At 40.1% G+C, this 288,358-nt stretch overlaps 2 protein-coding genes and 3 long non-coding RNA genes across 64 annotated transcripts; 3 read left to right on the plus strand and 2 right to left on the minus strand.

Moving 5' to 3' along the window:
- The first annotated feature begins 12,501 nt into the window (after window positions 1-12,501).
- ELF2 (E74 like ETS transcription factor 2) lies at window positions 12,502-113,001 on the plus strand. Of its 50 annotated transcripts, XM_070611677.1 has the most exons (13): window positions 13,118-13,257; window positions 42,587-42,674; window positions 43,944-44,181; window positions 62,690-62,855; window positions 67,420-67,615; window positions 69,626-69,728; window positions 100,949-101,062; window positions 102,485-102,658; window positions 105,177-105,215; window positions 105,581-105,667; window positions 109,455-109,647; window positions 110,520-110,870; window positions 111,278-113,001. In XM_070611677.1, the coding sequence occupies exons 7-13, from the start codon at window positions 101,023-101,025 to the stop codon at window positions 111,903-111,905; spliced, it is 1,512 nt and encodes a 503-aa protein (XP_070467778.1). In that variant the 5' UTR covers window positions 13,118-13,257; window positions 42,587-42,674; window positions 43,944-44,181; window positions 62,690-62,855; window positions 67,420-67,615; window positions 69,626-69,728; window positions 100,949-101,022; the 3' UTR covers window positions 111,906-113,001. The 50 variants fall into 50 exon arrangements, with proteins under 50 accessions (XP_070467768.1, XP_070467764.1, XP_070467796.1 ...); XM_070611679.1 differs by lacking the exons at window positions 13,118-13,257; window positions 67,420-67,615 and adding an exon at window positions 12,583-12,671 and having other exon boundaries at window positions 102,521-102,658; XM_070611676.1 differs by lacking the exon at window positions 67,420-67,615 and having other exon boundaries at window positions 13,043-13,257.
- On the minus strand, window positions 100,315-104,964 carry LOC139082072 (uncharacterized). Its single transcript, XR_011537780.1, has 3 exons — window positions 104,847-104,964; window positions 103,462-103,537; window positions 100,315-100,473 (listed from the first exon to the last, which is right to left on the minus strand). It is a non-coding gene; the product is annotated as an uncharacterized lncRNA (long non-coding RNA).
- Window positions 113,002-120,242: 7,241 nt separating the features above from the next.
- On the minus strand, window positions 120,243-143,102 carry NOCT (nocturnin). 10 transcript variants are annotated; one of them, XM_070611703.1, is made up of 5 exons: window positions 142,496-142,964; window positions 132,643-132,743; window positions 126,333-126,369; window positions 123,380-123,649; window positions 120,243-122,232 (listed from the first exon to the last, which is right to left on the minus strand). In XM_070611703.1, the coding sequence occupies exons 4-5, from the start codon at window positions 123,639-123,641 to the stop codon at window positions 121,397-121,399; spliced, it is 1,098 nt and encodes a 365-aa protein (XP_070467804.1). In that variant the 5' UTR covers window positions 123,642-123,649; window positions 126,333-126,369; window positions 132,643-132,743; window positions 142,496-142,964; the 3' UTR covers window positions 120,243-121,396. The 10 variants fall into 10 exon arrangements, with proteins under 10 accessions (XP_070467804.1, XP_008515255.1, XP_070467803.1 ...); XM_008517033.2 differs by lacking the exon at window positions 142,496-142,964 and adding an exon at window positions 133,193-133,284; XM_070611702.1 differs by lacking the exon at window positions 132,643-132,743 and having other exon boundaries at window positions 142,496-142,941.
- Window positions 143,103-202,375: 59,273 nt separating this feature from the next.
- LOC139082073 (uncharacterized) lies at window positions 202,376-216,661 on the plus strand. 2 transcript variants are annotated; one of them, XR_011537782.1, is made up of 6 exons: window positions 202,376-202,529; window positions 202,753-202,889; window positions 204,051-204,224; window positions 204,309-204,414; window positions 214,665-214,791; window positions 215,929-216,661. It is a non-coding gene; the product is annotated as an uncharacterized lncRNA (long non-coding RNA). The 2 variants fall into 2 exon arrangements; XR_011537781.1 differs by lacking the exon at window positions 204,051-204,224 and having other exon boundaries at window positions 202,404-202,529.
- A 67,541-nt stretch (window positions 216,662-284,202) lies between these two features.
- On the plus strand, window positions 284,203-287,472 carry LOC139082074 (uncharacterized). The gene is made up of 2 exons (XR_011537783.1): window positions 284,203-284,377; window positions 285,909-287,472. It is a non-coding gene; the product is annotated as an uncharacterized lncRNA (long non-coding RNA).
- Window positions 287,473-288,358: the final 886 nt, after the last annotated feature.

The raw sequence follows: 288,358 nt of genomic DNA on the forward strand, positions 1-288,358 counted from the left end.
AGGCTGTGTAGCTCTGACAGCCATAGCAAGGGAGGGAGTTATGTGTAGGAGGAGGAACTTGAGCAAAGGTACATGAGTTGGGAAGCTCAGAACATGACCAGTGGGTAGCCAGTTGTGGCTGGTGCCAAGACTCCATCAAGAAAAGTGGTGGGGGGCCAGCCCGGTGGTGCAGCGGTTAAGTTCACACGTTCTGCTTCTCAGCGGCCCCGGGTTTGCCGGTTCGGATCCCGGGTGCGGACATGGCACTGCTTGGCAAAAGCCTTGCTGTGGTAGGCGTCCCATATAAAAGTAGAGGAAGATGGGCATGGATGTTAGCTCAGGGCCAGTCTTCTTCAGCAAAAAAAGAGGAAGATTGGCAGTAGTTAGCTCAGGGCTAATCTTCCTCAAAAAAAAAAAAAAGAAAAAAGAAAAGAAAATTGGTGGGTTTCCAGAGAAGATATACGGATGGCCAACAGGCACATAAAAAGATGCTCAACATGACTAATTATTAGGGAAATGTAAATCAAAACTACAATGAGGTATCACCTTACACCCATTAAAATGGCTATAATTAACAAGACAAAAAATAACAAATTTTGGAGAGGATGTGGAGAAAAGGGAACCCTCATACACTGCTGGTGGGAATGCAAACTGGTGCAGCCACTATGGAAAACAGTATGGAGATCTCTCAAAAAATTAAAAATAGGAATACCATACAATCCAGCTATCCTACTACTGAGTATTTATCCAAAGAACACGAAATCAACGATTCAAAGAGATTTATGCACTCCTATGTTCATTGCAGCATTGTTTAACAAAGCCAAGATGTGCAAGCAACCCAAGTGCCCATCAACTGATGAACGGATAAAGAAGATATAGTGTGTATACTACTTAGCCACAAAAAAGACAAAATCACGCCATTTGCAACAACACGGATGGACTTTGAGGGTATTATGGTAAGTGAAATAAGCCAGACAGAGAATGACAAATACCGTAGATTTCACTCACATGTGGAAGATAAACAAACACATGGATAAGGAGAACAGATTAGTGGTTACCAGAGGGGAGGGGGTGGGGGAAAGGGTGAAAGGGGTAAATGGACACATATGTATGGTGACAGATAAGAACAAGACTATTGGGGGTGAGCACAATGCTGTCTATGCAGAAACTGACATATAATAATGTCATCTGAAACTATACAATGTTATAAACCAATATGCCCTCAATAAAATAAGTACGTTAAAAAAAAAAGAAAAGTGGTGGGAAGGAAGCCTGGAAAGATAAGCAGTGGGCCATTTTACAGAGGCCATAGTAAAGGAGGAAAAAGTTTTCCTTAACCCTCTTAGAGTCCCTAGCTGGGTCTGAAAAGTAAACTGATAAAGATTACCTGGAGAAAAGCATACAAATTTATTTAATACAGATTTTATCTGACATAGGAATCTTCATAAGGAAATGAAGATCCAAAGAAACAGACCTATATACTTTTATGCTAGGTTTGATGACGAGTGGTCAGTCATGGAGGAATATGATAGGTTAAGGAGTATGAAGTAATTGTAATAAACTGGGGGAAACTTAGCAAAGCTTGTTAGGATTCTTCTTGGCAACCTTCTGTCTTCAGAGATAAGGATGCTCCTCTCCTCGGGATGTAGAGAGGGCACCTCTCACAGGTGGGTTTTATGGCCTGTTTCAGGGAAGAAGGGGGGAAGGTGGGGAGGTCAGAGTGACCTTCCTGCTTCCGCTGTTTTATCAAACTCCTTCAGCTTAAAATATTCAATACGTCAAGGTGCCATATTTTGGGGCAGTGTGTCCTGAACCCCATCACCTTCAATGCTAAATTGAGGAGTTTGTACTCAGAGGTTCCAAATAATGACATCATCAGAGCTTTGCTTTAGGAGGATTAATCTGGCAGGGATGTATGAAACCAACCGGAATCAGGAACAGCATTAAGCATACCAGTTACAAGTCTAAAGCTGTAATCTGGAAAAATATGTCTTGTATGAGACACTTTGGTTTGCCAAAAATGGGAACCAAGTTGATGTAGCCTAAGCTGAAAAGGAGAGTATATTATAAGGGAACTGAGGTGATTCAGAGAATCCTGGGGCAGGTGGGCAGCTGGGCCTCAGGTTAATAAGCTTTAAGTTCAGGGCCTCTTACTTAGATTGACTGCTATAGAGAACCTGGGATGGGCCCCAGCGATACACTCATGTGGCCAAGTGTTTTTGTAAAATTTGTAAAAGTAAGACATTTTAACTATAGTTGGTTAAGATCACTGTCTTTCACTCTCTCATTCCCCAAGTGTGCACCAGCCACTGCTGGCTATGTTTTTTCTTGGGAGAGGGTTGGAAGCGGGGAAAGCTGCCTCCTCAGTACCTGAAGTTGTGGACTACTTCAGTATATGCAGCAGGTACATGTTTCCTTTCTAGTTTCATGTCTTTAGACAAACCAGTTCTAACCCTTAGGCAGAGCATTTAAACACACACGCCAACTTGGATTTCTCTTTGGGATCTACATATAACAAGATTGTTTTTCTTTTCTTTTCTTTTGCTGAGGAAGATTCACCCTGAGCTAACATCCATTGCACAATCTTCCTCTATTTTTGCTTGAGGAAGATTAGCCCTGAGCTAACATCTTGTGCCGATCTTCCTCTATTTTGTATATGGGTCACTGCCACAGCATGGCATGATGAGTGGTCTAGGTCCACACCCAGACTCAGAACCTGTGAACCCCAGACCACCAAAGCAGAGTGGGCTGAACTTAACCACTACTCCACGGGGCTGGTGCCAAGACTGTTTTTCCACTGTAAAACTGTTCAAGCCTTGCAGCATGGTGCAATGACAAGTTGAGAATTCTAAAATACACTTTTTTGAAGATTCAGAAGAGAAACTTATATACAAACAACATGTAAAATACTTATTCAAAAGGATGATAAAACTTGAGTGTGCATTTTAACTGTAATTTGAAAAAAGATCTTGGAACATTTTAAGAAAACAAGTAAGACGAGACTCCTGATTTGGATAGATACGAAGGTTGTCTTCTTTTATCTTTTAAAAATTTATCTATAAAATTTATTTATTTATTTTCAAATATATTTATGTTTTCTTTAGATAAAAGTTAAAGGACTATGAAACAAAAGTGACAAAGATGATGGCCATACTAAAAATAGTAATTCAAGATTGTAATTTCAGATTATGCCAAAAGCAATCATTCAAAGGAAAAGATAAATTTTGAAAATGAGTAATGAGTAAGCTCTGGGTTATTTCATACCACAATTGAGAAAGAGGAGTGAATTATAGGAACACATTGGCAAAAGATGTAAAACCATGGCTGATTTGATATTAAATAGCGACATCCATAGAGATAACATAAGACTCATAATCACTGCTCACTGAGCATCAAATAGCAAACTAGTTGAGTGTTTTCAATTCAAACAATATTCAAGATTAGTCACTGCATAAGAAAACTGGAATGTGTTGAAATCTTCTATGCGAAAGAAATGTGATAGAAGTTCCTTTAAATTGAAAACAATCCTAAAAACCTATATGACATTACCAATAACAGGATGTGAGGCTGAAAGAAACTTTTCTAAATTATCAGTAGCAAAAAATTTTAACCTTCTAAGCTAGAGGAAAAATTTAATTATCTTTCTATTCTCACCATAGAAGACAATAGTGCAAAATCATCATATGAAGAAACAACGAGAGTATTTAGCCTACGAATGCAGGAAAATTACTTTGGAGGCATGTCAGGCAGTAGATTAATTAAAAAAAAATAGTACAGTACATTTTACTTTTCCGAGTTTTATAATATTTGAAGTATTGATCAGCTTTTAAAAATCTGTCATTTTTTGGTGATTTATTTCCCTTTCTAAATAAGTATTCATATTCATACCTAATTTTGTATTCATCATTTTCCATTTGTTTAAAAGAGGACCCCCCCCCCCCCCCGCCAGATTGTGTAAGCATCAGGCCCTACAAAAGATGGATTCATCTCCAGCCACTGGAATGGATTGGATCCAGAAGGCTGCCAGGAACCCACACACTTCTCTCTTGCTCTCTGTGTCTGCTTCTCTTTGTGGCTGAGCCACAGCGGAAGGGCTTTCCCTGCTCTCAGTTTGTGTATGGCAGACTGTGGCTCTCCCACAACTACAAACACACAAATACAAGGTTCAAGACACATTAAGAGACTAAGAACAAATATGACAGGTGCAGTTTAGATGAGGTGCACCTTGCTGGTTCAAGCAGTCACTTATAGCCAAAGAGAGCAAAGTTACGTGGAATAAGCATGGCTACTGGGGGCAGGATCAGGGCCTGCTTGTGAAAGCATGGAGCTGGCTCCTGAGCTAGTCAGCCCCTCAAGGTTGAACTAGAGGGGTTGTGAGTAGGAATGAAAGTATAAGAGCACGGAAGGAAAAGCTAGAGAGTTTCACAACTGATGAGATTAGAGTGGGGAGTAAAACAAGAATGTTAAATGGGAGGAACACCCTTTTGGCTCACTATGGGGGTGGGAGTGACAAAGTGAGGGTCACAGGGGAAGACTAAATTCTCAGATTGGTTGCAGGGAAATCAGTTGTTCCTCCCAATCTGGAAATTCACTTTCTTGGACTAATCCGTGGAGGCTTTGAGTTACATTTGATTAAGTGAGGCCATATTCCTTTTACAACATTTCAAAGTTCATTTGTTTGTGAGGACTTATATATGTATTTTTTGGCGAGGAAGATTGGCTCTGAGCTAACATCTGTGCCAATCTTCCTCTATTTTGTATATGGGACGCTGTCACAGCACGGCTTGATGAGCAGTGTGTAGGTGCACGCCCAGGATCCCCACTCATAAACCCTGCACCACTGAAGTGGAGCATGCAAACTTAACTGCTGCACCACTGGTCCGGCCCCTGTGAAGATATTTTTAAAGAAAGATTTTACCCCTTTATAGCTCTTCAAGAAGATTTTTCATATGCTACCTTCATAATATTATCATTTCAGACTGATGTTAACTTTATAAGTTCTAAAATTAAAAAAAAAAGTGTTTGTTACCTAGCATACTGAATGACCTTGGGCCTGGTAAATATATGTATATGTACTGTAATTTGTTTGCTCTTTTTTTCTAGACCAGATCTTTGAAATCTTTTTCCTATGAGAATAGAAACAGCCAGTGTACTTGGAGTACACAAAAGACTCTTGCTTTCTTATCTTACTTTTTCATTCCTTTACCCCATTCATTTATCTCACCCTAAAAACTTGGAAGACAGGATCCTTGCTAAGATATTTTTCTGGGGAGAGGGTGCCACAAAGTCAATCACATACACCACACTCCTGTGAACTACTCATTGATCTCCTTTCAAGCTATCTAGACCATTTACAGAAAAATCTACCGTTGCCATTTGAAAATTTTACACTCAAAAAGATTCAGTGTTACCCACTTGGTCTGATAACCAGATGTGCATCTTATTCAATACAAATTTGTCCCTTGTTCTTCTCAGCAACTGTCACCTAGAAGTTCAGTCCTTTTAGGCCTGAGAGGCAGGATTTAGTGCTCTGCTCTAACGTCTAGTTCTGCCTAATTTAACAAGTATTATGTTAATGATTGAAAGGGGGCTAATGGCAAATAAAAATGTTAAGGACTGAAAACTTTAATAAGACAATCTAAGAATGACTAAGTTTTCCCTCATAAAAGTGTTGGAAAAATACCAAAATTGGCTTATAATAGATGTAAACCACCTTATAAAAATATATAGGACATCCTGAGGAAAAACTGAAAAGCAAAATAATTTTGAACATATGGATATGGCTAGCTGTCGACAAAATTGTAAAGTAGATAATTGTCTACATTTGAATCCACAATTTGCCTGACCAATTTTAGTTCTTTCCTGAGATTTTCATGACCTTTCTAATTTCCCTCCTCTGTCCCTGCCTCGGGAGATCCAAGCCTGTCTCTGTCATTCTATACCTGGCTTCCTGCGCCCCACCATCTCCTTCCCTCCCTCCCTCTCCTGCCCTGCCCTATCCAGTCAATTAAAGGGAGCCGGTTATTGCTAAACTCCCTCCTCTAGGCTCAAGGTCATCAACATTTCCAAAGACTTTCCTCTTCCCCAGCTTCCACATCAGTGACGTCAAAGAGGGACCTTGTAAAAATAAGAAAACCTGGATTCAAATTCCAACCCTGCTTTGCTGTATTAGCAAAAGCAAGTCACAATTTTTTTAGGCCTCAGTGTCCTTAACTGCAGGATGATTGGTTAGAGTAAATATATATAATATTCCTGACAGATCTAAGAGACTACAAGCGGGAGGCCTCCAACCTTGCCTCTTCCATCTGTTGAAGCTTACTTCTCTAGTTTGTACTGGCTACAAAGGGACCTGCTAACATATTAATTTTCTTTCCCCACTCAGGTAACCATATAAAAATGCAGCCTTTGTAAGTGGGCTCCGAAATTCTCTGTTAATAGAATGTAAGCCATTTTTAGGCTTGTTGAATTGTGAACTGGGCTTCTTCACCTCCCTCAGATCACAAGTTAAAGGGAAGGCCTATTGGTGGGAGCACACTGTAGGGAGAAGCTGGCCTGACCATACCTTCAACCTTCGAGATTACAACCAGAGGAGGAACAGGAGAAAGCTGAGAGAGTGCTGGCAGCATGAAGTTCGGGGCTAGCCTGCTTGGCTTTCCTGCCTAGCTCCACTACTCATTTGTTGGTGGTCTTAGGAAAGTTGTTATACTCCTTCAGTCGCCTCAGTTTCATGATGAACAAAATGATAATAATACCTTTCTGATTGGGTTGTTATGAGAATTAAAAGAAAAGATAAAAAGAAAGTACACATTTAGTCAACACTATTAAGATGATGCTAAATTTCAAAAGCGTTTTGTTGGTATTTTGGACTCTGACCATATAAGTACAAATATAATCAATTACTACACCTATTCATGGACTCTTGAATATTAATTTTAAGCATAGAATTATTTTTATATCCCTCTCTCCTTTATATTATGGGAGTTTCCAGTCTTTCATGCAGATTCACAATGTTTTAAAACTCTCAACTCCTCTCCCCATTGACTCCATTCTTTTCCGTCTGGTATTCACATTTTAATTATCGTCCTCTTGTGACTCTTTTATCCTCCATATTGATAGGCTTCTTATCCTGGCCTTAAATTTCTCTCTCTGCTTAGCAGTCAGTGTCATCAGCAGATATGGAAAGTCTGCTCAGACACAATGCAGCAGACAGGAAGAACAGGATACAGGAGCCACAGGCTGGAGGAGAGGGAGTTTCTTGGCAAGGGGTGGAGAAGGGAGTGTCTGGAGAGAGTGAGATAGGGAAGATGGCCAGAAATACTCAACCATCTGCGGTAGTGCCTGCTACGTTAGGCAGAAAAGGGATGCCAAACGGAGGTGAGTAGGGCTGCAAGGTGGCAGCAGCGCCCTATGAATTTGGGGGAATGGACATGTGGCTGGTGTCAAGGCTGAAGCAGAGGGCAATACTTTTCATCCTTGATGTCTGAACATGAATAGTTGAAAGAAGGCTGCATTTTAGAAGTACTCGTGCTTAACAGCACAGGCTTTAGAGAAGGATTCAATCTCAAACTCCACTGTCGACTGGGTAACGCTGAACAAGTGGCTTAACTTCTCTTATCTTCAAGGTGAACTGTAAGATGAAGATAGTTTTAGGGAACTCATAAGATTATTCTTGTTATTGCTATTATTTACTATTACAAAAATGCTACCCACTCTGATTTGCTGGTCTGTAAGAAAAACTGCCAGGGGAAAAAAACGAATAAATATTGGGAAAACCAAGGCTTTTGCTTCACTTTTCCAATCTTTAGGGTGATCCAGGAGATGAATGGAAAGAAAAATTTCTATTAATTCATTTTAACTTAGTAGCATGGAAGAAATAGAGTTAAATGCCCTTAAAAACTAATCAGCCCACAAATATGGAAATTTATTTCAGATCTTTCCCCATGGAAGATATTTATCTTTGTGTTTCAATTAACAGCTATAGCATTTATCCTGAATTTTATTAAGAAATCAATTTTATTCAGAAACTTTAAAGATCAATATGATCTTAAATCACTAATAAAATGTCTTTATGTACATTTCGTTTGGACTTTTAATTTTATAATAAAGATAAGGAGGCAAAATCTGGTTTTGACATTGAAAATACTAGAAATTCTAACTAGAATAAAGTGTAATCCATCTTAAACACTTCAAATATTGCAATAAAGCAATAAAATGCCCTTTAAAAGTAATTTGTGGATAGAATTAATAAAATGCTTCCAACTAAAGTACTACTGTGAAAGAGAAGTCTGCTTTTAAAATATATCAAGAACTCACATTATGAAATGACTTTCCGTACTTATTTTGCTAGAAAACATTACATGGTAAAATTACATGTGCAACTCACGAAGATTTAACTTTCTTTCTATATTCAAAACTTTATACTTTCCGCTTATTTTACCTGATTGCATTTGATGGTACAAATTCCATTCTCAAGAATTATTTAACTGGATTCTGGAAACTTCACATGTCCCCCCAAAATTATTTTTGTTTTGCTCATTCTCTAAAGTGGGCCTCATATAACTTACTTAATATACAATGTTTAAGTGATTCCGATTCATATAAGGCAACACAAAAAGTGAGTTTGGGGACTGAGTTCCTTTGCAGACCCAGAGTATGGGAGGGTTATAAATTATTATCTTTGCAGAAGCCCAGAAAGGGGCAGTGGGAGGGATGGACAGAATGGCTTACACATAAGGTGGGTTAACACCAGAATACAACTGGCCAGTTGCCTAGAATCACTTATTCTTTAAGGAGAGGCAAAATGAGATTTTTCTGGTTGTTCTTGCAAAGTTTCACTAGTTGTTGGTAACCTGGGCATGTGCCCATCTGCAATGAGGGAATCCAACAAGTTGACAGATTGTGTCAGTCACTCAAAATTCACTGCTGCAGAATGCCCTTGTGGGAGCCAGCTTCCAACATGGCCCCCAGTGAGCTTCATCTCCTGGGATTCATATCTTTTTGTCATGCCTTCTCACAATGAATTAGGACTGATCTGCATGACCAATAAAATAAATCACAAGTAGTGGGGTGTGACTCCTGAGGCTAGGTAAGGAAAGGTAGCACAGCATCCCCTTATTGTCGTGGACTACTCACTTTGAAATAAATATTATGAGGGAATATAGTCTTATTTAATTACCTATAACTCAAAGCGCCTAAGGATTAGCCCAAGAAAGAGAATTTCCAGTTTGGAAGGGGCAAATGATTTACCGGCTACCACTCAGAGAATTTAGTCTCCTGTGTTTCTCATGTTGGTGGGATTTTCACTCCCACCCCTACACTGGGCCATAAAGGGTCCTTCTCCCATTTAATGTTCTGATATAAAGGCGGGAAAACCTCTTCGCTTGGTTAGCCTGTCTACTGAAGACAGGCTGAAATTTAAAAACGACTTTCCTAGATAATTAGAGAGAACAAAGGAGAAATAAACAGAGAAAAGTACAAAAACATTCTACCTAATACAAATATATGATCTCATTTATATTTAATCTATATAAATGCACGTATAGGTATATAAATGCCCATAAAAAAGTCTGGAAGCTTAAATGTTAAACTCATTTACGTTACCTGTGGAAGGGTAGGGGTATATGATGGCTGGGCATGTGGAGGGTGAGGAATGGAAAGGGAAGTAGAGAAGGAAAGGAGACTGGCTTTTTAAAAAGTTTATTTTGGGAGCCGGCCCTGTGGTGTAGTGGTTGCGTTCTGCATGCACTTTGCTTTGGCGGCCTGGGTTCCTGGGTTCAGATCTCTGCTGTGGACCTACACCACTTGTCAGCCATGCTGTGGCAGCGTCCCACATACAAAACAGAGGAGGCTTGGCACAGATGTTAGCTCAGGGCTAATCTTCCTCAAGCAAAAAAAGAGGAAGATTGGCAATAGATGTTAGCTCAGGGTGAATCTTCCTTACCAAAAAAAGAAAAAAAAATTTAGTATTATTTGAAAATTGATGATGAGACTATTGATGAACCAGTTGTATAATTAAAAAATAAACTGTGTAATATTAAGGAACAGAAGCAAAAGCAACCTAGTTGCAACATAGAGATCTCCTATTTTATGATCATTAGCTTGTTTCTAGAACCACAGGCCACATCAGCCCTCTCCTGCTGAACCTGAGGACTTTGGCAAGCTTTGCTACAAACTTTTTGGGTTTCTTACTTGGCCAGCTTCCACAAGGGATGTGTCCTTTCCAAGACCCACCATCAAAGAGCTGCCTCAGAGACATCAAGTTTGGCACCTTCAAGGCCAATATCAAGAGAGCAGATTGCTCTGTCTCCTATTGTACCAGTCAATGATTGCAGCACTAATTCTGGGTTGCAACCACCCCAAAACACGGTGCTTAAAACAACAGTCCTTTCTTTGTGTAGGCCACTGGCTCCAGGCTGGGGATGGCTCTACACCTGCTCCATGTCTCTCTTTTTACACCAGCAGACTACCCAAGCATGTTCTTCACATTGTGAAAGGTAGGCATGTGATCGAGGCAAGCAGAAACATGCAACACCTCCTAAGGTCAGGCTCAGAACTGTCACACTGTCACTTCTGCCCATATTCCTTTGGCCAAAAGCAAGTGGAATGAACTAATCCTTACATCAGTGGGGTGCAGAAACATTCTATCTCCAATGAGAGGAACTACAAAGCCACATTTCGAAGGGCATGCATGCGTGGAGCAGTGAAGAATTGAGAGCAATGTTATTTACTACTGTTATCCACCTGGGACTTTCCAGTTTACTTCCAATTGGCAGTAGGGGACATACATTTCTTCTCATGGTAACTAAAAACAGGAATGATTTGACCCAGTAGGTGAGATGGGCTCCTAACTATAGAAATTAGGCTTTGTCCTTGCATGCTCCTTAATATGCCATGTTATTGCCATGGAGATGCAGTAGTATTGATATTAATTCTTTACACATATCAAAGGGGACAGTGGTTCCCATAAATGATAGGTTATTTTACAGGAAATAGGGGATTAGAAATACTGCTCTAGAAAGGGTGCTGTTTGTATTATCCCGTTTATTGTGTATTAAAGGTTTGAATGTCATAAAGCTTTATAAATTCTTTAGTTCAAAAGGGTGCCAAGAGTCGCCATGTTGTAGAACTCAGGAATCCATAAAACTTCATCAGAGTTAAGGGGACCCCCTTGACCAACCCTATTTGCTATCCAGGATTCCCCTATGTTTAAATCTTTTAAGAAAGGGAATCCCCGGAGTTGCTTTTTAAGATAGGAAAGGGAGAATGCCCCCCACCCCGCCAGTAGATAAAGAGGCATTAATAGTTTTAAAAAAGAAAGAGATCATTAAATTCTTAGATTCTTTTCAGAAACTTAAATCAGTGGGGCCTCCTGTGGTTCGCTGACATTTGAGCCCTCGTCTAGGGTTATTTCCATGGTTCCCACGTTACTTTCAAGAACAGCTACCACTTAATGTTCCTCCGGGTTTCTTCTTCGTTCAGGACTCGTTGTGGAGCCGCAAAAAGATTAAGGCTTGAGCCCAGAAATGAACCTGGGGAATTCTGCGCCAGGGCCGTCGGCGTGCGGCTGCAGGAGCCCGAGAGGGTAGCGGAATCAGTCCCCACGCGCACCGGGACAGTCCCTGTTCTTTGTTAAAGAAACAGATACAAGAAAATGCGGCGGCGGCGAAGTGTGGTGGTGGGGGAATAGAATGAGGCGTTTGTATGCATAACTGTGCGTAAGAAAGATCATTAATGAGGCGCTCCAAACGCGGGACAGCCCAGGGCACCGTGTCATTGGCTTTTGTGCACTTGAAGGCGCGTGAGTGCCCTGCTCAGAGGTTCCCCTTTGTGTGAAAGTGGGGAAACCAGAAGCGTGCAGCAACCGCTGGGTTTTCATTTTCGAATTCGTAGGCACTCGGACCGAAATGCTCCCGCACCCGTACACTCCCGCATTCTCGCACCAACAATACTCGGGACTTGAGTTACTTCTCCGTTGCTGACCGAACGAGGAACGACAATGGCCCGATGCTGGCGCCCGCAGCTCCCGGGGCAGCGCCAAGGGGCCGCCCGCCCCGCTGCGCAGCTGCGCGCTGAGCCCCGCCGCCCGACAGACAGCAAACGCGGGCACCAACCGCCGCGCGGCCCGGCCGTTGGGCGGGTGGTAATTTCTGGGAATGGGGCGGGTCCGCGGGCGTACGAGGCCTGGCTTCTGCCAGCGACGAGGAGGAGCGGGCGGCGCCGAGGGGCGCAGGGCGGGCGGGGCGGGGCGCCCGAGCGTCACTGGCCGGGGCGGGCCCGAGGGCGGGGCCGGCGGAGCGCTCCAGCCCGCCCGCGCCCCCACCTTGTACTTAGTGGAGGCTGAGGAGTGGAGACGGGAGGGAACCGGACGGGAGTTTTTCCAACCCCCGGCCCCCAGTAACTGTCAGAGTGCCCGAGTGCCGAGCTGTCCCTTGAGGAGATGGGGGGGTGTCCAGAGCAGGGGACGGGGTGACAGCCGGGGCCCGCGGGGGACCTGAGAGAGTGGCGAGGGTGTGAGCGCGGTACGGGCCGGCCGGGAGAAGCGGGCGGCGCTGCAGGTGCACGCGCGGCCCCGCCGCCCCCACGCGCCTGCCCGCGCGCTGAAGTCCCCGCAGCAGTCTCGGGCCGAAGCAGGGAGCGGGATGGGGGAGCCCCAAGCAGGGAGCGGGACAAGTGGCGACAGTCTACCTGAGCAGGCAGGTTTGGGAGAAGTTCGGGGATCAGGGGCGAGCGAGATTCGAGAGAGCCACCGAGGCAGGTTGGGCGGGCTGGTGGGGGCCGAGGGCGGCGGGGCCCCGCGGGGTATAAATAGCCGGCCGGGGTTTGACAGGCGCTGCGGTGGCTGGCGGTGTCGTCCCCCTCCCCCCCGCCGCGTGGGGAGGGGAGGAGCGCTCGGAGCGGGCGGGGTGGGGGAGGCGGACTCGAGTGTCCTGGTGGCGGCGGCAGGAGGCCGAGGGGGAGGAGCCGAGGCGGGGGGTGGAAGGCGGGGTCCGGGAACGGGGCGAGGGCGGGGGCCACCATTGCTCCCCGCGCCGGGCTCTGTGTCGCCGCCGTCGCCTCGGCGGTTGGGGGTCTGTGGGGCGGCGCGGGCGGGGGCGCTGCGCGGGGCGGCGCGCCGCTGTTTTGTCTCCTCCTCTCCCAGTGGAGCGGCTCCGGCTGCCGGGGAGGCCCGGCTCCCTCCGGACGCCCGGCCGGCGGCGGCGGCGGCGGCGGCTGCGAGTCCGCGGCCCTGCCGGGGAGGGAGAGCAACGCCGCGGTCTTCCCTGGCGACGCGGAGAGCAGGTAAGAGCGCGGGCAGCCGCGGCTGGTGGGAGGGAGCGCCGAGGGCGCGGCGAGAGAGCCTGGCTGTCCCGAGTGCCGCCGCCTCCCTCCGCGCCCCCGCCCCGCGCCTGTGTTGTTTGCTCCGGGGTTTGCGGAGGGGTTTTCCGGAGGCTGTGGCGGTGACAACGGCCGGGAGCTGGGGCAGGGGGCTGAGCGCCCCGGGCAACGGTCAGGGAGCGGGACTTGCAGAAAGGGAACGGCGCGCTGCGCGCCTGCCCGCGGGGAGCGCGGGGCGCGGGGCCGGGCCGGGGGACGAGGTGAGGGACCCCGGCGGGGGGGATGGGCTGAGCGCAGCTGGCTCGCCGTGTTTACATCTCGGCGCGAGTCACCTCTGCCGAGAAGCGGACTGCGCTGACCCGCCTGATCCCGCGGGGAGGCCAGGGCGGGGGTCCGGCTCCGGAGGAAGCGCGTCCTGGGAGGGTCCGGGAGGGCGGGCGGCCGCGGCCGGCGCCGGGGCAGGGCGGCGGGCTCGGGGCGGGACCTGGGAGGCTCCGGCCGCCCGGGTGGCGTGGAGGGCTGGGGAGCAGTTTCCTTCCCCGTCGGGCCTTCTCGCCGCCTCTTACCTTTCCTTCCCTGCGCTGCGGGCTCGCGCGGCAGGTTGTACTCGGTCGTTCTTTTATTCTCTCTCTCAACGCCGGCCCCCTGCTGCCATCTCCCTCTGTTCCCCCGGGGTAGGGCGGATAGGAATCTGTTTCTTAAACAAAACAAAAACGGGCTCTGTAACACGCGCGTCCAGTGACCGCCTTCAGGATCTCTCTTCGCGAAGCTGGCCCTCAGGGACCGTGCTGCTGGATGTTTTGGGGGCGCGGGAGGAGGACGGTGAGGGCTCTGCTGGGGCTGGGGCTGGCTGCCTGAACAGCTTTGCGAGCGGGGCAGCCGAGCCCCTTCTCTTGCTCCACTTGGGCGTTTTTATTCCGTGTCAATAAAGGACAGAGAAAATATTTCATAACGCCAAGAGTAATCCAGATTGCAGTTCCTAATGTTTCTCATGTGCCAGCATCTTTGGCTTTCTTCTTCTAGGGGCCAGATTCGCTGCAGAATGGCCTTTCTTTAAGTTCTCAGTACTTCATTGAATGAGTAAGAGGAGGACAACTTCATTGTAAAACTGTAAAATTTCCCCCTTTCTTGTGTTGTTGAACATTTGCTTCAGCTGTGGTTTAAATTTTAATCCGGTGATGATAGAACAGTAATCTTGTGTTTGGTAATCAGATTTGCTTTTCTTTTTATCTTAGTCTCTTTCGAGAGGTAAATTACGCACTTTCTCTAGTGCCGTAATCAGAGAACAGTGCCAGAATCACAGGAGAATGTACACTTTCGTAAGATAGGATTGGATATTTGTGTTTCAGTTTCTTTTTTCAGAAGTTGGAATGACTTTATATAAAACTGGAAAGTATTGAATTACATTTAAAGGAGTTTAGCAATAATTAAAGTTTATGTACACTACAATATAATTTACACATTGCATTCATTTGGATATTGTTAAGATATCTTCTAGTAAACACATGGAGTAGAAAATTTGAATATCTTGGGCATTTGAAATTTGAATATTTACTATCAGCTTATTTTTTTAAGCAGTGACTTCACTAATTACTTTGATTAATCATTGCATCTCATTTCAGACATATATACTCATTTACAAAATAATCAGAGTGTGGTTGAAAAGAATTTGTAACTTTGAGATTTTGCTCTCCTGAGTAAATAGATTGGTGACTGTGGCTGTGGTAGGGCTTACCAGTGTTGATACTCACAGATTGTACACCACTTTTCTTTTTCAGTAACAGCTTTATTGAGATATAATTCAATACCATTCACCAATTTAAAGTGGACAGTTTGGTGGTTTTTAATATATTCACGGACTTGTGCAACTATGACCATAATTAATCTTAGAACATTTTCATCACCCCAAAAAGGAAACTCATGCTCATTAGCCCTCACTGTCCGTTTCTTCCCCATACCCTCAGCCCTAGGCAACCACTGATCTGCTTTCTGCCTCTATAGATTTGCCTATTCTGAAGATTTTATGTAAGTGGAATCATGCAGTATGTGCTTTTTGTGACTGGTTTCTTTCACTTAGCATAGTGTTTTCAAAGTTCATCCTCGTTGTAGCATGTGTCATTCTGGGCAGCCCTCCCTGTCCTTAGGTTCTGCCTTGGTAGATTCAGCCAACCTATTGTGTATTATGTTTACCATCTGGGATTGGTTGAATCTGGGACCCACGGATCTGGAGGGCCAGCTAAGGGACTTGAATATCCACAGATTTAATATCCTCGTGAGGCGTAGAACCAATCCTCTTGTGGATACTGGGTGATGACTGTATTTCATTTTTTAAAAATTATTGAGTAAATTTCATTGTATGGATACATCACATGTTATTTTCCCATTAACTAGTTGATGAACATGAGTTTTCTCTTTTTGGCTGTTATGAATAATGCTGCTATGAACATTTGTGTACAAATTTTTGTGTGGACGTGTTTTCATTTCTCTTGGATATGTACACTTTTTAAAAAATTAGCTTTTTGAGTTATTTAATACCAAAAATTAATCTGTTTTGAGTGCACAATTCAGTAATTTTTAGTAAATACATAGACTTGTTAAACTATCACCACAACCAGTTTTAGAACATTTCTGTCACTTCCAAAAATTCCCCCAGCCTGCTTGCAGTTAATCCTCATTCTCACCCTCAACCCCAGGCAACCACTGATTTGTGTTTTGTCTCTATAGATTTGCCTTTTCTGGGTATTTCATATAATTGGAGTCATGCAGTATGTAGTCTTTTGCATCTGGCTTCTTTCACTTAGCTTGATGTTTTGGGGATTCATCCATATTGTAGCATGTATCAGTATTTCATTCCCTTTTTATTGCTGAATAGTATTCCGTTGCATGGGTATACCACATTGTGTTTATCTGTTGACCAGTTTATGGGGATTTGGATCGTTTCCAGTTTTTGACTGTTGAGAATACTGCACCTTGAACCTCTGAGTACAGATCTTTATGTGGACAAATGATTTCATTCTCTTGGGTAGATTCCTAGGGATAGGACTGCTGGGTCGTCTGTTTAACTTTGTAAGAAACTGCCAAACTGTTTTCTAAAGTGGCCGTCCCTTTACATTCCTAACAGCAATGTATGAGAATTTTTGTTTCTTCACATCTGTGCCAACGCTTGTTATTATAACTATTCTAGTGGGTATGAAGTGGGTGGTCATTGTGGTTTTAATTTGTGTTTTCCTAAAGACTCAAGGTGTTGAGCATTTTTCTATGATTATTAGCCATTCATATGTCCTTTTTGGTGAAATACCTATTCAAATCTTTTGCCCATTTTTTGTTTATCTTATTTATTATTGAGTGGTAAGAGTTCTTTATATATTCTGAATGCAAGTCCTTTATTAGGTGCATGATTTGCAAATATTTTTCTCCTATCCCAGGGCTTCCTTTTCATTTTTTCATTGGAGCCTTTTGAAGCACAAAAGTTTTATTTTATTCAATTAATTAATTAATTTTTCCTTTTTCTCCCCAAAGCCCCCCAGTACATAGTTGTATATTTTTAGTTGTGGGTCCTTCTAGTTGTGGCATGTGGGATGCCACCTCAGCATGGCTTGACGAGTGGTGCCATGTCCGTGCCCAGGATTCGAACTGGTGAAACCCTGGGCAACCGAAGCAAGCAGAAGCACAAAAGTTTTAATTTTGGTGGAGTCTGATTTCCCAGTTTTTTCTTTTGTAGATCATGCTTTTGTTGTCATAAGAACTCTCTGCCTAATCCAAGGTCTTGAGAATTTTCTCCTGTGTTTTCCTCTAGATATTTTTAGTTTTTGCTCTCATATTTAGATTTATGATCTATTTTGAGTTAATTTTTATGTGTGGTATGAAATAAGAGTCTAAATTCATCTGTTGCATATGGATTGTCTTAGCACTATTTGTCAAAAAGACATCATTTCTCTGTTGATTGTAAATAAAGATTTATTCCTGGACTCTCAGTTCTGTTCCATTATCTATATGTCTGTCCTTATGCCAGTACCACCCTGTCTTGATTAGTGTCCTTTATGGTAACTTATGAAACCAAGTAGTATAAGCCCTCCAATTTTGTTCTTGTTTTTAAAAATAGTGGCTATTCTGAGTCATCCATATAAAAATTTTAGGATTGGCATGTCACTGTCTGCAAAAAAGTCTTGGAATTTTGATAAGGAATGCATTGAATTTGTAGATCAGTTTGGGGAGAATTGCCATCTTGAAATACTGTTTTCTAAAACGTGAACATGAAAATTTCTTTTCATTTATTGATCTTTAATTTTTCTCAGTGATGTTTTGTAATTTTCAGTATACAATTCTTAAAAAAATTTATATTATTGTGGTAAAAGCACTTAACGTGATATCTAAACTCTTAACTTTTTAAGTGTACAATACAGTATTGTTAACTACAGGCACAATGTTTTATGGCAGATCTCTAGGTTTGTTTGCAGGTTCCTTTTTAATCCTCGTTTATTCAGAGTTTTTATCCTGATTCTGTATTGGGTTTTGTCAAATATTCCTTTTTCTGCATCTGTTAGCATGACCAGTAACTATCACACTTTGCCCTGGACTGTCCTGGTTTTAACCCTGAAAGTTGTACATCTTGGGAAAACTCTCAGTCCTGGACAAACCAGTGTGGTTGGTCACCTTAGTGTTTGAGATGATCATGTGGTTTCTGTCCTTTATTCCATGAATATGGTATATTCCATTAATTGATTTTTAGATATTAAACCAGCCTTATATTTCTGGGATAAACGCCTCTTGGTCATGGTATATAATTCTTGTTCTGCGTTGCTGGATTTGGTTTGCTGATGTTTAGTTGAACATTTTTGTGTCTATGTTTATGAGGGATGGGTCTGTAGTTTTCTGGTGATGTCTTTGGATTTTGTAACATAGTGATACTAGCCTCATAGAATGAGTTGAGTGGTATTCCCTCTTCATTTTCTGTCAGAGTTTGTGAAGGATTGGAATTATTACTTCCTTGAATATGTTTGATAGAATTCACCAGTGAAAGCATCTGGGCCTGGATTTTTCTCTTTGGGAAATTTTTAAACTGCTGATTCCTTTTCCTTACTTGTTACAGGTCTATTCAGATTTTCTGCTAATTTTTGGGTTAGTTTCAGTAACTGTGTTTCTGGGGAGTTTTCCGTTTCCTCTAAGCTATTTAATATTTTTGGCATACATTTCATAATGTTCTTATATATGCTTTTAATTATGATAGGGTAGGTAGTGATGTCCCTCTTTTGTTTCTCATTTTGGTAGCATGTGTCTTCTCTCTTTTTCACTTCGTCATTCTAGCTAAAGGTTTGTCAGTTTTGTTGCTCTTTTCAAAGAAAGAAGTTTGGTTTAATTGATTTTTATTCCAGTTGTTTTTTTGTTTTCTGTTTCACTGATTTCCATTTTAGTCTTTATAATTTCTTTCCATCTGCTTGCTTTGGGTTTAGTTTGCCTTTCTTTTTTCTAGCTTCTTAAGATAGAAGCCTAGGTTATTGAATTCTTTTCTGATATAAGCATTTAAAGCTATAAATTTCCCTACAGATGCTGTATTAGCTGCATCCCATCCATTTTATATTTTCTGCTTTTTAAAATTTTCATTCAATTCCAAATATTTTCTGATTTCCTTGGTGATTTCTTCTTTGACCCATGGGTTATTTAGAAATGTATTGTTTAATTTCCAGTTAGTTGGAAATTCCCCAAATTTCATTGTTGTTGATTTTTAATTTAATTGCCCTGTAGTAGGAGAACATACTTTTCTATGATTTTTCTCACTTTAAATTTATTGAGACAGTTTTATGGCCTAGTATGTAATCTATTCTGAAGAATGTCCTGTGTGTGCTAGAAAAGAAAATGTATTCTCTTGTTGGGAGGAATGTTCTGTAGGTGTCAGGTCAAGTTGGTTGATAGTTTTCAAGCCTTCTGTGTCTGTGCTGATTTTTCTGTCTAGATGTTCTATCAGTTATTGAGCAAACTATTAAAATATGGTTATTGAGGTATCTGTTTTTCCTTTCAGTTCTGTCGATTTTTGTTTCGCTTTTGGGCACTGGTTTTACGTATGGTATACATATATAATTGTTTTATCTTACTGATAAATTGACTTTCTTAGCATTATGAAAGATCTCTCTGTCTCCAGTAATATTTGTCTGCTATTAGTGTAGCTACTCCAGCTCTCTTTGTTTGCTGTTTCCATTGCATATCTTTTTCCATCCTTTCATCTTTTACTTTCAGTCTGTTTGGTTTTTGAATCTAAAGTGTGTCTTACAAACAGCATGTAGTTAAAATGCTTTTGTTTTGGTAATAGTCTGACCATTTCTGCCTTTTGATTGGAGAGTTTAATCTGTTCACATTTAATGTAGTAATTGGTAGGCGGATTTATGTCTGCAGTTTTGCTATTTTCCATATGTCTCATTTCTTTTTTATTTCTTTGCTCATCCTCTACTGCCTCTTTTGGAGTTAATGGATATTTTACAGGGTATTAATTGAATTCCTTTGTTAGTTTTTTAACTACATTTTTTGAGTTAATTGTGTTAAGTTGCTCTAGGGATTGCAATGTATGTGTTAATTTATCACAGTCTACTTTGAATTGACTAGTTTATTTATGGTAAAATGTAGAAACTTTGCTGCATTTCCTCCCCCCTCCTGTCTGTTAGTATTGTCATGTATATTAAATTTTTGTATGTTAGGAGCCCAATAATACAGTTTATAATTTTTTAATGAAATTGTATGTCCGTTAAAACAGTTACGAGAAAAAAACATCTTTGATGTCTACACATGTATTTACCTTTTCTGGTGCTCTTTATTTCTTTTTGTGTATTTAAGTTATGGGCTGGTTATTTCCTTTCAGTCTGGTTGGACTTCCTTTAGGATTTCTTGTAAGGCAGGTCTGTTATCAATGAATGATCTCAATCTTTGTTTTTTGGGATTGTTTTTGTTTTGCCTTTATTTTTTTCTTTTTTATGTTTTTGAGGAAGATTAACCCTGAGCTAACATCTGCCACCAATCCTCCTGTTTGTGCTGAGGAAGCCTGGCCTTGAGCTAACACCCGTGCTTGTCTTCCTCTACTTTATGTGTGGGACGCCTGCCACAGCATGGCTTGTCAAGCAGTGCCATGTCTGCACCCAGGATCCGAACCAGTGAACCCTGGGCTGCCAAAGTGGAATGTGCGCACTTAACCACTGCACCACTGGGCTGGCACCTGTTTTGCCTTTTTTAAAGAATAGTTTTGCTGGATATAGAGTTTTTTGTTACAGACTTTTTTTCTTTCAGCAACTTGAATATGTCATCTCCCGCTTTCTGGCCTCCCTTGATTCTGATGAGTTGTTTTTCTCTTTTTGCTTTCACGATTTTCTCTGTTTTTGGCTTTCAGCATTTTTACTGTGATTGTCTAGGTGTGGATCTCTTTGTGTTTATCCTTCTTTCAGTTCATTAAACTTAAATCTATAGATTAATATTTTTCAATAATTTGTTAAGTTTGACCATAATTTCTTCAAATATTTTTTCTCTTCTTTTCTCCCTCTCCTTTCCTTCTGGGATTCTCATTGCATGTATGTTGGTATGCTTGGTGGTATCTCATAAGTCTCTGAGGCTTTGTTGATTTTTAAAATTTTTGCTTTTTTTCTGTTCTTCAGAATTGGTAATTTCTGTTGATATGTCTTCAAGTTCACTAACTCTTCTGTCATCTCAAATATGTAACTGAGCTCTGCTCAACTGAATTTTTAATTTTGGTCATTGTATTTTTCAACTGTGGAATTTCCAGTTTATTCTTTTTAAATAATATCTGTATCTTTACTGAGATTACCTATTTTATGAGTTATAGTTGTCTCACTTTCATTTAATTCTTTAAACATGGTTTCTTTATTTGGAGGTAAAATTAAATTTTAGTTAGGAGATTTTATCTATACTATGCATTAAAATCTAAAATGATGTTTCTTTTACTTCTGAATTGTATTCCCTATTTTTCTTCTATATTTCATGGTATGCATGAAAGTATATTATTCATAAATGCTAAGTTTCATCTGATAGTTTTTATTTAAACATAATTAATTTACTTGTAACTAGTTATGTTTATTAACATAGGATCAGTGTACAATTTGAAACACATGCCATTAATTCTGAAACCTAAGGTCAGTCTCTGAACTGATTTTACAGAATAATGTCTACTTGTTTGTCCATATTTCTTCCTGTTAACCAGTTCTCTCATGATAGGTGTTAATGGGTAGAAAAAAATGGAAGAAGCCTGTGAAAGCAATATGTGTTAGAATGATTACAAAATATCAACATCTTTATATCAGCCTGCGCACTTAATAGTATAGTGTAGTATTCATTCATGTAGGTCCTTGAGAGATTTCGGTAAATAACATAAATGCAGTACCTGTTCTCATGGAACTTACATTCTAGTAGAGGAGACAGACATTAAACATATAAACAAATAAGACCATTTTGGATGGTGATAAATATAATGAAGGAATAAAATAGGGTAATGTGATACCAAATAGAGAATGATGGGGGAGCTACATGGAAATGGAATACAATTTGGGGGAGGGGAGCCATGAGGGAAATGTCTCTTCTAAGGGATGCTGTTTGATGTGGGATCTGCATGATGGGTCAGGAGGACTCGGTCTATTGATGATCTGGAAGAGCTTTGTAGCCCAGGGAACAGGAGGTGCAGAATAAGCTTGGTGTGTTGTAGGAATAGGGCCAGCATGGCTGGAGCTTAGCAAGCCAGTGAAGGAGAGATGAGGCTGAATGAGGTCAGAGAGGTAAGGTGGGCTATCCTTGGGTTGAAGACCGTGTTAAAGAGGGTAGATTTTTTTCTAAGTGTGGTGGGAACCCACTGGAAAAATATTGCAATGACTTTCATTCTGACATATAATTGTATTAACAGTTTCTGAGTGTAAATATATGTAGGGTTTTCTATAAATGATTTTAGCTTTATAAAGAATAGCAGGAAAATAATTTTTTCCTCATGTTTCTTCCTTGATGTTTAACTCTCTAAAAATAAAATAAAATACTAATATCTATAAAACTTGGAATTTGTAGTACAGTTATAGTAATGGCAAAGAGTCGTGTGATAACTTTAACCAGTTTATGTTGGTATTATAAAATTATGCTTTCAACTTTATAATTATGGTTAAAATATAGATAGCTTCATGTAGTTATATAATGACTGACTTTCTAAATAATTTGGCCTATAAACATTTTTTCTTTCACTATTTCACTAGTAGAAACAGTCACAGTTATTTTTGTTTGGCTAACTAATATTGATGTAACTTCAAATAATCTCAGATTGGATAGTGTGGAATATAGTCTTTGAAAGCTTTATGTGAATAAAATTTTGAAGATAAAGCTACCTTTTCAAAATACCACTATTGGTTATTAAACAAAAACAACCTATGGTTTTTATAAAGTGAATGTTAACCCTCCGGTATTTCCCTTTGTAATGTCATATATGTTTTTAATATTTAAAATATAGCTTCCTATAAGGAAATCAAATATTTCAAATAAACTAGTCATATCAAGTCAACCTAGATATACCCTAATTTGGAAGGCATTTTTGAATTGCTCCATTTCTGGGTTAGTACTGATTTATAATGTGTATCTGAATATGTTTCTTGCCCCTATATGTAGTAGCCGTTTTTTCTCACTATATTCAGAATTGTATGGATGGTTGTTAAAAGGTGCTTACTTTCTTCCCCAAATGATTTAAAGTGGCTTAACAAAGGACACATGTACATTAGAGATACTAAAACAGAAGAAGGAAACCAGGCACAAGATAAAGTTGAGTTGGGTAAAAATTGTTTGTGCTGGACACTGTTCTGAGAGGTGTATATGCAATGGTGATTAAAATAGCTACGGCCCAGCTCTCATGGATCTTATATTGTGTTTTGTGTTGGTGGAGTGAGTAGAAAGAAAGATTTGCAGTAAGCATGTAAATGAAAACCTCACTGTGCACTTCATTACAGAGAAATGACAAAAAGCTGGTTTGGGGCAGGATAACATCCAGATAGTTAAAAAATATTCTTTTGCCTGATATCTTTAGTGTCCTGGATGTGATTCATTTAAAATAGGGTAAAACTAATTTGTTTTGGTTCTCAGGCTAGCATATGTTAATTTGCATTGTTGGATTATAAATTTGGCTAAAGAACAAAATCCCAAAACTTCTCTAATTTGGTGATTTATATGGTCTGTAGGCTTCTACTTAGCCATAATCAATAAAAATGAGGAAACTTAGAGATGCATTATGGTAGATTGATTACAGAGCTAAGCTTTATAAATGATGTAGGAAAAACGTTAAATTCATGAATTGGGGGTATTACAAGCAAATAATATAGTGATTGCAGAATTGCTATTAAAACTCAGAAGCTTTTGGCTTCTTAGCCAACTTGAAGGCCAGAATCCCAATATTTTCATGAATAAACTTTCCAATTTGAGTAATTTTATTTTGACCTTGGAATGGGTACCGTTAAGATACGTGGGTAAAAAGTTAGGTTTTCCTTGTAAAACTCAATTCTCTGTTAAACATATACCATTCTAAACTTTAAATTTCATAAGTAACTTAATTTCAGATTATAATTAGTAAGAACTAGAAAATACATTCATTTTGAAAAGAATTAGTGAATTGTTTTCTCTGACGTTTTTGTTCTCTAATAGTGTGCTTAAATAAAGTTTCAGAACAAGTTCATTTTTTATATTTTATTTCATAATCTGGATGCGTTTAGAATGTTCCAGGAAGTCTGCCTTCATGAATTTTGACTCAATTTTTGGAAGTAGAGATGCTGTTTTTACTATGTCATATCTAGGCATTTAAACTCAATCATGATATCACTCTGAAATAAATAATAAAGCATTTTAAACATCCCGTATATTTTATGGGGGAAAGATGGGGTGCATGTCTTCTTCATTTCAGATCATTATGCTTTTTATCCTCCTCTAAAAGTTTTTAGAGGTTTTTATCCTCCTCTAAAAGTTGCTCCTGGGTTGAAGTTTAAGTTTTAAGTTGAAGTTTTTTATGTTATCTGTGATTTTCTATCTTCCACATCACTTTGATCAACTGATCTTTACAAAGTCTTGCCATCCGGCTAGATAACAATACCATGAGACTTACTAACACTATCATAAATATGATAGTTGTGAAGTAGTTTCTATCATTTTTCACTTTTTACAGATGAGTGTGAGATTTTGAGAAGTTAAATAACTTGCTGTGCAGGAAGGATGTTAACGCTGCAGGTCTGAGACTGCGATCCTTGGAAAGGCCTGCTTGCTAGATTGGCCCTCGGCTGGCATCTGGGAACTGGCTCTCAGAGTGTTCCCTGCAACTAATAAGGGTGATTCTCTGTGCCTAGACTGTTTGTGCAAATAATATGGTTTATGTTCAACACCTGCGTTCCTTCTGGAGGTTCTGGAGTTTTGGTACACACAAAGCAGAGAGTGACCATGTGACCAGCCCCCAAAGACTTGGGTGCTGAGTCTTTGATGGGCTTCCCTGGACAGAAACATTGTACACATGTTGGTGCCTGCTTCTTGCTGGAAGAAGTAAGCTCTGTGTTAACTTCTCCTTCGGAGGAGAAAGCATAAGGACGCTCGCAGATGGATTCCTCCAGATTCCATCCGTGTCTTTATCCTTTATGACCTGCTGTATATCCTTATTATAGCTGTGAATACAACTGTATGCTGAGTTCTCTGAGACCCCTGATGTACCTCTTTGAGACTGAAAGAGATTCTGCCCTGCTGAAGGTGAAGATTTTGTTTTAATGTCTGAGGAAGAAGTTTATTTCCCTTTACCGGGTGGTTAGAGTCTTGGGTACAATGGAGAAGATGATATTTTAGTCCTTCAAATAAAAATAAGCATACATTCCTTTCATTCATCCATTTATATACATTCTGCAGTCCCCTAAGTGTCCATGTTCCAGGCCCTGTGGTGGAAGCTAAAAACCTTGACTTAATTAGGTAAAGGGAGATAATCTTGTAAATAGGTTAGGCCTCAATATGGGAGACTAGGTGTACTTTTTCCCCCAGTTGCTTCTGCAAAGGGTCTTTTTATTTTCACCTATGAACAAGTTTATATTTTGGTTCCAGGTAGTTCTTTTACTTGAAACGTGGGTAAACCTGAGTTAGGATAGGTGGCCTATATCTGAGAATCTTTATTTCTTGCTAATATAGAATTGCAGGCTAACCTTTCTTTCTAAAAAACAAACAAGCTCAACCCTGAAGAGATTAAGGGAGAAAGAATTTCTGTCACTTTTTCCTTAAAGCCTACAGAACTTATTTGAGACAATTTGTGAGTTAAAAAATTCATTGATGGCCACTGCCCCTCCCCTTGCCCTGCCACATCCCTGTTTTTTTTTTTGAAAAAGAAAAAAAATCTATATACTTATGTAGGTAAGATATATGTAATTTCCATTTAACATATTTTAAATCTTCTAATCAGCCCATGTTATGAGCCAATAAGGAAGTAGGTAGAAAAATCTCCCAGGGTAGGGTGGGAGAGGTTTTATGTGATTCTTTGGCAGGTTTTTTTTTTTTTTTGAGGTCGTAATAGTTTATAACATTGTGAAATTTCAGTTGTACATTATTATTTGTCAGTCGCCATATAAAGGCACCCCTTCACCCCTTGTGCCCACTCCCGAAGCTCCTTCTCCCTCCCTGGTAACTACTAAACAGATCTCTTTGTCTGTGTGTTTATCTTCCACATATGAGTGAAATCATAACAGTGTTTATCTTTTCTCTGTTGGGCTTATTTGGCTAAACATAATACCCTCAAAGTCCTTCCACGTTGTCACAAATGGGACGATTTTGTCTTTTTTTATGGCTGAGTAGTATTCCATTCTATGTATGTTACCACATCTTTATCCAATCATCAGTTGATGGGCATTTGGGTTGCTACTATGTCTTGGCTATAGTGAATAATGCTGCTATGAAGATAGAGGTGCATGGGTCTCTTTGAATTGCTGATTTCAGGTTCTTTGGATAGATACCTAGTAGTCGGATAGCTGGGTCATATCATATTCGTGTTTTTAATTTTTTGAGAAATCTCCATACTGTTTTCCACAGTGGCTGCACCAGTTTGCGTTCCCACCAGCAGTGTATGATGGTTCCCTTTTCTCCACAACCTCTCCAACATTTGTTATTTTTTGTCTTGGTGATTATAGCCATTCTAACAGGTGTAAGGTGGTATCTCAGTGTAGTTTTGATTTACATTTCCCTGATGATTGGTGATGTTGAACATCTTTTCAGTGCCTGTTGGCCATCTGCATATCTTCTTTGGCAAAATGTCAGTTCATATTCTCTGACCATTTCCTGATCAGGTTGTTTGTTTTTTTGTTCTTCAGTTGTGTGAGTTCTTTATATGTTATGGAGATTAACCTCTTGTCAGATATATGATCTGCAAATATTTTCTCCCAGTTGGTGGGTTGTCTTTTCGTTTTGATCCTGGTTTCCTTTGGCTTGCAGAAGCTTTTTAGTCTGATGAAGTCTCATTTGTTTATTGTTTCTTTTGTTTCCCTTGTCCAAGTAGACACGGTATTCAAAAAGATCCTTCTAAGACTGATGTGAGAGAGTGTACTGCCTATATTTTCCTTTAGGAGTTTTATGGTTTCAGGTCTTACCTTCAAGTCTTTGTTCCGTTTTGAGTTAATTTTTGTGTGTGGCCAAAGATAATGGTCTACTTTCATTCTTTTGCATGTTGCTGTCCAGTTTTCTGAACACCGTTTATTGAGGACACTTTCCTTTCTCCATTGTCTGTTCTTAGCTCCTTTGTCAAAGATTAGCTGTCCATAGATTTGCAGTTTTATTTCTGGACTTTAATTTCTGTGCCATTGATCTGTGTGCCTGTTTTTGTACCAGTACCATGCTGTTTTGATTACTATAGCTTTGTAGTACATTTTGAAGTCAGGGATTGTGATGCCTCCAGCTTTGTTCTTTTTCCTCAGGATTGCTTTAGCTATTTGGAGTCTTTGTTGCCCCATATGAATTTTAGGATTCTTTGTTCTATTTCCATGAGATTCTGATTGGGGTTGCATTGAATCTGTAGATTGCTTTAGGTAGTATGGACATTTTTACTATGTTTATTCTTCCAATTCATGTGCATGGAATATCTTCCCATTTCTTTATGTCATCATTGATTTCTTTCAATAATGTGTTACAGTTTTCATTGTATAGATCTTTCACCTCCTTGGTTAAATTTATTCCTAGATGTTTTATTCCTTTTGTTGCAATTGTAAATGGGATTGTATTCTTGAGTTCTCTTTCTGTTAGTTCATTCTCATAGTATAGAAATGCAACTGATTTTTGTAAGTTGATTTTATACCCTGCAACTTTGCTGTAGTGGTTGATTATTTCTAATAGTTGTCCGATGGATTCTTTAGAGTTTTCTATATGTAAAATCATGTCGTCTGCAAACAGCAAGAGTTTCACTTCTTCATTGCCTATTTGGATCCCTTTTATTTCTTTTTCTTGCCTGAGTACTCTGGCCCAAACCTCCAGTACTATGTTGAATAAGAGTGGGCACCGTTGTCTTGTTCCTCTTTTCACAGGGATGGCTTTCAGTTTTTCACCATTAACTATGATGTTGGCTGTGGCTTTGTCATATATGGCCTTTATTATGTTGAGGTACTTTGCTTCTATATACATTTTATTGAGATTTTTATCGTAAATGGATGTTGGATCTGGTCAAATCCATTCTTTGCATCTATTGACATGATCTTGTGTTTTTTCTTCTTCATTTTGTTACTGTGGTGCATCACGTTGATTGATTTGCAGATGATGAACCATCCCTGTGTCCCTGGTATAAATCCCACTTGATCGTGGTGTATAATCTTTATAATATATTGCTATATTCGATTTGCCAATATTTTGTTGAGGATTTTTGCATCTATGTTCATTAGCAATATTGGCCTGTAATTTTCCTTCTTTGTATTGTCCTTGTCTGGCTTTGGGATCAGGGTGATGTTGACCTTGTAGAATGTGTTAGGAAGTATTCTGTCTTCCTCAATTTTTTGGAATAGTCTGAGAAGGAAGGTATTAAATCTTCTTTGGGTGTTTCATAAAATTCTCCAGAGAAGCCATCTAATCCTGGACTTTTATTTTTTGCAAAGCTTTTGGTTACTGTTTCAATCTCTTTACTAGTGATTGGTGTATTCAGATTGTCTATATCTTCTTGATTCAGTTTTGGGAGGCTTTATCAGTCTAAGAATTTATCCATTTCTTCTAGATTGTCCACTTAGTTGGCATATAGTTTTTAATAGTATTCTCTTATAATCCTTTTTATTTTTGTGGTGTCTGTTGTAATTTCTCCTCTTTCATTTCCGATTTTATTTATTTGAGGCTTCTCTCTCTTTTTTTCGTAGTCTCTCTAAGGGTTTGCCAGTTTTATCTTCTCAAAGACCAGCTCTTTGTTACATTGATCCTTTCTACTGTCTTTTTTGTTGCGATTTCATTTAGCTCTAATTTTTTTAAATTAGAAAGTATTGTTTTTTTTTTTTTTAAGATTGGCACCTGAGCTAACATCTGTTGCTAATCTTCTTTCTTCTTCTCCCCAAGGCCCCCAATACATAGTTCTATATTCTAGTTGTAGGTTCTTCTGATTGTGCTCTGTGGGATGCCGCCTCAGCATGGCTTGATGAGTGGTGCCATGTCCATGCCAGGATCCAAACCGGCGAAAACCTGGGCCACCAAAGTGTAGTGCATGAACTTAATCACTCGGCCATGGGGCCAGCCCGGTCTAATTTTTGTTATTTCCCTCCTTCTGCTTACTTTGGGCCTTGTTCTTCTTTTTCTAATTCTGTTAGGTATAGTTTAAGATTTCTTAATTGAGATTTTTCTTATTTGTTAAGGTGGGCCTGTATTGCTATGCATTTCCCTCTTAGGACTGCTTTTGCTGCACCCCGTATGAGTTGGTATAGTGTATTTTCATTTTCATTTTTTTCTCCAGATTTTTTTTTTAAATTAGATAATATGTTAAAGACATACATGGCAAGCATAAATAGTGTAACTTCATTATACAGCTGGACCAAAACAGCACAAAAACACTATAGAATGACAGGCAAAAAGTATAAGAAAGCACTTTCCATAAAGGGAAATCCTCATTATATGAAAAGAGACTCAATCTCATAAATAGTCTTTGATGCCAAATTTAAAGAAAAATGAGATAAAATTTCACAAACATCTCCAGATATTTTTTGATTTCTCCTTTAATTTCTTCTTTGATCCATTGGTTGTTCAGTAGCATGTTGTTTAGTCTCCACATATTTGTCCTTTTCCCAGCTTTCTTCTTGTAGTTGATTTCTAGTTTCATAGCATTATGGTCAGAGAAGATGCTTGATATAATTTCAACGTTTTTAAATTTATTGAGGCTTGCCTTGTTTCCCAACATATGGTCTTTCCTTGAGAATGTTCCATGTGCACTTGAGAAGAATGTGTATTCTGCTGTTTTTGGATGGAGTGTTCTATATATATCTATAAAGTCCATCTGGTCTGGTTTTTCATTTAAGTCCACTATTTCCTTGTTGACTTTTTGTCTGGATGATGTATCCATTGATGTAAGTGGGGTGTTAAGGTCCTCTACTATTACTGTGTTGTTGTTAATATCTCCTTTTAGGTTTGTTCATAGTTGCTTTATGTACTTTGTTGGTGCTCCTGTGTTGGGTGCATATATATTTATAAGTGTTATGTCTTCTTGGTGGAGTATCCCTTTTATCATTATATACTGCCCTTCTTTGTCTCTCGTTACCTGTTTTATCTTGAAGTCTACTTTGTTTGATATAAGTATGGCAACACCTGTTTTCTTTTGTTTGCCATTAGCTTGGAGTATCGTCTTCCATTCATTCTCTCTGAGCTTGTTGTCTTTGGAGCTGAGATGTGTTTCCTGGAGGCAGCACATTGTTGGGTCTTGTTTTTTAATCCATCCCGCCTCTCTGTCTTTTGATTGGAGAATCAGTCTGTTTATATTTAGAGTGATTATTGGTATATGAGAGCTTAATGCTGCCATTTTATTGCTTGTTTTGCAGTTCTTCTGCATTTCCTTTGTTTCTCATCTTGTGTATTTTGTACTGCCAATCAGTTAAGTTTTCTATGATGATTTTCTTAGGTTTCCCTTTATCATTTGTGTCTCTGTTCTGATTATTTCTTTAGCTGTTACCATGAGGTTTGTATATAAAAATCTCATAAAAGAGATAGTGCATTTTCTCATAGGCTCTTATTTCCTTAGAGTAAGCTGATTCCATCCCTTTTGTCTTCCCCTTCTAAGTTATTATTGTCACAGTTTATTCTATCTTGTGTTGTGAGTTTGTGGTTAAAACTACAAGATTATATTTGTTTTTGTTTTTTACCTTCCCTGTAACTTTATGTTATAATTAAGTGTTTGCTAACCTGTTAGGGTTGAGAGCTGCAATTTTCTGATTTTTCTCTACCTATTTATCTCCTTGCTCAAGGCTTTGTAGCCCCCCTTTTTTTTCTCCATGTATGAGGGCCTTCTTGTGCATTTTTGTAGGGGGAATTCTTGTGGCAATGAACTACATTAGCTTTTGTTTATCTGGGAAAGTTCTTATTTCTTCATCATATCTGAAGGATATTTTTGCTGGATAGAGTATTCTTGGCTGAAAGTTTTTGTCTTTCAGAATTTTGAATATATCATTCCACTCTCTCCTAGCCTGTAACGTTTCTGCTGAGAAATCCACTGAAATCCTGATGGGGGTTCCTTTGTAGGTTATTTTCTTCTGCCTTGCTGCCCTTAATATTTTTTCTTTGTCATTGACTTTTGCCAGCTTTACTACTATATGTCTTGGAGAAGGTGTTTTTACATTGATACAGTTAGTTCTGTTAGCTTCTTTCGTTTGTATTTCCAGCTGTTTCGCCAGGTTTGGGAAGTTCTCAGCTGTTATTTCTTTGAACAAGTTTTCTGCTCCATTCTCCTGCTCTTTTCCCTCTGGGATACCCGTAATCCTTATGTTGCATTTCCTAATTGAGTCGGGTATTTCTCAGAAAATTTCTTCATTTCTTTGTAATCTTAGTTCTCTCTCCTCCTCCATCTGAAGCATTTTTTATTTCTTTCCTCGACTGCTGATTCATTCCTCCATAAGTCAGCTCTATAATTTAAGGAGTCCAGATTCTTCTTTATCTCATCCATTGTGTTTTTCATCTCCAGCATTTCTGGTTGGTTCTTTATAGTTTCAGTCTCTTTTGTGATTTCATTGAACTATTTGTATTTTGTTGTAACTCATTGGGTTTTTTTGTGATAGTTATTTTGAATTCTCTGTCATTTAGATTATAAATTTCGGTGCCTTCAGGATTGATTTCTGGATGCTTGTCATTTTCCTTCTGGTCTGGAGAATTAATATACTTTTTCATATTGTTTGATGGCGTGGATTTGTGCCTCTGCATAGTGATAGTATCTGGTCACAGCTGCCACTGGGTGGGGGTCGAGAGTTGTGTATTCTGAGCCTGCTGCGATCCGTGGCTTGCTTGCTCCAGCCACTGGCTGCTTTTCTGTCTGTGCAGCACTCTGGCTGACAAGCTGAGCTGGAGCACAAGGCAGCAGGGGTAGGGGTGGGGGGAACTTTCTTTTGCCTGCTTGATCCTGGGGGCTCTGCCCTTGCTGTCTACCCTCCTGGAGTGCTGGCTTGATTGAGACACCCTGGCAATAGCTTAGTCACCTCTGTTGGGGCTTTCCCCTGGGCTGTGAGGGAACTCAGAGAGTGATAGTCTTCCTGCAGAGGGCTGCCCCCCACCCCACCCTGAGCTGCGTGGTCCAGAGCTCAGGGTTGCTGCCATTGGGGGAGGGAGAGGAGCTCCCTTTAGCTCTTTCCACTTTGTGTAGGGGTTCCAGCACCTCCACCTTCAGACGTATGGCTGAGTGGGTCCCTCAGATGTCTTTTGTGTTGTGTGAATGTCTTCTGTTGATATATGTATGTCCTTTTTGTTGTATCTTAGGGAGGAGAGTCTGAGGGGAGAGCTCACTCTGCCTTGATACTGATGTCACTCTGTCACAGTTTTAATTAAAAAAAAAACACTTGTATCATCATGAGGCACAAAAACTTTAAGATTAAGAGCATAGACTTTGGAGCCAGGCTGCCTAGGTTGAAATTCTGACTCTGTCACTTACCTCTTGTTTGATCTTGGGCAAGTTACTTACATTTCTCCATGCATCAGTTTCCCTAAATGTCAAATGGGATATTAATACTTATTTTGTAGGATTGTGTAGGTTAAATAGATTAATATAAATAATGAGTTTAGAGTAATGCCTAGCATGGAGTAAGTACTCTATAAATGTTAGCTATTATTATTCCTTCACTGTTTGGAAGAAGGAGGAGAAATATTCTTAACTAAGCTAGTTATTGCCTTTCCTCTAGGATAAATTCACTTTAATGTATTCTTTTTTTTTTTTTAAAGATTTTATTTTTCCTTTTTCTCCCCAAAGTCCCCTGGTACATAGTTGTGTATTTTTAGTTGTGGGTCCTTCTAGTTGTGGTATGCCACCCCAGCATGGCTTGATGAGCGGTGCCTTGTCCGTACCTGGGATTCGAACTGGCCAAACCCTAGGCCGCCGAAGTGGAGTGCGTGAACTTAACCACTCGGCCATGGGGCCGGCCCCTAATGTATTCTTATTCTGTGAAACCAGAATATTAAGAAGATTCTTGTAAAAGGCAAGTTTTTGCTTCCTTTTTAAATCGTGGAAGTGAACTAGTTGTCCAAGGTTTTAAAATTGCGTGCACTAGGGTCTTTAGGATGGCAATTGCTGAAGTGGTCATTTATGCCTCCTTAAAAATGAAAAATTCTCTCGATTTGCTTTGTTGAATAAACCAAACTAGATTCTAGGTCTTCTTAATGACTAGGAGTCTTCCTGGGATCACCTCTAGCTCCACCCTTTTATAAACGAGTTGTTTGACTACTGTAGTAAGGCAGTTGAAACAAGTCTTTTATGTGTCTCTTTCTGAAGATACCAAGAAGCTATTGGCACCAGACTTGAGCTTCAGTCATCTGAAGAATGATCAGGGCAGAAGCCTTGACTTTGTTACTTTTTCCCTAACCAAACCTCCTGGTATGTGTCCTTCTGTCTGGTTCTTACTTGACTTGAGAATTTGCTTGTTCACAGAATATACATGGCTAAACACATTTATTTCCACAATTTAATATTTCTTAGAAATAGTTCATGGTGTAAGTCTAGGAATAGATATTCATATAAGTTTAGGGTTATTGATTAATAATCAGACCTTTCTTTGTTGCTTGTCTTCAGTCTCAAGATAGGTTGAATTCTAAGATGTGCTTAATGTGATCACTTCCTTCATATACTTCTTCTGACCCTTATTATTGTTGCCCTGGGAATTGAGCATATGTAAAATGGTAACAGAGAGATTAGGAGGATAAAAATGTTAAAGGAGTGTAGCTAGGCACCAATGTCATTTTTGGCTCCAGTGGTGACTGTGGGCAGGTGAGTCAGGTTGATTTTGTCTTTCTGTCTCTTTGTTCATCAGTTCTTTAAATAACTGTAAAGTTTGATTATTCAGAGTATTTTTAGATGTTACTTCACTGTTATATTTTCTCCATCATAAAGTAGATTGAATGGTTCAACATTGATTAGATGATGCCTGGAAACCTGGACATTGTAGTTCTTTGTTTGGTGAGGAAACCAGCCAAAACATGCCTGGCAAAGAAAGCAAAAAAAAAGTCTTAAATAGAATTTAGATGAAGTCACAAATTGTCTAAATTCACTACTTAGCTCTGTGTCGTTCATGTGTATATCACCCATAAAAATATATAAGATTAAGAATGTACATCTTAATCTTAATTGGATAACAATGTCAGGGCGATGAGTAAATGAGCATTTTAAGATACTGTTATCCATGGTGTGGGACTTTCAATGCAAAATTGTTTTTATGGTTGGCAAATTATTTCACTTGATTTTCCAATTATCCTCTCCAATCTGTTTCTTCTGTGAAATGAGCTTTATTTAAGATCTCTTCTAGATTAAAAGAACTTTCCTGCAATTTTTCTTACCCTGTAAATTTCTAGCATCCAATTTTAACTATCTGGTTCAATCACCTTGCCCTAAATTAAGTCCCATGACATGAATTCTTGCTGCCAAAATTATTTCCAGTCCAGACTTATGATAGGGCCCAAATGTTTCTAAACTGTATACTCCTTAGACTTAGTTCCCTCAAAATGAGCTCATTCCCATTTTTACAAGGAAATTCTTCAGTCTTTAAAAGATTCATTAATTTACTTTTGATCTCTTTAAAATGTACTAGTTTTTGTTTTAACAAATTATAAGAATGAATGTCTCAATTTTGCATGAGGAACAATTAGGTTTTAGGTATTATCTGTTCTGCTTTATTCTTCTGTGAAGCATTAACAAATATGATAACAGCTCTGACTGATGCTATCAAAGAGATAATAATAAATTAAGTGACATTCATTCATTGCTTACAGTGTGCTAGGCACTTTATGTAAAGAATGAAAAAAACTAAATACACCTACTTCCCAGCGTTGTCTCACTATCTTTTTGTAGATGAGGATATTGAAGTTTAAAGGGATGAGTACGGTCCAAGATTACATTCTCAGAGGTAAGGCCAGAAAGTATTTATTGAGCACCTGCTGTGTTCTGGGGATACAGTGGCCAATAGGCTCTTAACTGTTAAATCATACTAACTCTTAAATGTAAAGCATATTGTCAAAATAGTTTTCATGTAATAAGGGGGATAGTTATACCTATTTTACAGGACCATTTTAAGGATGAAGAGATAGTGCATAAAAATGCATGGTTCAATAAGTAGAAAAATACATGGTTGAGATTATTATTATTGAGATGATATTATATTAGCATTATAAACTACATATGTAATTCCTGTCAGACTTGGTAGATAATTTCCAAAAATAGGACAATGAAGATAGGAATCAGAAGTATTTCAGGAATTGAGTTCTATATTAAAAAGGTTTAATTTTACCAATAAAATGCCTAAGAGTAATAAGGTTTTTAAGAGGGAGAATTTACTGATCCAGGCAGGAACCAGTTGGGAGTTAAACTTTACAAAGATTTAGGTTACAAGCTACAGTTCTTCTTAGTATTGTGATAGTATTGTTAATGTTGAATAAGAATGTCTCTTTAATAGATTACATTCTAATTGTCAACATTGTCCTCCCCCTCTTTTAAAGTAAAATTTATTGGTTTAATTTACATACAGTGAAATTCATCCTTACATTTTCTTGAGTTTGACAAATTCATACCATTGTCTAATCATTATAAATCAAGGTATAGAACATTTCTGTCACTCCAGAAAGTTTCCTTGTGCCTTTTGAGGTCAGCTTCTTCCCACTGATCTGTTTTCTGTTCGTACAGGTTTACCTTTTCTTGCATGTCATGTAAATGGAGTCACCCTTCCTCTTTCTGATCTGTTAGGTTGTTTAGAGATGGTGCTGCAATAGCATGCCAGATAACTGACCCCTCTGCTGATACAGCTTTCTCACAAATTAGGAATTGCATTAAGAAGCAATTAAAGGAGAAAAGAGGAACACGATCTATTGGAAAATTGTAAAAAAGAGTTTGTCGGAGGATTAGTAAATATATTTAATTTATACGACATTTAAAAAGGACCAATTCAGGTGAACAGTTTTCACGTTTTAGATGAAAAACTAATAAAATCAATACAATTCCTTGGACCCCAGTTGTAAAACAATAGATGAATCATAATCCTTGATTCATTAAACACTTAAATAATTAGCCCAAGCCTAGCTGTTGTTTATTTTTCGTAATATAATAAACACACATGAATCTGTCCTTTAATATGAGAACTAGAATCTTAATAAGAATTCACATCCTATTTACCCAGGTATACCTTAATATAATTTATTTTAAAATCTTTAATAGAATTTTGGTTGTGTATATTAATTAGTAAGAGTTCCTCCCCGCCCCCCCCCCCCCTTTTTTTTGGAGGGAGGGGAATAACTTTTCCTAGTCTCTTGTCTTTCAGTTTTGTTTTTGGTTTCTGTTGTTATGAATTTAAAAAGATTTTGGTGTAGTCAAGTTTAATAATCCTCTGTTTTTTGCTTTCCAAGTCTTATCCGGTAATTTTTCCTTAAGTGTGAATTCATGAAGACATTCTACTAATTTAAGAAAACATTTTGTATATTTAGGTCTTTGGTATACTTGTAGTAAGCCCTCATGGTCTAGTGGTTAAGATTTATGCTCTCACAAAATGTGTTGCTGTGATGCTGAAAGCTATGCTACTGGTATTTCAAGTACCAGCAGGATCATTCATGGTGGACAGAATGCTTCCAGATTAAGACAGACGAAGAAGAAGGGCCTGGCCACTCACTTCTGAAAAAATTGGTCATGAAAACCCTATGAATAGCAGTGGAGCATTGGCTGATACAGAGCTAGGAGATGAGAGGATGGTGCAAAAAGACTGGGTAGCATTCCGCTCTTTTGCAAACAGGGTTGCTAGGCATTAGGATCAACTCAACATCACTAATAATAACAAAGTACACCTGTAATTTATTGTGAATGGTGAGAGGTAGTGATTTAATTTTTTATCTTGTCCCAGCATCATTTACTAAGTAGTCTTTTTTTTCATTGATTTTTAACTGCCTCTGTCCTACACAGTCATGCGTGGTTTAATGATGGGGATACATTCTGAGAAGTATATTGTTGGGCAGTTTTGTCATGTGAACATCATAGAGTGCACTTACACAAATCTAAATGGTATAGCCTACTACATACCTACGCCATGTGTGGTACTAATCTTATGGGACCACTGTTGTATATGCAGTCCGTCGTTGACTGAAATGTTGTGATGTGGCACATGACTACATTAAGTTTCCAACATGTATGGGTCTTTTTCTGGCCTCTATATTCTGTTCCATTGGTGTATTTGACAATATCTATACCATTATTTAGGCCTAATTATTATAGACTAGGTAGGGCAATTCTTCAGGAGGGTCTTGGCTAACTTTTGCCCTTTGCTCTTTTATATACATCTATTTTTTACTGTCTTTGTCAAATTTTTTGTAAAAGCCTCTTGGAATTTTTCACTGGAAATATATGTGTTAGATGAGTTTGGTGAGAACTGACATCTTTAAGATATTGAGCTTTCCTATCCATGAAAATGGTATGTCCATATAAATAAGACTTCCTTAATTCCTTTCAGCCAGTTTTATGATTTTCTCCATAGAGGTCTTTGTATGTCTTTTGTTAGATTGGGTCTTAGGTAGCTTATAGTTTTTGTGTGTTTTTTTTTTAAAAGATTGGCACCTGAGTTAACAACTGTTGCCAATCGTTTTTTTTTTTTTTTTTTCTGCTTTATCTCCCCAACTCCCCTCCCCCGGAACCCCAGCACACAGTTGCATATCCTAGTTGCAGGTCCTTCTAGTTGTGGCTCATGGGACGCCGCCTCAACGTGGCCTGACGAGCAGTGCCATGTCCACGCCCAGGATCCGAACCCTGGGCCGCTGCAGCGGAGCGCGCAAACTTAACCACTCGGCCACAGAGCCGGCTCCTTTTGTGGTATTTGTAAATGATATCCTTTTAAAAAATTATATTTTCTGTTTGTCTCTGGTATATAGAAAAAGTTGATTTTTACATATTAATCTGTACCCACACACCTTGCAAACCCTCTTATTCTAATATTTGAAGATTCTTTTGGATTTCCTATGTAGATAGTCTTATCATCTGCAAACAATGATAGCCTCATTTCTTCTTTTCCATTTCTTATGTCTTTTAATTTTTTCTTATTAAACTCTGCTAATTAGGATTGCCAGTGAGGTGTTGAATTGAAGTGGTAATGGTTTGTATATTTGTTCTGTTCCCAGTACCAGGGGGAAAGTTTTAAATATTTTGTTGTTGAGTCTTGGCTGCATTTTTTTAAACTATAAAAATCTTATTAATTGCTTTTTTATTGCATCTACCAAGATGATGTATTAATTATCTATTGCTGTATACAGATTACCTACAACATTTGTTGGTGGAGATGTGGAGAAATTAGAACATTTATACACTGGTGATGCAAATGTAAAATGATGTACCTACTTTGGAAAACAGTTTGGTGTTTTCTCAAAATGTTAAACATAGAGTTACTGTATGTTTCAGCAATTCCACTCCTAGACAGATACCCAAGAGAAATGAAAACATATGTCCATGCAAAAACTTGAATGTGAATTTTCATAGCATTATTCACAATAGTCAAAAAGTGGAAACAACCACAATTTGCATAACTGATAAATGGATAAATAAAATGTGATATAGCTATGCAATGAAGTATTATTCAGCAATAAAAAGAAATGAAATACTAATACATGTTACATGTAGATGAATATTGAAAACATTATACTAAGTGAAAGAAGCCTGTCACAAAAGTCCACTATGTAGACTGTAGAATTATATAGTTCTGTTTATATGAAATGGCCAGAACAAACAGATCTCTAGAGATAGAAAGCAGATTATTGGTTCCAGGCAATAGGGGTTGGGGAAGGATGAGAGGTGACTGCTAATGGACATGGGATTTTTGGGAGGAGTGCAGAAAATGTTCTAGAATTAGATTGTGGTGATGATTGCACAACTTTGTGCATATACTGAAAACCATTGAATTATATACTTTAAGTAGGTGAGCTGTTTGATATATTAATTGCATCTCAATAAAGCTGTTTGAAAAAACGTGAGTGTGTATATAATTGACCTGTAAGACAGCTAGGAATTGGCCAAATGGGCAAGCAAGTGAAGGATATTCAAGACAAGAGAGAGAAGAATATAGAGAACTACAGGGGCTGGCCCCATGGCCGAGTGGTTAAGTTTGCGTGCTCCGCTCCAATAGCCCGAGGTTTCACCAGTTTGGATCCTGGGCGCAGACCTAGCACCACTCATCAAGCCATGCCAAGGTGGCGTCCCACATAGCAGAACTAGAAGGACCTACAACTAGAATATACACTGGGGGACTTTGGGGAGAAGAAGGAAAAAAAAAAAGATTGGCAACAGGTGTTAGCTCAGGTGCCAGTCTTAAAAAAAATAAATAATAAAGAATATAGAGAGCTACAAACAACGGTGGTATAAAGTTAGATGGAGGGAGTAAAGGAAGATGAGGCTGGACAAGTGAACATAGATTAGATTTGTGATTCCCATACCTGAGCATATCAGATTGAACATTTCATCACTTCTGAGAAATAGACCTAGACCCCTTGCTTGTTCCTGCTAAATCAGGATGCTTGCAAAGAGGTTGAGATTTCATCCTGCAGGTGATGAGGAAGTATTAAAGAATTTTGAGAGGGGTCTGACATTATTCAATCTTGGATCACCCTGGTAGTGCAGTAGATGGACTGGAAGGGAGGGAAGATTAGTGGCAAAGAGGCAAGTTCTGAGGCTATTACAACAGTATAGAAAAATGATAATAAGGAAACCCAACTAGGGCAGAGGATGTGAGATTAGAGAGTGTGATGGTGTTGATGGAAAGGAGCCGCGATGACTTCAGGATCTCTTCTTTAGGCAACTTGTGTGGGTGCTGGGTAGCTTACTGAGCTGACCACGATAGGAGAGGTAATACTTTTAGGGAGGCAGCAGAGAAAAAAATGAGTTTAGCTTGAAACATATTGGACTTCTCCCACATTTTTCACTATCATATTTAATGGCTGTTCCAGGTGCTCTGAGTGATATCTTTGGATTCATTCTTGACTCTTCTGTGTCTCTCACACCCCACATCCAATTTGCTGCAAATCTTGTCCATTTTATCTTCAAAGTATATCTAAAAGTTGACCATTTTTCACTTTCACCAGAACCTACCACTCTGGTCCTAGCCACTATCATTTCTCACCTAATCATTATAGTAACTTCTTAACTGATCTCCCTGCTTCTGTGCTTGTCCCCTTGTCTGTTCTCACACCAGCATCTGAATGATCCCCTTAATAATCAGGTCATCTTTCTGCATAAACCCTCTTTTTCCCTCGAGTAAGTCAGAGTCCTCACAGAGGGTCTACATGGCTCCCTCCCCTTACCTCTTTGTCATCATTTTCTATTCTTTCTTCCTGTTGCTTGCTTCACTCCAGCCATATTGGCCTCTTTGCTGATCTTTGAACTAGTCAGGTGTACTCCCTCTTGAAGGTCTTGAATTTTCTCTTTCCTTTGGCTAAACCCTCTTCCCCCAGTTGTTGACACAGTTCACTCCTACTTTCAGGTCTTTACTAATATGTCACTTTTTCACTGAGTCTTCTTTGTCCATTCAACTTGGAATTGCAGCCGTCTTCCCTGACAAATTCTTCTCTCCTTTTGATTCATTTGTTTCCTTAGCTTTTATCACCAGCTAGATTTGTGCTATACATATTTTGCCTATTTTCATCTTTCCTCACTGGAATTTAAGATCTATAAGGACAAGAACTTTTGCTTTATTCACTGCTTTACCTCTGCCACTGAAAACTGTGCTAGCAGATACTAGGTGCTCAGTTAATATTTGTTGTATGACTGAATTAATAATGGAGTGCCTGGAATACCCTGGAATAGATGCTTACCATTTATTTGTACTCTATTTAATTTCACAAAGAAGTAGAGGCAAGGAAGTGTCTAGTAGACAAACTGGACCCCATAAAATGATTTAGACTGGAAGAGAGATTTGAGTGAAGCCATGGCAGTACATGAGATAGTTTAGAGAGAGTGTAAAGAGTCAGAAGAGGACTGGGATGGGATCCTGGAAACACCTACATGTAAGGTTGACCACAGAGTAGTACTGTCCTTAAACTTTGCCAAGTGGGAACCCTGCTCTGGGCCTTGTGCTTTAGAGGTCCTCATCTGGCCTTCCTCCACCTCCACTCCTCTTGATAGGATGAGCATTTTGGGAAGCCAAGGGAATTAGTCCATCTGGTACCTATTTCTAGATCAAGCACTGAGTATTTGAACCCCAGAATTCTCTGCCCATGTTGCCCCTCACAGGCTTCTTCCCTGATTCTTTCCTCTCTTGACTGTACTACATTTATGGGCCAGGCCTAAGGGATGGCCAGGGAGCAGCTATTTGCAGGCATGTGGCCACAGCTGGTACGTGTGGGCTGGGATGTCCACATGTATGTGTATGAGGCTCCTTGTAGTATGGCATGGAGCCAAAGGTGGGAAGAGAAAAAGGGACAGGCTGCAGGCCAGGGGAGAGGACATGGTCCTCCAAGACCCCCATAAAACTTAAAGGAGTCTGAGAATCCCAAATCAGAAATCATCCTTTAAGGTAGTTATAAAAGTGTGTGTGTCAACATAGAGGGATAGAATATAATTTAACAGCTTGTTAGCTTCATTTATAACTTTAAAACATTTAGGCTTATAGTATGTGGGCTTCCATTTGTACTCTTGCCTCAAGCCCTTTGAAAAGAGGGGTGGGCCTGCAAGAGGGAACTGAAAAGGAGTAGCCAGAGTTGCAGAAGATAAATTCAAGATAGAGTTTCAAGGAGGGAATGATCAACAGTGTCAAGTGCTTCAGAGACATTAAGTTCTATGAAGACAGAAATGTATCCATTGGATTTGACAACCAGAATTCAGTAAAAATGTCAATTGGTGGTGACGGATGCCAAACTTCCATAGAAGGAGGAATACCTGAGAAATTAGGAAATGGAGACAGAATATAGAAGATTGTTTTTCTAGAACCTTATCTGGGAAAGGAAGGAACTAGAACAGTAGCTAGAGGGGTATGCAGGGTCATGGAGGAAGACTTTCCCGTGTATAAGATGAGAGAGGCTTGTAAATATTTAGATGTTGAGGGAAGAGACCCAATGTTAAGTAAGAGAAGGTTAAGGAAGAAGAGGGAATAATTGATGGAGGGAGGCCTGAGATCCAGTGCATAGATCAATAGATTAGCCTTTGAAAGGAGGAGGGCTATTTGAGGAGGCTTGGGATGTGTATGGATGCTAAGTTTGAGCGTGAGAGCAAGAAAATGACTTAATAAGCAATACTATATTGTTAACATTGTTTTATAGTTTTTTGGGTTAATCTTTTAAACCTTGATTTTATACTCCTGGGGATCTGGGGTTATACCTGCAAGCACTTGTTAAAATCCTGTTGGTGGATTGAAATACGGCTCATATTATGGGGCATAGGCTGTGTGTGTTGGATCTGCCCCTACTCAATAATTGTTATTTAGTGGTGACTTAAAATTTTGTTTGATAAAAACTTTTGATTCTTCCATAGCCTAGAAATTATTTCTTTATTATGTTCATTGTATAGTGTGTGTCATTAGGCTTTGGAGATGGCTTGTTTTAATAAGTACATACTGTCTGAATCACACCTATTTTGGGCAAAATATTTTTTAATAGAATTATATTAATACTGTCTTTCCCTCCCCCCCACTAGTAGTTCCAAAGAACTGCTGGTTTATATTTTAGCTCTTGCCAAGTTGTGAAAAGAGTGAAGGATGCTTAGACTACTTAACATTCGAATTGTAAGTAAAATTTATTTCTGCTGTTATTATCAATATGGTTAGAAAACAGTAATTGAAAATAGTCATTAGCTTATATGATAATAGGGAGCTTTAGTGTGATGGGACTGTGGATTTTTCTTAATTTTTATTTTTAAGATACAAATATTTCCTATTCCATTTTCTCTCGATAAGATCAAAACAGAGACTAATAGTACTGAATTAGTCTTACGTAGTGAGGTGAAGTTTCTCCTTATTTTCAGGCATTTCTTTTTATTGTAGAAGGTTATGGAAGTTATTATTTTTTTTCTATAGCTGTGTGGTACCGGTAGTCAATATAGGGCATAATATTAATGGAATGATTTATTTGAAATGTATATTCTTTTCTCTTTAAATATGCTCAGTTTTTCTGCATTCTTTAATTTTTATATGAAAAATATTCTAAGAATAAATCTCTAATGTCTCTATGAAAAATTTAAATACACAAAATCAAATAAAATGTAACTTTTTAGGAATAGTCTAGTGCATAAATCTAGATAATGCATGTACTGGCATTCATCTTTACTAGGGGCAGAAAAAGCTTGAATTATGTTTACTTGAAGCCATTTGCTATATTGCATTTTGAACCAATAGCAAAAGAATTATTAAGAGAATGATAAAGTAATATTAAAGGTATTCCAAGTGATTTCATTACCTTATTTTCAAACCACTCTATTTGAAATTATAAGCAACTCAGATTAATCTGTTTTACACTCCTTGTAAAGTACTCAAAATGTGAACACAAAATGAGATTGCTACCATAAGCAAAAGACAGTTCTAATTATATTATTCAAGTAAACAAATCAAATGAGCCAAAGAAGAAGAATGAAATATTTACAAACCAATAAATCATTTAATTTGTTAAATAGGCAAATAATTTTAGAAGTTATCTCAGTCCGGCACATTTTATGTATGCAGGGCATTAAAGATTTTAAAAATTTCTACCAAAATATTGCAGGAATAAAAGTACATCTTCATAAAGGGAGAAAGTTATAACATTTTATGTCTTAGAATGTAAATATCATAATGTTACCTATGTGCAGTAGCTTGGTAAGACATTATTTCAATATATTCTAGAAGTTGACAACTCTGAGAAGTAGAGTGCTGGTTACTGCCCTCATTTGAGAGGGCTGTGTAAGCCTGTCTCCTTTCTCTTAATTTACAAAAATGTTAAAAATTAGATTGCAAAATAGGTTGTGCTTTATATCCTTCCTGTATATTTTTAATAACTTTTCAAATTCTTCCTCTTTTTAGGCTCTCTGGTTAATCATCTTTAGAAGACTGGATTTCTGGATATCTACCCCACTCCATCTCTATTGACTTTTAAAAATGATAATGCAAAGCTGTAATACTGGCAGTCATCCATGAACTTTTAATTACATTGATTAATAGAGTTTGAAGCTTCCTCAGGGAATAAACAATGGCATCAGCAGTGGTTGACAGTGGAGGTTCTCTTTTGGAGCTTTCCAGCAATGGAGTAGAAAATCAAGAGGTTAGGCATCCAATGTATTACATTTCTGTTTTGTTTATAGAAATCAATGCATGAACTGATTTTGAAATTAATGGAAAGTAGGTAGTTGAGAGTAGAAATGTACAATGCACGAAATTGTACATGTGTATGTCATGTGTCCTCATATAATTTAGGTAATAGAAGGTTGAGGAAAGTCCTGCCAGGCTCACCTCAGTTGTTGGAACATGCATATCATAGAATGAATTGGGAGTAAAAAATTGAAAGAAAGAAACTGTAGTATTAGTTGAGAGAGAGTTTTAAATTCCTGATAAAATCCATTGTTTTGGATTATAGAGTATATAGGTATATACTGTACCTGAATACCTAAATTAGATGCATCTTAAATTAGAATTTTGTGTCTCCTTTAGTTGTCATCTTTATTTTTTGGTTATTCTGTTATATCTAATTAGTGTGGAAATCCATCATATTTTAACCCAATATATACACTTAAGAATTTAGATAATCTGTAAATCAGAAAACAAATTCATGTTTTGAAATTTTATACATGTAGAATTTTGCATCATTAGCATATTTGGTTATTTTCTTATTATTGATAATTTTAAAGAATAAGAGATGAGAATATAGAAAAATAACAGTACCAGAAATATATACACTTCCAGGACCTGGCTTCTGTTCCCACCATTCAGTAAAGACTGAATATTGGGAAGGATCTAAATTAAAATGTAATAATGCTCTGACAATAAGGGACAGATACTTGGTCAGAGATAAGGTGGGAAAATGGAGAGTTTACTGTATTGAAAAATCTGTTTTCTCTGTATTCTGTGAAAGATGCTGCTGTTATAGTGGTATAGTGGGAGACATGACTGAGAAACAAGTTAAAACATCAGGCCATGTGTTCTGGAGTCTGTGTTCTTTTTCTGTCTTGCTTGGTGTCTGCTCAGTCTTCCAGGATAGCTATGGACAGATTCAGTGGAAAGAGGATAAAGTTGAAGGTACTCCTTTTCCTTTGTTCTCAGTGGACTTGGTAACTCAAATGTTCCTGTCATAATTGAATCTAAAACTGGTTCAAAGTCCTTTAAGAGAAGCCACAGCTACAGAGCATACTTTACTGTCATAATCAATTTCTACTTCTTCCTTGAAGATTCTCTTTCTGAGTGATCACTTCCAGGTATGATTCACCAAAGAGGTCAGGGACTCATGGGACTTCCATCTCCTCCTGCATCACCCAGACCAATTATTGCTTCTACGTTAAGTGCTTTCTCTTTAGTCTATAGTTTTACTCTGTTGGTGTTAACCCTGTGAGAGGAGCCGCCAAGAACTATACGCAGAATATATTTACTTTGTGCTGATTGGGTACTGTTAATATGGGAAAAAGAGTAAGACAGTTTGTTTCTGGAAGACTCCTTATATTTTTCTTCCTTTATGTGGAACTCCAGGTGTTCATGGCCTGGAGAACTGATTATTATGGAAGAAAGAATCTGATAAATGAAATCATTTTACCAAGGCACTATTAACTAATGATTTATGTTGTACCCTTATAGGGTGGTCACAGGCATTTTAGGTAACGTGGCACCAGAGTTGGAGAAACTATTCTTGGGGAATTTTTCCTTCAGATTAGACTATGTAGGTGCCCACTTACTTTCATTCATTTGTTCCACCAACAAATATAAATTAACCATTTACCTAGTGTCAGATACTTTTTTGGGCACTGAGGATAAAGTATTTCAGAATGACTGTTGAAGAATAAATTGGGCTAGAGATGGCTGGAGAGGTGGCAGGGGGTATTTTAATTAGGGTGGTCAGAGAAGGCTTCTCTGAAGAGGTGGCATTTTAGTTTATACCTAAAGAAAGTGAAGGATTGGACCATAGAAACGTTGTATCTGAAATATCTTCTAATTTTACCAAGAGAGTTTTGGGGAAAGTGGTATTTGAAGGATAGAGTTTTGTCTTACAAGAAATTTTGCAGGAATGTGTTTCATACACACACATATGCATATATACATATATATATTTGTATACATATGTATACACACACACACAATAATATCTATACTCTAAAATAGATAGGAGGGTAGGGTGACAAAATGACCTGTCAAGATTTTATAATCAAAGTTCCAGAATCTGAAGAAAAAATAAATGTTTAAAAAGTGGTGGGCATTTGGAAAGTTATTAATAATTTTCAGGGTTTATTTTTTGTAACTTTATTCCTGTTTATAAAAGTAATATATTTCATAAAATTAGGATAATTGTATTTCTGACAAAGATACCAAAAATGTAAACTACAATCTTACTAGTGAGTATAGATGCAAAAATCATAAAGAAACAGTAATAAATATAGAAAGTGCAATCATATCTTAAAAAATCCAATTACCAAATAGGATTTAGATATACAAGGATAATTCAATTTGAAGAAAACCATCAATATTATATATATTCCTACTAATGTATGTGACATATGATATGTTAGAAGTGATAAAATACTTGATAAAATGGGATTCTATGAAATTCAATATCCATTCCTGATAAAAACTCTTAATAATATAAATATAAATGTATATTTGGTCCTTAACATTATAAAAAAATAACTGTTACAAATGAACAGCCAGAATTCTGTTTAGTGGTGAAGTACTGGAGTATTTCCTTTAACATTGGAAAGAAGACAAGTGTGGGCACTATCGTTACTATTATTTAATATTTTCCTACCATCAAGCAAGATAATGAAAAAATATATAAATATTATAAAGGAGACCTAATTATTTTATGCAGATAATGTGATTCTCCACCTGGGAAAACCAGAGGGAATCTGCTGAAAACCCATTAGAACTAATAAAAGTGCTTGGTAGTTTGGTGGGTACAAAATTGACATAAAAAATAACTAGCTAGCTTTTGTAAGGACTGTAATTAGTTAGAAGAGATTATGGAAAATAAGATCCCTTTCAGAAAATTAACAAAAAAAAATAAAATGAGGAATAAATGTAGAAGATATATGGGATTTGTTAGAAGAAAATTAATTAATGATACTGATGTACGTGAAGGAAGACTGTAGTAAATAAAGATATATAGTTTGTAATTGGATTCCAGAGATGAGAAGAGTCAGTATTGTGGAGGATGTCAGTTTTCCCCAGTTAATCTATATATTTAATTCCATCTCTATCAAATAGTAGAGTAAGTTTAGGAGAAATTGATTATATGAACCTAAAGATTGTATATTCATGAATAGCCAGAGCAATTTTTGAAAAGGAAATGCATAGCAGGTAGGTCTCATAGAAATGGAGAATTAATCCAGAAGAAATAAAAAAAGGATTTAAATATATTTTTAAAAACACAGTGAGTACAAGTTTTAGAGGGCATCTGCTTCCAGGCAAACAAGATTGGGAGTTCTTCCACTTCAGATTGTGATGGAATAACTGAGACCAGACTTATATTCCTACAATAAACAATTAGGAAAATGAGCAAAACATAGGAAACCACAGTTTTGAAACATTGGTGCTCTGTCTGAATGTTTGTGTCCCTCCAAAATTCATATGTTGAACCCTAACTCCCGAAGATGATAGTATTAGGTGGTAGGGCCTTTGGGCTGCACTTAGGTCATGAGAGAGGAACCTTTATGAATGGGATTAGTGCTCTTATAAAGGCTCCAGAGAGATCTCTTGCCCCTTCTGCCATGTGAGGCTACAACAAGAAGTCTGTGACCCAGAAGAGGGCTCTCACCAAGTCCTGCTGGCACTCTGATCTTGGACTTCCAGCATCCAGAACTGTGAGCAATAAATTCCTGCTGTTTATAAGCCACCCAGTTTGTGGTATTTTGTTATAGCAACCTGAATGGATAAAGACAAGTGGACAACAAGCAGCGCAGGATCATGCTTCCTGAGAGAAGAGAACTCTATGATTGCACTGGCTTATTGCTTTGAGCCACTTTCTGGACCACAGTGTGAGAAGGAGGAACCTAAGCAGAGTGTAACAGTCTCACTGAATTGAGGAAACAAAATTGGGAATTGGGAGAGGCTAATGCAACTAATTTGAGGAGCAGAGTATCTGAGAGGAAGAAGCTGCCCAGAGGAAGGTTATTAGAACTCTGCTTCAGGGTCCCCTAGTCTTTAGCTGAATGAGCTGTTTAGGTGTGGTATGCAACTCCGTGAAGCCAGTCAAAGAATGATCAGAAAGGTGTAAACTCAGTAATTTAGAGTTCACTCAGGGCTGGGAGATTAGAGTTCCAGCCAGTTAGATTGGAGGGTCCTTGTTAAATGTTCAGGCATCCGTTAGAGACTCCAGAAGGGTCATGCTTTACAGTAGCGCTAAACTAGCCCTAGAATAAAGGGTAGTCCAAACTTGCCCTAAAAAGGTTTAAAAACAGGCCTTGAAAGTTGATCCATAAGTAACTTAATTATCTGTCGTAGTAAACATTATTAAAATAAGAGAACACATTGCACCACCCAACCATGTAAAATTTTACATATCCAGCACCTAACAATATTAAATGCAAAGAAGCAGCAATAATGTAACCTATAATTTGGAGGGAAAAACTGTCAATGAAAACAAACACAAACGACAGAGATGATGAAATTAGCAGATAAGACTTCAAAACAGCTGTTATAAGTATGCTCAAGAAGTTGAAAGAAAACACGAACCTCAAACGAGAGGCATAATTGACATAAAAGAACCAAAAGAAACTTCCAGAAATGAATATATACTGTCTGAAAAGAAGAATTTACTGGATAGGATTAAAAATAGATTAGGTACTACAGAAGAAAAGGCCAGTGAATTTGGGGGCCGGCCCCATGGCTGAGTGGTTAAGTTCACGCGCTCTGCTTCAGCGGCCCAGGGTTTTACCGGTTTGAATCCTGGGTGCAGACATGGCACAGCTCTTCAAGCCATGCTGAGGCAGCATCCCACATGCCACAACTAGAAGGACCCACAACTATGTACCGGGGGACTTTGGTAGAAAAAAGGAAAAATAAAATCTTAAAAAAAAAAAAAACTAGTGAATTTGAAGAGAGCAATAGAAACTACGTTATGAAGCACTCAGGAAAAAACTGGAAAAAAAAAAGATTAGGTTGCCTGTGGGACAATATCAAGTTGTCTAACATACTTGTAATCTGAGTCCCAAAATGGGAGGAGAGGAGGAGAGAACAGAAAAAAAAATGAAGAAATGGCCATAAAATTTTTCAAGTTTACTGAAAAGTATAAACCCATAGATCAGAGAATCTTTTTTTTTTTGAGGAAGATTAGCCCTGAGCTAACATCTGCTGCCAATCCTCCTCTTTTTGCTGAGGAAGACTGGCCCTGAGCTAACATCCATGTCCATCTTCCTCTACTTTATGTGTGGGACGCCTACCATGGCATGGCTTGCCAAGTGGTGCCATGTCCGCATCTGGGATCCGAACTGGCGAACCCTGGACTGCTGAAGCAGACCATGCAAATTTAACACTGTGCCACCAGGCTGGCTCTGATCAGAGAATCTTAAACCCCAAGGAAGATAAAGCAGAGAGCAAATAGACACTGAGGCACATCATAATAAAATTGCTGAAAGCCAATATCAGAAAGAAAATCTTAAAAGCATCCAGAGAAGAAAATTCATTACATACAGAACAACAAAGATAATATCTACAGACATCTTGACTGAAACTATGCAAGTCAGAAGATAATGAGTTCTTTAAAATGCTCAAAGACTAAAACAACCTATAATTATATATCCAGTGAAAGTGTCCTTCAAAATGAAGCTTTTTTTCAGACCAATAAAAGCTGAGAGAATTTATCACCAGCAGCCTTATAAGGAAATGTTAAAAATAAAAGATATTCTTTAGGGAGAAGGTAAGCGATACCAAATGGAAACTTAGATCTACATAAAGGAATGAAAAGCATGGGTAAGTGTAAAATACTTCTAAAAATCAGTTTTTAACTTTTTAAAAAGATAATTGTTTAAAACAGAAATAATAATGTATCGTGGAGTTTACAATGTGAAGAAGTAAATGTATGACAATAATAGAGCAAAGGATGAGAGGAGGGAATTGGAAAAATGCTGTTGTAAGCTTTTTACCTTAGACATAAGGTAATACTGTTTGTAGGAAAACTGTGGTAAGTTAAAAAGCATATTGTAAAATCTAGAGAACCACTAAAAAACAAAGCAAAGAGGTATAGATAATAAGCCAGTATTTGAATTAAAATGAATATTAAAATGTAGTCAATTCAAAAGAAGACAGAGAAGGGCCAGGCCCAAGTGGCCTAGTGGTTAAGTTCAGTGCACTCCACTTTGGTGGCCTGGGTTCGGTTCCTGGGTGCGGACCTACACCACTCTGTTAGTGGCCATGCTGTGCTGGTGGTCCACATACTTAAAAAACAAATAGAGGAAGGTGGGCACAGATGTTAGCTCAGGGCAAATCTTCCTCAGCAAAAAAACAAAAACAAAACAAAAACAAAACCCCACAAGTAAATAAATAAATGAAACAATGAAGAAAGAGTAGGATAGTAGATTTAAACCCTGTTTTACTGATAATATTAAATGGAAATATTTGAAACAGTCTAATTAATATTCAGATATTATCAAATTGTGTTAAAAAAAGCCAAACCTTTTTATGTTTCATACAAAAAATTCATTTTAAGTTTAACAACATAGTTTAAGAGTAAAAGTGTGGAAGTAGATATACCATGCAAACATTAGTCAAAGAAAGGCTGAAGTGGTTTTAGGACAAGAGTATCACCAGGGATGAAGATAGACATTTCATAAAGGACAAAAGGACTGTTTTGTCAAGAAGACTTAACAGCCCTAAATGTGTATACTCAATATTATAACTTCAAAACATGTGAAGTGTAAACTTACAGAACTGAAAGGAGAAATAGATAAATCCACAGTACTAGTTGGAGATTGCAGCATTCCTCTCTCAGTAGTTAGTAGAACAATTAGACAGAAAATCATTGAGGAGATAGAAGCCTTGAACAACATTATCAACCAGCTTCACCTAACGGAGATTTATGGAACACTCTAACAGCACCAGAATATGCATTCATTTCAAATGCATGTGAACAGTGATCCAAGATAGATCATATGCAGGGCTATATGTCTCAACAATTTTATTTTATTTATTTTTTTTTGAGGAAGATTAGCCCTGAGCTAACATCTGCCACCAATCCTCCTCTTTTTGCTGAGGAAGACTGGCCCTGAGCTAACATCTGTGCCCATCTTCCTCTACTTTATACATGGGACGCCTGCCACAGCATGGCTTGACAAGTGGTGCATAGGTCCACACCCAGGATCTGAACCTGTGAACCTGATGCCACCAAAGTGGAATGTGCAAACTTAATCGCTGTACCACCAGGCTGGCCCCTCAACAATTTTAAAAGGATGGAAATCATACAGAGAAAGATGTCTGACCAAGGCAGAATTATATCAGAAATTAAAAACAAAAAGATACTTGCAAAGTCTACAAATATTTGGATATTAAACAGCTCGCCTTTATATAACCCTTGGGTTAAAGAATAAATCACAAGAGAAATTAGAAAATATTCAAACTGAATGAAAGTGAAAACAGTATGTCAGAATTTGAGGGGTGCAGCTAAAGCATAACTTAGAGGAAAAATTATAGGTTCAAAACTTATACAGTCATGCATCGCCTAATGACAGATGCATTCTGAGAAATGCATTGTTAAGTGATTTTGTTATTGTTGAACACCATAGAGTGTACTTAGAAAAACCTAGATGGTATAGCCTACTAACACCTAGGCTCTGTGTTACTAATCGTATGGGGCCACTGTTGTATATGCAGTCTGTTGTTGACTGAAACCTTATGTGATGCATGACTGTATTAGAAAAGGAGAAAAGTCTAAAATCAATCATTTAAGCTTTCACCTCAACAAGCTAGAATATGAAAAGCAAATTAAAGACTAAGTAGAAGGGAGGAAATAATAAAAATAAAGAGTCCGTAAACTAGAAAGTGGACAATAGGGAAATTAAACCAGAAGCTGGTCCTTTGAAAAGATTAATAAAATTGATAAATCTCTAAGTAGACTGCACAAGAAAATAAAAAACAGAAGGCAAAAATTACTGAGCCAGCCCTGATGGTCTAGTGGTTAAAGTTTGGCACAGTCTGCTTTGGTGGCCCAGGTTTGGTTCCTGGGCATGGAACCACACCACTTGTCTGTCAGTAGCCATGCTGTGGCAGCGGCTCACGTAGAAGAACTAGAAGGACTTACAACTAGAATATACAACTGTGTACTGGGGTTTTGGGGAGGAAGAAAAAACAAAAAGGTGGAGGATTGGCAACAGATGTTAGCTCAGGGCAAATCTTTCCCAGCAAAAAGGAAAAATTGCCGATATCAGAAATGAAAGAGATATTACTATATATATTAAATGTTATGAACAACTTTATGTGAATAAGGTTGACAACTTAGATGAAATGGACAAATTCCTTGAAAGTTATTCCAAAAGAAATAGAAAGTGTGAACAGCCCTCTATCTTTTAAATAAATTGAATTCCTAATCAAAATCTTTTTTGCGAAGAAAAATCCAGGGTTAAAAGGCTTTACTGATGATCTACCAAGCATTTAGGGAAGAAATAATACCAATCCTACACAACTTCAGAAATAGAGGACAAGGGAGCATTTCCTAACTCATTTTATGAGGCCAGCATTACCGATACCAAGACCAGACATAGATATTGTAGGAAAAGAACACTGCAAACCAGTTTCCTTCATAAACATAGAAGCAAACATTCTTTTTTTTTTTTTTTGTAGTTTTTTTTTGGGGGGTTATTGATAGGTTACAATCTTGTGAAATTTCAATTGTACATTAATGTTTGTCAGTCATGTTGTAGGTGCACCACTTCACCCTTTGTGCCCACCCCCCACCCCACCTTTCCCCTGGTATCCACTAAACTGTTCTTAGTCCATAATTTTAAATTCCTCGTATGAGTGGAGTCATACACAGATTATCTTTCTCTCGCTGGCTTATTTCACTTAACATAATTCTCTCAAGGTCCATCCATGTTATTGCAAATGGAATGATTTTGTTCTGTTTTGCAGCTGAGTAGTATTCCATTGTATATATATATATCACAACTTCTTTATCCATTCGTCTGTTGCTGGACACTTAGGTTGCTTCCACGTCTTGGCTATTGTAAACAGTGCTGCAATAAACATTGGGGTGCATAGGACTTTTGGGATTGCTGACTTCAAGCTCTTTGGATAAATACCCAGTAGTGGGATGGCTGGATTGTATGGTAGTTCTATTTTTAATTTTTTGAGGAATCTCCGTACTGTTTTCCATAGTGGCTGCACCAGTTTGCATTCCCACCAGCAGTGTATGAGGGTTCCTTTTTCTCCACAACCTCTCCAACATTTGTTGCTGAAACAAACATTCTTAATAAAATACTAGCAGTCAAATCCAGCAGCATATAAAAAGGATCATATGTCCCAAATGGGGTTTCATCCAGGGAGGTAGGTTTAATCAATCAATGTAATTCATCATATTAACAAAAAGGAAAAAAATCATGTGATCATATCAGTAGCCACAGAAAACATATTTGCCAAAATTCAACACCTGTTTATTATACAGATTCCCTAAACTAGTAATAAAGGGCACCTTCCTCAGCCTGATGTGTGCACCTGTGAAAAACCCACAGCTAACACTATACTTAATGGTGTAAGACTGAATGTTTTCCTGTTAAGGTTGATAGCAAGGCACAGATGTCTGCTCTAACCACTTCTATTCAACATTGCACTGGCAGCATTGCTACAGGGCAAGAAAAATAAGACCCACAGATTGGAAAAGAATGAATGAAACTGTATTTTCTAAATAATGCAGTTGTGCACATAGAAATTGCTAAGAAATCTGCCCAACTGTTGGAACTAATAAATTTAGAACAGGTGACTGTACAAATCAATTGTATTTATATATACTAGCAAAATACAATTGGAAAATGAAATTTTAAAAGCAATATTATTTAACAGAGCATCAAAATAGCATAGGGATAAGTTTAATAAGTGAAAGATCTGTACACAGAAAACTAAAAAAATATTATTGAGAGAAATTGAAGACCTGAATAAATGGAAAGACATAACCGTGTTTATGGTTTGGAAGACTTATGGTTAAGAAGAAAGTTAGAGGGCTTATACACCTGATTTATGGACTTATTCTGAAGCTCCAGTAATTGAGACCGTGTGGTATTGGTAAACCAACAGACCTGTAGATCAGTGGAACACAATATAGATCCACATAAGGCTGATTGATTTTCAATAATGGTGCTAATGTAATTCAGTAGAGAAAAGATAGTCTTTTTAACAAACGATAGTGGAACAATTGTATATCCATATGCAAATAAATGAACTACAGTGCTTTCTCACATCTTGCACAATGAATAACTCAATTGATGACAGAATTGAATGTTTAAACTATAAAAACTTCAAGAAGAAAACACAGGAGAGAATTTTCTTGACCTTGAAATAGGTAATGATTTCTTAGATTAAACACAAAAAACATGAACTTTAAAAGAAAAAAATGAATTGAACTTCATTTAAATTTAAAATTTTGACTATTTAAAAAATTCCATTAAGAAAATGAGAAGGCAAACCAAAGATTGGAAAAAAAATATTTGCAATATATATACTGACAAATGACATATTCAGAATATATAAAAGAATAAGTTGGAGATAATCCATTAAAATGGGAAAAAGATTTGTGAATAGATAATTATAAATGGCCATAAACACATATAAAAATGTCCAATATTATTAGACTTCCAGAAAAAGGCAAATTAAAACCACAAGGAGATACTACTAAATACTTAAACAGAATGGTGAAAATTAGAGTGATACCACATGTTGGAAAGGATGTAGAGCAACTGAAACTCTGACACACTGCTAGTGGGAATGTAAAATAATATAACCACTCTGGCAAATAACTTGATAGTCCTTTTAAAATGTACAGTTTATCATAAGCTCTAGTAATTTGACTCCTAGGTAAATATGGAATATAACGGAAAGGAAGGAAAGGAAGAGCAGGGACGTTAATAGGAGCATTACAACCTTAAGAAGACAAGTGAATGGATAAACATTTAATATATCCATACAGTGGAATTCTCAGCAATAAAAAGAAATGAATACCTGTATGTGCAACATGTATGAATTTCAATATTATGTGAATTTAAAGAACTCGGACATAAAAAAGCACAAATTGTTGATTCCATATATAAGAAATTTTAGAAAAGGCAAATTTATGGGGTTAGAAACTCAGATTGGTGGTTGCCTAGACCCGTTTGGGTGGGCGGGTAGGGGAGTATGTGGTAGTTGTGGTGAGGGTTTGACTGGTATAGGGAGTGCAAGGGAGCCTTTTGGGGTGATGGAAATGTTCTGTTTCTTGATTGTGATGGTAGTTACAGGGATGTCTACATTTTTGAAAATCCATAGAACTGTACACTTAAAATAGGTGCATTTTATTTATATAAATATACCCAGGTAAAGTCAATTAAAAATTATTTGTTTTATCTGTTGAGATAGATTCTCTAGCAAGTTTTATATTATGCAAATGGTATTTGTTTTTCAAGTTTTCAAATTAGTCCTATTGGCTTTAAGATTTTTTTGTTACTGTTCCATTTATTATTTTTAAATAAAAAAATAGAATTATTTTGATTTTTCTTCTTAATTGTACAGGATGATTGTAAAAAACAACTCCGACATACTGAGAAAACGGAAATCCCTTTATCTGCTCACCTCTCTCTTACTGGGTTATTAATAGTTTGAGATATATTTTTCTAGACTTTTTAATGGATATGTAAGATAAATATTTATGTAAATGGTCTCATACAGTAGTATTGTTCTGTTACCCTTCCCCCGCCCCCCCCACTTGTTTGTATCATGGATTTTTTTCCATGACAATACATAAGATGTCTGCCTTAACCAGTTTTAACTGATGCTGAATAGTCAGTCATTGTATGGATATGCAATAGTTATTTAGTCCATTTCTGATGGGTTTATGTTTTTCTTTTCTATATTGTGAACATCTTGGTTAGGGAACTTGTCTTAAAACTTTACATAGCAAGCACACTTTTTATTTTAGTGACATATTTATTTGGAATGACTTCTGGGGGTAAACAGTTGGAGGGAGATTAGTCCCCCAGAGCCTGTCACGTTGTATGTTTCATTTTTGATAAAGCTTTGAAAGTGGTCTTAGTCTCCACAAAAGAAAAAAGTGGGAAACAAATTCATGTATTTTTAATATACTCCCGAATTTCATGTCTTTCAATATATTTTTAACATACAGTGATAAAGGATTACAGTACCACTATCTTCAGCCATTTTATAGGATTTGTCTTTGGAAACTTCTGATACCTGGAAAGCAATGACTTGAATGCATTATAAAAGGACTTTTTAGGTGAACACTGCAGTGTTGCACTAGTCCTGCCTTTAATTTAAACTAAGAATCTCTCTCCTTGAAGTTTTTGAGATCACTGTTAGTGCTTATTGTAGGGTTGCCATATAAAATACAGGCTGTCCAGTTAAACTTCAGGTAAACAACAAATAACTTTTTACATTAGGGATATCCCAAATGTTGCATGGAACATTCTTATACTTAATATTTGTTGTTTATCTGAAATTCAAATTTAACTGGGTATCCCATGTTTTCATGTGCTAAGGGTGACTACCTTAGCTTATAGGGAACTAGGTAGGTTGTACCAAGACCTGCTGAATCTGCGTTTCATGTGTTTTATTTTGTTTTATTTTTTTATTTTTTTAAAGATTGACCCTGAGCTAACATCTGTTGCCAATCTTCTTCTTTTCTTCTCCCTAAAGCCCTCCAGTACATAGTTGTATATTCTAGCTGTAGGTCCTTCTAGTTTTGCTTTGTGGGATGCCTCCTCAGCATGGCTTGATGAGTGGTACTAGGTCCATGCCCAGGATCTCAACTAGTGAAACCCTGGGTCACCGAAACAGAGTGTGAACTTAACCATTTGGCCACAGGGCTGGCCCCATTTCATGCATTTTAATTATTGCATGTTTTGTGACTTGAGCAAGATTATAGTAATCGTAAGTAAAATAACCTAGTGGAAATGTAAGTTTTTACTATATTATTATAAAACAAAGTCTCCTGATTCCTTCCTTTTCCACCCTCCTTTCCCAGTAAGCTCACTCCTCTACACAGTACAAAGCAATAATTATCTGTGTATCTGTATGCTCTGTCCTCTAGTCCCTAGTATTTGGCAGAGAAAAACCTCATGAAGTTATTTGCTGTTATAGATTAGCAGATGTTGACTCTATGAATACCTGTTAATATTAAAATTTGTTGAGCTTTGTAATTCTTTGAATGAAGCTACAAATAATTAAATGCCACTTCAGTTTATATGAAGTGCATGTTGATGAGGAGGATATGAAAGTTGACTAAGATGTGGACTCTTGCTCTCAAACATCTTACTGTCTCGTCAAGGAGTTGGATATATAAACAGATAATTATAATACAGGATGATGAACAGTGATAATATTAGGCAAACAACTTGTTCTAGAAATACCTGGGATGGAAAAATTGATGCAGATTGGGGGATTCTGGAAGACTCCCTGGAACTGAGCCCTGAGTGGATGAAAAGGATTTAGACAGATATGGAAGGTAATTTCAGGCTACAAAATGAATGTGAGCAAAAGTCATAGAAGCTTTCACATTTGGCAATTAGAACAAGGCAAATAATCAAACAACTATGTGAAGTAATGTAGGGAGAAAGGCTGTGAAGGTGTTGTATTAGTTTCTTGGGGCTGCTGTAACAAAGTACCACTGGGTGGCTTAAACAGTAGTTAGTTATTGTCTCATAGTTCTGGAGGCTAGAAGTTTGAAATCAAGGTGTTGGCACAGTTGGTTCCTTCTGAGGGCTGTGAGGGTGAAGCTCTTCTGTGCCTCTCCTCCTAGCGTTTGGTAGTTTCAGGCGTTTCTTGGCTTGTAGATGCTGTTCCCCTGTGTCTTCCACATCATCTTCTTTCTGTATGTCTCTCTCTGTCCAAATTTCCCCGTTTTATAAGGACACAGTCATATTGGATTAGGGCTCATCTTAACTGGATCATTTGCAAAGACCCTATTGCCAAATAGGCAGGTTCACAAGTTCTAGGGGTTAGGACTTCAACATCTTTTAAGGGGACACAATTCAGTTCTTAACAGGTGGGTTGAGGGTTTTATTTCAGAGTATTGAAAACCATTGTTTAGTATGTTTAACTTTCCTTTTAGACAAATGGGGAGTCATGAAAGCTTTTTGTACAAAGAAGTAATACAAACAATTCTGATTGTCATGTGAAAAGATGTACTCCAAAGTTGAGGGCAAGTAGTAGGCTTGAATACTGTTACTATCGTTACAATATAATAATAGCTATCACTAACAGAGTACATACTCTCTGCTAGACACAAAGTACTTTGTGCATATTTAATTTTCAAGAGACTTTGCGAGGTATGAATAATCTCTTTTTTAAATATGAAGATACTGAGGTTTAGAGAAGAACACAGTGGGGGAAGAGGGGGAGATGTTGAGAGTTTGTTCCATTTTGACATGTGAAGCTGAAGTATTGGTTGAATATTCCTGGAGTGATGTTAAGTTGGAAGTTTAAAGTTTCCTTCTGGATTTCAGGAGATGGGTCAGAGAGGAAGACATATATTTAGTAATCATCAGCATAGAGGCTCTATTTGAAACTTTAAGAACGAGTGGGCCTGCATGGGAAGGTAGTATAGAGTAAAAAGAAGGGAGATGCTGGGGCAGAACCTTAGTAAGTTGGCTACATTTGAGTCACTGGAGATGGAAGAGTCAGAGGAGATGCTTGAAAGTAGAGTGGTAGAAAGAGAACAAAAAGATGGAAGAAATAATTTTTAAGACGAGGTGATGGTCAGCGTATAAGAGTCTACGGAAAGGCAAAGGAGGGTGAAAGCTGAAAGAATTTGGCCCCTGTTGACTTTTTGAGAGAATTGTTTCAGTGAGGTAGTGGAATCCAGATTACAAAGTACATGTAGATAATGAGTCAAGGAGTCACACTGTCCTTTTGAGAGGTGTATACAAGTATAAGAAGCAAAGATCTGGAGTTTAATTAAAAGAAAGAATTGAATTTTTTCTTGAGTAAAAAATATTTTTGCTTTTGTATGGTTAAAGAGAAGGAACCATTGAAATAGTAAAACAAAACAAAACCCAGCGAAGATATAAGAGAGAGGAGAGTGGGTCCAGAATTCTACTGGGTGGGGAAGAGAGTATAGATAGAGGAATTGGCCTTGTACAGAATTCTAGTCCTCAAGTATTTCATAGTTTAGAAAATTTGATTTATATCCTGCTGGTAGGGTGGGGGAGGGGAGTTCATAACATAAAATAATCTCAGACTAATGGTACTATTAAAAATACCATTAGATTTCAGGGGCTGGCCCCGTGGCCGAGTGGTTAAGTTCGCGCGCTCCGCTGCAGGCGGCCCAGTGTTTCGTCGGTTCGAATCCTGGGCGCGGACATGGCACTGCTCGTCAGACCACGCTGAGGCAGCGTCCCACATGCCACAACTAGAGGAACCCACAACGAAGAATACACAACTATGTACCGGGGGGCTTTGGGGAGAAAAAGGAAAAAATAAAATCTTAAAAAAAAAAAAAAATACCATTAGATTTCAGAGGAGTGAAAGGAGTTTAAGTCCCTTGGATTATATATATATATAAATATTTACTGCCTAGGTCAATACTAGTTCAGATGCTACTTATGATGTTTCTTTCTGAGTTTCTGTTGAGTGGAGACCTCATCAGTCTTTACCTGTCCCATGCTTCTGCTTAACAGCAATTTTATAGCTACGTGGTGCTGCCTGGAGGCTTTGGTTATAAAGCTGAGCAAGAAGCGTGGAGATTCAACTGTTCATATATCCAATTTGTGGGAAAGACTTTTTTTAACATTAAAAAAGTTGGTCTTACATTTTTTGCCTTATACATAGTAGGAAATTCAATGTTAATATTCAGCATGTACTTTCTTTTTTTAAATTTTACTGTATCTTTGTTTTGTAATTTATCTAAATTTTTTTGTGAAATATTTCATACAAAATGAAGAATGTATAAAATATATATATTTCAGTTAAGAATAACAAAAAGAATACATATTACCTATCACTCAGGTTAAAAAATAGAGATTAGTAGTATTGAAAATACTAAGTGTGCCCCTCTCTTATATCCCCATCGCTGTCCTCAGAGGTGCCATTATCCTGATTTATGTGTTATCATTCCTTTACTTTTCTTTATAGTTTTATTGTCTGTGGATATATTCTTAAACAACATATTGTATACTTTGGAAAAAATGAATAATGTACCAAGCTAACTGAGTTAGGGAAGGCCAGCATTGCTGTAGTTAGATGAAGGCTTCCAGGAAAAGGGCTGACTATCAGGCATCAGGTTCACTGAGTTTGAAAAGCTACTCGGGTAATCAGTAAGCAACGTCATGAGTTAGTTCTTGGAAACATAAAGCCATCTTGGTCACGTATCTGGCAGTGCTACAGTATGGACCTGGTATTGCAGGTTTGTTCAGCAAGTATATGGTCACATGAGAAGAGTGCAGTTCTTTATTTTTGGTTAGTAAGCTCTTCGTGGTCTTCTTCCAACACTTAGGAGTAGATCAAAGTGGAACACATCTGAGAGGTAAAATGAGTGTTCTCAGCTGATCCAGGTAGCAAGGCAAGGTGGAGTGAGTAGGTACATCAAGGCAGCCAAACATAAATAAAAATTTGGAATAGGCTTACCTGGGCATTGTATCCTTACGAACAATGTCTTTGGTTATCTTGGTGATCACAGTTTACCACGTTGTATCAGGAGTCACATTGCTACAGTATGGACTGGTTACCCTTTAAATCCAGTGCACAGCTGGCATCCTGGAATCTCTCTTCACAGTCCTCCTTGAAGATTAGAATTGTCTCTGTCCCATGTTGGATCTCCTACATTCTGTATCCTAAGTCCTTGTCTTTATTAAAAATTTACTCTTTTTTTGATGGACTTACATGTTCCAGTTGCTTCTTGAGAAAGAATGCATAGAGAGTAAATATTTTGAGATCTTTCATGTCTGAAAAAATACCTTTATTTTACTTTCATAAGATGGTTTGACTGGGTGAAGAAATCTAGGTTGGAAATAATTTTCCTTTATAATTCTGAAGAAATGGCTCCATTGTCATCTTCCTTCCAGCGTAACTGTTGAGAAGACTGAAGTCTGAGTCTTAGTGCTTTGTATATGACTTGTATTTTCTTTCTAGAAGCTTGTAGAACCTTCTTTTTGTCCCCAGTGTTGTGATATTTCACAATGGTGTGCCTCAGTGTAGGTCTCCCTTAATTTTTTATACTGAACACTTGGTACGTCCTTTCAAATGGGCAGCTCATATCCTTCAGCTCTAGAAAATTTTCTGGAATTCTTTCATATCTTCCCAACCTTCCCACCCACCTCCTCACCCCCACCTTTCCATTTTCTTTTTCTAGAACTCCTGTTATTCAGATATTGGACCTCCTGGATGAGGTTCTCTAATGTTGCTCTCCTTTCCCTCCTATTTTCCATTGCTTTATCTTTTTTCTGTGGTTCCTGGAAGATTACCTCAATTTTATCTTTCAAGCCTCTGTTATTTCAGCTATTGCGTTTTTAATTTCTAAGAACTCTTTATTTTTTAATGTTAGTAAATTGTATTCTGTTCTTGTTTCATGGATATAATGTTTTCTCATATCTCTATGAAGAATATGAATATATATGTGTGTGTGTGTATGTATATGTATATATCCTATGTTAGAGGCTTTTGGCTGCCTGCTCATGATTAAAAGTGGAGAACTAAAAAGCTGATTGGAAATTCGGTTTTTGATACAGTATGGATACTAGCAGATATGCCTAATATACCTCAAAGATGCTCTTGTTTTTCCCTCTCCAGAAAGTAACTCTCCAATCTTCTGTTGAGGTGAGGGAGGGCTTGTTGTCATGGAGGAGGGAGCAGTCTAGTGCTTTTCAAACAGCTTTAATGTAATCCTTCTTGTTTTTAAACCCCCCCCCCCCCCCCACTTTCTGTACCACCTGCTGCTCCTCCATTTCTAGAAGTAATTGGTACTGCCTTCTGTGGATTCTCCAGTGTAAGATGTTTTGTTTGCCAACTTTCTTTTTTGCTGCCAGGCTATGATATTCAGTTTTCGTGGGTCTGCTAAATCACTTAATAATAATACTCATCCATCCACTTTCAATCTTCCCAAGATTTTCTTGGTCTTATCTCTTCTCCTTATGGGTATATGTCTAAAAGTCTTTTACTACCTTTCAGTGGGCTTTCCTGAGAGAGTAAAATTATATGCATATTTTTAATTTGCCATCTTAATCCCAAAGCCTTAATTATTTAAAATGTTTAATCTATGTCTCACCTCTTGAGAGTTAGAAGATTATTGAAGTTACCCCTTTTCATCTCTTGTTTGGGTTTTTACAGTCATATTTATAATACATGAAACTCATTGTGTGGACTCCTTGAGACTATATGAACTCAAGGATTTATAAGTGAATCCAGCATTTGTGAATAAAAAGGTTGATTGTTTTTTAAATTTGCTCTTGTAGGAAAGTGAAAAGGTTTCTGAATACCCAGCAGTGATTGTGGAGCCAGTTCCAAGTGCCAGATTAGAGCAGGGCTATGCAGCCCAGGTTCTGGTTTATGATGATGAGACTTATATGATGCAAGATGTGGCAGAAGAACAAGAAGTTGAGACCGAGAATGTGGAAACAGGTAGACGTCTCATAAAATGTTTATTATTTATAACTCTCTCATTTCGTAAAGTGTCAACATTATTATTGCCGGATGAATAATATACCAAAGAACCTCTTTATAATGCTATTAGTATAGCTTGGAAACCAGTGAAACGTCTCTTGTTTAAGGGAAGGTATATAGATATAAGAAGTTCTACATTATAATTTTTTGAAGTATGAGTCTCATAATCATGGACCTTAAGGACAAATTACAGGATCATAATAATAAAATTATTTTTTTCATTTTTTTCTGGGAGTGTGAATATTGACTAGTTGTTATTTACTTAGAGAAGTTAGTAGGCTAGTATATGAGGCTAACTTTTTTTTAATTCAAAAAATAAATATAATATGCTCATTCTATAACAGATTAACAGTTTCTTTGAATAAATATCATAGAGCAGTATGGTTCCTTTTTTCTGAGGTCAGAAGCATCTTTGTAGTAGTCTGTCAAATTCCTTTTCCCTTTTTGTCTTCTTAGAAATTTTGGTATTTCAGTCTGTCTGTGGTGAGATAACTGTATGTTTAATTGGGGATTAGTATGTATAATTCTTGGAGAAACTTTTTCATTTTTGCCATTGACCATAAAGAAAATAGAGTATTTTACAAGCAGGATTGTAGTGACTATTTTATAAGAATAAACATTAAAATTCATCTTTAGCAATTAATGGAGAAAAAGAATCCTATTACTTGGTTTATAATACTAATAAAAATTCTTAAGTATTTAAATCAAGTTCCGTAAATGTGGCAAAGTCTCCTGATTAAAAATTTTGAGTATTTCATGTCTTTCTGCTTGTTGAGGCCCAGTAGCACTCCCTAGGACTTGTGGCTTCTTCCAGCTTAAAGCTGTTTTTCCTCCAGTTTTATTTCTTACTGAGCTGAGGGATTGGAAGTTACATTGCTCTTCAGAGCAATAAGGACAACAGTGCCAGCAAACCCCATGTGAAGTGGTAATCAACTCATTTTATCAAAACAGGTAGCTAAACACTTCATATAGGCTTTGTGACTGTAGTCTGGAGTGGTTCTTGATTTACAGTAGATAACGCAAGTGGCAGGAAGATACATGTGATTTTTTGAGTTTGGGGAGTTTTCCAGTCTGAAACTAGTGCAGTGGCAGAGATGAATTTTCTTCTTGAGGAAAAGAATAGGAAGAGCAGTTGAAAGTATTATGCAGCATGATATTTTGAAGTAGATATTGTACTAATTTTATTATAAGAGCATAACTAAGTAGAAAACTAATAGCATGAGAAAAAAAGTATGATAGCTTAAGTTGAATGAAAAAAATATATAACCTGTTTGAAATTTCTGGAAAATGTCTTGATCAAAAAAAGTAAGGAAGACTATGATTTTGGTAGCAAATTGGAAACTTTGTAAAAATGAAAACCACAGTGCCAAATTTGCATCAGTAGAAAATTACGATATTTATCACATTAAAATACCAGAGCAGGTTGGCCAGATCTTACTGGTTGTATAATTGATGGTCAGTGTTTCATTAATTTAAATTATTCAGGTATAACAATTCCAAATAGCAACAAATATAATCCTCTTAAGGGATTTTATTTTCCTAGTCTTTTTGAACTCTGAGGGTGATGGTATCTTTTGCAGGGCCAAGGTATGAGTGATTGTGATATTGAAAAAGAGGATATACAAAGTCTGGGTTAAAGAACAGTTACTTTTGTGATATTTTAAAAGTGGTTTTTGAATACTTAATATATTTATTTTTCTTCAACACTGAAAAGAAATGTTAGTAAATAACTTACATTATTCTAGAATAGTCTAAAAGTACCTGAGAAGTTCAGCTTACATTTTTAATTCCATTCTGGCTTTTTTTTTTAATCTATGCTTGCTTTAATACTTCTAAAAATAAAGAATAGTATAGCTATTCTTTTCTCTCTTTACAGAACAACACTGTAAAACTTAGAATTCAGATACAACTGTTTGAAAGGCAATGCCAAATTCAGACTGAAAACTGCTGTCTCATATATCTATAATCAGAACAATTTAAACATTTGCATTTGTCCATCATAAGGCATGCAGAACTTGGAGACTACAATATACTAAGTTATTTTAAAATATGATGGCTCATGGATTTTTAAAGTAACTATAAGGATTGTTAATATATATAGATTAGTTTAGAATCAGCTAATCCGAGCTTAACTTTGTTTTCATTTAAAGGATAAAATACATTTTTAAACAAGTTAAAATCTAAATAAGTTTTCATTCTTCTGACATCTAGAACAGATGAATAAAGGTTGTTATGACTTACTGTAATGCATGTTTCCTTCTAGGCAGTGGATTAGGATCAGGTTCGTTTCTTGTGGTGATATAAATTTTTAACTTAAATTCCAGATATGTATAGGTTTTGCAGAAGAAGCTGACTGGGAAGAAAAGAAAAGTCATGTTTATAATATGGCTATAGCATTTTTTATTTGGTGAATTGGTGGAAATCAGATCCAGTATAGAATAAAATTTGTTTTTGCACATCGTACATTATATTATACATTAATAACTTAGATTATGTTAGTCTAAGAAATGTTTGAAATTGTATTTAGTGACTTGTTATATCAGTTCTCTGTGTGTTTACATTGAGGTTTTTCTTCTTTTATTCCTATATACCGACGTGTATATGTCTGTATCCGAAACTGCTCATGATGTCATCCAGGCAGGAGTACAAAAATCATGTAATGATGTACATTTAGCCATCTTCATTATTTTGTGTATAAAGTGATTTCTCGTTTTCTTAGTAGTAATTATAGGCTATTTTGCTTCACCTTTTTATAGACTTAAAGTCTATATTTCCCTCATGGAGCTTGTGTGTAGTAGTAATTCTCTCTTAAATTTTATAGGAAAAACCGCATGTGTTTTGAAACGTTAAAAATAGGCATATTCATCTAAACCTATAAATTGCTTTTTGATGATAATTGAAGATTAGTAATCATAAAGAGCTTTTGAGGAATAGTAGTGAAGTATGGATGAATGGTGATCTTGACTCTGGCAGGCAGGAAATACCTTTGCCACTGGCTGCAGACTCCACCAGTTCTGGAGGCTTGCTGGGTAGACTGATGTGGTGAGTTGGGGGTGGAAGCAAATCTCATGGATTCCCTACTGAGATTTGAAAATGCAGTTTTTATGTTCACTCTTAAAAAAATTATGTATATAAATGTTAAAAGGTTATTACAGATTACCATTTAAAAAGTAGCAAATTTATACCAATGCAGTCAATAATAGATAAGTTTTGATAGACATCTTTTAACACTTGCCTGAGAAGACTAAGCAAATGTTTAGGATCTGCTTCTTCTTCTTGTACCTTAACTTATTATATTTATCCTCTTAACCTTCCACATTAATTTATAAGAATACATCAACAAATACTTTGCATTTGTTATGTACAAGAGCAGTGTTTTCAACACGTTTCTTTCCCTCAAGGGGTTAATAATTATGGAGATAAAATATATATATTATAGTCAAAATATAAAGCAGCATAGAATTAATTTAGTGCTATTTACAAATTCAAAGAAATTCTCAGAAGAGGAAAGTTCAATTTACAGGATTAGGCAACGTTTTAGAGAAAGTAAAGAAGAAGCACAGATGGACAGATTTGGATGGGCAGATAGGAGGTAGGTGAAAAGCACTGTAGACTGAGGGAAATATAATTAATAAATGGATGGAATATTGAAATTCAAGGCATGTGTAAGATATTGAGTAAATGAGACTGGCAGGAGCTTCCATTACGAGTTGTGACTAAATTGTGCTTTGAACCCGAGTTAGTAATTAGGCATATAAGAAGCAGAAAGATTTGGAAGGTTTTGAGTAGAAAGTACTAATTAGCATCTCAGGAGCTACAGGATGAATTATAGGGGAAAAGATGAGGCAGGAAGACTAGCTGTTGTACTATGAGTCAAGGGATGACTTGAGAAATACGAAAACAAGGTGGAAGCAATAGGAACTTCAGATGGGGCTTATAGAAGGGAAGATCTAACAAGACTTGACATGACAGATTAGGGGGAGAGGCATAGTTAGGTAAGATATTACCCGTAGTTTTTGGACCCTAAGTGATAGCCATAGTATCATATAGGGAGTTGAGGAAGGCAAGACTGTTTCGGGAAGCAGATAAGTTTGGTAATAGGCGTGTTGATTTTGAATTGAAGCAGAGCATCTAAGGGGAAATAGGTATTTAAAGATGCACAAATGTATAGTCAGGATCGCATCACCAAGGAGATGGCATACTCAAATTAGGATAATTTAAGGAATGTTTTAATAAATGGCTACTTAAAAATATGTGGGCAGGCATTGGATGACCATAAAAGAGAGGGTGGTATTCCAGAGCTAGCAATAGCAGAGCTGTCTCTTTCCTTTGGCCCAAGGACCAGAAGGAGGGAAGGGTTATCGGAACCCAGAAGAGAGCCCTGGAGAGAAGGTCACTTTGGGAGAATCTGGGACCTTTGGTCAAAGGACACAGCTGGCTTGAGGGCAGACATAAGTACTCTGATTTTATTCTCCTTTCTCCCTCTATTCCCCTGCCATGGCACTCCATTGACCAAACCCAGTCTGAAGCCGTGGGAGCCCTGTTGATGAAGTCAGCCTCCTGACACAGAGCAGAGGAAGGGTGGAGAATAGATCTGGAGGGGCAAATAGACGATATCGAGTACACCTGAAGCTTAGTAAAGAACGGCCGAGGAGAGACTGATTTGGGAATCATCCTCATTGAAGCCTTGGAAATAAATGAAACCTCCAAGGAGAAAGGTATTTGAGAGATTTCCCTAAGGGGTAAGATATTTAAATTGTGTATTTGTCTCTCTGTGATCTAAAGAAAGGGCACAGACTTAAGGAATTAACCTTAGGGAATGTTTGCATTTTGAGGAAAAATGAGAGCCAGAGAGTAGTCAAATATGATAGAAAATCCTGGGTGACTATTCCCGAGCTTAATCGTTTTTTTTCTTTTTAGCCTTTTAAAGTAGCGCTCTTTGTAGGGAAAGGAAGAATGTTGATTAGGTTAGTTAGTCCTGGTTTCACATTTCTGCCTTATCACTTACTTGGCAGTATTTAACCTTTTCAGAGTCTGTTTCACTGTCATAAAATAGGAATTCATAAAATAAATATATTAAAGCACAGTGCTTGTGAGGTTGTGGGTGCTCCGTAAGTGTTCCATTAACTTTATTAGGACCTTTCCTTGTGCTTTCAAATATGGAGAAGGTCTTTCATACATTAAAACAGAACAGTTGTTTACTTCTCTGTGGAGTTTTTCTCTTTTGTTTCACTTCCACTTTTTAACAAAACAAATGCTTTATACGTTCAGTCCGTACTTTTTCCTTATTATTCCTTCCTTAACTTACTGTGCTTTGGCATCTCCATTTCTCATTCTCCAGCTGCTCTTTATTTATCAGATTTCAAAGTCCACTCCTCTGCCAAATTTAGTGACTCACGGAATCATCCAGAAGCAGATCCATTCTGGCTTTCTTAGCTACTGAAACACTGTATTCTAGCTCTTTTCCTTACTGCCTCTTGCATGGACTATGCTATTTATGCTTCTGAGCTTTTGCTCAAATACAGTTTTCTATCAAGAATCTGTTCAGGTATTATCTATTCTTTAAGGCCTAGCCTCATGAAACTTGCCACAGTGATTGTGGCCTACATTAAACACCCCCTCCTTCCCTGGTCTTCTGTTCGACCATCTGCATGTAGGCACTTGACCATTTACTTTCTTGTACAGTCCTTTGTGTGTATACCCCTTTTGTTTTCAAAGTGAGCTTATAAGTCCTTTGAAGACAGAGACCATATTTTTTAATTTTTTCGAATGTAGTGTATATAATACAGTGTTTAACACATAGATGTTAGGAAATACATACTGAAACAAATTGAGTTTTGACTTGTAGTATAATCAAGAACCGTTTATGTGAGATCTTAAATATATTTTCTTTTTTGTTTATATGGTAAATATTGAATACCTTAAGGTTATTTAAAGTATAAAAAAAAGTCATCCAAAAAACATAAATGTAGTCATCCAAAATATATCAAAGCCGTAGTGTCATACTTAGATTAACTTCATCTTAAAATCACAGTACGTTTTAATCATTCTTGCTTACATCTAAATTTGATTTTTCTCTTATAATAAAAGCAATACATGCTCATTGGAAAAATTGGAAAGTATTGTAAAGAATAAACAAACAGTGAAAATCACCTATCATCTTACCAATAAGGGGACAGTAATTTCTGCTTTTTTACATTTCCTGCTGGTCTTTTTTTAATGTACATTTTAAGCATAATTAACATCGTGTAATGTAATACAAGTAGACTTACTAATCTTTATTAACAAACATTGGCTGACAGGGATCTGGGAACTTCCTACCTCTTCTGATCATTGGGTACAAGATTTTAGTTTTTAACCAAGTAGCAAAACATAAAAAGTTGGTCTTAGTTAATTATTAAGAAAACTTAAACAACTTTTTTTATGATCAACAAAATTGTGTTCAGAGATTTGTTGAAAAGATAGATAAAAATTTTTATATAATTCAACGAAAAGAAGTGCTTTTTTTTAAATAAATGAAAGTGTAGGTTTTTAAAATGCATTTAAAAAAAAGAAAACCAGATTTCTCTCTTGAAAAATAAGATAAAGAGCCAAATTTCTTTCTTGAAGAATCTCAAGACTAAGTTGACTTCATGATGAGCTGTGATAACTTTGTATTTGTTATACTATCAGAAATCCTCCCTGTGGCACAAAAGGACTCTTTTAATTAGAAAATATTGTTGCCACAGGGAGGTAGAAGATCGACATGAAAAACTGGGGATCTGAAAAGGAGCCCCTATCCTAGGATTGCCTGAAGGTGAAACAGATTGAGCCAGAAGGAAGACAATGCTGGTAGGTTGGTTTTTAATTTATTAAGAATTTGTACAATTTTACGTTTAATTACAATTATTTCAACTACCTATACCATATTTTTGTTTTAAGGGTGACAATGATTCCTCCTTAAGGAGGGAGAAATAAAACAATAGTATTTTTCCTCCTAAACAATTTGCTATCGGAGTTATCCCTGCCATGTTCCTAATGTTTGTTTCTTCTTATAGATAAGCTCTAAGGCTATTTCATGCCTCCACTTTCTTAGAAGCTACTACTGACTGAACATCTTCAAGTTTTTTTTTTGCATTTCTGTTATTTCTGCTTCTAATCTAGACTTCTGAAATTTTTTTTAAGAGATTTTTTCTTCCACTTGTCTATTTTCTTGAGTTTAGCCTAGTCGTTAGTCTAAGTAAAATGTGAATCTTAAGTTCATTTAGTTTTGATTCTGGAATTGTTTGACTTATAAATGTACTGTGATTTAGATAAGTTACAAAGCATTATTAGAGAAAAGTTAATGTTTTAATAACTGTATTTCATTTAGCCTAAGATGCCATGAATTGTAATAAACATTATTCTTAGACCACGAAAAGAAAAAATGCTGCCAGTGATAAATTTTAGGATACCCTCAATTGTAAGAGACATCCTGATTTCAGAGATGGCAAAATGTGAAAAAATATGCCTCTTAGAATTAATGAAATATGGTATCATGCAATTATGAATCTTCTTGAAATTCCTGTTTACTGGGAATTGGACATTAAAATATCAGGTTTATGAAAAATGGAGGTGAGTTGTAATTGTGAAAGTCCCTGTATGTGTTGAGTAAGATCTCTAAATTCTTTACTTTAAAGAGAGGGTTTTTAATTTTGTTTAAATGTATACAAAATAACCATAAGGTGTTACATTATGGAAAGTATAGAAGATGAAAATTATTTTAATATTTACTTAAACCAGTAAATAGAGTTTTCTCATAATTGTCACTTTTTAATTGGATTTTGTGATCTAAAAAGAAAATGAAATGCAGCTTCTGTTTTCTAAACTATCATTTTAAAACAAGATCCTTTAAGGACTCTTTAAAATAGGCACTGATTTTTAGTGTACTTGAATATATGTTTACAGATTATTAATTATGTGAAGGAAAAAATAGTGGGCAAAAGCAAAGAACTACCCTGTCAATTAATAAAGCAGAAATGAAAAGGAATGATCTTAAATGGAATTTGTATACTTTTCAATAAACATCTATTTTATGTAAAAGGAAAGATATCTAGAAAATAGATCATGGAAGAATGTTTGGTTTTGGAAACAAGTAGCATTCATTCCTTTCCACTCAGACTTTTTAAAAAAAAAAACACTAGCTAACTTTTAATTTTACCATATAACAATGTGTCTAAGTAATACAGTTTTATTAATTCAGTCTGAGGAGAGGGCTAAATAGGATTATATAGAATTTTAAGTGAGTAGCCACAGTGTTAGAAATGTTGCCAAGTAGGGATAGCTCAAGGTTCTTAGAGGTACAAATAGGAGTGCTTAAAGCATATCTCTAGGCAAATCCATACATGCGTTCAGCCTCTGCCAGCTCTTCCTGAGGATATCTTGTAAACAAGACCCTGTCTTTGCCCTCACTAGGCTTTCAGCTTTGTGGAGAAGATGAACAATTAAACACGTTATTAAATTAAATGTGATGAGTGTTATCATAGGATTAATGAAAGATTTAGGGAGGATACACTAGGGGAATGCCTAGGAGGTCAGAGAATGCCTCCCTGAGGAAGTGACATTTAAACAGATTGAAAGGGGTTGAAGTAATTAGCCAAGTAGAGAATAGCATGGTTGAAGGTCTGGAGGAAGGAGAACATGGCCTATTTGAGTTGTGGAAAGGAATTCAATATGGCTAGAATATGGATTATGAGATGGAAAGGGGATTAAAATTAGGCTAAAGAGGTAAAAAAAAAAAATTACTATTGAGGACTTTGTAAGCTTTGTATCTGTTTGTTGGACCTTATCTAAAGGGCAATGGGAATCCTTTTTTTTTAAAATTCTTTTTTATTGAGATTATGATAGTTTACAACCTTGTGAACTTTCAGTTGTACATTATTATTTGTCAGTGATATTATAGGTGCACCACTTCACCCTTTGTGCCCACCCCCCACCTCCCCTTTCCCCTGGTAACCACTAGTCTGTTCTCTTTGTCCACATGTTTGTTTATCTTTGACGTATGAGTGGAGTCATACAGAGATTGTCTTTCTCTATCTGGCTTATTTCGCTTAACATAATACCCTCAAGGTCCATCCATGTTGTTGTGAATGGGACGATTTTATCCTTTTTTATGGCTGAGTAGTATTCCATTGTATAGATATACCATATCTTCTTTATCCAGTCATCAGTCGATGGGCACTTAGGTTGCTTCCATGTCTTGGCTATTGTGAATAATGCTGCAATGAACATAGGGGTGCATGGGTCTCTTTGAATTGCTGATTAAGTTCTTTGGATAGATACCCAGTAGTGGGATGGCTGGGTCATATGGTATTTCTATTTTTAATTTTTTGAGAGATCTCCATACTGTTTTCCATAGAGGCTGCATCAATTTGTATTCCCACCAGCAGTGTATGAGAGTTCCTTTTTCTCCACAACCTCTCCAACATTTGTTATTTTTTGTTTTGGTTATTTTAGCCATTCTAATGGGTGTAAGGTGGAATCTGAATGTAGTTTTGATTTGCATTTCCTTGATGATCAGTGATGATGAACATCTTTTCGTATGCCTGTTGGCCATCCGCATTTCTTCTTTGGAGAAATGTCTGTTCATATCCCCTGCCCATTTTTTGACCAGGTTGTTTGACTTTTCGTTGTTGAGTTGTGTGAGTTCTTTATATATTATGGAGATTAACTCTTTGTCGGATGTATGATTTGCAAACATTTTTTCCCAGTTGGTGGGTTGTATTTTTGTTTCAATCCTGTTTTCCCTGTAGAAGCTCTTTAGTCTGATGAAGTCCCATTTGTTTGTTCTTTCTGTTGTTTGCCTTGTCTGAGAAGACATGGTGTCCAAAAAGATCCTTTTAAGACTGATGTCAAAGAGTGTACTGCCTAATTTTCTTCTAGAAGTCTTATGGTTTCAGGTCTTACCTTTAAGTCTTTGATGCAATGGGAAGCCTTTTAAGAGTTTTAAACAAAGTATGTTTTTAATACAAATTTAGTTGTTTCCAAAATAGTGAGTTACTGTAAATGAAAAGTAAAATAAGACAGTCAAAGAATTACCTAAAATAAAGTCTGAACTCCTTAGCCTCCACATATACAGCTCCCTAATAGCTAGTCAACTATTCTTATTCACTTTCCACTAAATTGTCTCCCTCTACAGATTTGGGCTATAGGTATGCTCATTGCCCATAGTAAGCTGTGAGTTATAGAGATTAAGGTAGTTACAGAGCTAGCTTTCTGTTTGGAATTAAAAGTTGAGTGCTTTGGTACAATGCTGTTTCAGAAGGAGGAGGAATCATTGTCTCTTATGCATCGTCCATGCCCATTTGTTAACTGGGAAAAGAGTCTACAAGTTTTCTCAGATTCCTGAATTCCATTTCTTAGAGGAGGTCAACATTTTAACACAGCTATTAATTGTTAACTTTTATATGGTTTTTTAATCTTTTTATGCCATGGGCCTCTTTCACTAGATGGTGAAGCCTGTGGACCTTCTCTCAGAACAATCTTTTTAAAAAATAAAATATCTGGTATTACAAAGGAACGAAATACATTGAAATGTAGCTTTCAGACTAATTTTTGATTGTGATATATTAATGCATATGCATCTTTAATAATGCATTGAGTAATGAGATCTAGTGGCAGATCTGATTTACTACTGTAATTTCAAAGTAGTGATGACCATAAATAATATTTTGAGATATCTGTAAGAACTATTGTATGATATGAAAATAATTTATGATTTCTATTGGTCATAAAGTCACAGATACTGCCAAAACTACTGTTGTTTGTACTTTTATTTAAAATTAAAGTGCTAAATTTCAGTTAGAATCTAAACCACGATTTTCCCAGGTCTCATCCATGTTCTGTTTTAGCTGTCAACCACCTTTTCCTCATCTTTTCCTCCTCCATATTCTGCCCTACTTCTGTTCTCTTTTCCCTAAGAACTGATGGTCTGGAAACCATTTTAAATGTGTCACTTATTGAATACAGTTTTATGATCCCTGCTAAGGAAAAAAAAGCCTTTCAACTATGTAGTTGGTAATTTTTCATGTCTCTTAACTGATTGACTTAATTTAACTTATTCTAAAACCTTCTCATGTTTTAAAATGTAGTATATTTCTTTAAAGGCTCATTTAATATCTTATGGCCTCTTCATTCGTTTGAGATCCCTTCTATTTCTATGACAAAAATTCCTGTGGCCGGTGGTTCTCAAACTTGAGGAAACATCAGAATCATCTGGAGTGATTGTTAAAATACAGATTACTAGGCCCCACCTCCAGAATTTCTGATTCAGTGGGCCTGGGGCGGGACTCGAGAATTTACATTTTTAACAAGTCTCCAGTGATGCTGATGTTATTGACCCAGGGATCATACTTTGAGAACCATTACCTTGACTGTTGGGAACGATAGCACCAAAAGGGAGCTTCTGCCATTGTGAAAACCTAATTAATACTGTAATTTCTTACTATGCTATAGTATACCCATCACAAAAGATTGTTATTGGAGGTAAAAAGAGATACTAAAGTTCTTTCAGGTTTATAAGAGATGATGTAATGCATTATTACTATTAATTAATTCATCAGTAAACATTCATTGAGCATCTGCTATATGCCAGGCACTATTTAAGGCATGGGGCTAGAGCGGTAGACAAGACAGTTAATGTCTCTACATTCGTGGTGCTTAGAATCTAGTGGAGAAAACATGTAAGTTCACCATACTATAAAACTGCTTTGTCACAAATTAGATTACATCAATTAACAACTCCTGAAATTGTTCTTTAGAGTTAGTATTTGCAATTAAACTAAAATAATAAACTCATGAATCATTCCTTTTCAAGCAGTTACAGCGGCAGATAAATTCTCCCTCCTCCTTCATATGACAATTGTTAAGTACAATTGAGATACTAGTAAACTAACAATATTTGTCATGGACGAAGTACCTGTTATATACAAGTACTGTCATAGCTCCTAGGGAGTAAGTGATTCAGTATTGAATAAGACATGGTGCCTGGCCTCAAAGAAGCTTACCAGCTAGGTTTAGAAAAACAAACACTCAAGGAAATAATAGTATGGAGGGACAGAGTAGGGGAAATGTGAGGAAAGACAAAGAATTGCCAAGAATGGGATCGAATCTAAAGGTTCTAGAATGCATTATTGCTATTATGGTGGCTCATATTTAAATTTCATCATAAATGTATAGTTGACAGTTAAGGCCTCTGGGTTTAGGGGCAGAGGAGCAAGTCAAATGGAATTAAGCATTCCTAGATCTCACCATTTTAATTTTTTTGTGTGGAAATAGTACTATTAGAAACATGAGTGGCTTCTTTTTCCCATTCGCAAAAAATCAGGGGACAGTACTAAGACCTCAACCTGTTTGCAGTGGTTAGGTACAATTTGGGAATGGGATTAGGAGATGAGGGTGGGAATAATTTTTTTTTAAATTTTTTACATTTCTGTCATTTTTTTTTCATTAAGTATATCAAGGGAAGAAAATGTAGCCCATTTCCTCTCTTTCCATTAGACTTTATCATCGAAGACCAGTTTTTATAGTAGATAGCCCATATTCTCCAAGGTGAAGGTCAGTGTTTGGTCATAACTAGATGTTTGATTTCTTTTCACTTTGTAAAACAGCCAAAATACATATACTACTTAAAAGGAGTGAACAATTAAATTTTTTAATTTAACTAAAAATACTTTTCATATGTTTTATATTAGACTGGGTGGTGATAATATGTAGTTATCCTCCAGGACTTAATATGTTTGAACAAAATGAATGATCTGTTAGCCAGAATTTGGTAGAGATTTTCTTATCACTAGATGAGCTTGCAAAAGATCACTCTAGAAAGTTCTACATCAAAAAGAAAAGCATTATCTCTAATCTAGTTAGCATAAAGGTACTTCTTGTTATGCATGGTGTTTGCCAAGACTTTTAGGAAAATCGGAATCCTTTTGTTTATATCACCTTTTTTTTGCAACTTAATTCTCAGAAAATAAAGATTTAGAATAATAAATTAGAATCAAAAAATTCTTTTGAAGAGGAAACAGGATTTGGTTCGAGAAGAGAAAGAAATAAAAAAGTGCTGATTTCTTTTTGAGACGCTTGCATTCTTGAATAAACTTTAACATACTTTTCTTCCTTTTTCTTCTCTAGAGACATTGGTCTGCAGTTAGCATCTATTTGGGTTTACAACATTAAACTTTATAACCATTTGGTTTGGAAAGTAACCAAGGTTGGCAGAGTCGCATTTGTTTTTAATTCCTTTACTACCATTACATGCCTGTTTAGGAGGCCCTCAAAATGCCAGTTATCTACTTGAGACAAAAGGACGCTAATTATTATGTCTAGGCTTCATCTGCAGGTCTATGTCCTGGGAAGAGGGGCCTTCACAAAAAAGGAAGAACTTTCGGTGAACCTTCTCCTTGGGAATAAAAGTCAAGGGCAGAAGCCAGTGCGTTCAGTTTACCATCTCACAAAGGGAGTCAGGAACTATAGATTAGCGACCACCACTGGCAAATCACATAATCCTACGTTTAATTTTGTTATCTTGTTTTTCAGTAGTACCCCGTAGCAAGCAGTAGCCAAAGTGATTTAAAATGTATTTTATAAATTGAATGATGATACTCCTTTCCCTAAAATCTTTCAGCGGGTTCTAATTGCAGTTAGGATAATATTCAGAATTTTTAACATGGCCTTCAAGACAATTAATAATTTGACTCCTCTTATCCATCTAGAAACAATAACAACAGTAATAGCAACAAAAAATAAAATGCTAACATTTAAAATTTCTTTATTATATTGCCAGGAATAGTTCTAGGGCTTTATATATTAACACATTCAATACTCTGAACAACCGTAGGCTGAATAACTTTTCCAAGGCTAGACAGCTTTAAGTGGTAGAGCGAGGATTTAAACTCCAATAGTAAGCAGGGCTCCAGAGCGCAGGCTCTTAAACACACACTGAAGAATTAGAGCATACATCCCTGCCCCAACATACACACACGCTGTTGTCTTTTCCCCTTTCCATTAATCTGAACTTTACCTTCACGGGTGCTCACATATGCTGTTTACTTTCTGGAACATATTGCTTTCTATTTTTCAGCTTCTAACTTTGGGTCATCCTTTATATTTCAGTTTGAATGTCACTTTCTCAGAGAGAGAGAGAAGAGAGGCTTTAGCTGATACTCTTCTATCTCAATTAGGACTGTTTGTTTTTTTAAAGATTGGCACCTGAGCTAACATCTGTTGCCGGTCTTCTTTTTTCTTTTTTTCTTTCTTCTCCCCAAAGCTCCCCAGTACATAGTTGTATATCCTAGTTGTGAGTGCCTCTGGTTGTGCTATGTGGGACACCACCTCAGCGTGGCCCGACGAGCAGTGCCATGTCCGCTCCCAGGATCCAAACCAGTGAAACCCTGGGCCCCCAAGTGGAGCACTTAACTGCTTAACCACGGGGCCGGCCCCAGGACTGTTCTTTTTGTTATTGGCTCCCCCTTTTTTTTTTTTTCCCCCGTTAGCACTTACAACTTGTGATAGAATAAAAACTCCCACAATAAGGTAGTAAGTAGTTACAAAGAGTTCAAATCACATAACATATGGCATTATTGTGAGTTTAATAAAATGTCCCAAATCAGTCTGTGTGAGGAGAAAGTGTGTGTGGAATGGGTTCCAGGATTCAGACAGAGGTTAACCAAATCAGTCTAAGATCCGGCTGTGGTTTGGTGCCACCTGGTGGTAGTTTTGTACTTCAGCGACTGCTTTTGAGGGTAGAGTGGAAGATGGGAGCCAATTACCAGTTAAATTATGTGCATTCGTGCATCCATGAAGTTTTACTCTATTATATTTGCGTTTATTTGTTTAATGTTTCCACACAATGCTTCATAAAGCCAGAGACCATATCCGTTGTGTTTACTAGTATTGCTCAGAGCCAAGCACCAAGTAGCTTTTCTTTTTTTGAGGAAGATTAGCCCTGAGCTAATGTCCACCACCAATCCTCCTCTTTTTGCTGAGGAAGACTGGCCCTGAGCGTTACATCCGTGCCCGTCTTCCTCTACTTTATATGTGGGATGCCTGCCACAGCATGGCTTGCCAGCAGTGTGTAGGTCCGTGCCTGGGATCTGAACTGGTGAACCCTGGGCCACTGAAGCAGAGCGCATGAACTTAACTGCTACCCCACTGGGCAGGTCCCCCAAGTAGCTTTTCAGTAAAGGATTTGTTGAATGAGTGAGTGAGTAAGAAGACATCAAGAACCAGAACAGAAGGCCAGGAATTTTGTATTTTATGTAGAGACTGACAAGTAATGTAGTTTGGCTAGAGATTAGGCTTTGTAGAGGCATATGGTTGAGAGAGAGAAGGCTAGAAAGATAGAGTGGAACCAGATTGTGTTGGCCCTTGAATAAAATAGTTAGGAACTGTGTGAAACATGATCTAGAGAAGATGAGAAGTGAAAAGAAGGACGTTTATTTTAAGCAACTAGAGCACACTAAAATAATAGAAACAGAAGGCATAGCTTCCAAAATACTAAGTTGGAGGGTAGGTTAGGGAATAAACTAAACCTGACCAATCTAACAAAAGGCAACAAAGGAGAAAAAAACTATGGAAATACAAATTATAAATCAGGATAGTAGAAATAAGTCCAAAACATCAGGAATTATATAAAAACCACCTGTGGTGATCTTAACATGAGTCTGTGCTATTTTTAAGAGATAGACAAAACAAAAGTAAAAAAAAAGAATGGAAAAGTATATTCGTCAGAAAAATACTAACTAAAGGAAGCTGGTGTAATAAAATAGAATTTAGGGTAGAAATCTTTAATTGGGACAAACAGAGACTCTTCAAACTGCTAAAGAAACAGTCCAGAAAGTATAATCATCCTAAATGTATATGTGTCTATCAACATAGCCTTGATATACCAATTAAAGCAAAAACTTTCATAACTGCAAGGAGACATGGACATGTCTACAGAACAGTAAGACTTTAGCACACCTCTGTCAAAATTAAAAAGTCACGCAGACACAAAATTAAAAATGTCTTCAAAGAATTGAACCACAGGATTGACAGGTTTCATAAACTGCAGATAATATAGAACATTGTACCTAACCTAATAAAATACAACCTTGTACATATTTTTTCAGTTCTATATAGTCAGTTTTTAACTGTGTACTAGGCCATAGAGGAATCTCAACAATGTCCAGAAAATCAGTATCATTCAAAATATATTATTTTATCATGCCATAGAATTAGAAATCAACAATGAAAAGACAATCAAAATACTTCATAATATTGGCAACCAAAAACTCACTGATTAATTTAGATGAAAGAGGAAATGAAAATTATCATATATTTGCAGCTAAATAACAATAAAAGCATTGCATATAAAAATTTGAGATGTGACTTAAGCAGAACTCATTGGGAAATTTAATAACTTTAAATATATTTACAGGAAAATAAGAAAGATTGACATAATGAGCATATGTTCAACTCTAGATAAATTAATAAAGGACCAACACAATAAATCCAAATTAAGTAGAAGAAAGGAAATAATAAAGATAAAAGTCAATATTAGTGAAATGCAAAATAAAACAATGGATTATTAAACCATAAAATTAATAAAAGTGGATAAACCTCTGTAAGGACAGGTTAAGGAAAAATGAGCACTATGAAGAACAAAAAATATGACCAACAGAATAGAGAGTTTAAAAATCATGAGGGCGGCTGGCCCTGTGGCCGAGTGGTTAAGTTTTTGTGCTCTGCTTTGGCAGCCCAGGGTTTCACCGGTTCGAATCCTGGGCCTGGACATGGCATCGCTTATCGGGCCATGCTGAGGTGGCATCCCAAGTACCACAAATAGAAGGACCCACAACTAAAATATATACAACTATGTACTTGGGGGGCTTTGGGAAGAAAAAGGAAAAATAAAATCTTGAAAAAAAAAAAGTCAGGGGCTGGCTGCAGCAGTTAAGTGCGCACATTCCGCTTCGGTGGCCTGGGTTCACCAGTTTGGATCCCACATGCTGACATGGCACCGCTTGGCAGGCCATGCTGTGGTAGGCGTCCCTCACATAAAGTGGAGGAAGATGGGCATGGATGTGAGCTCAGGGCCAGTCTTCCTCAGCAAAAAGAGGAGAATTGGCAGCAGTTAGCTCAGGGCTAAACTTCCTCAAAAAAAAACATCATAAGAGAATACTGTAAACAACCAAATGCCAAAGAATTTGAAAACCTATGAAGTGGAAAGTTAAAAATATATATAAATTACAGCTGATTCAAGAAGAAATAGAAAACCTAAACAAATCAATAACCATTTAAGTTCTTTAATTTTACATATGCATCCCCTCATTCAAATAAAATCCATCAGACCCAGGTCTGTTAATAAAATTTCAAGGGATATATAATCCCTATCATATACAAACTGCCATAGACAACAGTAAGTAGGGAAAGCTTTCCAATTCATTTTATGAAGCTAGTATAACCTTAACCTTAAAACTGATCCAGTATAAAAAAAGAACATTTCTTGCCAAATTTATGTATGATCATAGTTACAAATATTCTAAATAAAGAATAGCAAATCAAATCTGGAACTGATTAAAAAATACTTAATGACTAAATGCATACTAGGAAGGCAGGGAAGGCTAAATATTAGAAAATCTTTAATACAATTCACCACATGAATAAATTAAAGGAGAAAACCCATATAATCATCTCAAGAGATCCAAAAAGAATTTGTTAAAATTCATCATTTTCTGAGGATAAAGACTCTTAATCTGTATTGAGACTTGATAATGGGTATATATTAAAAAATCTATAGTTCCACAACTAGAACGACCCACAACTAAAAAGTATACAACTATTTACTGGGGGAATTTGGGGAGAAAAAGCAAAAAAAAAAAAGAGAGAGAGAGATTGGCAAGTTGTTAGCTCAGGTGCCAATCTTTAGAAGAAAAAAAAAATCTATAGCAAATGGAAACAAGATGCCAGCTATCACCTTTACCAATTAGCATTATTACTGGGGATCCTAGCAAATACAAATAAGACAAGAAAAAGAAATAAAAGGCGTAAAGATCAGAAGGGAAGATACAAAATTGTTATTTGCAGATGGTGTAATTAATACAAAATTTAAGAGAGTATATAGATTTTTAAACTCAGCAGGTTCATTAGGGTTGCTGTATACAAGAGCAATAATCAGAAAATGAAACAAAAAAAAGATCCCATTCATAAAAGTAAAAAACTTAATTAGGTATCTTGGAATAAATCTGACAATAATATGCAATACCTTTATGAAAATAAGAATTTAACCTTATTGAGGGATATAAATAAATGAAAAAATATACAGTTTACTTAAGAGGAAATAGAAAACCTAAACAGATCAAAATCACTTGATTCCATTATTCTTTAACCCACAAACACACATGGAAACCAGACATGGTAAAGTTGTTACTTCTTCCCAATTAATCTATTAAATTCAGTACAATTCCAGTCAAAATCCCAAGAGGACTTGTTTTTGGTGGAATTTGACAAACTCCTAGATAAAGATCCAAAAATGGTCTAGACAATTCTGCAAAAGAACAAAGTGTGGGGTACTTGCTCTCCTATCCGTAAAGAATGATTCTAAAGCTATAGAAAAATTTAAAATGTGTGATTGGCCCAGAGGCAAATAGTTTAGTAGGATAGAATAGAGAGCCCAGAAACAGAGTAAGCATGTATTTATACCTGGTATATAATAGACGTGGATTTATAAATGTGAGAAATTCAATAAATTATATTAGGATAGTTGACTTTTTATAGAGAGAAAAGTGAAATTAGATCCTTACTTCATACCTTCTTGTTTTATTTATTTTTTCAATTGATTTATTTATTCCTCTTTATCCTCGTTATTTATACAACAGTCCCATCTCCTTCTTTCATAAGCATCAAATTTAATTTGATTATTTTTTAGTGTATTGAGTGTGTATATCTTGTATATATTTAAATTTATATAAATGGTGTTATGTATCTTACTCTGTTTCCTACTTTTTTTTTTAGTAAGTACTGTTTTTAATCTCCATGCATGTTGCTTTGTGTGTATCTGTTTAATCTGTTGCTTCTAACTGCTGCACAATACTTCATGATAGACACCCACCACATTTTACCTTTCTGCTCACCCTTCACTTCTTACTTGTATCAGCTGTTGCTACATAACAAACCACCCCAAAATTTATTGGCTTGAAACAAGAACCACATATTGTTTCTCCTGACCCTACGGCTTAGCTATGTGGTTCTGCTGAGATGGGCAGGGCTTACTCTCCTGTTAGTGCTCATCTCTGGATTAGCTGGGAGTTTACTGGTCTTGGGAGGGCCTCAGCTGGGACAACTCAGCCCTTCTTTCTTCTTTCCAGTCATGTAATTTTTTTCATTTCTTATGATGTTTGTCAAGAACTCCAGTATGTTAAAGAGTAGTGATACTAATTGACATCCCTGTTTTGTTCCTAATCTTGAAGGGAGTGTATTTAAGTTTCAACTTGAAGTTTAATGTTTGTTGTAGGTTTTAGTATATCATATGTACCAAGTTAAGAAATTCCCATCTATTCCTTTGGTTTTGTTTTTGTCTTAGTTTTACATAAGTTTGGAGTCCTATCAAATGCTTTTTCAACATTCTTTGGTGAGTCATGATTTTTCGCATTTAATCTGTTAATGTGGCCGGTAATTGATGGATTCTCAGATGTTGGACTCTCCTTGGGTTTGAGGATACATGTTGCTCATCATTTTGCTTTGTTTTGTTTTAAGTTAAAGACCCTTCATAAGTAATATGGAACTATAATTTTCTTTTCTTGTATTGTCCTTATCTGGTTTTGGAATCAAGATTACATTAGGCTCATAAAATAATCCAGATTGCTTTCATTATTTTTCTCTTCTATTTTCTGCATCAATTTCTATGAGATAAGAATTAATTTTAGAATTTGCCTAAAAGGACATTTAAGTCTGGGATTTTTTTTTTGTGGAGAGGAGGTTTTGGACTATATTTTAATTTCTTTACTACTTACTATTCAATTTTTTTCTTTATACAAGTTACACAGTTTCTTTATACAATTCATCCAGATTTCAACTTTATTAGTATATAATTGTTCATAATACTGGTTTATTATTTTGTATATCTATTGTGTCTGTGGTTATTTCTCCCCTTTTGTTCTATATTATATTTGCACCTTCCTTTCTTGATAAGTCTTGCCAAAGTGTATCTATTTTATTAATTTTTTCAAAATCATCTTTTGGTTTTGTGAATCTTCTCTATTTTTAAAAATTATTGTTCTCTATTTCATTTTTCCTGCTCTTTATTATTTCCTTCCTTCTTGTTTCTTTGGGTTTGTTCTGTTGATTTTCCATCTGTATGAATTGAATGCTTAGCTTGTTTATTTTTAAACCTTTTCATTTCCTGACCTCATAGTTTGACATGTCCTATTTTTATTGTAATTCATTTCAAATATTTCTTAATTCCTTTATGATTTCCTTTTTATTCCAAGAACTATTTAACATACACTACAGAAAAAACATGTATTAATTTGACTACATCAAAACTTAAAATTTTTGTACGACAAAGGATACCATAGACCAACCAAATATAAAGTCAAACTGCAGGCTAGGCGAAGATATTTGTAACACATATCTGAATTATTATCAAGAATATGTTAACACTCTACAGGTACAGATCAATAAGACAAAAAGTGTCATAGAAAAATGACAGAGGGTATGAATAGGCAGTTCATAGGGGAAATGTTAATGGCCAGTAAGTATATGAAAAAATGTTTATTCTCAGTACTTATTAAATATATGCAAATTAATATAACAATGAAAAATTTCTTGTCACCCAACAGATGGCAAAATTTTAAAATTATTCTTGTATTGACAATGTGAGAAAAATGGGAATGTGAGATTATATCTTGTATTGACAAGAATGTGAGAAAAATGGGAACTCAACGCATCACTGGTGGGATTTTAGATTTGCACAACTACTTTGGAGAAAGTAACATATAAAATGAGAAATGCACTTATTCTATGACCTAAAAATTCTATTTGTAGGTACATATTGGGGAGAGATTCTAGCATACATGCTTAAGAAAACATAGCTAAGAATTTTTTGCAGCATTTGTATAAAAGTGAAAAATGGAAACAAATTTATTGGCCTACCAATAGATAATGTGATGAATAAAATAGGGTAAATTCATGCACTGGAATAATTTGTAGTATCTAAAAGCATAGCTATATTTACTTATACCAACAAGGATAGAATGTAAATCCTTGAATGAAAAAAGTAACTTTTAGAGTGGCATATATAGTATAATGTCATTTGTGTACCCAAACATGCAAAATAATACTGTATATCATTCTGGGATACACACACACATATAAAATATATACACACACACACAAACATAAAAATGTAAAAAAATAAATTGGAAGGATATACACAAAACTCAAGACAGTCATTTCTTTGGAGAGATGGAATGGTGAATGAGGACTAGGAGTAGTATTCAGAGATGTTATCTTCACCTGTAATGTTTTACTTCTTAGCCGGAAAAACAGTTTGAGTATAAATAACAAAATGATAACAGTTGTTGGTTCTAGGTGGTGGGAACATGACTATTTGTCACAAAATTTTTCGTAATTTCATTTATGTTTTAAATCCTCCTCAAAAATTGTAGAGAGATGAGTTCCTAAACTAGGAACACAAATGTCTCCGATTCTAGCCTGGGGTGATGGTGATGTTATTTATAGAGGAAACAAAGGAGATCTGTAGGTAAAAGACCTTTAGGTACTAGTGGATTATCCAAATGTTTACCATACAATTGGAAATTAGAATATATAACTAAAAAAAAAATTAAGTCAAACCTGGAGCTGCTGATTTTTGAGTCAGTACAGAAATTATATTGAAAGCCCTGGTGGTGAATGGATGCTAAATACCATTCTTGAGAGAGTGGAGAATGAAGAGAGAAGGTGGCTAAGGATCTCACTTTGCAAGAATAGTCACATTTAAGGGTTGTGTAGGGGTGGGTGAAATCAACTGAAAAGAAACAAATAGGCTGCTGAGCATTGGGAGCAGTGTTTTGCCTAGTATAAACCATAAAGGGAAGAATCAACAAGCTCAAGGAGAGTCTGACCCAGGGATAACAAATAAATGGCAGAAAACATGAACCTAAGCCAAATCATCAGTCTAAGAACTGGTACATACTGGATCTTTATTCATCATATGGTTTTCATGATCCATAAATGCATATGGCAAGATAACTTATGATAAAATAACTTTTGGGAGTCATAGACCTCTTTGAGAATCTAAAAATAGCTGTGGCACTTCTCTTCAGAAAAATGCACATTTCGCTAACAACATTTTGCCTTTGTGAACCCCATAAAATCCATGCCTTAGGAAGGCTTTTTTTTTTTTTTTTTAAAGATTTTATTTTTTTCCTTTTTCTCCCCAAAGCCCCCCGGTACATAGTTGTGTATTCTTCGTTGTGGGTTCCTCTAGTTGTGGCATGTGGGACGCTGCCTCAGCGTGGTCCGACGAGCAGTGCCATGTCCGCGCCCAGGATTCGAACCGACGAAACACTGGGCCGCCTGCAGCGGAGCGCGCGAACTTAACCACTCGGCCACGGGGCCAGCCCCAGGAAGGCTTTTATACATATAAAATAATTTAACTTTCCTGGGTAGTAGTTCAAAATGTTAGCATATACGCATTATTCTCTAATTTCACGTACAAGCAATTTTGTATATCATACTGTCTCTAAGAATTTCACCCTTAGTGGGGTTCTATGTGAATTGAGAAGGCTTAATTTTTTTTCTTTTGTTACATAACTTAGTGCTACCAGGTGTAGTAATAGGTGCTGACAACAGAAACTTGCTCAAAGTGACTGCTGGATAATTACTTGTTGAATAAATGAATGAATATGTGATATTGGTTCAAACATCTTCATTTTAACAATATTTTTTTATAAAACTTGACTATTAAATAAAGCAAATCAGTAGTATAAAAAATTGCAAATAGAGAATTAAACAGTGTAAAACATAATATTTTTATAAAACGACTATTAAAGCAAATCAGTAGTATAAAAAATTGCAAATAGAGAATTAAACAGTAGTATAAAACATATGAAATAATTCCTCTTTTCTCTGTGTGAATCTGTAGACTTTACTCCTATATCTATTGTCTATCTTCCAATGTTGATGAATCAAGTTTTACTTAATGGTCCTAAATCACTTGATTCCAGCTTGTTGTCCTTGATAGACATATTTTTCATATAGCGTAGTTTTCCTTACCCCCTTTTTCTCCTAAACACATCCAAACACACCACACCCCAGCTTAGAATTTCATTGTTAGTTTCGTTGTATCAGAAAAGCTTAAACTGTTTGGCCTTCTCTTATGTTCTTCCAGCATTAACTGCTCAAAAATTTTTCCCATTTTTTTTTTCTTAAGTTTTCAGAAGGACACTAAACCATTGCTTTAGCTTTTGACATTAAAAAGCAAAACATCAAACATTTTGCAATTTACTATTCATAAATATAATAGTAAAATGGATTTAATTTTCCATCCATTTTATAACTTCTAAGTTTTATAGAAGATTGTTTTGTAGAATTTTTGACCTTGAAATCATAAGATAATCTGTGATTTTGGTCAAATTATTTAACTTCTTGGGGCCTCAGTTTCCTGATGAGGATATTGGACTAATCAGTGATTCTCAAATAACTCTACCAGTGGTGGTTAAAGAGCTCTTATTATTAAAATAGGAAATTGGCACCCTTCTCCCAGTTTATAAGGAGATGACAGTTAACTCGATAGAATGTCTCCTTCCTTTGATTCCTACCCTTAATCTTTTTTTTAAACTTTAAAACCTGTTGCCCTTTGTTTGTACTAGTATCTGATAGAGCACATAATTATATATTTGGGTTTTGTTTTTTTTTTTGAGGAAGACTAGCCCTGAGGTAACATGTGTGCCCATCTTCCTGTATTTTTTTAATATCTGGGACGCCTGCCACAGCATAGCTTGACAAGCAGTGTGTAGGTCTGCACTTGGGATCTGAACCAGCAAACCCCAGGCTGCCAAAGCAGAATGTGTGAACTTACCCACTGTACCACTGCCCTGGCCCCGTTTATTTGGTTTTTGAAGTGTAATACATCTAATTTATGGTAGTCAGGAAAAGAGATCATGATGTTCAGGTTTTTTATTTTTTGAAAATCTCTTGGTGATGTGGTCTCTAGGCTCCTTTCCAACCATAACATTTTATGATTCTGTGTACTCAATAAAGGGAAAATACAAGTGAAATCACGAGGGTAAGCTAAAAATAAAAACATATAAAACCTATATGGGATAGCGAACAATTGTGTATTTACATCTCTCAAGAATTTTTTCCATCTTGGTTCCTGCAGGACCATAAAATCATTCAAATAGCCAATGATTATATTATGAAGACTTATTTTTAAAATGTAGATGTTGGAGGATGAAAGAGTTGATGCCCAGCCTGGTGGCGTAATGGTTAAGTTTGCACGCTCTGCTTTGGCAGCCTGGGGTTCACAGGTTCAGTTCCTGGGTGCAGACCTACACACTGCTCATCAAGCCATGCTGTGATGGTGTCTCACATACAATATAGAGGAAGATTGACACAGATGTTAGCTCAGGGCTGCTCTTCCTCACCAAAAAAAAAAAGAAAAAGAGTTGATACCTAGACTATAAAGAATTAAGAAATGGAAAGAACTGCTCAGGACTCTGTAGCTGAAAGTTAGAGTTCATTTACAAACTTTGCCATTTTCTTTCTTTAAGCTGTGAAATGTGACAAATTGGGAGTTTAAATTGCTCCTTCCTTCTGTATTATCTTTTTTCTTTTTTTTGAGGAAGATTAGCCCTGAGCTAACTACTGCCAAGCCTCCTCTTTTCGCTGAGGAAGACTGGCCCTGAGCTAACATCCATGCCCATCTTCCTCCACTTTATATGTGGGACGCCTACCACAGCATGGTGTGCCAAGCAGTGCCATGTCCACACCCTGGATCCTGGCGAACCCCGGGCCCCCGAGAAGCGGAACATGCACCCTTAACCACTGTGCCACTGGGCAGGCCTCTGTATTAATTATCTTTTGCTGACTAACAAATTACCCCAAATTTAGCATCTTAAAACAGCAAACATTTATTATACTGTACAGTTTTCAAGGTTAAGGATTGGGGAGTGGCTTACCTGCATGGTTGTAGCTCAGGGTCTTTCATGAAGCTTTCATGAAGTCATCTGAAGGCTTGATTAGCGCTGAAGGCTCTGTGTCCTAGAGAGCTCAGTCACATGACTACTGGCGGGATGTCATGTTCCTTGCCTAATGGGCCTTCCACAGAGTTACTTGAGTATACTCATGACACTGCTGTTGGCTTCCTCCGAGAGAATGACCCAAAAGGAAGAGATCAAGCAGACAGTTTCTGAAGTTGCACTCCATCACTTCAGCTTTATTCTATTTGTTAGAAGTGGGTCATTAAGTCCAGCCCACACTCAAAGGGAGAGGGGAATTATGCTCCACCTCTTCAAGGGAGGAATATAAAAGAATTCTCAGACAAGAAAACCCATAGGTACTAAATGCATCATAACAGATAAACAGGCTTTATTACTTTGGTGCTTAGGGCACGTTTGAGAGTCAGAGCTCTAGAGCCAGAGTGCTTGGGTTCAGATCCTGGCCGTGCCTCCTATTAACTCTATGACCTTGGCCAAGGAACCTTAGATTCCTCATCTACAAAATGAGCACAGTAGTAATATCTACTTCATAGGAATGTCGAGAGGACTAAGTGAAAAAAGTGAAGGTTAAGCCTTTAGCATCATGGTTTTTATTTCAATAAGCATTAGCCTTTATTTACCATTTTTTTCCCTGTTGGGACATAGCAATAACTTAGATATAGGGGATGTCTTTCTGTAATGTTATTAGCAGAATATGAATTTGTTCTGAAGTGTCTACCATGCTAACCTACCTATTCTTACTCAGTTTTTTATTCTGCTTATTAATACTTGCTTAATCTTGAAGTCTTGAGAAATGTAGGTGTTTTGTATGTGTGTGCATATACGTTTATATATATATTCAGTTCAATAAAATATACAATTATATATACATATCTTCACATATACTACATGGTTTGAGTTCTACTGTGTGGAAGAAATACATATATATTTAAATCCTGCCACATTTCTATTTTTAATATTTTACCATGTTGTTAAAAATTCTTCAAACACGTTTTTAATAGAACAATCCATTGACTGTCTTATTTCCTTTCTTAGGCTAAGCCCTGGAAATGAAATTCCTAGGTTAGAATATATGAACCTCTTTTAAACTCTTGATATGTAATGCCACATTGCTTTCCTGAAAGTTTGTATTGATTTATATTTCCAGTAGCAACCTATCCTTACTTAGTATTCCCAGTATAGTATTATTAGTCTCTAAATATTGGTGGCTTTTGAAAGCCTAGTTATAGCAGCAAGGCAGAATCACATTAAAGCCCAGGAAATTGTTTTTATTTATTTATTTTTATTGCAGTAACATTGGATTATAACATTATATAGCTTTCAGATGTACATCATAATATATTTCAAATTCTGTGTAGATTAGGAAATTGTTTTTATAAGAGCTGTAAATATATAGGAATATTTCCCAGTTTTTCTTCCATATTTTGTTATTATTATACACACATTATATACACATAATATAATAACTGTGAAGTATTATGCAGGAATAGATACAGCTTCTGTTCTCTTGGAATTTAAACTATAAAGGCTGACATGGATACATATAATTAAGATGTACAGAGAGTAAAATACACACATGCATACTATTCTCTTATTCAGATATATTTCAAGAAGCAAATAGTAAGGTAAAAGTTATGTATCAGGCTTCAAACTCACTCCCACATTGAGAAGAGTGCTCCTTTTTGAGCCAAGTTAACCTCTCAGCTCCAGAAAAAATAAACCTTTGCTTTACATAACTCTGTTCCCTTCTAAATAGATTACATGAAAAACTTCTGATTGATAGAGTGGAAATTCAGATTTGTTATCAATTTCAATAATCTGCCTAAAGCCAGCAATTACCTCTTAGTGTTCCTTATCATCCTCCACCTGGAACCGTCTCAGTTTAAGATGCTGCCAATCAGTGGATGATCTTTATATTAAACTGACTAGAAGTAGAAAATAAAAGTTACCAGTCATAGCGTTCTTTTTGTCCAATAGGTGGTAAGTTTACCTAATGCAAGAAAAAGATCCTTATTTGGTTTAATAGAGTTGTACTTTGGAAATGGTAATAGGTTCTTTTTCGGGAGGGTGGGGATCATGGTGGTAGGGCTAAGGGAAAGGACCAGGAAAATAAGTATTTAGAAGAAATAAAAAAAGTAGTCATAGGCTATGTAAATCTATTCTGAAGTTCCACTCATAAGTTGGGCAAACTGTTGTAAAATGATATTGCATTAATACTGCTGGAGAAATTTTTTTTCTCTAGATTATCAGCACAGTTCATTTAATTCAGATCATAAAAATTATTCTGTTATTTAAATTTGTAACTGCCAAGTCTTTTTTGTGTTTATTTAGCAAATACTTACTGAGCACTTACTCTGTAGGCGGCATTGTTTTAGGTAAATTTTGTGTAGAAACAACTTTAAGGCAACATTTTGTTTCAAACCTTTTTTTACATTATGTAATTTTGAAACCAAGGAAGCATTTTTTTGTTTTAATGAAGCCTCACCTGAGTCATTTTATTGGATTGATCTCTTGTGTTGTCAATAAATTTATAGTCACTGAACGGCAATTTCTCTCTCATATTTTAATATGTACTTTATTTTTAATAAGGTTAATTTCTATCAAAAAGTTTTCTAAAAGTAGATGATGATATAAATGAATACGCTTATTTGTTTCCAAATGAACCAGACAGAAATGAAAGGGTATATGAATTCCACGTCTAGCAAATTGGGGAAGGATAAGCATGTTGTTTACTAGCAAGTACCTGTTCAGTGTGCTCTTTAACACTTTTGTAGAGGGAAAAGGACGAAGTCGGTCTCTGAAAGTAGCTGGAAGCTCCTTACTTTCCAAGTAAAGCTTTTAGACTATTTTGTAGGTGTGACTTTTTTTGTTGGTATTCCTGTTTTAAAGTGCAGCTCTTTCAAGAGAACGGGTTACATGTTGCGTAAGCTTTGAAACGGCCAAAACAAGTTAAATAGCCACCTTTATTTACAGCTGCGGGACTAGATATTAGATCTCTTCCAGGAAGAAGATTTGATTAATGGCTCTTTTCCAGAGAGGGGACAACTGCAGACTTTTCTTCCGCAGAGCGTGAAATGTGCCTCTTCCTGCCGCGGGGCCTCGTCCTGGCCGCGGCTCCCGGCGGTTTCCAGCCTCAGGTGTCTCCCTCGCCGCGGCTGCGGCCGCTCTCCGGGGCGGGCGTCCGGGACTTCCTGTCTGGGCGCGGGGCGGAAGGATCGCGTTGCCATCCGAGGCCGCCGCCGCCGCCGCCGCCGCCGCCCCTGCCGTTAGGTGGTGGGGTTTCTCAGCCCGGCGGCGGGAGGCGGGCCGGCCTCGGCTTCCTGTCGGAGGACGCGCAAGGATCCGGGCGTCTGAGTGTGTACGAGTGCGTGAGTGTGTGTCGGTCGCACGGCGTGTGTCTCCGGCCGCGGGTTCCGCCTCCTCCCCTGCCGCCGCTGCTCACGGTGTAAGTCAATGTGAAGCAGCAGCTCCAGCCCCGGGATAAACATGGCGACGTCTCTGCATGAGGGACCCACGAACCAGCTGGATCTGCTCATCCGGGCTGGTAAGGACGGAGGAACTTTTCTCCCGTGCATCGGTGCAGCAGGAGAGGGGGTGCACGGAAGGCGGGGTGACTCCCCTGTAGCGGTCAGTGCAGGGGGCACCGTGTCCACCTCAGTCACTGGGGCGGCCGGGGGAGAGGGGGGTAGTGAATGAAGTAATGGAGGCGACGAATCAGGAAGTGATCACCTTGGAGAGTAACCTGCCTCGAATCCGGCGCTGTCGCTTCAGGGTGGGTTTGGCGAGCAGCGGCGGCAGCTGCCGGGCGGAGTGCTGGCAGCGGGCGCCTGGGAGCCGAGCCGCAGTGAAGTTGGGGACTCGGGGGCGGACGAGTTGTGCGCTTCACTCCAGTTGCCGAGGAACCAGGAAGTGAGTGAGGCTGTTGTCTCCCGGCTGCGCCTGCCACGCTGTCTGGCCGGAGAGGCCGCTGCTGCCCGCGGTCGGGGGCGGCGGGCTTCTCCGTGGACGCTCGCCACCCCCGCCCCTGTCTCCTTTCCGGCTGGGTCCACGAATCCATGACTTCCGCATGGACGAGGCAGTCCCGGGCCATGTCCGGTAGACCGATACCCGCCAAAAAAATGCTCTGACCCTCTTCTTCGCATCCCCACCTTGTGCGGGCTCCGGAGTAACGGTTCTGTAAAGGGTCACTTAATGCGGAGGAGCCCGGAATGGTGTTTCTCTCAGGGGCCCGCCTCCCCTCCCTCGTTTAATGGGTGGCTGCGAAGAAGTACCCTTATGCCCCTTCCCTCGTGGGTTGTTTTTTTTAGGGGGGAGAATGGGAAGGACACAGATTATGTTTTGTCCCCCTGACCTGGAGCGTTGGGGCGTCAGAGAAGAACGTTCGTTTTTGTAAACAGCGGGTGAGTGAGAAGGAGTGGGGCGGGCAGGAGGGACTCTTGGCCCTAGGGAAGTCTCGGCACGGAATTGCCCCCTTTTCCCCTCCCCCCCAAACCTCCCACCATAGCGGAAGCGCTTCGGAGAGGACAGAACGGACGGGATTGACAGGCCTCTGGTTCCAATCTGCTCTCTGAGATGTTCCAAATAAGAACGTTGATTTCTGGGGGCGGGACTCTGGGCCCGCGCTGGGCCAATGAAGATTGGGCGGGAGTGAAGCTGACAATGTACGCATGGAATTGGAGGGAAGAGGAGTGTAAACACGGAAGTGGCCGCGGGGGTGGGGGATGTGCAGCGCCACTGCTGCAGCGGAAGGGCACGGACTTAAGTTACATAGAAAAAGCAGCTTAATAGCACACGGCGCGGTGAGGGCCCTGAATCGATGTAGCAGTGCTTGAGTAGTGTTTACTCGCTGTAGTAATGAGCATACATGTTCCTTTCTCCGTGTCATATTTCATATTGCCATCGATGGGAATTGGAAGATGGGAAATATTCACCAAAGAGTAATGCTGTAAAAGATCTTAGCCTCTGTTTTCTATCCATTGTTTTTAGGTAGGGAGCGTGAAATGAGTAGTTTGGTTGGTGAAACTGTGATTCAGTTCGATGGGGGAAATCACGAACACATGTGTATCTACAAATTTAACCCGAGAACTTTAAGTGCAAATGAAGTCTGGAATATAACCGTATGTGTTGTATAACACATAATGAGTGACCAGCCTTTTATTCTATAAAATGTAACATGACGCGTTTCAAAGGTCCCAAAGAAAAATCACAGTTTACTGAGTAGTGATTAAAACACATTTGACAGTTTTTTTCTGATCAGAGTAAGAACTTAAGTATTAGTGAATAAGAAGCAGAGTATGAGTTGTTCCTTTATGTATGTTCAGTCCATTAATAACATAGTATGAATTAAGGGGTGAACTTTTTGGCCTTATATTATTGCTACTAACAGTACTTATAATTGTTTGGGTCAGTGATATTTCTGTGAGTGCTGAACATTTCAAGAAACGTTTCCACTGGTTGTGAACATACCGAGAGAACCTTAGAATAGCCCCTGCACTTAGAATTTTGAAAAATACTGTTAAGGTAGGAAGGCTTAATTTTGCCAGTGGAAGATATTTCTCATAAACTTTTGGAACTATCAGCCAATACTGAATGTGACTTCTAGATATTTTGCTTGGAGCAGATACATACAGTCTAAAGTTTGAAAATACAAAGTTTTATCAGCCTTTGATAAGGTTTTTTTTTTAAAAAAAAAAGTTTAAATGTTATTTTCCAGCCCTACTGCATTGCTTTAGTATACACAAACTTTGCAATTGAAGTTTCCTTTGTGATTATAATGTTCTGTAAAGAATACATTTTACGTATAACTGTTTTCAAACTATTTCTTCAGTCTTGTTCTTGTAATTTGAAGCTCCTTTACAAGCCGTATGTTAGAAGGAAACTTGAGACACGTTTTCAGATTTACCCAAGGTTTATTCAGTGAGTTAAGAGTTGAGGAGGAAAGGTGGCCCAGAACATTAAGAATCATGGATCTAAACTTTTATTGCTGACGGTTTCCAGTAGCGTGGAGAGTAATGTTTGTAAAGTTGTATTTGCAAAATGGACAGAGTGGTAGATTTATATTCCCTTGAGGGAAGTCATCAAGTGTTAGATATAATTCTTCCTCACAAAGAGTTTACAGTCTAATTGAAGAGATGGATGAAAGTCTATATGGTATATAAATGTTAATCTCACTACAGTGATTGCTATAATGGATTGATGATTAGTGTAGAATGATATTAAGAAACACATCTAGAAGAGATAGTTGAATATTGTTAGCATAGCTGTTGTTTCTAAGTAACTATAAAGCACTTAATAGTACCACTACCATTGTTATATGTTAAGATACTAGAGGTTATATTTTTGCTTTTATTTTTCTCCTTCGGAGGTTTAACTGTCGACTTTAGCTATCGGCTTCAGCTTCAGTTATCAACATTTGGGTAAAGAATGAAATAAATAAGCTTATTTATTAAAAATCACTTTCATTTTAACATACAGAATATGTTTGTGGTAAAGACTTGACATACTTTTTAAACTTTCATTGGTAACATGATGTGTGAGCAAAAGTCTTGACCCTGCAGTCAGGAGATGAGGGTCTGCATCTGGCTGTCACTGAACTAGCTCTGTCCTAGCGCCTTAATAACTTCTTTCAGGGTTCATTTCTGTAAGAGAACAGGATTGACTAGGTGATCTCCAAGAACTTCTCAAGCTCTAAAATTATAAATGGTTCAGAAATAGCTAATGGAAAGTGAGGACTTCTCTTTTTCTTAGATTTCTTTACATTACAGCATGTGAGTGAATATGTCTGTAAGGTTGTTATGTAATTGTGAGGGTAATTTCTTTCAGCCAGTCTTTGTGCCAAATTGGAACTTGAGGCTATAACTATATGTTGAATAAGACTATGATATAGTTTATTTAATGATTTAGGCTAATTTCTACTGTGTGTGTGTGTATATATATATATATATAGCTTATTATAGAAAAAAATGAATGTCTAGTCTCTAGGAAAAGCGAATGTTACTAAATATTTATGCGAAAGTATTGTGTACGTATGGTCTGAATTTTCTGGAAGATTTTCAATTTAAAATATTGTCTTATTCTCAGATATATTTTCCTTGACTTTTTTATTTCTTCTTTTAAGAAATTGGAGAATTTGAGAATTGAGAAGTAGGGTTGCCAGAATTTTCTTCTACTTTAATGCAGTTATTAAATGGAAGGGGGAAATTTTTTTGGAAATTTCGCTTGAGTATTTTAACTGAAAGAATAAATCTGTCTAGTTTGTCAAAGTTCATCATGAAATTTGAATTTGAAAATGTTATTTCTAATTTACTATAAATTGGAATATCTAGTATCAATCTTGAAAAGATCAATTTGAAAAACATTTAGCAGAATGAAAAAATGAAGCATGTGTTGAAATACAACTGGAAGAATGGCTTTAATTTTTAAAAAAATTTATATGAAAATGTGTTTAAGAAATTACTTTTTAGAATTCATTGTAGCATTATACTAAAATCTTATAAAAACTGAGTTAAACAGTAACATCATTGTGTAGTTGGTTAGGATAATTCAACATGAAACAATTTTGTTTTAGAAACATTTGGTTGGTAGAGAGGGGCAGGCAGGAGAGTGTTTTTTGTTTTTTTTTTAAAGATTTTATTCTTTCCTTTTTCTCCCAAAGCCCCCCAGTACCTAGTTGTGTATTTTTAGTTGTGGGTCCTTGTAGTTGTGCTATGTGGGACGCCGCCTCAGCGTGGCCTGACGTGCGGTGCCATGTCCGTGCCCAGGATCGGAACTGGTGAAACCCTGGGCAGCCTAAGCCAAGCACACAAACCTAACCACTCGGCCACGGGGTCGGCCCCAGGAGAGTGTTCTTGATAATTATTTAAATTCCATGTGTTACCTGTAGCTTAAATGTTCAAACACATGCAAAGAAATATTTATGAAAAGCTTTTTAAAAAATCTTTCATGTGGACAAAATGTTATACTTAGGGAAATGGAATCATAATTTTTCATCTACACACTAATGTTTATGATTAGAAGCTAAAACTTACAGAAACATGAGGATAGAATTTGGGTGTTATTAATTACATTTGATAATAAATTACAGCTGCAGTTCTTAAAAACTAAAATCTCTGATCTTGGGATTCTGGGATTCCCAAGACTCTTTCAGGAGGTCTGTGAAGTCAAAATTGTTTTCATAACAATACTAAGGCATTATTTGCCTTTTCACTTTCACAAGTGTTTAGAGGAGTTTTTTAGATGTTACATGACTTGATATTACAACAGATTGAATAAAGAAGCAAATATGAGAATTCAGCTGTTTTCTACCATGTATTAACAAGATTTGCAAAAATGTGAAACAAAGCTACTCACTAATTTTTCTGTTTTAGAAGTTATTTTTTATAAAAATATCACTTATGTTTAAAAGTATTGGGTTTATTATTTTAAATGAATTAATAAATATTTTAAAGTTTTCTTAGTTTTAATTTCAAATAGGATAAATGTCTGTACATAAGACTTATATAAACAAAATCTCTTTGCAGTAGTGAATAATTTGATTCTGAAAAGGTACTCTGACCAAAAAAGTTTGAGAATAGCTGAATTACAGTTTCATTTAGTCTATACTTTTGAATACCGTAGCAACTAGACACTTGTGGCTATTGAGTACTTGAAATGTGGCTGAGAAACTGAATTTTACATTTTTTAAAATTTTAATTAATTTAAATGTAAGAACTGAAGCAGTGGAAAACTTTTTTACAGTGATTACATGTTAAAATGACAATATTTTGGATAATACTGGATTAAATGAAAGGTATTAATTTCACTTGCTTTTTTTAATGTGGCTACTGAAAATTTAAAATTATATGTGGCTCATGTTATATTTTTATCAGACAGCTCTACTTTAGAAAATAATTTTATTCTCTTTTTTCTTTTAAACCTCATAATGCAACTATATTGATTAGAAAGTCTAAGGGGATCAGGTAAAGATGGCGTGTCCCAGACCTTTACCATTTCCCCCTTTTCATTGCATTCATTTGTATTCTTCACTCATCTGTTACTGTTACACCCTTGGGGCATTAGGATAAGCTGTGCTAAGTCAGGTGTGTAGCTGAGTGATGGCCTTGTAATATTAGTTTATGGTCTTGCTTGTAGGGGAATACCACTATCACCTAATGAAGTGTTTCCTAATTTTTTTCCATTGCTCTCAAATTAAATTGCTATTAATTTTTATTTTTGACTTTAAGAACATTGTTATGAACTAGATCCATTGCCAGCATTCTCTTCTGCAAAGCTGAGAGGTATGTCTCTTGTCAGACTTAATTACCAAGTTTGGTATTTAGTAACAGCTGTTGAGTGAGTCTGGAATAGTCTACCATACAAATACCAGTTGATTAGAAAGCTAGAAATGGAACCAGAAGACTTGTACCAATAATAAAGGAGGGGCTAAGTAAATTTAATTTTTGGCACAATGACTAAAATTCAAATAGTTTTGAAATTTGGTACATTTATGTCTTTGAGGAATATTGACCAGCAACACCAACTACTGGTGGTAACTAGAAAATGATAGCTGTCAGTTTACCTTTAGCTTCATTTTTTTCTATTTTTGAAATGAGTTACTTATGTTTTTCCTCCCATAAATTTCATACACAGGTTTAGAAAGACAGCAGTAAATCAAGTTTAAGTAAGAGATAAGGAATTTTCAGTCCTTGCTTGTAGCTTGCTTACTTTAATTGCACAACACTGTTAAATTCATGTTTATCATTAAGAATTGCGAAAAATTTTAGCTTAAATTGTATTTGAATTATTATCTGGACAAAATAGTATTAAGAAGTTTTCAAAAATTACAGAAACTTGAATAGGAGAAATATTTCTTAAATTTCTGTTATGAAAAACTACTTGACTTATGTCAACAAAAATCAAAAGGGATAGTGCTCACTTGTACAAAATGAGTGAAGTATTCTTGGAAACTGTCATGGGCACATTATTGTAAATTTATCAAAGTGTGAGCTCTTAGGTGTTCATTTTTTTAAAAAATGTGCTTAGAGTTATTTTAGTAAATAAAAGTGACAAAAAGTAAAATTCATAAGCATCAAAAAAGAAAGAAATCAGTGCTCTGCTTCACAAGCTGTTAGCTTACAGAGTAACTTTAAATTATTTTGCACCTTTATTTAATTTTGAAATAGTTTACTTCCATTTATGTTTTTGATATTCTCCGAACTATTAGTATAAGCTTCACAAGGCCAGAGATCTGTTCACACTTGTATCTCAGGTTATAGCACAGGGTCTGGCACATGGTAAATGCTCGACAAACACTTGTTGACTCTCCAGAGTATTAGATCTTCTGATTGATAATTCGTGGAAAATTTACGCAGTTTTGATATTCTCATCCTAAATTTAAGTATGAACAGGTAAGTTTTCTTCTTCAGTTTGTATGTATTTTATTTGTCTCGCTGTGTAAATATAAAATATTTCTGGGAAATAATATGTTGAATTTGGGGGAAAAGAGGAGGTTGATGTCAGAAATATGAGCAAGAAAATATACTTTTAAGAAGTTCTAGTAACATAACTAACATCAAATCATGGTTTTGAAAATGTTCCTCAAACTACATAAGAACTCAAGGCAGCATAATATATAACTGTTAGGCAAATTTCATTTTGTTTCATTAAATTACATTTAAATATCTGGTAAAATTCTATTGCTGTATTGTAATCAAATACTCAAAGCTATGATTTTAATACAGTAGGATTTTTAGAGTGTGTCTTAATACAATTACATAAAGAATTAGTTTACCCAGGATGTTTTTATATTAATAGCACCTTAAGACAACAGCTAAATTGCAACACAAGCAGACTTTAAAGAAAATGAAGTTCCTAGAATAAATTTTAAAAACCTGAGAATTTGCTTTCCAAGGTTCTTTAGTGTATGTGAGTATTGTGGGGAGGTACTTTGAAAAAAATACTTGAGAATGGTAATATATTTTATACTTACTAAGTTTCTTAAAGTTGAGCTAGAAGGACTGATTGAATCCATTGCTTCAGTGAGGCTGCAGATAAGAGTAAGCTGGGTCACCTAAAGATAGATTTACTTAGAGGTTTGGCTGCCTCTCTGGAACCGGTTAGCTTTGAGCAGATTTCCATAAATGGAAAGAGCAACTGGAGAGACCCAGTACCTTGGTTGAGAGTGTGGATGATGTGCAACAGGTGGTCAAACAGTCACTGGATTTTTATAAATGCTCTCCAAATGACTGGTGTTTACGGCTGAGGCTTTAGCATTTGGTGAATTTTGAGACTAAGTGAATTTTTCTTTTTCAATTAGTTTCCTGGAAACAGTTTAAAAAGATTCGTATCTTTAGTGTGTAGAACTTGTGAATTTGTAATATGATTTTATGAAATTTGTATAAATATTTCCTTTTAGTTCCTTTAGAGGACATCTTAAGAAAATGTATCAAATTAGAAACTGTTATATATTCATGTTTCATCTTACCGAGTAGAATATTCAATATTTTAAGTCAGGATATGAAATTGATATATCATTAAGATAATAAGTTGGTGCTTGAGTGGCCAATTTTCCTGTAAGGTCAGTGGGTTGTCCTTCACTTCATTACACAAAAGAAATACTTGCATGCCTGCTATGTGAAAAGTCTATGTTAGGAACTATAACAGATACAAAGATGAATTGAGATAGCGCCCCCTGATCTCAAGGAGTTTATAATCTTACAGGAGTGATAAGAAATTATCATCAATTCTTATCTATATGCCAAGCATTGTGCATGTTTTTTATGGGAATCACCTCGCTTAATTCTCACAACTAAATGAGGTGAGTAATACTCCCATTTTGTGAAAGAGGAAACTGAGCCTTAAAACATATTAAATTCCTGGCCTAGGGTACCAGAAACTATAAGAGGCAGAGACTAGAACTCAAGCTGTTGGACCTGGAAGCCCAAACCACTGCTGTACATTTTACTGCTTCACAAATAATTTAATCAACAAGGCATAAAGAGCTAGAAGAGAGTTACAAAAGGTGGTAGAATTACAAAAGGCTTCATGGGGGCGGGTGGAGAAACTCTCTTAAAAAAGATTTCTTGCAGGGCCGGCCCTGTTGCCGAGTGGTTCAAGTTCAGCGCTCTTCACTTTGGCCGCCTGGGTTCGAGGGTTCGGATCCCAGGTGCAGACCTACTCCACTCATCAGCCATGCTGTGGAGGCATCCCATATACCAAAAGTAGAGGAAGATTGGCACAGATGTTAGCTCAGGGCTAATCTTCCTCAAGTGAAGAAAAAAAAAAAGTGGAGGATTGGCAACAGATGTTAACTCAGGGTGAATCTTCCTCCTCCTCAAAAAAAAAAAATTCTTGAGTAAAACCCAGCAAAGTCTGGTGAGGTCCTAAAGAAGGAGAGCAAGGTTATTGTGAAGAAAATTCCCAAGTGCTCTGGTGCTAAAACTAATGCACTCACCCATGAGGGTCTGTAAGAATTCCTCACAGTATTGTTAATATTACAACCATCCTTTTCCCCCTTGAGTTAGTTTTGGCCTAAAATTGATAGAGGGTTCAAATTTCAAGGGTCTGTCTTTGTTTTCCTTTGGATAAGATTCAGAAATTTCTCAGTAATTTCTATTTCTAATCAATCTCTATAGTTGCTTTATAATCAACATTCATTTTACAAAGTAGATCCATTAGATACTAGATTGTTTTGGTTTTTAAATTATTTCTGTAAATAATTTATATAGACTAATGTGTATCAGTGACTTAGTTTTTCAAATGAGAGTTAATTCATATTTATTTTTTATACCGTGATGTGTTTTCATTTAGTAATGTGTTCAGTGCATTTTTAATTGAGTATGATTTATTTTCCCCTAGTGGAAGCATCGGTTCATAGCAGTAATGCACACTGTACAGATAAGACCATCGAAGCTGCTGAAGCCCTGCTTCATATGGAATCTCCTACCTGCTTGAGGGATTCAAGAAGTCCTGGTATGTGAACTGTTCTTTTTTATCTTAAACATGTCACATCACTTCATATATAGAATGAAAGGGTTTTTTTTTTTTAAATACAAGGGGGATTGATGGTGTTCTCAAGGTCTGTTATGCACGAATACCTGTGACAGCAATAATTGATCTTGTCAAGGTTCCCAAGTCTTAAATGCTTTAAATACTTCAAATACTTAATTTTCATAATAAATGATACAGAAAATGCTTATTAGAGCAATTAGAAATAGAACAATGTTTATTAAATTGCTCTTTATACTATCATGTCTTATTTCCTTAACTCTGGGTGAATTGCAAACCTTCGTAGTCCTTAAGCGCATGGCATATGGGGGCAGTTGCCTTCTGTGACCACTTTGAGTATTCAGTGATAAATAGGCAGGAGCTCCAGGGAACCGTCCATGGTGGAGAGAGGAGGTAACTCCACCCTTTCCTCTCTCTCTTTGGGGCTGCAGGTTTTCCTTGTCTTTTGGTCCTTTTTTTCCCTTAAGACTGCCTTTGAGAGTCATTTTGTCCTAATTTTAATGTCCACATGTTAATTTGACGTCACATAGTAAGATTGGCCCTTCTTACAGGGATGTACAATAAAGACTAAGAGCAACCATACTTTTTAGTTAGAATAAGAATCCCATGTATTATTCAGGGATATGAAAAGAAAATTAGGGCATATTGGTCAGTGTCTTAATCCATGATAGATGTATTAACTGTCTGTTAATTGAAATAGAAATGTCATATCCTGATTATTCATGCACTTTGGAAGGAAGTTGGAGCAACATTATTGTATGTAATAGAATACCAGATAGCAATCTGTATGGACTGTTTTAGTGACCCAAAACATCAGGACTTTTCCACATAATAAAATTTTAAATATTGAAAGATGATATTCATGGGGCTGTAATGAGCAGATTTTCCTTTCCTTCATATTTTAAAATGAACTGTAAGTGCTTACTTTTCACTGAATACACGTTTATTAAATATTTTAAATTTTATACCGTGTGCATGTATTACCTAGTTAGAGAATCATGATTGGTACGTGGAAGGAAACTAATTACTAAAGAACTCACTCTTATACTATTATTTTATTTTCAAATGTTTTCCCAACTGTCAAAATAATTCAGTCTTCTCCAGTGAGCTTGAAAGTATCTAAAAGTGTGAAGAACAGGAGGGTGACTGACTACTCATGATCCCCTCTTTGCCCGGAGGATTAACATTTCCTGCAAGTCAATTTTCTTTGCATTTTTTTTTTTTACATACTTTAGATCATATTGCGTATTCAGCAAATTAACTTCAAGTTCTTATCCTTCTTTGATGAATTCTTAATAAACCTTACCTCTACTAAATACTGAATTGTCCGCATTAAGAAGCATTAATGGGGGTGGGAAATTTTAATTGTTCAACTTTTTTTTATAGTGGAAGTGTTTGTCCCTCCTTGTGTATCAACTCCAGAATTTATCCATGCTGCTATGAGGCCAGACGTCATTACAGAAACTGTAGTGGAGGTGTCAACTGAAGAATCTGAACCAATGGATACCTCTCCTATTCCTACATCACCAGATAGCCATGAGCCAATGAAAAAGAAAAAAGGTAGAGTATATTTATAAATTTCTGGAAAAGTGAGTGGAATTTTTTTGGTATCTTTTTCCCCATCAAGGGACATAAGAAAATGCTGTAGCTTTATGATTGATGTTATCTTAACTAGATATTCTCAAAGAATCAACAAATTGAGATTTTAATTTGTGTTTTAACATGTTCATACTGTTGAAAAGGAGTTAGTATTCGAGTCCTATAAATACTTCTCTTAATATGAGATTATAACAGATGTTGGACACACAGAAGGAAGAGCAGAGATTCACTGTACATTTGTCTACTTTCTGTTCCTTTTAGGTGCTTGGTTACTTTTAAAAAACAAACATACATTTTATTCTTTTTTTTTTTTTTTAAGATTGGCACCTGAGCTAACAACTGTTGCCAATCTTTTTTTTTTTTCCTCTGCTTTTATCTCCCCAAATCCCCCCACTGCATACTTGTATATTATAGTTGTGGGTCCTTCTAGTTGTGGCATGTGGGACGCCCCCTCAACGTGGCCTGACGAGCGCTGCCAGGTCCGCGTCCAGGATCTGAACCCGTGAAACCCTGGGCCACTGAAGAGGAGCAAGGGAACTTAACTGCTCGGCCACGGGGCTGGACCCCCATTTTATTCTTTATTTTCTCTATTTTTCATAATCTTACCTTCCTACTCTTTTGAGGGCGAAAAATAAAAGGCCCAATTTTTTTTCCTTCTGCTTTAAAACAAATTTGCCAATAGGGACTTCTAAGTGGAGTAAATTCACCAGTGGGTAAAGAGCATTTTCACTTAGTATTTGACTCTTGCTGACCCTTCTGCTTACCTGATCCCAGTGGGTGGGGCACAAGGCTCCAGCACATTTCCAACATCCCGAGGAGATGGACAAGTAGGTTCTTTTCCTGTTTGAATCAAAGGTTAAACTTGAAAGGAATGAAATCCTATGTAAATATGTACTCATCTAATTCCACTTTCTACCCTCTTTCTTCACATTTTAGAGTGGAAAAAGGAATCACAGGCAAAAATAAGGGAAAACTTGGGTTAGAAATAATGGTATTTTCTTTCACTTATTAGACAGATGAGTTAAATTGTTGTGATGTTCACGGGTTTGTGCTTACTGCTATGAGGAATACAATGGAGAATACGATGGAGTGCCTTCCCTTAAATAATACATATAGATTAAATGTATCTTGAGAGAGCGGTATGAATGAGAGAATGTAGAAGGAAGAATTACTTCTTGCTGTAAATGTTTAAAAACAAAAGGCATACATCTATATAGCCCTGTTTACCCACTGCCTATGGTAGCCTTTGACTGGTTGTATCTAGTGGGAGCTATTACAACTGCTTAAGAAATTTTTAGATTTAAAAGAAGATGGAAAAGACCATGAAAAGCTGGGATCACATAGGGAACCAAGACCTAGATAAACAGGTTGCTCTGCCTGTGTATTATGATATAAACCAGGAAACAATTAGCTAATTTTACATATTTGAAAATAGATGGTCTTAATGAACGACCATTTAAAAATGACATATAACACTCTTATTTATTTATTTGTGGTTAAGAACACTTGGGACATACAAAGTTAAGTTCTTTTTTAATAGTAGAGCCTTCTTTTTATTTCCAAAGCTTTTAGTATACTAATATGCATTGTGAATCTCCAAGAGAAGATAGCATACAGTGTTCTATAAGTTTTTTTGACTGGAGAACCCTTTTTCCTACAGATGAATAACCTATTTATCAAGGGATATGATTTGGGAGATGCTGCTTTCTAAGAAAATAAATTGTCTTTTTGTGCTAACGTTTCCATTAAGGAAGTTGGGCTTTTGTGCTTGAATTTAGGAGATGGTAAAGATGTTAGTCTTATTATTGACTGATATGTATATATAGATATTATTTAAATTAAGAAATTAAGCTCTGTTTTAACAAGGAGAGAACAGTGAATTTTCCATTTTAATTTTTTGCCAAAGCACACTTCTTATTCATTAGAATTACTTTAATGAAATCCTAGAATAGCTGTGCATTTTGAAATATAAATTAAGACACTTTAATTTAGCTCTTTATTTAGCTCTAAATAATCCTTGCTAATGAAGAGTAGAGTGACATCAGAAATCCCAGATGTATGACAATCACCAAATCAGTATTAATATATTTAATCTGAAAATATAGTATACTTGAATATTCCCAACCTCTTTCTTGAGGCTTCCCCTCACCTGCCAGCATTCATCCATCAGAGGTGAGGATTGCATACAACACGTCTCAGACTTTGGCCTTCTTTAGTGTAGAGAAGTATAGCTCTTGCTTTTCTGTTCATTGTGGATGCTAGAGAGCCTTATGGCAGAAGTGAGGAGAAACAAAAGGAAGAGTACAAACATTTATTAGATGTAGGAAATAATTACTTGGAACTTTTTTTAAACCCTTATAATGTACCTCCATATTTAGGTGGGGAAATTTGAACACTTATGCTTGAATTCTGGTGAATTGATTGGCTCAGAGCAGAAGAGAGTATTTAAAATAATATTTTTTACTTTTCCTCATTTGAGCTCAAAGGGCTTCGCAGATTATCAGATCTTCTGCAATAGGTAGGTAAAGCTTTTTCTAACAATCCTGTAGAACAGAAAGCAAAAGAGTTTGTACTACAGTTTGTTCCCATTGCTACATTATTGGAAAAGGTTAGCAAATTGAGGCTCTGACCATGTAAATAATAGGATAGTAGTACCTGACTTGCCATGTCCATTGAGATTACTACCAACTAACTGCTGTAATCTAGAATTGCAGAAGTGCTTTTAATGCTCCTTTTAAAAGGAACTTTTTATATACATGGAGTATATTAATCCACAAATTAGTGTCCAGTTTCACAAATAATGTGTTAGCAAAGAGTCTGCTAATCATGCTTCTATTATTTTTCCTGTTTTCAATGTATGGTTTCAATATCTTATTTTTTCAGTTGGCCGTAAACCAAAGACCCAGCAATCACCAATTTCCAATGGGTCTCCTGAATTAGGTATAAAGAAGAAGCCCAGAGAAGGAAAAGGTAATTTGGGGGGGGAGGGGGGCTGTTTTGGAGGTGAGATGATTTGTTTTTCAGTCAGGTGACATTTTTGCATTGGTAAGAAAGTTATTTCTAGTACATGCACAAGTGGGAGTACTGTTTTTGGTAGAAGTTCTTAATCAGGGATGTATTAGCATCGCCTAGGAAGCTTTTCCAGCCTATCTGTACCTGGTCCCTACCCCACTGAGATTCTGTAGCAGTGGATATATGATGGGAGAGTGGAAGGGGGCAGGCGTTTGTATTTGGAAAAGGTTGTAAGTGCAGTCTGATACACACCTTTCTTTTTTTTTTTTTTAAAGATTTTATTTATTTTTTTTTCCTTTTTCTCCCCAAAGCCCTCCAGTACATAGTTGTATATTCTTCGTTGTGGGTCCTTCTAGTTGTGGCATGTGGGATGCTGCCTCAGCGTGGTTTGATGAGCAGTGCCATGTCTGCGCCCAGGATTCGAACCAATGAAACACTGGGCCACCTGCCGCGGAGCGCGCAAACTTAACCGCTCGGCCATGGGGCCAGCCCCTGATACACACCTTTCTTAAGAGCCATTGTTCTAGGGCATGTGTGTATGTATAACAGCACTCCTCCTCACACAGAGCCACTTAGAATTGAAAGGGGTTTACAGCTAAGACTTATTTCTGATACATTACTTTCTTAACTGATAGAAGCAATGCAGTAATTCAAGGCAAGCTGAATTTAATTTCCCAGTCAACAAATTTTAGTCATGTCAGTCAGGAGTCAGAACAAAAATTTTAACATGTTTTTGCTTTAGAATTTGTATATTCTCATTAAAAGCAAAAATAGCAATAAGCTGCCTACATTCTGAGCTCTCTTAATTTGTTGGATAAATTGATTTCAAGTAATATTTTAATAATGGTTTTAGATGTTCTGAAAATCTGATAACCAAAAATTTATCACTTCCATGAATAAATGTTTTCAGACCAATATTCAATAGTTGGATACATTTTGGATTAATATATTCAAATTTATTTCATCCTCAACAGATGGTCCGACACATCTAATTCTAAATAATTAAAGCAAAAATTAAGTCTGTATTAAAAAAAATTAAGTCTGTAGTAACCCTCCAAGAAATTTAGGTTAGACAAAAAATCCAGTTACAGTGAACTCTTATTTATTTAGGAACTGATAATTCAATTTGGGACTGATTTAGGATACTTTTATTTCCTTGTCTGTCTTTGGTCATTTTACATTTCTTTCATCTTAGGTTTTATCTTTCAATTTATATTGAAAACTTTAAAACTAACATAATAGTAAATATTAGAAAGCTAAATTGTAAATATCCAATTATTATGGTTTTTTTAAAATACTTATCATCATCAGTGGTATCTCTTGTACTCAAAGACCTTATGCTTAACATTGGAGAAAAACTTTGTGATGACCTATTTTTACCAATCAAAAATCATCTATCATTAAAATTTCAGTCTTATATTAAACTTGAGGCAACCTGTTGTAATGTGAAGATTAAAGTTATTACAGTCACACCTGGATTAAAAATCCAGCCAGTGTTTGCTTTTCTGCAAAAGTAGGTTAATGTCTGCATAAGCTTAATGAACTACCTTGTCTGATAAAGAAGACTTCCCTTTCTGAATTCTGTTTTCCTTAAAACCAGAAATAGAATTGTTAATTTTGAATTGGGGATGGGAACTGAGGCGGAGCATTTAAAGATAACCAGAGGAATATTGATGAGTCTAATTAATTCAACAGACATGGAAGCATTAAGATCCCTACTATGTACAAGGCATTGTCTATGTTGTACAAAAATTTCTTCCAGAATAAGTTCTCTGCTTATTTTTACTATATCCACTCATAGGGCTTCATAATCTCCTGGTCATAAACAAACTAAAAATGCCCCAGCTATATATCTTGGTGCACTTGAAAGTTATACATGGTTTAATAGTAAGAGTTTTTAGGTATTGATGCTGCTGTAATAGGGCTTCAGAGATACAAGCGTAACATAGTTCAGTTGTAGGTTAATCTTTTTAGGTCAAGAGATGCACACTGGGCTCAGCTGTGGGTTAATAGATTTACTGAATTTTCAGGGACATCCAGAATGAAAATGAAATGCTGGAGGAGGAGGATGTTTCTATTGATTAGCAATGGCTCGGTTTGGAAGCTTCTTACCCTTAGGGGTTCTTCTCACGTAGACTGTAACTTGGATCTGGATTTGAGGAGAGTAAAGGGATAGTGAGTAGGAGGCTAGAGATGACCTGGTGACTCAGTGGTGGCACATGTATTCTAATGTTCTTCTCAGGATTCTTTTTTGTTCTTTCACCAAGTTAAGAACTTCTGTACCTAGAGGCTTATTAAGGAAATGAAAGAAAAACAGCACCTTGAAAAACCTAGTCTTCTCATAACCACCGCCCACTACTCTTCCCCACTTCCAAAGGGAAAAAAAGTGACGCTTTCTTCTTGTGGGATTAAATTCCTTATCTTACCTACCCAGATTCCCTCCTTTTCTTATATGCAAATCTTACCCATCTTCCAAGACTTCATGATGTTTTACCCATCCACTTTATTTTCACTCATGAAATCCCAGACATTATTTTCTATCATTCATTTGGAATATAATTATGCATTGCCTTGTGATATGTCTTATATTGTTTCACACTGTTGTTTATTTCTTGTATTGTTGTCTATTTTTTTTCCTTCCCAACTAAATTTCTTGAGGCAGGGACAGGTTTTAAAAGCTTCTCTGTATTCTCTACTACACTAAAGCATATAGTATGTGATGAATAAGTTATTTCATTCTGCAGAAATATTTTAATATCTCATTTTCAGATCTTGCTAATAGCATGATCAGATGTTGTATATAGTTAACATTTGATGAATACTTAACTAGTTTAAGAAATTGGCACATCAGTGTTTAGTGTTTCTATTTAAGGAGTTCATATTTTAAGACTGAAGCACAAATGTGTTTAATAACTGAGTTCTTCATATATAATGAAATCTTTCTGATATATTACTTATCTTCACTGTACTGGCTATGATCAGTTTAGCAATGTTAAAAAATCTGGTTTTGGAAGTAGTAGCTTTCATTGATAACAAATCTAAATTGACTAGTAGTCCAGAGGATAATGAAAGAGGATGTTTAAAGGGTCATGGGTAGTTAGCACTTTGTAAGACATGTACCTCAGATTTCATGCCTATAGGTGAATCAAAGAAAAGTGTGTTTCTTACAAAAAGACCCTAGGACTGATGCCTGAAAGTTATGTAGGTTCCATTACATACTGCTTACCTTTTAAAAAAATTAATAGGTGCCTTTTGATGAATTTTGATCATGGGATTTGGGCTTATCATATAATAAATATACAGGTGCAAATAAATTTCTTCAGAGTTTAAATCTGTAAATTAATACATTTGATTCTATTTAATTTAGGTTCACTTTGTGCTATGCATTATGCCTCTCCCTTTACTGAACTCAAAATCTAGGATGGGGTGATATATGATAGTCAAAATACAAAACCTCTGTTATGTTAGTATCATAACTGGATAACATATAGGATATTATTTTTAAAACCCAGCAAGCAAGTGTATTTAGGATTTTTGTTATAGTGAAAGATACTTTATATTTTACTAGACAACACAATTTGACGCTGCAGATCGTTGCTGATGTGGTCAAGTACCTAATGACAGACTCTTAGTACATTTGTGTTTCACCAGTAGTAAATGAATTGATTTTTACCCAGCATAAGTAGATACTTGTTTTTCATTATGTTGATGAATTTTTGATCAATGTCTATCATTGTTTTCAAAGGGAACACAACCTATTTGTGGGAGTTTCTTTTAGATCTGCTTCAAGATAAAAATACTTGTCCCCGGTATATTAAGTGGACTCAGAGAGAAAAAGGCATATTCAAGCTCGTGGATTCAAAGGCTGTGTCTAAGCTTTGGGGAAAGCATAAGAACAAGCCAGACATGAACTATGAGACTATGGGACGAGCTTTGAGGTAAGAACACAAAAGGACGAATTTTCAAACAAAACTTAGATGTCTCTTTATATTGTGTATTAGCTGTTTAAAGAGTAGCTCTAAAAATCCCTTAATTAGAACTTTTAATTTTGAGGGATATTCTTGAGGAACTTCTTGGATTTGGAGGTAGATGGGGAGAGAGGAGTTAGGTCTGAAATTTCAATATCATGGGAAAACCCATTTTTGCAGAAAATGTGCTTTTTCACTTAGGACTATTCCTTAATAGAAATTTAAGTTGTAGACCTTTATGAAAATTAAACCCAAATGAAATACAGTTTCCGAATTGTTAATTTGCTTTTTACTCCTGCGAATTTGTTATAATGGATTTATCTTGATAAGAAAATTTCTCTTTAAGGTTTGTCACTTTGAGAAACCCACAAAACTTTGTAATGTACGTGGTTTATTCTAATTAAGGATGTTTATAAATGATACATAGTTTATGTGACAGTATTCACATATCCTACAGATTCATCTCTACTAGGCATAGCTTAGTCATAACATCAGATTGTTTTTATAACCTATGTAAATCAGAGTTGAATTTTTACTAGTGTCCATAAAATACAGTAAAATATCCTGTATTTAGGTTAAATTAGTTCCTTTAAGAAAGAGAATGAACTTTTAGCAACTTTATAGATCTCGAGGCCATAGGACCTTTGGCACCAGGTTCCAAGTTCATTCCTACTCCAAATTCTTAGCCTTTTGAACAATCCAGGCAGTAAGAGCTCCTTTTTCTTATCTCTTGTGGGAGTAAGTCAATGTTTCTGTTAGTATCCATTTTAAATGGTGTTTTTGGTTTTTTGGGGGGAAAAAATGTAATACGTTTGATTCATTTAGTACTTTTTCCTTTACAGATATTATTACCAAAGGGGTATTCTTGCAAAGGTTGAAGGACAGAGGCTTGTATATCAGTTCAAGGATATGCCCAAAAACATAGTGGTCATAGATGATGACAAAAGTGAAACCTGTAATGAAGATTTAGCAGCAGCTGCTGATGAAAAATCATTAGAACGAGTGTCACTGTCTACAGAAAGTCTCCTGAAAGCAGCAACTTCTGTTCGTGGTGGGAAAAACTCATCTCCTCTAAACTGCTCCAGAGCAGAGAAGGGTGTAGCTAGAGTTGTGAACATCACTTCCCCTGGTCATGATGCTTCATCCAGGTCTCCTACTACTACCGCATCTGTATCAGCAACAGCAGCTCCCAGGTAAGTGAGGGAAACTGTTAGTTGTAATGTATTTACTTTTTTAGAGAGCTCCTTGGCAAAAATGATGTTCCTTTCTTAATATTAGCATTCTAAGAACCCACAGGTGTCAGGACTTTGAGAAGTGCTTGATATTTTAAATGTATTTTGTTGTTGTTAAAGTAGATGTCTCATCTAACCTAGATTGGTTTTTACGGTTTTAGAGATGCAACTTAATATGGGCTTTATTTTTTTAAATATATTTACTTCATGGTATTTCATATTCTAAACTTCAGGGATTGTCAGTACATCTGTAAAATTTGGGAGCACTAGTTTTGTATATTTCAGATTTGCATTTATCTTCTTGCTTAAGAGACCTATTTTCTAATTTCGCATTAAATATAACCAACTTCTTTTTTTTAATCTAATAGGACAGTTCGCGTGGCAATGCAAGTACCTGTTGTAATGACATCGTTGGGTCAGAAAATTTCAACTGTGGCAGTTCAGTCGGTTAACGCAGGTGCACCATTAATAACCAGCACTAGTCCAACAACAGCAACCTCTCCAAAGGTAGTTATTCAGACAATCCCTACTGTGATGCCAGCCTCTACTGAAAATGGAGACAAAATCACCATGCAGCCTGCCAAAATTATTACCATCCCAGCAACACAGCTTGCACAGTGTCAACTGCAGACAAAGTCAAATCTGACTGGATCAGGAAGCATTAACATTGTTGGAACTCCACTGGCTGTGAGAGCACTTACCCCTGTTTCAATAGCCCATGGTACACCTGTAATGAGACTATCAGTGCCTACTCAACAAGCATCTGGCCAGACTCCTCCCCGAGTTATCAGTGCGGTCATAAAAGGGCCAGAGGTTAAATCAGAAGCAGTGGCAAAAAAGCAGGAACATGATGTGAAAACTTTGCAGCTGGTACAAGAAGAAAAACCAGCAGATGGAAATAAGACAGTGACCCACGTGGTGGTTGTCAGTGCGCCTTCAGCTATTGCCCTTCCTGTGACTATGAAAACGGAAGGACTAGTGACGTGCGAGAAATAAAACAGCAGCTCTACCGTGGACTTTAGACTGTTAGTGATAGTACTAACATAAATATTTGCAAGGGATGTCATCAAGAAAAGTCAAAAGAAGACTTTAAAACATTTTTAAGGCATATAAGAAAACAATCAAACTTACTGGAAATAAATTACCTATCCCATGTTTCAGTGGGAAGTGAACTACATATTGAGATGCTGACAGAAAACTGCCTCTTACAGTAGGAAACAACTGAACCCGTCAATAAGAGAAAGGATTGAAAGGGACCAAGCAACTCACTACAATATCAAGTTACACTAAGACTTGGAACACTAACATTCTGTAAGAGGTTATATAGTTTTCAGTGGGGAGGGGTTGGGATGGGTGATCTCATTGTTACATATAGCAATTTTTGATGCATTTTATATGCATACCAGCAATTATTACTGTGTTCACACAGAACTCACTTAACTGGTGCTATGTGAAGACTCTGCTAATATAGGTATTTTAGAATGTGAATTGAAGAACGGATCCAAAAACTTCAGAAAGAGGATAGCAAAAAAGATCTAGTGCGAATTTTTTTTTATATCATATAGCTTAAGCTGATTTAAAACAAAGGCCTTAGACTAATTTTTGGTTTTCTTTATTGAAATAAGCTAATGGCTTGTTTGTGTAAAGCTTTTTTATTAAAAGAAAAATTTTAAAAATCTTGTACCTAGCACAGTATTGTTATAGAATTTACATGTAACATTTTATATGGTAGTTTAAGTCTGTCAGTTTCTTAATTGTGGACAAATTAACAGTTGGCCCTGGCCTTTTGCTGTAACATGCCTGTGTCACTCACTTAGCCCTGGCATCTGTGCAGACATATCAGTTTCAGTTCTTCTGTCACTTGGAAGTTAAGGCTCAGCATGAATTTTTGTCAGGTAGCTCTAATACCTGGAGTTTTCTTTCTTTCTTTCTTTTTTTTTTTTTTAGTTAAAGTTTAAGAGGGAAAGTACCAGTGTTCAGATTTGAACTATAATAGTTTGTATATTCAACATTTGAAGTATATTCTATTTTGTTGTACTCTTGTTTCAAAGTGTATTCAAGTAGGTTTTCTGAAATATAGAAATGAAATTTATCTTGTGTTTTGGTCTCTGGTGATATTTATAACAATATTCAAAAGCTAGTATGGAGACACTGTTTTAGTTAAGAAGTAATAGAAGTTCTATTTCTCCTTCCCTACTGCTGCCTGAAGAAATTCTACTTACTTTGTTCCATTACATTAATAGTTGGTGAATATCTGCATGTTACCACTTCCTTTCTAATTACTATCATGAACTATAATGTTCTACGTAGCATAGTGAATTTACCATTTTAATGTTGGCCACACTTAAAGAATTTATATTTCAAATCAGACCATTTGTTTCTCAAACTTTTTGAAGGTTAAGAAGAAAAGTCCTTTTACGAATTAGGAAGTGGAGGTCTCAGAGGGATTACATGAATTTCACACCAAACTAGCTAGGTCCTGTGACTCCACATCTTAATGCTCTTTCTACTACAAAGAAGAGTTGTCTATTTTTACATCTTTTAGAAATTTAAATAAACTGATACTTAATATTTTGTGGCCTTTAATTGTGCATTTAATCAGATACTACTTAGGTCAACAGATTTTTATAACAGCTCCCTTTATAATCTTTTATCTTTTCCGTAAACATACCTGATGGTACTTTTTAATAAAAGTTCAAAACAAACCTCACTTGACTTATATCCCATTTGGGAGTTAAACTCAAATTCTACCTTTTAAAACATTTCCTAAATATTTCAGCTTTCAAAATCTGTACTGTATTCTTTGGCGCTTAATTGTATTGTCCTTTTTAAACCGCAGTTTCATTTGTTGAGTCCTCTAATACTCTTAGGGCAAAGATGATAGCTTATACCATAACTACACCCTTCCCCAAGTGCTGAGCGTATTAGACACTCAGACATTTATTGATTTTGGTAACATCTTTGCTAAGAATCTAAGTCACTTGCTATAGAGGAGAGCTAAAGAAACAAAATTTTAAGTGAGTAGTTCTTTCCCCCTATGCTATATTATTAATTAATTCTAATTAGGTTAAGCCAAGGCTACCTAGCTTACCTCCACCACTCTACCAGAACATTTTTCTGTGTCTTTCAGAATAAGTATGCCTCAGGTCTAGATTTGGAAACATACATGTTCACTGCATATACTGATCAGTGTTTCTGCTGATTGAAATTATCAGTGATACAGCTTTTAATCTCAACCCTTATAAACTGTAAATCATTATAACTTATATTTGCTTTTTGTGTCCAGCATATTGGAGAAAGAACTACATTACAATGGCTTGATGCACTACATTTTTGAGCCTCATCAGACTTTTGAACATGATCTGTCCATTTGTTCCTTAGGTCACCTTCCAGCAACAATTCCAGCCTTCACCACTCTGCTTACCAAATGACCAGTATACCTCTTACAGAGAACATGGAGGTTATAAGTGTGAACTCCCTCCATTTCTGGACCCCTTGCTATAACAGCATCTACTTATTCCAGCATCTACTTCACTACCTGTCTCAGTAAGGAGGCAGGTATACGCCTTCCTCCTGTACTCAGCATCTTCTCCCTTTTCACACCTCCTTGGTTTCCTTGTTCCAACAGTTAATAGCCCATCATTCTATCTCTTTCTTCCATAGCTTGCAGTTTGAATTCTGCTTAGAAACAGTTCTCACTGAAGTCTCCAATAAGTGTCAAATCAGACAGACACTTCATTTTTTCATGTGCTCTTGTGCCTCACCCTACTTCTTAAAATTCTCCTTTGGTCTTCCATGACACCCCTCTTCTGATTTACTTTTTGCCAGACCAACTCTTCTTTTTTAGCCTACTTTGCTTTCCCATTTAATATTAGTACTTACCAAGATTCTCTGGGGCTCTTTTCCTCATAGAGTAGTTCTAAGAATTAAATGAGTTAATACGTTCAGGATTTAGAACTAGTGCCTGGCATATGGCAAGCAGTCTATTAAATGTTTACTATTATGATTTCACTTCAACCTAATTGTTTGATGATCTCTTCTGTGCATATGGTTTTTCCTAGCAAATCTATTGTTCTAGCCTAGACTTTAAGTTTTAGATGGGTTTATCTAACTGCCTACTGGCTGTTTCCTCCTGAATGTCCAGTTGAACTCTCTTCTGCCTAAAATCTGTTCCTCTTAGTTCAATAAATGACATTACCAGCAACCCATTACTTATGCCAGAAGAAACCTGAGGGCCATTCTAGACACCTTACTTCCTACATCAAGTCATTCACCAAGTCCTATTGATGATACCTTCTAAATAGCTTCCTTTCCCATCCTCCCTACCCTCCTTACTGCTTTGTCTTATCAAGCTTCCCTCTAGTCTCTTTTCTGTGCTGCCAGCTGAGAGCTTTCTAAAATGCAAATTTCATCACTCCCTTGCGATTGCTTTAAATTCTTCAGTGGCATCTCTTGCTAAAAAGATGAGTCCACAGCATAACATTGAAAGTCCTCTGCCTATGTCCCAAGCCTTATTCTGTTGCCACTCCTCTTTTATGCATCTCTGGGCTACAGACATATTGACATATCTCATTTTCTCAGATTCCAGGCACCCACACCTCATTGAGCCATTCCATTGATGGTTTCTCTCTGGACCACTCTCTTTCTTCACCTAGATTTGAGTTCACTTTTATTTACTGAATTAGAGGTGACAGACAGCAAAAGAAAAATTCCTGAAATAGGCTTGAAAACCACTCAGGGTGAGGAGTGGTCTACTGTGGGTGAACTGGGAGTGTAAAGTCTGAAAAGTATACAGTATATAAAGGCAAGGGTAAGGGGAGAGGAAAAGGAATCAGCAATGGAAATAAGGACTATTCATGGAGAATTAACAGGACAGGTGAGGTAACATTTTAAGATATGGTGGGCAACAGTATATCAAGTGCAGCAGGAAGGGCCAAGTAAATAAGGCCAAAGAAGAAGCCTCTGAGATTGCTGATAGTGACAATAAAAGGGCAGTTCCACTGGGGGCTGGCTGTGAAGCCGGAATGTAAGAGATGGTACGCTACCCACGGCTTGCTTCTGACACCCTGCATACTTTACTCAGGAGAGTACATCTTGATCACTATATAAGCAAGTCATATTTAATTATAAATAGAGAAATTTTTTCCCAAAGATAAAATTTTGGCTTTGGGGTTATTTATCAAGCAACTTATGATCCTTTAAGTCTCCTGGCCTACTTTATGAGGGCACTACAGTGCACATTATTTTTGGGAGGCAGAAGTAGGCCTGCTTTTAGTTTCACTGTCATCACAACTTTTCCCTTTATTATAGCTTTTGACCATTGACAGTACAAATCCTCTGTGGTTGTGATTCATCTGTTCCTCAGCGCCTTTGTTATACTCGTCCTCCATAATTAAAACCTGTTACATTCTGTAGGAACTCAGTGCACAGTGACGCCAGTCTTAACGAGAATGAGAAGGTACTGTTCACCCTTCGCAGGAACACTGATTTGCCTTCTCTGCATCACACCTCTAAACCTTTAAAAAACTCAGGGGCAGCAAGGAGATTTATTTGATGTGTATCCACTTTGCTTTTTAAGCACCCATAACTATTGATATTTTTGAACACTGCAACTCAGCAGTAATGCTGTGACTTGAGGACTTAATAGATTACAACTTCCAAAGTGAGAACTTTCAAACAAAACATGATTGTTTAATGCAAAATACTCCATATCAAAAAGAAAACTGTGAATAGGCTGTAAACTAACAGTTATGTTCTCCCAAGAAGTTTCCTCTCATCCCATTGTAATATAACTTTGAGAAAATGTCTATTTCAGAAGACTTTCTTTAATGAACTGATGCTGTCACTGTCATAAAAGGTGAAATACTAAGCCATTTTACATAATCTGCCAATTAATTCTGAGTTGTAGGACATTAATTCACTGTAATAGTGTTACCTTTGCCGCACATTAGAATCACCTGGAAAGATTTAAAAATCCTGTTGCCCAGGCCACACTTCATCCCAATTAAATTATAATGTATGGGAGGGGAAGCCAGACATCAGTAGGTTTTAAATATCTCTAGGTATGATTTCGCTTTGTAGCCAGGTTTGAGAACCACTGCCCAATGTATAGATAGATATATTGTAGAGATAAAATAAGGAAAGCATTAGATTTAGGGATTTGTGTCTTAACCTAAGCTCTTCTAAAATGTCCAAAGGAAAAAGGTAGTTTGAAATATATCTATTATTACAAATGGCTTCTAAAAAACTTACATACTGTACAAAATTTCATTGATTCTAAAGCCTTTTTCTCACATTCAACATCTCTTTAATTAGGATGAGTGTTTAGAGTCTTATGAAACTGTACACCATGTTAATGTGCCTTGTCCCTTACAAGACATTATTTTGGAAAGCTATATACTAATGCCAGCAATGCTACCTTGTTCAAAATACTTTTGGATTGCTTCTTAGAGCAGAATCTAAAATTTTAAACTATTTAATAGAGACGAGTTTCCTGCTGAGGAAGATTTTAGTTTTAGAAATAGCCAAGTCACTGGAGGTTAATAAATTGATGTGAATCAAACTAGGTAATGCCATGTTTGGTTCAAATTGAGATGTGGCTATAAAGTTCACGCTGGTTTTGAGGCCTTCATAGAACTGGATATGGAAGCTGTTCCAAAAAGTTTCAAAATATTTTTGAGCAGTGGCAGCAGTAACTCAGATTTGTTTTGAAGTGCAAATCAGAGATTTAATGCTTTAAGAAACCTTAGAGATTTTCTGGTCTATTCCCTGTATTATAAATAAATAAACTAAGGGTCAGAAAAACTTTGACTCATCCGTTTAGTTGAGCTGGTCAGTGGCAGACCTAGAAACAGAACTACTGCTCTGGCTCCCACTTTAGTTTTAGGTTCAACCTCCATTTCCTGCCATCCAAAAAAATGGGCTTGGGGGAGGGTGCAGCAAGGTTAGTTTCTGAATGAGCCTATCTCATCATGTAATGATCCTTGCTTTCTCACAAACTAAATTTTAAAATGCTGCAGAATTTTGCTGTGTGTTCTCTTCAGGTTTACCAGTCTATGGGAACCAAAATCAAATGTCAGAGATATATTCTCTGTAAATGGAGTTTACAGTATTGTTTTAGAAACGTCTCACAAATCTATGTGGTTGACCGGGCAGCTATGATGCTATACTCCGTGGATGAGAAAACCGAGGCCCTAGATGGAGTGACTCGTTCAGGGCCACACGGTCACAGATGAGTTTCTTCACTTAGAGCCTGTGAATGTCCACGTATTGCTTTTTTTCTCCCCTTGTTTTATAAGCCCAAGCTCCAGGCCTCTGCCATTCTGGTACCCATCCACTCTAGATAAACGCCTGTGCGATATTTTTATACATGTGATTAAAAAAAGAATTCATCAGAGCTTCTTATGCAAGTACATTCGTTTTTTGGATGACTTTCCTTTTTAAAAATTGAGATCAATTATGATTATGAGCGTGTTTTTATTTTCTCTCAGAATTTAAATCTTAGAAATCTTTCCTCAAGTCTAAGACATCTAATTATTTGCAACATTCCCTTCATTATTATAAACTCTTGGATGTTTTAAAAAAATGGTTCGAATACAGAATATTTGCATCAGTTTCTTCCTTTAGTTTGAAACACTACTAGAATAGTTGTTTGTATTGCTTCCTTTAAAAAAAGGTACAATCAAAAGTATGCAAACAGAAGCAGATGTTCTTTTGGCAGAACTACTTTCGCGTCAGAATAACTGAAATCCACTCTGTCAGCCACTATATCTCGCTTCTGTTCTATATTGTATGTGTACTACAAAGGTATGTGACTTATGTGTTTGGCCATTTTTCATTTAACAGATCTCTTCTTCCTCCACAATATACTTTTCTCCCCATTTGTACTCACTCAAGGCCACAGGAACATGGTTAGTGGGGAAAGAGGTGACCACTTTGGAGTCAACACAGACCTGAATCCTGGCTCCGCTACTATTATCTGTCACTTTGGTCAAATTGTTTGACCTTTTGAGCCCCATTTTAAATTAGGAGTTGTTGTAAGACCACATGTAAAGCTCTTAGAACCAAAGGTAAGGAATTCAAATGTTACTTTCTTCGTATGTATACACCATTATTTGTTTAAACAAATGAGGTGGTCATTCCTACCACCTTATAGAGTGGGACCTACTGAAACATGGATTGGAGGAAGAAAATCCATGATCGATCACTCACTCTCCAAATCTGCACAATTTACCTTCTTAGACTCTTACTATAAGCACAATAAAAATATGGGATATAAAGGGAAAAGCTGAACCAAAAGGTACATAGGGATGGAGTAAGAGAAACTCAGTAATGGAACATACTTAAAAATGTACAATACAGACTTGTTATTTACCATTATGCCTCAGGTTACTCTGACAGTCCATGAGGCAATGCTGTCTACAAAGACAGACTTCAGGGGAAGTAAAAATAAAACATGAAGTGCAATCCAACAAGGTTTATGTACTCCTAAAAAACTCTCACTGTTTACATAGAATGCTCGCATAATTACATTTTAAATGAAGACAAACACAAAAGCACCAGATGACAAAAGCACATTGAAGTAAGTGCTTAGCTTACTGCTGCTGTGGTAACGCTGAAGGATAGCTCCTAAGCAGAGTTCCATGTGGGTTTCCCCCACCTCAGTAATTTACAGGCACGTTTCAATCACATGTTCATACTTCCAGAGGCCTTTCTGCTCAGTGGCGTTCCCGCCCACCTCTAGCCCCACCCACAACCCATAGCCTGTTATTTGATATGCTGGTGAGCAACATTTAAAATTCAAACATTATTTTGGCTTTGATTCTCATCTAGATTTGCTTGCTTAATTAAGGCTGTCATAATTTCTCTTCAGGTTCATGTACTTTGGGGTAGGTAAACAATCTTTAATACCTGTTCAAATAAGTATTCTAATCAGTATTCTGCTTCTCAACAACAGATGATTACCACTAATCATGCTAAGATTTGAATGAAATGGCACTTGGTACAGATGTTCTTCCTGCTTGCTATTCCTTCCAGGTAGCCCTGTGAGTTGGGGTACACAATGTGTTGAAAAGCTCATTTGTTTTGAAAAGTGGTTCCAATGCAGAATATCTGGGTGAACCATTTTGGGGAACTCCAGCCTTGGCGCTGAGAGATACCACACAAGCAGAGCATAGGTGCCTTCAGTGCGCGGCTATGGATCCCCCTTTGTCCACCTTAGAAATGAAGGTGTGTGTGTAAATGGATAGTGCAGGCTGCCACATTAACAGTATTAAAAGATCCAGTCTACTCCCAGGTTCTTTTTAGACTAAAAAGACAAGATAATAAAAGTGGTAGCTTTAAAAGACCATTTATTAATCTTAAATATTTACAACTCAAGGATTAAAATATTTATTAATTACCAATAGGTTATTTGCTGGGATTTTGTTTGCAAAGGGCTTCACCTGTTATCTTTACCTTGTTTATTTCTGATGGAAGAGAATTCCAGGTTGCTTTCTAACTTTTTATATTCTTCTTTCTATCAGTCACCTGGCTGAAATTTCAATGACAGCCTCATTAACAGACTTTCTAGTTTCCCACCTCTGAAAAAAAGGTCCCACTAACTTCCTTAGCCACTGCCACGTAACAGCTCCTAAATAACCTATTGTGAAAAGCACATTCTACTACAAATAACAATGACATTGAGTGACCTCAAATATATACCAATAGCATTCCAATGGAAAACTATAAATGTGTAACAGTGATTAAATAATGAAAACCGATCGGTCATGGAATCTCTTCAAGAAACACAATGGGGAACATGGAGGCACAGCAAGGATTATTTATGAAGAATGTATCAAGGAGACCTGATATTATTTCCACTTAAACAACAAACTAAAACGCTTCCAGCCTAAATAGTTCCTTCGTACACTACTATTTTGTTAGACCCCAAATAAAAACATCTTAAAGCTTTAAGAAAATTACTATAAATTACTCTATAACTTATGTTTTGCATGGTTTTAAAACGTTCATAATGCTATATTAATTTTACATGAAGATATAAAAAATAAATATTGCCATGCATGTCTTGTTGACATTTAAAAAACCCACAAATAAATAACTTGAAATGCTGTCTAAAGAAATTGCTCCTGCATACTTATTGTTAATTATGGAGGACTCAAGCAAATCTATTTTTATATACATCCTCAGACTGAAAAAGCTTCAGAACAAGCCTAATTTAATGCCCTTAAATGATCAAAATGTAATGCTAAGAAGGGAAAGAAAACACAAGCCAATACTGGAGTGCAAACACCTTTCTCGCTGTAGGTCTTAATGGAAAAGGTTTGTGAACTAACTAAGGGGATTTCCTTCCCAAGGGCATGCTGGAAACGAGGAAAGTAAAGTGAGAGAAACTGAGAATCCTTCCTCAGGCAACTTCTTATCCTATTTCAGTTTCCTGAAACAGCCCTGGTTAAGACTCTTGCGACTAAAAAGACACAGACAAGTGTTTATAAAAGTCCATCAGGTTCCTCATTAAAGCTGAAGTCACAGACTAGAGACAGGTGGTCTGAAGGATAATTGAAGGATGGTAGCCGGTTGGGTCCAATCTGTTCTTCTGTGAGCAAATCAAGAGCTGACCTCACACTTAGAGCGTGTTTGGAATACCAGATATAATCCAGGGTGTGCCGGCACTCCCCTGAGGTCCGGATCTTCCAGGTAGTGTATGGAGGTTCCGACTGCCCATCAGCACTCAGCAGCTTGTAGGCGCTGTTCAGATTGAGGCTGGAGGAGGCAAAGTGTTTGTAGACCTCCTCTGTTGGCTCTGCATTGAAGTCCCCACAAACAATAAGGGGAATCTTGGCTCCTTGAGTGATGTTCTGCAGGTTCTGGAGAAGGTCACAGCCTTGAGCTGATCGAAATCGCTCCCAGCCAGTACGTGCTTTTAAGTGGGTGACAGCAATGCAAAACTGTCTACTGGACTCCTTGCACTCTAGGGTCTGTGCAATGGCCACCTGATTGGTTTTCAGTGTCATGGCTGTCAGCCTAATATTGGCACTATTGACTAGCTTGAATCGGTTTTGGAGAAAGAACAAGGCACAACCATCTGGTCCATTGTTGTGCTCTACATCTAGACAAGGTGACCAGGGCTTGGGGAAGAACGTGCCTTGATAGCCCAGTCTACTGAGGAGTGGTTGGAAGGTGTCAAAATAGTGGTCCACCTCTTGGAGGCACAATATATCGGGCTGGTAGGCTAGGATTTCTTCTAGGATGAGACATTTCCTTTCTTCCCACTTGAGCGCTTCAACAGGGCACTGTACAAAGTTGTCTTTGCCTTCTCCAAGAGCTGAAATAAAAAAGCCAGGCAGTTGTCAGCTAATGCAGAACCATGACTGCTAAGTACCTGGGAGTCTCCTTATGTTTGACACTACTCAAGCCCCTCAGAATGCTTCCTCTGCTTTAGATGCTCCGGGTGATTCTTCTCTGTCTAAACTGCATTCGCTTAACCTCTTACCATCCAGATGAAGCAAGCAACTTATTTTCTTTCATAGTAAAACTATTTCATGTAACTGTATTCTAGGACATAAGGTCTTAGATTTTAGCCTTAAACAGTGTTCTTTGCAGTCCTGGGATCTAAACTATGTCAGATGAAATACATATATTTAACTCTATAATACTGCTTTCACTACTGACCATAAGAGCCGTAAGAACTGACAGAGACACCACTCAAAATGAATGGGACCTATTTTAAGTGGGTAGCTTTTCCTACTTATGGATGAACACCTGGAAAAAATTAATGAATCAAAGATTGGAAAGTCAAGGAGTACGCCCTTCTTTTCTAGGGGAAAAAAAGTGGCCCTAGTTTCTTAAAATTTTAATTGCTACATGAGAGGCAATACTAGATAAAGTTGAGTGGCACATCTGTGTTTTAATTCAGTAGACCCTGGAAAGGAGTCCTTTCTACCATAACAAAGTAATAGAGAACTGAAGCAACGTCTCTTTGGCCTCAATTTACTCAGATGTGTCTGGCCCCAAGAATACCCAGACTAACCAGTACTGTCACCCAGCTCCCATTCCCTGCCGAAAGTTCTATGTTGCCCATTCAGTAGACTCAGTTTCTCCCTTGCAAATGCTATCTTACTGCTGTGGACTGAGAGCTGCAGACAACAAAGTTTGAGGCTGATAAAAGACAGGGTCCTTTAAATTTAGATGTGCTGGGAAGCAGACAGACTTTCATTGCACTTGGACAGCCTACAAACACGGAAGGTAAGAAATAAATCTTGAGTTGCCAGATTTATTATTGAAAACCAGATGACTCCCTTTCCTAACCTCCCCTTCTGGGAGCTCCTCATGTTGCCCTAGTCACCCATCCGACGCCTCCATCTGCCCACACCTCTTCCCTCCACATGAGACATCAGTGCATTGAGCATGTGCAGAGGCAGAAAGGCAGTCACCAGAACTCAACTGCTCAGGCACAGAAGCATCGGGCATACCTTGGGCGAGGATGTTCCACTGCATGACCCTAATAGGTGGGTGGCTACTGGGGCAATCTGTCCTCAGATCCACAAAGTCCCTCTGGAACCGGGGAGGTCGAGTGTGCAGGACAGCCCTGCATTCCTCAAGGAGCTCTTTAGGGTCAATGGGCTCCAGCTGTTCTGGGTCAGGTGACACCAAGTACTCTGGGTGCTGGGAGGCAGCGCTGCTGTTCAGTGTCTTGGCGAGAGCACTATAGAGTCTGCTCGTACCGTTTCCCATGGAACACGCTACGGGAAAGGAAAGCACAGTTACACACTCAGCTCCTTTTCCTGCCTTTCTTCCAGAAGATAAAGCATTTTCTGTCCATCGAAGCCAAGAGCTCAATTTACAGCAATGTTGCCACGTTCACATAAAAAGCCATTCTGCAGAGGTGGATTAAAGGAGTTTCCAGGTTTTAACTGTCTCCTAGGACAGGTAATTGAAATACTACTCTTAAAATTGGTCTCTGATTAACTAAGATAATTATTTCTTTTAGGGGAGAAACACCTTGATGTTTATGACCTCTTCTAACCTAGGATTTGTCTTTATAAACTCAGTCTTATGAAAACATGGCTAGACAAAATCTACATTCCTTTTCTATATATTTTAATAAGAACTTGAATACCAGTTTGTAAAGAGCCAGATGTTAGAAAGCCTGTTAATCCTGGAGAAGAGATTAGGTTGTTGCAGGCTGCTGCTCCAGCCATGTCATCCATACAGATCCCTTTGTGTTGAAATGGCTGGATTCAATCCATAACCCAATTCTCTTAGATCTTAACTGTAAATCAGGGCTCTGGCTTTCTATAGAACTCTGAACATCAGTGAGCAATATAGTCTAATATCAATTGTCAGATTTTTTAAAAACAAGAAAAGGGGTTCGGAGGGAGAAGCGGCAGTTGCCCCCATTTCCTGGGATCCTGGAAGGAGAAAGGGTGAGGAGAGGTGCAGGAGGCACACTGGCTTCAGTGCACTTTCTAGTGCTCCATGTTTTACCCTAATAGATTATAATCCACTAAGATCAGGGCACAATCTTCAACTCATTAGCATGAGGAAAGTTGTACTTGTCATCTCACTTGTAAGCACTTGACTGCTCTTTTAGAGATCAACCATGTTTTGTCTTCATTATAGAATAAATTAGGGGCAAGTTTTACTTGGAACAACTTCCAAGATTCTGTACATGACGAATCTTGGTATGGAAGAATCTGGACTTCCTTCCCATATCCATATCCTTGCCTTGAAAGATACAAAGTTTTCTTTATAAAATACATTGTCAGGCTAATTGCATCTGACTGAAACTAGCAATCAATCAAATTCACTGTGGCTGGTCACAAAAGCAAATTCAAATATTTACCACCAAAAGTCCTTAAGCATTGAAGTCAGTAAGCATGCAAGCATGCTCTCTATTATTTCCTTTCATCAACTTGAAGTAACTTTTATTCCCCAGAAAGAAAACTAGATTAAGGCAAAGAAACACAAACTACTTTCCCCCAACGTACATTTAAATGTTACGTGCATCTGCAAGCTTGTTCTTTCTGACACATGCACATGCACAAATGCACGCACACTCCTGTTTCCGAAATGTTTGATGTGAATATATTAAATTCTTTTTAACTAATCTGAAAGAAATTTTCTTCTTGGCTGGAAGTACAACTTTGAAAATCTTGCTTCTGAACTTCTAGTTTAAAAAAAAGCAGTTCAAGTTCCTACAGGTTTCTCAAGCATGGTTTCCAGATCAGTAGCATCAGCCTCACCTGAACTGTGGACCAAAGTGTCACAGGGCACCAGAGCAAACTCACAGGGGCACCCTGGGGCATTTCGATTGGAAACAAACAGCAATATTTGACATCTGTCAGGCTCTAGGCAAACTACTAGCTTGATGTAGTTCAGTTTTAAGAGGAAGGCCCCACATCCTTTTGATGACATATCTTTGCCAAGCTGAGTTTCGGGGTGGTTACTGTGATATAAAGCAATACCATGTGAAAATGAATGTGAAAAAGGGAATAGTGTCCAATAGGAGTCCAAGGTTTGAGGAGTTATGTGAAACCAGAAAACCTATCCTGGACCACACTTTCTTCTAAAAATTTAGAAAACCTTCACATAAGGAGAATAAGGAACAGTATAACATCCCTTCAGACAATGAAAGCATGCCAGAAAGACATGCCCAAAAACCACATCAAAACTGTATCCTATTGTAAAATGAGCTAATGGTCATTAAGAAGATGACAGAATAGCTTAAATCAGAAAACTCAGAAATGAGGCAACAAAAGGAATTAGTAACAAAAAGGAAACTAGGAGATAAACATTTGAGAGACACTGGCAAATGTTGTGTGCTTATTTTAAGCAAAGAAGATCCAACATATGGTTAACAGGAGTTCTTGTAGTTAAACCAATGCAAGAAATGAAACAAATACTAAAAACCATAGATCAAAAAAACTTTTAAGACCACAAAGTTTCAATCATGCAAGACAAATTAAGTTCTGGGGAGCTAATGTACAGTGTCAGCATAATGACTATAGTTAACGACACTGTATTGTACACGTGAGACCTTCTGAGAGAGGAGACCTTAAGTGATCTCACCACACACACACACACACACACAAAACTTAACTATGTGAGGTGACAGATATGTTAATTAGCTTGATTGAGGTAATCATTTCACAATGTATATGTATATCAAAACAAGGCATAGTACGCTTTAAATATACACAATTTTTGTTAATTATACCTCAATAAAGCTGGATAAAAATAAAATGGTTTAAAAGAAAAATAATTATGAGGTTAAAAAAACATGTATTGTGGATATATTCAAACATCAATACATAAAGGTCTGCCTTTGTTACTCTAAAAAAAGAAAAAAGGAAAAAAAACACTCAAAAGAAAAAAAGCCCAATACAATACTTGAAACTACATATTGAAAAACACATCACATACCTGAGAATACCAACCCAGAATGACCAACACCAATTGACTGTAAAGAAAAAGAAGAATATCCCTTGGGCATCTAGGAAAACCAGCAAGTAACTTACAAGGAAAATAAAATTAGTGCATCACCAGACTTCAACTGCAATGTTTTATGCCAGAAGTAAATGCAGTTACATATTTGAAATATACAAGTCAAACTTCATCTATGGGGCTCATCCACATGTGAGCCAAGGATTTTATATCCCCCAAGAGCTCTTCCTGAGGAAACTACAAGAGCAGAGGTCGGCAAACTGCAGCCAGAGGTATTTTTGTACAGTCCTCGAGCTAAGAATGGTTTTAAAGGGTTGTTACACACACACACACACACACACACAAATATGTGACAGGATCATTTTAGGCCCTCAAAGCCTAAATGTTTACTATCCAGCTCTTTTCAAAACAATTGTGGCATCTCTGGAACTAGAGAACAAGCTTCAGACCAAAATGACCAGCGAGACGGTGATGTAAGAACTCGTGGTGAGCATCAAACATACAAGCACTTAGAAAATCAAGTCTAAATGAGGCTCAAAGACAGAGTACAGTATATAGTGCCTATGTGACCCAACAACAAACATATGAAGGTTTAGTACCACCAAAAAAAGCGGGGGAGACAGCGGGGGCCAGAATGAGGAAAGCATATTCAATTAAAGAATTTTAAAGTTTCCAATGATCATAATTAGTAACGACAGTACTATTATTCTGAGACTGCTGTGTGGCTTAAGGTGAAGCAAATTGGATAGTCTAATTCCATCATTTCCTGTCGTCCTTTTTTTGGTTTAGTTTTGGAAATGCACTTATAGGCTATTAGCTACAACACTAAAGGAAAACATTCTTGTTAAAGCCAGCTCATTTTGGACCAACAGCAGATAATGAGATCTGATCACCCACCTCATTGGTGACTCGGCCTCTGAAAGACTTTTGGTGGCTTTCAAAAATGAAATCTTCCCTCAGCAGACAAAGCTTTGCAGCAAACAAGCTGCAGCATGGCTAAGTACTAAGGCCTTGAATGGGATGGGCAGCAAAAGACCACTTCTAGTCCCACAGCTATCACTCTTTAGCTGTGCTCCAATTCTCCAGACCTGCTTACATATCTTGAAAATGAGAGCTTGTTAAGTGATCATAATTTCTTTAAGATTTTTTGGAAGGGGGCTAACCCCGTGGCCTAGTGGTTAAGTTCGGCGTGCTCCGCTTTGCAGCCCAGGTTCAGTTCCCCGGTGTGGACCTACACCACTCATCTGCGGCCCACGTACAAAATAGAGGAAGACTGGCACAGATGTTAGCTCAGGGCGAGTCTTCTTCAGCAAAAAAGATTTTTTGGAAAATGCACCCAGGTTAGAACAGCCAGCAACTTCAAAAGAACATCTCTATTATTTGCACTAGAGACACATATATTTCTCTCAATTAAGAAAACCTTGCATGTATCATTCAGAATAACTTCCATTCCTCTTATATTTGAGACAAGAATGGACAAATCTGTTAGGTGTGATAATACTACTCAGGTATGGAATGTGCCGAAAATTTCCTTTTACAAAAAGTTTTACTGGCACAGACTTCTGCTCTTATTTCACTGTAGATTCATTCACCCAAGAAAGATGTCATTAGGCTAAAGTTTGAATAAGAGACTAGGTAGAGGGGAACTGTTAGGGAATATTTACTCTAGGCCTGTCTCTGCTCCTGAGATCTTACAGGAAACTGAAGGTGGTCCCCATGATGGACTGATGCGAACCTGAACACCAGATTATTCAGCAACAGAGTGACCCAGGCCATGCCTTCTAATACTGATGTACCTGAGAAGCTGATTTATCAATCAGCCTGTTGTACAGTAAGCATGAAATCAGGAGAGAGACGCAGATGGTCCTGAAAGACATGTCCACTAGTCCACCCTCCCAGACAATGAGGGCCTCCGATGTGCCAGGCTCTGTCCTCACTGTGCACTCTGCAGTGTCCTCTCGGGCGGTGGTCACTGGCAAAACTCTTCCTAATCTAATCTCACAGTCCTCAGGGACAATCTGTCTGCAGTATGTTAATTGTACATTCTCATTTCCCTATTCTCTGACTTTCAGGATGGGCGCTTCATGCCAATAAAAATACGTGTGATCTTTCCCTTCATGAGGTTAATAAGTGTTCGGAAAAAGATTAATATGCATGAACTAACGAGAGAAAAACTGAGTGTTTACTATGTAGAATGGGCTTGGGTGTAATAAGGGTTAAAACAATCAGGATGGATAAGAGTAATCAGAAAGACTTCACAGAAATGGGACTTCAGACATGCAGCTCTGAATCCTGACTACCACTTATGTGGTCCATCATAGGCAGCCCCATAACCCCGCCACACTCTCTCAAACACACCGACACACTCGACACCAGACACTACTCTAGCCCACGGGAGATACAGCAGCAAACAGAATGAAATCTGTCCGCGTGGAGCTTCTGTTGTAGCGGGAGAAACAAACAAGACAATGAATAGTTGGCCATATAGTGAAATGTGCTGTGGATCAAGGAGGCAGAGAGCGCCAGTGAGCAAGGAGGCGCTACTTCATATAGGAGGCTCCAGGAAGGAATTTGAGCAGAGACTGGAAGGTGGCGAGGAAATCAGTTAAGTCTTATGGAGAGCCAATGGAAGAACACTCCGGACAGAGGGAACGGCAAATGCAAAAGCCCTGAGAAAGGAACATGCTGGGCAAGGCTGGTGAACAGCAAGGGGATTAGAGTGATTTACAGAAGGAACAGAAGATGAGGGCCATGAGGCAGTGAGGACAGGGGAGTGGATGGTGTAGGGCCTTGCAGGCCACTCTAAGGACTTCAGCCTTTATTTGAGATGGGAAGGCACTGCAGAATTCTAAGCTAGAGTGAGAATCCGATTTACGTTAAAAAACAATACCTCACTGGCTGATGTATTAAAATACACTAAACTACAATAATCAAGGCAAAATACAGTGGTAGCTTGGACTCGTGGTAGCAGTTGAAGTGGTTGGATTCTGACAACCTAAAATTGAAGCCAACAAGTTTGTCTGATGACTTGGATGTGGTTTGGGAGAGAGAGTAGTCAAAAAGGTCTGCAAGGTCGCCGGCTCAACAACTAGAAGGATGAAGTTGCCAATCCCAATACAGTCAGGACGATTTGGTGGGGTCTGCAGAAAACAGGAGTGTGGCACTGAGATACGACTCATGTTCAGGAGAGAGGGGCAACGTGGAAATAAACAGGTGGGAGATGTTCGCGGACAGAGGAGACTCAAGTGAGATTAGAGAGAAAACAGGTCACAGGACCGAGCTCTGGGGCAGACCAGGGAAGATGTGGTGAAAATCTGCAAACATCACAAGGCCAGAGAAGTCGGAGAAAAATGAGAAGAGTATGATCTTCCTGGAAAGAAGGTAAAGAATGAGTTTCATCCATGAGGTGGTAATCTCCTGTGTCAAATGCTACCGATAGTTCAAGGAAAACCAAGGCTGTGAGAACGGAGCCGGATTTAGCAACACGGAACACTTTGGTGACTTTAACAATAGTGATTTCTGATTTTCAGTGGACTTATGAGAAGAAGAGGAAATAGTATAGAGTAGAGAAGTATTTTGAGGAAATTTTGCCCCCAAAGAGGAGAGAGAGGGAGTAGTGGCGACACAGTAGAGAGGAAAAAATGATGAAGCAGGGGACTTCTGGCATGATGGCATGAAGAAGCCGACAAATCCTCTCCCCAAAAAGCAACTATAAACTCGCACAAATCTGTCAAAACCAAGCATTTCAGTGCTCTGTATGGACACCAAGGGCATAAAACAAATATATCAAACTTCAGGTAAGAACACTGCTGGTCTGTCACATTCCTGCCCCTCCCCTTCAGCTCTATGAGAGCAGTTCAACTAGGGCAGCAAAGATATTGAATTATTAATCTAAAATCTCACAAAGAAAAGCCCAGGCCCTGATGGCTTCACTGGTTAATCTATCAAATATTTCAATAAGAAATAATACCAATCATTCACAAAACCCCATTTATTGCTTTCCATGTATAGCCACTCTGGAAGACAGTTTGGCAGGTTTTTTAAATAAATTAAACACAGACTTACCATACAGCCCAGAACTCCCTTCACTGTGCAAATGGACAAACTGTGGTACATCCATCCAAAGGATGAAATAGCATCCAGTGAAGGAACAAGCTGCTGATTTGCAAGACTCATCCATACAACATGGATGAATCTCAAATGCATTCTCTATGTGAAAGAAGTCAGATCCTAAAAAGTACATATTGTATGATTTCGTTCATATGACATTCTGGAAAAGGCAAAACTATAAAGCTCGCAGGTTGCCAGGGGGTGGGGGAGGGAGCTGTGGCTGATTACGGGGATTTTTAGGGTGATGGATCCGTTGTGTACAGTACTAGGGTGGGGGATGCATGACTCTATGCATTCATCAAAATCTACAGACCTATCCATCACAAAGAATAAACTTTAATGCATGCAAATTTAAAATAGCAACCAGGAAGTGGAGGGATCTCAAGAGGGAATGCAGACTTCGACAAACGAATCAAACTGTATTACAAACGTATGACCATCTCACAGAGGGGGTTCAGGAAAAAAGGAGCTGTGATCTCAGTAACTCAGCTTGACACGTTCCCAACAATTTAAGACTTTCCTGGCAATATCGGTGGTGATATTAACTAATGTTATTTTTTCGTTATTGTCTAACACTTGGAAGATATGCATAACCCAGTTAATCAACATTCCCCAAATAACCAATACGAAACCATGTGGGGGTAAAAGATCCATTCAAAGTACCAGACAAATCAATGGATTTTAACATAACAGTATAAAAAGCTCATTGATATGGTATCAGATTCCACATTGCAAATAACTATTAACATAGAAACTAACACAAAGAAGAATATCCACAATTATCTAAAAAGGCTGCTAAAATAGTTTTTTCCAACTACATATCTGTGAGAGAATAGATTTTCTTCATATACTTCAACCAAAACAATCTATCAGAAGAGCAGACTGAACGTGGAAGCAGATAAGAGATCCAGCTGTCCCCTGTTAAGTGAGACTCGAAGAAATTTCCAAAAACGTAAAACAAGGCCACTCTTTTCACTAATTCCTTTTTGTTTTGGAAAATATAGTTATTTTCCCATAAAAATGTTATTCATGGTAACAGTGATTTTATTATATTAAGTGACTTGATAAACATTTAAAAATTTTTGCAAATTTTATGTCCTCCTAACATGATGGATATCAATATATAACCCACACAAACAAAAGTTCTTTGGGGCCCTCGATATTGTTTAGGAATATAAAGGGATCCAGAGAACAAAAAGTGAGAGTTTCTATTCCAGATCAATCATCACCTAAGTCAAGGAGGGACACAAACAAGGCGATCCTCTGGGAAGAAAATGAGAACTTTATTTTTTTATCTAACAAAGATGAAATAAAACAATAGATTGATTCATAAAAACACAGAGCACACATCGAAATTTGTTCTAAACTGAGAGCATATGATGGCAACAGCTGGGAGCTCGCTGCTGGAAAGCTGTCTCCCTCCTGCTCCAGAGACTAAAACTATCTCTAAATCAGGGAGAATCTTCCTTTAATTCTGTCCTTATATTTCTCATATTCAACCTAGATTTTCTATACTTCAAAATCAGTCTTCTCGGGGCCGGCCCCGTGGCCGAGTGGTTAAGTTCCCGGGCTCCGCTTCGGTGGCCCAGGGTTTCGCCGGTTCGGATCCTGGGCGCGGACATGGCACCACTCGTCAGGCCATGCTGAGGCGGCGTCCCACATGCCACAACTAGAAGGACCCACAACTAAAATATGTAACTATGTGCTGGGGGGATTTGGGGAGAAAAAGCAGAAAAAAAAAAAGAAGGTTGGCAACAGTTGTTAGCTCAGGTTCCAATCTTTAAAAAAACAAAAAAAAAGAGCATATTTAAAAAAATATCTATTCTTCTCATAAAGGCATATTACTGAATCAAATCAGAAGGGATGGAGAAGTCCCGGGTCACTTCTTCCTATGTTCGGTTTTTCTCCCTGCTTCCAGTCCCGAGAACATATGGTCCCGAGAACATATGAGTTTACTCATTTACTTCTCAAGGCTCTATTCTCCAAAACTTTCTGGTGACACATAGACATCATTTCAAAGCAAGTGCAAAACCCCAGACCAGGGAATTAATAACTAAAAGTGAACACTATAAAGACTTCACATACTACTTTTGCACTTATAACACTGGGTGCCTTCATTTCTTGCATTATTAATACTTTACTGCTATTTTATTTCATAGGATTAAATAATTCTTCTCACCCTTATAATAGCCTTTAAAGATGTGCCAGAGAATTCAGATTATTTAGATTCCTGAAATCCAGTAGTATGTAAACTTCCCGCATCTTTTAGCCATCCCTTTCCTAAAAAACAAAGCAAAAGAGAAGTGGGCCAACCACTAAAATACAGAATATATGTTTACCCTTTATACTACCAATTACTACACACTTCTAAAGCAACAGGCAGACCACACTGTGGGTTCCAGGGTGCCGACCAGCAGAGGGCAAGGACCAGGTTTAACGAAACCCCCTCATATCCGTAATTAGAATGCTGGATGAGAAGCTGACAGCCGAGACCCAGACTGCCTGCGCCACCCCTCCCAGGCAGTCCTAACAGCACTTAGAAATCAAGGCAGACACCTCTCCACATGACGCTTCTCCAGTTACCCAGCAAGGGCTTATTCTGGAGCTTGCCCAAACCATTCAGTTTGTGAATAATTTCCCTGACAATTAGTGTGAGTTTAGTCTCTTGAAATGGTGACTCGGCAAAAACGCTGATTAAAAACCAAAAAGGAAAGGAAAGCCAGGATTACCTGGGTACACAGCTGGGAAGCTGCTGGAGCTGACCAACCTTGGGCCCAAGATACCTCGACGAATAAGTACACAAAACTGTAAAGGACAGACGTCACAGGAAGGCATCACTGAGATAAGCCTTTGCTGCCATCTGCTGGCCCTGTGTTGAACCACCTCAGAGAGTTTAGACAGCTAATTCAGTTGCTAATTTTCAGTAGGCTTCTTAGAGGAAGTTCCAATAAATGTGGCCACCTTACGACAAGTGAGTGATAACACTTACAAGATAACCATCGACATTGACATAAAACAGCTGGGATGTTGAATACGTGGTATGGTTCATATTTACCGAAGAAATCAATAAATAAAGATTCACAGCCTCCATGCCTGCACAGCTTTATGAATCAAGCCCCCCAGGCTTCCTTTTTCCTACACCTGGGCTGCTTCTCTTAAGTTGCCCTGACAGTTGAACTACAATCCCTGTCCTTTACTCACCAGACAGTAAGCTCAAGGGCAGGACTTGGGTCTACCTTGTTTCCCACTTCCCGCAGGACCCAGCCCAGTGCCTTAAAAAACGCTGATAAAAGAAGGGATGACAAGTGACAGGAAAGTGACAGCAAACACTGCCGGAGGAATTGCCTCACACTGGTGGAGCACCTATGGGATGCTAAGCTCTTTCACCTGCCGATACCTGTTGCCCTCTCCAGAACTCCTTGGCTATTTTATAGTTGAGGACACTGAGGCTAGAAGTCTGCCTGGTCCTGAGTCACTATCACATGAACTCCATGCCTCTGTGCTGGTATGCACCCATCAGCTGGGAAACCAAAACTCAACACAGTGCAACAGGTCCCCTGCAGCTCCATGGGGTAAACGAACGTGACCGTCTCAAATTCTGCACGTGGGTGTGCGCTTGTATCAACTCCTGGGTCCTAGAGACTGGTTTCCACGTGCCAATTTAGGCAGATACTATTTTCTGGTGAGGGTCAAACATTTTAGTTAGTGACCAGTCTTCCAATTTCTGTTATGAGCACCCATGACTGAAGGTGGCAGGCATGCCCGGGGCAATTAGCAACAGAGTATGTTAGTACGTGACAGCCTTCCAGCTAAAGCTTCAACTTTCTCCCCAGTAAGATGAGGCTACAGTTAAGCAGGGGCCAAACAGTCATAAACATATGGACTCCAGTTAGGCTGCCTGGTTTCAAATCCTGGCTCCTCCTCTTACTAACAGGATCCTGAACAAATTATTTACCTCTCTATGCCTGTTTTTTTCATGTGGGGATCACTGGTAACCTACTTTACTGGGTTACTGCAAGGATTAAGCGAGTTAAATTAGATATACCTAGCACACCCTCAGTAGTCAGCTAAATGTTAGCTATTCTGTTACACTTGTGAAGCTCACGTGCTGGGTTCAAAGAGAATGCTATCAACATTTGAGAGCCCAGCACGTGCCGCACTACTTCCATGTATCTTCTTCACTCTTTCCAGCAGTCCAGCAAAGTAGGTATGGTATTCGCTGTTTTACAGACCCAGAGGCTGAGGTTAAGAGATTACACATTTTCTCAAGATTGCACAACCAGGAAGGGGTCTGGCCCTCGAGAACGGTACCTGCACCTTGGACTGCTGTGCATCAGCATCTCTGACAGGACTGATACTGAGTGAGTCAGGACAACTGCATGGGCCGGGCCACACAAAGGAATAAACAGAGGTCGAATTCCAGCGCCACCGTCTGTCGACATCACTGCCATCACGGCATACACTCTGGCACCACACAAAGTGTACAAAGCAGTGCAGTGACCTGCACGGCATGACCAGACATATCAAGTGACGGTCACGACTCTCAACCTAACGTGTCTAAAAATACAAGCACCTAGACAGTGTGACAATCCAAACGACCTTTCTTTGCTAGGCAGCAAAGACTAGACAGGAACACTAAAGTATTTTCCAGACAAGGCTGAGCCATGCCTTCAGTCATGCCAGATTCATCCAGAAAATATCACTAAGGAAAAAGAAATCCCCCCACAATAAAAGCGTAGGTTAACACATTTAATTGGTGCTCACTTGTTAGCTGGCTGGCCAATCACTGCCACATGCTGGGCTTTTCTAGCAGCACGCTCTGAAGTGAAACGTCAAAAGGTAGAAACTAAGAGAATCTGGTGGGACAACTGTTCTCCACTAAGACGTCAGGTCTGTGTTACTTCATGATGCCCAAGAAAACGGTCCATTGTCACAGTTATGAATGGCAACATGAAAGCTAAAAGGAGAATTTTGCTGAGAGTACAGTTTCCTCCCTTGGTATCAAGGGTCCACAAACTTCGGCCCGTGAGCCAAATCTGGCCAGCATCCTGTTTGTGTGCTGCCTGTGATCTTCTACATTTTTTAGTGGATGGGAAAAAATCCTAAGAATAATATTTCAGGGGCCAGCCTGGTGGTACAGCGGTTAAGTTTGCATCTTCTGCTTCGGCGGCCCAGGGTTGGCCGATTCGGATCCCAGGTGCGGACATGGCACTGCTTGTCAAGCCATGCTGTGGTAGATGTCCCACATATAAAGTGGAGGAAGATGGGCACGGATATTAGTTCAGGGCTAATCTTCATCAAAAAAAAAAACCAGAATATTTCATGATGTGCAAATTATGAAATTCAAATTTCAGTGTCCATAAATAGTTTATATATTGTCAATGGCTGCTTCCATGTCACAACAGCAGAGTTCAGTAGCTTAACAGAGATATACACCTCACAAAGCCTAAAATACCAGCTGGTTCTTTCAAAAAAGTCTGCAGACCCCTAGTCTAGATTATATTGAAATAAAATTGTATAGTCAGTTTACATATATTTCACAAAACCAATGAAAGATCTTCAGTCACTTAAAATAGGGGAAAACAATTTTTGTATATAAATTTCCACAGACTTTCTTGAATAATTAAGGTACAGGTAGGAAAAGAATCATCTTTAAAAATTGGCAAAGAAACTGTCAATGGTTTTAAAACCTCTATTCCTACAACTCATTTTTAAAACAGGAACTGATATTTGCATACAATCAGTAGGTCTTCCGTCATGAAGTGGAACATATGTTTACTGTCACTTCTTCCTAAGAGCTTTCAGGAATAAAGTACAGGTATTCAAGTTTTTTTAAAAGCATGAAACAATAATATGGTAAAACAAGAAAGAATGCCATCAATGAGTCAAAAACTTGGGAGAATTCCAGGAAGACAAAACCAGATCTGAATTAACAGAGAAACAAGAGTGGAGGCAAATGCAGTACAAGCTACCAAAGGTAAATACGGTTCTTCTCAAGGGAGCTGTGAACAAACACCAAGCTGAGTCAACAGAGACAAAGGGCAGGAGAAGCTGAGGGACAATTGTCGGGGTAATTCATTCAGGAACGGCATTTGAAACAGCTGCACACTAGTCACACCGCTTCCCCTCTCTCAGCCAGACAGAAGCTGGCAAGGGTGGCTTCTGCCTGCTGGAGACAGAACTAGAAAACACTTCAAAGAAAGTGGGCGGCCTGCCTTGGAAGGGCTCCCAGGGGTGATGGACCTGAAAGAGCAGCAGACCAGATCAGGAGCTAACTGTGGACCTCAGACATCTTTTAAAAGAAGGGTGAGGAGCCAGATTCCAGAACACAGAAAGAAGCCTTCCTTGGCTTGGCAAAGGCGGAGGCCTGCAGCCCACTCTCTCTCAGGCGTTCTACAGGAAGCCTGGCTGTCTACCCTCCACACAATTTTCCTACTGACACGGCAAGCAAATGGCTCTCCCCTTCAGGACACAGGCCTGAGGGAGAAACAGGCATACGTTATTTCCATATATTTAAAACTAAAGGAACAATATTATGGACACAAAACAATAGGCTGCTACAAAAAAGGAGCAATCAGAGAACTAGAAAATGGCTAGAAATTTAAAATCACTGCAAAAGAAATGTTCAGGGACTCTCATGAAATAAAGAAGAGATAAAGACATTAACAAATCAGAAGAGACACAGAGGATGGATCCATATGGCCAACAATCTGTCTAACGGGAGTTTAAGAACAGGAGAACCCAGAGACGAAAGAGCGGATAAAACAATCCAAGAAATAGAAATTTTTCCTGTGCTAAAGAAGGGTACGTCCTTAGATAGAATGGGCTCACCTGACGTGGAGACATGGATCTTGATGGAACTCTGAACACCAAAGATAAGAAATCCTATAAGCTTCTAGAGATAATACAAAGACATTTAAAACTCTGAGGAAAAATTTTTATTAATGGGCATGTGTTACTTCTGTAATTTAAAAAAAACTTTTATTCAAAAAAATCATCATGACGGGGCCGGCCCGGTGGCACAGCGCTGAAGAGCACGTGTTCCGCTTCAGCGGCCCAGGGTTCGCCGGTTTGGATCCCAGGTGCGGACATGGCAGCGTGTGGCACACCATGCTGTGGTAGGCGTCCCATGTATAAAGTAGAGGAAGATGGGCATGGATGTTAGCTCAGGGCCGGTCTTCCTCAGCAAAAAGAGGAGGATTGGCAGCAGTTAGCTCAGGGCTAATCTTCCTCAAAAAATTAAAAAATAAAAAAATCATGATGAGATTTTTCCAAATAAAATTCAGAATAATGAACCACATCAAAGAGAAATTTATTTTAGAATACACCTCAGCAAATCTGTGTGACCTCCAAGATTTGACAGATGAACATCGTCCTTCAGCAGTCCCTCAAGGACAGTTAACATCCACGCAAGCAAAGCATAAGGAAATAGAAAGCGATTATATCCAAGGTGTCATTAGAATCTGTAAAGTAATTTACTTTGTACTCTGTACTGGATGAGGTATTGAGAGTCATAAGCATCTCTGCAGACTGGCAAATGGACCGGCCCACGTACTGGAAGCTCAGCGTTGGGGGAACGATAGAAAAGGGAGAGGAAGGCGGCGGCGGAAGGTGGCGGGGGAGGACGCGACAAGACTAAGGGACTTCCCAGACATCCTACTGCAACAATTCTCTACTTGCATTTTGGCTGCATGTAACTTTTAGGCACTTATTTTCATGGACTGCTCATACTACTCCAATTCTGAAGATGGAATAAAAATAGTTTTTAACTTTTCCTTTCTGCACAACAGCAGTCTCTTTTGGAGGCATTCGTCAGAAACATCTAGCAGGCTTCTAAGCCTTTAGTAAAGCAAGTCTCCTCTGGCTGTCCACCTGGGCTGTCGGTAAGTGGCTGTCTGCCGGGGCTCTACGTCAGAACCCGCAGATACTCAGACTCCACTTGCAGATATTAAAATTCAGATCTGAGTAGGGCCCAGGCATTTTTCTGATAGTGGAGGTAGAAAAAAGTATTTTGGGGAGACGTTCCAATCTAAAGGGAATAATTTTCTTCGGCCCCCTTTCCCCTGGACACTCCTGCCCACACCCCTGACACTGGGGAACCGGTATGTTTCACGTGTTGCTTTGAGACCACAAAGAGACAAGAGGACAGCTAGCTAAGATTTCCACTTGAGGTCTTACTTCTTCCTTTGGGAAGGCTGATTTCCCCCCATTCTAAGAAGAACAACAAATCCAAAACATTTTAGCTGCTTGTCAGGAAAGTACAAGCGGGTTTACCATGGAGCCAAATACTCATGCACATCATGCTTCGAGTTTCTAAGTGTTTATTCAAGTGTGATAACCATTCAAGTGGTTATCGAGGTCCTATAAATTCTGAATAGAGTGACTCCTAACACAGATGCTGTGCGTCTCCCTTCCTCCTCCTCCTTCCATGAAACCAGAACACAACTGCCTCACTTCTTTTGGAAGGCATCACAGAAACCTACATGGTATTGTATTTATCCACCTACCCACTCTGTAAGTCAGACAGCTACTCCATCGCACTTCCAGGACAACGTCAGTCTCAAGTTTTTTCTCACTGGACTTTCACAAATACACCAATTCCTTCCCTTTCTTAAAGCCCACTTTAGTTTAAGTAAACGTTCTCACTCGGGGGTCTCCTGAAGCGCCTGACGCCCCAAACTCAAAGATTAGAACACTCTTCCAGAATCCTCTCCAGCATTTCTCAAACTAGGAGGAGTGGAGCTTATAAAACACTCCCCAAGCTTTCCAGAAAGAATCACCTGGGGCACTTGTCAAATACACAACTTAACCAAGAATCTCCTCTGGAAAAATTGATTCAAGTAGGTAAGTGAAAGACAGAAATCCGTACGTTACCAAGCGTCCCGGGTGATTCTGGAAGCAACCTCTTTTCTGCCAGAGTTCTTCACGGATCCCGTACCCTCCACTTCTTCCAGGCATGTGGTCTCCCGCTGCCCGGCACCCTCCTTTCACCTCCTCAAAGCAAAGTTTTACCAACAAATCCAGCCACCATGATTTCTCTTTCTTCCCAATTCCGGCTGCAATTAGTCCTGAGACACAATGTATAATATTTGGCCTTTTAAGTGTATTGTGTTCCATAAAACTTGTGGATCAATTGATATCCATTTATCTTCTTTATTTTTTCAGGGAAAGTCCAGTGTTAAGAACAAGCAAGGTTAAATAATTTAAAATGTTCATAAGAGTGTGCTGAATGTGATTCTGGAGCCATAGTTATTAACTCAAAAGCCCCGAAGAGTTCACTGTGTTTAAACTCTTACTGTTGAACGCTACACGAAAATAATCCCTTAGTTCTCCCACAAGGAAAGCAGTTCCTTTCTGCAGAAGCTTGATAATTATAAGCCTTCCCATTTCTTCTCATAAGCGGCTTATTCACATAGTTAAGGAACATACTAAATAAAGCCACCTCCTCAAATGAGCTGGTATTTGATTTTAAAACTGTACCAAGGAAAAGGCAACGTGTTCCAGTGGTGGAGAACAGTAATTCAGCCAACTCTTCATCATCTAAGGAGGAGGGACCTGGAAGACAGCACTTAGAAACCCACAGACGACTCGTGACTGTAGTCCATCCAGTACAGTAACTGTGACAACTGCTGCTGCTTTATGGGGGCTGCTGTTGGAAAAGATGGCGAAACACTGAGATCATCTCCAAGATCCCCGTTAAATTCTAATAACCTAGCATCTGATGACTCCAAACATCTTCCCAGGGACTTCTGACTGCCAAGGGGCATAAGTCAGGAAGGAAGTGACTATCAAATGGGGTCAAGTGTGACTCCCCTCCATCCCCAGCCCAGACCTCGTATCTGCATTTTTTTTAAAAGCTCCTAATGCTGGTTCTGAGGCACATTTTGCAAAGTGCCTCTTCTCTCACCCTGCCACATCCATGCCTCATGCCTTCCCCTCTTCGTTCCTAGCTTTTCTCAAACAAAATGTTTTAGTCTCTTTGAACTGTAACCATGCCTCAAATCCCAGCTCAAATGCCAACCACTTCTTGAAGCCTAAAAAGATCACCATTGCTGAAACGACTTCCCACTCTCCAGCACTCTAGTGCCATTTGCAAACCTTTAAGAGAATAAAAGATGCTTCATTTCATTAAACAAATCTCATCTTTGCGCAAATCTCATCTCTCTTACTGGCAGTAAGCTCCTCAAAGGCTGATTAAGGCTCACATTCTGTTACCTCTTGTAATAAAGCACCTACAGTGTGTGAGACATTCTGGAAAGACTTGAATGAATGAAAGCTCGAGCAGTGAGGGAATGAATGCATTCAAGAGTTTCTTCTAACAAGGAGCTGAAGCTAAAACTGCAGGAAACCGGAAAATTGCATAAGATTTTGTAGTAACTGTTTACAATAGTTAACTATGATAAAGTCTTTCAATTTATTTGTAAAACTAGGGGGTTTGAGAAAGTTCATTCAACACTGTTCTGTATTAGAAGCCTAAAACCGCAAACACTCTAGCTGAACCGACCTCTTTTTTTTTTTTTTTTTCGGTGAGGAAGATTGGCCATGAGCTAACCTCTGTTGCCAATCTCCCTTTTTTTGGTTTGAGGAAGACTGTCGCTGAGCTAACATCTGTGCCAATCTTCCTCTGTTTTAAGTGGGATGCCTCCACAGCGTGGCTTGAAGAGCAGGTGCCCGGGATCCAAACCTGCGAACCCCAGGCCTCTGAAGTGGAGCATGTGAACTTAACCACTGCACCACTGGGCCAGCCTCTGACCTGACCATTTTTTCCCTCAGCTAATAGCACAGCATCTCTACCTGTATTACACAAGCAATCTGTATTCCCAAGACCTTCCTACTGACTAACTGCCTCTGAGGGACTGTGAGGGAATTTAAGATATGAGCAGATACAGGAGACTCTAACTTCTCCCACTTCAAACTTAACAACGTTCCTCTTGAAAACTTCCTGGAAGAAAAAACACTAACAGTTATTAGGTGGTACCCATTCTAACAGCCATTTCACAATGTGCCCAACTCCTATACAACTGGAAAGAAATCTGATTACGACTGTCAAGTTCACCCTTTCTAAAGAACTCTAAAGAGTTTAGGGTCTTCAAGAACCAGTTTAGCATCCTAATTTTAAAAGTATGTCTCAGCCTAAACACCCACCAATAATCTGAACAGAGTTTAAAGTCTTGGCTACAATCCCATTTTGGATTATGGCTTTCATTAATTAAAGAAAGCCACATTAAAAATATTCTTTCTGCTGCTCAATTTGTCCTTAAATTAATCCAAAATTTTCGGAGCAAAAAATTGTGGTTTATAATCTAGGATGGTTATACAAATGTCTTAAACAGCAATAGCTTAATGAACACAGCCAAAATACACTTTTTAGTGTGATGAAGTAATTGCCAGTTTTGAAAGAGAAACTTTCTCATTTTAAAACGCACGATTAATTTGTATGCAACGTGTGGCCACGATAATGTATCCTCAAGCAGAAACGGAGGTGGCAAAAAAGGGAAAGTCCAGGGTATGTGATGTATATAATTGGCTCTTGGCAAACGGAAGGCATCATCTTTACAAGATCTTAACCTAGGTATACAGGATACAGAATGACATAAGCATTAAGAGCGGAAGGCTCCGAAAAAACCCCAAATAAATGTAAAATGAGTCAATGTGTGTCTTATACACTGTTAACACTTTTTAAAAAATTCAGAACATCTAGGCCGTGCAAACTATATGATCAAATAAGAGTCGCTGTATATGACTTTTTGGCATAAAAATTTCCATAATTAGCGTAATAAGAAGAAAAACCAACACAATCTGCGGCCTCGGAAGGGGGAAATTTAACGTAGGTCAAGACCGAGGAAGACTGAACAGCACGGCATCCTAGGATCCAACGGGAACCTGAACACAGCGTTCTAGTTCTGAGCAGCCGTGATGCAAGCCCCAGGCGAGGGAGGGCAAGGGAGAGAGGAAAAGGGAGACAGACCCCGCCGCCCGGCCGCCCATTCATTCCGCGCGGGCTCCAGGTGGCGGCCCCGCCGCTCACTCACCTGTCCGGGAGCACGACCTCGCGGCGCCCGAGACCGCGGAGGCCGCCGCCAGGAGCCGGGGGGACGCGGGCCGGGGGGCGGCCGCCGGCGGCGGTGACAGGAGGCGCAGCCCGCGCGCGGGCAGGCGGCGCAGGCGGGGCGCGTCCCTCTGCAGCAGCGCGGAGCAGAGCCGCCGCGGGCTCTGATACATGCCGGGCGCCGCCGCCACAACCGCCGCGGCCCCGCGCGCCGAGGACGGAAGCCGGCCGCGGGCGAGGCCGAGAGGGGCGAGGGCAGCGGGCTCTCGGGGCCGTCCGAGCGAGGCTCCCAGGCTCCTTCTCGCCCGGCGCAGGTCCGGGGAAGTCCTGGGCAGGAGAGCCCGAGAGCGAGGAGCAGGAGCGGCGGCGGCAGCAGCACCGTCTGCCGCGGGCTGGTGGGAGCTGGAGGGTAACAGGCCAGCGCAGCGCGCTGACAAAGCGGGCGCTACCAAGTGGATCCTGGAGGGGGGTCCCGGGGGACCGGATGCCGGCGCGACCAGGCTGGGGTCCCTAGACCCGGGGTAATCCTACTTTGAAAGGAAGGACATCTTAAGTTGTTTGTAGGGTGGAGGCTGTTGGAGGTCTAAAGTAACAAGTATCCATTGGAGCGGTTTTAAAGAAATGACCCTCCCCTTCCGCTGGCTGGAATGGAAACGCCCACAGGCGGGGAGTCCCGAGACAGTTCCAGGGCTGTGGCCCTGGGGACACGTGTGTGTCCGAGTGGAAGGCAGCATCCGTGTGTGTGTGTGAATACGGCGAAGGGTGTCCGCCCCGGACCCTTTCTCCGGGATATGTTGCGATAAACGAAATTAGGCACGATAAAGCGCCGACTGCGGGCGAGGGCAATGTGGAATATGACAACGTCCTTTTTCCTTAACGATGCTACAGGCAAAGGGGGCAGAAGGTGGCAAAAGAAATCAGACCAGAAAGCCCTACAAGGCAGATTAAGATCAGTGCGACAAGTTTGGCGGCAGGCTTTAACAGGCCCGGGGGTTTCTAGAAGGTTTATTAGAAGAATTGGCATTTGAGTTGGGTCATGACACTGGGGTCTAGAATTTACATATGTGGAATTTGGGAGGTGAGTGGTGGTGATTTACACATGAAGAAAAGAAATAAGAAGAAAACCCTGGGTGTATTTAAGTAAACAACTCCTCTCAGTTATGTTGGATGGAAGCTAAGGAGTAGGAAGACAGATGCTTAGATAGGTTATACTGTGGCAGGCAGAGATTATACTAAACTTAATTTGATAGGAAACGGTGAGCTGTTGATGTGAGCTGGGTAAGGATATGATTAGGGCCGTGCTTAAATTGAAGGTTATGTATCTCTGGCACATGAAAAGGCAGGAGAGAGTAGACCAGCTGAGAGAAGATATTCCAGACCTGGATCTGGTACTGGAAAAGAATGGATGAAGAAATAGATAGATCGGGCAGGAAACGATGACTAACCAGGAATGGAATCGGGGTGAGGGGGACGGACACTCATGAATGGATTCCTTTCTGAGTGACTCCGAGTGAGCTAGAAATGTTTCCTTGTTGGTTTCCCCATGATTTTGCTGATTCTCCTATCTTATGGGATTGGAAGCTTTTCATTATCAAGTATATTAAAAATATTTTTCAGATGTGGGTTGTATATCTAACACCTGGAGGGTGTGGATGAGTCAGCTGACACAAGTTGATCACAACTTCTGTGAGACAGCCCATTGGCAAGTCATTAAACCCTCTTAGTCTCTAGTTTCCTTATCTATAAAACAATAGAATCACACCTGAGTCCTTAGGTGAAATAAAAGGTGTTTTGCAAATAAAGCAAAATGGTGAAATAGAAGCTAGATGATGGGTATATGGGTGTTCACTTCTTTTTTTTTCCGTATGTTTGGGAATATTCATAATGAAGTGTTGGGAAAAAAATGCTTTGAAAAATTAAAGGTACTGTTCAAATATAAAATGTCATTATCAAAAGGGATTCAAAGAGCATGTTATCCTGAAAGTTGGTCAGTATTATTGTTTTTTTAATATATTAAATACCATATACAGCAATCATAAAAATATAAATTAAAATTTACTCACTTTATCCTGGGCGCGGACATGGCACTGCTCGTCAGACCACGCTGAGGCAGCTTCCCACATGCCACAACTAGAGGAACCCACAACGAAGAATACACAACTATGTACCGGGGGGCTTTGGGGAGAAAAAGGAAAAAATAAAATCTTTAAAAAAAAAAAAAATTTACTCACTTTAGGGGCTGGCCCGGTGGCCCAGCGGTTAAGTTTGCACATTCTGCTTCTCAGTGGGCCGGGGTTCACCGGTTCAGATCTCGAATGCAGACATGGCACCGGTTGGCAAAAACCATGCTGTGGTAGGCGTCCCACGTATAAAATAGAGGAAGATGGGCATGGATGTTAGCTCAGGGCCAGTCTTCCCCAGCAAAAAGAGGAGGATTGGCAGTAGTTAGCTCAGGGCTAATCTTCCTCAAAAAAAAACCCACAAAACTTATTCACTTTAAAAATTCATTGAGTAAGCATTTGAGTACATGTTATGTGCCAGGCTCTACATTAGGGCATACAAAAATGAACTGAACCAAGTCTGTTCACAGTTTAGTGGATGAGACATTATATAAATGCAAATACTTATAATTATTATAATAAATATAGAATCATGATATGAACAAAGTACTGTGGAGACATAGAAGGGGAAAGACCTAATTGCCTGGAGAGGCTTTTTGACTAAGGTGACCTCCAAGCAGAAAGGAATGAGGGAGGATATCCACCAGAAACAGAACAGCAAGCGAGGAAAGGAGGGATGTCCCAGAACAGCAAGTACCACACTCTGATAAGGCTTGAGTGCAGGGTGCCTGTAAGGGAGTGGCAGGAGGTGAGGTGGAAGCTGTGGGCAAAAACCAAAGCATGAAGGGTTTTCAGAGGAGTCTGGACTTTATCCTGAAGGTACTGGGGACCTTTGAAAGACTGAGCAGATGGGTTGCGCTATCAGGGTTGCGTTTTTGAAAGATTATTCTGTCAGCAGTGTAGAAGATGGATTGGAGACTGGGGAATAAGAACAGTGCAGGTGAGAAAGAGTACGCACTTGTTCAGAATCTCTGAGGACGGGTAGGGTGTGTGTGCTTTTTTAGAAAGGAAACCAGGGCCAGCCTGAGTGGCCTAGTGGTTAAGTTCAGCGTGCTCTGCTTCGGTGGCCTGGGTTCGGTTCCCGGGTGCAGACCTACACCACTCATCTGTTGGTGGCCATGCTGTGGCAGTGGCTCACACACAAAAAGAGGAAGATTGGCAGCAGATGTTAGCTCAGGGCAAATCTTCCTCAACAACAGCAAACAAAAAAACCAAACAAACAAAAACAAAAAAACCCCATGCTGGTGATTCTGATGCACATCCCTCTTCCTCCCTCACTGCCACATCCCAGACAAATAAATTGGAGGCAGTGAGGGTAGAAAAGAGATGGGCTTAAGAACTATGAAGGAGACAGAAACCACAGGGTTGAGTGACAGATTAAATCTAAGGGACAAGGGAGGAAAGGACAGGGTCTAGGGACGACTTGGGTGACTGGTGGATAATGGTACCAAATGAGGAAAACAGGTGGAGATGTGCCTAAGATCAGAACATATAATTGTTATGGGCCCATGGAACACCCAGGTGGAGTCACTTTGTAGGCAAATAAAACTATGGACTTGGAGTTCATAGCAGGGTCAAGGCCAAACACTTGTGAGAGTTCAGTAGTTGAAGCCGTAGCTAATAAGCTCACCCACAAAAAATCTTTAAAGTGAGACAAGAAAAACATTAAGGGTGAAATTCCTGTGAAACATGTACCTTTAAAGATTGCTGGAAGGGAAAGAGACTTGAGGCCTGGCCAGAGAAGGAGAACAAGGAGCGATTGCTATCTTAGCAGTAAGGGAACAAGAAAGTTTCTAGAAAGGCGTAACAGTGATGAATGCTCCCCAGAGGTCAAGGTGGGGACTGAATTCTTTGGGTTCAACAATTAGAAGGCCGCTCTTTACCTCGGTGTCAGTAGTCGCAGGTAGGCGTGGTGATGGTGGAAACCAGGTTGCGGTGGTTAACGGGGCTGGAAGGCAAGACATGGATGAAAGAAGAATGAGATAAAGAACCAGGTGAGTTTTCTTCTCGTAAGATTGGAGCAACCTCAAAATGTAAGTTGAGGAGAAGGAGCCAATAAAATAGAAGTTGTAGTTTCTCTGCCGTTGAGGCTTTCTGCTTAGCACTGCTGTCTGCCCAGCAGTTCCACTAGTTCTTTCATCTCTTAACGTCTAATTTCAGCTGTCTGAAGTGAAATAACACACTTATGGGCTCGAGGGGAAGGGCAATCTCTCCCTCTCTAACACTTCTTATAAGGCCCCCAATCTTAGGACCTCATTTAACCTTAATTACCTTCGTAAAGGCCCAGTCTCCAAATACAGCCACGTCGTGGGTAAAGATTTCAACATATGAGTTTGGGGGAGACACAATTCAGTCCATAGCACTGTCAAAGACTGGAAATATATCAGTTGATGAGCAGTCAAACAAAACAAAAAGTAATGAGGACTCTCTAATTCCATCACTATAAATTATGCTTCAGTTTTTAATAAATGAAGTGATCATGTCTTTAACATATTTAAAAATGCAGAAAAATCCCAGTTTCTTTGACTAGATTTTTATAGTTGATAAAGATATTCATTCAAAAACCTTATGGTAATTCTCTTCTGCTATCTTGTTTTTTTTTGCTGAGGAAGATTTGCCCTGAGTTAACATCTGTGCCACTCTTTCTCTACTTTGTATGTAGAGGCTGCCCATGAGTGGCGTAGGTTCACACACCTGGGAACTGAACCTGGGCCACCGAAGCAGAGCATGCCTAAGGTGAGGTCTGATTATATTGAGTTGTGGTTTTGTTTTATTTTTTCCTTTGGTAAAGGATGGAACACATCCTGTTAACTCTTTTTTTTTTTAAAGATTGGCACCTGTGCTAACATCTGTCGCCAGTCTTTTCTTCTTCTTCTCCTTCTCCTCCTCCTCCTCCTCCTTCTCCTCCTTCAAGTCCCCCGGTACATAGTTGTATATTCTAGTTGTGAGTGCCTCTGGTTGTGCTATGCGGGACGCCACCTCACTGTGACCTGAGGAGTGGTGCCATGTCTGCGCCCAGGATCCGAACCAGTGAAACCCTGGGCCACCAAAGCAGAGTGCGCGAACTTAACCACTTGGCCACAGGGCTGGCCCCCTGTATTGAGCTTTTGACAGTTTGGTTTAAGGTAGATCTATCAGTGAGGGGATTAGGTATGAATTGTGACATGACAGTAATCTAGGATTGGCAGAAACAGCAAGGCAAGGAATATGAGGCCAGGAGTCTAAAGAGTTAAGAAAGGTGACAATTAGTATAATTTATCAGTTAAAAGTTGTGTTTAGCTGAGAAGAAACCTGAAATAACAGCAGCTTAAAACAATAGAGTTTTATTTTTTTCTTATGTAAAATAGCTTAGAGGCAGGCAGTGTTGGTGTGATGTCTGCCCATCACCAGAGATTCTGACTCCTTGTACCTTTCTACTCTATGATCCACTGAGCAGAGTTGCCATCCTGAAGTTTACCTCATTGTACAAGATACAATTGTTGGAACTGTCCTGTCAATGTTCTAGGCAGGAAGCAAAAGGAAGAAGGACAACAAGGGACCACACCAGCTATTGGTTCCCATTTCAAAGAGCTTTCCTAGAAGGACTTCCAATACTTTCCATATATATCTCAGTAGTCATCTGGCCACACTTGCCTGCAAGGGAGATTAGATGTGTGGTCTTCTAGATGAGTACATTGCTTTCAAGAAAGCAAGAGAGCCTGAAATTAAATGGGCAACTAGCAGTTTCTGCTACATATAAGAACTAAGGAATGCAACTTTTTTGTCTTAAGTAAGCATGTGATAAATGACGCAAACTTAAATTGTGTCATGATAAATAATACCAGAGAATAGGATGGATATAGGAACATATTCACTTGCCCATCCTGTTGCAACTTGCTATTGAATCTTGTCAGTTCAGTGTTGGAACTGACAATAATAATGATTAAAACACAAATTTGTCCCTATTTCATTTATTCTTGAAACATGTATATTTGAATGTCTCTTATATGCCAGGCCACTGTTCTAGATGCGTGAGATGTATCAGCAAACCAAGATTCCTGCCCTTGTCAGGAGCTTATATTCTAGCAGAGGTATATAGACAGTGAACAATAAATAAGTAAATATTTCAATGTTGAAGACATAACTTATAAATTTCAAGTCTTAAATCACCTTTATAGCACACTGAATCTATCTTAACTATCTCTGTCAAATGACAAAACTAAAACAATTTTGTAAAGAGTTCGATATCCTTTATTCAAGAAAAAACAATCCACAGATTGGGGGAAGATAGTACCTCACTAGCAGTGGAAGGCTCTTTCTAAGGAATTTGGGCCAAGAGCGAGTTTCATCAGAAGTGGCAACACAGAAAGAGGGCGTGATTGGCCAGGAGGTTGGGGATTTCCCTATGAGGCTGGCAGGTCTTATTTTCAAGGGTCAGGTAAGCTAGCTAAAGCTGAGTTGGAAGGTTGTGATTGGTGTATGTTAGGGATCCTTGATAGGTGTTTCCCTTAAGTGCAGGCTGATTTAGGTTTAGATTTGTGACATGGCCTAGACGACCGGGCAGCCTCCATTTTGTGGATCCTGATATATGAATTAATTTTATCACTTCTCAATATAAATATAAATTGGTATAACTGTTGGAAAAATGCTATGAAACAGTGTAGGGGAGGAAAAACTATTCCTCTGCCCTCTAGGTCCTTCTGACTGGTCTAAGAATTAAATTGACGTGAGACAGAATAACAGCAGAAAATCAAACAAAGTTTAATAACATGTATACATGGAAAAAACCCAGGAAAACTGAGTAACTCACCAAAATGGCTGAAGCCTCCACCTTAAATGCCATTTTTAGCTAAGGACAAAGGAGGATGTTGGGGGTAGTGGTTTGGGACTTCAAAGGGGAGGAAAGCAATTTACGTGGAGATGGAAAAGCAAATGTTTGATAAACAAATGCTATTTGGACCATCTATAGACCACATGACGAGAGAGAGAGAGAACTTTGATAAAAATAGGCTTAGCAAGGATCTTCCCAGTCTACCATACCCAGTGTTATCTATGGTGATGGCCTGTCCTGGGGACAGGCCTTCTATCTTAAATTCTTTTAGGCAGTTAAAGGGAAGATCAAAGTTTCCTTTAGAGTCTTTGTCCTTAAAAATAATAAAGCCAAAGAGACACATTTTGGGGTGGCCAATTCTGATCCCCTACAATGGTCATATCCTTTGATTCATTAATTTTACTTCTTGGGAATCAGAATCTATCCAAGGAAATAATCCTAAATACCAAAAAGCTTTTTTTATCAGGATGCTAATCCTTTTTCTCCTTACTTAAGATAGGGGAAAACTGGAAGCAGTCTATCTGTCCAGTGATAGGGTAAGAGTTAAGTAAACCTTGATACCTCCATTGACATTACATGACATTTATAAACACTGTCACACAGCCCAGTGGCATAGTGGGTAGGTTCATGCACTCCACTTTGGCTACCTGGCATTCATGGGTTTGGATCCTGGGTGGGGACCTACACACCGCTATCAAGCCATGCTGTGGCAGCTTCCCACATACAAAATAGAGGAAGATTGGTACAGATGTTAGCTCAGGGCCAATCTTCCTCACCAAAAAAACTGCAAAATGACATGGGGAAATGCTTGTAATATAGTGTTGAGTGAAGAACATACTATGATGTAAAACTATTGGAAGAAAATATGCCAAAATATTAATAATGATTATTGTTGAAGGTTGGGCTTTCCCCCCCCCCTACTTGGATACATTCTTCTAATTTTCTTGATTGATCATGTATAAACTAGTTAAAAATAATAACTTAACACAACCATTGGAGACTTGATTTACTGTCCTAGTGTTGTTACCATACCAGGTTCATTTTTGCCAACTGCCCGGAAAGCCAGACACTGAGACGACGAGATGGCAGCAGAGAGAGGGTTTTAATCACAAGGCAGCCATGCAAGGAAGTAAGAGAATGAGTCTCAAATCTGCTTCCCCAAAAATGAAGACTCAGGGATATTTATGGGGTAGGGGGGCAAAGTGGTCTGAAATGTGGAGATAGGTGATTGGAGGTGAGAAGAGGTGAGGTAATTGGTGATCTGCGCAAGCGTAGTCAGACTTCATGGCTCTTCACAGGATGCATGCTCACAAAATGGTGGCATTAGCATGATCTGAGGGTGGAGTTTTTAGCCTCTTAATGTCAAAATGTCGCTTATCAGACACCTGTGCAGGCCCAGTTGATGAGCTGATGGTCTCAATCAGCCTAAAGTGGATGAGGGCTTCTAATTCCTGAAAACAGCTCACACACCCATTACCATGGTGACCCAGGCTCCAGGGAGATGATATCTATAGGAACCTAGTGGGAGTCAGACAGCATATTGCCTAAACAGCACAGTTAATGATGGGTGAGTTAAACAGCTAAAAGCTATAATCAGTAATTGCAAAAAGGAAAAAACACTTTAGTTACAAGTTACTTAATCATCAACGGCTAACTGTTTGCCAGTTTCAATCCTTGCTATTCTTTGGTCATTTCTCATTCTTGAGGGATTCAGGGCAACGACCAATCCAGCTACTTCCTGCTGAATTGGGGTGTAGATCTGGGTTAGAGGAATGAAACTGTTTTGTGCTCATTTGGAAACATTCTCTTGTTCCTGGCTTCAGGTTGACATTTTGTATTATTAGAATTTTTGTACCTCGCTCAACAGTTTTGGAACAACATCTAAAGGCACACTTTATAATCAAGTATCCGAGCAGAAGCATAAAAAGTATAGACAACCTAAATTTTAACAGTCCCGCAAAAATAGACCTAGTCCCAGGGGGGCCTCCATCTATCTCCAGGTGGGGGCAGACATCTGGTCTTAGTTTCCGATAGTCTTTAGTTTTACTGCCTATGCATCAGAGACCAGAGCCACACCCTATGCCCTGATCTTTCAGTTGTCTTTGATGATGGCTATCAGCATAGATTCTCTGCCTGGAGGTTATCACATTCCTAAGGAACTCAAAAGAACAAAGTTATCAACTTAGAGCAGTTGGGAGAGGCTGTAAAATGTATAGAGCGTGTCTGGGTTAGGTAGAGTTCATTCAAAGTTACAATATGGTTTCTTTTCTACAATATGGCTTCCCTTAGGTAAACCCTGTGTCAAGCTGGTGTCAGTGTGAGTGCTAGGTAATCGACCTCCACAAATGCTAAACTCATATTGTTATGCATCTGTTGTCTTTACTTATATACAAAGATCTGATAGAAGTTTTTCACAATTTGTCCTAATAACCATCTAAGTTAATTGAAATCACGTCAGATTTTGACTGCTGGGTTTTGAAGAGGAGAAGAAAATCACACTGCTTCCACTGGTGGAATTAAAGCTCTTTTAGAATCATAAGGAAGGACTTGTAGAGATCATCTGCACAATCTTTTTTGTCTACAAAGGAGAAAACTGGGGCCGGCCCTGCGGCCGAGTGGTTAAGTTCGCACGCTCTGTTGCGGCTGCCCAGGGTTTGGATCCTGGGTGCGGACATGGCACCGCTCATCAGGCCATGTTGAGGCGGCGTCCCACATCCCACAACTAGAAGGACCTGCAACTAAGATATACAGCTGTGTACGGGGGGGGGGGCGGTGGGGCCATGGTTTGGGGAGATAAAACAGGAAAAAAAAAAAGATTGGCCACAGTTGTTAGCCCAGGTGCCAATCTTTAAAAAAAAAAAAAAAAAGGGCTAAAAAAAAAAAGAAGAAAACTGTGACCCATAGTGAAAGTGGCAAACAGTTAGCCATTGATGATTAAGTAGCTAGAAGCTAAAGTTTTTTTTCCTTTTTGCAATTACTGATTATAGCTTATAGCCATTTAACCCACCCATTGTTAACTGTGCTGTTTAGGCAATATGCTGTCTGACTCCCACTAGGTTCCTATAGAAAATGTCGCCATTTTGTGAGCATGCATCCTGTGAAGCGCCATGAAGTCTGACTACACTTGCGCAAGTCATCAGTTACCTCACCTCTCCTCACCTCCAATCACCTATCTCCACATTTCAGACCACCTTGCCCCCCTACCCCATAAAAATCCCTGAGTCCCTATTTTCAGGGAAGTGGATTGAGTCTCATGCTCCTGTTTCCTCACTTGGCTGCCTTGTGATTAAACTCTCTCTCTGTTGCAACCTCGTCATCTTAGTGTTTGGCTTTCTAGGTGGGCAGGCAAAAACAAAGCTGATGTGATAACAATAGGGTGACGCAAAATAACCAATAACTGTTCTGTAGATAAGTGAGTTTTACTTGACCCCGGGTAAGGATTGTAACCTGGGAAGGCCTTTTCCAGTAAGGAAGAAAGCATTCCAGAGATGCATGGTTTTCAGTACAGTTTTATACCTTTTTGGAACAAAGAACATAGGTTAAACACACCCAGGATACATATTCATCAAAGTAAATTAGCAGATCAACATAGCCGTGATGTCAGGAAAGGGACTAATACCAATAGGGCTTAGGAGGGGAAGCATGCGTTCTTATCTTAAGAGGACCCATTCTTTAATGGTTAAAGCAGGTGTACAATGTATGTTTGATAGGCCATAAGTCAGGTTTCATTACTTCAAGTGGAATTAGTTTTGAACCCAGACAGTTACCTCATCTACCTCAATATGTGAAAGTCTCTTGTCAAAGTTAGGCTGTTAATAGCTAGGTAGGGATTGGAAGTTAGATTTTCTGAGTTTCTAGGAAACCGAGCCTCTAGGATCAAACCAGAGTCTCGTGATTCAATTCCACAGCACTGGCTCTAATTAAAAAAAAGTTATTTGAGTACATTGACGATAACAGAAAACAAAGTAAAAAGTTGTCAACTTGATATGCGGACAACATCTGCTTGGAAATATAAACATAGAGACTATATAGGGTTTTCTTTTTAACAGCTTTATTGAGACGTAATTCATATACCATACAATTCACCCATTTATAGTATACAATTCAATGTTTTTTTAATATATTAGCAGAATTGTGCAACCATCACAACAATCAATTTTAAAACATTTTGAGGGGCAAGCCCGGTGGTGCAGCAGTTAAGTTCGCATCTTCTGCTTCAGTGGCCCAGGGTTCACCTGTTTGGATCCCGGGTCTGGACATGGCACTGTGTGGCATGCCATGCTGTGGCAGGCGTCCCATGTATAAAATAGAGGAAGATGGGCATGGATGTTAGCTCAGGGCCGGTCTTCCTCAGCAAAAAGAGGATGGATTGGCAGCAGATGTTAGCTCAGGGCTAATCTTCCAAAAAAATAAAATAAAATTTTGATACCCTAAAAAGAAACCCCATAGATATTAGCAGTCACTCTCCATTTCTCCACAAACCCCTATCCCTGGGCAACCATGAAGGGACTTTTCATCTCTGTCGACTTGCCTGTTATGGACATTTCATGTAAGTGGAGTCGTGCAATATATGGTCTTTTGTGGCCAGCTTCTTTCACTTAGTATGTTTTCAGGATTCATTCATGTGAAGCTGTACTTCACCACTTTTCACCGCCAAATAATAGTCTATTGGATGGATGTACCACATGTTGTTTATTCATTAACCAGTTGTTATATTTTAGTTGTTTCCATTTTTTGCAATCATGAATAATGCTGCTGTGAACATTTGTGTACAAGTTTTTGTGTGAACGTATGCTTTCATTTCTCTTGGATATATACATAAGAGTGGAATTTCGTGGTTATAGGGTAACTCTATATTTAGCGTTTTGAGGGACTGTCAGACTGTTTTCCAAAGCAACTGCAGCATTGTACATTCCCACCAACAAGGGAGGAGGGTTCTCATTTCTCCCCATCCTCGCCAGCACTTGTCATCTATTCATTTACAGCTATCCTAGCAAGTAGGTGCCAAGTGGTGTCTCATTGTGTGTTTGATTTGCATTTCCCTAATGATTAATGATGTTTGGAGAAATGTCTATTCAGATTTTTGGTCCATTAAAGAAATTGGATTATCTGTCATTTTATTATTGAGTTGTAAGAATTATTTTTATATTCTAGATAGAAGGTCCTTATCAGATATATGATTTACATGTATTTCCTCCTATTCTGTGGGTTGTCTTTTTAGTTTCTTTCTTTCTTTTTCCAAGGAAGATTCACCCTGAGCTAACATCTGTGCCAATCTTTCTCTATTTTGTATGTGGGTCACCACGACAGCGTGACCGCCAACGAGTGGTGTAGGTCTGTGCCTGGGAACTGAACCTTGGCTGCTGAAGCAGAGCACACCAAACTTAACCAGTAGGCCATGGGGCTGACCCCTCAGTTTCTTGATGGTGTGACTTAAAGCACAAAAGTTTTAAATTTTGATGAAGTCAAATGTATTTATTTTTGTATCACTTGTGCTAGTGGCATCATATCTAATAAACCATTGCCTAACCCAAAGTCACAAAGATTTACTCCTATATTTTCTTCACAGAGCTTTATAGTTTTAACTTTTACATTTGGATCTATGATCCATTTTGAGTTAGCTTTTGTATGTGGTGTTAGGTAAGGATCTAACATTGAATTGTTTCTCCACTTCAGCGGCCCAGGGTCTGTGGGTTCATATCCTGGGCATGGACCTACACACCATTCATCAAGCCATGATGTGACAGTGTCCCACATACAAAATAGAGGAAGATTGGCACAGAATGTTAGCTCAGCAACAATCTTCCTCAAGCAAGAAGAAGAAGATTGGCAACAGACGTTAGCACAGGGCCAATCTTCTTCACCAAAAAATAAATAAAAGAAAGAAAGAAAGAAAGAAAGTCATTTGACCATGAGTATAACGGTTTATTTCTGGACTCTCAAGTCTATTCCACTGATTTACATGTGTATCCTATACCAGTAGCAGACTGTCTTGATTACTGTAGCTTTGTGGTCAGTTTTGAAATTGGAAAGTATGAACCCTTCAACTTTGTTCTTCTTTTTCAAGTTTAAATTGTCTATCCTGGGGCCCTTGAATTTCTATTTGAATTTTAGGATCCACTTACTAATTTCTGTAAAAAAGCAGGTTAGGGTTTTGATAGGAAGAATCCTATCAAAGAATTTTGATGTGAAGAATCTGTAGATCGATTTGGGTAGTGTTGCCATTTTAACAATATTAAGTCTTCTGATCCATGAACTTGGGATATCTTTCCATTTATCGAGGTATTCTTTGATTTCTTTCAACACTATTTTGTAGTTTTTCGAGTATAAGGACTATATGGTTTTGTGGAAAGAGCAATGGCTTTGGGATCAGTCAGGTCTGGGTTTAATCCCAATTTTACTACTCAGAAACTGAGTGAGATTGGGAAAGTTACATAATTTCATCAAACTACTTTCTCACCTGTACTATGGGAGCTGCCGTACCTGTTCTACAGTTGTCTACAATTGTTAAGATTGGATGAGATAATGGAAATACCCTTAGCAATAGAGTCTAGTACATAGTAGGTGTTCAACAATCTTACTTCGTTTTGGAAAATTCCTCATGGCATTACCTCATCTCATGGTATACGTTCTTTTTTTTTTTTCTTTTGAAGAAGATTAGCCCTGAGCTAACATCTGCTGCCAATCCTCCTCTTTTTGCTGAGGAAGACTGGCCCTGAGCTAACATCCATGCCCGTCTTCCTCTACTTTATATGTGGGACACCTGCCACAGCATGGCTTGACAAGTGGTGTGTAGGTCCATACCTGGGATCTGAACCAGAGAGCCCTGGGCCGCCGAAGCGGAATGTGTGAACTTAACCACTGTGCCACCAGGCTGGCCCCGTCATGGTATACTTCCTGATTGATCTATGTCACTCTTTTGTTTTATGTGGACCTGTTTTTAAACTGTAAGTTCCCTATCTACTCTTGTCCATTTTCTGCATTGTGGGAGCCGGACCAATTTTCTAAAATACTGTTTCCAATTGTATTATACTATGTCAAATAGTCCACAATTTTATTCTGCTACTTTCTCTATAGAGTCCAAACTTCTCTAACGTTCAAGGTCTCCCACTATCCAGTCAGCATTCTCTTCGGGGTAGTCTTCTCTCTGTAGGATTTGGACCAGAGACTCTATGTTGTGTAGCAAGGCAAAGAGACTTGGGGTGCCATCTTGGGCTTTCTGACACAGATATCTGTTCCTCCAGCCCCACAATATGTGCCCAACAAGCCAGGTTTGGACAATGCAGGCAGCTGTACAATCAAGAACATTCTTTCTTCCAGGCTTCAGGTTACATGCCTCTGTTATTAAGCAGAACTCCTCTTTGTTGATAGTGAAGTAGCAAAATATAGACTGTCTTGGTTATACAGACCATCGACATATTGGACATGTAGAGTGTTAAAACCAATAGTCCAAAGCCAGTCATTCAAAATGTAAGTAAATAAGCAGAGAAAATATTACACTGTAATTATGAATATGAACATGACAGGATAGAATCCTTTTGACTAGAGTTGTCAGTCTCCAGCTGACAGACTCTGAAGCCTACCACAGCAACCAAAAAATGTCTTTAAATCCCCAGTGTCCATTTGTGGAACACAGAATCAAAAAAACCTATGACATATCAGTTGGTTTAATGACCATGTGGGTTCCACACTTCCTTGCAGGTGTTTTTTGGGAATAAGAAACCAGTTGAAAAGTTTCTCCTTAGATATCTCTCTAAGACTAATGCAGTGGGCTTAGAAGGAGGTGTGAGTGTTTCTGTGCAAATGAGTGACTTCACAGGGCCTAGATATTGACGCAGATCCTTTCCTAATGGACTCATCTAACTAACAGTCCCCCCATTCGGAGTTCCCAATTAACCTGGCCTGTGGTTTGTCCTGAGCACATACCCAGTTTCGAATCTTGTCTCAACAACGTTTTTGCCAACCTAAAACAATTGTCACTGTGTTTTTCCATACATTTCTCTTCCGCTTCTCTGCCAGTTAAGGAAATGTGTTCCTTGGTCCCTCCTCATCTAACAAGCTGTGTGTCATCAGTTCTAAGATACATGTTTTACTTTTTTTCCTTTACATTTTAACACCTTGGGATTTGAGATGGTCTCTTAAATTCAATGAAATTCAATATTTATACTCATCAGAGGTATAAATTATCACCAGTCGTTTTCTAACCCTTTTTTGAGATCTGCTTTTCTTCACCCAACGCTGCCTAGGAGGTTCATGATTTCCCTGCGCTCTGCCAAATCCTGCCTGGGTGCGTTAGGCTCCACCAGCCTGAGCTGTATCAGTCACAGGGTCATCATGGAACCTAAGGCCTGGGTCCCGAAAGACACAAGTTCTTGGACTTTCAGGATGTTCTTAGACATTTTTTCCCCAATGTCTAAATACTCTGTCCTCCAATATAGCAAATGCAATGGCCCTGCTCTTACTTTTTTTTTTTTTGCTTAAATATCATCTGTTTATGAGAGACTAAACTACTAGAAAATGAAATTCCCCGTGTCTAAAATTTCAGATCCCCTCTTCTCGCTTCCTCCATCTAGTCACCCAGCAAAACTGTGTGTTAGCGCTAAGGCAAACTAACCAACCTGATTTTTGTTGACATTAGGGAGTCAGTCTCTAAGCTACTTGTCTGTATGAATAATAACCAATTTATCTCATTATAATCAAACTTTCGTATACTTTGATATGGCCTTCTGGTATCTTACCTTAAAAAAAGGAAACATGTGGGGCTGGCCCCGTGGCTGAGTGGTTAAGTTCCCGCGCTCCACTGCAGGCGGCCCAGTGTTTCGTTGGTTTGAATCCTGGGCGGGGACATGGCACTGCTCATCAAACCACGCTGAGGCAGCGTCCCACATGCCACAACTAGAAGGACCCACAACAAAGAATATACAACTATGTACCAGGGGGCTTTGGGGAGAAAAAGGAAAATAATAAAATCTTTAAAAAAAAAAAAAGGAAACGTTTTTCATGAGTATCTAAATCTTCTGCTCATTTGCATACCTAGCCATCAGATGTCTGGAACCAATTTGATAGTCCTCCAAATTGTATTCTTAAACTTTTCATTAGCTGGTAAAATAATTGTAGGGAGCAAACACCAAACGTGGTAGTAATTCTGCTAAAGCTTTATTTAAAATTGAACCGCAACCTTCCAGCAGACACCGTAATAGACTTTCATCAGGCACATGAAGCTCCACGATTAACAGTTCCACCCTTGAAAGATCCATCGGCAGGAAGCTTTGTCTGGAAACTTGGCATCAAAGCAACTGCTAGGCTGTAAATGTAATCATGAATTAAGGCTGTGTGCCTGCGGGGCCACACAGAATTAGTGACATCAGAGTTGAAGCCCTTCCTTGCAAATCAGCAGATAGTCTTAAACCTGTGTCAACTGACTGGGAAATTCTATTTTGTAGCAGTAATACCAATATTATTACATGGGGACTCTAGCCAAATAGAATCACCAAGCATTTTCAAACTTTTAAAATGTTAAAGAACATTTCTATTAAAAATCAGACTATTTTTTTAAGAAAATCAATTGGCAGCCTGTGAAATTGATACTATGTTAAGATGTGAGCACCGCTGGGGTCTAGAAAGCTCTGGGTTCCAAGTAGGGTAAACTCTGCAATTGATGATAAGGGCCGGAAAACAGAAGTGAGTAGAGTCAACATGTAACAATGAGCAGAAGAGTGTAGCTGAGACAGTGCAGGGCCGTGAGGGGCTTAACTAGCCCACAAAGACTGACATATCATATAATTTCTTTCAAGTCTCTTGCTTCATTGCAAACATCAATGCAAATTTGGCCTTCTACACCATAATATATCTATGTTTATTTTAAATAAACGTTTTATTCCTAAATCCTGGAGTAAAACGTTTATTGCATGCAAGATGTACTATATTTATTGCGTGGCTTCAGAGAATCTCCTGGCATGTTGCCGAGGACAAAACTTTTTATTTTGGTGAGGAAGACTGGCCCTGAGCTAACATCTGTTGCCAATATTCCTTTTTTTGCTTGAGGAAGATTGTCGCTGAGCTAACCTCTGTGCCAATCTTCCTCTATTTTCTATGTGGGCCAATCTTCCACCACAGCGTGGCTTGATGAGCGGCGTGTAGGTCCACACCCAGGATCTGAACCTGTGAATGCCGGGTCGCGGAAGCGGAGTGTGTGGACTTAACCACTACGCCACTGTGCCAGCCCTAGGACCAAACTCATGCTGAGAGTGAGCCGGGAAAGTACACTGGCTTTGGAATGAGAGAGAGCTGAGGTGAAATTCCAGCTGTAACATGTAGAAGCTGTATGAACTTGGACAAGTTATTTAACTATTCTGAGCTTCAGTTTCCTCAACTGTAAAATGGTTTAATAATGCCTATTTTAGAATCGCTGTGCATTTCCCCTTCTTATTGAGCAACAGCACCCTAAGTTTTAGCAGGGCACAGTATCCCCCGTTAAAAGACTACATTTTCTAGCCTTCTTCACACAAGGGTGGGGTCGTATGACTAAACTTGGGTTAACAAAGTGTAAAAGGAAGGTACGTCTGAGAATTCTCCATAATGTTTCCTGGAATGTGGGTGTGATGACTGGAACTCTGGAAGCCATTTTTAACCATGAGAATGAGGGTAACACTTTATCGATGGTGAAACAGGACTGAAACGAGCCTGGCTCGTTTATGGAGCTGGCATACCACCCAGAACTGCCCACGTCAGGTCATCTTCTACATGAGAGAAAATAAGCTTCAATTTTTCAAAAGACCACAGTGAGAGGGAGAAAGAGTTCTTTTATATCCAGTGGAACCTAGTCCTAACAGATATTTTATATATATTTATGTATATATTATATATGTAATATGCATTTTATATGACATTAATCTAAATATTACAGATATATAATGTTAGTACATTACATATAAAATATTAATCAAAGGAGATAAATTATCTAGTCCGGGCAGGATCTGAAACTCAATAAATGGCTTCTGGAAAGTAGCATCCTTTGATGATTTGGGCCTAAATCAACTATTACTATAATTGTTACAAAATAGTGAATTTCTGACTCCATCATTCTGTCCACATTTATTAACTGATGTTTTAATTTAAGGAGGATCTTTCCCTTCTCTTTTACTTATGAATGTATGTATGTGACTATATATGTTTATACATAGGAGAGCAGAATCACGGGTTCCTATTTTAATAGGGTAAAATCCATTACTATTATTATTTATTTTCATGATTGAACTGTAGCATATTTGGCCAGTGGTAGCCCCTTCAAGCTAGGTCTTGTATCCTTGTGACATGTTCCCACCATTTTGGGGGAGACTCATCTTTATTTTCTGGCACAGCAAGATGTTCCAGGTTCATCTTGTACGTTCCCTGTCTCAACCCTAAGAGTAGCTATTTCTTTAAGAAGGTTGGTTCTTTTTAGTGGGCAATGGTATTATTTATTTTTAAAGATTTATTTTTTGAATGACTAATACATTCATATGACAAAAAAATTAAAAAGATCATGAAAGTGTATACAGTGAAAAATTAGCCTCTCTCTCTCCATTGTTCTCTCCCTCACGTATGCTGTTCCCTTCCCTAGAGATGATCTCTATTACCAGTTTCTTGTGTTTCCCTCCAGATACACCATACATATACAAGTGAACACACACACGCGCATACACACACACACACACTTATTGTACACATTACTCTGCACCTTGCTTTTTTTACTTAGTGTATCTTGGAGGTCTTTCCATATTTTGTCCTAATGCTGTTGTTTCCATCCTACTTTCTTGATCTATAATTATTGTTTCTTGACTGGACTGTTCTAAAAGTACCCAGAGTGACCTATATTGATGGCAAGTATTGCTTAATACAACCAAGTACATGTCCCACTTTATTTTATTTATTTTTTGTGAGGAAGAATTTATTTTATTTATTTATTTATTTTGTGAGCCATTGCCAATTCTCCTCGTTTTTTTTTTGCTTGAGGAAGAATATCCCTGAGCTGACATCTGTGCCAGTCTTCCTTGGCTTTGTACATGGCATGCGTCTACAGCATGGCAGACCCCAGGCCGCCAAAGCAGAACACGGAACTTTAACAACTCGGCCATGGAGCCAGCCCCACATGTCCCATTTTAAATTAATGAACTGGCATTCTGTCTTATAAGTGGATCTCTTGTGTATTTGATTACTTTGAACTTGTCATCTTTCCCTCCAGATAATAACATTACCAATTACCATTTCACCCAAGTCTGAAACCTGCTAATTACCCTTACCAGATTTAGGAAATAAAAATGCAGGTGCTCAGTTAAATCTGAATTTCAGATAAACTAAAAATAATTTTTTAGTATAAGTATGTCTCATGTAATATTTAGGAACACTCCTATCACAAAAGTGTTCATTTTTTTCATCTGAAATTCAAATTTAACTTTTCTGGCAGCCCTACCTCCTCAGAATCTCCAGAAGTAGCACACACTGCTACCTGGGCTCCGGAATGCTCTCTTTCTTTCTGCTTTTGGCTTCCCAGCTTCCCAGGATTTCTCAGTCTCCATTGGAGGTCGAGCCAGTTGACTGATTTCTTTAATGGAACATGAGCAGGAGTGGTGTGTGTTACTTCCAAGCCTGGGCCCTAAACTATCCCATGTGCTTCCCTTTATGTTCTTTCTTCCCTCCTCTCATGGGCTGAATTGGCCTTTACAATGATGGCCAGAGTGACTTGGGACGCAATGTATTACATATGGTGGAGGCTCATCAGCCAGGGTCCCTGAATGTCTATGTGAACCGAGCCCTCAGTGTCTCGGAATCCCAGCCTCTAATTGTTATTTGAAAAAGAAAGACACCTGTCTTTAAGTCACTACGTTTTAAAACCCATTTGTTAATGCTGTTTGCCTGACCCTAACTAATACACACGTTTTAATGATTGTTCTCAAATCTAACAATGCCTTCTACCCTGTGGTGTGCTGGGGCTGGCTTGACTGGCTCTTGAGAGCCAATTGTGTGTCTCGCTTTTTGACCCCTGTTGAGTTAACCTCACTTTGGTAGCTTGGTTCCCACTTTGGTGGGAACATTTACACCAGGGAAATTGGCAGATGCTGCAAAGTCAGGGCTTCCCATCCCCTCCTGGAGAGCTGTTTGTTAAACATTTACCCGCACAGCACTGTCCTTCCTCCACTGTGTTTCACTGGTTCAGGCACCTATCAGCTTATACTTGGAACATTTCAGTACTTCCTAAATGGTTTCTCTGCCTTTCTATTTACCTAAAAATTCCTTTTAGATTTTCTTGATGGCTTCAGTTTAGTCCAGACTCCTTAAGCCTCTTATAATCCAGTGACTTCAAAATTTGCCTCCCTTGTAAGTGTACAATTCCACAAGTTTTGATAAATGTACACACTCATGTAATCACTGCCACAATAACAATGAGAACATTTCCAACACCCCCAAAAAGTTCGCTTGTGCTCCTACATAATAAATCTCATCCCCAAATCCTGGCCTCAGGCAAACACTGATCTCCTATCTATTGTTATAGATTAGATTTGTTTTTTCTAGAGTTTTATATAAATGGAGTATACAATATGTACACGTCAGCATAATGCTTTTTAGATTCGTCTGTGTTTTTGTGTGTCTCATTAGTTCCCTCCATGTTATTACTAGGTAGTATTCTATATATACAGTGGTCCCCCCTTGTCTGTGGTTTAGCTTTTTGTGGTTTCAGTTACCTGTGGCCCACAGGGATTTGAAAATATTAAATGGAAAATTCTAGACATGAACAATTCATAAATTTTAAATTGCACATCATTCTGAGTAGTGTGATGAAATATCATGGTCTCCCACTCCATCCTGCCTGGAACGTGAATCATCTCTTTGTCCAGCATATCTACACTGTATACGCTACCCAGCCTTTTATCTACTTAGTAGCAGTTTTGGTTATCAGATCAACTCTCTCTGTGTTGCCGTGCTTGTGTTCAGGTAACCCTTATTTTACTTAATAATGGCCCCAAAGTGCAAGAGTAGTGATGCTGGAAAATGCCAAAAGATATGCCAAAGAGATACGGATATGCGAAAGAGAAGCCGTACAGTGCTTCCTTTAAATGAAAAGGTGAAAGTTCTCAACTTACTAAGAAAAGGAAAAAAATTATATGCTGGGGTTGCTAAGACCTACAGTAACCTTTGTTGATGCAACATAACCAATAACCATTCTTTAGATAAGAGAGATAAGGTGAGCTTTAGTTGAGACAGGGTGAGGACTATAATTTGGGAAGGCATTCTCCACAAGAGAAGAAAGTATTCCAGAGAAGCACAATTTTCAGTGCAGTCTTGTACCTTTTTAGAACAAGGAAGATACATTAAACACACCCAGGAAACATATCCATCAAAGTTTCAAAGAGATAGTTGCAAGTTAGCAGGTCTACGTGACCCTGATGTTGGGAAAGGGAATTTATCTTCAAGAATACTAATATTGGTGTTACTGATAGGGCATTATTGATGGCATTGTAGGAGGGGAAGTGTGTCTTCTTATCTTTAGCATGCATTCTTATCTAGGTATGTGTTCTTACTCTTAAAATAAGAATGCATACTTCCATTCTTTAATGGTTAAAGCAGATGTACAATGTATGTTTGACAGGCCATAAATTAGACTTCTTTAGTTCAAGTTGAAGCAATTTTAAACCAGAATAGCTACCCCATATACCTCAGTGTGTGAAATTCTCTTGTCACGTTTATTACAGTGTATTGTTATAATTGTTCTATTTTATTATTACTTATTGTTGTTAAGTCTTACTGTGCCTAATTTATAAGTTAAACTTTATCATAGATATGTATGTGTGATACCAGCTCAGCACAAGGTTGACATAAGGGAAGCCATATTGTGGAAAAGAAACCATATTGTAACTTTGAATGACCTCTCATTACCTAACCCAGACATGCTCTGTAGATTTTATGGCCCCTCCCAGTTGCTGTAAGTTGATAATTTTGTTCTTTTGAGTTCCTTAGGAATTCGATGACCCCCAGGCAGAGAATCTATGCTGATAGCCATCATCAAGGACAACTTGAAAGATCAGGGTATAGGGTGTGGCTCTGGTCTCTGATGCATAGCCAGTAAAACAAAAGACTATCAAACTAAGGCCAGATGTCTGCCTCCACATGGAGGTCAGATGGAGGCCTCACTGGGATTAGGTCTATTTTTCAGGGACTGTTAAAATTTGGGTTATCTATACTTCTTATCCTTCTTATCAGATATTTGATTATAAAATGTGACTGTAGATGTTGTTCCAAAACTGTTGAGCAAGGTACAAAAATTCTAATAATGCAAAATGTCAACCTGAAGCCAGGAACAAGAGAATGTTTCCAGAGGAATGCTAAACAGTTTCATTCCTCTAACCCAGCTCTATACCCCAATTCAGCAGGAAGTAGCTGGATTGGTTGTCACCCCAAATCCCTCAAGAATGAGGAATGGCCCATGAATAGGAGGAATTGAAACTGACAAACAGCCATTGATGATTAAGTAGCTAGGAACTAAAGTTTTTTTCCTTTTGCAATTACTGATTATAGCTTTTAGCTGTTTATCCACCCATTGTTAACTGTGCTGTTTAGGCAATATGCTGTCTGACTCACACTAGCTTCCTATAGATAATATCTTCCTGGAGCCTGGGTCATCATGGTAATGGGTGTTTGAGCTGTTTTCAGGAATTAGAACCCCTTTGTCCACTCCAGGCCAGTTGAGACCACCAACCCATCAACTGGTCCCGCACAGATGTCCAAAAAGTGACCTTTTGATGTCAAGAGGCTAAAGACTCCACTCTCAGATCATACTAATGCTGCCATTTTGTGAACGTGAGTCCTATGGAGGACCATGAATTTTGACTATGCTTCACAGATCATCAATTACCTCACCTTTCCTCACCTGCAATCAGCTATCTCCATGTTTCAGACCACCTCTACCCCCCTACCCCATAAATATCCCTGAGTCCCTATTTTTGATGAAGCGGATTTGAGACTCATTCACTCACTTCCTCATTTGGCTGCCTTGTGATTTAAGAGTTTTAAACTCTCTCTCTGCTGCAATCTCATCGTCTTGCATTTGGCTTTCTGGGCGAGAGGAAAAAAATGAACTTGGGTTCAGCGAAAACATAGTATATATAGGGTTCAGTACTATCATGGTTTCAGGCATCTACTCACGGTGTTGGAATATATCCCCTGTGGATAAGGGGGGTTTACTGTTCTAAAATTTGTTTATCCATTGTCTGTTGTTAGATATTTGGATTGTGTCCTGCTTTGGCTTTTAAGAATAGAGTGCTATGGACATTCATGTGCTATGGACATTCATTTTCATTTCCCTTGGATAAATGCCTAGGAGTGCAATTGTTGGATTGTATGGTAAATGTACTTTCATAAAAAACTGCCAAATTGTTTTTCAAGTGACTGTTGCCTAGGAAGACAGAAGGCCTCATTCTGAGAAGATAAGCTGGAGGTTTGTTTTTCAAGTAAAATTATTTTCTTTTTTTTATAAGTAATACATGAATACGGTCTTACGTTAAGATGTTAAATCATTCAAACCACAGAAGAGCAGCCTCACTTTCAGCTCCTCTTCCCCCTCAAGTAAATTACTAACAGTTTCCTTGGCAGGACCTGCCTGAGGCACCTGGGAGGAGCTCCAGCTGTGGTGACGGGAACAGCAGAGCAGAAAGCAGAGGGGGAGCCTGAGAGGGGAACAGTGAGGCCACGGCCTCGTTCTCAATTGCCCCTGGGCTTGCTAGCTATCAAAGGGTTGCTTTTCTGCTTTGGGTGAATCATTAGGTTTAAGAAGCCCTGATTATTTAGAAACAAATATTCTTTCCTCTAGATTATACAGTGTTTGAGAAACCTAGGTGGAGTCTTCCTTCTGGTGCTTATTTTTCTAGGCTCTATTCAAACCATAGCCCTCTGGCTACAACTCAAAGGAGGTTTAAGTTTCTTAACATCTCTGCATTCTAGTCTTGTCTTGCTGAGGATATACCCCGGAGGGAGATTTAGCAAACGTCTGGTCTTTTCCACAACACTTGAAATGTGGGGAACCAGCCATTGTATGTTCTGTTTTCAAATGGTAAATTCATCCTGATTTTATCTATTCTGAGGATTCTTATCACATGGAATTCTTGCTTTTTTCTTTAAGAACAAACTTTAGACTATAGATTCTTGGATTGCAGGATACTTGTTTTCCCACAAGGTGGTGTGCATTGGGGAGCTCAGATTCACGGCCACTAACTCTGACTTGGGGCAGAGGGTAGAAGGATTGAAGGGGTTCAGGACAGGCCTCCCCAAGATGCGCCACTTTGGCATGTGAAATATTTTGAGCTAAATGCAATCAAGATCCTGCAAGCTCAAGAAAAACTTTGACCTCTCCCTTAGAGAATTTAAATTGGGGGCCTTGCCTATAATAAGAGCTATTACCAGAAATAACTTTTTGTGACCCATCTATATGGCAGGGCAGACATCTAATTACTGATCATCTGCTCCTCTTTATTTTTTTGGTGAGGAATATTGGCCCTGAGCTAACACTTGTTGCCAATCTACCTCTTTTTGCTTGAGGAAGAGTGACTCTGAGCTAACATCTGTGCCAATCTTCCTCTATTTTATATGTGGGTCACTGCCGCAGCATGGCTGATGAGTGGTGTAGGTCCGTGCATGACATCTGAACCTGTGAACCCAGGCTGCTGAAGTGGAGAGTGCAAACTTAACCACTAGGCCACCAGGTCAGCCCTGCTCCTCTTACTGTCTGTGAGTTACCCTTGTTCCCCCTGAAGCTTCAGGCCCCTCTCCCATTCCTCAGCTCAAGATGGCATATATACCTCATGTTACCCTTTTGTCTCTGAACCTCTCATGTATGTGGTGTGCCCGTACATACGAAATTAATTAAATTTGATTTTCTCCTATTAATCTTTCTCAATTTAATGCTTAGATCAGCCAGAAGAACCTAGAAGTGTAGAGGAAAATTTCTTTGTCCCCCACAGGATCTTTGAGTGCTCATTCATTTGTGTGTTCCACAAACACTTATATTGAGAACCCACCATGTTCCAGGCACAGTGCTAGGTGCTGGTCATACAGCAGTGGACAAGACAGACAAGGGTACCCTTGTGGATCTTACATTCTAGTTGAGGGAGGAGACACAGATAATAAGCTGGGAAAATAAACAGGATAATTACAGTGTGGTCAATGCTATGAAGGAAGTAAATAGGAGGACGTGATAGAGAGTGAGTAACACTTGAAGTGAGACTGAAGGATGAGACTGAGCCCTGTTGTGGGATGGGCTGGGGTAGGGAACTGCCAGGGTATTGGCCTTGAGATGGGAAAATTATCTGAAGACTTTGAGGGACAGGAGGAGCCAATGTGACAGGAACCAGATCACAACTGTCATCTGAAGAGTTTGGACTTTATTCTAAGAGCAATGGAAAGCCATTGGAGGGTAAGCAAAAACATCTGATTTATGTTCTTAAACATAAAGGACATTTAAAAACATAAAATATAAAATGTAAGACATTTGGCTGCTGGGTGGTGAGGGGGTTGGAGGCGGTGTAGTAAGAAGGGAATCAGACTCTGCCGTCTCCCAGTGACCTCCTAGCTGAAGACCGAGGGTTCCAGACAAACAGCAGGAGCAGGAGACTTCCCCCCTTCAATCCCACTCTCCGTAACCATGGGAGTCTTTTCCTCCTGGATCCCAGCACTGTGGAAAAGCGCTGTGTGTGTGTGAAGAGAGCAGAGGAGTGACAGGAAAACAGGCTTCAGGGCCCCTGCATCACGGCGAGCTCTAGTTGCATGGCTAATGACTCAATGATGCGGCCACAGGATCTGTGTCACCAAGTCATATACTCTCCAACCGGAACTGGAGAAATATTAGTTCATGGTAATGGAAATGACAGTGAATAATGAAATATGAGCAAAATACTGATGAAATTACAAAAAAAAGGAATCAAGTAACAGGAAGAGGCCCTCTAAGCCTTTTGAGCTAGAAAAGAAGCATAAAGGGAACTTAAAAAGCCCAGTCATCCCAGAAGACTAGGTAGATTATTTTATTTTCTCAGACATAGTTTGATACATAAATGAACTTAAATGTAAAATAACTTTCTTCTCTGAAGGGAATTTGTGGCAATATAAGCAAAGTCTTTAGGATGAGGATATAGTTTTTTCATGTTTCTCTAACATGCCCTTTTCTTCCTATCCAATTTATTCATGACAAGACTTTCTATTTTATTTATTTATTTTGAGGAAGATTAGTCCTGAGCTAACGTCTCCTGCCAATCTTCCTCTTTTTGCTGAGGAAGACTGGCCCTGAGCTAACATCCACACCCATCTTCCTCTACTTTATACGTGGGACACCCACCACAGCATGGCTTTTGCTAAGAGGTGCCATGTCTGCACCCGGGATCCAAACGGGTGAACCCCGGGCCGTCGAGAAGTGGAACGTGCTAACTTGACTGCTGCACTATGGGGCTGGCTGGAGAAGTTATTCTTGCTAATCTTTTACTGTCCCTAATTTATAAATTAAACTTCATGATAAGTATGTATGCATAGGAAAAAACGTGGTATATATAGGGGTTAGTACTATCTGCGGTTCCAGGCGTCCAATGGGGATCTTGGACCCCTGCGGATAAGGGGTAACTACTGTACTTAACGGTGAAAAACTGCATGCTACACCCCTGTCTTAGTTGGGTAGGACTGCCATAACAAAGCATCACGGACTTGGTGGCTTAAACAGCAGCAGTGTATTTTCTCACGATTCTGGAGGCTGGAAGTGCAAGATCCAGGTGTTGGCAAAGGTGGTTTGGTTTCTTGTGAGGCCTCTCTCCTTCGCTTGCAGATGGCTGTCTTCTTCTGGTGTCATCACGTGGTCTTCACTTTGTGATTCTGTGTTCTAATCTTTTCTCATAAGGACACCAGTCACGTTGGATTAGGGCCTGCCATCATGACCTCACTTTAACTTACTTACATCTTTAAAGACCCCTCCTCCGAATATAGTTACATTCTGAGGTAATGGAGGTTAGAACTTCAACATATAAATTTTGAGGATGGGGGAGACACACAATTTCAGTCTATAATACCCCCTAAGGCTGGGAACAAGGTGAAGGTACCTACTTTTACCACTCTTACTCAGTTATAGTGCTAGAAGTTCCAGCCAGGGCAATAAGGCAAGAAAAGGAAGTAAAAGGCATATAGATGTAAAAGAAGAAATAAAATTTTCCCTATTTACAGGTCACATGATTTCTTGGTAGAAAATTCCGAGGAATCTACAAAAAATACCTCCTAGAACTAATATGTGAGCTCAGCAAGGTCACAGGATACAAGATAAAAAAAATAAACAGACCAAAAAAACATACAAAAATCAATTGTATTTCTGGATATCGGCAATGAACATGTAAACACTGAAATTAAAAATACTATAGTGGGGTGGGCCCAGTGGCAGAGTGGTCATGGCACTGCTCGTCAGACCACGCTGAGGCAGCGTCCCACATGCCACAACTAGAGGAACCCACAACGAAGAATACACAACTATGTACCGGGGGGCTTTGGGGAGAAAAAGGAAAAAATAAAATCTTTAAAAAAAAAAAAAAAAAAAGAAGATAAGCGTGTGAAAGGATGCCCAACAACACTAGCTGTTAGGGAAATGCAAATTAAAATCACAATGAGATATCATTACATGTCTATCAGAAGGGTTAAAATATAAAATATTTGGCAACGCCAAATGTTAGCAAGGATGGGGAGAAACTGGATCACTCATATATCGCTGGTGGAAATTTAAAATGTTACGTCCACTCTGGAAAATAGTTTGGCAGTTTCTTACAAAACTAAACGTGCAACTATCATACAGCCCAGCAATTGCACTCCTGGGTATTTATCCCAGAGAAATGAAGACTTCTGTACAAAAGCCTGTACATGAATGTTGATAGCAGCTTTATTTGTAAGAGGCAAAACCTGGAAATGACCCGGATGTCCTCCAACAGGTAAATGTTTAAACAAAAAAGTGATACATCCATACCACAGAGTACTACTTAGCAATAAAAAGAGAGAATTATGATACACAGAGCAACATGGGTGAATCTCTAGAGAATTAAATACCAAACGGTTATACACTGTATGATTCCATTTATATAACATTCTGTAGTGACAAACTTGTAGAAATGGAGAACAGATTAATGGTTGCCAGGGGTTAAGGAGGGAAGGAAGCAGATGTAGCTATAAAAGGCCACTATGAGGGATCCTCGTGATGATGGAGTTGTTCTGTATCTTGACTGTATCATTGTCAATATCCTGGTTGCGATATTATACTGTAGTTTTGCAAGATGTTATCTCTGGGGGAAACTGGGTAAAGGCTACACAGGATCTCTCTGTATTATTTCTTTCAACTGCACGTTAGTTTAAAATTATCTCAAATTAAAAAGTTTAATTAAAAAAAACAGAAGAATAAAACCTGCTTGCTCTGTTCTCTGGCTCCCTTTCTTGGCATTTGCCTTAACCTGTTAGGGAGGCCTTGTTCTTACTCTCTTCCTGTGCCCCAGGAATTGTGTCAGTTCATCAGAAAGTGTTTCTGATGACTCTTCTAAATATGTCAAAGGGGCCTGTTATTTTTAGCATGTAAGGGAAATAGTGCAAACATTTCCATAGCAGATTTCCGTGATTTTAAGTGGTTAAAGTTGGCAACACGGATGTTAGTGAATTACAACATGGATTCCCATGGGAGAGTCCACAATAAAAAAAAAATTAGAGTTTAGAGCTCTCTGTTATGTTCCTTCAAGCTTAGGAGGAAGCGAGTAGGGAAGAAGTCAGTAAACAACTCTAAGTGGACTTGCAGCATTTGGCAACCTTGTTGTGACTTCTTCATCCTTTTCCTTGCTCCTGCCCCCACTGGAGGATACCTTCGAATTTAGAGAGATGCCTTTAAGAAATCCATATTTTCAATTCACTCTTAGATTATTTCTTTGTAGTCCTTGTCTTTTTCTCATTTCTATCAGTTCTTGAATTTTTATTTATTTAATTTTATTTTTTTGAGGAAGATCTAGCCCTGAGCTAACATCTGCCACCAATCCTCCTCTTTTTTGCTGAGAAAGACTGGCCCTGAGCTAATATCCGTGCCCATTTTCCTCTACTTTATATGTGGGACACCTACCACGGCATGGCTTGCCAAGCGGTGCCATGTCCGCAACCCGGCATCCGAACCAGCGAACCCCAGGCCGCCAAAGCGGAACATGCGCACTTAACGGCTGCACCACCGGGCCGGCCCCAGTTCTTGAATTTTTAAAAATGAGGATTATTATCTATTTATCTGTTATAAGAAGCGAAAGAGGACAAGGAACTTTTGCTTATTGAATGCCAATATGTTGTGCTAAGCATTTTACATTTTTTACTTAATTCTCTCAGCAGGGTAGGTACCATTTTCCTCATTTTCCAGATGAGGAAATCAAAACTCAGACAGGTTATGTGACTTCTTCAAAGGTCAGCCAGCCAGTAAGTGTCAGAGGCAGCATAACAACACGGCTCTACTTGCCTCCAATGCTCGCTCTACCTATTCATCTATCTGTCTGTCTATCTATCTATCTATCCAACCATCCGTATGTCTATCCCAGACAGTTAAAATCTATGTGTTATATATGCTAAACTGTCACTTTCACGTGGATGGCACGTTAATTCTAAATTAATGTATTCAGTGCATTCTCTAGGGTAGCAAAATATGAGTTTTAAAGCAAATTTCTAGCTCAGGGAAACGTTAATAAACTGCTTTAGAGTCTTAAGTGCTCTCTTTGATGAGGAAGAGCATCTTTGGCCAAATGAAATTCCTCTACAGATTTGCTTCTGTCACTTGTATTGATACGCTGTAGATCACAGAAGTGTAGCAGTGGAGTAAACCCTGGTTCAACCTCTCTAGTTTATAGATAAGGAAACTGAGCCCTGGAATGATTAATTTGCTCAACATTGCAAAGTGAAAGAGTCAGGACTAGAACGCAGATCAGTTGTCTATGGTCCAGTGCTGTTTCTACTCTAGGAGGTTGCTGTAGAAAGAATATTGGGTCTACTTTCCATGCTCATACTTCTTAATGTGGGAGAAAGCCTAGCCTAGTGTTTAAGATCACACACCCCGAAATCACCTGGCTCCAGGATATGTGACACGAAACAAGCTATTAACTCCTCAAGGCCAGTTTCCTCTTTCGTGAACTGGAATAACAAGAGTACCAACTCCTAGGACTGTGGTAAGAATTAAATGAAATATTGCGTGTAAGTGCTTAGAATAGAGCCTGGTCCGTGGTAAACGCTTGACAAGCTTTAGCTAGTATTTAAGCAAGGGGTTTGTGAGGATGTCCTGAAGAGATGCCACATATTTATGGAGATGACTTATTTCTAAGACATTGCAGCCAGGTGTCTACCTGTGTTGTTATGCTGCCTCTGACCCTTACTGGCTGGCTGACCTTTGAAAAAGTCGCATAACCTGTCTGAGCTTTAATTTCCTCATCTAGAAAATGGGGGAAATAGTCCCTACTTTGCCAAGAGAATTAAATAACACATGTAAAATGCTTAGCACAACATATCGGCACTCAATAAATACGAGTTCCTTTTCCCCTTTTGTTTATTGAAGGAGCTGTGTAGCTTCTGGTGTGAAATGCTGTCTTCTGGCTGCCTGGTGGCTGCAGGCCTCAGTCACCATGAATGTGGCCATGATTTAATCTGGAACAAAAGTAGCTCTCAAATTCATTTGTCTAACCCGGTTAGACAAATGTAGGGGAACAAGTTTTATGTCGACTGTGCTTTAGAACACGTGATATCCGTCTCATGATTAATGCTTTGTTTATTGTTTTACTGCTTGAAGAGAAACAGTCGCAGCCTCCTGGAAAGCATCAAGCTGTATAGGAAAAGTCAGGGCTTCGGGCTTATAAAACTTTGGGCAGGAATGTTAGGGTGCTGTATGCTAGCCATGGGCTCTGGGGTGGGTTTCCCAGTCACAGCTGCTCGTTCAGGGAGGATTAGAGAGGAGAATACAGCTCTTGCTGGGCTGTTCTGAGGACCAAGCTATATACAACACAGGAAAGTAATAAGAGCTAATATTTATTGAGCATTATTGTGGGGCATACATTATTCTAATTGACTCATTTAATTGTCACAAGCATCCTATGAGGTAGGTACAATCGCCACCACTTTACGGATTACAAACTTAGGCACCAAGAATTTATATTACCTCCTCAAGGTTACACAGCTAGTTAAGGGGTAGAGTCTGGATTTAAACCTAGGCCTTGTGGTTCCACAGCCCAAGCAATTAGCTGCCAAGCTTTACTCCCCCTTGGCACATAGTAGATAATAAATAAATATTTCTTTTCCATCCTTTTGCCGAAGACAGGTTTGTTGAGCTGGAAGCCATTTTCAAAGTGAGGGAAAATAGTGTCTCCCACATCAGAAGGAATGAATCCAGGAAATAGCTAATTAATAATGAATGTTAGTCTCTTGGATTTAATGATGCAATAATAAACTCTAGGAGCACAGTAGAATTTTTACCAAGTACCTAATGAAATAGATACCTTTAACCTTTTAGTTTTTTCCTGAGGAAGATTCGCCCTGAGCTAACATCCACTGCCAATCTTCCTCTTTTATTTCTATGTGAGCTGCTGCCACAGTATGGCTGTGACAGATGAGTGGTGCAGGTCCACACCCAGGAACCAAACCTGGGCTGCTGAAGCAGAGTGTGCCGAACTTAACCCCTAGGCCACTGGGACTGGCTGTACTTTTAACATTTTTGTGGAAAAAATTTTAACCAAAGCCAGTGGAGCAAGAATGACTGCAAAAATCAGAATAGATGAAAAAGTAACAGGAAAGAGAATGACCATTTATTGAGTATTTCTTATGTCCCAAGCACTGGGCTGCATGATTTACCAACTCGATTTTGTTTAATTTTCATAACATTCCTGAGAGATAGAGATTGTTCTGCTGTATGGATACGAAACTGTGGTTTATGGAAGCTAAGAAACTTGCCCAAGCTCACACATCTGGCAGATGTCCGCGCCAAGACTCAAACTGGCTGTGTCAGAGTCCTCAGCGGATGGCTTCCCGTCCATGCCTGCCTCTGTTCCAAGAGTCGCGCGGTCATATTCCTCAGGCCTCCGCCAAGATTTGCAAGTCATGAAGTCCTCGGCTGGAATTTTCAGTGCCTGTGCGTGGGCCATTCCTGGAAAACCTTGTTCCAAGTACAGCTGTTGAATGAGTGAGTGCAGGGGGAAGTTCTCCCCGGTCTGAGCTGGGATGAAGGCTCAGCTTGCTGTTCCTTTCCTACACGAGCACTGACATTCTGCTGCTTTCTCTGAATTTGGCAGGGTCCAACCTTGAGACTTAATTCTGTTCCCCTTAAATGCACACAGGCCTGGGTAACTGGAAGGCCCTGTGGTAGGCCACACAGGGGTCTATTTATATAAGCTGCCAAGGAGGCTTCCGGTGAAGAATTTATCCCAAGCTTAGAGTCATGTCACATGAGCGTGATTTAAGCCTTTACTTCCACATCAGAGGGGAGAGCTGTTGTCTTCTTTGCCAACCCTGAAGGACTCCAGTCTTGGGCCCTAGGGAGCAGGCACTGGGAGTAAAAATGGACAGAATGGTTTGACTAAATCTCTGTGATTGGGACCCACAGATCATGTATAACAACACAAAGGCAGGTTTGAGGCTTTGTGCCTCAGCAGCACCTTGCCACAAGGAGCCAGCACCCACCAGAGAGAAGCTGTGAGATGTCCAGGGGGAGCTGAGAGGACTCAAGTGTGAGCACATGAGAGACACACCTTCAGACTCCTAGAACCCTGGAGGGCGTGTGTGTGTGTGTGGGGGGGGGGGGGGGGCGTCTTGAATTTGAAGAACTCACATCAGCAAGTGCGGTAGATTCAAAGACATAATTTTGGTACTATTACACTGATCCTTTTTCTACTCCCAGGTTGGAATGACGAAGAAAAGATGGGTGAGGATGTGCTTTCAGAATGCCTTTTATCCCTAGAGACTTGTGACCATGTAACTTCAAACTGTGATAAGTCCCATGAAGGAGAAGTACAGGTGCCCTGCTGGTGTATAAAGGGGAATCTGATCTGGCCTGCCGGTGATAGAATTATAAGGAAAAGTTTCCCTGGGGTTGTGATGTTCGCATTGTAGGGGGTGGGGGTGGTAGTGCAAAGATCCTGAGGCAGATGTGAACAGGTTAAATAAATTACAAACTGTGAGAGGGGCAGCAGAACAAGATTCATGGGCTGTTTCTTCTTTGATTTGCATTTAAAACAGAGTTACATTCCTGAAAGCAGAAGTTAGTGTCAGAAGGGTCTGTCTTGTGCAATTGGCCAGCTTTGCCTTTTCTAGCTTGTGGACAAGGAGCCTCCAATAAGCTGGACTGCACTTACGCTGCAGTCACTAACAAGTTGCGTGATTTAAAAAAAATTTTGTGTGTGTGTGTGTGTGAAAGATTAGCCCTGAGCTAACATCTGCTGCCAGTCCTCCTCTTTTTGCTGAGGAAGACTGGCCCTGAGCTAACATCCATGCCCATCTTCCTCTACTTTATATGTGGGATGCCTGCCACAGCATGGCTTGACAAGTGGTGCACAGGTCTGCACCCTGGATCCGACCCACTAACCCTGGGCTGCTGAATTCGAATGTGTGAACTTAACTGCTGCACCACTGGGCCAGCCCCCAAGTTGTGTGATTTTAAGCAGATTTTATAACCTCCATTTTTCTACATGTAGAGGAGGGCAGAGAAAGGAGTAGAGTTGGCCAGATGATCTCTACAATCCCTTCTGGTGCTTAAAAAGAATCTAATAGCAGCTTTTAAAAGAGCCCTCTGATATTTCACTTTTAGAGAAAAAGCTTGTTCTTTTAACTTCATAATTCCTTAGAAGTATCCAATCTTTCCTGTTGACTCTCAGAGTAGGCGTTAGGAGAGCAGAGTTTATTTTGCTATCATGTGAAGTCTCATTATTTTATTGAACGCATGTTGTCATACATTACTTAACACCTGGTCCAGATGCTGAGTATTCAAAGGAGAATAGGGGTGTCATTGCCCCCACCAAATACCCCTACACCACTATCAACTTAGAGGACAATCATATTATCAGGTAATTGCAAGATAAAGTGATAAATGCATCGCTAGAGGTATATAGGAGGCATTAAAGGAGAACAGAGGAAGGCCACCTAATGCATGTAGTTGGTTACACTCAGAGATATTAAAAAAATAGGTGTGTGAGGCCGGCCCCTGGCCGAGTGGTTACGTTCACGCGCTCCACTTTGGTGGCCCAGGGTTTCCCTGGTTCGGATCCTGGGCGCAGACATGGTACTGCTCATCAGGCCATGCTGAGGTGGCGTCCCATATGGCAGAATTAGAAGGACCTACAACTAGAATATGCAGCTATGTACTGGGTGGCTTCAGGGAGAAAGAAAAGGAAAAAAAAATAAGTGTGTAAAACATAGCGGATGCTTCATAGATGGATGTGGCTGAACAAATGAAGGAATTGTGTTGCTGTTCTGTTAACTTCAAATGGTTGGATGGCTGCTTCCAAAACCCCCATTATTGCTCTATCATGTTATAAATGAAAAAAATTTAATAGTTGCAACTGTTGTGATTTGTAAAGAGTACCCAGGTGCTATACACATCCACATGGGTAATGTTTACCTGCACTACATTTTTTTTCCTAACTTTTCATTAGGTGATTGTTTTTACCATTAATCTTTCCTCCCAGAGACTGGAAAGACTGCCCTTGGCCATTTTCATCTTATTGTGTTAAATCTTAGAGATTGTTGAGTTCAACGCATCTAACACAAGAGACAGGTAGGAGACTAAAACCTGGGGTAGAAAAATTCAATGAAAGTTTCTTCCCCAGAGTGGGAGCCCCAGAGTGGGGAGATATGGATCTGTGAGATGCTGCCGTCATTACTGAACTGTGGCCATAGCAAGGTTGAAAGATGGCAGTTTTTCTCTCTCCCTTTAATTTGCGCTGAACACTTGCCATAGTAAAAAAATGGGATTGGAAGCCCTAAGTGCAAATCTTCAACTTCAGAAGAAAAATGTTACTTTTATGCTGTCCATTAAAACATTTACCTGCTCCATATGCCCCAGCACTTACCAGAGAAAGAGGAATTGGCCCAATGAAAATTGAGAGCACATTTCTGAAAAATTGTTTTCCATAAATCTTGCAAATTACTGCACTCAAATATTCTAGGTTGTAGCCGGACTGACCTCTGGGGAGCGATTATCAGGGAAATAACCATGAACAACAATAAGATCTTGCACAGATCCGACTAGCAACACCAGGATGTGACCTTTTTGTGCAGGAGGCATTCGTGTGGGCCCACCTGAGTTGCCAGGAGCGCTGTAATTAATGGGGCACCAGAGAATGGCTTTTTCTCCATGAGCTGCTAATTAGTCCTCCTGGAGACACAGATCCCGAACCACATCCGGAGTGTCATGTTCTGACTACTGCTTGCTGAGCAGAATTATATGGAGGGTAGGAAGGGGGGGCGCTATGCTGACAAAGTCCCGATACCACAGTGCTGCAATCCTTTCTTTTCTCCCAAAGTGGTCCCACTCAGGAAAAACTATGGTATAGTAATACCTACAGTTTCTACTTTTCTTTTCTGGGGGGAGATAGATGATTTCATTAGCAGTATCATGAGTATCAAATATACTGAATGGTTTTGAACTCACAGATGGTTTTGCTTCCTTTTTACTTGGATGGTATTTTGGGAGTTGAGTGTGACACAGAGAGCACAACTACCCATAGTCAGGGGAGGTGGAAACCTACCTGCAGAGTTGCCCATGAAAGGTTGGGCAGGTTGTGCCCTGCACAAAGATGCTAGCTAAGCGGGGCCTGAAATCCAGCCCACTGCCCACCTACCCAGCATGTGCCTTTGTGCACATGAGAACCCAGCCATTCTGGCTCCAGAGTCTGAATTCTTAACTACACACTGTATGGACTTTGTAAACTAATAGTGTACTAGGCTTTCATATCCTGGAAACCAGCTTTATCATTTACTAGCCAGCAGTCACTGAAGCCTTGGGAGATTATGAAAGTTGAAGCAAAAATTAAGTTAGATACTAGGATATCGTCTTGTGATTTGGCATTTACTGGAGAAAGCATGGTTCACCCTCATACACCACACCATGTTTTACTTCTCCCATTCAATATGAAGGTCTGTGAGTAAATAGATGGATCTGTTTATTCACAAACTCAGCCTTAGTTAACTTTTGGTTAAAAATACAGGGTTTGACTACTAGTTGGCAGACTGCGAAGCTTCAGTGCTATATGCAACAACGTTTGGCTGTCAAGAGATGTTGACATATCTTCCAGGGAGGCCATGAAGGTCTGGTTTACCTGGGTAAAGGTTGCGTGGTAACTGATGTACATGGTCACACCAGTGTACGAAATCCTGCTGAATCAGTCTTCTCAGACAAATGAACGCTGTGTCCTTGGCAGGGGTGCATTGGAAACACTGTGGACTTAGCCAGCAGAGGCTGAGCCTCAGCCCTTTCCAGCTGAGTGAACTTCAGCATATTGCTCAGCTTCTGAGCTACGACTTCCTCCTCTGTAAAATGCCTTCTTCACGTAGCTGTTAGAATGAAATAAAATAGGTAAAGCATCTAGCCCGGAGCCTGGAATAACATCATAGGTTCTCAATAATGGTTAGTCTTTGCTTCCTTCCTCTTAAAAATCCTTAATGATTCCTGTGTCAGTGTCCTAGGACTGCCGTAACAAAGTACCACAAATTGGGTGGCTTAACAGAACAGACATTTATTCTCACAGTTCTGGAGGCCAGGAGTCCAAAATCAAGGTGTTGGCAGGGCCACGCTCCCTCTGAAGCTTCCAGGGGACGCTCCTTCCAGCTTCTGGTGACCTCAGATGTTCCTTGGCTGGTGGCAACATAACTCTATCTCATCACAGTCTTCCCTCTGTGTCTGTGTCTTCACATGATATTCTGTGTCCAAATTTCCCTCTTCTTGTAAGGACAGCCATCATATTGGATTAGGGTCCATCCTAATGACCTCATCTTAACTTGATTATATCTGCAAAGACCCTATTTCCAAATAAGGTCACATTGACAGGCATCAAGGTTAGGGTGTCAACATATCTTTTTGGAGGACACAATTCAACCCATAACGATTTTCCCATCATCTGTAGGAAAATAATAATCAATAGTTGTCTAGTGACTTTAGAGTTTCTAGGCTTTTATTGTCTCTGCCCAGGGAGACAGGACTTTACGTTTTTTTGTATAGGGAGAAATTCCCATTAAATGTAGGTGGTGGTTTTGTTATGGGAGGTGAAATATCAGTTTAGGTTTGGTGCAAAATTCTCTTTTTTGGGAAAAATCGCCAGAAGAGACTATTTTTCTTTTAAGATTTCACCACAATCCCTTTTCAATGTTGGAACCTAGTTTTCATGGTTCTCACAATTGATATATGATCCAGTTGATGTGCCACAATTTATTTCATGCTTGTTGGATATTTATCAGTTTCTGATCAAGAATGTCTTGATTGAATCAAGAAGTCAACTGATGTCATATAACTATACAATATCGCCAGACAGTCTCCCCAAACTGGTGCTGTGTTTTTGGTGATCATGCATTGGAAACAAAGTAAGTTTTACAGTCAGACAGACCAGGAGTCATGTCTCAGTCTCAGGTCTTCCTGACTGTGTGAACTTGGCATATTAAAAAAAAAAAAGTGGGGGGCTGGCCCAGTGGCGCAGCAGTGAGTTCTCACTTCCGCTTTGGCAGCCCCGGGTTCAATGGTTCGGATCCTGGGTGCAGACCTAGGCACTGCCTGTCAAGACATGCTGTGGCGGGCATCCCACATATGAAGTAGAGGATGATGGGCATGGATGTGAGCTCAGGGCCAGTCTTCCTCAACAAAAAGAGGAGGATTGGCAGCAGATGTTAGCTTAGGGCTAATCTTCCTCAAAAAAAAAAAAAGATAAAAGAAAAAAGTGGTAGAACAACATGTAAAACAGTCATATATTTATATTCATATGAAAAACCGTATTTGCATCTGCTCAGAAAAGGATCTGGAAGGATCCGTACAAAAACCGTTACACAGGGTAAGCCCTGAGAACTGGGAATGGAAATGAACGAGGAGGTAAGGAGGACATTCACATTTTACTATACATGCACTTGTATTAAAAATTTTTTCAAAGAGCATGAACTTTTCCTAGTTTTTGAAGAACCAATTCAAAACAAAAAAAGCATGTATTTTAAAGGCAGGTAATCATTTGGAAACTAAAGGAATCTGCCATTTTGAACTTACCTATGCCAGTGCTTGTCTATCACTTGCCAACTGGAAAAGATAATCATGGAAAAAAGTAATTTGAAAAGAGAAGTAGAAAAGAGAAATCCTTATTCCTCTTACTGTTGTCTCTGATTATAATTTCTTTGTAACCCACTAACACTTCATTCAGATATCTGAGTCTTTCTAATTGTCTCCCGCTTTAGAGAAAGAAAACACCAGAAAAATATTTCAAAAAACAAATGCACCCTTTTATTAGAATTGCCGAAGAAGTATTTGGAATTTTTTCTTTTGTTCTTGCTGCTGTTGTTTTTAATAGGCTTTTTTTCCCCAGCTGAAACTTGATTTTGCATTGTAAGCAAATATTCTTTTTACTTTTCTAGACAAAATTATCCTTAGTTTAAAAAGTTCTGAAAAGTATATATTCAGTAAAAATTTCAAAATCATTGCAAGTCCCCTGGATATAATAGCAATGATTCCTCAATTATTTTTTTCTACAATTCTGTTCAACAAATTCTGTTTTCTCAAAGAATGCATAGCTCAGCATTGCATATTGTCTGTTTCCTGTAGCGTCTGCTTTTGAAAAACTAGTGTATACTGGTTTGAAAAGATGAGAAGTCTTCCTTTTTACTCCGCTCACCATTCTAACACTTGTTAAAAAACTAGGAAGTTAAGGATGTACCAGGGAAATGAAATTACTTTTAAAAAATGTAATATTCTTATTTCATTTCTTTAATATCATTCTAATGTTATCATTCTTTTAACTTCCAATTGGCTTATAGAAAAGGTCTTTATAAGAGATCATTCCTTTTGATTTATACTTATTGAAATGTTACCAAAAGTTTTCACAAATAATTGGGCCTATAAAATTATATCTGATTCATAAATTGTATGTTCATACAAGTTATTAAGATACATTTTCAGGAAATATAGAAGTTTCATCATCGATTATTGACAGAACCAAATAGATCAGTTAATGTTATTTGAATACTTGACAGAAAAAAACCTTGATGTGATTCTACTGAGTGAAAACAAGAACTAAGTTCAGGTTGAGAGGTCGTTGAGGATATTTCAAAACAATTCATACATCACTAGTGAGAATACAAAGATGATTGAAATGACCTTATGTACCTGTATGGTAGCACATTGATTTGCGTAATGCTTCTTATGGCCGGTAGTTCTCATTGTTCATGAACACTATCATCATTATCAACTTTATTCATAAAATATTTATTTTCTTTAAATGCCAATTAACAGAATTTTCTACTTTTTACCTTGGAAAAGCTGCCTGCTGGGCCTTCAACCTGGCTGCTGAAAGGGAAATTAGAGTATAAGCAGAACTCAGTTAAATGCAAGGTTTTTCTTATTGGCAATTTAGTATTAAAAGGAAAACTTTTTAAGGCATTGTCAGTTGGTGGAAGTCTGTTGAGTATGATGCATTATTGAGAACTTTCAAACACCGGAGGTTGATTCCTTCCTTCCTACCATCTTTCCTTCTTTTCCTTCTTCTGTCCCTTCCTTCCTTCCTTCCTTCCCTCCTTCCCTCCCTTCCTCCCTCCCTCCCTCCCTTGCTTCCTCCTTTGGTCTTGGGCAGGTCAGGAAAAAAGGAGATCAGGGAAGTTGAAGTGACGCAATGACATCCACGTGTACAAGGTCAGAGGCCAGTCTCACAGCGTCCTGCATATCCTTGACTTTCTAAGGACCTTTAAGTGCACTGCAGTAACCTCAGTCAATCTCGAGGAAGCCATCCAGGAGGTAAGGGGAAGAATCTGGGAGTAGGGACAGGGAAAATGCCTGGCTAAGGAAGAGCCCACTGGGAGTGTCCCGCTGATCAGATGCTAAGCTTCAGAGTGGGGCAGGGAAGTGGAGCCAGCACATGGCAACAGGAGACTGAGGAAAATGATATCTGAAACCAGGGGAGTTGCAGAAACCCCACACTTGTATAATTCCCCAGAAAGACTCTTTTCTGAGAATATTTCAAAAGAGACATTTCAAATTATTTCTCCAGAAGACGTTTTGGTTAATCAGAGTTAGAGAGTTCAGAAACTAGAGAAAGAGGATATGTCTCTTCCAATTGAACAGAACACTTTCTTGATTTTTAGCAAGTGAGTTTATGCAATACTTTTTGCACCACGAGAACGAAATCTTTACTTTCTTAAGGCAAGTGGTTCACTTTTGCCAACATTGAATTACTTGTTACCTCCCATGTTTCTTTGTAGGTTACAAGCTCCCAATAACAGGGAGACAGGCCATCATCTTGTGTTCCTCGGAATGTTTTGTTCTATAGCTGTCTAACATTAATCTCTTTCCTAACTTGAGCTTTATAACACCTCTGTCTCAGTGTGTCTGCTCCCCTGGCACCTCATTTCCCATACAGAGAGGATTCTGGGAGTAAGCTTATTACTCTTAGCAGAATCTATTTATAATCCCACAGGGCTGGCAGGGATGCTGAAATATTGTTAGAGCAATATTGAGGTATAAATCTTGCTCCCTCTGTTGTCAAGTCTTCAGTACAGGTCAATCATTTGCTATTGCTTAACCGCACATTGATGGCTTTTGGTATTGATCACAGGTCAATTAGCTGGTTTTGGCCAACACAGCAGTTTTAGTACTGTATGTGACTTTGGTTACTGTTACATTGATTCCTAGGGGAGGAGGTGTTCTGGAATCTGAAGACACAGGTGCTTATTCAAAATTCTTTCTTAACTTACCTGTGGTTGCATTTTTAAAAAATTTGTTCTATTTCACATGATATCACCTTGACTTCTAGGGCTCCAAAGTGTTATATTTTTTTCTCCTTCATGCTGATTGTTATTCATTTCTCAGATATTCTTGCTTAAAACCCTAGAAAACCAAAAGCCTCTTGATATTTCTAATTTTACACACATTTCTAAAGCACTGGGCTCTCACTTTTCTGTGACTGTTACCAGTTTTGAGATCGTGAGATTCCTCCTTACGGAATCCTTATCTTAGTCAAGAGGGAAGGCAGTTCTAGCAGAAGATCCAAAATTGGGCTGAAATCTCTTGCTTCCGTAAGGATGCTTCTGATTTACCCAGACTTGAGAGAGAAGAGAGATTGACATTTGGTTTCCTTTACTTTGAAAGTGTAGGAGGCACAAGGGCACCCTGAATGTGGGCCTCTATGACTTGCTCTGTGATCAGATCTGCTTTCTTGAGCAGGCAGAAGATTCTGACACACAATCCATTTCCTTCTTGGCTTGGAAAATCACAAATGAGGCTGAGTTAAGTTAAGGTAGATACTTCACTTGTTGGGTAGAATTCAGTTATACTGGGTGAGACATAATCCAGTTTCAAAAACGAAGTTAGAGGGCTGGCTCTGTGGCTGAGTGGTTGAGTTTGCATGCTCTGCTTTGGCGTATCAGGGTTTTGTCGGTTCGGATCCTGGGCGGGGACACAGCACCGCTCAGCAGGCCATGCTGAGGCAGCGTCCCACATAGCACAACCAGAGGCACTCACAACTAGAATATACAACTATGTACTGGGGAGCTTTGAGGAGAAGAAGAAGGGAAAAAAGAAAAGAAGATTGGCAACAGATGTTAGCTCAGGTGCCAATCTTTAAAAAAAAAAAAACGAACAAAGTTAAGATTCACCAGAGAGCATGCAAAGGAATAGGTCAGAAACAGAGAATCTAGTCACTGTATGATCCAGCAACTTCTACACCTAGGAGATGACCATGAGAAATGAAAACCTGTATCCACACAAAAACTTTGTACACGGATGTTCATGGCAGCATTATTTATAATAACCCCCAAAGTGGAAAAAAACCCAAATGTCCATCAACTGATGAATGGATAAGCAAAATGTGGTATACACATAGCATGGAATATTATTTAGCAATAAAAAGGAATGAAGTACTGATACATGCTACAACGTGAATGAACCTTGAAACATTGTGTTAAGTGAAAGTAGCCAGACACAAAAGGTCAATATTATATGATTCCATTTATGTGAAATGTCCAGAATAGGCAAATCCATAGAGACAGAAAGTAGCTTACTGGTTGATTAAGGCCAGAGGATTAGGGGAGATTGGAGAAGGGGTATGAGGTTTCTTTTATGAAAATGTTCTAAAATTAAATCGTAGTGGTGTTTGTACAACCATGTGAATATACTCAAAAACAATTTAAGTCTGTACTTTAAATGGGTAAATTGTGTATTACGTGAATTATATCCTAACAAAGTAGTTTTTATTTTGGAAGAAAGAAACAGCAGGTTTAGGAGGAACCAGTGAAAATACAGCATTGACAACAGATGTCTAGATCTGTGAGGCAATCGGGAAGCCGCACCTCAACTGCCTTTCCTTCCTGGCAACGTCTCCTGCCTCCCCGCCTCCAACTGATCTTCATAAAGTCCTGTGTTTCTTGCATCAGAACTATCACTGATTCCCCACTACCTGAAGGATTCTTGGTCTCAGACCCACCTTTCCAACCTCATGTCTCTCATGAATCATTTGTTCCAAGTTGCCTGGTCTCATCACCTTCTGCCAGACCCTCCCATGCTTTCCTATTTGCTCCCACCATTCTGGCAGCTTGAATATCATCCTCCTAGCCTTCACTTTTCTGTCCGTCAGAGATAAACTAGGACAAATCCCACCATCTTCTATGAGCATCCAAATCATCTCGAGGGTTTCTTTCTCCAACTCCCATCTTCTTCATTGTCTGCCTCATTTGCTTTATACAATATATACATTGTCTGTGTGAACATAAAAGTGTCACATATTTTCTTGTATATTCCTTTCCCCTTCCCCACTACTCACATGCATTTATTTTGGGGATGAGGGATAAGTGGAACTGGGTTTTGAAGGACCCCTGATACTATCGCATTCCTTCTCAACCCACCTCAAGTCAAATGATAGCTTCCAATACATTAAAGAGCTGGGGATGACAAGAAACTAAATGGTCTTTTAAAAATATTGTTGTCTTATTGTTAAAAGAAATACATTTGAATATAGAATATTTGGGAAACTGAGGAGGGCATAGAGAAGAAAATAAAAATTGCTCTTAATTCCCCACCCGAAGGTAGCCAACATTAGCATTTTCTTGTGTAACATTGTATACACAGCCATATACACATATGTAGCAGTTTTAAAAGCTCAGATGAACAGAAATGTAATTTTTTTCATGATTGAATTCAACCTGCTCCTCAGCTCTCATTTCTGCTGATGGAGGAAAAACATTATCTTTTGGTTAAATATTTACTCAAATTTAAAGACCTCCTCATGCTTTTCTCCTGCCCTTGCTCTCATCCTTCCAGTTTCTCTTCATGATACCCTATCCTGCACACGGCAGGCAGGATAGGTGCAATAGGCAAGAAGTGGTGAAAGGAAGGTCTTTACGAAACACAGATTTCATCATGATGCTCCCTGCCCCTGGGCACCTCTCCCAGCTTTGAGACCTTCAGTGGCTCCCACCAGAGAAAGTCCTAATTCCTTAGCACCTCATGAGACCCTCAGGGTCTAGCCCCAATCTCCCTTGCTACCCTTACTAATGCATTCTCCCCTCTAGACACCAGAGTATTTGCTTTTTCCTAGAACATAACAACAAATACTTTTAAGCCTCTGGCTTACTCTGTTTCTTCTGCAAGGAACACCCTTTGCAACTTTCATCACCAAGCAAATATCTTTTTCAATGCCCAGCTTAAATACTACCCTCTCTGGGTAGTCTTGCTTGACTCATTTATGCTGATCTAATCCTTCCCTTAATGTACTCCCTTAGCACCTTGTACATGCCTTTATTACTGAACTGGTTACACTTCATTGGAGTTTGTGGGTCTGTTCCCTCCTCTGGAATGTGAACTTATTCAGGCTTACTCTTACTTTATTTTATTTTTTCCTGTTTGCCTTACAAAGTGGAGTATTGCACCCAGAACATTGAAGATGCTAAATAATAGTTGAAAATAAAATGAAATAATCTCTCTCAATACATATGTGTCTGTTGATTAAAGGATACTAGAATATAGAAGCATGGTAGGTGGTAGGTAAAAAAAAAAAAGAATCCCGGAATAGATAAGAGATACAGAAAGAAGCGTGGGATGTCCAGGTGGGGAAACGCAGACTGTATTGTTTGTTAGGGAGTCATTCACAAGTTGGCAAGGAAAAGACAATTGTGCCTTTATGATTCCCCATTGAAATCAGAAAAAGAAAGTCACTGAATCCTCACAGAGGAGTGACTGACAAGGGACCACCACTGCACATTCTACAGACCGAACCAATTCTAAAGCAAGAGCATGGCTTTCCAAAGGGTTACTCATATTTACCTTAAAATAAAGAAAGCACAAGTGTCCATGGATGGATAAATAAAGAAGGAAAATGTGGTATTTACATGCAATGAAGAGTTAATCAGCCTTAAAAAGTAAGGAATCCTGCCTTGTGCTACAGTGTGGATGAAGCTCGAGGACACTGTGCAAAGTAAAATAAGCTTTTCACCAAAAGGACAGATACAGTATGATTCTGCGTATACGAGATACCTAGAGCAGGCAAATTAGCAGAGACAGAAAGAAGGGTGGTTGCTGGGGGCTGGGGGCCGGCAGAGATGCGGAGTTAATTGTTTAACAGCTACAGAGTTCAGTTTTGCCAGATGAACAAGTTCTGGAGATGGGTGTACCACAATGTGAATGCACTTAGTACCACTGAAATGGACACTGACAAATGGTTAGGTTGGTAAATTTCATGGTATGTGTTTATTACCACCATTAAAAATCAAAAAGATAAAAAAATGTAAGAGCGCTTGACCCAATGTTTTACTTGCTCTAGAAAATCCAGGTTTCGTGGAGCCTGAAGCTTATAAAACTTAGGGACTCCTTTTATAGGAAAACATTACAAAGGGACAATAAGCGAAGAAAGCAGATATTTACTTAGAATGAGAATGGGAAGGGACTGTGTGAGGGAGGGGTCCTGAAGCTTAAGCTTCCTTAGCTTGAAGGAGAATCGGCTTCTGCTGATCATAAAAGTTTCATGTTTTTTCTGATGCTCCTGTGTGCCTTGCACATATGGCAGGTGTGCCTGTGCTGGGCAGGTTTTACTGTATGTCGTGGTACAATGTGGATTGTAGGATCCACCACTTTTCCTGTGCTCATTAACGGCTAGGTATCGATTAGATTCAAGTCAATACAATAAACAGCTTCCTCTTTAATTTCCTGAGACAAGTAATCAAGCCCTCCTGTCTGGTGCAGACCCGTTTTATCTCTGTAGTCCAACACTCTGTATAAGATCTCAGCAAATACAGCTGGGGCATTCTTTGCGGGTGAAGTTAATGCTTTTCTACATGTGCCTTTGGGTGTTTTTCCAGCAAGGTTGCTGTGTTTAAATTGGTTGATCGTCGTCAGTCTTTTGGCTCTAGGGTAGGGACATGCACAAACAGAAAAACCAAGAAGAATTGTCTTTCAGTTTTTCAGTTAATGCCTTTTTTGGAGAAAAAGCAGAGTGGAGCGGGTGTGGGTTATTAACAGGCTCCCTCTGGAAGCCCAGAACTTGTCCTGTGCCTCCGTGGGGGCTGCAGCTGCCTGGACCAGCGCCGCCCACCATCCTTGCAGCAGCCCCTGCGCGGCACGGTGACGGTCAGCACAGATCAACCTTGGGAGTCAGCTGTTCCCAGATTTGCTGGAATCACTTTTAGTTCCAAAGAGTTCTCTGGAAAATGACCAAGTCTAAAATGCGGAAGGGGAATCCCTCCGGAAGAGTTTCTGGGGAAAAAAAAGCATTCTTTTTTCCTTACTAAGTCTGAACTGTACAGCTTTCCCCTTCCTCTGACTCAGGTTTAATCGTAACAGCAGAGCAGAACTTGATGGCTGTTCTTTGAAAATGTCGTTTGTGGGTTACACTTATTTTTAGATTCTGTTTAAACCGTAAGACATAAATAATGAGAAATTCTTATTTTGAAATAATAAGAAAGGTTATGATGTAATTTTTATATTTAACCCAAGAAACATGGCATGAAATGAAATAGAGTGGATCAGGGGAAAGCACTACTTCAAGAGTCAGGTTTTCTAAATTATCTTCTGGTCTCAGCTAGTGGGGGTTGTAGAGCAATAAATCCCTCAACTAGAGAATGACAGGGCTAGAAGTCTGGGCTCTTGGAAAGAAATTACTGTTTTATCTAACTATAGAAGGAATGTATGTACGTTGGAAGAACATTTCTATCTACAGAAAAGAATGAAAAAAAAAGCAAAGAAAAATGTCCTGTAATAATTTTAGGTCAATGTTTAAGTGTTTTTTCCTTCAACGTTTGATATGGTCATTTTTATATAGAAATATGCAATTTGGAAATCTAGAGAATATGCTAAACTGTAGACTCTTTGCATTCAAGAATTTAACATTCAGAGTTGTGAATATTTTTAGCAATCTGGAAGGTCCATGGCAGGTAGAAACACAATTTTGCTGACAAGCTGGTGGGTAGGAATGAGTCAACTGGTTGGTGAGTCACATTGTGGTGCCCACTGTCTGCATCTCAACTTGGCTTTGCTGTTCTCTACAGGGGAAGAGCAGCTAATTGACAGTTTGTGGTCAGCACTGCTTGGTGCCTCCCAAAACGCAGTCTCCCCTTCTAACCAATGTACATTCTATTGGTTAGACATATTGTTGCCCAACTAAAAGAGAACATTCCTGATTTCCTTTGTAAATATATGACTTAGTTTTGGTCAGTGAGAAGTAAGCAGAAATATACATAACTCTTAGGAAGTATTGTTTTTCCATTTCTCCTGGGTGGAATATGATTACCATGGCTGGAGCTCAGCAGCCACCTTGGACCTCAAGGATGAGCACCACAACTTAGAGATAGCTGACTGTGAGCTGGAAAGTAGGCCAATCTCTGAGAATTTTGTGGAGGCACCAAACTGGTCTTGTGCTGCCTAACCCCAGATTTCTTTTCTATGAAGGAACGATATGTTTCTATCTTATTTAAGCCAATGTAAAAAAAATTTTTTTTTATTCTTATAGTCAGCTAAACTAATCCTAATGGATACAGGCTTGTTCACTATGACTTACCTAATATGGGGAATTGTTGACTTACGTGGGAAAACTAGGACAAAGTGATCTCATTGCAGGGGATAGAGCCAGGAGACATCCTGGCTTGCTTTACTGAATATCATGTCTGTTCCTGCATTGTGCTGTCTCCTGGGACCCGGGTCGTCTGGACCTACCTGCAAGCACAGCTCTTAAAATGTGGGCCTTGCTGTGTGTCTGTATTGGGTTGAGATTGGAGTAGGGCAGGAAGTTTCTCCAGCTTCAAGGGGAAGGCCAGTACTGGCCAGTGAGGAGTAGCAGTCAAGAACAATCTGAAAGTGAAGGCATCCAGAAAGGGTTTTTTTGTAAGGCAATTGTTCTTAATGTATGCCCAGGGATACCTAGGATTCCCTGAGACCCTTTCAGAGAGTTGGTCAGGTCAAAATTATTTTCATAATAATACTAACATATTACTTAACTTTTCCAAAAACTTTGAGAACTGCTCTTCTAGATTTTCCTTAAAGAGAGGTTGTCTTCACCACACTGACTCCCCCCAACAGCTGAGAGCAGCAGCTGGAGATAGTTGTTGCATCAATGGGTTGTGAGTGGTTCTACCTAAAGACTGTCTTTGGGCTCTGTAATCTTCCGGGAAGGTGGACCCAAGGACCTGAGGGCAGAAGAAAGAATGCCAAGTCCAGGGAGGGGGGTGTCATGGGCTGAATTGAGTCCCTGCCAAATGCATATTTTGAGTTCTAACCCTGAGAACTTCAAAGTGTGACCTTATTTGGGAGATAGGTGAATTTTTTTTTTTCCCTAGGTTTTGTTTTGGCAATACCTATATATATGTATGTTTTTATTGAAGTATAATTGAAATGTAACATTGTATTAGTTCCCAGTGTACAACATAATGATTAGATATGTGTATATAATGTGAAATGATCACCACAATAAGTCTAGTTAACATCCATCACCATACATAGTTACAAAATTTCTTTTTCTTGTCATGTGATAAGAACTTTTAAGATTTACACTCTTTGCAACTTTCAAATATACAGTGCAGCCTTATTAACTGTAGTCACCATGCTGTATATTATGTCCTCACAACTTATTTATTTTATAACTGGAAGTTTGTACCTTTTGACCCATTTCACCCATCTGGAAGCTAGGTGATTTAGGAGATCACAGAGATGATTAAATTAAGATGAAGTCATTAGTGTGGGCCCTAAACTAATATAACTGGTGTCCTTATAAGAAGAGGAAATTTAGACACAGACAGGTGCCAAGATAAGAGGAAGTGAAGACACAGGGAGAAAGATGACCATCCACAAGCCAAGGAGAGAGTCCTCAGGAGAAAGCATCACCCTGATCTTGAACTTCCAGCCTCCAGCCTCTGAGACTCATTGTGGCAGCCCTAGCAAACTAACACAGTGGGTTTTCTGTCACTCTGCAGAGAGCCTCAGAGGAGAGGGATGACGCTGCTCTACTCATCACGGAATCAGCGTCCACCCTCTACGGCTCCTTTACTTAAACCATCCTGATGGTCGTGACCCTTCATTTGAAAAATTTAAGTTGTTAGTTCCCCAGAGTTTGAAAAAAAGTTCTGAGAAGTTAAATGGACAGAACTTTAGGGGATATTTAATGTGAGAGTCAATAGGGCCCCCAGAGGAAGTCTCCCCAACCTCCCTCATTTTACAGGAGGGTAAGCATGCCAGACAGGACTGCCCGGGGCTGGGCTGGGGTTGGCGGCTACTTCCTAATGAGGAAGCGGGGTAGAAGACCCTGCCCACAGGTGCCTCACACCAATCTGGATGTTTCTTAGGCCTTCTAGGCTCCAAGGAAGGGTTTGGAGTGTGTCTGTGGTAGGAGATAAAGGAAGAACGCTGGGTGAACTATTTTCTCTCCATCCCTTCTGTCCCCTTTCCTTTTCCCAGAGTTCCTCCAGCCTGGAAGAAACGAGCATTTCTGTCTCATCCTTTCCACCAGGACAATAAGCCCCATGGCTGAGTCAGGGTGATCAAGGTTCCTAGTTTGCTGGGGACTAAGGGGTTCGCTGCTAAAACCAGAACAGTCCCGGGCAGACTGGGATGAGGTGGTCACCCTGGGCCTGGCTTTCTTAAGCCTATGGGCTTCTATTCCACACGCAGTACATTGAGGGAACGCTGTGGTGGGAGTCGAGTCGGGCTTGGGTTTGTGCTGTGCTAAAGACCTGGAGGAAATCTTCTCTTCGGCTCAGTCAGTAGGTCTCAGCTGGGGGAGTTCCAGTTCCCTCAGGGGTATTTGGAAAAGATTGGGAGCTTTTTTATTGCACTTAACTGCAGCGTTTAGGGAGGTGGGGAAATGCCCGTGACAGTTCTCACAGGGGATAATTGTCCTACTTAAAATGCCAGTGGTGACCTATTGAGCACCCCAGCAGGATTGCCTAACCTTGTTTTTTAAGCTCAGAGTCTTGCTAAAGAGGCCAAATTCCTCCTCTCTCCTGCTCTGGGGCCCCAGGTCTGGTGACGTCTCCTGCGAGTGGGAGGCTTCTAGAAGGTAAAATTTAAAGAGGGAAATTACGTGCAGAGGTAGACCATTTGCAAAACATTACCTCCTTATAAAACAAAGGCCTCGAACTCTGTGATCATTGAAAAAGAGCTCTGGAGCAGGAACTAGACATCTCCTAGAGGACAGGAGTTTGGGGCCAGAAGAATGTAAAATCCTGAAAAGTGAGATACAGGATGAAGCAGAATGAGTCTCCTTGCTATAGAGCTCAAGGGTATAACCAACCCCTCCCTGAGGAGGAACTGGAGATTGAGTCCAGAAACTTCTGTGTAACCTTTACAGATCATTGTATATTTACTGTTCTCATTATAGAGCAAATCCATTTGTCATCCTCGTAAAATTCCAACTTAAAGAAAACATTCAGGTATTGTAATATAAAGCTGCCCAGACAAGGCAACTTTAACATCAGAATTCTGAAGCTCAGAGTGGTGAAAATGGATGAGAATCACCCTTGAGGAAATGTTGTCTTCATAAGGGTTCTCTTCTCCTGCTGGGGGTACCATATAGTATGGACGCAGACAAGCACCGACAACGAAGCCAGCTCAAAACAATCCTCAGTTTGCACAGAGGCTGTTTGTTTGCTTATAACAAAATTATTAGAATACTTGTTTGATAATCTTTTTGGAATATATTTATCCATGAACTCTCTAATATTTGCTCGACACTCACTGCAACCCCCTTCTAGCCTGTCTTCCTTTACTACAGAGGCAGGAAAGCTAAAAATATTTCCCAGACTCCCTTGCACCTAGGGTTCTAGTTTCCACCAAAGACAACCATAGTCTGGTTTTCCTGGGGCAGTGAGTTTATGTCTGTTTTCATTGCACAATTATGAAAAGTGCCCCCTTCACTCTCATGGTCATCAAGGTGACTTGAAGTTGTTGCTGGTGATTGGCTGGGGAGGTCCCTGGTTGGAGGCATTAGTTCTCAGGCAGTTGTGGCCGTTTATAGGTATTGAGTGACAGACAGTGGTGGTAATGCTGTTTCTGCTGGATTAGCCCCATGGAGTGGTTGGGCATTTTCCCAGGGTGCTTTGTTTCTGGCTGTTTAGGATGTAAACCTATTTCCCTGGTCTTATTGAGAAGTCTACAAAGTCTATAAAGTTCATGGTACATTTTATCTATTTCATCAATTCTAAAATGTACGCATTCCCACTTTTTTGGTCTTTCAAATTGGGATGCTTCTTACAATCAATGACATATTATAGTTGAATTAGCAATGTTATATCTTTCTCAGTGGTTTATAAAACAATGGTGTGCCTTACAAATGGTGGCATTTTAGCTTTAAAGAAAAACAGTAATAAACACCTTACCACTTGTCTTAGTATGCTTGGGCCGCCATAACAAAATACCATAGATTGGGCGGCTTAAGTAACAGGAGTTTATTTTCTCACAGTTGTGGAGGCTGGAAATCCAAGGTCAAGGCTTCAGCCAATTTGGTTTCTGGTGAGAGCTTTCTTCCTGGCTTGCAGACAGCTGCCTTCTCGCTGTGCCCTCACATGGTCTTTCTTCCATGAGAGCAATGAGTCAGAGGAAGGGGGAGGGAGTATGTGTGTGTGTGAGTGTGTGAGAAACAGAGAGAGAGAGAGAGAGAGAGAGAGAGGGAGGCTGAGCACTCTCTGGTGCCTCTTCTGTTGGATCATGGCCCTACCCTTATGACCTCATTTAACCTTAATTACTTCCTTAGAGCTCCCATCTTCAAATACAGCCACATTCAGGGAGTTAGGGCTTCAACATATGAGTTTTGAGGGGACACAAACCTTCAGTCCATAACACTGCTTGAATCAAGTAAAGTAGATCATATTGTTTGCAACTGAGACCCCGAACCATATGGAATGAAAACAAAAGAGGAACTTAAGATAAGATGGATGGAATTAAAGTAACTGAGTCCTAGGTCACTTTTTTCCTTTTTAAAATTCTACCTGGTTTTCTAAAAAAAAACGTTGTATGAATCAGGGCTTTCCAGCAGAGAATATGGAATATTTTGCAATGCCTGACAATTTCTTAAAAACCCGTATTACTCGTTCACTTCCAGAATGGCCTAAGTATTTCTCTGTCGCTCACCTTCTACTACTTTATTATAACTGAATTTCCTCCCCTCCTCCCTTTTTCAATCATCAAAGAAACTTTTACAAGATACATTGTTATGCAGCATTGTGTGTGTGTTTTGTTGTTGTTGTTTTAACTGTTTTCCCACAGTGTGGCCCAGGACCAAGCAGATGTACGTAAATCAAGTAATTCTACAATGTCACTATTATCGCCACCATTATCTGCATCAGTATTATCACCGAAAGTATTTAAGTGTGTAAGTGATTACTGTGGTAAATGTCTGTCATCAAGTCTTACTGTTCCTATTTCTGACATGTCTCTTGAATTTAATTCTTCCCATTCTCAGTGGCATTATCCTGGGTGGGATCTCGCCGTCTCTCATTTGAATAATGGCGACATTCTCCCTCTGTCTAGCCTTGTCCTTGCCTTCTCAACTTACTCTCTCTATAGTGATCAGAGGTCTCTTAGGCATCTTAGGAACCTTGGATCTTGGGAGTTTTGGCAGAGCAGAGTGAGCACACAGGTGCTTCTGGGAAGAGGTATTAGACATTTTCCCTACCCAGGTATTCGTTTATATTTATTGCATTGCTTAAGGGCGGGAAAAATTCCCACAAGAAAAAAAAAAGCCTTGACCTCAGCCTTGTCAGGAGGTTCTGACATAAGCCAGATTGTAGGAGAGATAAGGATGTACATGCACTGAAGAGATTTTCACATATTGAGGTATATGGGGTAACTGTTCGAGTTTGAAACTGATTCGGTTTGAAATAAAAAGCCTGACTTATGGCCTATCAAACGTGCATTGTACATCTGCTTAACCATTAGAGAATGCACTCTCTTAAAGTAAGAATGTCTTCTTCCCCTCCTATGCCCAATTGGTGGCGCCCATTGGTAATGCCTGGATCAGTCCCTTTCTTGACATCACCGTCAGGTTGACCTGCTAATTTGCAACTGAACACCTCTCTGAAATTTTGAAGTAAATGTATTATGGGTGTGTTTAATGTATGTTCTTTGTTCTAAGAAGATGTAAGACTGTACTGAAACCCATGCTTCTCCAGAAGAACTTCTAAGTCCTTCCCTGGTTATAATCCTCACTCTGGCTCGTAATAAACTCACCCCAATTTTGATTTATAGGTTGGTTATGGATTATTTACATCAACAGCATACACTCATGCACACACACGCACAGTATGAATTAGAATTCATGATAGGAAGTCTGGCACAATGAGCCAACCTGAGGTCAAGATCTAAGCATTTCATGGAGTTGATGGTTCTACCTGCAAGTTTTACCCGGCTACATGTATGAGTCTTGGGGAAAGAGCTGAGTGTATTATTTAGGGTAAAACTAGACCATTGTAATAAAGACACTCATAGTAATTAAGTGGCTTAAAGAAGACGGAAGTTTATTTCTTTGTTAGTCACAGTCCAAGGTGAGCTGCACTCCATGAAGTCATTGGGGTGCCCAATTACTCACTTTTCTCTACTATTTCCTAAATCCTAGGTTCCAATTACATGGTTGAAACTGAGTCACAATCAGTCAGTATTTTAGTTTGAGGGCGGCTGAAAGTATGTGGAGAAATACACGTGTGATATTCTAAGGCCTGGGCCCGGAAGTGGCATATATCATTTGTGTCTGTGTTCCATTGGTGAGAAGTCATATGGCCTCATCTACCTGCAAAGAGGGCTGGGAAATGTAATCCCTAGCTAGGTGGCTACATGCCCGCTATAGCTCTATTATTACGGCAGATAGAAAGAATCTTTTGGGGGGCAACTCTCTGATAGATTGAGTATATGTGAATATGTATGATTATAGTGCTTTGAGATCTAGATAATCTTGACATGGGACAATCTTGCATCAAGCTTTCTCTCTCTTTAACAGAGACCTCTTGGTTCTAGCATCCGGGACTGAGTTGGTGGTGGTTACAGCAGATCCTTCTCAGTAGTGGTGCAGTCCTCCCCTGAGGGATATGCATGGGGTCCTGCACCACCAGTCATGATGGCAGTAAGTTGCCATCAGGATTGATTGAAAAACTTATGTAAACAACTCAGGAAGACTTTTGGAAATACATAGGAGGAGGAACTCTGGGAAAAGACTGTACTTCCTGTTACTCAAGCGATGAATACTCAGAGTATTAAGATTTGGGGTAATTATTCAAATGTGGCCTCATATATAATCTTAGGCCTTATATATAATCTTAGCATGGGCATTCCAGGTATTCATAGGTTTGATTATTATTATTATTGTCTTTTTGCATAAGAAAAACCTCATTGTCTCTTCTTGCCTCCAGGATAAAATACAAACTCTTTTACATAATCAAGGCTCCTCTCGAGCTGAGTCGAACCTACCTTTCTCATCTAATCTTTCTTCTCCACCCTCCATGCTCTGACTACCTTGCATTAATTCCTCTCCTTCCATGTGACAGGTATTTTCATGACTCTGTGCATTTACTCTTACTGTTGCATATGCCTGGAATGCTCTTCCTATCCTGGATTAATCTTATTTATCTTTTAAGTCTCACAGCAAGTAATAATAATGATGACAGCTAATAATTAAGCACTGTTGAATGCCTGGCACTGTTCTAAGTACGTGGTTTATCTCTTTGAATTTTCACAGCATATAAGAGATAGGTACTATTGTTATCCTCATTTTACCATTGAAGCAGCTAGGGCACAAGGACACCTCCTAGGAAGTGAGTGTCAGAGCCAGAATTTGAACCCAGGAGGTTGACTCCAGAGTTGAGCTCTTGACCAATACATCACATGAAGTTTCCCCAAGCCTGACCATGCCCCTGCAGCAGAATTAATTTCCTTTTCTGTACTTTCATGAACCCAAACTGGGTCAAAACTAGCTGTTTTCTGTCTTTGTAGCCTGTTTGTTTGCACACTGTCTAACGTTTTAGTAGATGTCAATAAATGTGTGATGGTTAGTTTTATGTGATAACTTGGCTAGGCTATAGTACCAGTTATTCAATCAAACAGTAATCTAGTGTTGCTGGGAAGGTATTTTGTAGATGTGATTAACATCTCCCACCAGTTGACTTTAAGTAAAGGAGAATATCTCTGATATCTGGGTGGGCCTAATCCAATCAAATGAAAGGCCCAAAGAGCAAAACTGAAGCTTCCATGAGGACTGTCGTGAGTGCCAGCCTGCTGGCCTGCTCTACGGATTTCTGACTTGCCTAGCCAGTCCCACAACTGTGTAAGCCAAGTTCTAGCAATACATTCCTCTCTCTTCTTTCCTCTGGGAGAACTCTGGCTAATACAGTTTGTTGCACTTGACAAATAAAAATGGCAAGTAATAGGATATATTGGAGTATATGAGGAAGCCATTTTGTGTAAACGCAATTCGGCCTGACCTTGTCTTTCCAAAAGGGCCTGGCCGAGGCCGTTGAGCATGCATTGTACATCCGCTTTAGAGATTCCCTATGGCAAGAGCAAAGGCCCTTGAAATAGAAGTTCAACTTCTCTCCCCCTCCCAATGTTGGCGTCTCCTTAAAGATTAAGCATCTTTCTTTAGGCTGGGAACTGATTGCAGTGCTCATCTGTGACCGCCCAGCCCGAGGCAACACACCTGCCACCCCATGGCGTTCACTGAGACAGTAGACCTATCTGCTGTTTCCATCAGTCTCTGTGCTGACAGAGCAGCCTCTTGACTATTGTAAAAGGGACATTTCAGTCATATTTGAAACATACTCTTTGAGGGTATATAACCACCCTGTATACCCCCACTTCTTTGGAGTGCTCTGTTCCTTTGTGGAAAGACTCTCCCAGGTTATAATCCTCAGATTTAAGCTCAGAATAAACTCACCCAAATTTTTGTTTATAGATTGGTTATGGATTATTTTCATTGACACACTTAATGATATAGGCTGGTCTGCAAGGTGTTAAAGTCCTTGTTGTTTCTTGAGTTTAAGTCGACTCTGGATTTCCTCCAGGAAACATTTAAGGACTTTTCAAAATTCCCAAAGTTTTTAATATGATCGTGTTTGAAGAAGCTCCAACTTTTCTCCTGAATGACATATTTTACAAGAATTGGAGGGTTCTCTTTCATCATCCTCAAAACCCCAAAATAATTGTCATGTCAACAGAGATGGATTTACTATGAGACAAATGAGGCTTAAAGCTTCAGGGACAGCCTTTCATATGGACCCTTCAAGGCTCTGGGAGAGTCTTAGCAATGTGTTCACATGGACATCTGTTTTTCATAAAGTTTGTAATAGTAAGATACCGTAGAAAGTGAATTTGGGAAGAGATTTTGCAACATTTGCATACTTTTGAGAAATTATAGACTTGATTTTGACCTACATGAAGGATTTCTTCTTTAGTCATCTTTAAAATTTTTATTAAAAAAAGGAGAAAATATGAGAAAAAATAAATAGAATGTGTCGACGAAAATAATCCATAACCAATCTCTAAATGAAAATTTGGGTGAGTTTATTCTGAGCTGAAATCTGAGGACCATGGCCCAGGGCCTTTCTTCCTGAAGGAAGAAAGGGCACCAAAGAAGTGAGGTATACAGAGTGGTTATATACCCCCAAACAGGGTGTTTCACATATGATTGAAATGTCCCTGCCACAATAATCACAAGATTGCCCTGTCAGCACAGCGCTTGATGGACACAGCAGGTAGTGGGTCTGCTCTCTCTGAGGGCGTAGCAGGAGGCAAGTCTATTGTCTTGAGCTGGGTGGTCACAGGTGAGCGCAGCAATCAGTTTCTAGCCTAAGGAAAGATGCTTAATCCTTAAAGAAATGCCAACGTTGGGAGGGGGAGGGAAGTTGCACCTTTATCTCAAGGGCCTTTGTTCTTGCCATGGGGAATATCTAAAGCAGATATACAATGCATGCTCAATGGCCTCGGTCAGGCCCTTTTGGAAAGACAAGGTCAGGCCGAATTAGGTTTACACAAAATGGCTTCCTCATATTCTCCAATATATCCTATTACTTGCTATTTTTATTTGTCAAGTGTGAAACAAAACTGATTAAGAGGAGTGACAAAAGTCATAGAAATTTTTCTGATATCAAGAAGTGAATGAGGCCGGCCCAGTGGCCGAGGGGTTAAGTTCGTGCGCTCTACTCCGGTGGCCCAGAGTTCCGCCAGTTTGTAATCCTGGACATGGACATGTCACTGCTCATCAGGCCATGTTGAAGTGGCGTCCCACATGCCACAACTAGAAGGACTCACAACTGAAAATACGCAACTATGTACCGGGGAGCTTTGGGGAGAGAAAAAGGAAAAATAAAATCTTAAAAAAAAAAAAAGAAGTGAATTGTAATGAATTTTTCAGATCATGCTTAAGATGGTAATCCATTGAGAGGAAGAACTAAATTCGAACAGAAATAATGAATATGGTCTTAGATTGTTTGATAATACAACTGATGAAGATAATTGAATCATGTAAACATGTTAGGAAAAGATTTACATTTCTTGCTTATTTGATAAAATACTGATATTGATGAAGACAATATAAAATTCATAATATGTCACTGCATCAAGGATATTGATGACAAACTATTTAACGAAATGTCAATTAGTAGTTAAGATTAGCCATTGCTGGAGAAAACCTGAAATGCCCTGAAATTTTACATCTCATGTATGAAAGAAACTTGTTAGAGGTATTTTCAAATTTGGCAATAATTCTAAACATGTTACATGGCTTCCATAATGAGTTGTGAAGCTAAAAAAAGCCTTTCTAAACTATCAATAATGGAAACACATTTTGATCAGTCCTGTGGAGGAAGGACTGAATTATCTTTTTATTCTTTCTATAAAAAGTGATTTTATAAAGTCTCATGATATGAAGAGGCAAAAGATATGCAGCCAAAAAATGTAATAAAAAATGTATTACAGAAGTGTGTCAGATAGTTAATTAGTAAAAATATCAAGTTATTTTTCTAATTTTGGTGATTATGGTGTCTGACAGGTTTAAAAAATTTATAATTTGTTGAGATTTGTTTTTCAGTTTGTTGGGATGGGGGAAAATCCCCTTTCTACCCTTCTTGTGGTCTTATGGCTGGACTGATGCGGGGTCAGTGAGCCGAGGAGTCGAAAGAAAGATTTCTTGGACTCTCAAGGTCTGGCAGTAGTGCTCTTTTATTTAGAGAATAGTATGGAATAACGTGGGGACAGGACCCATGGGCAGTCAGAGCTGCTGTGTGGGGACAGGACCCATGGGCAGTCAGAGCTGCTGTGTGGGGACAGGACCCATGGGCAGGAGGAGCTGCTGCTACAAATATGGGTGGAGAGTAAGGCTAAATTTAAGGCATAGGTATGTGAGTTATCTCTTTACAAGACAAAGGAAAGAATATGTAGAAAGAGTTGTGAAAATGGTATCAGTGCCGGTAGGGTCTGGTTATTGAGTGGTCCTATAACTTTTAGATAAGAATCAAACCAGATTAAGTAAATGGCAGAAGCCACCGCTTAAATATTACCTTCAGCTAAAGACAAAGGAGGATGTTGGTGGGGGAGGGGGGGTCAGTTACATGAGGTTGCCAGACAGTAAACAACTTAAGAGTTTCTAGAGATAGGGCCATCCCGCCTTCCTCCTGGTGCAGAGAGGGAGACACCCCCCACAGATGGAGACTTCCTTCACAAATACAAATGTCTCTATCAAAGAGCAAGCAAATTCCAGTCCTCAGAGCCCCCTTCTCATCTGCAGTTTTAAAAGTAACCAGCCTAAAATAATCCTCATCAGGACTAATAATAAAACTGACAAGAGACCAGTTTAACAGGAGAAAAACTCAGTTTAATACGTATGTATTGGAAATCATAAAGAAATGATGCTTGGAGAATGAACAAAGCAGGAAGTATATATATTTTTTACACAAAGAAACTATAAATTCATGAGGAATGATGGGACAAAGAAACTTAGATTTGAGGTATGTAATTAGTGAGGAATTTAAGCAAAGTTTAGACTTTAGGTTGTAAATTAGCAAAGTTTGTTTATGCAGGCTTCTCGGCCCTGAATTCCCCAGCTCTGGTGATGAGGATGCAGGGAGAGCCCTTTTCACATGGGAGATTTATTTCCTGCTTTCAGAGGAAACAGAGGGTCAGAAAGCCTTTTTTGCTACTCAAGTAACTTTAATTCAAAATAGTCAATGTGCTATTATGGGATATTTTGGGGTGGCCTGGCCTGGGCCCCAACAGGTTTTAAGTAGATATTTACCTGGTTTTAAAATTCTTTTTCTTTACCTTTTTTATTATTTATTTATTTATTTTTTGAGGAAGATTAGCCCTGAGCTAACACCTGCTGCCAATCCTCCTTTTTTTGCTGAGGAAGACTGGCCTTGAGCTAACATCCATGCCCATCTTCCTCTACTTTATATATAGGACTTCTACCACAGCATGGCTTGCCAAGCTGTGCCATGTCCGCACCCGGGATCCGAACTGGCGAACCCCGGGCCGCCAAAGCAGAATGTGTGAACTTAACCACTGTGCCACCGGGCCGGCCCCATAAATTCTTTTTCTTATAGAGGACCCCAAACTGTAGGATCATCATGTTTTCAAAACTTGGTTTTCAACTTTCACCAATACTTTTTCTCTTATCTGATGCCTTTTTCCTTCCAAGAACAAGAAATTAGATTTCTAGGGTTCCAGAGTATGATGACATATAGAAAGCCACAAGGTTGGACGTGACACTATGCTTACTTAAAATTTGTATCTCAGTAAAATGACGAAGTGTTACATAATGTGAATCTTTGGAGCTGCTTGAGAGTAATCGATACCACAAATTATTGGATTAGCAAATTCCAAGAATTCCAAGGATGCTCCCAAATACCCTTATTTTGTGCTTGGATGCTGGCTTTCAAATGTCCTATTCCACTGCCTCAAAGAAGAAAGGACTTTCTGTCCTTTGAAACTGGAAAATACAGGTCAAGTAGATTTGACGCGGCCCAGCCATTTTTCAGTTGGCCAATAATTCTCGGCTCCCTTGTTGTATCCAGAGATGACTTACTCAGAACAGGAAACTATTTTTTTTTTTTTTTTAAAGATTTTATTTTTTCCTTTTTCTCCCCAAAGCCCCCCGGTACATAGTTGTATATTCTTCGATGTGGGTCCTTCTAGTTGTGGCATGTGGGACGCTGCCTCAGCGTGGTTTGATGAGCAGTGTCATGTCCGCGCCCAGGATTCGAACCAACGAAACACTGGGCCGCCTGCAGCGGAGCGCGCGAACTTAACCGCTCGGCCACGGGGCCAGCCCCAGGAAACTATTTTTAATGATGTAATCTCAACTTCAGCAAGCAGGAGTGGTCTGGCTATTGATGTGTATCTACTTAGAGAGATTTTTGCCTCCTCGGTGGAGCAGGTAAGGTCAAAGATGGGAATCTCCCCTCTGAAGAAATGCTCAAGTTGCTCCTGTGGAATAGCTAATATCTTTTTCTTTAAATCTGGAGGTGGGGAGTGGGCATGGGGGAGAAACTCCCCTGCATATTGCTCACTCTCAGTGACGGATGTTAACAGGGGATGCCTGGGCTCTGCAACGACCTTGACAGGAATAGAGCTGGCCTCACCTCTTTTAATTGCCATAGGTGACTGTACACCAGCTTTGCGGTTTTGCTTCATGCTCCCTTTGTGGGTTGTGGATCAGAGAACACAGGCATGCCACCTTGATGAAGAACAGCGATGCAAGGCACCAAGGACCCTGTAGAAATTCCTCCACTGGCAAGTGAGAGTCTGTCAAGATGATACCAGTCGACATTATCTTCTGTCTCTACTCCATATCTACCCTGCATTTGAGTTAGTGTGTACTACTTGCTGCTCAACAAAGCAGAGTGGCGCTCAGATCTTTTTATGATTTGTGATTTTGCTCATGGGCATTCCTTGACCTGGAATGCCCCTTCTTTCCATTTGCACGTCAGAAATTTTATTCATAATTTGATCATCTCAACCAAATAGTTTCTGTTCCTTCTGTAGGATTGCCTCCTCTTTTGAGTCCCTACATTAGCACTTAATTTATGTTTCAATTAAGGCCTTCGCCTTGCCTTGCCCCACCTGTCGTCGCTGCAGCACAGACATTGCCCACGTTAGGTATCTGCACACGTCACTGAAATTGGCAGACTGCTTTCTCCTGCATTAGGTTTGAACTGTCCACCTGCATGGCCTGGAAATTTCCCATGATGACAAGAGGCTAGAGTTCAGGGGCCGCTGATCATCAGCGATCCCGTCCACTTTAACTTTAAAGTGAAAATTACTTTTCTGACCTCAGGGAAAAGCCATATTTCATCTCTAAGGTGTTATGACCTTACCTTGTCCCCATACAAATTGCTTTTAGGACCAGCATGTTTTTTTAGACAAAACGCACCTTAAAACATCCAAAATTTTCTAGATTTCTAAAGAGAAAACATTCTCATATTTTCAAATCTTCTTGAAACGTCTATGATATCAGCCTTGCATTTCCATCTAGCAATTATTATTATATTAGAATGGTAGCATGTAAAAGTCATGCTTATAAACCTAGGTCTTAGGCCCTTCTCCAAATTTATGTATTTCAAATTCTTTTATTACACACTAGATGTCACTCTCTACCCAGTGAATTTCAGAGCTAAACATTGTGGTGACTTAATTAGGAAAGAAAGCTATTTGGAAAAGAGTTTGTAAGTGGCTGCAAAACATATTTTCAATTACTTTCAAACAGGACATTTTCTCCCACAGTTTGCAAGAAGCATTCATTATTTCTTTGGTAAAAAGAAACCCTTCAAAACTCATTAAAGGAAAGAGGAGTAAAGTCAATGACAGTCTTTTCTCTCTCCAGCCCTGTGTCATGGGGGTTTAGACAGGTGTGTAGCTGGATTGAAATACGAGCTTGCCTCTGAAATTATTTCCTCAGCAAAGGACGGAGCTGTAGAGGGATGTTGGCATTTGAACCTGTTCCTCGAGATGCGGGGAATTCCCATACCAAGCCCTCTCCACACCACCTCAGAAAGGATCCTCTGCGTGTGAAGAAAGCATCATTGACTTAATTTCATTTTCCTGATTTAACTGGCATTTTCCATCATGAAATGTATGTGTGAACTTTTTAATTGGATGGCCGATGTGAAGGAACCTAAACAATTAACAATGCGTGAAGGAAGTTCTTTATTTTCAGGTTGTTTAGGCTGAAACAGGAAGCAGTGTTTCATGGATGATTGCTGTGTCCCCTTTTATTCCAGAAGGTTAACTAAAGAGCAGTTGCCTCAGACCCGGAGAACAAGGCAAGTCAGTATGGTATTATGTTGTTTAAATTCTGTCATGATTTTTACACCACAGATGTCCCTTAAATTGCAAAACTTCTTTACAATTTCAAAACTTTAAAGGGAAATAGGGAGCATCTCGGTGGATTGCTGGCGATACCGCTCTATATAGCTGTAGTGAACTCTGGGCATATGAATTGGCCAGGGGTTCCAGAACTGCTTTTCATTTTAAGTAATTTAAACTCTTTAGATATTAATTAATGCAATTCTCATCCTCAGCATTCCTAAAATAACAATAGCCCCAAAATGATAAAAATAAAGGTGATGGTTTAAAGTATAGGCCTGAAATTTCACACGTGAACTGACTTGCTCTCTACTTTCTAGAAATCTGGGGGCCAGCTGTGCCCGTAACCAGCACTCATCTAGCAAAAATTTGCTGCATGTCTGCATGACATGCTGCCACTTTGCCAGGACCTTTAGGTCCTGCTTTGCACTGTACATGTGTGTGCACACACACATGCACACAAAAAATTGTGAGATTTTACAAAAAATTGTGCCTATTAAATTTTAGATGTTTATGTGCTTGAATTTAACAGAATACTCATATAGCTCTCAGTCTTTGGTGAGACTGGGCCCCATTGTGGCTATCCCCAAACCATTATTCCTCAACTATAATTTGACCTCATTTGGCTGATATTAGAATGTGACGTGCTCAATTCTCATGTGTACGTATCTCTGTGTGATGTCGTTTTGAGACAATTCTTGGGGTTCTCGTTCAGGTCTCAATGGTGTGCTTGTTCTTGGTCTCTTGTTCCGGTCTTAATTCATTGTTCATGCCTCAAGGAAGTAGGTGTAATTCAAACTCAGTTCAGGAGACTGGATTTGAATTACACCTAAAGCTTCTCTTTCTCCAATTATACTTTACACATATGGAGAATCCTCAAAGTAGGAGGAGAAATACATGAGAAAATAAGTTGAATTCATTCATTCCACAAGTATTTAGAGAGTAATTACCATCTTTTAATAGAGAACCTTTTCTCATTATAGAAGAAGTATATGTACATTGTAGGAATTTGGAAAATACAGATAGGCACACAGGAGGATATACACCTCATCCATAATGCTACCATCCAGAGATTTCAACATTCATATTTTGGTGATTTATTAGTATTTGGGTTGATACAGTCCCAGTTTTGACCTCTATCTATCTATCTATCTAATCTATCTATCTCTCTGTCATATATCCCTTGCTGGGGTCCAGGGCAGGCTGACTCGAAATATCCCACAACAGTATATTGATTATTTTAAATTAAAGTTGCTTAAGAAGCAAAAAGGGCTTTCTGACCCTCCTGGCTCTGGTCCCTGGAAAGCAGGAAATAAGTCTCCCATGTGAAAGATGCTCTCCCTGCGTCCTTATCACCAGATCGAGGGGATTCTGGGCCAAGAAGTCCGTATAAACAAACTTTGCTAATTTACGACAGCAAGTCTAAACTCTGCTTACATTCCTCACTAATTACGTACCTCAAACCTAGTTTCTTTGTCCTATGGTTCCACACAAATTTATTGTTTCTTTGTGTGAAATATATATACTGTCTGCTTTGTTCATTCTCCAAGCACCGTGTCTCTCTGATTTCCAATATGTACATATTAAACTCGGTTTTTCTCCTGTTAATCTGGTCTTGTGTTAATTTTATTATTAGTCCAGCCACAAGACAAGAAGGATAGAAAGAGGATTTCCTCTTTCTCAACACTTTCTATCTATCTATCTATCTATCTATCTATCATCTATCTATCGTGATCATGTTGTGCATACTATTTTGTAAACTACTTCTCCCCCATTTTTTCCTTGGAATTAAATATTTACCTACAATATAATTTTTGATAGCATAAAAGTGTTTTATTATTTGGACAGTTTTTAAAACCAAGCCCCAGTGTTTGGACAGTCTCAGAGCTATCACGTCATGTACATTCATGATTAATCCTTTAGGATAAAAACTGTCAGTGGAATTTTTAAGGTCAAGGGCTTGTATAGTTTTAAGGCTCCTCCATGTTGCAGATTACCTTCTTATCTTTTTTTTTAAAGATTTTATTTTTCCTTTGTCTCCTCAAAGCCCTCCAGTACATAGTTGTGTATTTTTAGTTGTGGGTCCTTCTAGTTGTGGCATGTGGGATGCTGCCTCAGCATGGCCTGATGAGCAGTGCCAAGTCTGTGCCCAGGATCCGAACCGGCGAAACCCTGGGCCGCCGAAGCCAAGCGCGCGAACTTAACCACTGGGCCACAGGGCTGGCCCCCTTTCTTATCTTTTAAAAGTCAATTTATGTTTATTTCTGTCAGCAGTACACAAACATTCCTGGATCTTTGCACTGTTGCCTTAGAAATGTTTTTATAGTGACTTCCAATGCTTTTCCCTAGTCTTAGTAAAAACCAAACAGGTTTGTTTAATATCAGCCTTAAGATGAATGCCTTTAGTAAAGGAAATTTTATAGTAGATTAAAGCAAGAACAAATAAACAAAAGTCACAGTATTGCATCTTTGACTCTGTGCGTTTATTACAATAGGAACAGTTTAGTTTTAATTACTGGTGATAAATACTACATGGTCTACTAATAAATGTCTTGCAGCATATCTTGAAAATGCAATAAACTCTTCGCCAGGTGAGAATTCAGTATAGTTCTTGGCCTCTAAATCTCTGCTGACTAGAAGGATAAAACTGCCATTTTTCCTAGTGAGAATTATTGGAAAGACTGATAAGGAAGTGAGACTTTGCAAGATTCTGAAACAATTATTGCCATTAGGACAAAATTGGAAAAATCCGCCTGCGCATTCATGTAGCACTAATATTAGGTCAGTAAGTGCTTTTCAAATTTTTTTATCTTAAACATTAAACATAGTGCTTAAGGGATAAATGAAAAAGTTCAGAATAAGTTACTTTAGGAAAAAAACAATTTTAGTACGTGGTTACATTTGAAAATGTATTGCTAAATAGATAGACTAGGGATGAATTTGTGTATGGGGGGGCTTTGACATACTATTCTTAGCAAAGTTGGCAAAATTGGGGCAAAAATATTCAAGTCAGAAAATATTCAGGTTCTAGGTTATAATCTTTATTTGTGCTGACTTTGGGGGTACTACTGTGAATCAGGAAGAAATTCTTTTTTTATTCATTTTGTAGAACTTTCTTCCACTTCCTCCTAGCTCATTTTTAAAATGAGTGTTTGAATTTAGAATTCAAAATGGAGAGAGTCTTTTTTTTTTCTGATTTACAAAAAGGATGCACACTCATTTTAAAAAACACATAGAAAAGCATAAAGAAAGTAAAAATCATTAAATGTACCACTACCCAAAGATTACTACTTTTAATATTTAATGAACATCTTTTCAGCCAGCTGACTCTCTTCTCTCAACAGATAAACAATTTTATACATATGTGATTGTGCTACATATATTGTTCAACAACCTGCTTTTCTTTTTATTTTTTTTGAACTTAACTTACTTTGTTTTGAGGAAGATTGGTCCTGGGCTAACATCTGTTACCAATCTTCCTCTTTTTTTTCTCCCTGCAAAGCCCCCCAGACACAGTTGTATGCCTTAGTTATAGGCTCTTCTAGTTCCTCTGTGTGGGATGCTGCCTTGGCATGGCTTGATGAGCGGTGCTAGCTCTGTGCCCAGGATCCAAACTGGTGAACCCTGGGCTGCTGAAGCAGAGTGTGTGAACTTAACCACTTGGCCACAGGGCTGGCCCCTGCTTTTCTTTTTAGAGAAATATATCTTGTGACCATATTTTGAGGTCAATACATATAGATCTGAGGCATCATTTTTTTGCTGAGGAAGATTCATCCTGGGCTAACATCTGTGCCAATCTTCCTCTATTTTGTATGTGGGTCCCCGCCACAGCATGGCCACCAACAAGTGGTGTAGGTGTGCGCCCAGGAACCAGGCCAGGATCTCCAATGTGGAGCACACCTAACTTAACCACTAGGTCACAGGGCCAGCCCCTACAGCATCATTTTTAATGGCTACTTAATACTCTGTGGTAGAGATATATAGTAAATGGTGTAAATTACTTTAACTTATCTTAACATTTGAATTTTAAAAAATTATAAGAAAGATATATGATTCTGAAATTTTTTTCCTAAACATTGTAGAAGTGAATAAAGTAAATGATGTGTCATATATTTCTTCTATTCTACAATTAATGTCACCTTCCAAAGGTAATCCTAAAATATGATCTCCTCCAGAAAAATTTATAACAATATATAAACTCTTAAACACACATTTGTTTCCCCTAAATGTTATCATTTTATATTCTGTAGTTTGCTTTTTAAAAAATTTCACAATTTACTGAGTACATTTTCAAGATGGATACATATAAAATTACCCAATCCTTTTTTAACAGCTGCCTATGGAGTACGGATTTACCATAAGTGATTAAACCTATATCCTATAGATGGATCTTTAGGTTATTTTAATTTTTAGATACTCCAAACAATGCTGCCATCTTGCTTATTCCTCTTTATAAATGTCCTATTATCTCTTTAGTAGATTCCTTGCAATGTTATTGCTGAATCAAAAGCCATTCTTTTCAAATATTTTGCTCTCTGTAGTTAACTGTCTTCCAGTTACATTCCATTTCAGGCCTGTACAAGCTGCTGATGTTTTTATTTTAATATTTCCTAACCTTCTGAGTGGAAACTTATATGTCATTGTTGTTGTTTGTTTTTTTGAGGAAGACTAGCTCTGAGCTAACGTACACCACCAATCCTCCTCCTTTTTCTGAGGCAGAGTGGCCCTGAGCTAACATCAGTGCCCGTCTTCCTCTATTTTGTACGTGGGACGCCTGCCACGGCATGGCTTGATAAGTGGTGCATAGGTCTGCACCTGGGATCCAAACCAGCAAACCCTGGGTTGCCAAAGTGGAGCACGCAAATTTAACCACTATGCCACTGGGTTGGCCCCTACTTGTTTTCATTTGCATTTCTTGTCTTAGTGAATTTTTCTTTTAGTGCTTTTTTTTTTTTTTTTTGCTGGGAAAGATTTACCCTGAGCTAATGTATGTTGCCAATCTTCCTCTTTTTTTCCTTCTCCCCAAAGCCCCAGTACATAGTTGTACATTCTAGTTGAAGGTGCTTCTAGTTCTTCTATGTGAGCCACTGCTATAACATGGCTACTGACAGATGAGTGGTATGGTTCTGCACCCAGGAACTGGACCTGGGCCACCGAAGTGGAGTGTGTCGAACTTTAACCATTTGGCCATCAAGGCTGACTCTGTTAGTGAATTTTAAGATGTTTTACAATGCTTACTTTTGGTCACGTGAAGTTCCTTTGTGATGTGCTTGCTTGTGTCCTAATCTCATTTTTTATTGGGATGTTTATCTTTCTCTTGTTTTGTAATTGGTTTTAAAACGTTGAGGAAATATGTTATTTTTCTGTCATATATATTGTAAGTATTTTTCAATCAGTTTGTCAACCGCCTTTATATTTTTGGGTGCTCTTAATAAAACATGCGAAAGTTTAAAAAATATCGTATAGCGGCTGGCCCCATGGCTGAGTGGTTAAGTTTGTGTGCTCCGCTGCAGGTGGCCCAGTGTTTCATTGGTTCAAATCCTGGGTGCAGATATGGCACTGCTCATCAAACCACGCTGAGGCAGCATCCCACATGCCACAACTAGAAGGACCCACAATGAAGAATATACAACTATGTACCAGGGGGCTTTGGGGAGAAAAAGGAAAAAAAATAAAATCTTTGGAAAAAAAATATAATTAGGAACTCAAACCAACTTTCACCATGTAAAAGTCTGACTTGATATGACACACTCTATGAACACTCGCTTCTGCTTACTGAGTAAGGAAAGACAGGAAGGAGAAAGAACCGTGGGTGGCCCTGTCTTTCCTTTTCCTTCTGTGTCATCATTTTGGCTAATACAGGGATGTAACATGCATAGGAAAGGCTATGATAAGGTTCCTTGGTTGTTCTTGTTGCCTTCTTTCAGGCCAAACAGGTTTGAAGGGAAAGTTGTGGCCTCTTTTGTGGGGGGTAGCTGTCGGGGCACCACTTATTCAATCATGATGTGACAGAGTCATGCTTGACTCCCATGCATCATGGGAACCCTGGCATTCTATGCATGGGGCATTGCAACGGTATAGGTGAATGGTGGAGTAGGGTAACCCCGTATGCACACATATATCTCCTCTGCACATGCTCATGCTCCATTGTCCCAATGGACTTTGCTTATAAAACACAAGTTCAAAGATAACATTCTTAGGAATCTTCAGATGGCTACAATGGAGCATGAAGTCAAGAGCAAGGCTCTTCTGAGTGGGAGGCCCTGTGTGACCGCACAGGTTTCTGTCCGTGAAGCTGGTCCTTCCAGACCCATACTAATTCCCTCTGGTGGCTGGGCCTGGGGATGGTTTAGGGATCCAGACTGCTGAGGAGAAGAAAGGGACTCTGACTCTGCCGGCTGGTGGTAAAAACGACCTGAGACCCTTATATTTAACCCATGACAGTCTCATACCTTCAAAGAACCTTGCCCCCTCGGCAACCAACTCTTCGCTCACACAGGCACACACACTTCTGACTGGCTGGGACGTCTAGCTCAATGCATTTTGGCTCATTTGAGCCCTGTCCATAGGGAGGGTGAAGGGTGTGGGCAGCAGATCAAGTGCCCTAGCTTAATCCTATGGGATTAAACCCTGTACCCACTAGCCCATGTCCACTCTCACACAGAAATGCCCTGAAAAAAGGGAAATATTAGAGAATTTCATAAGCACACTTGCAAAATAACCTTTCTTCCTGAAAACATACTTGCTTTCTGGCAGAGCGGCTGTCTTTATTCTGCCCTGGATACAACTGCATCCCAATGACTGGTGAGGGACCCTTTCCACATGTTTGTAAAATGCTTGAAGATGCGTCCAGGAAAAAAGACACCATGCAGCCATAAAGCACTATTATCACTTGTTTGAAAGTCTGTGTTTTGCTACCAAACATTCTCCCCGGAGACATATAGATCAGCACGGCTTATTATAAGCAAGGCTCCTCATATTCCCATCACTTGCCTGTTGAGGGTCCTAGTCTTACCGACTTTCCAAATCAGAACAAAACCATCCATAAAAGTGCTAAGAAGCAAACACTGACGCAAGGGGGATTTGAGTATTCTTTTTTCCCCCACCAACAAGGGAAGAATCTAATACCCTAATCCATCAGCTCTCCCAGACAGAAGCCACAAATCTTTTTTGTTTTGTTCAGCATATTGCACAGTGACAAGTTCTTATTACACTCTGTCTAGAATCTCTCTTGTAACCTCACCATGTCTCAACAAGTTCACAAAAAGGGCTGAGGCAAGTAACCCTGGAATGCAGGTGATTGTTTATTTATGTATTTACCTTGTTACATACCAGTCTATACCCAAGGCCTTTCCAGAAGAGCTTCATAAAAAGTAATAGTAACTGACATTCATCACACACTGAGCTTCTCTTTCCATTTCCTGTTTCTTTAATAGATCCCTACAGAGGGTGTGGAAGAAAGCTCAGGCTATTGTCAGACAGTCATATTACTTCACTCTCTCTAAGTTCATCCTGCATCAAATTCTTTCCCTGCTGCTTGAGTGAAATGTATTTTTGAAAGGATGATACGGGTGCCGTTTGTAGATGTCTTTACCAACATTTGGCTACCATTTTCCTTGACCTCACATCATTGTAATCCATTCCCAACATTCAGGACTCTTCTGAGAGCGCCGTATGGATGAGGGAAGAAGGCGGAGGACGTAATAACACCTTCTTGCACTTAGCATCATTGCTCAGGAAACTTTGAAGCACTTACCAGTGGAAGCATCCTCCGTTTCTCTCATAAAAATAATGAAAAGTGCTTGGGTTTATGGTGATAGGCTCTGTAAATTCTGATCAGGGTGGACAGATACTTTTATGGATGAAAGATTCTCTGCACAAAGGAACATTTCCAGCTCCTTTCTTCTGGGGGACTTGTTCAATCTCCTTCTTCTTTCCCTCCCTTTTCTCTCCCTCCTCCTCCTTTTTTCTTGTTTTAGCTTTGAATAAATAAAAATATTTTAAAAATTGATTATTCCATCATTCAGTTTGCGTCGACGTGACAACACAGCAGTCTCTGAAGCGTTTGGAAGGTCTCAAAGCCAAACTCCCTTTGTTGGGTTTGGACATATTCAGTCTCCAGATTTTCACATTCATTTCAAAATGGTCATCCATATTTGTGTCCAGATACAAGTGGAAAGGAGAGTGGAGCTGGAGTTGGGTGAGAGGAAGATTTAAGGCTCACTTGTGTCTTCCAGGAAGCCTGCCTTTTCCCTTCGCCTCTCTCCACTCCTCAAACCGGGTTGAGTAGTCTCCTTGCTGCTTCTATAATACCTTGCACGTAGCTCAATCATTGCACTTGCCATTTTTTTTTTCTTTTTGGTAATTGGCTGTATTACCTGGTGTCACCAGGGCAATTATTAATCCTTATTAAACAAAGTTTAACGGAAGGACTAAAAATAAATATTTCAATTGTAGTGATTTTCTAAAATTATAATAATTAATTCAGACTTAAAATAATTTCCAACTTAGTAATACAGCTTCTTTTTATACTACAGTTTTCATTCTATTAGCTGGAAACACATAGAAATCAATATTGGTGGGGGATCCCCCTGTGGGAAGCAATTTGATAAAAAATCGGCGAGTGCAAATCTGAGTCCACCTGCTCACTACAGACATCGGGAAGCAAATGGGGGTAATTTGGGGGACTCACTGGGACTAATTACTGATTTCTCTTGTCTACACCCTTTAAAAATGTGCTATGTTAGGCTCTGTTGCTATTTTTTAAGTCCTCTTGATTCTGGACGATAAGATCAGAATTGGTCCTGACTTCATCATTGGAACAGCCTATTCTTTACACTTTCCTTTCTATTTTAGGGCTTGACGATTGAGATGAATTTCAGGTGTTGAACAAATATTAAATTCAGAATAATCAATTTGGGGCGCATTTGAAATTCTATTTGTATTTTCTCCCAGTGGCATCTCTCTTTAGGTTCCACCACTCCTTGGGTTCCTCCTTGGGTGTCTCCTCGCACTGCATTTCAGCTTCTGGGAGGATGCCACCCATCTCTGGGCGCTCAGAAGTTCACTTGGTTCTCTTGCCTCTCCTAAATGGGAGCCCCGTGTGGCTCTGAGAGGGTACTGCCTGAGAGAGCCTGTCTCTGCTGATCAGCCCTCACGTCGTTAGTTCTTTCTGACAAAAAAGATCTACTGGGCACCTACTCTATGCCAGATTTTGGATTAGGAATTGGGGACACAATGGAGGAAAAGACTCAACATTTTGGACTCTCAAAATTCTCAAGTTTTCATAGCTCTTGCTGATGAGGAGCTAAGATTTATCTCCAAGATGGCTGTTTTTTTTTCCTGGCATGATTTTTTATGTGACTGCACTAGGGAAAAAATAAGAAAGTTAAAATGGACAACTGCAAAAAAATTCATGAACATTTTGAGTCTTCTTTACCATCCATAAAGTTCCGGCAACATTCAAAACACATAGATTTATAAATTTAAACTTTTAGCATACTGTGTTGCACTGAATGAAACGATGTGCTATATTACTTTGTATGCAAAGAAAAATAATTGTTCCTTCCTACCCTAAACACCCTCTCCCAAAGTGGATTTCATCCATGCCGCATAGCCATATATGACACCAACTATTTTAGTGCCAGTAACAAAGAGACAAATAGAGACTAAATTTCATTATATAGATTATTAATTTGTGTGTTCTCTTCCTAGAGGGTGAGGACTCTGTTTTTCATATTTGAGTAGCTAGAGCCTGGGACATAGAAGGATTCAATAAACGTTTGCTGGATAAATAAATGAAGACAGGCAGGATTTAGGAAGATTAAAAATGGGACAATCCAGGGGCTGGCCCCGTGGCCGAGTGGTTAAGTTCGCATGCTCCGCTGCAGGCAGCCCAGTGTTTCGTTGGTTTGAATCCTGGGCGGACATGGCGCTGCTCATCAAACCACACTGAGGCAGAGTCCCACATGCCACAACTAGAAGGACCCACAGCGAAGAATGTACAGCTATGTACCGGGGGGCTTTGGGGAGAAAAAGGAAAAAATAAATCTTTAAAAAAAAAAAGGGACAATCCTTTTCTTGACTATGGTCAAGAAAGAAGGGAAAGAAAATAGAAAGCTAAGGGTCCCCTATACATATTGTGTATTTATTGTACCTCTAATTGCGCTAAGTACTTTACGGACATGACATGTATGAACTCTCCTAGTTGATTTCATGAAAGAAGAAGCATCATTGTACAAACATGGAAACTGCAGCTTAGTGAGTTTATGAAATACATTCAAGTCACACAGCTGATTACCTGGCAAAGCCACCACTGGAACCCAGGTCAGAAGGTCAGATTCACTTCAAATTTAGTGCTCTTAACCATTAAAATGTACTATATCTTACAGACTAACTGTCCCAATGCTTTGGTTTATGCAAATCTGCTGGTAAGGTCCCTCCCCAATCACTGCCACCACTACCCTTGGGTGTCTTCCCCCTCTTCAGGATGCTGAGTGTGCAAATATTAGTGTTGGGAGAGAAAAATATCAAGATGTGAGTCTTCCTTGAATGCCATTAGTTTGAGGAAAGGTATAATTTGATGTATTGATGCAAATAATCCATAACCAATCTATAAATGAAAATTTGGGTGAGTTTATTCTGAGCCAAAATGTGAGGACCATAGCCTGGGGCCTTCCTTCCTCAGGGAAGGAAGGGCACCAAAGAAGTGGGGTGTACAGAGTGGCTATACACCCTCAAAGAGGATGTTTCACATGTGATTGAAATGTCCCTTTTACAATAGTCACGAGACTGCTCTGTCAGCACAGCAATTGATGGACACAGCAGGTAGTAGGTCTGCTGTCTTGGTGGGCACAGCAGGGTGGTAGGTCTGTTATCTCGAGCTGGGTGGTCTCAGGTGAGCACAGCAATCAGTTCCTAACCTCAGGAAAGATGCTTACCCTTAAAGAAATGCCAATGTAGGGGGAAGTTGCACCTTTATCTTAAGGCCATTTGTTCTTGCCATAGCAAATGCTTGGAGCGGATATACAATGCATGCTCCGCGGCCATGTCAGGCCCTTTTGGAAAAAAAATAGGATGGAATTAGGTTTACACCAAATGGCTTCCTCATATACTCCAATATATCCTATTTCTTGCCGTTTCTATTTGTCAGAGGAAATTTCTAATTTTATTTACTGTTAGAATTTTTGGGGCAATATCTGGTAATAGGTCCATTTGCAGTCAAACATAAATGCCTAATGAGTTATTTGGAAATGAAACTATTGGCTTATTTCAGGAAGACAGAGAGAGAGATGCAGGTGGTGGGGAAGTCAGGAGAGAAAGGGAGAAGGCGGTGTGAAAGCTTTCTTATGCTTGTATGTAGTGTCAGTATAAAATATTTTTAAACGTTGGGGAATAAAATCTGTTCATTTTTGGGAATTTCTGCTGCTTCTTTGCCTTGAGCCTTATTTATCATTCATTCATTTATTTAGGGGTTACAGCATATATTCCTGAAATTCTGGATGGTGGAAATCCTTGCCCTCTAAAAGCAGAAGTCCCTCTGGGTGCAGACTGATGCTTCCCTTCAAATCTGGAGCTGGAGAAGTTTCGTCATGGAGAAAGGGCCCTCTCCCACCTGCGCCCAGCGCTTTTGACTTTGAATCACCTCAAGGTGAAGGACGATAATTAGTATACTTACTTAACGCAGGTCTGGCTTATTACCTTCTGAACGGGGTGGGGGCCGTTTCCTCCCTTGCCTGTGTGGGTTGGAAGGACAGCCTGGGATGGATGTCATCTGCTCCTTGATGTAAGGAAGGGAGACTAACACAAGGCGTTAAAAACATCTTTTTCCTTACTTCACTCGACTCCTTGCATCTGTCACAGACCCTGCCAGGCTGACAGAACATTACACAAATAACTCTCCTTCTTAAGCAGCGACGAGGCAGCAGTAGGCATTTTTTCATTTAGAGTCTATCAACTGAGAATTGATAAAGTCATCACAGAACAGCTGTAGTTTGACCCTGACCTGACAAAGGAGATCGAAAATGTCTCCTGCGGAGAGAAGCGAGGGGGCTGGGAACATCCATTGGCTCAGAAAGAAGCTGCAAGTCGGCTGAGGGCTGACACCCAGGCACTCCGCCGAGTGTGTTTAATAACTGAGAAGTAAATAAAGAAAGGGCAGTCAATAAACAATCGCGGGTTAATAAATTATTCATCTTAACAATACTTCCAGTGTTTGCCCAGAGAAGGGAGACCGTCTTCAGGTTTTCTTCCAACCTGCTCGCCTGCTCTGAAGCAGCCTGGCTGCGGAGCTGTTCACATTCTGGACAGCAGAGGGAGCTCGTGTTACATCTAAGACACGGCCGGACTGGAACTTTCCAGTGCCTCTCCGTGTTTGTGAAGGAGAGGAAGATGGAAAAGATAGGAAAGTGTTGAGAAGAGGTAGAGAGGAAAATAGAAAACAAGTGGATAGGCACGGAAATGGAAAAAGATATTTTTCACAGGTAGATCAAATTCAACCCTGTACTGAGGCAAGGCATAAGGAAATAAATTAAAAAACCAGTCGTTCTCTATTCCTTGGTTAAAATAACGTATTTATTTGAAAACGGTAGGATGACAGATTGGGAACAGTCAGGGCAAGGGCAAGGAGATATTTCAAAAATCCAACAGATTTATTTCCATCTTGAAAGCCGAACTCTGATTTTCAGGAAATACTCTCAGGAATCAAGTGGTTCTCTTGGGCTTCGCTGCCAGTGAGCAATCAGAGATGCCGCACAGCTGCTGAGGGGCCCCAGGCCGTTTGGAACAAAAACCTAGCACACTTTAAAGTCTGCCCTGCATGGAAATGAATCCCTAATATCAGTCAAACTCCGTGTTCGTTTTCTGTTCTCATGGCGCTGTGCTACAGCCTTATTTTATTTATGAAACGGTGTTTTGAGGCAAAACTGTTGTAGGCTGCGGAGGGCCATTGTACTCCCTGGGATATTTACTGTATACCTAAGGCGCCGAGGTGTAATCTGTCCTGTGCAGTAATGCAGATACTGAAACGAATGGTATTTATTTGTAATAACGCGCGAGGCAGCCCACAGGGAAGTGTCGTCTCGTTTGTAATCAATCCCAGCGCCAGGCTGTTGTTACAGCACAATCAGGCTTTGCATTAAGTGACAAATTGGCTTCGTCTTCCTATTCTGACTGTCATTTTTCTTCAGTGGGGATCCATCATCTCTGTTACAAGGCCTCGGAGCTTAGTACCACACACAGACACACACGAATGCGGACCTATGAATGTGCTCAGAAAACAAACAAACAAACACTGTCTCCATATGCCTACCAACAACCCCTATCTCTACCCACTACCCGTCCTGAGCGCTAAGATGTTGACGGAAGCAGGTGGAGTGGTGAGGTAGACATGGATGCATCTGGTGACGGTGGGTCATTATTGAACTGACATTGGTATTCTTAGATTGATTTCAACTAGAAGCTTGATGAGAGAGTGGATATCTCAGTTCAGGAGACTAAGTAAGCTAGAATAGTAAAAGGGACTTTTTTGTTTTAATTTTAGATGAAGTCTTCTCTCACTGTGTGGCAGACAAACTTTCAAGGTGATGCCCCCACATCTCCCGCCTCCTAGTGTTCACACCCTTATGACTCTCTACCACTGAGGGTGGCAGGACCTGTGATTTGTTTCTAACCAACAGAATATGGCAAAGGTACTGCTTGTCAGGCCACGTTGAGGCAGCGTCCCACATCCCACAACTAGAAGGACGTGCAACTAAGATATACAGCTGTGTACAGGGGGGATTTGGGGAGATAAAGCAGAACGAAAAAAAAAAAAGGAAGATTGGCAACAGGTGTTAGCCCAGGTGCCAATCTTTAAAGAAAAAAATTCAAAAAAAAAAGAATATGGCAAAGGTGATGGGATGTATGAGATTACATGTACGTGATTACATGATCCTGTTACATAAGATTGCAGTTCCCATCTTGCTGGAGTCTCTCTTTCTCCGTTGCTGGCTTTGAAGAAGCAAGAAGCCATGGAGCAGACCCCCAGGTGGTAAGGAAATGCAGAATGGCCTGAAGAAGCTGAGGACCCCCTCCGTCTGAAATCCATCAAAAAAACTAAAGCCCACAGTTCTGCAACCACAAGGAGCTGCACTTTGCAACAAGCAGAGTGAGATGAAAAGCAGATTCTTCCCCAGATGAGTCTCAGAGACCACAGCCCCAGTCAGCACCTTGACTGTAGTCTTGTGAGACCCTAAGCAGAAGACCCAGCCCAGCTGTGCTCAGACTCCTGACCCACAGAAATTGTGAGATAACAATTGTACACTTTTTGTTTTTCAAAGCTACTAAGTTGTGGTAATATTGTTAAACAGGATTAGACAACACTTGAAACTATGTTCTCTTTTTCTTCCCTCTCTGTCCTATCATCCTGTCAAAAACTGAACTACTTCTATAGTGAGCTGAACGAATTTTTCTGCTTAATCCATATCACCTTAGGTCTTATAGGAAAATTTGCCAAAACTTCTGGAATAGGACTTGCTTCCTATTTAGAATAAATTCAAAAGTTAGGTGCAAAGTGAAAATAAATTGCAATGAAATTGAACTTACGTAGCTAATCGTAATCAGTTTTAGGATTGGGTCTGGTTATAAATTAGATTATGATTATTTGGTTAGATGAAGGAAGAGGTTCCCACAGAACAGGCAAAAGTGGAGAATAGGAAGAATGGAGACTTGGCCTCTTTTTGAGAGTTTGCTTCATGTCAAGTATGACATTCATGTTAAGTTTACACGTTAAGACTGACGCATTTTGAAGTTGAGAGTCTTGATTGATACCTGAGGGAAATTCAGTAGTGCAGTATTTGCTGGAGAGAGAATAGCAATGATGAGAACCCATAAAGATGGAGGAGAAAAAAGAGAGAAATGGTAGGTAGTTCCAATTAGGTAAGACAATGTGAGAAAGAGATGACTTAGTGGTAGGCAAGTCAGCAAGCCAAGTCATGGGTAGTGGAGCAGGACGCTCTCTGAGCACTGTGACGCCTTGAAGGCAAATTCTACCAAAGAGGGGTAAGCACTAAGGGGCACTCCTGCCTTTGCTCAGATCAGTCGTGTTTCCTGGAATATTCTCACCACCTACCACACCATCCAAGTCCTGGGTGTCCTTCAGACTCAATCAAACACTAGCACCCTCCTGATATCTTCCATGTAAGTACTTGATTTCAATCCAAAGACATTTCCTCAAATTCTCTTAAATAATAAAGAAATGTCATTGGCTCATGTCACTGAGTTGTCTGTAGGTAAACTGGGCTGATCCAAAGGTATCATCATCATCACAAGATCATCAGGACACTAGCTGTGTCTTTAAAAAACTTTTTAAAAGTTCTGCTTCCCTCTGGCTTTCCTTGTGGTAAAAAAAGACTTTGTTTCACACCTTTCAGAGGCAGAGAAATACCTTTAACCTAAAGTTCCAAGCAAGGCCCTGAGCATCACTCTGATGGACATGCTAAGCCTGCGATGCTCACCACTGAGCCTGCCATTTTGATCAGGGGAATGGAGAGTGCTGACTGGTGGACTCCAACTGCGGCTCTGGGAGGGAACTGGCTCCCCTGGAAGCACGTGAATTCCCAAAGAGAAGCTGGTGTCCACTCAACCTTTATTTACACTAGCCCATGCTTGTTTATCTACCTTGGAAATAAAAATTTAAGAAGAACATTGAATGAATGAACGAATAAGGAATGGTTTTGGCAAGTTAACATTGTTCCTAATTTGAGCCAATTCATGAGTAAAGTTAGGATGTTGGTTTCCAATTTTGACCCATATTTCATGTGTGGATTGCAGGCCTTTCCTAATTAGAGTACATGACTTTTGGAAGCAAAGATTACATAGAGCTACTAGAATATTCTCCCTTAAAACATCGTAACCAACGGATGCAGGTTAATTGGACTGAGGCCTTGCAGACCAGCCTCACAAACTTCTGCCAGTTATTCCCCTCATTGCTTTAAAATTTTTACTATGAAAATGAATCTGATGGAGCTCAAATATCATCTTTGATCTTTTATGTCAAACTTATTAAAACACATTGAGACAACTGAAATCTCATTTTTGTACCCTTTTTGAACAAACAACTCCATTAATAATTCCTTTTTGAAATAATATGAGACGGTATGGGTTGGTGGTTAAACTCTCAGGTTCTGGACGGATTTGGGTTCAAGTTCAGGCCTCACTGCTTCTTTACTTTTTCCTGCAACGGGCTTCGTGTCCTCTAAGCCTCAGTGTTCTTATTTGGAAAATGGAGAAAATAGAAATAATAGAAAAAGATGGACAAAGCATGTGAAAAGAGAGTTCCCCAAAAGGAAATATAAAAGTCCCTTAAATACGTGAAAAGATCTTGAGTCTTACTCATAATAAGAGAAAGGAAAATTAAAGATACATGGAGATATTGTATTTTTCACCCATCAGATTGGATGAACTCAAAGCTTTGACAATACCCTCTCTTGCCAAGGCTGATGGGGAAACAGGCCCTCTCACGTACTGCTAGTACCCATTAGTATATCTCCTATGGAGGGCAAGTTGCCAATATCTATCTAAATTGCAAATGCATATATCTTTTGATCCAGCAATCCACTTTTGGGAATTTATCATACAGATATACTGGCACATATATGAAATGGCATATGCTCAAAGTTATTCATGGTAGCATTTTTTTTTAATGGCAAAAGATTGGAAACAGCCCAATTTTCCATCAATATGGGACAGGTTCAATTAATTATGGTGTCAATACAACAGATTGCTAAGCAATTCTATACTGCAGCATAAGAGAAGAGGAAGGTCTCTATGTATTGGTATGGAAACACTGACAAGTCTTTGGTTAAATGGGGGAAAAACACCCCAAAACAAGGTGCGGGGCTGGCACAGTGGTATAGTGGTTAAGTTTGTGTGTTCTGCTTTGGTGGTTCTGGGTTCACAGGTTCGGATCCCAGGCATGGATCTATATGCTGCTCATCAAGCCATGCTGTGGCGGAGACCCACATACAAAAAATCGAGGAGCATTGGCACAGCTGTTAGCTCAGGGCCAATCTTCCTCACCAAAAAACAACAACAACAACAACAAACAAGGTGCAGGACAGGATGCAGAGTCCATTACCTTTTGTGAAAAACAAGGAGGGAAAAATATCTATTCACATGTGTTTGCATTTGCTTAAAGGAACTCTGAAGGATATCCTCGAAATCCAATGAAATGGTTACCTTTTTAGAGAGCCAACTAAGGACAGCATGGGAATAAAGATGTTTCAGTCTGTACCTCTGAAGACTGTTTGATTTCTGAGACCTGTAAATGTTTTCCTATTCAAAAAAATTGAAAAGAATTCTGAGTATTTCTAATGCTTTTCCTTCTTGCCTGTCTGGGGAGCGGTGGTTAGAATACTTCTGTAGACTCATTTATCATTTATATAGCATATGTACTGCCTCTAGGCAGGAGGGAACATCTTAATGTAATGGTAAAGAGCATGCCTGCAATTTGGGATCAGTCAAACCTGGATTCCAATTTTGGCTCTGTCTTTCACTAGCTGTGTGATCATGGGCAAACTACTTCACCTCTCTGAGCTCTGTTCCTTCACTTGGAAAATGAAGATGCACTTTATTTTACATGAGTGAATGGTAAATCAGATGTTAGTAACACGCTCAGCACAACACATGGCAGTTACTAACGACTCCTTCCATGATGGTTAATATTAAGCTCAAAGCTCCTGGATGTCAGAGGCTTTTTGTTTTGTGTTGTCCTGTTTTGTTATTTTCTCCCACCAAATCAGTCTTGAGAGTGCTTTGTGCAAACTCCAACAGAGATTGCATGAACACACAATGATGGTGACACGCTTGTTTCCTGAGGGATTGTAGGGAGGGAAGTATTCTTGTTTTTAACTCATTAGGGAGAATAAGTCCTTGCCTAGTGCTGGAACACAAGGGCAGAGCTGGCTGCCTCTTTTCCCCCTCAAGACATGACCTACTTCATTTCCAGCCTCAGTCAGGAGCAAGAGGCCAGTGACCCGTGCACTGGGGGCCCCCATGGGCTGCGCTCCCCACAGGACTCGGGTGGAACAGGTCGGAGGTGAAGCAGGTGAGCCTCAGGGGCGTGTACAGACTCCACAGACGCTTCTTTTCACGCTGATGCTGGAGCCTGGGGAAGATCATTAGTCCAACAGATAATTATGACCACTGACCACGTGCCTGGCAACTGGTTATGATCCGGAGAAACAGAGACAAATGAGATCTGATTTTTGATCACTGCTAAACCCAATTCCTAGGACAGTTGTCCTCTGTTTACTGTGCGGGTTTAAATACGTGGCTTTTCCCTGACTCCTTCCACCTCGGGTCCATCCTCCTGTCCCTTTTAACTTTGACCTTTTAGATTTAGCCAAGACTATACTATTTTCTGGCTCACCTAAATGAAAAACATTTAAGACCATTCTCCCGAGGGTCCAAATGCACAGATATTCAGACAGGGATGGACTCTAGGTGACGCAAGGATGTCTCTAGTGGATCCATGCACGAGAGAAGTAACATTAGAGAAGTCACATTATAGCAGAATAGGGAGGATGCAGGCAGCCAATTTGTATCTCCCTTCAACCCTCTGTGTACACGTGGGGTGGGGAACAAGGACGTCACCAGGCTAGTGAGATGAGTTTGTGACTAGGATTCAGAGCTTGTGACCTCTCACCCTTCATCTGACATCTGTGACCTTTTACAAACATAAAACTTGACGGGACCTCTGATTTTTCCCATTTGTCAGATTGAGACGATGCTGATGGTGAGGGGATGGCGCAAAAATAATTAAGAATCTTTAAGTTACAGGAATTTATTTAACACTAAAAATACTGCTGACTGCATTGATGTTGTAATACCAAGAAGTTACTGAATTTCCTTAGTGCCGGAGACAATGCTACTTCCTTGTCTGAGACAGCTAGTTCACTCTTTGTCTGATAGATGAAAACTGAAATGTAAGAGAATTACCCTTGTTACATACTGTGTGGTTTCCACATAAGGCAGGGACCAGGTCTTCTTTCCTCTTTCCTTCCTTTGTAGCAAATAGTAGCTGTACAAGCAGCAAATAATGGAACCGAACAATATATCATGTGCCTCTGCACCCTCCCCAGGGAAATCCAGTGCAAGACGTGGAGGTGTTGGCCCCCTTGCAGCCTCTGACATACAGGTGTGGAGGGCGATGCTCTGAATCAGTGACTAGGACTTCAGACGCCTCTTTGCAGTCCTGCCTCCGTGGCCGTGTGGGCGGCCGAGCTCATGGCTGAGTGGGTGGGGTACTGAGGTGGGAGAGGAACTGAGGCTTTAAAGGATTCTGGGCATAAGAGGATAGCAGTGCCTCACTCGCATCCCCCACTCTGCTTGCGCAGGGGCTTTCTCAACCCCTTAATAGCATCCTGAGTGCCCTCTATGCTTTTCCAACACTCTGGGAAATGAAGCAGAGAGGCCCAGAGCTCTAGCCTCCGCTGGAAGGCCGTGCTCGGCCAGACGCTGTGCTTGAAGGAGCTGTTAGTTTCCAGGAATCTCTTGAAAAGCATCCTTCCTCACCTCGGCCGCTGACTCACAAAGGGCAAAGCCTGCTATGAGATCCCAGGCTCAGTCCTTAGGTTGTTCGTGTCATTTTCTGTAATGTTTATCTGGTCCTTTCTGTGGACTTTGCCAGCTAGAACAAAACAGCGCTGCTATGGAAACTGCAAACACCAGGCAATCCTGGCCCCTGCACTTGGCAGCCCAGCCGGGAGAGAGATAATGGCTTTTGTTGTTATCTATTGGATGCTGATGCTCAGTCGGTTGTACCCTCAGGCCCTAACTAGGGACATGCTGACACTGCATCCTCAGCACTCTCTTGTAAACCTCTCCGGCCTCCTGATGTAGGCTGGAGATAACCAGTACAGCCAGGCCAGCTCATTATTCTGATGACAACCTGGGGCTTTAAACTTCCCTGACAACTTCCGTGGTCTCCTCACTCTCAGGTGACCCAGAACTCTCCAAATCATCTGCAGAATTCTGTAACTTGCCCAGCCCAACCGATTGGCAAATCCGACATTCCGTTTTCTCTTCTTTTTTCCAATACAAATAAATACATTCTCCTGGAGACGGTTGTGATTCAGATGCATTATGTTGGGCTGGAACCGGGTGGTAAAGCTCATGCCAGCAGGAGCAGCCCATGACACTCAGAACAGGTGGCGGGACCTTTTCCTTCCCGGAATGAATACAAATCACAGCCCTCTAAACACACATTTAATATGAAACTCCAAAGATGATTAAAACTTCTCTGTTGGCAGCAACATTTAATAAGAGGTCGATTTACTATATCTGCCAACGTTCGCCGTAATGAAGTTGGGAGAAGAGGAGTCTCAGAGACTAACAATTGGATGTGGGAGCCTTTCACCCCTGGGTTGCCAGGTCAAATCGAACACAGCCTGGCAGGGAGTAGGTGTGGACAAACACAGCTGTGTTTAGAATGCGCTGGTGTCTTGGTCTGTTTTCCCAATATTTGTGCTTTGAAACGAGCTTTCTGCTTGAAATGCAGCCTCTCTTGTGCTTGGAGCTCACTTGTGCAGTAGGATAAAGTGAACCTACCTCTATTTTTGAGATTCTCAGGGACCAGCTTTCTTGTACTCTTAAAGCTGTGGTTTCTTTTGTTTTTCACTTTTTTTTTTTTTTTACCCTGGCAACACCTATTTTCTCTGGTTTCAAACTGCTCTATTCTGGAAGAGATAATCGTGGAAAAATCTTCTGACCCATTTGCTTGCAAATGCTTTTCTTTGGCAAGAAATATTTGATATTCTTACAGCTCTTGCCACATAAAGTAGGGTGATTTTCAAATTCTCTTTGATCCTTCTAAAAGCTAGCTAGCCTTGTCCTCAGAAAAATTGTAGTACAGGCAGACAAAAAACTAGTTCTAATTCCTGACTATTATTTCACAGTTGTAGCTGGTTGCTCACAGGAATATTTGGGTGAGGGAGGTGCGTCAGTGTGAGGCCATAATCACTAATGGTCCTCCTCCCTCTTTCCCCAGAGAGAATGAAACAAGGGCAGTCCCTGGCTACAAATTTAATGGAGTCCTTGCAAAGGATAATTTTAAAGCTTGAGGCAGGCCTAGGTGTAGGTAAGAGAGCTAGTCCAGACATGTATATGTATATATATTCACATATATATGTACATATATTTGACTTATCAATGGGTTGGGTTTTTATTTCCAGCTGGCCATAGGGACTCAATTTGAATTTGGGGATGGGGGAGGAGTGGTGATGAAAGGTATTGCTCTGCATAATTAGGTAGGATGTTAACTTCACCATGAGAGAGGCAGCCTTGCAAACCATGGGGCAAGAATGAAATTATACCGTTTTGGAAGAGAGGCTGCAAAACGTAATGTGACACAGCACAGCCAGATGCGGCAGGCAGCTCAGTTTTGTTTGGCATGCAAAGTGTTTGTTTTTAATTTGAAGTAATTGCCAAATTATAAGACTTTGGAGATTTTATATAGAAACCCAGATTTCTATCTTCTTTTAAGCAATTGGACGATCTGGCTACCCTGGCCCACAGTCTGCGTGGTAACAGCTGGGGAGACGGGTGGAAGATGCTTCCTTCGGACGAGGCGTGCCTTACCTAGTTTGCCAAAGTTTTGTACCCAGTCGACTTCACTCATTGGCGTTACCTGTGTGACCACTCTAGACATTTGAGTCTGTGACTTGTGGTCTGAGAAAATCTTGCTGGACTCTTCTCTGGAGCTTGAAGTGCTAAAGTCATCACCAACTATTCTACTGAAGTCTCATTTCTTTCTTTGGGGCATAATTTGAGATCAATAATTCAGATTTGGTAGAATGTACAGCTGAGAGGAAGGAGGTAGATTTTGGAATAAGAACAACACCCGAGGGTAGGGTTTCTTGGAGGGTAGATGGAGAGTCTTAGTCTAAGGCGCATTTGTATGGGTAATTAATGCTATGCTGTATGGGTAATTAATGTATAAGCCCTGCATTCTCAGTGGCTTTACACGGTAAGGGTTTCCTCCTTGCTCACACCACACTCTCAGTCTCATGGAGCGTGGGCAGCTCCCCCATCTTGTAGTCATGCCATCTGGAACAGCAGGAGAAGAGAGGGAGTGGATATTCTCGTGCAGGGAGTTTATGATCAGGTCTGGAAGTGGCAAACATCACTTCCAATCCTATCCGATTGTCCAGAACCCAATTATATGCCCTAACATTAACTGCAAGGCAGGCTGAGAATGGAGTGTTCCTGGGTGCCCAGGAAGAGGAAAGTGAAACAGGAGTGGGAACACATAGCATTGTCTTCGCTGCAGAGCTTAAAGGAAGGGTATGTTTTTCAGAGAAGGGCAGACCTGAGGATGGGAGAGCAGGGGTCGGAAGTAGGATGTGCCCGTCATTGAGGAGTTATCTGTCTGAGTCCTTTCCCCTAGGCTATGGGAAACATCATCTTAACATAGAGTTTTACATTCTCTTCCAGTGTGTAATTTCCTTTAATTCCCCCAACCTTTTAGGGAAATCTGATACACATCCTTATGTGGCCTTAGGTTGAGTGATGCAGAGAATAAAGAGACAACACAATAAAAGGAAGTGCTGCCTGCCTATGTCCCTCCCTGCTGGCTCCCTTAGAAAGCATCGGCATCCATCTGAAGTCTGTGTCCAGGAGTCCCAGACAGGGACCAGCCACAAAGTGAGTGGTGACCTGCCCCACATCCCCAGTAGAGAGCTCAGCAAGGAGGTAACTGAAGCCTCATCTTTGTTAGTGCCCAACAAAGAAAGCTGGCCTTTGTAAGAGGGTTGCTAATTGCTTGGGTTGTGCTTTACCATAAAAATAGCTCAAAGCCCAGGTCTTATCAGTAGCCTTCAGTATTGATCAGTACTGTTGATTTAGTACCTACATGACCAGGCACTACACTGGCTGAACACTTTGCAACCTCATCTCATTAATCTTCATGACAACCTGATGAGGTAGATGGAATTCTCCCCATTTCACAGGTGAGGAAATGGAGGCTAAGAGAGGTTATTTAACCAAAGGTCACAGAGCTGGTGCGTGGCAGAGCCAAGAGTTTAACTTGAGTCTGTTTGATTCTAAAGCCAGTCCTATACTTTCCTGACTAGCAATGGGTCAACTCCATTATGTTAATTTATGAAGGACACCAGTTGTTCTCTTCATCAGTTAATACCCCTCAGGGGATTTTCAGTAAATGGGCCTCTGTCTGTGACTTGTTTGGATCTGCAGACTATATTCCAGGATTTTAGGCAGGTTTGAGATTACTTTTGGGATTGTAGTTGGAATCAAAAGTCCTGCTTTGTGAGGTGTTTTAGAGCCTGGGTGTCCTAAAATTCTGAGAAAATTTAGATAGGAACAGAGTCCAAGCCTTTTTAGGAGTTTACAGCACTCCTTGATAATATGGATATTGTCCTGGAGATTCGGGCTTGAAATAGATGAAAGAAAGAAAGAAGAAAGAGAGCCAGCCCCAGTGGCCTAGTGGTTAAGTTTGGTGCACTCCACTTTGGTGGCCTGGGTTCAGTTCCCAGGTGCAGACCTACACCACTCGTCTGTCAGTGGCCATGCTGTGGTGGTGGCTCACATACAAAAAGAGGAAGATTGGTGGTGGATGTTAGCTCAGGGCCAATCTTCCTCAGTAGAAAAAAAAGAGGACGAAGAAAGAAAGAAAGAATATATCATACATGCATACATAAATTACCTAAACAACACTACTCAATTAATATTTAAGCTTATATATCTATATATCTGGCTTTCTCTCTCTCTGTATATATATGTATACACCCTACATACAATCATTTAAATTATGTTTCTTACAAAAATGATCTTCAGCTCTAAGTCTATTTTTCCAGCAGTCTTTTGCGTGCTCTTCCTTGACTGTGTTCGTGCTGGTGGGGATGCTGCACATCGGTTCTCAGATGCGAGTTGAGATCAAGGTGAACAGTCAGGAAGATGACCTCCGCTGAGCAGCAAAGTGAGAAGTGAGGAGAGGGGCTCAGTTCAGAGGCTGGGAACAACCAGGTGACATCCCAGGCCTACTTGTATGTGGTATGGTAGTACCTGACCCTCAAAGATGGTAAAACATGGACCTTTCTTGTTTGGATTTATAAATTAAATAATTTAAGATGATGATGCCTTGGAATTATGTGGGATAACGTTGGTGATTTTCCCTCTGTGAGAGCTGTTGTCCTATCAGTTATCCCAAACTTTGCCTGGGCATGAGTCCTGTTGATGCAAAATAACCGATAACCATCCTGTAGATAAGAGAGAGAAGGAGAGTTTTACTTGAGCCGGGGGAGGACTGTAATCCAGGAAGGCAGTTTCTACAAAGGAAGAAAGAGTTTCAGAGAAACATGGTTTTCAGTACAGTTTTACACCTTTTCAGGACAAAGAACAAACATTAAACATGCCCGGGATATATATTCATCAAAATTTCAAAGAGGTATTCAGTTGCATATTAGCAGGTCAACATACCCTGATGTTGAGAAAGGCACCTATCTTCAAGAGTACCAATAGGGCGGGCATTACCGATACTGGCGGGCGTAGGAGGGGAAGTATACATTCTTATCTACAAAGAGTGTATTCTTTTTCTTTGAGATGATGTTTAATGCGTTATTTACTTTACTGGTTAAAGCAGATGAACAGTGTGTGTTTGATAGGCCATAAGTCAGGCTTTTTTAGTTCAAGCCGAAGCAGTTTTGAACCAGAATAGCTACCCGCTATACCCCAATATGTGAAAATCTCGTCAGCCTTATAGATGAGTGAGAGCTGGCAATATTCTTCTGTTCAGGCATGTAGATGGGTAGACGGACGCTGACAGAGACACAGAGCTCATGCCCTTGCTCCTCTCCTTCCTTCCCTACTTTTAGATCTTGTGTCTTTGCAGTCTCCATGCTTCTACATTTGGAAACTCAGTAGTAAAATTCCTCTTCTTTGGTCTTGTATCTGAGGAGTGCCTATCAGAGTAACCACAGGGCCTTAATGGTTTATACATGAATAAAAATCACAGAGTGGATTAAACTGACATTGGAGGTGAAAGTTCAGCGAAAATACCAAGCTTTTCGTAGTTTGCTCCAAGTACACATTGAAATGACCTCATTTCAAGGTGTTAGATTAGTGCTTTTGCTTTTTAAACGAAGGCTTCATACCTCACATTAGGTAAGTCAGGCCACATTATCTAAAATATGCTGTTTTCTGGCTGTGGGGGAAGGGAACAGAGGCTGTGTTGGAAGTCGGAGAACATCCCTGACAGTTAAACTGGAATCAATACCCATTTCTTCTTGGGACCCAAGTGTATCGTTTAATTTCTAGGCATGGAGAGATCCCAGGCATTCCAATTAACAACTCATTTTTTTTTTTTTTCATGCAGAGTCTAACAAAGTATATACTGCAAACTCTAAAAAGAGAGAAGGAGAAAAAGAAAAACTATGAAATAAATATAAAAGGCAGAAATCCTGTTGCTCTAAGGCTAGCTAGGTGCTTTCATTCAAAACAAAGGACAAGGTAGCCATGATGTCTGAAGTCTAAAATGAGGCTGCTTTTAGAGTCACCTAGAATCCTAGAGGGAGGCTGGGAGTCAGGGGCTGGGGTCATGAGTGAACTCCTCCCAACTGGAGCAGAATCCCCAGAGGGGAAGAAGAATACGCCACCCCAGAATGTACGACTTCGGCAGGTGGATTATTTCAAGACAATGACAATCGGGGCCCAGCAGTCTCAAGAAGAGCTTTTTACCTCCTCCTTAACTGCCTAAAAGAATTTAGATAGGGGGCTGTAGGGGGCTGGAATTGGCCACCCCAAGATATGTTGCTTCTGGGCCTTGCTATTTAGGACACAGGTGTAAGTCTATTTGATTTCACAGAAGCACTGCATTACCAATTTTCTACTCCCAGCCTCCCTCAATATCTTTCAGCACTAGTTAAGCCAGAGACATTTAATTTCCAGGGGACCCAGTTACAACAAGCACCTGACAGACCCTCAGCAAGTTTCTGCTGCTTTGAGACACTCATTATACTATAAGGCTGTTGAAGACACAGAGGACCCAAGAAATAGCATCCTTTTCCCTCCAGCCCTGTTGTTCAGCATAGCATCTTGAAGAATCTATAGGGAGATTAAATGATGCCAAGATCTAATAATAAAATGCAAACTGCATAGAAATACTCCAAAGTTGGATATATAGTCACTCCTATTATCAAATTCCCAGGGAGAAATCAAAGTTATATAAATCCTTGAAATTCCAAGTCTAGATATCTTAAAGTCCAAAGGATGTAAAATTAGAAAAAAGTATCTTTTGCCCTTGAGTCAAATATTCTTATGTTAAAGAATCATCACCCCAAAATCATCACCTCCCATTTTTTATTCTCTTGAGTCACTGGAACCTTCACCCCACCCCAGAAGACAAGCCAAATACAATGCAGTTCCAATTGCAGCAGCCTGCACCGCTTCTCCTGAGACCTTCCTCGTGGTCCAGGAGCCTTAGCTGAAGGCCAAGCGGCCTAGACCTTTCCCTAGTGGCTCATTTGCCTTTGCCAAAATCTGAATGTCTTTGTGTGAGGCCAGAGTGGAGGGAACATTTGCTTGAAGCCACCAAGCATGCAGCCTTCCTTCAATAAAGCCACCTTAATCTGCAAGAAAGGAAGAGACTTTCCCTGTTAACACACACCAGTGGGCTTTCATACTTGGTGTGGCTTCTGAGGCCCACAGATCTAAGCTTCCATCTGCAGAGATTCATTTTTTTTTTTTGAGGAAGACAGGCCCTGAGCTAACATCCATGCCCATCTTCCTCTACTTTACGTGTGACACCTGCCACAGCATGGCTTGACAAGCTGTGCCATGTCCGTACCCTGGATCCGAACCGGCAAACCCTGGGCCGCTGAAGCGGATTGTGTGAACTTAACTGCTGTGCCACTGGGCCGGCCCCTCCTCAGAGATTCTGATTAAGGTTTCGGGCAGAGCCTGGGAATCGGTGTTTTAGCAAGCACCTCAGGTGATGCCGATGAAAATTTAGTCTGCTGCATTTGATTGCAAATTCCTTGAATTTATTCCCAGTTTATATCACAGCAACTGGAATTTATTAGGAGCTCCATGAATATTTGTGTACTGAATAAATGGCGTTGAATCTGAAGGGCGAGAAGGGATGGCAGAGAATCTCAGGAAGAATTTCATACTGTTCCTAACTGTACTGGTAGTTCTTCTGCAGCTTTGTCAAAAGATAAGAGATTCTTCTCCTTCTTCAAATGTATTTTTTTTTTTTTTGAGGAAGATCAGCCCTGAGCTAACATCTGCTGCCAATCCTCCTCTTTTTGCTGAGGAAGACTGGCCCTGAGCTAACATCCATGCCCATCTTCCTCTATACGTGGGATGCCTGCCACAGCACGGCTTGCCAAACGGTGCCATGTCCACACCTGGGATCCGAACTGGTGAACCCTGGGCAGCTGAAGCGGAACGTGCAAACTTAACCGCTGCGCCACCGGCCCGGCCCCTTGAAATGTATTTATTAGTAAATTCTTGCGTTTTAGGTTTTGATGGAGGTGGGACTGGAAGGAGGAGAGGAGAGGACGTTATAAAGTCAATTCCTTCTAAAGTGACTGGGGCTGTATACATGTATTAACCATCACGTTGTACATTTTCAACATATTACAATTTTATCTGTCAATTACACCTCAATAAAGCTGAAAAAAATTACTGGGACTGTAGGACCCAAAGTTATGTCAAGCTGTTTGTCAATGAATGTCACTGTCTCTAGTGACTGGTGCCATTAAATAGTCAGATAGAACCTGCACTGGATGTAGAATGTAATTTATTTTCTCTATAATGCTTTATAATCATGATTTTATGTAGCTACTTTGATTTTAGGTCCATGGTGCCTTCCAACTGTATTCTATTAGCTCTTAGCACTTACACCCTAATTTTTCTTTTTTTTCGAGAAAGATTAGCCCTGAGCTATATCCGCCGCCAATCCTCCTCTTTTTGCTGAGGAAGACTGGCCCTGAGCTAACATCCGTGCCCATCTCCCTCTACTTTATATGTGCAGCACCTGCTACAGCATGGCTTGATAAGCGGTGCACAGGTCTGCACACAAGATTCAAACCAGCAAACCCTGGGTGGCTGAAGTGGAGCACAAACTTAACTGCTATGCTGCCGGCCTGCCTCCTACACCCTGATTTTTAAAACCTTAGGTATCGTGTGCAAAATTCTTGTCTCCATGGAAGTTCTTTGCATCTTGTTATGTTTTACTCTTTCTCTCTCCACCTCTCCTGCACATCTCTAAAATAGATAGTAGCCAATTTGATTCTCTAAGAAATCACAGAAAATCCTTCAATTAAGGAACTTATCCACCAGCAATCTATATAGAATGAATTTTAAACTTTTATGTGCCCATACCATATATTTTTCAGAAAGTCACAGATTTCACTTGACTTGACTTAGCAATGCGTCCTCAAGTATGTGCTAAGGAGTATTTTCCTCTTGGTGGGAATGCTGTCACTGGACTTCACGAAGATAAGGAGTAGCGATGCAGCAAAGTGTGATCTGATTTGCTTGGCCCCCCCCCCCCCCCCCCCCCCCCCCCGGTGTTGTGGAGGTTAACAAGGTCATCCTATTACGGGTGAGAGTGTGTGAGAGCATGTGTACCTCCAGCACCATCTCAGGGAGCTCAGGTGAGCCTCTCGAGCCACCCAGCCACCGCTTTGCATGCTTGAATAGGTAGGCTGGCTGGCTCCACTGTCATGTGAGGCACGGTGCCATCAATCACTCTGCTCCTTCCTTTTATATCTGAACCTCCCGTTGTGAAGGGAAAACCCAAATTCTAAAACATTTTTTATACTGCATCCTTTGGAGCACATTCTAAATCTTTCAGACTTTTCTTCTTCCACGTGTGAAGCAAAAACCCAGCTCTAAAAATAACTCTGGGCGCTGACAGTGTCACATGATGACACAATCCCTCTCCCCTTGGTTCCAGAGTAAACTGATGCATATCTTGGACCTTGGCCAGTCACAGAAATTGGGTCTCAGCCACTGCACTCATCTGCTATCTCTGCTGGTCTCCTGAAAATCTATGCAAACCGTAACCCAGGAATAGTTGATTTTCATAAAAAAATTTGTTTCCCATCTTCTGTCTGCCTTACCAGTTTGTTTGCCTAGAAACTATTTCGCTTTATCTCTTCGCTAGTGCTCCTCAAACATTCGCATGCATCAGAATCCTGGAGGTTTGTTAGAACACACTCACCCACTGAGTTCCTGATGCAGTAGGTCTGAGCTGGGGTCTGAGAATCTGCATTTCTAATAAGTCCCCAAGTGATCTTGATGCTGTTGCTGGTCCAGGGACCACACTTTGAGAACCACTGCCTTAAACCAATTTTATTGATTCTGATTAACTACTGAACTATGATAAATTTAAAATACCATCAGGTTAATTTAAATACCATCAGGTGGAGATGATGTTTAATTAAATTAGATTAAATAAGTTAGATCAATTTAAAATGCCATCAGATAAATTTTATTTTTAAAGATTGGCACCTGTGCTAACATCTGTTGCCAATCTTTTTTTTTCTCTTTCTCCCCAAAGCCCCCCAGTACATAGCTGTATATTCTAGTTGTCGGTCCTTCTGGCTCTGCTAAGTGGGACGCCACCTCAACATGGCCTGATGAGTGGTGCTAGGTCCACGCCCAGGATCTGATCAGGCAAAACCCTGGGCTGCTGAATCCGAGTGCGAACTTGACTACTTGGCGATGGGGTGGCCCGCATCAGATAAATTTAAACACCATTGGATAAATTTAAAATGCAATCAGAGATGATAGTTCACCCACAGCTGCCATGAAAAGGGGCAAAAAAATCGAGTGAGAGTTTTGAGAACCTACTGCTCCCACAAATTCTTCAAAAATATATAGGGAGTGAATTGTGCACATTTGTGGGTTGATACAAGGGCAACACAACATAGTAAAGTTACGGTGTGTTCTATCAGCTCAGCATTATGGGTTCAAATATAACCCATAATGACAGCCTGATATAGGTCCAATGTGTTGATAAGGCTGGGGTTAGTCTCATCTCTTAATTCAGAAAATGGTTATGGAGGTTCTATTGTGTGCATAACACCAGATTAAACATAATTGTGAAAGTTAGATGGCAGATATGGTTCTAAGAGCTTGCAATCCAGCATGTAAGATTAGTTAGAAGTACAGTTCTGGGGCTGGCCCTGTGGTGTAGCAGTTAAGTTCATGTGCTCTGCTTGGGCGGCATGGGGTTCACTGGTTTGGATCCCAGGTGTGGACCTATGCACTGCTTATCAAGCCATGCTGTAGCAGGTGTCCCACATATAAAGTAGAGGAAGATGGGCACGGATGTTAGCTCAGGGCCAATCTTCCTCAAAAAAAAAAAAGAAAAGAAAAGAAAAGAAAAGTAAGGGCCAGCCCTGGGGCTGAGCGGTTAAGTTCACATGTTCTGCTTTGGCGGCCCAGGGTTTCTCTGGTTTGGATCTTGGGTGTGGACAGGGCAGTGCTCATCAGGCCATGCTGAGGCAGCATCCCACATGCCACAACTAGAGGGACCCACAACTAAAATATACAACTATGTTCTGGGGGGATTTGGGGAGAAAAAGCAGGGAAAAAAAAGAAGATTGGCAACAGTTGTTAGCTCAGGTGCCAATCTTTAAAAAAAAAAAAGTACAAGTGCCACGAGAGAAGCACAGATACATTATTTTGGATGCTCAAAGGAAGAAAGGATCATTTGAGGCAAGGGTTGTAGAATGGAGAATGAGAAAAAGTGTAATAGAAGACGGGGTCTTTTGAGGGAACAGCGAACTTCCTAGGACACGACTGTGTGCTGTTTGAGTCGTTGAGGACACTAATATAGCGCCTGGGCAGGCAGGAGGTCAATAAGTGTTTGTCGGTAAGTGTCTTGAAGGATGATTATGACTTAGGTGGAAAAGGGTGAGGGCCTTCATCAAAAGAATGGGGAATTTTGAGGGGAAAAGTGAGAAAGATGGAAAGGTATAACTTCAGATATGAAATGCCAGCTTGAGGAATTTATCTTCAAAGGCTTTGGGAGGCTCGTTGGTGTGTTTTGCAGTGGAGAAACAGTCTGGTAAATAAGAAGGATGAGCTGTGCTAAGATGAGTATAACAAGTTATGTTCAATGAACATTTGCAACTATGCTGGGCTCTGAGCTAAACGCCTCATTTGAAATATCTCATTTAATCCTCCTAACAACTCTGACAGATAAGTACATTATTGTTCCCATTTCACAGATGAGGATACAGAGGCATAGAAGCCTAAAGGAAGTTGCCCAAGCTCTCACAACTAGGAAATGGTGGAGAAGCAGTGAGAGCCTGAAGAAGGGGCTGGCAGCATGAGTCCTCAGCAGGGTACGTGATCTGGGGACAGAGGAGTACTGCAGAGACAGCATCCACAGGGCTAGGCAATGACCATTGTGAGGGGGAAGGGAGAGGGGCCAGTCAAAGTTGACTCGCAAGTTTTGAGGCTGGACAGCTTGGGGTAAACTGTTACCATTACCACATTTACCAGGCCTGATAATGTTAGCATCATAAAGAGGCTTCATTGTTTGTGAAAAGGAGAGTGGAAACAAAGAAGGAGAGAGAGAAGCAGCTGAAAAGGATGTGAGGAGAATGAGAGCTATTAGGTGAAGGGCGGCCATGCTGCCAGAACTTTGCTGAGTGTGCGAGGGGCACAAATGCAGCATCCACTTTGATCTTATTTTCAGCACCACCGATGCCCCAGACTCTACCTTGTTTCTGCCTCTATACCCTGTGAAGTGTAGTTGCAAATGGTCACAAATCCTTTGCCCTTCCTTCCATAAAGAGGTAGAGTCTATTTCCCGGTCCTTTGAATTTGGGATAACCTTGACCACAGTTAATTTGGTTAGGGTGATGTTGCGCGAGTTCTAAGCCTGCTCCTTGAGAGGTGTGGCACACTTCCACTTTCACTCTCTGGTGTAGCCACCATATAAGGAAGCCCAGGCTAACCTGCTGAGGGAGACCCCGGGGACTAGAGATGAGCCAGTGCCAGCTGAGTCTCCAGACGGGTGAGTGAGGCCATCCTACACCACTTAGCTCCACCTGAGTCAGGTCAAAACCAAAAAACCACCCAACTCAACTTCAGAATTGTGAGCAAATAAATGATTGTTATTTCAAGATACTAAATTTCAGACTGACTTCTTGTGTAGCAAATGCTAACTGATTCACCATGTCTTGATGGGCCCCTGGCCAATATCATCAATTGTGGCTTTCCCAGCCTTATATAGACCCAAAGGACTTGATGAGTTATTGTATCACCCCACTGCAAACACTAGACCTGCCAATCCTCAAGGGTTTAAGTTCTTTTCTTCATAATTTAAAAACAGAACAAAATAAGAAGTCTGACTTTGTCAGCTCAATGCTAGGCCTGGGAAAAAATTTCTCCTGTGTCCAATTTTTAAACAGCTAGACCACCTTGACTTATTTAGATATGAAAATTCCCCATAAATGATAATTATTGTTGTCTACATTAGTGATTTCCAATCTTTAATGAGCATAGGTATAACCTGAAGAGCTTGTGAAATGTTTATTCTTGGGCCTCATGCTCAGCAATGTGATTCAGTACTTCTGCGGTGGGGCTGGGGCATCTATATTGAAAATAAGGACCCAGGATAGTTATGATGCAGGTACTTCACTGATCACACTTTGGAAATATTGGCCTAAACATTAAAGATTGACTCTGAAATAGTCTATGTCTCCTCTCTGGCCTTGCACTGTGATTTTCCCTTAATTATAGGTAGTTGAAAATATTTCCTGAAGTAGACCAACTGGTAAACAAATAACAGTATGCCGAGAATGCCAATCTGCCATACTTATGCCATATAGATGCCAGATTTACTCATGTAATTTGCTCTGTTCTCTTTGATATTTTTTATTCTAAATGAGGTATATTGGGGAAATTAATATAACGGGGGTCCAGTTCTGCAAGCATCTTCTTTAACTTTCATCAATCATTGACATTCTTATTCCCACTTACCAAGGAGGCTTGAGAAGTTACACAGCAAGCAGGGGGCAAAATTAATTGGTGTCTAGATTTGCTTAACTTCCTCTTGTAGGGGCCTGGAATTGGCCACCCCAAGATATGTCTCTTTGGCATGATGATTATTTGTGGCTGATTACTTTGCAGACAGGAAAGCAACTGAAAAGTAGAATTTACTTACCCTTTGTAAGAGACATTTACATTGTAAAGGAAATCTCCATCTGTAAAGTTATCTCCCTCTCTACCAGGAAGAAGAGGGGATGACCTTATCTCTAGAAACTCTTAATCAATGGGGAAGGCAAGGACTTAAATCTGCATAATAATCTTATTCCTGTTTCTGGTAACCTCCTGTAACTGACTCCCCCCACCCCCAACATCTTCCTTTGGCTTTAGCTGGATATGATATTTAAGGTGGGGGGGGGGGCTTCAGCCATTTTGGTGAGTTGGTCAGCTCGCCTGACCTCTCCCATGTATACATGTTATAAAGCTTTGTTTAATTTTCTCCCGCTATTCTGTCTCATGTGAATTTAATTTGTTTTCTGGCCAGACGAACCCAGAGAGGGTAGAGGATATGTCTTCCTCCCCTACACTTTCCTGTCTCCCTTTTTCTCAATGTCATTCCTAAGAAGTGTGGTTTGGATGAGAAGACTTCACAATGTGTATAGAAGACAGAGCTAGGTAAAAGAGAGAGCTAGGTAAGAGAAAGGTAGGAGGTAAGAGAAAGAGGAGGTAAGAGAAAGATAGAAGAGGATTTGTAAAATTATTAAAGGGTAATGTTTACAACTATTACTTCCTTTCCTTTCAAGTTTTCAAGTTTCAGGAAAATGCGTGCAGGGTAGGGAGAAGAAGTTAGCTGTTTCAATCTAGTTCATTTTACTTCCAGGATTCTTCATGAGTTTGAAAGTGAATTAGAACTTGAAGAAATGATCCTGTCCTTTGCCTGAATTTGCATAGTGTCAGTTTCCATGGTTCATTTCTGACCACTTTCACTACTGGACAACTCGATAGACCTTGAAAGAAATGGATAGTGGTAGTTGAAGTGAGAAGAGAATTGGGAAGTTTTAGAAGGGTGACTAATTTTCTTCATGTTCAACCAGGACTCTTTAAATTCACCTTTTCACTTGTTTCCCCACCTAGCTAGAATATAGAACTTTCTTTCCTTCCACTGATGATTTTTTAAGGTTTTAATGGCCTCTGTTGGGAGTGTTAGAGAGGTTTTGGATGAAAAACACAAAAGTAAGGAATACATTACATAGGGGAAACACCCTGGTTTTTCTTTGACTATGGTAGAGGGATCAAAATATGTCAGTGAACACAGAGAGGAGCAAGAGAGTAACTTAACTATTGGAGCCATGGGTTCTCCTACAATGTCAAATCATATTCAGACTACTTCTAGACGATTTCCAAATAACTGGTGATCTTAGTTAATTCATCATCCTTTCAATTTAGTGAAACAGAAATCAATCCATCTGATTGTTTGATTGAGCGCTCTGTCAATTTGACCACAGCCATGATTTTTCTAGTGGTCGTCTACTGGTTAAGATTTGATGCTCTCACCACCATAACCTGGTGCCCTTGGAGCCACACCACCCATCTGTCCATTGTCACACTGTGTTGGCTGCGTGCTGCTGTGGCACTGAAAGCTATGTCGCTGGTATTTCAAATACCAGTAGAGTCACCAATGGTGGACAAGTTTCAGCGGAGCTTCCAGACTAAGACAGACTAGGAAGAAGGACCTGGCCACCTACTTCCAAAAAAATTGGCCTTGAAAACCCTGTGAAGGGCAGCAGAGCATTGTCTGACATAGTGCTGGGAGGTGAGAGGATGGTGCAAAAAGACTGGGCAGGATTCAGCTCTGCTGTGCACAGGGTCGCTAGGACTCGGAATTGGCTCAATGGCACTAACAACAATGGTTTTTCAACCTGAGGTGAGTTTGGAGGGTAGTAAGGAACTCCAAATCAGAATCCACCAGGTATATTTCTTTTTTCTTCAAGCTACGCATGCTCAAGCTTCTCCTGTCAGTTTGCTTTGGGGGTTCTGAAAAGGCACCGACGTCATTCTGACAGGCCTCCCAACACTCATTGAGAGACTTTGAGTTAAATAGCCACACTCAGGCAATTTGAAAGGTCTAAGATAGTTCCCAGGTCTCAATGGCTTTCATAAAAAAGGAGTGAAGTGATGGTTGATTTTCTGAAAGAGAAAATATGAACAATACTATGCTTATCCTAAATGATTGGAAGGGTAATTTCTTTCTTGGGGCTTCAGGGGCTGGCTTCAGTCGTGTTTTAGGAAACCATGGAGCTGAGAGCCCAAATGTGAACCTTTGGTTCACTGGAATCCTTCCCTTCTCTGAACCTCTGTACTGAAGCCACTTTCTTGTGGGCTCTGTCTGTGAGGGGCTTTCTCTTTTGAATATTTGTTTTATGATCTAAAAACCAGCCTCCCCGGCAGAATAGTAAGTCCCCTACATGACAAGGCTGTGTGCCATCCGGGCATTTACTAATGGCTAAGCCACATTATGAAGGGAGATTTATGATCACCTTCCCAGTCAATTAAAATTCCAGATATTACGAAGGCAGAATTCAATTAAGGTTAATTGGGGCTTCTGAAAACTGCTTTTCCAAAGGGAAACCATGATGGGATTGTGACTCCTAGTGGGTTTCGATCAGTTTTAAATAACTTTCCGTGCCTTTCTTTTTCTGGCACAAGACACGTCCTCTCCCGGCTGCCTGGCTCCTGCGATTATCATTCGATTCAGATGTTGATTTTTCTGTCATAAGTTATCGTGCTGACTTATTTGGTTTTTGCTTTGTCTTTTTCTTAAAAACAAAAAACAAAAAAACAAAACTCCCAAGGCTCTTGGCAGGCCAGAACCCTAACAAAACCACAACCTGTGCGGCGTGGAAATCACAGTGGTCTGACATGAAAGAAATATAGTCATTTGGAAGATTGTGACAACATTTCAGAAGTAATTATCCAAACTGGAAAAATAACCCATTCCTTTTCCTTTGTCATTAAGGTGGATGAAAAGGTTTGTAAACATTGTCAACAAGGGGGGAAAACGAAGCAAGAGGAGGAGAAACAGGTGCGACCAAGAATTACGATGCAAGTCAGGCTTTCCATTCTACCCTAAATTTTATTTTCTTGTCGTCAAGGGCTATTGTGACAGTTCTTAGCACAGTTGATTGAACCGGGAAAACACATGGGACGGGGCCTTAGTCACCGAATGCAGAACATGTATTCTGTAGCTCACAGAGCAATCTGGAGCAAGGAGTGAATAATAATTTCAGCGGTTTATTTTCTCAGAATTTCCAACCTATTGTTCATCACTGGAGACTAATAGCACAAAGCTAAAGAGAAATTTTCTTTTTGAAAAGAAGAAATGGTGAGTGTGTGAGTAGGGGAGAGACCTTGCAACAGCTCACATGTTCTGTTGTTCTTCCAGCTAGCAGAGCTATGCCTTTGCCACAGCAAATAGGAGCCCCATCAGAGGCCGCCCCCTTCTTGAATTACCAACTCTTTCTGTGTTTCACACACCCGTGCCTCTCACTGTACAACCGCTCACCGGAGCACACATGCTGGGGGCAATTTCGTACAGAGAGTGGCTCTGGAAATGGCCTTGCTTCTCTGAGAGCAGAGGAAGGATTTAGGTGAGGCAAGTAGTAAAGGCTGCTGATTCGAGTAATTTCCTCCTCTGTGCATTTCAGCGGATGGTAAAACAATGCCGTGGACAGGTTATGACATGTGAAGTTATCTACGCTGCTGGTATATGTGGCAATTTACAGGTCTGTGAATTGTCTCATGTTTTAAATGAGCGTCTTTTCAATGCCCCTTTTATTCGTATGCGAGAGTAGTGTTCAGATTGCTTCTGCCCCCTCACAAGAAGGACACACATTGGAATTATTTTCTAGTGACGGTCTCATTAACACAGCAATCGCACCCATTGCTCTTATCTACAGATGAAGCCTAATCTAGGAAGGACGATACCTACTCCTATACTTATCTTTGCCAATTTCCTGTTTCCTCTCCTTTTTAAGGCCGACTGGAAAAGGAGAGACCGGAAAATGAGAGGTTCTACAATTGTATAGAGGTTAAGGGGAAAAGTTTCTGTAATCAGAAATCTGGGGTGTAATTATACGATAGCCAGAAGAAAGAAACATGCAGGTGGAATAAGTCTCCAGAGTAGGATTACTAATGAATTCTCTCTGTTCCTTATGGAAAAGAGCCACATTTGTAAAATTAAAAGTCAATGCCTCTTTGATGAGAGGATTTGCAGGCTCTGCTGTCCTTTTTTCAAATATTGTGTGCTTGGGAAGAAGAGCGAGGGAGCTAAACCTCTAGTCAAGGGCATTGGAGCAGAGCAGGCATCCTGCTTCTTCCCCTCTGTTTCAAGGCCGTGTGAGCTTCTTCAGAAAGAACTTGAGAGGCGTGCGTGCGTGGCTGTTTTGAGGAATATGGCCTTGTCTGTACAACATCAAAATACCCAGTCAATTCAGAGGAGAAAAACATTTTAGCTATACCAGTCTTTTGTCATCGTCTAGCAAAAACAAGTGGTTGACTGTATTTTTCACTTTTTATCCTGATGTCTGGGGGCCATGTTGAGTTTGTGGGGATGTGTTCCCACTGACAGGAACTGTGGTGGCAGCAGCCCTGAATGGCACAGCACATGGGGCCATTATCTATCTGGTGGTAGAGGCTCTATAGAAAAACACATAATTTGAGAGGAGACCAAGCAACATCTCCTTCACTGACCTGCAAAGTTACCTGGAATTCAACCTTTGTGGTTGCTCTTTTGGGTCACACAATAAATGCCACCAATTAGCGGTCACTTTAGCAAACCAGAAGGAAGGCCTGGGTGGGGAGTGGGTGGGGCAGTGGTTTGCTGCAGCTATCCCTGCAGGCTGGAGGCAGCTGATCGTTAAATTTTCTGGAAAGTTGTGAGCTGGTTATTAAACACAGGCATCCTTAGTTAAGAATTAAATTATATAAAGATATAATTCAATAAGTTATATTAGAAATAAAGGTAATAAATACTCAAAAGTCATCATTTCCTAAAAATTTCACTATGTTTTACAATAATCTATGCCTTGAGGTTATTTACGTCTACTGTATCTGTTTGGTGGAAATGCTATATAATGTTATATAATGATGTGCTATCATGCTATCTTCCCAGTGCTCCATTGGGCAACGTCATGTTGGTCACTTGATATGAGCCATGGTGGTAGTATTTACACCACTGAAATGGCAAATCCTACACATCAGGGCTTTTTTTCTTTCAAAGAGTGGATTGATGAACATTTACCAGCACCACTCTGGTGTGCGTGTGTGTGTGTGGGTTGGGGGTAGTGGTTGTATAAGGACCTGTGTACTGGATAAGCAAGATGTTTGTTTTTCAGTTGGGGAAGTGTCCCAGCCCGTTTGGGCTGCTATAACAAGAACACCACAGACTGAGTGGCTTAAAGAACAAACATTTAGTTCTCACAGTTCTGGAGGTGGGGAAGTCCATGGTCGGGTTCTGGCGAGAGCCAGCTTCCTGGTTTCCTCACGTGGTGGGGAGAGAAGGAGAGGAAGAAAGCTGTCTGTAACTCTTCTTATGAGGGCACTGATCCCATCATGACGGATCCTGACTTAATCACCTCTCAAAGGCCCCATCCCCAAATATTGTCATATTGGGGATTAGGGTTTCAATGTATGAATTTTGGGAGGACACAAACATTCAGTCCATAGCAGGGGGCAGGCAGAGGTGGGGTAGGCTACTGGGGACCCTGGGCTTCCTTGAAGGAGAAGGAACGCTATCCAAGGATTGGAGTCTTCCAGGAGAGGGGTGGGAGGATCCAGGATCAAGTCCCCACACTTTGCAGTCTGCCTGGGGCAGGTTGAGGGAGGAGGGGGCCTCCCAGAGCTCTTTTCTTTTGTTTTCTCTCCCCTCCTTCACCCTCCCTATGTCAGCGTAGGATGGCTGTCTACCAACACCTAGCGGTATTACCAATACCACGCCTCATTACTTACTAGGGGAAACTTCTGACAGACCCTGGAATTTGTGTCTCAGCTTATGTTATGGATCAAATGTTTGTGTCCCGCCCAAATTCATATGTTGAAACCCTAACCCCCAACATGATGATATTCGGGTATTTGGAGGTGGGGCGTTTGACAGATAATTAGGTTTAAATGAGGTCATGAGGGTGGAGCCCCCTGATGGGATTAATGTCCTTATAAGAAGAGGAAGAGACAGGAGTGCTCTCTCCTGGAGCATGCACCAAGGAGAGACCACGTGAGCACACATGGAGAAGGCGGCATCCACGAGCCAGGATGTAGGCTCTCACCAGGCACCAAATTTACCGGCTCCTTGATCTTGGCCTTTCCAGCCTCCGGAACTGTGAGAAATAAATATCTGTTGGTTAAGCCACCCAATCTGTGGTATTTTGTTATAGCATCCTGAGCAGACTAAGACAGGCTATCCACATAATTTAGTGCAAATGGATTGAGGGTGATTTCAAGGTATCTGCCTACACACAATGCAAGAAGCACGTGAGGATTCTGTGGGGCACTGCGTGCCTACTTGTGTTTCAGGAGGGTAATGGGAAAGATACTGTGCTGGGAACCAGGAGGCCTGGGCGCTGCGCTTCTAGCTGTGGAATATCAGCTGTGGAATATTGGGCAGGAAGCAAACAGCCTCTGTCTACTCATGTAAAGTGGAGCGCTCACCATGATGTGAGGATCACAAGGGAGGTTGTTGGACAGCGGAAAGCATTGTACAAATGTAAGGAGTCAAGTTCAGGGGGAACATTTTATTCACAGGCCCAGTGATAAAAGAGATTTTCTAAATTTTTGGAACCCACTGTACCTCTTTCTTCTCACAGCCTTCTTTCTCTCTACCCAACATTTAATTTTCCTCCTTACTCTTTCTTAGTTCCTTTATTTTTTATTTTATTTTTTTAAAAGATTTTATTTTTTTCCTTTTTCTCCCCAAAGCCCCCCAGTACATAGTTGTATATTCTTCGTTGTGGGTCCCTCTAGTTGTGGCATGTGGGACGCTGCCTCAGCGTGGTTTGATGAGCAGTGCCGTGTCCGCGCCCAGGATTCGAACCAACGAAACACTGGGCTGCCTGCAGTGGAGAGCGCGAACTCAACCACTCGGCCACGGGGCCAGCCCCCTTAGTTCCTTTATTTTGATCTCCTTTCCTCCCTGCTTCCTTTTTATTTTTCTCTCCCAAGCCCTTTCCGTCTCCTCTCTTTTATTTCCTTAACTAATTATATAACAGAATTAGAATATTTTGAGTTCATTTTCTTGTTTAAAAATGCCAATATTGCCTTTTGTTATTTGCTTACTAAAAACTTCCCCTCCTTCTGAAATTAGGTGCATTTTACTCTTGTGGGACCCTCGATGACCTTCTGACTCAGTGGCCAGAAGATTCCTCACCCTGGGAATAAGATGTGGAAATTGCTAGGGGAACCCTTCCAGGCCCAGGCAAGTTGATACTTGCAAAAGTGGCGCAGTTGAGGCTTAGAATCCCAGCTTTCCTTGAAAGAAGGACGGCAATTAACCTTGGCAGTGGAGCAGAACTCACTTGAATTTGTACTTGTAATTCTGCGCCTCTCCTTAAGCAAATATGATGGGAAGAATCCAGATTTTCATCAAAAATAAATTAAAAACGGAGTCCTCACATTATGAAAGGACTGGCGGGGAGATTTCTTTAGTGAGCAACTCTTCCTCAGTGTATTTAAGCTGTGTTTTGATTCACATAAATTCACTACCCATAGGGCTTTTTCCAGCAACACGCCTGCTGTAAACGTGCAGCACAACTGGGCTGAGCTACAGAGGCAGCTCCCAATTTCAGTAAGTTTATTAGCCAGTTTTAATCCTTATTTCTCACGGCATTTTACTGCTTTTTGAGTTTCCTTCTTTTCAGGGGGAAGTCGAGCCCGGCGAGACTGTTGTTTTCCTTCTGCCCATTGGGGCTTAAAAAAACCCATTTATTCGAACTCTTGGCTCTATTCTGTTTTCACTTTAGGCAGGGAATTTTGGTTTCTGTGATGTGTGGAGTGAGAAAGTAGGTCACTAATGAAATGCTTCATGCAATGGATAAATGATCTGCCATCCAAACAGCACAGAAAGGATATTTGCCAAAGGGACAGTCCAGACAGAGGGTGAGAGGCACAGCCACCCGGGAAGGCTTTCCAGGACTTGTCCAGGTTGTCACTTGAGTATGAATGTCTGGATCTCTGGACTGTGGGAATTCTGGTCTGGTGTCAAATTCACACTTAGTGCCTCAAGGGCACTAGTGACAGTGGTGGTCAGCACCACCTTCTTTGGGGCAGAGTTTGCCAGAGGTCAACCGGGGGAGACTGGCACTGTCAAAGCTGTTTTTCTAACTTTGTGTTCACAAGGCTTCATCACTAGTATCTCCTGCTGCCCTCTGATGATCTGGAATGTTGGGCTCCAGGGAGAAGATGCAGGTTAAACGAGCCGTGGAACTGCTGGAAGTCCTTTCTATAGAGACCTCAATTCCCCTCGAAGATGTTCTCTATTCATTGGACTTACCTCTCCCTCACTGCTGCTGTAACAAACTACCACAAACTTGGTCGCTTAGAACAACAGAAATTGACTCTCCCACTGCTCTGGGGGCCAGAAGTCTGAAATCAGTGTCACTGGGCTGCAACCAGGGTGTCTGCAGGGCTGCGTTCTCTCCAGAGGCTTAGAGGGGAATCTGTCACTTGCCTCTTATAGCTTCTGATGGCGGCTAGAAGCCTTCTTTTCTGTCTATGTCGAATCTCCCTTTGCCTCTCTCTTAGGAGGATGCTTGTGATTGCATTTAGGGCCCACTGAGATAATCCAGGATAATCTCCCCATCTCAAGATCCTTAACACAATCACATGTGCAAAGTTCTTGCCAAGTAAAGTAACATTAACAGTTCTAGGAATCAGGACCTGGAATCTTTGGGGCCCCTGGTCAGCCTACTACGCTACCTGTCTGAATCTTTCAGCAGTATTGCATTTCAGTGTTAGTATAGCACTAATTGTTATTATTGAGTGTCACTGGAAAGATCTTCAATGGACTTCCTGTCAACTAAGGGCTCTCTGGCCTCACAGCCTACAGGGTGTGTGTGTGTGTGTATGTGTGTGGTAAAACACGCTGGCAAGGAGGATCATTTTAGTACAGACATGGCTTCCAATTGCCTTTGCATGATGATAATAAAAAGCAGAATGATTGGGTCAGTATTATTATTGTTTTAAAGTTCTCTAATGACAATGCATCTGTCATTTCCTGCACCCAAGGCTGACAATTCCCACACACCCCATGATAGTACTCCACTGCTCTGGCTAATTCCTTAGTAAAGAAGCCAACTCCTACTTTACTGATCACAACAGACCTAGAGAGATGAGACTTGCCCACAGAGGTAGGAACAGAGTCGCGACCAGCACTCATGGCTCCTTACCTACAGCTCAGGACTGAATTCTTGCCACTTGTGTCCTTCCTCATGCCCCATGACTGGCTTCCCGCCTACTGAGCTATGAAGCCTCCAGAGGTTCAGCCTGACCCTTGTGCTCCTCTTCAGAGCTGTCATCTTCTGCTTTTTCCTGGGGGCTTTTTCTCCTTCCCAGTGTAAGTCTGGTTGTAGAGTGGGAGGTTCTTCTCTAGGTTTCCTGCAGCGGGTGGGCCATCTGGTCCTAGCGCTCCGGTGCTGCTTACCACGGGGAAACAAGGGAAAAGAAAACAGCCACAGAGATGTAGCAAAGATTCCAGGCATCTTATAACATTCTTATGGCAGGGAGTCATGATCCATAGTTCCATGTCTCTCTTAAATTTTGTGGGACACCCTCTGAGATGTTCTTGCATGTCCTTATTTTATCTGGCCAGTTTTAGTGACCCAGGTCTGATTGGGCTGGATGCTGCATAAACTGCTCAGACTAATGGGTGTGGTGGGTCCTTCTAGCCCTCCTTGCTAATCTTTCCAGGTATGGGACTCTTATGTTGGCCCTCTGGTTCCCTCAGGTGGCTCATAGGAATTGCTTTGCACAATTGCTTTGTGCAATTGTGTTGTGTGTTTCTCTGTTGTGACGTCCAGTCCTCTGTGAACTCCTTGAAGGTGCATGCACAGAGCACAAAGCCAGGGAGAGCCACTCTTCCTTGCTATTGAGGTTACACCCCAAGCCCCAATGTAGTCACTGGCATGCTCAGGTAAAATACACACTGACTTGTGTTTTCTAGGCTAGAGATAGCCTTCTGTGGCCTTCGACACTAAAGGAAAGCAGGTGATGTCATGACCTGTGTGTTTACTTCTGTGTACTCTCCTCTCCCTTTCTGGGACCATTCTTAGGGTAGAGGCAGCTCTCAGGAGGGAACACTCCCAAGGCTGTCTTTGCTCTAAGACCTGGGTGAATCCAGAAAGAAACTAGTCGTGTTTACTGCCCAGCTGAAAGTTCTATGCTGTAGCCCCCAAGATGCATTCATATTTTAAACTTTGATTCATCCATGTGGACACGCCCCTTTGGGAAGGGTGGAGGGGAGTAGGTGCTATCTTGCAGGCCATCTTTCTGTACCTTTTTCCAGACACTTCTTCCCTCCCATGGTGATCTCGCAGGCTCTAGTCTGGATAACTATCGTTTTCCTTTCTCCTCTGGAGAAATTTCACATTTCCTAGATTGGTACCTAAAGCTCCTTTAAGATTTCCTCTTTCAGCCATCCCGAGGACTCTCCCCTGGAAGTCCCACCCACTTCTGTAGCCTGCTGTCTCTGCTCTGTTTTGTTTACTAGCTGCTCCTCACTGGCCAGTCCTTAAGGCTGATCTACCACTGTAAGCTGATGGGCCTACCCTCTCGGCACAGCCAGGACCCACTGGGAGAGGCCATCTTGCTTTACAGAAACCCGCGTCCCTTGCATCTTCTCCCTCCTCACAGCTCCCAGGAGCTTCTCTTCATGCCAAGTTCCTGTTTCAGCCGGGCCTCCAGTTCACAGCTCTGTGTGGAGCAGCAGTGGAATGAGCCCTCCCTTCCCATGGGTGGGGGGCCCCCCTGTGTCATTTTCTCTTTTGTTTTCTTCTTTCCCTGCTCCTCCTTTCTCCATGCCCTCAACGGAGCAGTCTTTCAAAATCACATCTTTAAAAAGGAAAATCCTTCAAAATACAGAGACAGTAAAAGACATAATACCCACCAAGGGACCAGGAGATAATTTTCTCACATGCATTTTCCGACAATTTTGGCAAAACTCCTTCCCAAACATCTGCATTCAATATTCCCCACCAAAGGCTTGTGCTTAACATGGTCGCCAAGTAAAGAACACTCAAGACGGTAATCACCAGACAGCCTGGGACGAGACAGGCCATCTACCTGCATTTACTTCTTGGGAATTCCGGCTGAAGGAGCCCTGTGACAGGGCTCTGGGGCTGCAGGGCTGCAAGGGGACAGGCTTGCTTCTGCTTAGCAGTGTGGAGAAGGCAGCCGGGCTCCAGGCTTTCAAAAGAGACAACAATCGCTCATAAACAGCACAGCCCTGAATATCAACTTGTTGTTAATTTAGTCACTGTGCTGCCATTCTTCTGCTTCAGAGATGAGAAAAAGGAGGCACTGAGTAGTCAAAGATTAGATTTAAGTACCTCGGTCCCTGCATCTCTGAGATGAAGCTGATGGACTAATGTTTCTCTTCATTCTAAAACGATCTGATTCTATAAAATCACTCCTTCCAAATTTATACACTATTGCTGACGAGTGCAGCAGCCTCTCTAATTTTTGTGGGATGTGAAGGGTTTTCTGGCAATCTACAGGCTGAGCTGAATGCCTCTTTGTGCTTTCTATCGTGGTCTAAAAGAAAATCTTTGGAATCGTAGCAGAAAGAAAAACACCCTCTGAAAAAGTCTCAGAAAAAGAAAAGTGCCTTCCCTGTAGCCTCTGTTCCACAAAAGGAAAAAGATCTTGACATTTTCCCAGGAGTGAATGAGCAGGTGCAGCAATTGTAAGAGTTAATGGCAAGGTTTCCCAAGAGCTCTGGGATAAGGATGGGATCATGACCGAACTTCTCAATGAGCTTTTTAAGGGATGATGTATAGGCTGGAATCTACAACGCCCATCACATTTCTCAGGTGAGGAACAAAAAAGCTGTATTAGTGTGTCTTGCATTCTACCTTTCTTCTCAGTGGCCTGTGGATCTAGCTATGAAACTATATGTATGTATGTGTTGTAGGGGGGGAAGACATTTCCTCTACCTGCTCTAGGTCCTTCTGGCTGGACAACAAATCAAATTCACATGAGACAGAATAACAGGAGAAAATTAAACAAAGCTTTTTAACATGTATGCATGGGAGAGACTGAGGAAAACTGAGCAACTCACCAAAATGGCGGAAGCCACCACCTTAAATATCATCCTCAGCTAAAAACAAAGGAGGATGTTGGGGGTGGGGGGAGTCAATATGGGAGGTCACCAGAAACGCACAGTAAATCAGAGTAAGGTTATTACGCAGATTTGAGTCGTTGCCTTCCGCATTGCTAAGAGTTTCTAGAGATAAGGTCATCCCCCCTTCTTTCTGGTACAGAGAGGGAGACACCTTTACACATGGAAATTTCCTTTACAAATGTAAATGTCTCTTACAAAGGGTAACTTCTACTTTTCAGAGTTTCTCTCATGTCTGCAGTTTTTAAAAGTAACCAGCCCAAAATAATCCTCACGCCAGAGACATATCTTGGGGTGGCCAATTCCAATCTCCCACAGTATGTGTGTATCTTTCATTCTGTGTATGTATGTATCTATCATTCTATGCAGGTGTGTATGTATGTACCTGTCTGTCCATTTGTCGGTCTGTCCATCCATCCATCTGCCTTTCTGTCTCTTTATCTCACTTGCTCGCTCTGTCTGCCTCTTCTCATTTTGGTCCCGTCAGGCTGAAATTACTTGTCTTCCCAGGAAGGATGAATAATGAAGCAGTTTTTTCCCCCACCCACGGCATGTCAATCTTTCTCCTGAGTGGACTGTTCAGATAGTTTCATTGAATTAAAATTCCAAGTCTGCCCTGAAAGTTGAAGCATGCATCTATAATGCTTCCTAAGGGTGTTTAGAAATTCCAAGACAGGAGATCACAGCTGCTGACAGTGGGGCCCTCTTCTCTGAAGGGTCCTGGAGGCCTTTTAGTATGATCATCAAGAAGGCATCCCCAGGTGCCTGCTGGCCGTCACAGAGTCCACATCTTCCCATTCAAATTCTCTTTGTCTCCTGAGATGTGGATGGAATTCGGAGGCTGCAGAACCCCACAGAGGATCTCTTAATGCCGCCTCTTCCTTAAGGAGCTTGAGGGCTTGGAAAGAAGACGTGCATTTCCCAAAAACAAATAGTCGTGCAACCTATGAAAAGAATTTCTGAAGGGCGAATAGTCTCCTTTAGCTCCTTGGCCCTGCTCATTTGACTTGCTAGAATTTAGTAACTACAGCTGACATTTATTGAGAGCTGGAGTACTGTTACAAGATTTTACATGTACGAACACACTTAATTCTCACAACAACCCAATGGGGTAGATACTATTAATAGCCCTGTTCTACAGGAAGGGGGTTAATGAGGTAACTGATATCTTCTTGACGGTAAGGCACACATTCTGCTTGGGGATTAAATAGACAAGGGAATCCAAAAAGTGAATTTCTGTCCTACCCACATTTCTTACTTTTAAATTCCCTACTGACAGGCAAAAATAATTTAAAAAATAGTTTAAAAAAATAGGGCAATAAAGATAAATAGGGCAGGGAGAAAATAGGGCACTGATTACTGAATTCATGATCTGCCAGAGTTGACATGAGGGGAGGGGCTCAGCGTCACCTAGAGATCATCCTCGGCCACTGGTCTGCTCTTGAGGACATCTGTAAGACAGACCGATTGCTTACGCGTTTTGTCCGAGCCATTCTGAGCCCTGCAGCGCTGGTGAAGGCTTCTGTTCATCTCCAGCCACCCTCTCCCTGGAAGGAATACAGACCTGCTGGATGAAAAAAGATCTGTGCTTCCATCTATGCCCAACTTCTGTTGACCTTTCCTCTTAAAATTTATTGGTCAAGTAGTGGCTCCTGTGGGGTGGATGGGCAGAAGGAAAAGGGAACTCTGAGGGCCAGTCCCCGCATCTCTGACCATTTTGCTTCTGCGTCTGTTGGCAGGTGCAGGGTTGAAGAGAGGGAGGGGACTGAACCCAAGTCGTTGCCTCTGTGAGGTTTGTGGGATCTCCATCACATTTAGTCAGTAGCGTAAGCTGCTATTTGACATCCTTCTGGACAGTGCCATTAACCGCCTGAGCTTTCAAACGGGCTAAACTTGGCTTCTGTTTTTAAGCCTTTAAACCAGAGCGTGGAGGAAGAAGGCCCCTCTAGTGCAGGATATTGACAGCTTATCTAAATTTAGAGGCCATGTGGAGTGTGATTTTGCATATGTCCCTTCCTGATGCCAGTTGGCAAGGCAGAGCTCAGCAAAAGCCCTGAGCATTTCCGTGCTGCTCCCCAACCACACGCGCACATACACACACACTGCACGCACCCCGCCTCTCCCCCGCCCCCCCGACCGTGCGTTCCAGACACTGTGCTTCAAGCAGGTGACTAAGCAGAGACAGCAAAAGCACTTTACAGATTGGTTTGAAAACGGCTTCTTTCAAAATGCCACGAGACCCGGCGGCAGCTCTCTCTCTGGGACTATACGAGGAAATGTCATGTACCCAGCGCAGTGTTCTGAGGCGCAACAGTTCCTCTGTTGGCCAACTCTGTCCTCTGCCAAGCCTGTTTAGAGCATGAGCTTTTGAGCTTTCGCTGCCAGAGCCACTCGTTCTCCTCAAATTCCGAGAGGACGACGTTTGCGAGACCTGACAGGATTTGGCCACTAGATGGAGCCAAAGGTCTGTGCAACATTTCCTCGCGGGCTCCTTAAATCTAATTCCCCCCTTAGCTGAAGAATCCTTGTAGAAGAGAGACCTTGATCATAAATCCCACACGCAATAACAGGTTCATAATGCATCCTAGTGACTACATGTTGTATTTTTTTTCTCCTTGAGAAATAAAATTTCTCTTTCAATGGAGAAGGATGTTCCTTAACATCTAACATGGGCTAATGTTAAATCTCTTTCCTAAGAAGCAGGCCGACTAAGCCTTTAATGTGCACTGACCAAGACATCTGGGCAATGTCTGCAGTGGAATGCGGATTGATGGCCTGAGGGACTGAGAACCATAAGCCACAATCTTGGCAGCCCGGATAGAGAGGGTTATTTTTCCCCTTAAAAAATGAACATTTGACTTGTCAAAAATGTTTTCTCATTGATCCACTGAGACAGAACCTGCAGGTTAGGGAGACAAGTTTACAGAAATTCTCCTTCATTTTGGAGGGGAAGTTAAGGGAAAAACAGGGACTAATTTCTTCCATTTAAAAAGTATTTGCCTGCTTGAGAGTGAGCTTAAGAACGAAATACTGGTGAGATAGAAATGCATTTCTTTGTTGCCTTGACTCTTCCCTTCCCACAGTCTTTCATGTTCCTTGGGTGATAGGAATCACAGAACATTAAACAAGAATCACCAAATGAGAGGATCAACAGCAGAATCTATACGAAAACAGAGCACCATACATTCACCTACATCTCAATTTATTCTTCATATCAGTCCTTTTCCCGTTTTTTTTTTTGAGGAAGATTAGCACTGAGCTAACATCTGATGCCAATCCTCCTCTTTTTTTTTTTGCTGAGGAAGACTGGCCCTGAGCTAACATCCATTCCCATCTTCCTCTACTTTATACGTGGGACGCCTGCCACAGCATGGCTTGACAAGAGGTGCATATGTCTGCACCTGGGATCTGAACTGGCAAACCCTGGGCAGCCGAAGTGGAACATGTAAACTTAACCACTGAGCCACCGGGCCAGCCCTATCAGTCCTTTTCTTAGCCGTGCCATGCAACCAACAGGGCTGAAATTTCCTGATTGTCATGCACCTTTTGTTATCTTATTGGTGAACTCTTTACATGTTGATGGTTTATCATGGGCAAAATGGGAGATTAGGTAAAAACAAAAACAAAAAAGAAAAAACCCATACACCTAAAATTTAACTTGATGTTGAGTTACAATTCCTTTGAAACCTCTACCTGTCACAGATTCCCAGCTAATTCTCCACACTGATTTCTTGGAACTAGAAGGGCAGAAGCCCTGTGTGTCTTTTTCACTCTTGTGTGCCCGGCCTCCGGCATCATGTCTGGCACATAGTGGGTTTTCAATCTACTTGCTTGGTGAAAGAACGACATGTAGGTTTGGCTGGGGCCCTGTATACAGAGAGGATGCTAATTTCTCTATTTCGTAAGTGTCATAATCTGGAATCTACCTATTTCAGATTGACCCTTCTAGAGACAGAGATTTACCTAGAGACCTTGCAAGCTTACAATGGGAAAAAGTAGGATGAAAATCACCACACTCACATTGTAAACATGGGGGCTAATCCTGCTGTCTTTTAAAGAAATCAAACCAAGATTCTCAAAGTTGAATGTGGCACAGTTATTTTTAATGAGTTTGCTGTTTTTATTACTGTGTATCATAAGTAAGAGGCATTTACTGGGTCAATATCTTTCTTTTCCAGAGTTTGATGGTGTTCTACTGTTTCCATGATGCTAAATAGTCATCCCATATTTAGTCCAGGCCCATGTGGCCATTTGCAAAAGGGATGCCGGTATACAATAAGGCACGTATTCATATTTAGGCCCAGGGATAAACACAGCGGTAACTCTCAATGAGGTGAGAGAAGTGTTACTTCTCCCATTGACACACTTTTGTGTCAAACTTCATTTCCAGAAATAGAATAATATGGGAAGCAGATGGATGTATTCCAGGCTTTGAGTTTCTCTTTGATACTTCAGAAGACTTCTTACCCGCAATGCCCCTCCTCTCTTCTCCTCTCCCCTCCCTCCCCCTCCCTTCCACTCCCTTTCCCTTCTCCCCTCTCCTCCTCCAGGCAAGGAGATAGGTCTATTTCTTTCCCTTCAAGATGAGGTAAGTCACGGTCTCTGGTCTTCAGATGAGGGTGGCTCTGTCTCCTTGGGCTGCATCCCAGTTCAGTGATGTGGAACCACAGGTCAAGGCTGGGGGATGTATCATCTGCTGCCCAACAACTGGGCCCGAGAAGCTGGGATAGGACGCCAGCAGGAACAGAAACCTCTACCTCATCCCCAGCTGCTGAGGCCACTGACCTAGTAGGGAGAGAGCCAGAACTGGCCTCTAGCTCCTTGTCCAGCTTCTGTGGGCTGTCAGACTGATGAAGCGAACTGCATGCAATGCAGATCTGCTTTTTCACATTTTAGCCACTCTTTCTTCTGAGAGTTACTCACTCCGGTCAGAATGTAAGGATATAGCTGCAGGGAACACTTTTCAACTTGGTCCCCTAAAGTCCCCTTACTGCTCTGGGGTGGCACCCTACCTCCCTGTCCCACAAGGGGGTTGCTGTGTACTCCCAGGACTGGCAGCAGCGTAGCTCCCTCTGAACATATCTCTTGGTAGATATTCTCATCAAAACGCCTCACAGAAATTCTCTCTCCTCTCTGCCCTCTTTTCGTATCCTTATCGGAATACAAGGACCAAGAGTTGTGGAAGGGGTTCCTGGATCATCTCTATAAATCTGTTCCAGTCATCCAGACAGCAGGTACCGATTTTTGGGCCTCTCAGTTGAAATGGAGGCAGAAAGAGTCTCATTTTAATATCCCATTCCTTGAGGACTGAATGAGATCCAGTAAGTGAAAACCAAATGTGAAGAGGTCTCTGTCAACTACAGAATTCTGTGCAAATGTCACTTATTAGCATCACCGTTCTCTGCTAATCTGATAACGGAGTCTTATTACAACCACTACCAGGAAACGTTAAAAAACCCTTTCCAGTTTGAAAAAGTGCTTTCTGTAAACAATGTTTAGATTCCGGGATTATCAGTGAGTGAGAATCTTCGGTAGGGGAGCAGTTAGTTTCCAATCCAGTATCCAGGGCAGTGGACAGCGGTAACTCGGATGCCCTGACTGTGTACTGGAAACTAACCATTGTTGCTGAGGGGAGACCCCCGATTCACATTGTGTGAGGGCAAACAATGCAGATCAAGTAACTGAAAAACAATGCTATTGTTATCAAAAGCCAAAGAGAAATTCAGTCAGTATTTAATAGCCAAAGGAATGGGGGGGTGGAGGGGAGTAGGGAAGAATGTATTCGAGGCAGAGAGCCTGCACATGCAAAGAGAAAGAAGGGACTTCATGAGGGGTGTGTGTGCGTATGCGTCTGTGTGTGCGCACACGTGCTTGTGTACCTGTGGATGGGGCAAAGGCATCTTCAGAGCATTAATTAGACACTGAATTAGCCTGACAGAAAGTTGATGGGGGTCAGGTCTTATGAGCCAATATGGAGTTTACATTTGATAAATAGTGAATATTGTCATATTGAGTTCTTTCAAAACATGTTTCTCATCACAAAAGTAGTACACGCAAGTAGCAAAAAATGAAGACATTCTGAAATGTTCATATAGCAGGGCTGATGTGCTTCCATTGCCATCTGGCTCAGTGATTTCAAGGCTGTTCCATGTAGCTCCATCTTGGTCCAGAGCAAGGCTTTCCTTTCACCCTGTCATCGCTCTCTTGTGCTCACGTCTCACCTGATTTGGGGCCAGGTGGCTGCTCTCGAATGTCAGGTGTTGTTGGACTCCATATACTGGGAGTTTTCCACTAGGAGTGGGTGCGGAGGCAGGTGTGGGGCAGTGCTGGGTACAGTTGGGGGAGTGGATCAGTGTCACTCCAAGGTGGACATCACTGGGTGACAAACCACCTTTGGCCATGGGTGGACCTCACCGTGGGGCAAAGAGAAGATAACTCAGCCACTCTCAGCTTCCTGCAGCTCCCTGGAGCTGGCCAGACTTTCTTCTGTGGGGCTCATGGTTTCTCCTTGCCACCCTCTGCTGGCCCTGCCAGTGCCTTCTCCATGTCGTCTCTCTAGCCCATGGGATCTTTTCTGCCCATCTCGCTCAGTCTCAACCTTTGCTCTGTCAGCATATGGCAGAATCTTCCTGCCCTAAATAGATTATTTACAAAATTTTTCTTGTTCTGTTGTGTGTGACTCCTGCCAGGGTACCAGTAAAGGGTTTCCTGAGTCTAGTTAGGGGGAGAAACATACTCATTAATAATTTGAAATATGCCCATATACATAATTTAAGAGTGAGAGCCCTTTATAATACCACCCTTGGAGAAAACCACTGTTTACATCTGCGGTATCTTCTTCTATATTAGCCTGGGCATATAATGACATGTGCAAATGTGACATATAATTATGGCTATATTATTTGCAAAAATGGGATCTTACCAAATGAACTCTTCTGCATCTTGCGTTTTTCACTTAACACATTTTAGACATCTTTCCAAATTGTTAGCTGTAGATCAACCTCAGAATCTCTATGGGGAGGAGGAGAAAGGTATTTTGGGAAAGCTGCTCGGGCGATTCTGATAGCTAATCCTCCCGTCCTCCTCGGCTGCTGCTGTGTGACCCTCTGCGGTTAATACCCCACCCCTCTGTGCGGAGCCCACAGGCGATGTGCTTCATGCCATGTCAGCACGTTGTCACTTTTTTGATTTTAGGTGTCCTCTAACATTTCTCTCTCTCTCTTTTCCTTCGTTTCCTCCTTCCTTCCTTTTTCTTTTTACCGTTTAAAAAACCACTGAACATAAAGGATACCGTTAGTGAGGAAAGGAACCACTGAAAGGCTTTCCTCTGCCTTTCCTTTCCTGGAGGTAGAACCATAACTGAACTTTGATCAGCCTGAGTCAGGGGACATTTAAAACATCTGCTGAGCCTCTCTAGTGGTGGCACCGTGCTGGGGAAAAGTCCCAGGAGCGGCAAGGGTGCTGGGAATCAGACTCTGCAGAGACCCTCAGCACGGAGCTGAGGCTCCTCTGATTCCTGGGAAAATAGCATTCCTCTTTGGCCACTGCTGTTTGGTTTTGCCCAAGATGTATTTGCGCTTCTGCCTAAAAGCATAGGAGAGGATGCAAGTCGAACCACAGCAGCTATGGGCCTCCTGTGATTTCCTCACTAAGCCAGTTGGTGGGGAGAGGAGCCAAGCTGTCCCCTGGCTTCCTTGTCCTCCCCCACCTGTCGTTGCTGGATGGCTGGCCTTCCCGCCTTTAATAATCAGGCTTGCATTTCTAGGCTGGGAGTAGTGCCTCTCAATCAGCACTTCCTCCATCCTCACACAGCCTCTACTATGATCTCCACGGTCAGGGGCACCACTAGAATTTCAGCTTTTCCCCGAAACAGAGAGAGAGTTCAGCAAGTATTTCTCTCACTTCAATATTCTGTCTCTGTCTGATCAGTAAGAAAAATTTTTGACAAGTCAGATGTTCAGCTTTTAGGAGGAAAACAACCTTCTGGAGCTGGGAGAGGACAGATTTATGACCCACCACAAGAAGACCTTGTCTTGACCCTGAGCCTGTGGGAGGAGAGTTTTAGGGTATTGAGCACTTGGCTTCTTCTGCCTCTGTGACAACTTCTTTCTCCAAGGACTTTCTTCTTAAACTCAAATATCAAGACTGGTCGCAAACATTACAAACCATGACATGGCAATCGCAGAGAAGAAAAGAGAAGATTCCTGGAGAGTCAATGCCATCGTTTGATTTTCTTAGGAACAAGGGACACCATTACATTATGATGTTTCAGGAGGAGTTATTCTGATCTTTGAATGGGATTTCCATCCAGGAGAAGGTTAATTCTCCTACTTTACATTCCTCTGTCTAGCGTTTGATTTCATGGCTCTTTCCGTTTTACCGATGAAGAATTTGAGGCATTGATAGGTTTGGTAAATCTCAAGGAGCAAGTGGAATTTGAAACCTTTGTTCAACTGCTTATCCAGATAGAGTTTTAATTAATCTCAATTTTCATATTCTTCCTGGGTTTGAGATCAGCAGATATTATAGATGCCCATGAAAATTTCAACACAGAGGCAGGAAACCCATCGAGGTTTGAGAGCACCACCTCACGGGGCAGTTTGGTCTTGTCCTACCCTCACCTGGTAGTTCCCTGTGCAAAGAACTCAGGTTTGATGCCCTAGGTGGACCATCCTATTTCCTGCTCTCAAGGTGTCTGGGATGCAGGACAACAAACCACGGTCAGATAGGATCATAATTGTGGGCTCCCCAAAACTGGGATGTACACAAGGTATTTTTTTCCCTTCTAGAAGACGTTGAAGGGAATTTGGGAGGAATCTGTGAGCTGCTCAGAAGTCTATACTTCCAAGATGTTTGGAGGAAGAGCCTTCTCTCGTTGGGCAGACCAATTCCAAGTCTGAGGCAGATGAATTGAAATAATTAACTGGGAGAGCAGATACCTATTTGGGATCTGCAAAAGAAAGCCAGGGCTTAACTAAGAAACTAACTGAACCTTGTTAGAAATCAATGCATTAAGTGGAATTGAGCTGGTAGATGAAGCCCCAGCCAATTGGGGCCTGGGATTTCCACCCCTTCGTTTATCAGCTCTGAGTCTAGTTTTGTTCAGCCATAATCCGATAGCAGTTCTGCACGCTGATTGGCTGGGGGAGGTTCTCTTCTCCCATAGTGAGAAGATAATCAATCATGTTAGTGACTTTTGTCTTGGCGAAGGTATTTAGATTTCAGCCAGCTGGTTAGCTGCCTCAAGGCCACCTGCTTGACTGAAAAATAAAGAATCAGTCCCTTTCCCTTTGCCATGAGAAGGGAGGAAGTATTGACTTGTGTGATAATTTTAGGTGGATGATTAAATTTGGCCTCTTAGGCTCCAGCTGAAAATTCAATTCAGATGACTGGTTTTTCCTTTTATACATCATTGAGCAATCCTGCGGACTGCCATGGCTAATGTTCCTGGTGCTGACTGTCCCTTCACTTTAACAAAGCACAGAATCCCCAGCCCACTCTCTGGTTCATGCGCCTCCTGGCTACAGCAGCATAATGAGGAAATGCACTCTAAGTTAAGAATACTCTTATGCAGGCATGCTCAGAGGCTCTGTCAAGTAACAAAATTGCTCTGTAGGAGAGAGTCAGAACAGTGACGATTTCTCTGGTGATAGTTTATAAAATAGACCAGTTTTCTCTGGTGCATTTCACATTTACAGTGCAATTGGTCATGCTTCTGGTGCCGTTTGGCTGAAACATCACAATTGCAGATGCCAAAGTAGTGAAAGGGCTCAATGTGTGGAGAGTCAGTTTTTACTCCCTCATCCCCCACATCAAATCCACCAACAAATCCTGACATAGTATCACTATAACATTTCTCCAAACTTCCCACTTCTTTCCATCTTCACTAATTGCCACCCAGGAAGAGCCTCCATTATCTTTCACCTGGACCACTGAGGTCACCTTCTAAGTGGTCTCCCTGCTTCCATTTTGCCTGCTGAAGAGCCATTTTCCTCACTGCAGCTAGGGAACTCTTTTTAAAGAACAATTAGGTCACATGGCTCCCTTTGTTAAAAACTTCTAATAGCTGCCCATAATAATTAGGTGAAAATGAAGCTCTCCATCTGAGTCTTCAGGACCCTATGAGGTCTGGCCTCTACCCACCTATCTACCTTTTCTCACATCTTTCTTCCTCTCCCTCATTCAGCTCTTGCCATGTCTTGAGAGCTTCAAGTTCCCTTCCATCTTAGGGCCTTTGCAGGAGGTGTTCTCTGTGCCTGGAATGTTCTTTCTCTGGCCAAGATCTTCATAGGGTGTCATCATTTTTTTTTGTGTGTGTGTGAGGAAGATTGGTCCTGAGCTAACATCTGTTGTCAGTCTTCCTCTTTTTGCTTGAGGAAGATTGCCACTGAGCTAACATCTGTGCCAATCTTCCTCTATTTTGTATGAGGGATACTGCCACAGCATGGCTTGTGTAGGTCTGCAGCCAGGATCCAAACCTGTGAACCCCGGGCCACAGAAATGGAGCACATGAACTTAATTACTATGCCACAGGGCTGGCCCCCAGGGTTTCATCATTTTTATTCTGGTTTCAACTTGTAGGGAAGGAAGACAATTCCTCTACCCTCTCTAGGTCCTTATGGCTGGCCTAAGAATTAAACTGACGTGAGACAGAATAACAGGAGAAAATAAAACAAAGCTTCATTAACATATATTCATGCGAGAAACCCAGGAAAACTGGGTAACTCGCCAGAATGGCTGAGGCTGCTACCTTAAATACCATCTTCAGCTAGAGACAAAGGAGGGTGTTGGGGGTAGTGGTTTGGAGCTTCAAACGGGAGGAAGGCAATTCACATGGAAATGGAAAAGCAAATGTTTGATAGACAGAACTTTGATAAGAATGGGCTTAGTGGGGCTGGCTCCCTGGCCGAGTGGTTAAGTTTGTGTGCTCCGCTTCGCTGGCCCAGGGTTACGCTGGTTTGGATCCTGGGTGTGGACATGGTACCGCTCATCAGGCCTCACTGAGGTGGTGTCCCACATGCCACAGCTAGAAGGACCCACAACTAGAGTATACAACTATGTACTGGGGGGATTTGGGGAGAAAAAGCAGGAAAAAAAAAAAAAGAGATTGGCAACATTGTTAGCTCAGGTGCCAATCAAAAAAACAAAAACAAAAACAAAGAATGGGCTTAGCAGGGATCCTCCCAGTCTACCAATATCCAAAGTTATCCATGATGATGGCCTGTCCTGGAACGGGCCTTTTATCTTAAATTCTTTTAGGCAATTAGGGGGAAAGTCAAATTTTCTTTCAGAGTCTTTTGTTCTTAAAAATAATCAAGGCAAGGGACAGCCTGGTATTGGGAACGAATGTTAGATCAGGAGCCCATATTCCTCACCGAAAAGGAAAAAAAAAAAAAAGAAACCTAAAAAAAAAATAATTAAGGCAAAGAGACACATTTTGGGGTGATGAGTTCTCATCCCCCACAAACTTAAACATCAAATCCTCAGAGAATCTTTCTTCATTATTCACAAAAGCAGTCTAGTTCTTCTATATTATATTATCCTGTTTTAACTTCAAAATAGCACTAACTACTACCATACATTTTTTCTCATTTGTTTATTGCTTGTCTCCTCTACTAGATTGTAAACGTTGTTACAATGTGGACTGCTGTCTATTGTGTTCAGAGTATGCCTGGTGCCTAGAATAGTGTGTTGTAAATAGCAGGTGCCCAATAAATGGTTATTTAGTAAATGAATGAGCAAAGCTTAGCAGAGAAGAGATTTTCCTAAGTGAGGTTCAAACAGGATGGTTGAGGTCCGGCTCTATCCAGAGTTAGGGGATGAGGCCTGATGATTTTTTGCAGGTTTATTTGTGATCCATATTCTGAGCTTCTAAGTTATCAGATATTTTCTGAGGCCTGATGTCTGTGGTGTTGTTAAATGTACTCAAATAATGACAACCTCTTTTCTTGAGGAGGTAAGAGACTGACCTCATTCTCAGCGGCTCTGATCAACTGAAAAGCAAAATGTGCCGTTAATTTTAGGATCCATTATACGTGACATTTTTGTCTTGCTAAAGGTTAGGGGCCAACAGGAGAACTGGAGAAGCTTGCTAACCAATGTATCTTTATTCACATTTGGAAATTAGTTGGCACTGGAGACAGTCTGTGGACTCAACCTGATTTGAGGTCTAGGTCTTATTTTTCCTGGAAGAGCTGGTGTCTATGCCGTGTCCTCAGTGTCTAAAATATCTTATTCATGCATAAACAAAGGGCAGGCGTGATTCAGACAGGATGAATCCCTGAACCTCACAGACAGGAGAAAAATGTAGAGTCGTGATACTTAAAGCATTTCTCAGCCTTAGTTGTCAGTGCTGGTCCCCACTTCAGCACATTTCTGAAATGAACTCTGCTGTGGCTAGGTCAGCGACACCATAAAAAAGAATTTTGCAATTAAAAAGGCTTAAAGGGATCACTGGCAAGATGGCCTTTTTTTCTTTTTTTTAAAACCAGTCACTTAAAGAAGTAAACTCAATAGAAGTATTTCCTTACATCAGTTTTGCCCATCAGTCAAAGTGAAGGGATCCAGGCTGAGAAGAGCTGCCATTTGAGAAACTCTAAAGGGCAGATTTTAAAACTCAGTCTTTGCTTGGGAAGCCATATTTAACCTGATGAAGGCGTCTATACGGTGACTTCAGTGGTCCTTAAAGTTTGAGGGTCTACAGAGAAAGATAATGGGATTAGAAAATAAGGTGTCGATAAAACAGCTCATTGGGAAATTCTACCTTTTATGAACAGCTATAAGCCTTGTTATTTTAATTTACCAAATGGATGGTAATGATATAAAATATTATAATAGAGGAAAACAATCACTTCCACCAAATCACATAATATTCAATGTACATTTTGCTGCATTTGACCTATCTGGCCTCAGGAATTAGATCTTACTGGCTGTTTAATAAATTAGCCAAAATATTCCAAATAAGAGACAATGAAATGAATGAACAAGGAGCAAGAGTCAGAAATGTCTGGAGTCCTCTTGCTGTTCTAAGGGGAAGCAGCTGTTTTCATGAGCCGTCTTCTAATGACAAGTGACTGGAGGAGTTGACTTGAGTTCAGCCTCTCTCTTGAATGGAAAGCAATTAGGCCCGTAATGAGAGATTATCCCATGGGAGGAATTTTAAACCAGAAACTTGACTGGTTCTTTGTGATAGTTGTTTGGAATTACCAGGACCACAGGCATACCCACAGAGCAAAAATGACCGCATAACTCTGTGAGGGCACAGAGTGGAAGATTTAGAGAGTATTCAGGTGGGAAGATCTCCAAGAGCATCCAGCCAGAACTCCCTCCTTTTGCCAACAAGGAAACTGACATCTGAAAGGGTTAAATGACGTGCTCAATGCCACACAGATAGTCAATGACTAAGTGAGGGCTCTACCTGAGTGTGGTGACCCATAGTCTTTCTAGACAGAATGGAAATTTAGAAAAAAAAGATCACTTCTAATGTTTTTATATTGTCTCTTAAATGCTGTCTTTCTGCTATGAGGTGGCATATGTAACAAAAGAGCTACAGCATCTGAGTTTGAACATAGAATCTTCTACTCTGAGCTTGGGTAAATTATTTAACTGATCTGGGTTCCTGTTCCCTGATCTTTGGAAAGTACAAATGTAGGCAGTAGGGAGCTTTAGAGACAATTTATGTAAAGGCTAGTGTATAGTAAACACTTGGCAAATGGTAGCTGTTGTTATTATTACATTAGAGGAAATATTGTTTGCTGGTCCAGAGAGTGGGTACTGGAATCAGACTGACAGTCTTTGAATCCAGTGCCACCACTTCCTAAAAGTTTGTCCTGGGACCTTATTAGTTCTGTAAGCCTCGAGTCCTTCACTTTTAAAATGGGGAGAACAAAAATACCTACTTCATAGAGCTACTGTGGAGATTTAATGATAAATTCATGTTATGTATTTAATAGTGCATCGCATGTTGAAAAGTTTGATAAACATTGGCCATTAATATAATTATTTTAAATTCTGCCGTAAAGGATATAGGACAGGAGTCAGACTTTTTCTATAAAGGGTCAAATGCTTAATGCCTTAGGCTTTGCAGGCCATAAGACCTCTGTTGCAACTACTCAACTCTGCCATTGTAGCAGAAAAGCAGCCATAGACAATATGTAAACGAATGAGTGTGTCTGTGTTCTAATAAAACTTGATTTACAAAAATAGGTGCCGTGGGACAGACTTTGGCCTGTGGGCCAGTTTGCCAACCTCTGATATAGGGCAACTGAGAATTCCTGCTCTATGGCTTCTGGAAGAAGGCATCCTGTTGATATAGGTAAAGAGAACAGATGTCTTTTTTCATGGAAAGAAGAGCTAAATAAGTCATCTTTAGGTTTCCTATCTTCAGACTCTCTTCATGGTAGAATCTACTAGTAATAGGGCGAAAGTGTCTTTTTTTGCCCTCTGACCACAGCTTGCTTTTTCCTACAAGATACAGTCAGTCAGGTTCATAAAGAGGCAAAGAACCTAAGAATCACCTCATAGTCAGATCCACAATAAACCCAACTTCTATGCTGTCCTTGAATTTCATTTCATGATGTTAGTGTACAACATAACGGATATTATTTGCAAATGCTGTGTGGTTCTGATATTGATGCGATTTGCAGTTTCTCTTAGTACAAATGCTAGAGGTTTTCAATTTTTTCCTCCCCTGTTTGTGGACTATCAGGTGATAATGCCCTTGCTTTGATTTCTAAGACCCTTCATGAGAAGTTCTACAGAGACGAGGTATGTTTGGCCTTTGACGCTGCCTGGTGATCTTTTTCCTGTTGTTCGTGAACCTAACAAGCGGAAGGTCAGGTGGCCTATTTCTAGAAATGATTAAAGGTGGCACTTTGCTCCAGAGTGGAGGCATAATCTTATTAATCTGGTACCAGAGTACGTTTTGCAGGCAGAGAAAAGAGAAATTTAATCTTGGTCACTTTCACATACAGTCTGGAGACAATTTATTTCCTACCCAGTGATCTAGGTTCTGTGACTGCAGAAAAGAAGCATCTTAGGCAGCTGCAAAAATTAAGAAGTGAACTCTGATAGACAAACATTCAGTTGCTTTATACAAAGCATGGTGATTACTAACAATAGTCTAAATGGTAGCGAGCCAATCATTAGGGTGAGGCTCCAAGACTTCATTAACAGCAGCCACACAGGGTTAAGTGTTCCCCACAGAGCACACGTGCAGAGAAAGCTATTTATGGGAAAAGCAATCAGGTCCTTGGGTCTCAACAGAAACCTGTGACCAATTTTCCCTGGTTAGAGTGGGGGAGGGCAGTTAAAAAGCACCACAGCATTTAGCAGAAAAGGAAATTTCTCTCTCATATTTCTGACAGTAAATCATCATACTACATTAGAAGCTTCATGGACAGATATTGATAATTAACTTTCCCAGAGTCCTCCTTACTATAGACCTTTGATTCTCTGAGGGGGCATCAAACTTGTCATCTTAATCAGAGTTCTGGAGAGTAATAGGATATTACCTTGCCAGTTGTTCAATTATGGGAATTTTTATATTGTTTTAATTATGTGAACGGTGTTCATATAGGTATTAAAGTATATTTGTTTTCTTGGGCATGATTTTATTTTGTTCCATCTAGACAATAGAGTTGACATTCCTTCAAAATGAACTCATTTTATATTCCATTACTTCAGTGTGCTACTTTCTGATTTCTGAGCTAACATTTAATTCGCTATGAAATTAATTTTGCCTTAATAGATGATGAATTAATGTGCAAGCTTTTTAAAGGCATTTACTTTTTAAACAGAAGATTCTGTGAGATACAGTACTTTAACCCAAAGAGATGACACTTCAAATCACGCATTTGGTGTGGAGGGGTGTTCTGTGTGTGGTGGTGGTGGGGATGGTGAGGTTGGAGAGCAATATCTTATCATCTCTGAAACCCTCACACATATAGCTGCCTGCCCAGCTATCAGTAAAGCCAAGTGCTCCAGAGCAGATGGGTAGGACCAGGCAAAATTGAGGCAGAGGGGAACAGACAAGGTGGGCGTTCAGCAAAAAGACTGGCAAGAAGAGTTTCCTTGGTCTTACCAGATAAATCCCAAAAGTCCAAAGGTTTAAGACTATTTGATTCGGCAAAAAGGTTGGATCTGATGATCTTGAAGAGTAAGTTCGTGGTGTGGTGAATATGAAAGCTGTATATTAGATATTTAAGAAGAGAATGGGTGGGCAGGTAATGAAGGTATGGCTGTTGAAGAAAGGATTAAAATAAAGCAGTACTTGCAGACAGTAGCAAGGTTGAATCAAGAAGACATAGCATGAGGAGAAACGATGCTCCCAGCAGTCTTGCCAGTGTCATGGCAAGTACATGGAAGAGTTGGTGCTGGGGCTCACATCTCTTGATATCCAGCCTCAGAAGGATTGTCCACAGAAGAGGAACGGGAGTATATTTGACAACAAAAGGAAAGGACCAGTGGAGGCAAGTTGAGGATGCTGGAAAAGCCATTGGTTTTCGAAAAAAAGAGACTTCTCTTCTTTCAAGGCTGAGGGAAGACCAAAAGGCAGGTAACAGACAAGCGAGGCAGATGGAGGACCCCTGCTGGGTTGTCATGCTCCTCTGGAGCGTCCATGTTAATGGTAAATGAAAAATCTCTTTCTACATACATGTGCACACACACAACACACTAACACACAATAGTGAATAATGGATGGAAATTTAATAATTCTTCTTTGGGCTGATTCTTCCCCTTTTCAAGGAGTTAATCCTGCAATTGCTATATTTGTGGGTTTATGTGGAGGGAGAAAATTGTTCCCATTTTCCTGCTTAAGTCTCTTTTAATTTCAAGAGTTTTTGGGACTATTTGGATGCAATTCTTTGCCTGCACACTACAGATTATGATGGAGCTAACTATATTTCACGGAGACATCAGATCGCTATCCTCTCTCCCTTTCTTTCTCTTACAGACTGATTTCTAAGTGTTGAGTACATCCCAAGACTAGGATCTATAAAGTAGCCTTAACAATTTAACCAGAACTAACTACTAACCCTTACAAGATTATCTCATTAAGGTAGGACAACACAAATAGTAAAAAATCTGCCAACTCTGTGTTCGAGTCTTGTTTGAGAGCTCAGTGGACAGCATGTACATTTTGTAAATTTTCTTCCCATGTTATTTTGGGTTAGCCTGTTAGGAGGTGCTAGGGGAAAAATAATGGGTACTTTACAATCACTGTAAGAAAAGACCCAGAATCCTTTAGTTTCACATTTGTTGTGATGGCAAGTCTTCTTTCCTGCTCCAACTGCTTATTCCCATCTGCAGTTCAGGACTGAGAGCTAATAGCTAAAATGATCCTCTTTTCGGATTTGTAATCTCAGGATAAACCATGGATCCTAGAAATGAACCAGAAATTCATGTTCATCCGAAGTTCAACCATCCAGAGAGCTCACATGAGCAGAGTGCATTTCTAAAAGTGCTGGCCAGTGATGAACAACTTTCATAATTGTCACCCAAGGCGTGGAATAATCCTGAGGTGCCATCTGGAATATCAAAGAGAGATTCCTTTTCATTCAGTCTTAGTATTTGATTTCTTTCATTTGATTTTCTAATTTGCTGAAAACTGATACAGTATGGTTTATTAAACCTTAGCCTGACTATTTGATTATTAGGGGCACTGCATTTTTCGCCATTTGGTATGAATGGGGACAAAGGGAAGGAAAATCCTAACATACCCCCTTTTTCCAGCGGAGGCAACAGGGATGGGGGGACAGTCCCTTCTTTAAGTAAAGCTGCTCGTTGTGAAAGGAGAAAGCGATTGTCTTGTCTACCTCGCCTAACCACCCGAGTTCAATCACAAAAGGAAGTGACAGCCACAAAAGGGTTAATTTTTAACACCTGACTGCTCCTTGTGAAGCTGACAGCGAGTAAAGCTGCTCCCGTGGTCTTATTACCCCCTGAAAGCGGGAGTGGGAGCCAGTCTTGGCAGGCGGTCCTGTCCTACCTGCCCGAATGGTTAGACTGGAACACGCCTTGTTTTTAATCCTATACACAGCCCTCTCTTCTGTTAGTTGTTATTTTCCTTCCTCACCTCTGGACACTTCGGCACATTCACTCGAAACATCATCACAGGAGAACTCGGCTTTGACAGAAACCTCTCTGAAATTACTTTTTTTCCTGTTCTGGCTTGCACTTGAGTAATTCTCCATCAACAGCACGTCTGATTGAGTTGGCATCACAAACCCTTTTGTATGCTATTTTTTTTTCCCAAGAAATATTAAAGTCTGAATAAAATTGGAATAGCTGCCTGGTAATGATCTCATTATACATAAATACAGAAGTGCTCGCAGGGGAGATAATGACTCCAAGACTCAGGTATGCTGCGAATACCTATTATCTTGCAAGGAGCCGGCTGCATTCACCCTCCTCCGCAGCTTCCCCAGAACATCCCTTTCAGTTTAAGGTTCAAATTGCAGAAAACGAATGGCTGATTGAAGCTGGGAATGGGGCTTTTTCTTCCCCACTCCATGACATATGTTAGGAGATGAAAGGAACCTGGGCTGGTGTTTACTCTTCATTTGGGAGTTTCACATGTTCTGATTGATCAGAAAGACAAAAAGGCAGAAGGAGAGACATTTGGTGCTGGCTGAAAACCATATCCATTCTCAATGTGAAGTTTCCTCGTTTGGTGAGGATAATTGTGATGAGGCAGTTCTGGGTATAGACGCTACTGAAAGGTTTTTAAAAATAACAGGCCCGCCACCCAGTTTGAGTTCTTATATAGCAAAAGAACAAACACAGATGGCGGCAGTGGGAGTGGGGGCTGGGGTGGAAAAGGCCCTCCTCAAGTGGGAGTTTACAGGTTATTAGCCCCAGTAATCTTTTCTGGCTGCCAAGGCCTAAGCAAATCAGTTTAGCACATCACAGAGGACCACATAGAGAGTTCAATTCCCAACACAGGCTAAGCAACCGTGGAAAAATTTTACTCCCTGAGATTAGCATCAAAAAAAGAGATTGGGTTGGGGAGCTGGTAGACTACATTGCTCTAAATGTCCCTGTTAGGTTCTAAATGGGCATTTGTCTGAAGGAGGATTGCCACGTGCCATCTTACACCAGAAAGAGGTGGGATTGAGGACGAATGCTTGGCTCTTTCCATTGGCATGGAGTTGTGAGCCTTATTTTTCCCTTCTGACGTCCATGTGAGATACTATCAAAATACTAAATAACATTACAAGCATAATTCTTTGGCAAAAGGATGGGATGAGTGGCAAAAATATTTTGCCCTTAGTTAAAAGTCTTTCATGCAATGTACATGCTGTTGAGCAATGGCAGTAAATTCTTATTGACTGAGAGAGTTATGGCCCTAAAATCTAAAGAAGGAAGGGTTAGTCAGACTAGACAGGGGCGTTGTGGCCTGAGGGGAGCCCCTGGTATCAGGTGGGACCATTCCCATGTGCGGAGAATCAGGACAAATGTCCTTGGCCACAGTTGGGTCCATACAATATACATGCAGTTTGACACACTGCTAAATTTTCCCTTGGTTTATTACATGTTGACATTAGTAATGCCTTAGCTCCAGGAAAAGAATCTTCTTTCTCTCCTTCCAGTGCGACAGGTACAGTTGGGATCTGGGAGAATGTTTCCCCTACTTGTGCTCTGACTTTCCTGTGTGATGGCAACTGAACATGGATTCAGCTGTTTGCAGAAGTGGAGTGGTAGAATCCCCACCTTCTTGTTTTTCCCCATTGCTTGTGGAGGGATCTAAGAGAAATCTCAGTTTGGGAATTACATGTCTCCCCAATAGTTATATCTCAGGATACATCCTCATTCATGATAATAATAATAGAAATAATAAACTGCTGCTCTTTGAGTGTTTAACATGAGTCAGGCACTGAGTGTGCTACATGCCTTATACACTTTATCTCATTTGACCCTCACAACTCTGGGAGGTGGATCTCATTATGTCTTTTTACAGATGATGTCACAGACAGTAGCTTGATGCCCAGTGGGGAAGGAATAGTTTGTGGCTACAAATATTTGGAGGCTGTGGAGGCAGGAGAGGAGGTGGTTTACGTAGAACAGAAGTCTCCGAAGGAATACCCTATTTCCTCAATTCCTTTGCATTTATTTGACTCGTTTTAATGGTGACTTCAGTATTCAGCCTCCATTGTTTGGGGTGCCACTGAAACATGAGGCGCAATCTCTGCCTACAAGGCACCTCTACTCTAGTGGGTGAATGAGAGGACGTGAAAACACCACCATGTGGAACAAATTTGGGTGTGCCCACATATCTTCTGTTAGCTAGCCTTCCTGGGCCTAAGCTTCTTTTTAAAAACTAAACAATGGGACTAGATCAGAGGTTTGCAAATTTTTTCTATGAAGGGCCAGATAGTAAATATTTGAGGCTTTTTGGGTTATATGGTCTCTGTTGCAACTACTCAACTCTGTTGTTGTAACATGAAAGCAGCTGTAGACAATAAGTAACAAATGAGCATGGCAGTGTTCAAGTCAAATTTTATTTACAAAAATATTTGTAAATAAAAATCGGGTGGGCTGAATTTAGCCCGTTGCCAACCCCTGGACTAGATGATGGCTACAGGCCCTTTCTGGCTAGAAAATGCTATAGTTTCTTCACTCTCCACATTGATTTCAGCCTTGGAGTACGGAGACATTTCTTCGGCTTTTCTCCTCTTGAGGAGAAGTCTATAAAAAACGGCAATAGAAGTGGTCCTGGAGAGGCCCCAGGAGGGCTTCCCCACAATGTTCTGATTGAAATCGCGATGGGAAGGAAGCCATTAAAAAAGGTGGGGAGAAAGTTCCCATTAATCAGAGATGGGTACTGCTGTTTTATTTGGAGATCTGGCTATTAGCTCAGCAGGAAGACAAGGAAGATGAGATGGGGTAGGCTGGAAATGTGGCTCTCCCAGAGGCAGAATGCGAAAAAATTCTCTTTAGAACAAAATTTTTATGTAATTCCTTATGTGAGTCTTAGGATCGAAGGCATAGTCAATAATGAAATTTCGCTTGTTTTGGGAAACACAATCTAACATGGCTAACAATCTAACAACAATCATAACAGTCTAACACAATCTAAACATAGCTTTGATTTTTGTTGAACAAATATATATTCATCTCTGTTTGAAAACTCTCCATTTGTTATTTCCATATATTTGAATTACTGGATTTTCTAAGATGTTAAAACAAAAGTATAATTGTAGGACGCTTCCTGCTGCAAATGACAGAAGCACCCTGCTCAAATTGACTTAGAAAAGGGAATATATGGGCTTAGAATGCAGCAGAGCCCAGGGGAATACTGGCTTCATCTGGAGGAAGGGTCTGATCCAGAATAGTCAATGAGGTTATTAGTTTCTTGTCTCTTTCATTTCTACCTTCTTCTATGTCTCCTTCCTGGGTAGTAGGATGCTATCCCAAGACTCGTCTTCTTATACGACCAAACACAGCAAAGGACGGAGAGCTTCTTCTTTTCAAAAGCCATAGCATAATTTCTTCATGTCTCTTTGGCTCTGATTGGGTTATGTGCCCATTCGTAAACCAATTCTTGTGGCCTCAGCCAATTAGGGCCCACTAGACTGCTAAGAATGGTGGAGGGGAGGTTTCCCAAAGGAGAGTTGGATTGCATTTATCGGAAAGAGGCTGATGGTTGTTGGGTAACAAACAGCAGATGCCCAGTGCAATGATACTTTGTAATTTTCTAAACACTTTTATGGAAACTGTCTCCTTTGATTTTACAGCAATTTTGTGGGAATTTATTTTTCAGCTATCGTTATTTCCACTTTCAGATGAGAACACAGACTCAAATCACATGACTTGTTCAAATTCACGTAGCTGGTGAAAGAGATTGTAGTAACTTTTCTCTCCTAGTGATGTGGTGTCTGACCATTAAACAACTGAACAATGACCTCTCCTGTTTTGGACTAGATGCCTATTAATGTCATCTAAAATTGAATTAGCATCTTGGGCAGCCATATCACACTGGCTTATACTGGTTTTATGGCAAAGTAAGAGCCTTACTGATTTTTCACGATTGCTGGTGAAATGTAATGTACCTAAAATGGCTTTTTGAACTTAAGTGCAGAGCTACATTTATTCCTGTGATGTCTCATATTAAATTTCCCTCAACATTCCAGCCTGGCAAGAACATTTGAGTCATGTGCAATCCAAAATATTAACTATCTTTCCCAGCTTTGTGCCATCTTTAAGTTTAACAAATGTGCCCTTCTATTTCATCTTTTAAGTAATTGGTAAAAAGGTTGAGCAATAAGATATATTTGTAATGTTGATTACTGATTTCAATCTGGACTGAGATCTCTAGTGATATGTCTCAGGACGCTCCCTTTGGCTTTGTTCAATACTTTTATAACTGATAGGATGAAAGCTAAACGGATACATTGACAATGTGAATCAATCCACAGATGGAATGTGTCTTCTCATTTAACCTCTAGTTGCATGTTTCTAATATGAGTGAAATTTTCATTGAGAACATCACCTTTTGAAACAAAAAGACAAATTATTGGCCTGGAGTCAACGGTAACTATGATTTTCTGAAACCCCCATATCATTTATCATGGATACAGTTAAGTAAATTGTGGTCATTCAGTTAACGTTAAATTCCTACAATGAAAATAATAAGATAATCACAATGATGATCAAACATCACGATCTGAGAAAATTTGGTAACAAATAAAATAGACAATACATATTCCCCCAGTGACTTCATTTTCCTTTCAGATTAGAAAGTTGAAATTCTATAACTCAAATGTAAGTGATACAAGGATTTGACCAGGAAGATCATCTAGGACTTTTGGTTTCACGTCTTAAAGATTCCGGGGCAGGAGGCTGGTAGGTGGGTTTTAGAGGGCCCTGGATGGTAGGAATGGCAGTGAGGTTGTTACATGGATATGCCTCCATCATAGAGCTTTGATTTGGGTTTAATTCAAAAAACTTCAAAGGAGGATGACATTTTTATGAATATTAGGATCAATTATTATTATGGTTTAACAAAGATTGGGAAACATAACTGTACAACATAAATTTTCTAAAAAGACTCCTTTTAGGGTTGGTTTCAGCCCTGGAGCAGGGAGGCGTGCTTCTACAGGCCCCTTTGGGAAGGTGTGGGGAGGGGCCTCCGTTCCTTTCTCCCTAAGGACCACTCCCAACGGCAAAAGCCTTTGCAGCCACATCTGTCCCAGGGGATCGTCCTCTCCCCGCCAATGACCCAAGCACAGCTGTTCCTGGCTCTGCCTTCCTTCTCCCATCTCAGCTCCCTCTCCCCACCCTTAGATGTTGTAGAAACGCCACCATGACTCAGTTATTTCACAGAGAAATTTGCTTTCAAACTAATGAATAGGTCTGAAAGAAAATGAACGAAAGCTATTCTTTTCTTCCCTCTCCCGTTAAGTGATTAACCATGCGATCTGGAAAATACTGCTTTTATTTAAAAGGTGGAATATGTAGAGTGCAAACTTGCCTCACCTTTTCCTGACAGCACACAGAAAACAGGGAAACAGCAGCTATATTCTCCTCCCTTCGGTGCTGTGACCCACCCCTCCTCTCCCAGTGCTCTCTCTTGGCCCCCCTTCTTTGCGACACTCCTTCCTTAGCTACAAGAACAGGTTATCAAGGTGATAATAAGTGAGAAAATGTTCCAGCCTTGTTTTAAGCCTCAGCCACATTGCACTGCTTAAAAGAGGTTAAATGCTTGTGTGAACCTGTGTTTTCCACCCCCCACCAATGCAGCCTTAAGCCAGGCTGATCTGGCCTCGCCTCGCCCCCTCTCCACAAGAGACTCGGTGGTGCGGGATGATTGAGGTGGCCTCAGCCTCCCCAGCAGCTGCTGACTTGCACTTGGAAATTCAATCCTCTCAAGGTAATTCCTCAGCTTATAAAAAACTTCTAGCAATGAATTCTGAACTTGATGCCTCCCACTCCAGGCAGAATAATGGCAGGCTCACTGACTTCCACAGACCCCAGGCCTGGGATGGGCGGGGAGCATCGTATTGTATGAAGTAGTTTTACAAGTAGGACTTTTGTGGTCTCATTAGGAGATTTCTAGCTATTTCTAGAACACCACTCTCAATTTTCTTTCTCTTCTGAGCTCTTCTAGATCCCAAATGACTTGGGTCCTTCTGGGCCACCCCTAGGCTGCAAGTGGTCTGGCTCCTTCCTACATCAGAGAGAGCAGAACTATGCTTCCATCTTCTCTCTTGGGTGGAGCAGCTCTTGTGGCTGAGAGTGGCACTGTGGCACTAAGACTGAAGACCAAACTAATTATGAAAGAACATGTGGAGTCACCATTCGCTATGCCGGCTCTGCCATCTCCTCAAAGCTGGTGGAGGTGGAGATCCTTGGCAAAAGCAGATGGGTACCAGGCTCGGGGAAATTCCTCAATACAGGAAAGTCGCCCAGAGATTCTGAAATAACCATCTGCCTTTAACATCCTCTGGATCATTATTCTCAAGTAGTAGGAATTTCCCCTTCCTCTCCCCAAAAGAGGCCCCCATCCCAATGGCAGGAATTTGCCGGTGGTGGTTGCAGATGCTGCTGTGACAGTCCTCTGCCTCCTCACGGGGACAGTTTTGTTGTGGGAGGATCTGAATGTCCTTGTTGTCTCCTAAAGCTTCAGCTCCGAGTTTCAGGATGTGTTTTGGCAAGTGCAAAATCCAATAGTCATTGAACCTTGATAATCTTTTATGCCCTGTAGAAGTATGTTTTTATTCATCCGTTTCTTCAGGAGGTAAGAAATAAAGCTGTTCCATTCTAGGCATAAATTAGCATTTATAACAATGCAGTGCAAAAAATGTAATTTAAACAGAACTGATTAGAATTTTGATAGGGCACTAGGAGCCTCTAAACAAATGCTGATCAGGTAATGAGTGGAACAAGCCATTTATTTTAGTGGTTCAGCTATCTGTTCAATGATTGGGTCACAGTTTCCCAAACATATATGGTGACTGTTCATTAATCATTCACTTCTCGCTCAGTAATTGTCCAATTTAACTACAAACTGTGAGCTTATGGGCAAAGCCACGGAAGACAGCAGAGGGAAGAAGTAACAACCTAGATAAAAGTATGTCTTCTTTTTGTGATAACATTCACTAATTCAAGGACTCGGGGGTGGGGGGGGGCTGGTGTAGACTTTGGCTTGCTCTTGTCTTTGTGCAATGGACTAAATTGCTCACTGTTTGTTGAAAAGGCACATTTAAGCTCCAGAGTGCCAGGCTGTGCAAATGAGGCTGTCCGAGTTGGCATTCAGCCTGTCTTGGGAGGTGTAGCCTCACCTTGGGTCAGTGTGCAACAGATAAGCGTTGGAATGCTATCAATCGAATCACATGTTTCTCTTCAGTTGTGTCATCCTGGCAAATGTTTTGAATCAATCTGAAAGATTCATTTCCAGGATTTTTCTCCTTTGATGTTTTGGATGTTTTTCTTTTATTAAGAAGATGAAAATGTTTCCCTCTTATTTCAGGAGGTAGCTCACCTCATATCCAGGGAATTCTTGATGTGGCTGCTCCCCCAGTATATCATTAAATTCAACATTCTGTTTTACTTACTGATTATCTTTACTGGTAATTAAAAGTAGTTTATCAGCCCTATTGTCCTGGTATAAGCTTGAAATTAGTAGGATGTCATTTTCAGGAATGTAGATTAGAAATTAAATCCCAAGAAAGGTAATAAGTTAAACATGCTTTTCCCCACTCAGGATGAAGCATTGATTTAAAGGAAGAATCTTCAGTTTATTATACTTTTACTGTCGTCCTGCTTGCCCTGGTGTTTCATGTGTGCAGGACTTCCAGGGATGTGGCTCTGTAATGTGGAGCCTGCTTTGAATGAGCACCTAACCTCCATCCGAGGCAGGTGAGAGGACAGGGCTGACGCCGTCCTGTGGTCTGATGGGCTGATGCTTGGCATAACAATTTCTGTGGTTGGCATCATCTTTGTTTATGCTGCTGCCTGAAAAGAAAACACTTTCCATCCTTTGGGTCATGGTCGGGTACCAGGCAAGCATCTAAGGCAGTCCCCAGCGGAGGCATCTACATTGCTCATCATTACTGAATTAATAAAGCTGGGGACTACGTAAGGCCCACTTGCAGGCATTGGAGTGACAAGTAAGTATGTGTAGAGACTTTCCTTCAGGTTGGAAAACAATGGCAAATATCTCTGGGAGAGAGTCTTTGTTGCCCAAACTTACTGGGGAAGAAAAAGTTTGGTATTGCTGGAAGAATTTATAGCAGCCTGGCTCTATGTTTGCGAAATTCCACCATCATTTGAATACCTATTATCTTCTAACAGGTGTCAGGCCATTTTACAGCTGAGTAAACTAACGCAAAGAGAGGTGAAGAAAATTGTTACACTCACAAAATCATTCTGAGGCCCAGGAGAAATAAGAACCGATTGTTTACCTCAAAGCAATTCTAAATCACCTTTACCTATGCATGTCCCTATGCCTCTCTTTTAAAATAAAGTAAAAAGGGATTAGATACATCATTAGAGTTCGCCGCTATTGTGTTTTACAGTGATGATTTTGGTTCTAATGAATTATGTTTTAGAAACATACTAAGAGAATTCACTACCTTGAAACAAGCAAATGGATAAAATATTATGTTTGGAGTAATTTATTTTCTCTGGCTATGTTAACTCTTGAGCAGTTAACTAGATTACTTCCCTAATATGAGCAAAGACTTTATTCATACTAAAACACTTAATTGGACAATTGTTCTAGGGTGAGCATTTGCTCTGTTTTCTTGGTCTCCTCATGCCACCTCCCTTTCAGCGCATGCCTGGCTCCTTCCGTGGGAGCAATTTCAACAGCATAATGTCTATGCAAAGATTGTAAGCTCTCAAAAATCATAGCAAGGAACGATAGCTGCACATTTATTCTCAGCAGATCTCCACATAGCTTTGGATTTTCCTGTTGTGCTGAGTTGACAATCACTGAATTCCATGTAATAAGGTCTGCATTATTTTCGTGGGCATATTAGAGCTGATTGTTTCTCTCAGCAGCCTTCGGCCGCCCCCTGTGAGACCTCCACAGCTTACCTTATCATAATATTGGAAAGCAATTTCTCTTGACTGCTGTGAACCAACGCCAGAAATCCAAAATGCTGCCACAGTCATTAAGTGATTTCCAATTAGTTAATTGGTTTCACAGGCTGCTTCTTTCTAAACTGCACCTTAAATGAAAAGCAGAACCATCCATTTTTGAAAGAGGAAAAATCCTGGGGCCTTTGGGCTTTAAAATCCTAAAGCAGAGCATACTTTGGAAGAAACTTCACTAAAAACATCAGTCTTACAGAATAGAAAATGTTATTATTATTATTACAGAAAAGGATGAAATCCCTCTCCTGGCTTTCCCAAATTGTCTAGGGTTGATTTTGCCCACTGTTACTTTGGAGCAAAGGAAGTTAGCAGCACAGAACGTGGAGAACTTCTAGATCGACACCGATTCCTCCCTGGGGAAGCTTCCTGGGGCTCTGTGTTGGGTGCTCCAGGGCCACATCTGCTTGGCTGCTCCAGGATGCTCCATCAAGCCGCACTGAGCAGGAAGGCGAAGTCCTTGAGAAGGGTTCTTTAAGAAGCTGCTTTTTGGAAAGGGAGTTGTATATGGTTCGGCAAAACGAATGGGGTAAAGGAAGGTGACAGGTTGGTCTAGAGCATCTCTAGTCAACACATGTGTTGTTAATGGTGGAGGGGGGGCATGAACATGATTTGTGAGCAATAAGTGATTTGCACAGTAGGATATTTACCCAATGGGGTAAATAAAACAGGATAAATATTGATCCAACAGGATACATAGGGTAATAATTACCCAATAGGATAAATCAGTTATCTATTTTCCCTGATAGAGAAAACTTGGCTTTAATGGTAGATAGAATGTGTAAAAAATGAATGCAAATTTTCCTCTCTATTAGACAAAGATGCAATCAATCAAATAAGAAGCAGCTGAATGTAGTGGTTAAAAGCATGGACTCTGGCAACAAACTATTTGTATGGAAATCCTGATGGTCACTTTCCAGTTGGGTGACTTTGGACAAGTCACTTGACCTCTCTTTGCTTCAGTCTCCTGGGAAATGAGTGAGAGGAATTATACCATCCTCACATGGTTGTTATGAAGAGTAAACAAGTGGTTAAAATTGATAGGTCCCTGAGAACCAGGTCTGATACATAGTTTGTTAAATAAATAAAATTTTATAATATGCCTTATTTTGAAAGATTCACCTGTTGGTCTCTTCGTTGAAAAAACCCTCTCACTTTATAGTTAATTACCCCTGAGAACCAATATTCAAAGGAGGGCAATAGATGAGATTCTGGAGGCATAGTCAGTTGGTCAGTCCATCTGTCAGGCAACTATATTCCCTGCCATCCACTCTTTAAGACAATTTCTTTCCCCCAAACTCATGCCGCCTGATCTTTTGGTTAAAGAGCAACTTTTGTGTAGAGAAGTAGATTAAATTGGAGGAGTAGAGAAGGCAGTGATTGGAATACTGGGTCAGAAAGAGGCATAGACCTCAGTGTGTGCACTTGTGTGTGTGTGTCTGCATGTGTAAAAGAGAAAGAGACAGAGAGACAGAGACAGAGAATCGGAGAGACAGGAAGAGAGAGACACACAGAGAGACACAGAGAAAGACAGAGACAGAGAGAGAGCATAGTCGGGTGACAACAGAAAATCTTCCGTGTAAGTGGGAGGACATGCACGGGAAAGTCAACACACTACTGAGAAGGAAATCAGAGATGGAAGAGGAACAAGGGAGGCAAAGAAGGGAGCCGAGGACAGGAAGCCCAAACTGGCGCTGGTGCCTTCCTGTCTGCTGTAGAAGCAGTTGGTTCATCATTTCAGCAGCCTGGAGTCCTTTAGTAATGACTTTATGGATTAAAATTTAAAACCAAATTAGATGTGTTTACAAAACAGCACCTACACTGAATTGATAACAAGCTGCCGAAGTTGGGCTTGTTCTTGCCCCGGAGCTCTGGGTGTGCTGTTCCCGTAGATGGGCCTGGTGTTCGTTCTCATGGGTGAAACTGCAGCCACCCTTTCTCCTGTGTCATTTTCCCCGTCTTTAGGTGATATGGTGGTGGGCACGAGTAATGCATTTATAGGCACACATTTCCTGGCCTTGATAGTAACTCTGTTAGAAATTTGCTTTTTTGATGTGTTTTTAAAAAGGTTATTTTTGTTTCCGTATGCAGCCCATCCACTGCAGTTGAAACCCATGGTTTGGGAAATACTAAGTATGAAATCTCTTAATTATGCAGGATTTTTGAGATTGTGTGCTTTGAAAGTGAAATGTTTTCAGAGAGGGTGAGCTCCTCTGCCCCCTTCTTCATCACCTCTCCATTTCCTACCACTCATTATCTCAGAGAGGGAGAATCTTTTATTCCAGTTTTATGGAATTGAATGCAGTATTTTCTACTCATATATTTTTTAGAACAGGAGCTGCTCTTTCAAGTTGTTAATCAGTAGAAAGGAAAGAAGGCATCAAAGGGAATGATGCTTGGTCCTATCTAAGGAGAGCAATGCATCTGTCTTGTAACAAAGTGTATTGATAGATTGATTTCCACAGTCCATGAAGATAGTTATGACTCAATAAATATTAAATCAATTAGCCAAATAACCTCTCTCTGCCCTCGAAGTTCTTATGATCTACTGAAACAAGATGAATAGCATGTACCTTTATCTTTTAATATTCTTTTGCTTTCCATCTGTGCGAAATAACGTCTCAAGAATTTCCATCCAGGGAGCCTGAAAAGATTGGGCGATTATACGCTTAAATTCATTTACAAGCCAATGAGAAGATCTGGTTGGAGTTGTTACCTGAGCAATAATAGTGCTTGTGAAATGGTTCCTTTATAAAAAAGAGTTAAGTGCTAAAAATAATACAGGAACTGAAGAAAGCATGGCTCCTGGCGACGGTCCTAAGGGCTGTGTGTTGTGTCTCCCGTGGGTAAGGAGAGGGAAGCAGGTACACTGGGACAAGACTTCGCCATCTGTTAAGCACAGGATTTAAAACCACAATTCAGTTACATGGGATTCCATGTTAATAGTCCCCTTGTTGAGTGGCTTTTCCATTTCAGAAGGCAGCAGGATCCTGCCATATAGTCAGTGCGTGTCTAAAAGCCTGATTAAATGTGTTGCGGCGCACATGGAATATTTTAGTCTCTGGATATTATTTATATTGAGACAGAAGCATCTTGGGGGCCTGGAGATGCATTAAACCCACACACTGAGCGAATGATCTTTTACTTCCAGAGAGGCTGCGTGCTGCTGTTTGGGCTCCAGTGGCTCTGGCTTCTTCCTGACCTGCGCTAAACCTGCTCTCCCGGCTTGAGATGCATTAGAAATAAACAAAATGTGCTTGTTTGAATCGATACTGGGCATTAAGCAGCTCCTGGGCTTTGTGTCAGGGTCTCTGATAGGAGTGGTTATCCTCTGGTTGCGCTGGGGTTTGGGTGACAGGAAATTTAAAACTAAATGGGATAGAAGTTTAACCCCTGGATGCACTTAGTCTTGTGAATGTTACTTGGCTCTCAGCCTTTAGGAAGCTTCTGAGCCAATAGGAGGGGAGGTGACATCCTCCCTTCTCACTGCTCTGTCTCTTCCCTTGTCCCCTCCACCTGGCATTTCCTTCCTTCCGCCTCTAGACGTGCAAACTCAACTCATTCTTCAAGAGCCAGCTAAAATGTCACGTTGGTCTTCCTTAATGCCTTCTTTTTCCAATTCTTAACCCCCCCCGCCCCCGACTCCTCGCAAATAAAACACCCAGGAAACGTAGTATAGATAAAGTGTCTGTTTTGGGCTAGATAAATCTGGGTTTACATTCCAGGTCTTACAGTTACTAGGCGTGTTTACCTGGGAAGGCTTCTCGTCCTCTGTTAGACTTTCTCTTTCTCAACTGTAAGATGAGGATAATACCACTTACGTTAGGGTTTTTAGGAGGATTAAATGATGTCACCAAGTACAGGGCCTGACAGAGAATGTTTGATAGATGTTAGTTCCTTCATCCTTCATAGTTCATTAAGCTAAATGTAATTCTCCATCTTTGAGGGTCATGGTCTCTAGTCCCAGAAAAAAATACACATGCAAAAGTTTTCGTACAATTTCAGGAACTTTAAGGATTCCTAAAGTTCAAACAAGAGCCCCTTAGGGGTGGTTGATCTCTAGGTCGAACTCCCGCCTCCTCCCAATAGCCAACTTTTGTAAGACATATGCAGAGCAGCTGAAAAAGACTTGGCCCTTAGGAGGGGCTCAATAAATACTAGTCAATCTCCCCTCTTCCAAAACTGCAGTCAGAACATACCCCATGCCTGGAGGAAATCTAGCTATAATTTTTTCTTGTATTTAATTTTGCGAAGCTGTCATGTACATGTGACAGAAATACCTCTGAGCAGAGAGTCTAGTCCTTGACTGACATGTCTTCCAGCTGGCCTGCCATACCTGGTTTGAACAAATTTGGCTTTTTCAAAACCCTTCCCTTTCTTGTCCGACTCTACTCGGCAGTCCTGTGTGTGTTGCTACCCAGTCAGGCGATGTGTTTTGCTGACATCTCTGTCTTCGCTCTCTGTATGGAATTTATAGCAATTATCCTTTGGTTGGTCCCTGCGTCTGTATTTTGGCAGGTTGCCCTGGCTTCCATGTGATCACTGCTTTGCAGACAGTGCAGCCCGAGCTCTGCCAAAGCCTAATGTCACCCCTCATCAGATGCCGTTTGGGTCCAGGGGTTACCTACGCCTGCCCCTTCCCTTCTCAAGTCTGCTGTGCAGGTTCCCCCTGCACTATGTTTAAAAGCACAAAATGATGTGCAAGTCTGGCTGTGATCCAGTTCATTTGAACAATGTTAGCAGTGAACCTGGATAATTCAGGCACCTTGGAACATTTTTTACAGCCTGCACTACCTGGATTGGTTTGTCTGGCTGTGTACAGCTAGTAAATGAACTGGATAATCGCCATATTTCTATTCCACTCCGTGCTGTGTAGCCTGCGCCTCTGGAAACAAAAGTTTTCTCCACAACAAAGTCACTTCTCAAGAACAATTATGCCCCCTGGGGGGCAAATATCTTTGTCAATGTGAGCCAAAGTATGACTAATCAAATTGGCTCAAAAAGCACCTTTTTCCCATTTGGCTTTCACTTGTTATTTTCACTGAAGAGCAACAAGGACGTAGACAAAAACCTCTGCAAACAAACAAACAAACAAAACCCCAAATCCACCCCTTCCAAAACAACCTCTCATTGATGTGCCCCATTCCAACTGTATGAGTCAGGCTTTATTTAGTTATTCTATGGCTGCATTTTGCACATCTGCATCTGAGAGTTTAAAGGTGCTATGGATTGCTATTTCTCAAACTTTAGGGTACATTCAGATCACCTGGAGATCTTGTTAAAATGCTGATTCTGATTCAGCGAGTCTGGGGAAGGACTAGAGAATCTGCGTGTCTGACAAGCTCCCAGGTGATGCTGCTGCTGCTGGTCCACAGTCACACCTTGGAGAAGCGAGACTGGAGCCTTCTGCTGTAAGGCATCTGCACACACAGATCAGGCCAATCCCAACCCATGGCAACCCACATGGCCCATGATGCCCTCTGCTCAGCCTGCTCTTCATCACAACTTGATTCTATTTTCTTACAGCAAATGGAGGTAGAAAGGCTCTAGTCCTGAGAAAAGAGCAAAGAAATTCTCACGAAATCAAGGCAGAATCTACCTAAATATAAGATATTACCCACAAAGAAACCTCCTTGCCCGCAAGTCCTCACTGGCTTCTCACTAGTTATTTAAAGTTCTAAGTAGAAAATTATTCATCACTCAAAATTTAGAACAGCCTAGAAAAGTGCAATGAATGTAAATTTTCAGAGTCTTGAGTACTTGAGGCAGCAAAGAACAAATTTTTGGAGCTTGAGCTCAAGACAGGGAAAACTTCACTCATACCACTCATTCTTTGTTTTTCACTCCTGTTAAATACCGTTCTTTTTTTGTTTTGTGTCTCTTAGAAAACTACCAGAACACTTTTCTGGAATGAATTGGGTATATATTAAAGAATTAATCATGTAAACGTTTATTCTTTCAGTACTGAGGGTCTGCTATGTATAAAAACAATTGTGGCAGCGACTTTGCTTCTGAGTTAATAAAGCAAGCCATTAACCTCTGTGAATTTCCATTTTCACATCTGAGTAATGAAGGGCTGGCCTGGATGCTCCTGAGTTCTCTCGTACTGTGTCATTCTATGTCCTAGGAGACTCTGAAGCAGTAAACATTCTGCCTGATTGTGGCTTTTTATGGTCCAACACAAAGACTTTTCTTCACTCTTTCTCTTTCATAGCAGGGTAGAGAAGACACAAATCATTCTGTGAGTGTGTTCCACGGTCATAGGGTGATAAGTGAGGAAAGACATGTTTCTGGGTAGTAGTGTTCCTTTTTTTCTTTTTTTTTTTATGTGGAAGAATATTCCTATTAAAGAAAAGTGCTACATAGAATCCCTATAGAAAAGATTGAGAAATGTGAGGGGGTCTGAAGCCCATCCATGGGCCTTCCCTTTGCCCCGTGAAGAGTTTCCAAGATATCTTAGGTTTCTGTGGAAGACAGGTGGAAACCTATCGCTCTAAAGGAAGTTCTCTATGGTCCAAATTTCAAATCACTCTGTGCTGTTTCTGTGTAAATGCTGCTGGTGGTAAATCCAATGTAGGAAACAAATGTTTAAGGGTGTGAAAGTCTGAGTAGGTCTTGGTAAAGAGAAATGAGGAGTGTAGAGATGCCGTTTCCTTCTAAGGATGGTGCGGGAAAGAGGTAGGACCTGGCAACTGTGCATAAAGATGATCGGACTAGGTCTTAACACCTCACGGCTCTTCCTGTGCAAGGGGTGGATCTGAACTTTGTAGTGGAGAGGTCGACCTCTGAGCTTGTCTTGAAACAAGATTGAGGGGCAGGCAGGGAATGAGAGAGACAGAGAATGAGAGAGAGAGAGAGAGAGAAAGAGAGAGAGAAAGAGAAATGTAGCCAGCCTTGACTCCCTGGGTCTGGTGGGCAGCAAACAAAGCAGAGCTGCTGGGAGCTGTGATGGATGGCACCGAGGAGCCTTTCCTGTCCTTGTAGTGCATCCATTCACATTGAGTTGGTTTGGAAATCCTAATCTGCAAACCACAGGGGCTGAGTTTAGACTCTAAATCAAGTATTTCTGACTTCACTGCCTTGGTGTCTGTGAAGTGCTTAAGTACTGATTAAAAAGAGGAATCCTAGTTTTTACTTAGGTCAGTAGAGCATAAGCCCTGCTATGGCTTTTGGGCAAATGGCTTTTTACTTCATATATATATATGAAGTGTAAAAAAAAAAAAACCTATATATATATATTTTTGTTCTCTTGCAGGATGACTAAAAGTGTTCCTTTCCTGTTGTTGTAAAGGCTGCTGTCTAGTTGAGTTGCTTCTCTAGCAAGAACAGTCAGTGTCATTAATTTTTTCCCTGTACCGTGTGGGCTGTGGAACATGGAACCGACTTGATTGATCACATTGCCACTTCAGAACGGGAGCCTTCGGAGGCAGGTGGGTGAGTGGGTGGGTGAAACACTTGGGAGAGTTAATGCATTTGTGTAGTTATCAGCGGCACGGCTCTTCAGTAGATGGATTGCCTTTGGATCAGCTCTATGTGAGGGGCTGGGGCAAAAGTCAGGATGGAAAGAGAGATTTGGGGTGAAGCTATGGGGAGAAAATGTCTCTGCTTTAGCCACACATTGGCCATAATTGTGAGATGGGTTTTGGGAGCTCACTTTAAAGCGGAGCTTGGGCAGCTTGATGTGTGCCTGTGGGAGGAGAAAGAATGGAAAAGGGATTGAAAATCATGTCATATAAGGAAGAGATCAAAGATCGAGCCCGTTTAATGGCAAAAGAGAAATTCTACTTTTGTGTTTGCCCTGTTTATTGTCTTGATTTCTTGAAAAGCTATTGAAGGGAGAGGTTTGGGGTTATTCTGTGTGGCTTCCAAAGAAAAATTGGAGGCTGTTTTGGCTCCATTTGAGGGCAAAATGTTTAAATGGAATGGGTAGCTTCTTGTGGAAGTGAATTTCTCCTCATGTCACCGTTCAAGCCAATGCTTTAAGGCAAGTGTGTGGTCTGGGACATATTTGGCCTGAACGACCTCTAGAGGCCCTTAGAATGCTGTCAGATGAAGATTCCATCACTATTTATAAATTTTCTTTCCATCTCCAATAACAACTCATGAACAATTTCTGGCCTTGCTGAAGCTAGCTATCCTGTGCTGGACGGAATCTAGTTTCCTGTGGAAGTGGAGTCATATAGAATTGACTTTTTTTTTTTCCTTTAAGAAATAAGATTAAAAATCTTAGTCTCTGTGTAGTTGTGGTACAGGAGAACGAACACAGAACTTAGAATCTAGGATCCTAGCTCAAGCACTTTCTTGCTGTGTGATCTTGGGCAAAACCTCAGTTTTTTAGTTAGTAAATTGGAGCTAATGATATAACCTTTACACAGTTGTTACAAGCATTAAATAAGATGATAAATATGCAGTGCCTGAGACAGGGCCTGGTATATAGTAGTCACTCAATAAATGGAAGTTATTTCTTTTAGTCTCCCAGACAATTAAAAACAGCACAGACTATAAGAAAAGAAAACTACAGGCCAATATCCCTGATGAATATAGGGCCAAAAGTTCTCAACAAAATACTGGCAAACTGAATTCAATAGCACATTAAAATGATCATACACCATGATCAAGTGGGATTCACCACTAGGATGCAAGGATGGTTCAACATACGCAAATCAATAAATATGATTAATCACATTAATAGACTGAAAGATAAAAATCATATGATCATCTTTCCAAGCTAACAGGCCATGAGGCTGCTTAGCGCCTGCCCTTCACTTCGGGTGAACGCAAGTCATGGATCCGAGATGCATGGGAGGGATGGAAGAATGGAGTGGGACAGAGGGTTGAAGTGGCAGAGTGCTGGATGCCAGTGTGTGGATAGTTCAGACTAGGACAGGGGGTCTTCTTTTGTGGTCTTGTTTCTTTCCACTTCTTCTAGGCTCAAGCTGTCTTTTGCATCATTTCCTCTAGTCCAGTGTTTCTCAAACTCCAGTGTGCTTAAGAATCTCCTGGGGATCTTGCTGAAATGCAGATACTGATTCAACCTATCCACGGAGGAGCCTGAAATTCTGCGTTTCTAACAAGCTACCAGGTGGTGCTGAAGCTGCAGGTGTATGAACCACACTTTGAGTGGAAAGGTTTTAGTCCATGTGAATGCTGCCTGCACAAAGCCTCTGGAGCCATTCTAGTTTCAAGTAGACTTCGAAGTTCTGCCTGCCTCTCTGTTTCTGCCAGGATTTGTGGACACTGTTTCCTTACCGTTTCTGGCCAAGGCCAATTATATATGAGTACTGTGTGTGTTTTTTCTCCAAAGATGGGGTCTACTTGCACACTATAAAGCCCATATTTGGGCTTCTTATAGCGACACATCCTTTCCTCAGAGTGTGCTAACACAGCTGGTGGTGGAGCCCTAAGTACAAACCTGTTTCAGGAAAGAAATTCATCTTGTTAGAGGGAGCCGAGCTACTTACAAGGCAGATAACGTTCTGCAGCTTGCTGAATTGATGGAGAGAGGCACCGGGATTCAGGCTCACCTATTTTTCATTCTTTGAATGAAGTCTATCTTCTGAATTACATGAGCCACGTGAAGCAGGGAAAGAGAGCAATGGTTCTGGAAACAAAAAACAGAGTTCTTATCTTTTAATACAGAAGAGAATGCCTCGGGATATTATTATTTGTGATTTATGGAGCACGTAGCAATATGACCAGTGTCTCACCATAGCAGACAGAAGACTCTGACCCTCTGCCTTTGATGAACTCTTTTAGCTTCCCAGGGGCAATTTCCCACTGGAGAATAGCTGCTGCATTACAGAATTCTGGCTTAAAAAATCATACTGAATGAGCTGCTAGAAAGCTTGGATTCTGTTTCCAGTCCTACCACTGGCTCACTCTGACTTTGTCCAAATTTCTTGAATCTTCTGACCTGTTGGTAAGTCAGGTTAATCGCACTTGATATCCATATTTGCTTGTGAAATATCTCGAGATGTTTGTCAGCTAAATTAGTCTCAAGCATTTGTGAAAACTCACTTTTCTTTAAGACATATCAGCTTTCACTGACAAGATCAAACTATGTCAATGAATAAAACCAACTAAACAAACAAAACAGAGTAGAGGACCAGAGCATCATTTGTAAGAAAGGAGTGGAAGAGAAGGCAAGTTTCCTTCCTCTCTCTGTCCCTTTCTCCCTTCTGGATTTTTAAAAACTTTATTTTGAAATAATTTTGGATTTATGGAAAAGTTGCAAGAATAGTATAAAGAATTCCTGTGTAAGTTCCACCCAGATTGCCCAAATGTTAATGTTTTACCACATTTACTTCCTCTTTGTTTCTTTCTCTCTATCCCTCTATGAGTGTGTATCTATATCTATGTTTTTTCCTGACCCATCGAGAGTAAGTAGAAGACAAGATAGAAAGCCCTGCATGCTTAAATACTTCAGGGAGTATTCTAAGGATGTTTTCTTATATACTCACAGTACAGTTATCAAAATAAAAAACTTAAATTGACAATGCTATTAAATCTATGGACTTTATTCAAATTTTGTCAATTGTCTTATGTCCTTTATAGCAAGACTAAAAGATAATTTTCTTTGGTCCAGATCCAGACCGGGCACCTGCGTTGTACATAGTTATCCTACTTCTTGTCTCCTTAACCTGGAGCGTCAGCTCAGGCTTTCTCTGTCTTTCACAGAGAAGGTAAATTCTTCACCTTGAGAGAGTTCATGGAAGTTGGATGGGCAAATGTTACTTTATTTTAACAAGCAACTGTAGAAAGCGGCTAGGAAGTTTCAAGGTTGAAGTCTGAGAATACTAAAGTTGTTTTTTCAAGTTAAAAAATAAGACACAATTATTATAAAAATCAAAACAATCCAGAAAGGAATCAAGTCAAAATAAAAGTCATCCCTCCAATCTCACGTTCACTCGGGAGTATTTACCACTAAAGATTTTTATATATTGTTTAAGATCTTTTTCTATGCTCATAAAATATATACATTTATAACATGTGTGTGTTTTTACAAAAATGGGATCATACTATACATATTGTTTGATAACTTTCTTTTTTTTTTAAAAAATTGGTATGTCATTGGCACCTTTCCCTGTCAGTCTATGCAGGTCTGTGAGGACGGTCTTTGGCATCCCTGCTGGGGAAGCCCAAACCTGAGCTCAAATCTTCCATCTTGCTTTTGGTGGCAGCTTTGATTTACTAACGAGCTTGGAAGTGGCCTTGTGCACTGGGTGAGAACATTTCCTTCTTTACAGCTAGTTGTTCAAATGCATAGGAGAGTTTGGGGAACAAACTCTTTTGGATTCTTGACCCTTTCTGCCCTTCTCTTTCATGGTGCCCTCAGATTCTTCTCTTAATTTACGGACCCTTCCTGGAGGATCTCCTTAGGGTGGCTGTAGCCTGGGAAGGCTTCCTCACAA

This window comes from Equus przewalskii, chromosome 2 (assembly GCF_037783145.1).
Source record: "Equus przewalskii isolate Varuska chromosome 2, EquPr2, whole genome shotgun sequence".
NCBI classification, from domain to species: domain Eukaryota; kingdom Metazoa; phylum Chordata; class Mammalia; order Perissodactyla; family Equidae; genus Equus; species Equus przewalskii.

Coding starts and splice junctions, on each gene's coding strand:
- ELF2 (XM_008517017.2), top strand. CDS start 44,110: ATGGCATCAGCAGTGGTTGACAGTGGAGGTTCTCTTTTGGAGCTTTCC. Junction 105,668..109,454: donor GAAGCCCAGAGAAGGAAAAG/GTAATTTGGGGG, acceptor TTGTTTTCAAAG/GGAACACAACCTATTTGTGG. Junction 110,871..111,277: donor TCAGCAACAGCAGCTCCCAG/GTAAGTGAGGGA, acceptor TTAATCTAATAG/GACAGTTCGCGTGGCAATGC.
- NOCT (XM_008517034.2), bottom strand. CDS start 142,685: ATGTATCAGAGCCCGCGGCGGCTCTGCTCCGCGCTGCTGCAGAGGGAC. Junction 123,650..142,495: donor GAGGTCGTGCTCCCGGACAG/GTGAGTGAGCGG, acceptor CCTTTCCCGTAG/CGTGTTCCATGGGAAACGGT. Junction 122,233..123,379: donor GTGGAACATCCTCGCCCAAG/GTATGCCCGATG, acceptor TTTTTATTTCAG/CTCTTGGAGAAGGCAAAGAC.